The 210947-nt window shown below is 42.8% G+C and overlaps 9 protein-coding genes and 1 long non-coding RNA gene across 16 annotated transcripts; 5 read left to right on the forward strand and 5 right to left on the reverse strand.

Moving 5' to 3' along the window:
• The first annotated feature begins 10068 nt into the window (after positions 1-10068).
• LOC137840479 (uncharacterized) lies at positions 10069-22999 on the forward strand. 2 transcript variants are annotated; one of them, XR_011087156.1, is made up of 5 exons: positions 10069-10486; positions 19137-19263; positions 21199-21337; positions 21398-21473; positions 22795-22999. It is a non-coding gene; the product is annotated as an uncharacterized lncRNA (long non-coding RNA). The 2 variants fall into 2 exon arrangements; XR_011087157.1 differs by lacking the exon at positions 19137-19263.
• Positions 23000-58158: 35159 nt separating this feature from the next.
• On the reverse strand, positions 58159-64601 carry shox2 (shox homeobox 2). Of its 2 annotated transcripts, none has more exons than XM_049726105.1 (5): positions 63999-64601; positions 62804-63015; positions 60678-60735; positions 60146-60234; positions 58159-59420 (listed from the first exon to the last, which is right to left on the reverse strand). In XM_049726105.1, exons 1-5 carry the CDS (start codon positions 64258-64260, stop codon positions 59163-59165), a joined length of 879 nt encoding a protein of 292 aa, XP_049582062.1. In that variant the 5' UTR covers positions 64261-64601; the 3' UTR covers positions 58159-59162. The 2 variants fall into 2 exon arrangements, with proteins under 2 accessions (XP_049582062.1, XP_049582061.1); XM_049726104.2 differs by having other exon boundaries at positions 58159-59456; positions 63999-64600.
• A 2118-nt stretch (positions 64602-66719) lies between these two features.
• rsrc1 (arginine/serine-rich coiled-coil 1) lies at positions 66720-135219 on the forward strand. Its single transcript, XM_049726754.1, has 10 exons — positions 66720-66800; positions 67175-67360; positions 68510-68626; positions 81137-81307; positions 93785-93821; positions 101582-101633; positions 121970-122041; positions 132994-133100; positions 134109-134213; positions 134950-135219. The coding sequence occupies exons 2-10, from the start codon at positions 67185-67187 to the stop codon at positions 135040-135042; spliced, it is 930 nt and encodes a 309-aa protein (XP_049582711.1). The 5' UTR covers positions 66720-66800; positions 67175-67184; the 3' UTR covers positions 135043-135219.
• Positions 135220-135721: 502 nt separating this feature from the next.
• On the forward strand, positions 135722-140496 carry mlf1 (myeloid leukemia factor 1). Of its 2 annotated transcripts, XM_049726755.2 has the most exons (8): positions 135722-135905; positions 136387-136537; positions 137317-137403; positions 138173-138256; positions 138336-138464; positions 138548-138707; positions 138783-138921; positions 139301-140496. In XM_049726755.2, the coding sequence occupies exons 1-8, from the start codon at positions 135859-135861 to the stop codon at positions 139359-139361; spliced, it is 858 nt and encodes a 285-aa protein (XP_049582712.1). In that variant the 5' UTR covers positions 135722-135858; the 3' UTR covers positions 139362-140496. The 2 variants fall into 2 exon arrangements, with proteins under 2 accessions (XP_049582712.1, XP_049582713.1); XM_049726756.2 differs by lacking the exon at positions 137317-137403 and having other exon boundaries at positions 135723-135905.
• Positions 140290-141458, reverse strand: med29 (mediator complex subunit 29). Its single transcript, XM_049726757.1, has 4 exons — positions 141288-141458; positions 141144-141202; positions 140918-141002; positions 140290-140852 (listed from the first exon to the last, which is right to left on the reverse strand). The coding sequence occupies exons 1-4, from the start codon at positions 141414-141416 to the stop codon at positions 140625-140627; spliced, it is 501 nt and encodes a 166-aa protein (XP_049582714.1). The 5' UTR covers positions 141417-141458; the 3' UTR covers positions 140290-140624.
• Positions 141459-141763: 305 nt separating this feature from the next.
• Positions 141764-185859, forward strand: ppp2r1bb (protein phosphatase 2, regulatory subunit A, beta b). 2 transcript variants are annotated; one of them, XM_049726752.1, is made up of 15 exons: positions 141764-141924; positions 142748-142838; positions 142967-143067; positions 143151-143383; positions 143468-143615; positions 143767-143922; positions 144405-144519; positions 144604-144674; positions 145032-145166; positions 145717-145890; positions 145977-146037; positions 146837-146991; positions 147062-147204; positions 147277-147368; positions 147458-148246. In XM_049726752.1, the coding sequence occupies exons 1-15, from the start codon at positions 141847-141849 to the stop codon at positions 147475-147477; spliced, it is 1773 nt and encodes a 590-aa protein (XP_049582709.1). In that variant the 5' UTR covers positions 141764-141846; the 3' UTR covers positions 147478-148246. The 2 variants fall into 2 exon arrangements, with proteins under 2 accessions (XP_049582709.1, XP_068507569.1); XM_068651468.1 differs by lacking the exons at positions 146837-146991; positions 147062-147204; positions 147277-147368; positions 147458-148246 and adding an exon at positions 185771-185859.
• On the reverse strand, positions 160242-188940 carry sik2b (salt-inducible kinase 2b). Of its 3 annotated transcripts, none has more exons than XM_049726750.2 (15): positions 188380-188940; positions 184989-185105; positions 182370-182433; positions 176664-176825; positions 172394-172518; positions 172192-172315; positions 169550-169776; positions 168871-169023; positions 168416-168574; positions 167069-167300; positions 166696-166989; positions 165278-165435; positions 164504-164617; positions 164150-164238; positions 160242-163988 (listed from the first exon to the last, which is right to left on the reverse strand). In XM_049726750.2, the coding sequence occupies exons 1-15, from the start codon at positions 188515-188517 to the stop codon at positions 163331-163333; spliced, it is 2814 nt and encodes a 937-aa protein (XP_049582707.1). In that variant the 5' UTR covers positions 188518-188940; the 3' UTR covers positions 160242-163330. The 3 variants fall into 3 exon arrangements, with proteins under 3 accessions (XP_049582707.1, XP_049582706.1, XP_049582708.1); XM_049726749.2 differs by having other exon boundaries at positions 168868-169023; XM_049726751.2 differs by lacking the exon at positions 188380-188940 and adding an exon at positions 185196-185772 and having other exon boundaries at positions 168868-169023.
• A 1399-nt stretch (positions 188941-190339) lies between these two features.
• laynb (layilin b) lies at positions 190340-194431 on the reverse strand. Its single transcript, XM_049726753.2, has 7 exons — positions 194174-194431; positions 193001-193307; positions 192174-192331; positions 191936-191986; positions 191667-191744; positions 191467-191581; positions 190340-191201 (listed from the first exon to the last, which is right to left on the reverse strand). The coding sequence occupies exons 1-7, from the start codon at positions 194244-194246 to the stop codon at positions 190895-190897; spliced, it is 1089 nt and encodes a 362-aa protein (XP_049582710.1). The 5' UTR covers positions 194247-194431; the 3' UTR covers positions 190340-190894.
• A 2830-nt stretch (positions 194432-197261) lies between these two features.
• On the forward strand, positions 197262-199589 carry LOC125972910 (zona pellucida-like domain-containing protein 1). Its single transcript, XM_049726959.2, has 10 exons — positions 197262-197407; positions 197488-197714; positions 197885-198075; positions 198225-198297; positions 198383-198480; positions 198568-198651; positions 198873-199044; positions 199132-199231; positions 199328-199351; positions 199429-199589. The coding sequence occupies exons 1-10, from the start codon at positions 197293-197295 to the stop codon at positions 199587-199589; spliced, it is 1245 nt and encodes a 414-aa protein (XP_049582916.1). The 5' UTR covers positions 197262-197292.
• A 75-nt stretch (positions 199590-199664) lies between these two features.
• Positions 199665-204648, reverse strand: zgc:162608 (uncharacterized protein LOC100037332 homolog). The gene is made up of 5 exons (XM_068651245.1): positions 204502-204648; positions 202276-202350; positions 202105-202172; positions 201847-201937; positions 199665-201571 (listed from the first exon to the last, which is right to left on the reverse strand). Exons 3-5 carry the CDS (start codon positions 202160-202162, stop codon positions 200806-200808), a joined length of 915 nt encoding a protein of 304 aa, XP_068507346.1. The 5' UTR covers positions 202163-202172; positions 202276-202350; positions 204502-204648; the 3' UTR covers positions 199665-200805.
• Between the last annotated feature and the right edge of the window lie 6299 nt (positions 204649-210947).

Genomic DNA, 210947 nt, shown 5'->3' on the forward strand with positions numbered 1-210947 from the left:
TGGTCCGACTATTTATACAATATAGATACCCGTGTGCCGTTTTAATGGCTTCCAAAAATGAGAACCTACAGATGAAGGCCTGATAAAACTCCTGGAGGTTGCCTCGTAAGAAGTTAGCTAGGCTATACTCAGGTTCCCTGAAGAGTTGGCAGCGGACTAATGTGTTGTTTGATGTGGTGCAGAACCCTGATGAGTTTTGAGGGGGGAAAACATTCTCTGGTTTCCATGGCGACCGGTAGGCTGTCACTTAAGAAAGACCTTGTATTCCCTACACAAGCCTCTTAATGACCTTTTGGCTAGCAGTTAGCTAACTTGTTAACGTGTGGTGGGACCGCATCGTTATTCAGACTGCTAAGTACAAAATGGTTAAATTTGATTCTACATTTGATCAACTGAATTTCTCATAATGTATTTTCTCAGAGAGTGAACTCACAGAGAGCTGTTCTCAGAAAAAACCTCAGCGTCCACAAACAGGAAGCCGGTAAAAACGAGTGTTGTACTGAGCTACTTTCGAAATTAGTATTGATTCCAAACAATTTAAAAAAAAAAAAAAAAAATCCCATTATACTTCCAAATGACTGTTTACTTCTACTCTCAAGGAAACTTTGGCATTACCTGTCACGGCTGGATTATATATCCATCTGTGAATAGAATTATAATTCAAATCTCCCGGGGCTTGTTAAATCATGGGCCAATGGAGAATTCCTCACAATTTGGAGCAAATCCAAGGAACACACCATTTTTTTGACAACCCCCCCTCAGCACAGATGTGCACTCTACAAAACGGCCTTTTAGTTTCTCTCGCACACCGAAAAGACATCTTCCTCTATTTCCTGTTAATGATTACGTCTTGTGAAGTTGAAGAGGCGACGGGAAGATGTACGCTATCAATGCCATCTAGTGCTGAGAGCGAAACACAACAGGCTGAGCAAGCATCCTCAACTCTCGCCCATCTGCTGTTACTTTAAAACACAATCTACAGGAGGCGCTGAGAGCCAAAGATACAATCTGCTCGGTTGATTTAGAAAAGGAAGCTATTAAAATGTCTTTAACCGAGAAGTGAAATCCGGAGGCAGAATGGATGTTTTGGGAAGAAAGGAGATGGGGTGGAGATTTGTGAGGAGCAATTGCTGGGAAAGGGTGTGTGAAGAAGAAGGGGCTCAATTGTTGTTGTACTGTCAACTTCACAACGAGCCGCAACTTGTCAGATATTGTTTTTTAAAAAAAGTCTTCAGTTAAATTCCACGGATAGTTTTGACAAACAAAGAGAATTGCACGTTACACTTAGGAAAGACTGCTTAGCTTAATGCTAACATTAGCATAGGTGTCATGGCGTTAACACTATTTAAGCAATGGAAATTTGAATACAAACAGTGGAGCAACACATGTAGACAGTATTTATATTTAATTATAACTATATTTGAAAGTAGAAAATAAGTAGTAGTAAATAAAATAAGCTTGGATAAGATTCTAATGGTCTGAAAACTGTGGGCAAAAATAGTACAGTATTAAAATCACAGCTCTAAAATGACCTTTTTTGAAATAATAATAAACATAAATAAATAATAAAATTAAATATAAAAATATTGATATCAAATATAAATATTAAATAAAAACTGCGTATTTTTTAATTCAATCTATTTTATTTTTAACCAAATTTAAAAATAATTGCTACAGAAGCAATGTGAGCCATGTCAAGATGAAATAAATAAATTTTAACAAGGAAAGATTTTTGAGTTGTAGTTAAAGCGTCACTATAAACCACCGCTCCCATTCATCTAAAATCCTGTGTAAGCATTTTATGTAGAAAGTCATAAAACGAGTCACACAAGAGATTTTATTTAGCAAACATGGAGCAGCAGTAGCACCAGCGAGACACAGAACTAGTGTCGCATATTTGCAACCTCATTAATTCCCTCTCCCACATGGCATCCCTCCCTGCTGCTCAAGCCTGTCCCGGGCCTCAGCTGCATTGTTCAAACATCCGATAATATTTGCAATGATTCTACAACTAGATGAGGCAACAACGTTTTCATGGAGGGCTGTTTGGAGGTACAATGAAATTCAAAAAAAAAAAAAAAGGGTGTTTAAATGAGAAACAGGTTAATGCTTGTTCTCCAGGGGATTGTTCCTAACAGCAGCAGCAGGCAACAGAGCCGCTCTTTAACACGGACTTTCATGAGCCATTAATTAAAAGCAAGCAAGAGCAATGAAAGGTTCACTTCACCCTGCTGTGCTGATATTCATCTTCTCATCAAAGCCTAAGATTGCAATATAATAACACGAAAGCACCGCCGCCATCTGTCCGCTGCTTCTCTGCGATCCCACTTGAGCCAGTTACACGGCTCTTGTTTCCGGACTAGGTAAAAAAACAGGAGGGGGGTGAGCGTGCAACCACGATGAAACTTGACTGTATCGGAGCCAAGTCAAACTCGGAAAAAGCCGCCATCCCTCCTCCGTTTCCACCGCATGTCGAGGCTGCTGTCACTCGGAAATTATCCCCGATGATTGCTGCTTCCTGTAACTCTGTCAGCTTGAAAAGTCTGGCCTCACCCTGAACCTGCTCCATCCATCCTCAATCAAAACCGAGACATATTACACTGAGTCCTACACGAAACATTCACACCCACCTTATGGATTCAATGAATGTTCAAAAAAAAAAAAAAAGGTACAATATTACAAACTGCTAACGCTCAACCAAAGACTGAAGACTTTTCCGCCTGTGTTTTCATTCATCTAACCCTGCCCTTCCTCCTCGTTCATCTCCCAAATTTTCCTCCCCCATTTCCTTGATTTAGAGCTTCCCTCCCTCTGTTTGTTTCCGCTACAGGTCTACTTCCAGCTCACTTTTACAAAGCACGCTAAAAGTACATAAGATAAATCAGCATTGACGGACAAAGCTAAGGGTTAATCCCGTTTGTCTGAATTCAGCACGCATTTTACGACTTGCTGCGACTCAGCAATTTAGCCAGGTTGCCTTTAAAATGCAAGTCAGCGGACCTCTTTTAGTATCCGACTGAGGCAACAAGAACTAGAATAGAATCGCTTTGAACTTGAGCTTCAAGACAGAGCCGTCAGCATTCTTCGTGACCGCCGATATTCCAGAAAAATAGATACGAATGTACGAATGAATGTTTTTTTTCATTTTAAAGCAATACAAAGTCAAAAACAAGTATCTTGAAAAATATCTCATTAAAATCGAACGAGACTACCAAACAACCACACAAATAAGAATGACAACATTCGCGGGGACCTGATGTCATCCACAGCTCACACACAAATGCTCTCACAAAGATGTTTCAGCAGTTCCTGACATCACTCACTAGGCCACGCCCCTTAAAGGCACATAACACTTGCAGTATTAAAGTAAAAAAAAAAATTTGAAGTTACTCATTTGGTCATTAAACAAATTAAACTAGTAAGGCAAGGTACCACTGTACTGCAATTTCAAATAAAAATGCAATGAATTCAATAACCCTTGAGATTTCGGTAAATTAATAAAAGCTAGATGATTAATAACGGTACCTTCACCTTCATTTTCCTCAATAGCTCTATTACATTGGCAACAAGAGATTCAACCCTTCTTCTATCTGTTCTGTGCCAAAGACACAGACAAAATGCTTTTATCAGTGGAGCTCCACCCGGGCTTGGCGCTAGTGTCAAAAGATTAATAATGGCAGCTCATCTCAATCGCTCTTTTTTTTTTTATAGCTTCTGCTATCAGGTCAAAAGGGACAGGTCCGTCCGGACAGGATTATTGTTGAGCGAGTCAGGCTGATCAAAGTCTACATGGATCGGTCAGACAGGCGGCTCTTGGAGGGTGTAAAATGGATTAATGGTTCTGTTCTAACAGCTCCAGATTTTGGCTTGAGCTTGGAGAAGTTATTGCATCCCATGCTCGCTTTCTTGTCATTGATTTGAAGAAGCGGAAGAGGACTGGATAGTTCCCTTGAGGAGAAAATTGAGGGAGTCGACAAAAGACGGTGCCTTACTTCGGAGCAACTTGGCAGAAAAATTCAGCAACCAATCAATAGTCACACATTTTACAGTCTGTTGATAAGTCCTGGTCTAGTGGATATAAAAAGTCTACACACCCTTGTTCAAATTAAATTAATAAAGACTGAAAACAAAATCAATGGACTCTACAGCGGAAAAGCTTCGAAATTATTTATCCTAGTCAGTTCAAGTCGGCAGATAAAAAGCTTGTCAGTAAAGCAAGTTTGAATGGATGCTCAAGGGCGAGGGCACTGGGGCAAAAGAAGGCGCGGAGGGGGCAGACGGTAATGGCGGTGGCATATTCAGGCCTCCTACTCTGGAATGCAGAGTGAAGCAGAGACACAACACTTCAATTGACGCACAAGAGTCAGTGGACTATTCTTAGTACCTCCCCCCCTTATCCACCCCGAGGCCTATGAAGACGTTAGATAGCCAAGTGCACGGTGGCATCCTTGAAGGTTGAGGCTGGTCTGGGAGGCTTCAGATACGCTCAAAGTTCTGAACAGAGGAATTGCTGACACCGCCGTGACCTGATTTTCTTCTCTTAATCTGTCATCAGATGAAAATCCAGAAGGTTTAATATTTGTGATCACATTCAGCCATGTTATGCTTAGAGTCACTATGCAGCATCATTCCAAACAGTGGCCTGATTCATCTAGACACAGCACAGACTTTCTTTTTGTTTCCTCTAGCTCTTCTCTTTGCTTTTATTTCTCTGTCCTCTCTCTCTCTCTCTGAATGAGTCATTGAGAAGAAGATACACACCAAGTCCTGGCCGTGCACGGTCCCACTGTTATCAGTCTGCATTTTGAGTCATAACAAAGGGTCAAAGAAGTATTCATCTTGTTTAATCCCGTTTCCTTTCTAGCTTGTCTGCGAATGCGGGTGATGAAACAAGGCGTTAACATCTCATAAATAAAAAAAGTTGAGGATGAGGCTATCCAGACTTAACCAAAAATGTTTCGCAAAACTAAATAATGTGCGTTTGTCTCTTCGTCAACTGCGGCTTGCAGGTGTGACCGAGAACGCCGCCAATGCTAACTTACGTGTACCTAATGAAGTGTCCTTGTACATTTAGCTAATGGGGGCAATAGCAATGGCGCGTGTTCCCGAGAGACAATAAATCACATTGTTTGTGCCCGTACGAGTACGCACTTGAGCTTACAAAGAGGACGGCAGCTGCCAGGCGATGCTTCAATGTGACCCCCCTGTCGCGTTTACAACGTTGCGTCGATGTGGACGCGAGAGGCCGAGACTACTTTCGCAACAGAATTTCTTTCGAGCTACAGGTACAAATGAAATGACTAATATGAGCATTATTAAGGGAAAGTAGTCTAACGACCAATTTCACTCTGGGTTTCCATTTTTTATGGCCTTAATAACTGATCTGAGCTCGATCCTTGTCTCATTAAAGCAGCAACATAAATTACAAGACACAGTTTTACAAAACAGTAAGAAAATAAATCTAAAAAAAAATCTTGTGGGCCGGATAATGGAGACGAGATATACAAAGAGTGATGATAGCAGCGCTTCCTGTTAGAATTCCATCTTAATTGACCTTCCTCTGTTGCCGTGGTAACAGCGGCACGGCTAACGGGTAGCTTGGCTGCTAATATAAGCAGTTTCTCTTCTCAGGGGGCAATTGATTTTCAGCACAGTATTCAGTCTTATTTTGTTTTCTTTATTTTTTAGACACACCGCTATGTGTATAACTTGGCAGGCCACAAGTCAAGCACGATGCACCCCGGGCAAATCGACATGTCGTGAAAGAGAGAGCGCACTCAAGCTGACAGCAAAGACCCCGGACGAATATCTACCCATGATGCCCCCCCCCCATTGCTCAAACCCTGTCTGACACACATTATAGCTCCAGACAGAGACAGACATGCCCGGTAGAATTATTTCACTCCAAGAGCCGCCCGACGATTACAGGGAGAGGAAAAACACCCCAAGCTCAAGTAAAATAAATAAATAAATAAAACAGCATAAGGAATGCCAAAGAAGTCCATTTGGAGGATCAGAGAGCAGATGCTTGATAAATTGCACGTCTTTCTTTCTGGCAGCAAGTAAGACAACAGACTGGGCAAAGCTTGAGAAAGAGTCAGGGGGGAAAAAAAATAAACACACATGTTGGGCAGATGTGACCTTTCTCTTAGTCGGAGGCTTCAGGTTGTTGATAAAAATCTGAAAATATGGGAAAGAAAGGTTGCGTGATCTTTCAGGGTGATGTTCACCTTTTCACACAAATGGCTTTTCTACCTTCCAGGAAGACGACAACAGATTTATTGGGTTTATTATGATTGAAAAATGGAAATATTTGAAGTGGTCATCTTGATATGTGTGTTTGGGTGAAAAACCGCATAGTTGTTGCTTCATCATTTTGGCGACTGTGGCCAGAAAGCTACAACAATAAGTGATTATGTAATATTGTGGGAATGCTGAGAAAAAAATCCCAATGTTTTGGAGTGTTTAATAAAAAATGAAACTTGTTCCTCATGTTGTTTATATTCTTCCGTGTGCTGTTTTTGTGTTTATTTTTTTGGACTTAGAGAGTGAAACCTCAAATCCATTAGGGCTGTCTTTTTCCATCGATTAATCGAATCAAATATTATTTTGCATGCAAGTATTAAACAAAATAAATGTTCCACCATTTACTGTTTACTAACCAATTAGTATTGTTTAGTGTTTGAAACAAAACAAATAATGCCATGTAAGACAGATTCATGTACTCACCAACCGAAGTAAAAGCAGATGTTTGCAAATGTCGCAACACAGTGATAAGCAGTATATTTTCATGAAAGACTTCAAAAATGAACGAGAAGCCGACACGAGACGATTTAGCCAATTTGAAATTGAAAAATGTCTCCCAAAAAAAAATATATCACTCGGTTATCAAAACAGTACCTGTCGATTATTTAAATAATCGATTAATCGATTAATCTCAACAGCTCTAAGATTCAGCTCTTAGATTTTTTATTTTTTTCCCTCATGGAACAGATAGAATAGTACTTGCCTGCGAGATTGGTCTTTCCACATTACCATGGCAACTTTGCTACATCCATCCAACGACAAAGGCTCAATAATCGTAGCCGCCTAAAAGGATACGAGTTTATAGAACGAGGTGCAAGGGCATGTGTGTGGTTGTTGCTAGTTAGTGTGGCTGGCATACAACTACACAATATGTCATGTAGTCGCTCCCCAGTAGACCACACTGGCCACAAGGATGCCACGTGTAGATATTACCTGTTGAGAGCCGCACTAAAATGAGGCGGCAGAGGGTGACAAAAATTATTCTAATCCAGTTTATCAGCTCTCAAATGAGAAGCAGATTTCCATTTTAGCATTACAACAGTACAGAAAGCTCATAAAACGAGTGAATGAGCAGAAATGAAAGGGAAAGCGAGAGAAAGGTTGGTCAATGAGAGGCTCACGCTTCATTGAATGTTACGCCAAAGGGCCCGATTCTGCTGACCTGGTTTCTTTCACCAACAAAAAAAAAAAAGGGCCATGCATTAACGCACTGACAAAAACATCCATCCGCCCAAAACGCCGGTGGACATTTTACACGCCCGCTTAGCTTGCGCTGAGCGCTTGCGTCATACCAGCACATTTCGACACACGTTTAACCCGAAGTCCCCAAGCTACAGCTCGGAATCCGGGATGCCTTCAAGTTCCAGGATTTTGCATCCGCTGCACTGCTGCTTTTGTTTAATGGAAAAGCGAGAGACTGCCTACTTGCTTCTACATGCGAAAGCAGAACCCAGCGTTTGGTATAAACACATTTTGGGAATGTGACTTAACGCTATTCAACAAAACAATGCAGCTCTGCCTACCTTGCCCAAGTCACTCTTGCTAACAACTGGAACTGATTCTTTCGCTCTGGAACTTTGGCCAAGAGAATTGGTCAAGGGGGTGATGGTAATTATGCAAATTTTTCACGTTGTTACATAACAAGGGGAAGGGGGGTGTAAGTGCCAAACAGATTGTTCACATAAACACTGTCAGGAATAAGCAGATAAAACCATTTGTCTATTTGTTTAATTCCACACGTAATGGGTAAGCAGGCACTCTGGAGACCTAACAATTTGTATACAAATAATTAAAAGTCCATTTTACACAAATCCTTCGAGGAGCTGAGCTTGCTATTTGTATCGCATGTAAATCCTTATTATGTACATCCAATAAGCACAATTGAAAATTGCTTGATCGGCATTAAATTCAAATGAAATCCTAAATTGATATTATTTTTACAAAATTGATATTATTTTTACTATATTGAATTCACATTCAATTCATTGTCTACTGACAAAACTAAAAACATTCTGCAATTTCCACAATAAAATAAAAAAAATAAAAAAAATGGAACGTCCACTGCTCTTGTATTGCAATCAATTGTGCACTCCGCTGAGCTGTGTCCTACTGACACACTAACAGTACAGTGAGGAGAATGAAAAGCGGAGGAGAGTGAAGAGGTGTGACCTTTCTTTCTGCAAATCTCCAGCACAGATATACTCGTATCGAGAAGAAAAAAAAGCTCTCAAGATTTTGTCCTCCACTCAAATAAAAAACAAATTGCTTTGTATACTATATTGTTTGGCTGCCTTTTTTTTCTTCCTTCCATTCCCCTCACCCCTCCTCCCATTTATATGTCATGAGAGTCTCCTTTCTATGATGCGTGACACACCCACTGGCTCCTACCTTTCTCCTAATATAGTCACATAATAGGACAAAAATTGCTTGTAAATACAGTCCATTGGTTGCTCTCGTTTTCCCGCCCGACTCCCTTCCTCCATTTTCCAGATGCAGCCCACTAACCTAGAGCCAAGCCACTATTTATTTCATTCATCCAGAAGCATTGGAAACAAATTACATTTCAAGCCATTGTGCAGGTTTATGAGGAACTAAAAGAAAGCAAGTGAGACATATTAAGCGTTTAAAAACAGTGGATGCCACCACCCGCCCCCCCTGGGATCAATAAAAACGAAGCATTGCTGCACTGATGCCTGCACTGCATAGAAAGATGCAAGATGAATGTCAATGGCAGATCCTGCACAGCTGGAAGAGGGCAGCGGTCTGCAGAGGATGGGTACTCATGACGTCCCCTCTACTTAAGAGATTCGGCTAACGCAGTGGGCCCACAAGTGGTAATGCAATTTTAATTTTTTTTTTTTTTTTTTTAGTGACAATTCACATCGACTCGTTTTACTCACCGCCACTGCAGAGTGTCTGACAGCGTTGCAAGCTGTCTGGCGTATCTCCGCTGCGCTCCCGGGCTTCAGCAGGTTCTTGGTGAATCTCCGGGTCGATTCGGACGCCATGTCGTCATCCGAGCGGCCGCGGCGGTCCGTGCAGTCCGGTGTAACGTGCCGCAGTCCGACCTGCTCCTCTTCGCTGCCAACATGAGCAGACAGAGTCCTCTGTTTACGCACACACCGTAGTATACACGCTGGGAAGCCAGCTAGAAATCATCTAATTATAACTTCCTGTTTTTAGTTTCAAAATAAAAGACATCCCGACAGTGTCGTTGGAACATCCACGCCAGAAACTCTTACTTTGAAGGTCCTAAAGGATACCAACTTTATACTTATTTTGTAACTTACCGCAAAACGAATAGATAATTTTTACTATCGTTTTCTTGCAATTGAAGGGCATTTATATTCAAAATTCCCACCGGTGTATTGTTGAATCAGTATCAATGTTGACGCATTAAATGCTTAAAAGATAAAACGATATTTCATTTGAGTGCATTATGGAGTTCCTATTATCAAAAATGATACAAAACAGAAATGTCAATTAATCAGGAGTCCGGTCACGATCAAAAAGACAGCAATTAAACCACGAGTTCACAGCGACACTCAGTGGCAGCAAATGGTTAAATAATTTGCAACATCTTCTAAAAAAATAAAATAAAAAACATTAAAAAGACTGAAAAGCATGTAGAGTAGTATAAAGTGGCTTTACATTGGGAATTTTTTTAACATTCGCGTTTGTCGTTGCCTATGATATTCTGCAAAACAAGTGTTGTGCTGACCCCTGGTGTATAACAGCAGCATTGCATCACACCGACGTCACGTGATCGCCTCTTCAGTTAATTTACCACCTGTCGACATTTTATGAGCAAATGTAAATGTAATTTAACGTGGTAATTTATCACACTTTGCGTGTAATCCTGTTGAAAAACATTTTTTTGAACACTGTCGGCAAGTATTTTTTTTTTAATTCATCAATACCAGTTTGCCATAAAACAGTAGAAGAATGTAAGCAGCTTGGACGACTAATGCTAGTTTGAAACAAGAAAAATATATCGTAGATGGAGATGGCAGATTTGTATCAAACAAAACATTTCAAAAGCGAGGCAGTTGTATAAAAAAACATTTTAAAGTTAAAGTTGCTGACGCGAGCGTGGAAAACTTACCAACAAACGCTGCGACTTTGGATTCACATGAGGCTCAAGGGCTCGACGTGGAAAACAACAAAAACCATCAACAATGTAAGTCAAATTTTTGGTCTACCTTAGTTAAAAATGTTTATAATGCAACTTGCCATGATAATGGCTCAATTACATGGAATCCAAATTCTCTGCCCATTAAGTAAATTTCACGTTGGCCATTAAGGCCCCTCCTGTCAACTAGACTTCCGGTTCTGCTTTTATGTCTTTGTAATACCATATTTGATCTCTAGGTGGCAATATCACACCATGTAATGGTTGAAATGTTGGATTTAGTGCACAAATTATTCGGGGACCAATTTTAATAGAATTATCAACATGTTCATCTCAATAAAGTAGGAAATTCTGGTGGACTATATTTTCACTAGGTCAATTAAAAAACAAAGAGTTCCATTTCTTTGTTATACAGATTCACTACACATAGACTAAAATATTTAATAACTTTAAAATAGTTTCGACAATTGTATATTACAATAAATTTAGACATCTGTCACATCTGTCCTCTACTATTAAAAATGGCAAACGGAATTCAAATAGAATTTCTGTACATGCTGAATATTTTTCGGAAGACTTAAGAAGAATGTAAGAACAAGTGGTGGGAATACAAGTTTTTTTTCTGTCATGTTGGACAAAGACTCAAGATGAAGGGAGATATGCGCTCCTAGTATATAAAAAGTAGGCACTGATGAAATAAATCCATAAAACATATGGAGAGCAACAGCTTTGAACATATTTTGCCTCCAACTGTGGAGGACAAGTGAAAGTCGTGGGAAAAGTCCGGCCTTTGTTCCAAAGTGTCTTGTCAAGAAAGCTACATTTATTTTCATGCCGAAAGCAACTTGCAACAAAAAAAATCCTTAAGAAGCAGCCAAAGAGTCAACATGGACAGTAAATATGTCTTACATTTGAATTCAAGTTATTTATTATGTATATATAGGTAGAAAAACCTTTTGCAACTGTTTGCAACCTTTTAAGAACTCTGATGATATGCTAACTTTTGCTATATGTGCAAATGGCACAGTAAGACCACATAATGGCCCCAAAACGTAATAACAAACATTACCCATTTTTAATAGAATAGAATAGAATAGAATAGAATAGAATAGAATAGAATAGATCTTTATTGTTATTGTCACACATGTACAACTAATTTGATGACCTTACGTGAAGTCAGGCATGATGAGCTCCGACCTTTGTATGACTTTTGAGGCATATCCAGACAACTCCACTTTGGAGGTCTTCTTCATGGCCAATTCATGAATCCATTGCACTTGGTAAAATGCACATCTTCATATGCTTAGCTAACATTCCGATCTAGAACACAACCATTGTGTTGTCAAACAATCGCTTTTGAGTCTCTCGGTGTCATCTGCTTTACACGGGAGCTTTAACAAAGTCACTTTCAATCCCAGATACAAGAATCACTGTTTGTTCTCGACTTTTATTCGCAGCTCTCTTTTGTGTTTTTTAGCAAATGAATAGTTGTACATCCTCTCAACGCCCGTTTCTCATTTGTGCGGCGTGCGTGTGTGTATTGGAGACGAGTGTCTGGCGCCTGAGGTGAAATCAGTCAGATAAAAGGCGGCGATGAGGTGTGCATCGCCGCCATCCTGACAGCTGTAGATTAAATTAAAAAACTTCTGACAAATCAAACAGATTTCTCTCTGGTGCGTTCCCTCGGCCTCTCTTGGTCTCCATCTGTCTCTCGCTCTCTCTCTCCTCACCCCTTGAGCCCTCATCAGGCAAGGCGGGGTGCGCAACTTGAAACAAAATGGATTTCATCTTAAGTGCTCGGGCAGGCTTTGAAACCTTAACAGCTGCTAGGCCCGCGTGGCGCACGCTTTTGTTTTTTGGGTACGCCGCCGTGCCTTTATTTCACATACTTCAACAAACTTGAGCCATATTGTGAGGGATGAAGGTGGAACATCAGCGCTTCAAACGCTGACAGTAATTGAGAGATGAAACGGGCACATTTGCCAGGTTCTAAGAGGCCCGCGCCGATCACCAAACATCAAAACCCGACCCGTTCTGGGAATAGCGCCGAGTGGCACTCTGCATCCAGTTCAGTTAGCGCATTCTGATGCGTTTTTGGAAGTTGAACTCATTCCAAAAACGTCTCACGTAAAATTAGCCACTCAGAGTCACAGTTAAGAATACAACAAAATAATTATTTATCTGTCGTTACCAATAAACTCGGATACAAAGCATCAGCACTTATCTCAGTGAATTTTTTATTTTTTTTAATTACAAAGGGAAGAAATTAAAATGGACTTAAAGTGGGTCAATGTTTGAGCGCCCGGCCGGACCATACATTCTGAGAACCACCCAGCAAATCTCGGCCTTTTCTGACATCTGCTTTTTCTCATCCTTGCAAATGAGTACAAATCCAGAAAGATCTCCTCTTGAGTTTTAATAGGCATAATTACTAAATTTGCTTTTCTGGATAAAAATTCAAAAATAAAGACAAAAACTACCCAAAAGAATATCTTGAGAATTCCATCACTAGAGAGCAGTAGTGGGCAGCAGGTTGAAGGGAAGCTTTGGAAGCAGGGCGGCTTCAGCAGATGGTCAAACAGACTGAGCAGGGGCTTGGCTTCGTGTGTGAGTGTGTGTGTTTGTGTGTGTAAAAAGCGTGGGGCCTTCTCACCCGACTCCTCAAACCAAGCGAATTAATAGTCTCATTTGCCAAGGTAAACACTCTAATCAGTGAGTTTCCTCTCATTAAAAGTTAATTAGTTTGACATGAGTTTCCTGCCGAAGAAAGTGTCGGCCACTTCCAACTCATTAGAAGCAAAGCAAAATATCACATGAAGAAAAGCCGCCGCCGCCGCCGCCGCCGCTGCGTGCGACGAGACGAAAGCTCCGTTACGAAACGTGTTGTGTGTATTTGGAACAGGTGTTGTCATCCAAAAGTGCAGTTTGTGTATGTCACCACACGGAAAAAAAAAATACATTCCTCTTAATCTGCAAGTCATATATAAGAAAAAAAAAGTCTACACATCCATGTTTAAAAGCCAAATATTGCAAATCTAAAAAAAAAGAGATTTGATAAATAGATTTTCCGCAATTAACGGGAGTCATAACATGTAGAAACCTGCACAACTTTTCATCATCAGATCAGTTCTGGCGCCACACTTTTAACAATTGAAATTAGAAACACACACACTCGCCCTCTATTCCCACACACTTCTCCATTTCCTCTCAACTTCATCTCTCCGCGGCTTTCTAGCCTCTCGCTGATCTGTCTACTCACATTTCCTTTTCCTAATGAATCACCAAGTTTGACTTTTAGTCCTAATAAGCAACGCTAAGTGTCTGGAATGCGCTACGTTTGTTTTCCTATAATTAGCCCGACAGGTTCCCCGAGCTTGGGGCGAGATCTCCCGAGCATCAGATGAGGAAACTCCGCCAGTGCTTCCAGGTGGCGGTAAGACGAATGGAGCCGAGACGGGGCAGGAAACATAAATGCGTGAAGAACAATGATGGGAAACGTCCTGGAGAAAACACACAAACCAGTGCTGAGAGAAGGATGGAAAGAAGGGAAGACAAAAGATGTTAGAGAAGGAAAAAGAACAAACTAGAATCTAAATTCCTCTCAAGTGTTGCAATCAAGCCCACCGAATGCCATTTTGTGGACACTCCCACCAAGCTGCGACATCATCACAGGTGTCCAACTCCCATCAGTGTGAATCTCCGTAAAGTCAACAGCCGAGGCTTCACCTCAGAGCTTTGACCTTTTAAGCCTGTCCCCTCTGTAAAATGCCTCCACACGCCAGCCACCCCAGCCCCACCCCTCCCATCAATCTTGGCCAGGTCACCGAGACAGCAAAGCACAAAGCCAATCACATCAGCGCGGCCGCCGTGCCACGCTCGCCCACTGACAAAATGTCACCGGAGAAGGCCGCGCCAGGAGACCTCTGGCCTGCTAAACATCTGCTGACTGGGTGTGTTTGTGTGTGTGCGTGCGTGTGTGTGTGTTGGAGACCTTTTTCATTGGTGTTGTTTATGTTAACACGCCAAATTTGTTTGTTAAACCCTCATCCTGATCCTAATCAGCTGTTAAACACTCCCATTGTCCAAAGATGGCATTTGAGCAGTAGACACAATACAAATAGAAACGGATCAGATCTGTTGCTAACCAAAACAACAGCACCTAGTGTTTAAATGCTTTCCCAGCTGCACTAATAATAAATGGATTTTCCGCTATGTGGAGGCAGTATCCTCCAGTCCGATCGTTTTCGAAGTCTTTCTGCACTTTGGCGCGTGACCACGCACATTTTTAGTTCCGCCTATTCATCATCGTTTCTTGCCTTTTCGTTTTTCCATAGTAGCAGTGGCGGAGCTAGAGTAGGGGCCGCTGGGGCACTGCCCCCCCAAAATATGCTTAATAATTAACTACTACTAATAACAGTATTTTATTATTTTTCTGGGAGTTCCGAAGAGGACTCGGAATTAATCTTTAGCACCATTTTTTTAGGAATATTTTAGTTTTTTTTATTTATTTTTTTGCTGACCCCTTGAGATATTCTCGGTAAAATGATTTAATATTACTAGGAAAATATTGGCAGGAGTCCTATCCTTAATAGTTGTGTTGAAGGATGAGGCAGTTTTGTCGTTTGTTTAAAAAAAAAAAAAAACTGCACATGCATGATGGAGCTGGTCCAATTATCGCCTCACCTGATGCTACGCTATTTGCGTGTGAAGCGGCATGCCAAGACGAAGCTTCAGAGCCCATCTGAGCTTCGCACCCTGCAGCAGCAGTCTGCCTTCTCCTGCCAAACTCACCTGGACCGGCTCACCTGCGCTCGTGACCCAGTGGGTGCGCCGCAGCTCTGCGTGTGTAGAGCTGCTGCCCAAATCAAAGAAAAAAAACACCCGAGCACCCCGTTGTAAGGAAGGGGGTCGCGAGGTGCAGGACGTACGATACAATCACAGTATGGGAGGTACTCAAGCGTGCCAAAAGAGCTTTTGGTGCTTTTTTTTATTGACAGGCAGGCTAACATAACAGTAGCTGCAAATCGCTGTTATGAAATCCAACTGAGACTTTTCTGTTGGCATCTCAGTGACTTTAATTTAAAAAAACGTTCTATACCGAATAGCTCGTTAGCATCTTAAGTAAAAAAAACAAACCTGTATATGTTTGTATCGCAAAACAAAAGAACTCTCCACTATTGGTTGAGCTGAGCTTGCAAGGCTTAGCGATCAATTCTTGCCGGCAGCTTCTGTGTCATATTGACACCGAAAACATTTGCATTGTTTGATTGTCGGAAGTTCCGTCGTGAGAGGATTAGCCCCGAGGATTATCGCCTGCTTTGTTTGGAAGTCTTTTTTTCGGGTTTATATTTGGAGAAATCGATGCAGTCTTTTTAAAAGATTGAATTCTATTAACCAAAATGCAAGGTTATGGGCTTTGCCTGGCACGATGGGAGCTAAGGGATTGTCTGCAGTTGAACAATATCAGCATAACCTCTACTTTAACCTCGCATTTGAGCGCTATTGATTCATTCTCTTTGAAGAGGTCCTTGAAATTGCCGCAATGAGGAGCGATCTGTTGGGGCATCCGAGGCACCGGTCCAAATGAGAATGTCTCCGAGCTGAAGAGAGATAGACGGACCGAGTCTCAAAGACAGACACAGGCAAAAATAAAAAGTTAAAGAAGAGTAAGTATATGAAAAATAAAACAGAAACAATGACCCCCCCCGCCGATGGGAAGCGAAACCCGAGCTGTTGCAATAGCATGTCTCTGACAGAACTCAGGCCGGATCTGGCTTATTACATTACCGGCCCAAAAAAAAAAAAAAAAAAAAGGGGGGGTTAGGGTAGAAATAATCAAAAATGCATCTGAAATAATGCACTTTTCAGACTCTATCCATCATTGTTTCGGCACCCTCGATCCTTTACGAGAAGTGAGCGAGCGGCGGGGAGGAGGGCGAGACGCTCTCTCCCGCTCCCACATCCAGGGAGGAGAACGGGTAATTAAATTGTCCGGCGCTCCCTAAGAACTCAAATGAATGAAACAGATGAATGCTATTGCATTATGCCACAATCGTGACCCCCGCAGAAAACTAATGGCGGAATAATAGTTTGAGCTGGCGCTTGTATTTCCCTGATGCGGACGATCACTTGAGTGAATAATATGCAACTGCACTTGAAGTCAAACGCTTTTGTCCTCCACCTTGACTATGTAATGTCCCGTCTTTGTGTCTACAGTATGTTTTAATCTGTTGGCGTGCGGCCTTTCAAGCTAACGCTAGTCCAAAATGGCCGACTGTATCGGTGTACAGTAATGTTCTCTTTCTTAGCTATTTTCTGCGATTCTGCACAGCGCTGCCCAAAGACGTTTGGCTTTCCTTTGTAGTGTGTTGACTGCAAAGAGATAGAAAAATTGTCCTGAAAAACAGAGCAAAAAGAGCTGTAAATAAAAGATCAAACCGCAACTGTGAATAGAACCAACGGCCAGGTAGTCAGAGCAATAACTCACCGTGCTTCACCACTTGTTAGCTTGACGAGTGCGGCGGGGTTAGCGTAAGGTGAACCGGGAGATTTTTAGTTTGTGTCGTACCTGAGGAGAAAAGAAAACAACTTTACTGTAATTATGTGATCACGATATGCAACGTTTTATATTTTGTAACGATGCGCCGGTAGCTTGCCGATACTTTACGTCCATGGTTTGTACTTTCTTTGTAGCCAAAAAATGTAAATATTCAAAAAAATGAAACAGTTTGAAAAGTTTTAATTTAACTTGGTGGTGCCTTAGGGAAGATACACAACAATTGTGTATGTACTATATTAAAAAAAGCATGGTCAAGAAATGTACACACAACTACACAACTAGTGCTATTGTCCAAACTTTCCATTACCATTGATGAGAACTTTGGCACTGCCAATATGGCCGCCATTGTTTTCTTGTCATGACAATTTTATTTTAGCACTTAAATGCCCTTGTGTTACCGGCAGGTAAATATTTGGCAATATTGTCAGAAAACATCAATAATGACAAATAGTTGAAATTAAATTGAGTGAAACTCGTCATGGTCAAAAAATATTTGTGTTGGGCGTTTTTGAACAGCATTGTCGTCACAAAACAGCCGCATTATCAAATTTACTTGGAATAAGCGAGTACTCAAATTTAAATGTTTGCACTGATATTGTATTCTAGCTAATTCTAAGTCATTTTTATCTTTGCAGTTTTGTCAATATAATTGTTTGCCCTTTCCGCGTGGTTGCTAGCCAGTAGATGGCAGCACTCAGCTACGCATTGGCTTCCGCTCAATTTCTTCATTGATATGCTTGGTCCAACGGTGCATTGAGATGTTTAGTGGCTGATGTTACACAGTGTAGGTCACCAGGATGATCGGGGGCCAGGTTACCCACTGCTACTTGCAAAATTTATCCTCCACCAATTCGAATGCAACGAATCCACCCACAGCTGATCAACCAAATCACTTGTGACACATCCCTCGACCGTGATACTAAATATAACTAAACAAATAGCTGTCTGGGGAAATGAGCATTTCCGAAAACCTAAGCTGGGCCGATTCATAGTCTTGCCTTTTAGCACGACTAGTGCAACTTTGAAATAGCCTTGAAGTAAAAGTTGTTTTCCCCTATTATTAGACATAGACAGCGCTGGTTTATTTCTGTTTGTATATGCTGGAGGGGATGGTAGCGCTGCTCCTCTCGGCCCTGTTATTTGATTTCCTCTTTTACAAAGGCCACAGTCAGAGCTCATGTCAAAAGAATGCCTGCACTAACAAAACAAGCTTGACTGATAAATACCCAGTTTTCACTGTGCGTGCGTCTGTTTGTGTGTTTTCAACGTGTGTCGCTCGAGGGCGAGGCTGTGAGCGCGCTTCTGATCCAAACAGCCTTCCATGCAAAAGCCGAGTAGCTCGGAGACTCTATGCAACTTAATAACGATGTCTAATGATACCTATCAGTGATGGCATACACACTCGCACAGCGAGGCTCGAACACGCACACACTCCTTCAGACCCCTTTAGGCGTAACACCACCTTGCCGACTGTTGAATTACAGAGCAGCGATAATCAGGTCAGCCCGCAGGTCCTTCGGGATTGGAGGTGTTCATAAACATTCCTGCTGCTCTTTTGTGTTACTTCCTGCGGTAAAACGGCGAGGCGCTCCCGTCGAGCTGGTGCGTCGGCTCGCCCGTGGGTGCACCATCTTCATCATCATCATCAACATCATCATCATCGTCTCCGTGTGGAGAGCCTTCTCCGGGATATTAAAACACACTCAGGCTTCATGTAGACATATCATCAGAATATTAATCGTCGTATTAGCATAAAGAACCCTCCTAGTCATCTGCATCTGATTTGACATTTGGCATTGAAATCAGTACAGCGAGTTAAAATAATAATCTAGCGGCGTTATACATTGCTTTTAAAGACAGAACAAATGAGTGTGTGTGTTGTGTGTGTGTGTAGGCTACTTGAGGTTGTTGCACCGTGCCAACTACCTCCTCCTCCATCTATGAACCTTCTACAAACAAAGACCAAAAGAACACAAAGGCGTGGGTTCAGTGCATGTCTCCCCCCCCCCCCCCCCCCTCAAAGATGTCAGGCTCTGCTTTTCAAAGATTTGACTCTTGCTCAGCAGTCAAACAAAACAAAACCAAAAAAAAAAAAACTGAACCTTTTGGTAAATTGATTAGGCTCTCCAAACTTTTCAGGTTTTTGATGCAACTGGATGGGAAGAGTCGAACACTGAAGTTCAAAAAGCTGAAGACTCTTTGATTCCCGTTCAGTGACCCGCGGCCTTGTTGACGTATCCCGCTGAGGTTTCATCTGAATAAGAAGGTAGATACTTGCGTGACAGACAGGTCCATGTTCTTTATCAGGAATGTCATTTTTTTTTTTTTTAGGAGCATGTTGTTAAATGTAGCTCCAGTTTGTTATCTGCCAGGATACATATCCTCCAACTCTCACTCGGGTTTTATGTCACAACCATAAACTCGTCATAGTCGTTCTTGCTTGGGGTACCGCTAAGGGGCGAACGTTAAAGTTTTATTTGTTTTAAATATTGTTCTAAAGGAATTAACATTTTGAACTTTTTGATGCAACTCTTGATTAAAATACCAACAAAGCTCTCCCTACTTGCTCTCCTCTTTTGTTCCAGCTCAATCTAATTTCCTCTTTCTTTTATGCCCATCCTGTGACACCGACCCCCCCCCCCCCCCCCCCCCCTTTCCTTCATTTCATTCCCGGTGTTGACTTGTCATTCCCAACAACGGGCAATAAGATCTAAATACTGTCCAGACCTTGAAAGCGGCTCCGCCATTCATCTCAGCCCTCCTCAATGTCAACATGTCTCCAGCGGTGCAATGTAAACAGCTCAGCCGCAGCATAGCGAGCACAGAGTGCCTGATTGCCCCACAACAGTCCCCAATCAAATGGAAATATGAAATAAATCACAAGTGACTAGCGTAGCTTTGGGGGCTTTGCTGGTGTGGCTAAAAACCGAGGTTAAATGCATACAAATAAACAAACCACTGTAGCGTTGTCACGCAAGAGCCTTCAGCAATGATTTTCGACCAAAAGTGTCACGAGACATCGATTAATAATTTAAGATAACAACCAATCACTAGTTCACCTATTTTCTAAGTTTGTTCACATGCTGTTTGCAAGCTAAGCCCTTAGACACTATTAGCAAAAAAACATTTTTTATTTTGCACATTCTATATACTGTACGATAAATTAATCAAACGATTAATCGGTACTTCATCGATTATGGCTTGGACTTTAATGATGGCGACAGGTAAACGAATTCATTTCTACTTACATCATTTAAGAGCGACTGAAACTCAACCAGCATCAAGGAAAACATGTTCAATTGTAGAATTTCTACTGTAATCGTAAAATCGAACATTATTGGAAATGTAAAGTAAAATGTTTCACAAGAATATTTCAGGGATACGTCCTGCTGTGCGTGACATTATTACCATTCCAAGTTTCAATGTCAAATCAGCAGGACCAGGGCCTAAAGCTGGCCTGCGTGTGGTACTCGGGCAGCGGCTGCCGTGTGAACATGCCGCTTCAAGTGTGATGGCCGTCTAATAGCGTGTCATTAAACTGTTATGGTTACGCAGCTGAGCGGAGCAGAACCGAGGGTGCTTAACCTTGGACGAGGCGAAGCTCTCAAAGCAGCGCAAGTCCGTCTGTCTCATTACAACGCTCCGTCTGATTTGTGTATTCGACGTTACGGTTCAAATAAACACAGATTGCTTGTGACACTTTCCAAGTATTTGATCAAAATGAAATATGTGAAGGCTTGGTTGCTAGCTAGCTAGTTAGCTGGGTTGATAGTTCATGCAAAGTGGGGCTCTTGTCAGTCTGAATACTAACCGGCTCTCTGATCTCTGCTTTTCCCTGACTTGCTTTTCTCCACTAACAAGCCCTTTCATTTCCTGTTTGGGAAATCTGTTCTTTGTAACCACACACACACACATAATCGGAGTGGGAAAGTGGCCGAGGAAGTAAAATTGAGGAACGTTTCCAGGACTTGATTTGTGTTTTCATTCCGTTTAACTGTGTGTGGCTTTCAATGATGACTGCTCGCTGTGAGTTGTGAAGGAATTGAAGCTTGTGATTTAGTGACGCTCGACGATAGCAAGAGAGAAATGTCCAATATCGTTTGATGTGATAAAACCACTCAGATTCCTGTGTGTATAAATGTCTTGATTTGTTCTGATGCAATTAAATAATTAAGCTCCTTCTTGCTCTTCTTGTTTACAGTACGACGGTTGACAATCTTTAAACCGTGCGTTGGCTGGAGTGGAAGCCAAGAACACGCAGAAGAACATCTCAGTTTGGTCAAGAAGAGCAGATTAATGATAAAAATGAATGACGTGCCGGGCGATGGTAAGAGGCAGCGGTAAGTCAGCGCTGGAGAGCGCCATTCAGTTTGACCCTCACTGATCTCTGCTGTCTATAGCACTCAGAGCCCAAGAAAGCGGATTCGCTTTCAAAAAAAACGCATCACTTGTCAAAAGGAGCTGTCAAACGCTAAGGTAGGAAGGCACTTCAATTACCGCAAAGAATGTAAGCGCTTAGCCTGGATGTGACGTTTCTGTTGATCTGGCATTTTTACTCAGGAGAGACAAGAAAGAAAAAACAAGGAGACACAAAAAGCAAATTTTTTTTATGTCTTCCAATTAGAAAAAATAAAACACCAGGCAATGTATTAAATTTTTGCATGTTTCTTAAGATAACATAAAGCAATTCAATGTTAACGATAATTCTTTTTTACTTACAAATTCTGTGGAGCTCAGCATAAAACAAATATGCTAAATATATGCATGTTGATTTTTTTTTTTTTTTGGACTGCAGTCACAGTATTTTTTTTTGCTATGACTTGTATATAATTTAAAGAAGTCGCTTGAAAGAAAAACACTCTCCTGACGAATATTATAAAAAACGCACATCGCAAAATATTTCTTTTATTTTTATTTATTTGATGAACACGTGCTAAGCGATTATTCGTAGCCGTTCTAGTGTTGCCTTTTAATTCTCGTCGGGATAAACCTGCAAATGTAATCACTGTGTGTTGGATAGAAACAAATCATCGGGGGAGAAAAAAGATGGTCTGTTTTAGAAAATCAGTAAGGAATACGTGATTTGTAGCAATTTGCAAATCCGCTCCAATTCCCCCGCTGTTCATTAGTCAATTATGCGCAAGCATCATCCCAAAAGGCGAGCCGAGCCTCTTCATCTCAACCCTTCGTTTTTTTTTTTTACCTTCTTTCATCTTCCCGCCTTCCCGTCGTTCCCCATTTATATTTTCTTACTTCATCTGCACTTTTCTTTCTGCCTCTCCCCTCCCCTCCCCCCCTGTTCTCTCTCCCCTCCTCCCAGGAGTTCCCACGTTGAAAGCACGACAGCGGAATTTGTTTTGCCGCCTCTCATCCGATTAGTGTTGATTTTTCCTCTGCCAAGCTGTAGTTCGGTGGAGTGGATGAACTTCTCGAGCTGTTCATGCTCTCCTCGGTGGCCCGGCGGTTTGTTACCTGCCATTTACTATGAAATTAAAATCAATGGACGCTTAAATGCGATTACGGCTCGCCATCATTGAAAGGCGGATACGGAAGGTCAATCCCAGCGGTGCACTGTTTCAACAATACAAATGTTTTTTTTTTTAGTTGTCATGTTCTCACTTCCATTTTCCCAATCCTTTGAAACTACCAAAAATCACATCCAGTAATTTAGCGAGCTGCCACTCAATAAACGGCGCAAGTTAACCCGAAGCCTCGGCACTTAGCTTGAGTTGCGCGCCAACGATGACACACTGGCCTGTCTGAGCAGTAATGACTGTGATTTGTGCTCTATTATTAGAGCCGGGGGCCCCTGAGAGCTGCCCTCCGAGACCCCTCGTTCTCTCCTGCTGGTTCTGGATGAGGCTGCTAATGTAGTGAATCACCAGGCGCGGGATAACATGCTGATAAGCGGCAAAATGATTGTGCGTCTGTGTCTACGCGTGTGTGTGTGTGTGTGTTCATTCCCTCTGTACTTACAAAGTAAAACATCAGATTACAAGATAGCCATTTGAATCATTTCTGCAATTACAGCCTCTCATAAAACACCCTCTCGATGAAAATGGACAAATAGCGGCAGGCTAGGTCGCAAAATCTGTTGAGACAGAAATAATAACACACCTGAAAAGAGCACAGGAGAAGTTATGAGGTGCGCGAGGAGGGAAAAGTCTACGCTATCTCGCCAGGCGGGTTCAGAGCTGTCTGGCAATGTCACCGTGTCATCGCCATGGGAACACAGAGCCCGCAGACTCTTTTTGGACTAATAGGCAGTTGTCAAGGCAATGATAAGATAAATGCTGCGTTTGATGGAAACATCGAGCGATGGGTAGCGAGAAGCCTAAATAATCAGCGGAGAGCTCGGAGGGGAGAACAAGAGGTGTCGTGGGGGGGGAGTTGGGAGAAGCAACACAAGATGGTGCTCCCTGAGGGCGTCAAATCTTTCTCCTGCCTTCTCTTTGTCTTCGTGGGCCTTTTTCCTTCATTTCTTTCTGCTTTGTGACACTTGACTGTAGGAACACGAACATCGGCGTCCATGTTTGTGCTCCGAGTCACTTCCACACGTGTGTGTGTGGGGGGCTGTGTGCTTATCTAATGTCAAGGATTGAATTCAGTTAGCCCCAGTGGGATTGGGTTAGGGGATGTCAGAAAGATAGATGGGCATCATGCTGCGACACTACAGCACCCCTACACCGCTCCAATGGTTTGGCTCCAAGGCTAGCATAGTATATGCATGCGGCTAAAGTACAGAAATATTTAATTTGACGAAACTTTGTTTTACAAACGAAGGCTAAATTGTAGATGTATGCACAGGTAGGATTTTATAGTCTGCAAAACACTTTTATTTATTTTTTTTACAAACACCCAAAAATCCTCAGAAAACACTTTATATTCCCTTTTGGGGATGGTTGAAAATTCATAAAAATACCCAATAGTCTAACTGATCTGGAAATTGGGGGGTCCAAGCATATTTCGAGGGGGCCAGTGTCCCCGCAGCCCCCCCTCTAGCGCCGCCACTGTACGTATGTACAACAAAGTTACTGATGGCAAAAGAGCAATTCTAAATTTTGCCCCTTATCCACCATCTTCCGGTCTTTATTTTATTTTCAAATTATACAACAGATTTACATTTTCCACCATCCCTCCAAGGACATAACTTTTTTTCTTTTCCCATCTTCCAAGATTGATGCATCCTCGGACTCTCTTTTCTGTCGCTCCTCCCTCAGAGGTCCTGAAGGAAAGTGACCATGTCCCTCAAAGATATTCTCTCTTGATGAAAACATCCATCTGAAATCTAACATTTGATCAAATCGCAAAGAGATTAGCAAACAAAAAGAGATGGCAAAACCTAGCCATACCTCGTTGTGCCTTTGGCCTCTACTTGGACTTCCCTGCCAATCTTGCGGTCGTGTATTGATTCGTTGCCAGACGTATAACAAAACCGTTCCTTTCTTTTCCATCTTGTATTTCATCCACTATGTTTACATTTGAAACATACAGCGGGCGTCGACAAACCCACAAGCAGACGTCAGACACCCCTAAAATCTTGCATGATTTACTATATCGACATCCGCCGTGTTTTTTCTTTGTTGCAAACAGACACACACTACCTATATGGGTGTGTATGGCCCGTATGATCTTTCCTCAAGAGAGTCTGATAGACTCGGATGCCCCGCAGTAATGGCTAGCATACCTGGCCATCGCTGCCTTCTCGTGGCCTCAGGCAACTACTTAGCAATTCTGCTCTGAATACAATGGGCTACACACACATGTGCAGTAGTCCTCTTTCAAAGCAGTAATGAATTTTCAGACCTCGGAACAGCTCCTTGTGATACACTTCAAACAGCTACTAACTAAAGAAGGACTATTTTTTTCACCTTTTGTCTGCCACTGTCTGCTTGTCCATCGCCCCCCTCGAAAGCAAGACGGTTTTGTTTTATCTGACGCCAAGCAACGATTGAATTAAATGCCTTTGTAATTTCATTATCATAGCTTCTTTTGTAGGGCTCTAAAAACACATCAGGTCTTGTTAGTTGGAATCTGCTTCTTCATTTTCTTTTACATCTTCCTTTTGGATGCTCATATTTGTCGTTTGACATGAGAGAGGTTTCAGGAAGAACCGGGTGGCACATATGAAGATGTGCCAATCACGGAGACGAGAGAGGACAAGGGGTTTATACTACGGCGGCCAGCGTTTGAAAAGAGAATACATTTCTGTCACACTCACTTCCCGTCGGCAGCGGGTGTTTTTTTTTTTGGAGTCTAGCGCCGGAGACGCTCGGTCAGGCGCTCATGAGGCGTCTCGCGACGATGTCGGGGGTGGGGGGGGGCTCACCTGTCGGGGAAATGACAGAACATTACATTACCACGCGAGACACTTCAGTGGACACATATGCGGGGTCAGCTTTTGGTAACCAGGGCGGCCAGTTCATTGGATGGGAGGACAGGGTGATGTAGAGGCGTGTAAATATAAAACCCAGACTTCCTGCCGTCTCCTCCATTATGGCAGCTACGGAAACTTAATCTGTCTGAGCAGCGCAGCTCTCTGCCGGGCTGCCTCACCTAGGTCGCAATCTACTGCGGCCATCTCCATGCAGTTCCTTCTTTAAGGTGGAATTTGAATGCAATGAATTTTATCAGATCAGATTTTTTTTTTTTACAATATTTGTGATGAGCATCCTTATTTTTCATTTGATGGCAATTGATGATGACATCACAGCACATTCATGGGAGGGAGGAATTGTTTAAAATCATGTTTTATAAATAATAAAAAAAAATCTTTCATTTTATGGCTGCTGCAATTCAATTCAGGGGGGGCTGCAGAGCCCCTAAAAATGAGCTAGAACCGCCCATGCCTTGAGCACAACACTCCTTGTATGCTCTGTACTTAACCTTGTCATACATGAAATGACATTTACAAAATAGTTCAACATGTTACGACAGCAACGCAGTGGGTGGCAGCCATATTTATTTTCTGCTGCGGGTGTGTTGAACATCTACGCGATTATCCACCTTTTTTTTTTTCTCTCCCCCCTACCTTGACCTTGCTCACGGAGGGTATTTTCCAGTCAGCAGAACGCTTTATCTCTGAGAGCGACAATCAATAAGGATAATTAATGATGCCCGCCGCAATGATAGCCTCAGCAGTCATTACCAAGCATTAATCCGTGCAGTCAGAGGAGGGTCAAGGCCGGCCGCATTGCTCACCTAGAGGCGGGGCACAAATTAAAATAATCTACACGCTGCCTGCTCTGTCAGGCCTTTTCTGATGCATTCTCCTCCGTCGGGCCGTAATTAAAGATGGCCCATTGCTAGGTGGAGGGGCGCCCGGGTGACAATCCGTAGCGATGTCTCTTTAATATACAACACTTAGCCCGCAGGATGACACAAACGGCAATCTGCAAGAACTCATCTCACCTGCAAGCGTGGGAGGGTGGATGTTTCCTTTTTTTTTTTGGGGTGCGTCTAGATACGCCGGGACATAAATCAAACGCACAACATGCAATTTTCTAATAACGCGGCAGCGTGAGGAATGTGATTTAGCAGTAAATATAATTTGGTCTGGGTGGGAGACACATCAAGTGGATGTATTATCTTTGCCGTAATGCTCCGCTTAGAGAATGAAATATCACCCGTTTGAACAGGTGATCTTGGGATAACTCTGAACACTCTTCTAATGTCTTAATATAAGATTTAACATTAGATACCGTGATGAATGGGGCCCAACAGGGAAGAGATTCAACACTTTGGTGTGAAATTACAACGCGTCTTTGACAATAAGTTCAAGTGAAGCGGCAAGAAAAATATCAATTAGAAGAAGCAACGTTGCACATACCGGTTACTGCAGATGACCTGATGCCGAGAAGTGTCCAAATTTATCGATGAATCGATGATCAAACGAATCGCCTCAAACTGAATATTACCACATAAACACAAATAATTGGTTAAAAAATAGTAATCGTGGGGAAATAAAATACACTTTAAATACACTTTAATGCAAATAAAATTGTATCCCATTATTCGATTAATCGACAAAATTATCGTAAAACGACGCCTTGGACTAAATAATACTACATAAACACAAATAATTGGTTAATAGTAATCGTGGGGTTATAAAAATAAATACACTTTAATGCAAATAAAATTCCATCCGATTATTCGATTAATCGAGTCTAAAAATATTCGTTTGTGACAGCCTCCCAAGTGCCCCACCTTGTTGTCAAGGAAGTCTACAGTTGAAAGTTCGCAAGAGAAATCCAGCTTGATTCCATAATTCATCGGTGGCATTTTCATTGTGCCTAAACTTAAGGCTAAAAATTGGAAATGTGAGATTAAATTTCATGTAATGTTTAAATTACTTTTTTGTCTGGCCGGCATCCAAATGCGGGCCAGAGGGGAGATGTTTAAGCAGAGGTTGCGCTCTCTGCCAGTGTCGAAGTCTGGAGGATCTATAATAATGAAAAATGCATTTATCCCTCAGCTGCTGTTCCTTCTTTTTCCAAGCCCGCTTTAAAAAAAAAAAAAAAAAAAAACATGGCAGCGAAATGTGTAAGCGAGAACGGAATTAAGTGTATGTCACATTCAACAAGCACAAGTCAAGTGAAAAATAACTCCATCAACACGTCATAACCTCGAGTGTGTCAAGTTGGGCCGCTACTTCTCCTGAGTGATTAGGAAGAGTCAAGCCGCACGCCTCGACGAGGATGCTTGATGATGATGGACACGCGGCGGTTATGTCGGACTCCCACGCGCCATTACGCTGCGTTCAGCCGTCCTCCAGTAGCTCCTTCACCTTCAGTAAAGTGAGGAGGCGTGCGGGCACCATCCAAGACAGCTCTAATGATTTTGCATATTTCTTAGCAATTTGACTTCTGTTTATTTTTGCCTTTTGAAGACATCTCGTTAAATATTAGTGGTCGGGATATTAATGAGTTTGGACGGTGTAGTCTTAACAATGTTGCAAATAAGCAATTTGGTCTGCACGTGCTTTCCACCTGGGTGGTTTATTTTTTATTGCGGTTTGATTGGAGGTTAGCAGGATTACACGAAGATAATGACTTAATCAAATTGAATAAACCTTTGTGGAGGATTGGAGAAAATATTGGATGATGTCATACATATTAGTGCAGATTTGGCGAATTTTTTTTTTTTTTTTTTAAATCACAATAACAAGGAAACCAGAAATATATGTTTATGAGATCCAGTTTTGCAGATCACAAAACTTATTTAAAACTCACAAATAACATTGCAGTCAACTGAGGCCCTTTCCGATTGCGCAATCTAACACGATTCCGTACAAATCGGCGGTCAGAATGAATATTTACCAACGATCAGTTTTTCTTGTTCATCTGTTCGCGTCCGCATGACATTACCGATAATTCGTTCGCCGCAAATGAAACACAAATAACGTAAATCTGCCGCTTGCACGTTTCTATTTTGTCAACTCGATTTATTGGTATAATTTTCAACAACGCGCCCATGTCACAAATGAGCTGACCTGAGATGCTGCAGCCGATCACGAAACACAGTATACAGTTTTTTAATTTCTAATTGCTCGTTATTGAACTTCACATTGTGAAAAATGAGTCCCAGTTGATTGTTCGGCCAACAGCCATTTCCCTCCTCGCGTTTTCAGTCCAGGGAGGTAATGGAGAATTACAGAGATTAGTGGTATGCATATGAAGGACTGTCAATCATTTAAAATTAATTCTGTTACGCCTCTGATGACGTGATTGTTAGATTGCTGATCCTCAGACTATTAGCCGCCGTCAGACAACACAATTGTATTGAGAAAATTGCTTTCTCTGTTGGCTGAATGTCGGGAACACCATGCTCTCTGCATTGTGTTTAATTCCTAATCCATTTGCAGTCCAATTTGGAAATTGAGCAGCAATGAGGTACTGTTGGTACATAATATGTGAGCTGATCAACTCCACTGAGTTTTTTTTTTTTTTGCTAGCTTGTTTTTTTGGGGGGCTAACATACTGCTTTCAGTTTTATTATAAATCAACCTGCATTTTTTTCTTTTCATGATACGAAAAGTGGTTTGCCCAATCGATTTTGTGACAATCGGTATTTAAATATGATCTAATGTCCTTAGGCTACATTAATGGCAAAAGTTTAGCAAAACATGGTGTTTGGCTAAGGGTGTGTCGACTTTTGCATACTCCTTTTAGATTGTTTTTGGAAAATCGGTGGAAAATATTGAAGGAAGCTGATCATCTGTGTATCTAACATCTCACGTTGTCCTTTTACGTGTTTTCATGCGCAACCCAGGTTCTGTCATTAGCTTAGCCTTCAAGATTCCAAATCTGGTCGAAAGCGGCCAGCCGGTTAATGAGAGCTGGCATCCAGCCGCCCTGGCTTCATTTGACGATCAGCCACCGAGCCACTTACTCCGTAATTTCCTGCCTAAATTACGGGGGCTTTACTATCTCTCACCCAGGCAGAGTGGAAGTTTTTCTTTATCTCCTCCATGGCGCCCCCACCGCTCGCTGCACCCGCGCAGGGCGCTACATTATCATGATTATAAGCCGAGGCTGTAAAGTCGAAGCACAGATGAGCTTCAAACCAACCAGCTCAAACTTTTTCATTATGTTTTCCAGCCACGTTTATCTCACGACGTGCGTGTGTGTTGGGAGTGTTTCTATACACGCCGTTGTCCGCCGTGTCACGCGGCCTTTTTACTTTTATAGTTTTCCCTCCATTAATTGGAAACATGACGGGGTGCTCTCAGGGCCTGATGGATGGAGCGGGAGAATTGAGAAAGCCATTAGCGTGACTGGAATCACAGCCTGTCAGGCAGTCAATACACACACGGCGCTTTATGTGTCTGCTAGCAAAGATGGCACAATTATCCTTTTTATGAGGCTCGCATACACACTCTGCGCGTAATGGGCTGGATGGCAATCATCTAAAATCAGCCATTCATTACTGTCAAGTACACCTGATTCCGAGTTATTAAAAACAGACATAATAGGAAGATTGAAAAACGTAATTAGTAAACAATTAGATCAGTAATCTCTCTAATAGACATGGTCTGCCTTTGACTTTCTGCCCGCTCTTATATTAAATTGGACTCGAAGTTCTGTATAGGTTTTAGAGCTGTGTGTGTGTGTGTGTGTGTGTGTTGCATTACTACTCTCTTGGGTACTAAATGTTGATATTAAGGTCCATCCACATGAAAATGAGTTTGCCCATTTTAATGTTTCCGCCTCTATTAAAAAAAATAAATAAAGTGAAAACGTTTTACTACACGTTTTATTACTGCAGTTATATGTACTGCTGTACTTGGCTGATTTTACATAACAATAAAACAGAACATTTTATTTGTAGAACTGGTACTATGTCAAAATCTTGGTCGAGAACCTGTCTGGCTAAGAAGAAAAACAAAAAACATAAACCCAACTTAATAGTCTGTGTTGCAAGCAAAATTTGTCTTTGTCGCTAAATGATGGGAGCTAACATCTCAACAAGGAGCAGATATTGAACAATTCTTCAAAAAGAAGTCCGGCAGTTCCTCAAGTTGTTCATTGCCAATTGCCACTTCAACTTAAATCCCAAAACAAAGAGAATGACTGTACCGTTTCGTATTTAAACAAACCACATAGGTTAAACAAACCTGCTAGCTTAATGCTAACACACAATACAAAACACTACAGATGAGCTAACAAGCTAACAATTCTTTTGTTGCGATGTTGTAAGACAATATAAAAATGATTAATGGACTGTAACTACTGCTCACAAAGTCTTTTTGTGAAGCTGTTCTTGTAAGTATGGAGTATGAAATTATGATTCACAAACTGACTAATTATTTACATTTAATATTATTGTATGTTTGTTTGAGTATCAAGCACACCACTGTGGAGAGTAAATTTGATCCCCCGGCCTCCGAGCCTCATGTAGGGGTCATACCCAGCGGTGCTGTGTAGCCAGAGGTCAAAGGTTCACAACACCGGGGGTGACTTTAGTAATAGCGGGCTGTTCTTTGAAAAGATGGAGAAGGGGCTGCGATCAATACAACAGGTACAGAGGCCACAGTGTAACAAGAAAAGCTGAACGTAGAAAATACGCAGTCACTTAAAAATAAAATAAAATCAAGTGAAATCCTGTTATATACATAATTTGGACTTTTTTGTTTAAAACAACCCACACTCTTGCATATGTGCAGGAAAGACATTGAGGGTGGGATAAACAGAAAATACGAAGTGTCCCCGTCCCCCTTTCCTCTCCGCCAGAGCTACTGTATATAAGCACTTTACATAAGATTTATTACATCCAAGCAGAAATATTATCTTCTGTCTGTGCCATTCATCATCCGGGCTGTGAGACGCTGTGAATGATACCAACAAATTATGTAGATCAGCCATGTCTGAGGGGACGATTCAATTTGGTAACCTTGGTAACCCCCAGGTGCTCTAAACGTTTCAGCTTCCCAATTCGCCGCATCTCGGTGAGCTTGGAAAACAAAAAAGTGTTACGAGCGGGTTGTTTTTTTATACTCAATGAACAAAATGGATGCAAAAAAAATTCCCCAAAAAAAAACAATATAATTTGCATTTTACCTATGGTCCTTTTTCTGATGACAAGCGACCCACTTAAAAAAAAAACCAATGGCGAGCTCTGCATACCAAATCATTTTGTTGTCATATTGTATTGGGTGTGGTTCAAAGCGCCTATCTTTGTTTTGTTTTGTCGGAGAAAAAAAAACCAACAAAGTATTTCAGAGCTCGGCTAGGTGCAATTACCGATCGTCTTTGAGCGTGTTCAGAAATACACATCGCCGCCACTTATCCTGGCGCTCAGCTTACTCAATTATGATGCAAAAGGATGTTTTTTTTGTTTTTTTTTTGTGTAAAGCCTGGCTCATTTCTAATTAAGCCCCACACTCATACCTATTTGTAGCTCATGTCCTGACATCATGCAAATTCTATGGAAATGAAGCGACTGATGTGCCTGCCGCTAGCCGTGCGCTCTCAGCTCCTTGGTGGCTATCGTATTTTGTACTAGTTTTACTTCTCGTTGGCTGAATGACAGAAACGTGGCTTTATATCTCGGGTGTTCGTTCTTGAGATGCCTTAAGAGGCTGCCCTCCATTATTCTCCATGTCGGCCAACCCCCAGTTGGTCGTCCGGCCCCATTAATGTGCTCGGTCTGCCGTCACTAAACGGCCATACAAAGGCTGGTTAGGTAACCGACTGACCGTGTCTGAGTGTTATGGAGATGTTAGGGACTCGAATACGTTGTGAACTTAAGGCATGCGTGAGCAACCACCATTTTGTATTTTAAGGCCAAAGATAGAAGGAAACAAAAAAAAACAAGATTAAGATGAAAGTAAGAATTCAACCTAAGAATTAAAAAAAAAAAATAGACTCAGTTTAAAAAAAATGGAATCCAGGTTCTTATTGAAAAGGGAAATACCAAAGTAATATTGGATTCATATAGAGGTGCCACAATTAATGGATATGTATTTGATGTATTTATTATTTTACTTTATCAGACATTGGCAAATATCTGCTTGTATTGCGGAAAACAATTCTCAATATTTTTATTGAAACGATAACATTTTACAGACCAAAACTAGGAACTAAATTACTTGTTTGTGCATTTTCTGAACTGTCAAATTGACATAATATCCTGATTGTCAATCAAGAGATGGAAATAAAACAAGTTTTTCATCATTAATTATTGGGTATATTATAGATCTATCAATGTTAATATGAAGATATTAAAACAAACTAAATGAACCAGATTCAAGTGATGCTTGTGTTCCAGCTTTGGGGTTTTTTTGACTGCTGTCTGCCACCATTCATTTTATTGTACCTTTGTCTGCCGACCTTTTTTTTGTTTTCATGGCCCGCATCCCCGTGTCAGCGCGGAGGCCATTAATTGTGCCCGAACAGTGCCACATGCCTCAATGAAAATAAATTGCTTTTAATTTGGGTTTCCCCCCCCCCACATCCCTTAATTTCATTAGCTGTGAACCTGTGGAGCGCTTTTTCAAAAGGCGTCATTTCATGGACGCACTTGAAAATGAAACTGAGCCCTTCTTCTTCTCTCTCTCTCTCTCTCTCTCTCTCTCTCTCTCTCTCTCTCTCTCTCTCTCTGCTCGCCACGCTCCTCAATTAACAGAATCGTTTCCTTTCAACTAAAATGAATGTTATTGAAACCAATTAGCATGGACTGGAAAATCTCTCGTTAATGAGGGGAGTGTGGGTGAGTAAACAGGAATGAAAAGATAGAATTAGAGAAGAGGCTCTTCTTGTTGGCCCGGAATAATGACATGCTTAGTCGCCTAATTGTGTGGTGAAAGGCGCGGCTGCGATAGTAACAGATTGCCGTGTTCATTAGGCAGCAATGGGCCACCTGCTGCTGGGGCGGCGAGCCCGCGCTCCCCCGTACACGTGTTTATCCCAGGGGGCACTTTTTTTCTGAAGGGGAGGGGGGGGGCAAATGAGCTCGCCAATATGCTGCAATGCCCGTGTCCTTATTGCCAAGCCACACAAGCATGTCAAATCAAATGAATGAAACCTTTTTTTTTATTCCCCCCCCCCCAAAAAAAAAAAGTTTATCTAACAAATGACCCAAACAATAACAAAGGTTAGCTTAGCGATGTCATTTCATTATAAATCCTAAAAGATAAGTATGCTATTCATCATCTGTGTTATCATTGCTCATCACAGGGCTCTTTATTGCTGCTTTGGAGGCCCCGTTTGTAAGGAGCACAAGGCCCGAGAAGGATAATGGGCCTCTAATTGCGCCGTGGCTCATGTTCGTGTGCGAAGCATGAAATATTTAAAAGGCTCGCCGGGAGAAACAAACCCTCCGCACATTCTCCGATTCATAACCCGGAGACAATCGTATACATAAGGACGTCTTTGTCTCCCTCACAACCCCCCCCCCCCCCCCCTCCCCTCCTGTTTAAAAGTAGCAGCTCCTTAGTGTCATGTTAATTAATTCATAATTAATTCCCACATTAGCACTAAGACGCCGAGCGCATATTCTTAAACTCAGTGGGTTTCCCCGACGTGGCTTTGAGGCAGAGCGAGCGGCGAGTGTGGATTTTTAAAGCCACGCCAGCCCGCCGTGCTACAAAATCACTCGAGCCTCTCTTGTGGCTCGGCGCTTTTTGTGTACAAGTGATTCCAGCGCGTATTGATTGTGTACATATTTATGCGCATGCCGCACTTGCAGCAGAATGCTAATAAGTCCCATTGTTGCGTGTACAGCTGTTGGCCATAATTATCTGGCGGATAACTTAAAGGATGTCAATTAAAATGCTGCTTATTTTATTTTTTTTTTGTTTCCACTGTTCTCATCTCTCGCTTGTGCCCCCATCACACCAGGAGTTAAGGTCAAAGGTCAGATTGTTTCTCTAAAGCAGCGTTGTGAGTAATTTGTGTTGGAAAAATATGCTAAGTTTCAATTCTAGCTTCAGTTGAGGCTAAGCGTACCCTTGACGCGTTTACACTCTTAAAATCGTCTTTTTTTTTTTTTTTTTATTAACTACGATCTCTACTAACATCCCATGATTAAACCCGACTATGCTCCGCTTATCTTTAGCAGCATCATCTTCAAAAGTATAAATCTGAGATATTTACGTGCCGCCGCCATGACAGCCAGACTCGCTTGGGCTTTGTAATGGAAACACAGATTACATTTTGAGTTATATTGCGGATTTTAAAGGTCCGTTGGGATTCGCGGGTCGGAAACGACAACCCCCCCCCCCCCCCCCTCCCCTCCTCCGCCCATTCCTCCCTTGAGATATTCCCCTACGTTTAATTGATTTACTTTGTGCGCAGTGACGCGCCCATTCACACGTGAATCCGATGGCGTCGGCGACACGTGCTGGGCTTGCGTCCTCTAAACAGATGGTCATCATCTGGGACATGACAGCGTCAGGATGGCGGATTCACAAAACGCTAAGAGAGCAGACACACACGTTCAAAAAAATTGAATGTATTGACGAATGAATGAATAAGCCACTATTGAGGAGGACATTGATTGTGAGGATTAATGGATGCCAATAGGTTGTCTCTGTTCATGAATAGTGGATTAGGCTCAATTAAAATGGCCGACAAGAGCCGCTACAACAACCATCTGACCATTGTAGCTAGCTCGCTTGTTTTTGATTGTTTGACAGACAACCGATATTTTCGACTATATCATAATGTTGAAACTTTCTCTTCCTCTTCGGTCTGATAGTCGTCCGCTTGCTTCCAGGTTTTATCATCGAACATTTCCTGTTTGGTTGTGTATTTCCTGCTACTCAAGCACGCAGAGGAAATAGTGGACTGTTTTACTGGATTTGATTAGAAGGAAGTGTGTCTTTTATACACTCTCTGTTTGACCTCGGGGAGACATTTATTGTTTCACTCTCGCTGCTCTTCTTGTTAAATGTACTGTGTGCTGTTGCGTGGTTGTTTTTACTGATCCGGTGTTCAATGTCCAGTGCCAATAATCTTGCTGACCGCTGAGTCAAAATGAAGCCTCTTGTAAAATCGCACATTTATCTGACTTTCTCACAGAACTCAGTGGTAGTGCCTTATTTAGAGGTTAGCTGTAATTTCCTGAGAATAACACACACCCCATTAATTAATAATTTATCTGTTTTTTGGGGATTTTTTTTTGTTCATCCATCTACTACAGCCATATTGATAACAAACAGAGTTTACACTAACATGTTGTGTGATTTCTGTTTAAATATTAGTTTAGAATGTGAGTACTTTTTTTTAACAACTCCAACGTACCCGTAAATCGTTTTTTGGGTCAGATTTTATCTCACGAAATAATTCATGCTACGCCTGCCGCCTGAAGGAATTGTATCTTAAATCGTCTTTCCCCATTGAAATGAATGGAAATGTAATTAATACGTTTCAACACTCTAAAAAGCACCCACAAAACATTACATACACACATTTATTTTAATGAAAAAAAAATATATAAAAAAATAGATCTAAAGTAAAACAGTTCAGGATAATTTAATGGCCATTTGGTCATTTGGTGCGGTTTATTTGTGTTAGCTTTTTGGTTGTATTTATAACTAACCTAAAGAAAATATTGCTTTTTTTTTCAAATTTAGACACCATCAATGGTTGTCTGAATACATATTCCATTGTTGACTGTGTTTGCAGGCATAACAAGTCATTGATGTTTATCTGAGAACATTCAACCGCCTCACCATTTTCCTCTCTGCGTTCTAAGCACAAAACGGATGTAAGAAAAAAAACAACATTGTGATTAATGCATTCAAACTACATAATTGAACTTGTAATTAACAGGAACTTCCCGCACCTAATTTGCTCGAGCGCCGGCGCTCATTAAAGCCCACTAAAAGACAAAATATGTGATATAAGGCGAGCATTAGCAAGCATTACTTTTTCATGTTAGAAATACAGCTTAAAGAGAAAAATATATTATTTATCGTCTCTTGCTTTCACGAGGGAGTGATTCAGTGAACACAGCGGTAATTGTTAAATATATCTCTGAACGAAAAATTTCACTGACTCATGCGGAGGTATACAATTTATCGGACACAGAAAGATGGGATCTTTCAAGGGAAGCTTCAGGGAGGATGACTTTGATACTGCACATTTACTGAAAACGTGGAATTTGGTTTCAGGTTGGTTATAAAATATTTCATCTAAAGCTACACAAAATCTTTGTTTTGACTTCAGCAAATAATTTTGGTTCAGCGAACAGCAAAAAATGAATTGAATTTGTTTTCTGTGGGTCATTCCATAAAAAGGCGGAGCTTAAACATGAAGTGTTAAGAATAGAAGGAAAATTAAAATGGGTGTAGACATTTATTTTTAAATACATGAAGAGGACCTTCAAAAAATAATTGCATATATAATCGGAAAAAAAAACAATTTGATTATTTTTCAATTTCATTTTTTACAATTTTATGCATGATGTACATTGATTTTTAAATATGAGCTCTGACTTGCTAAAGTCCCCCTGCAGTCTTTTTTGCATTGTTTTAGTTAGGCTAAACTTTGCTCGTATTGAACACAGGAGGCGGCCATATTGTCTCGCAAGCAGGTGTGTGTAGGATCGTGGCAGCAGATTGACCGCACGCAAACACACCAACTGGCCAAACAAGATAAAAAAACAAAACACCTCAACATTTGGGAGAGAAGGACAATAACATTCCAATTGGCAACGAACACCCACCAATACTGAAAGTCACAATCCTGCACACTTTTCTTGGACTTATGTCTCGTATTTATTATTATTTTTTTAATGATGCAGGCTGCATCCCGAGCGGCACAAGCTCATAACACAGAAGCCGTCTCACTTCCTGCACTCTTTTGTCACCTACTGGGGCAACGCTAAAAAGGACGGTGACTTGATGGCGAAAATGGGAAACGGGTTATCGCCAGACTAACGGTGGCACCGCGGTCCGCTAATCAGTAAAGGAAACTGTGTGTGCATGTGCTGAGTGAAAACGAGTGTGTGTGTGCGCGTGTTTGCCCACGACAGATTGGGGGCTAAGGGCCCTTCCGTGCGTGCCGTCGTCCTCGAGCGTGAGTCAGCTGTCCGTCGGAGGAGGGTAAATATTTAGGTCTTGTCAAGGAAACAAGTATTTCCCCTCCCTCGCTGCAGAACAATAATTGCCTCCTTCTCGTGCTCTCTGGGTCTGCTTCTCAGAATAGCAATAATTATCACACTTCCCTGCATTCATTCCAGGGCCTCATTGTCCCGAGCAGTATGCGTGCCGGCCAACGACGAGGACGGACCATAAATGGTGTTAAGAGGGTCTTGGATAAAGATCATCGAATGTAATCTTTCACAGGTAACACTTTTAGGTTTCTGAAATAAGAATGAGGGGTGTGTTAATACTCAATATTCAAATTTCCACTATAGAGGATGATCACTTAATGTTTTTTTTTTTTTACATTGAAATAGCAGAAATGCAATAGGCGCTTGTGATGAATACCAAAATCGATATCAGCGCCATCAAAGGAGCTCGCGAAGACAGAGAAAGTGTTCCGCTTTGAATAAATTGCCCTCCATTTCGTAACAATCAGCACATTGATTGGAAAGCCAATACCGTTCAGCCGGCAGACTAACTGGAAAAAAATGCCCAACGATAAACGAGGAGAATTATGAGCGCTTTGACGGTGCCGGACGGGGCGTGAGACGCTGACAGGGTCAGATCAAGTGCGTGTGTGTGTGTGTGTGTGAGCGGAGGGGGGGGGCTGTCACTCAAAGCCACACACACAATTATGAGTGTCTCAAAGATGCCTGATTCTGACAAGCTGATGAATCACCATTTGAAAGCCATTCTGTCGCCTTGCGCAAACACACACACACACTCTCACGCACACTCGCCAGGAAAATCTCATCTTATTTACAATAACCTGACTCTTCACGGCGGGCGAGAAGGCTATGAGATTCTTGATGACAAATAAAGTGAGTGAGGACGAGAGGCAGAGCGTGACGGCAATGTCGGGAGGCGGCTTTATTCGGGGAGCTTCATTCCTAAGTATGCATGTTGATCCTGTTTGGCTGAAATGCAATAACGGGCGAGCAGGTTCGCCGCGCAAGGAGCAAAGACCCTCCCAAGTCTCTCCGACTAGCATCTATTTATCATCCGCGCATGGACTGTCGCTGGAAAGGAGATATTGCTTTAAAAAGTCGCCGCCGTAATAGCATTGATCCAATTTCCATACATTTTCATGGTAAATTTGATATTTTCTTCATCGGCGTACAACATAAACTATTTAAAGGAGATGGCCAACTTTTCCTCCCATCCCTAAATTTGCTTTTGGATATTCCGTCTTGATGGATACTGTGGAAATAAAGCAGAAGAGAGATTCACATATTGGGCAGGTTAAGCAGGATAAGCTCGGGCATGCACACACACACACACACACTCACACACACTTATATTTTGTGCGCATATTAGTGGTGGAGGAGGAGATGTCCACGACCTGAGCTGGTCCATTCATAAATCTTGTGTATTCACTGCCAGATCCAACTCTTCTCCGCAATGTGTACAGATGGTGCCAATAAATGTCCAGTTGGTGAGCTCATGTCGTCCATTTGACACACTTTGCCTTCTATTGTAAAATCAATTTCTGATTGATTGATTGATTATGCGTATATCTCTGATTTCATGAGTTAGGATCAAGGCAAAAACGTTAAGTGGCTTCAGCTTTTGTGTTGTGTTTGGCCTAAATGGCGTTTAACTGGTGCGGCCTATTTTGTTTTAGGTGGAAAGTATAAAGCTTTGGTTTTTTTAGCTTAGTTTTTAGGTTAGTTTTAGTATTACATTTAGTTTTTTATATACTGTTTTAGTAGTGTGAATTTGTAAGTAATGTAAACTATATATGCAAATTAATGACCGTTTGAAATTGTTTCTTCTTTACCACCAAAATAATGAGCACATTTAAAATAAATCGCAAAAGCTCATGTGCAAAAATTCATTAAAAAAAACTAAAATGGAAGACACTTTTGCTATTTTTATGATTTTTAGCTAAAGTTATAAAAGTAAAATGTCATTTCAATTAGTTTTCCTTTTTTTAAGCACTTATTTTATTTCATTTAGGAAAATATTTTTTAACTTTTAAATTGAATCTTTAGTTTTTGTTAACTATAATGACCTTGGTTTCAGACCAGCCATGCAAAACCAGCCTTTTAATTTTAAACGTCATCACATATCGAAGCAAATGAGATTTTCCCTCAATGGAATGACTTTCACCTGGCTTTTGCACCCAGCTTGAATTGTGAGAGATTTCCAGTTAACAGTCCAAGAAAAGTCACAAGTTAGGCCTTGGGAGGTCACATGACTGACAGGTCGCTGTGTGATGCGGGGGACACACTTTGCGACCCAGTCGAGGGTCCTGTGGGGCGATGTGAAGGAAGGACATTGGGATGGGGAAGAAAGGTGAGCCTGGTCTGGGTGGGAGGGGTAGAACCCGGCCCCAGGTAAGCGAGCAGCGCCAGTGGGTAGGGGCGATTCATCTGTCCTGGGTTCAGACAGGGCCTCATTAGTGAGCAGTGAATTACACTCCAGACACGTCTTTATGTAGACTAATCATATTACAGCTAGCGTGCTCAGCTTCACCCTCGGGGGAGACAGTGAGAAGCCAGGAAGGGGAGGGGGGGGAGGAGGAGGAGGTTGCAGAACTTTACAATCTGATTTGTTGGGGGCCAACTCAATGTAATCTAGCACCTCTGACTGACAGCGTTTTATCTATCTGTCCATCTAGCTGGCGGTGTGCGTCACGTGACTCCTCCCCCATCCCCCCCCCCCCCCCCCCCCCCACGCCTCGTACGCTGTCACTTCTGACAAGCCGCTTTAATGGGCGCTGCGGCGCGTGCCTCTGACCACTGAGCACAGTCATTAACCTTCACTGGCATAATTGAATTCAAGGTTGATTGCTCGTGACCCCCCCTCCCTCTGAGCATCCCCCCCTTCCCCACACCGAGGTCTCTCTCAATGTACATATTCATTACAGGACCCCGGCTCTAAATGGATTGCACAGGGAAAGCTGTAGCAATCATCCAGGCCGCTCGGCGGGGGCAGCGGAACGCCGCTCTGGGGCCCGCGAGGGGGAGCGGCGACGGCGCTCGGCGTGGAGGTTGGATAAAAAAGAAGGAGGGGCACTAATTGCATGCTAGAGGAAGAGGATCAGATTATGAAAAGAGTGAGAGAATGAAGATGGATCTCGGTGACACTGTCAAATTAAGGGCACGGCTTGTAACGTGGCGAGACACCCAAATGTACAGTGGAAGCGGGGGAAGACGGAGGGCAGGAAGAAAGGCAGGGAGAAATGAGTGATGGGGAGGGGGGAGTGAGATGTGGGGAGGGGGTGAGGCTAAGAGAGAATTGAATGTAGAAGAATGAAGTCACAGACACACACACACACACAGGCTGGTTTCAGTGTGAGGGGACACGTATATCATACCGCCCCCCCTTCCCACACCCACCACCCCAAGCCAGCAGGTCCCTAACCCTACGCCCTCTAATAGCTGTCAGATTACTATCAGCCAAACAAGACATCCAGCCTCGGCCCCCCGACCCCCTCCTCTCGCTCGCTCCCACCACGGCGTCACCTTCCACATGTCTCCCAGTCCCTCGCCGAGCATCCCTCTCGTCCGCTCTGCTCGGTGAAGACGTTCCTCCAAATGTGTGCAGCGAGGATATAAATAGATAAACACATCGATCCCGTTCAACTAATTTCCATCGGCCGGGCCCGCGTCGGCTCGTTGTGAAATGAGATGGGATGTTGTTTGATCCTCTTATTTGCGCCTCCTCGTAAATTAGCTATGTCATGGCTCCATCTTCATGCTCGGCTCGCAGTGAGTGATATTGATCTCATCTGAAGGCATTTTCAAATCTTCACTTTGACTTCACCGACAATGCATCATGAAAATTTGTATGACCTATGCCAGTTCCGATATTTACCAGAACAGAATTCATAATACCCATAGACAAAACATAGCTAATGTCATTCCGCTAGTTCCCTCATGTTGACGATTTAAATGGTCTCTTATTCATTTCATGATCCACAAAGCCATTAGATGTAACTAAACCTCGCAAAAGGATGCATTGCTGAACCGCCATCTCGTTTTTTCCGCCATCACCAACTTCCTCATTTGTCCTTTGTGTTGGCCACATGTTCCGCTACTGTCGTCTGGCCGGAAATCCCACCCGCCCTTCCACATCAGCCACCGGCCCTCAGAGACTCATCCGACAGTCAGTGCTTCCATACTGTTCCCCCACTTGTGTATTTTTGTGTGTGTGTCTCTGTGGGTAGGTGCGATCGTCTTTTATTTCCCCTCATCATCACTAACAGGGTTTCCCAGGCTCCGACCAGCAGAGAGCGGGTCACAGGGCAGGAATCAAACAGCAGAACAATGGAGAGGTTCCTCGACTTAACCTCCTAATGGGCTCTCAATGGCTCCCCTGGCTCCCTGAAAACTACCAGTCACTGGATTCACTTACCACACAAGCTGAGGAGTGTGTGTGTGGATGAATGAGCGAGTGGAGGCATAAGTCTGAAAGCCAGACCACAGACTGAGAGACGGGATCATCAACTGTTTTTGATGACTGTGTTTTTTAGTGGGATGGCATGCGGGCGACTGAGCCATGTGACCCCAGTTCGCCGAGCGAATTGTATGTTTTCAGGTGTCTGTTTGCTGACCTATATAGCGTGGCACCTCAAAGTTCGACTATAATTCATAACGTTGATTGACAACTGATTTTGGAATGATGTGTTCCACCGAACAAACTTGCCAAATTAAGAATTGTTTCTCAACCGTAAAGATAGTTTTTCAAAATAATATATCACTGGAACACAAGTTTAATTGCAAGCTAACTATTTTGTATGTGTGTGGCACTCTGGTTTTGATCAGTTAGCTAGTGCTAAAAGCTAATGTAGCCGTTTACTCAGTGCTGCATCTTGTCAAATTCAACAAATTGACTAAAATGTAAAACACCCAAATCAATGGCTGAGAATCCTAATGGGAATGGGAATCAATTATCAAGCTATCATCAGTAAACTATCAACATTAACAGCGCTAACCATTCTGTAAGCTAGCTAGCTAACTGTGTAACTTTACCCAATAAAAAAATATAGTAATGACATAGTTAAATAAAATGTTAAGTTTTTAATAAATTGTCCATTATGAGTAATTCATTGCATCTCCTTCTGGTGTGTGTATTTCGGCCACCAGGGGCAGTATAATGTGATTCTACATAGACAAATGAAGAAGAATTTCACAACTTGGTGACTTAGTATGCTGTTCGTCGAAGAACATGCCTTTAAGTCTTGTTGTAATCAAATATTTTGGGATCATAGGATATATTTACGATTTAAACCGCGCTCTCCAACCCTCGCGAATAGTGACCGCAGTTGTCAAAATATGTTAAGAGCATATGACTCGGTGTGGCGGCACTTGACTCTCCAAGTTGCACTTTAACAATAATTACTTGCAGCGCGTTGGCTGTCCCCCGAGCACCTTGCGGCCCTCAAACCCGCACAGACAAGTGGCCTCATTTATTTCCACGGAGGGAAATAATTTAGCAGTGTCAGCCGCTAACGAGCTCCAGCGCGGGGATTCCTAATTAGATTCACTTTGTTTGTGTCATTTTAATTACGTTGCGCTTTTCCCAACAGTCTCGCCGCCGAGTGATCCACGAGGCTCTCAGCACTGCTGCCATGCGCGGGTCCCAGCAGGGCCCCACAAAATCCGGTGAGTTGAACCCTCCTAACTGCGGACCAAAGCTGCGACAGGCCTGGTTTTATGTAAATTTGTTGATGCTGAATATGTTTGGATGACGCGGCGCTTTAATCTGCGCAAAAGCGCCATAAAGGTCACCATCTTCTGATGCAAACAAATACACCCTCTAAACTTTTTTGGTGATGAATCATTATTTTTTTTGTCGTAAATGAAAGGCACGAGGGACAGCTTTGTGCTGCCTGTGTAGTCCTAAGCGGCGTGTTTATGTTCGCCTTTTTAAAAGAAGCGAACCACTTTGAGGTTCTTTTTGAAGTTCTCCCCCGAGACGCAGTTTGCTAATTATTTGCTGTTTCATGATGAATTCAGCTACACTTCATTAGATGCTTTTAACTGATGTTGCTGTCTTAGATCTTGTTTCCTCAATGCGCTCCGCGTACCATTTAGGTAATTGAGTGATTAATTGATGGCTAATGATCAACGCAGACCTTATGTTCCACTTTCATTTACAACTCCACTATCCTTTTATTGAGCGGTTTGCAAGTGTGGAAAGTTTGCGAATGGATGAGAGTCGTTTTAGCTCCACAAAGACCACAAAGAGGATTGTTACCTTTTAGGAAAGTGGATTTAAAAAAAAAAAAACCTTGAGGTGTTCCATCACTGGTGTTGTTAGTGAGAGTTCCATCATGATCAGTCTTCAGGGACCCACCGCCACTGATGAGGTCAACCTCAGCTGTCAATCACACTGCTGTGGACCAAGGCCCCGTGTGCGAGGGTCACCTCAAACAAAGGATGCCAAACCCCTTGACTTCTTAATCACTTCAACTTTTCGAGACGATGATTTTTGTGATAATATCAATCATCGCAAAACGCAAGCAGCGCGGGACGTTTTTTGTACGATTTTTTTTGTACGTTTTGGGGAAATTTCAAACCATTACAACTTTAAACTTTTCAGCTTATGCCTATTGATTCGAATAATTCGCCCATACCAAAAATTCTACACTACAAGACCCACAAATATTTTGACTCTGATCTTCCATAACATTCCACAAGTTTTAATTCAGCCTGTTAGCCTTCACAATTTCTCCAGAAATTGCATTCTCTAGTTTCATTTAAAACTTCAATCCCAAGCCACCACTGTGCCATGTAAGCTACAGTCACAATAAACTGCTGTTGGCCTCTGCTCACGCCCAACCACTCACACATCGCTAACATCACATGCTAACATCACTCTGCTTCGTAAAGCCTCATAAATTATGTGTGGGATGTGAACGCTGTGCAAAACTAACAGAGATGATGAGCTGTCTAAATATCAGTGCTGATCCCAGATATCCTTTTTGTCGTGGAAAAATATTTGAGACTTCGGGACATTGTCTGTGCAGCTGTGTGTATGTACACTGTCGCCTCTGGGTCATCATCGCGTACAGCTTACAGTAGCTTCCAAATTCTCTATAACAGGAAATGTGAAATTTCACAGGAAATGTTAACATTCCTACTGTTTTTTTTTTTTTTTTTGATTGACATCATTTGGGCACACTTTCAGTTTTCTGTGCAAATAATTTACTTGCATGATCCATATAAATTTCAGTTAAACTGACATGGCCCCAAGTTTGAGGACACCCCTGATGATTTATAAAAGCATGTGAGGGACAACTTGAAGGTTTAATGTTCCTTTTAAATACAATCCATCAATTTGAAAAAAAAAATGTTGAGTTAAATGTTTTATTTCTCTCAGCGGGGTAATGGTATAAATCAGTTACACTTGAGAATAAAACAAAGCTTTCAAAATGATTTTTTTATAGACAAGCGTCAGCGGCTCACTTTTAATCAAAGCTTCACTAGCAGTGGAAGAAAATCAGAAAAATCTGTCAGTGTTCTGACAACTGTGATATTTGTATAATTAAAAAGGAGAGGGCATCGTCTGCCGCGTATACGATATCAATCCTGCATTGATGAAATTATCTATCTTGAAATAAATTAATATGTTTATCAGGTACGGGGGGACAATTTAATAACTCAGCTGTCAAAAGGAGCTGATTATGTCGGCGGGAAAGTGGCAGCTTATAATTACCCGCAATGCACAGCGCACCTTTGAATCTTTACAAAGACACAATTGATGAAACACAATCTAAATTAGGTACAGTAATCCGTTCCCGTGTTATGATGGAAAACAAAATGGCGGCTAAATGAAGATTCTTTGGTTAGATCTATAAGAGCTCTTCCATTTATTTAGTTACAGTTAGGGTTTCAAACGAACCGGGATGAAGATGAGGATGAGGATGAACGGGCCACATGCTAAGTGCAGTCTCATCGTCCGCCTCGCTATCAGTTTCACGCTGCTAGAGCTCACTTAATGTGTTCTGTGGTCCTTTAGAAAGAAATTAATAGCAGCCAGGCCACACTCCAACTGGCTCATATTTTCAAGCATGTGTGTGCCAGCCATGTCGTGATTAATGTGCTATGAAAAGTTAGCCACTGCGGATTTATTGTATGTACAAAAGTCTTAGACACACCTCTTAATTGATTAATACGTAGTTGCTCGGGGGTTGGGCGAGACCCCATAATCCAGTCATTCATTCTTTCGAGACATTTTGTACAAGTTCATTTTTGGCATGACAAGGGAGATCCATAATTTTGGTTTTAGATGTATTAGTAATGCATTGATTAAACTGGAAAACAATTTGTTGAGTTTTTATGCTGATTAAAATTGCATTTTTTTTTCTAGCATGTCAATTTTTTTTGCTTCATAGCTTACTACTAGATAAGAAAAAGTAAAACTGAATTGTGATCAGATGATTATGATCGGACTCATCAAAGCTTGTAACTCGACATGACAGATTAGTTTTGAATTCTGCAGACAGAATTAGTTAAAAAAAAATATGTCAGACTGAATTCATCAATAATTGTGCTCTCCAGTGTTATTATTCTTGCATGGCCAATTCAGTAACCAATTTTTTTTTTAATATTAACATATTCCAACACTTGACAAAAATAATAGCAAATCAAACATTCCGATATAGTCCAGCATAGAGGTCATAACTGCTAACGCTTTGTATGGAGAACGGCGGGATGACTTTTCCGGACTTTCCAATGCGTCTATCTGCGTCTCCTCTCTGTCATTAACCTCGCGCCCTGACAGCCTGCTCCCCACGACTCTGACCCGCTTCACCTAATAAGCGAGCAATTATGACAAATTAGGCAAGAGAGGCGGCGAGGTCGCCGCTATCATCCGCTCCGATCCGGATGTAAACCCGATGCTCAGGTAGAATAAATAATGCGTTCTCTTTTGGACTTGTGTGGATGCTGCGCCTCAGTGCTTAGCCTGGCACCTCTTGTGAGTTTCAAAGATCATTTGTATTAGCACCTGCTCCCGCTGTGTGTGCACACAAGTGTGTGTGTATGTGTGTGTGCGCGCGCCTACATAGTTGGTCTTTAACCCTGCCCACCTGGCAACTCTGTGAGACCAGCTTCTCTCTGGCCCGTCTCGATGTTTATTCATTTATTTATGGCAAGCCTGGAAATCATCGCCCTCGTCTCGGGTCTCTCGTGGCTCGGAGAGGGAAGGCAGCCCAAATTTATGCATGGCAGCAGAAAGTAATTAGGCATCAATTAACTCATGCTAATGTGTACGCATCAGATTTTTTTTTTTTTTTTTTTTTAATAAGAGCCCGCCTGTTCGTTAATTTGTAAAAAGTGTTTCACGCAAACGTCAGCGGTCGGGAACAGACAGCGACTTGTCGGCTGGAAGAATTAAAAATCAGAGTAGAATTGAGGAATGCCTTGAGATGGTAATAAACAAAGCTGGATGGAGGAAGAGAGGAAATATGGCCTCTCTAAAATGATCCCTATTTTTACACACAATGGTATCTTCCCATTTGTGACTCCTCAGACTGATTTCAACTTGTAAGTGTGTAAAGGTTGCTAAAGTTCGAACGCTCAGGTGTGTTTTTGTGCCCACTCCTTGGCATTGCCTCTTTGGACCAAGCAGCTGGTATGCAATGCTAACAAAGAAAGCTCCGGAAATCTGTTCTGAAATGTTCTGAATTTTGTTTTCCAGCCATATTTTGGTTGTTTTTTAACTGCTTTAGTGGACACACGAAATATTACAATCTGTCCTCAGAATGATACAGTGCAGATCTACGCTAGTAATATAATAAACATTGTCGAATGAATTTTTCTGCTGCTAGCTTGTATCATATTAGAATGTGCAGTTGTGAGTAAAAATGTTTTGCGTTTATAGCCTACACTAAGCGTGAATGGAGAGGAAATGCAAATCCATCCAAATCATTCTCACTAGACTATTTTTGATCAACATTATCCATCTTGGCCTCATCTCACCTCTAAATGTTACACGAAATCAAATCCAGCATGGCGTTAGGAACATGCCCCCCTCGTGTCATGTGACCACTACGTGCGATGGTTATCTTGCTGCCTGGCTGTCTTCTGTTAACCTTCTCGGCCCGTTCTCATTGAAGACTGCTTAGCGGCCAGCGGGCGGTTTGATCAATAATAGGTCAACACGCTGACAGCGGTCCGCGGGGTGCCGACGGAAAGTGCTGGGGTCGAACAATATGGCGGTTAGGGATGATTGTGTATCCGGCACACGTCGTAACCACACTTTTTTTTTCGTAACAACTCCATTTATATTACAATTGCGTTTTTTTTCCTCTAAATCTAAGCCTTTGCGATTTGAAATGTATTACGCCGTTTTAAATTCGAGTAATTGTTTTCCTGTCAAATAGAAGATGCCAGAAAGGATAAACCCATTTCCGTTTATATGGCTCAGTCTTAGCAGCGGGCCGGCTACGCGACCCCGGCCTGTCTTCTCCTCTCCTCTCCTTACAACCGTGATCTTGAGAAGGAGCTTTAAATTGGAAATTATTACACATTAAATCCTCTGCGCGCAAGCCTCAATCGAACTGGATCAATAACTTGCCCGGCACAATAAATCAGTCGCTCTCTCCTCGTCTCGTCTCCCCCCCCTTGCCTTGTATCTTCTTTCTCCGGTGGCCATAGGCCACTGTTGAACTGGAAGATATTTAAATTTTCTTGTAACAAATTAATTCCAACATTTTCTCTTGATTGAATTAGGGCAAAGCGCCGGTGCTGTCACAAGTGTTTGGGCCGCTCCCGGGGAGAGACAAATTGCCAGGCCTGGACACGGGTAACAAGCGGCGGTGTTGAGTCGCTGATAATCTCCCCACTAATTCTCCATTACAGCAAAATGAGGCCATAAATCTTCCTGACAGCTGATCGATGTAAACATTGTTTCCCCCATGATTGCCAGCTCTCCCAGCGGAGCTACTGTCCGCTCACAATCCGCTGAAATTACTCCCGAGCCAGCCGCCCCTCCCTTCCTACCCTCCCTGGAACGTGAGTGTGAGTGTGTGTGTGTGTGTGTGTGTGTGTGTGTGTGTGTGTTCCACTGGCCTGGCTGAGAAACCAAAGTCACTGCTGTCCTGCCGAGGGAAGAGGTGGCCGTCTAATTTTAGCTCAAAGCGTGGTAAATAAATGGAAAATATTAATCAAAATGTCCCCGGCTTTCACCACTGGCGCAAACGTTTTCCACCAGCATGTGATCGCGCATTGCATGCATTATTAAATCAACAGAAGCAAAAAGAAAGAAAGGAGGGGAAAGAAAAAAAAAGTATGAAAAAAAAGAAGCAGATTTATTTCTAAATCTAGCTGTCGCCTCTTGTCTTTCCCCGTGCGTGTTTGTGTAATAGCATTAGCGGCAATGAAAGATTGACTTGTCAAACAGTGGAAGCGGCCTGGTGATCAGCGTGTTTGCCGCGTGATGATATTCGACACTTTTATTAAAACCCAATATGCACGCAATTACACCGACAGAGATGCGGTTAAAACTTGACGCCGGGCTGTAATCACAAATGGTGCTGAGAGACAACAACAAAAAAATCCACCATTTATGTGACCTACTATTTTCGAGAAGGGACGTAGAAATAAACTACGAGGATGTAGTTGCATAAGTGTGCACACCCTTATGTAACTGGGGGTGTGGCTGTGTTCATAATTAATCACATTCAAACTCATGGTTATCGTGAATGTGTGCCAGATAATGAGGGTGTTTACACTTTTGCAAACTCATTCTGAGTTTACTTTTATTTCAATTTTCAAGTTTTTTTTGCAGCTGAGGTCACATTCATGAAAAACTTTTAAAATGATTTCTCTTGTTTTTTTTTTTTTTCACCTGGAATTTGAACAGGGGTGTGTAAACTTTTTATAACTACTACCCTCATGTGATCGCAGATGACTCTAGAGGCATGTCATGGAACATACCGTCTGACGCCTACTCCTCGACAATGTTCTCTCTAAAGGTTAGTCTCGACAGCACTCTATTGCATTGTGGTCCCTGTCTGACCGTGTCACTCGCATTATGACTTCATCATCAGCACCACCCCCCCCTCTCTCGCCCCCAAGCCAAAGAAAAACAGTTTGCACTCATCCGTCAATGTCCGTCTCAAATTACGCCTCAACCAATCACCCACCGCCAGGGATCAATAGTGGAACGGCTGTACTGGTGGTGGAGAAGAACGGAGGTTGTGAAGATTTCAGACTTCAGAAAAACTGATCAATATGCACGCCGGGATAGTTATTTAAAAAGGCCAACGTCAAGCCAGCCGGCTCGTCTCAGAACTTTTGGAGCTAATGACGCTCGCGGCGCGCTGATTTATATTTTCACTGGCCATCAATTTGCATAGCTGCAAAGGGCATCCTCAAACGATAATCCGTCCGCGCCTGCTTTTAATTGCCAAGCCACTTTGGACGTTAGCGCCAATACGAGTGCTGAGCTCTCGCCAGTGATTACCTCAATAAGGAAATCTCCTTTATCGGAATGCTGTTCGCTCTTAATGGTTGTTTGATTGCGAGCCGACGCTAGTATTGACAAGTGAGAGAGCGCTGATGAATGAGCGCTTAAGCTAGTGGCGTTAGCAGTCTTTAACGCCGCTTATTTAACGCTAAAATAGTGAGTAATGTTCCGCCGTGGCTGTGGCCTCTCAATCACGGCCCTGTTCAAAGAGCCGTTTACGCCGGAGCCTTTCGATTCATTTTAATAGAAACGCTGAAATGCACTCCTCACACTTGAAGCTAATTATGAGCATATAATGAGATCCATGAAAATGTTGGATATTCAATCTTAAGGTCAGAGCGGTGCTTAATTCAAATAGCTTACATAATAAGGGGGATTTTTTTTTTTTTTTTTTTGCTTCCCCCTCGAAGGCAACTGTGAGATTCCGCAAACGGAATGCTCTTTGAACGGGAAGTAATTACTTTCTTGCTGGTAATTAATAACCTTTATGCTAACCCTGGGTCAAACATGTTTTTAATTTTATAAATTAGATTTAAAACGTGGCAAGTAGCACAAATGCTACGGCTGCTGCATGACTTATGCTAATGCTATGACCTTAGCTGCAGAGTTGTCAAGTCAGGCCTGAGCGGTGGTTTTAGTCCAAATAAAGTGCGCATGAATACGAAGTAGCTGTATTGTGTCTGTCATCAGGGTCAAAGGTGACTTGTTTGGGGCTGGGATGAGGCTCTGGTTTCAGCGGAGTGGATCAGAATAGCATAAATTGACACCGGGACCCATCTGCCCACTGAATTAATCCTCCACTGTCTTCCATTTGGATGTTTTTGTCTTTCTTTATCAGGCCCATCCAACTTCTTTATTCATTCACTTGACTTTTGAAAGGGGAGAGGTGACATGCCCTGGGGCATGTGTGTGCGTGTGTGTGTTTTATATATAAATATTGTATGTTTGTGATTTCAAGTAAAAGACGCTCAGACTGAGAGGTCACCGGCATTTGTGGTTTTTTTTTCTCCTCACTCGCTTCCCAGTGAAATCAAACTATCGATTTTGTTGGTAAGGAGCTCAAAATAGTTCAGTAGAGCAAGATTCTGGCGAAACGCGGAGAGACGCTCCCGAAAGTGACGATCAAGCCTAAATTCAGAAATAGAAATTTACCTGACTTAAGATGTGTATTCAAGCAAACTTTCTTACAAAAGTCTGTTAGCTCAATGCTAACCCACAATGCAAAATGCCATAGACATGCTAACAAAACTAGCAAACCTATGAGCCAAGGATATTTTACCACAACCGTTGCAGCAACAAGATCCACATATTTGTTTTGGTGAGAGCGGCGCGAGCCTCTGGCGTCGTGGAACGCGCTGCAGAGCGGCGAACCGGCCCCACGGGGGGTCAACCGTCTAAGGAACATAAAAGGCCAATTTAATTTAGCGCGTCCAGCGCTCCAAAGTATTTTAATTCCGACAGCTGTGACTGAGGAGTTAATATTTGACTTGTCAGAAGTGGGGCCGGGGCCAGTGAATCATTGTAATTCTCATTAAGAGGCTCTCCCCCAGCAGCCACCTAATGCAGAATAATGAAAGTCAAGATGGAGTGAGCGTCTAATGCCGGTGGAGGCCTATCTTTTAATATTCCCCTCTTGATGGATTAGGGAAGCCAGAAATTCATCTTGGATCATAGGGCCTAATTTAATAAAGGATCATTCCAGGAGTATTGCATTTTATAATAATGTCATTTAAAGTGTCGTCTTCCATTTTTGCCATCCCGCATGTATGCTTATATAATAGTGCCACGGGGATGTGTTTTTACACCGCTCCCGTCTCCTCTACGTGTCCACCCGACACCCCGAACCGCAACACGCGGCCCCTCTGCGGCCCGCAAGCCGGCTTCATTTTTCCGTCCTGGAGCCCAATCGAATGAGCTGTTATGAGAAGTTCTGGTTCTCCAGCATGTTGCTGTTATCCCGCTCTCCACACACAATTATTTCCAATTGTAGTGAGTGAAAATCACTGTGGATGTGAGTGTCGGGATTGTAAATATCACCCAAAGGAAATCTTATAAAGATATATTACATTTGCATCGCCGCTTTCGTAGCACTCGGAGAGCAAGGGCGCGCAGTATTTATCCAGCCCACTCGAGAAAGAGAGATGGCTTTTGGGCAATAAAGTAAACAAACGTGATTAATATGAAAAAGTGTTGACGCGAGCAGCGGCGCGCGGCGTACAATTACACCTCGTAAAGTCTCATTTGAGTGCTAAAGGAGCTGTGAATGGAGTCGCGTTCTAATGTTCTCGCAACGCTCCAGAGCAGGGGGTGGGGAGAAAAAAAATTACAACATGGTTGGTTTCTGTCAGTTCACATCTTTGTGTATATTTTCATTTGGGGACTAAATGGGAATAAATCATTTGAGGATGATTTTTCCAACAGTTTTGTAATGAAATGGAACCTTGTTTGAATGGGCTAATTGGGGGAAGGACTTGGCTGTTTCAGATTTTTTTGTACTGTAAAAATGCCCCGTAAAGCAGAAATTGAAAAAAAAAAGAAAAAAAGGTATAAAGTTTTCTATATATATATATATATATATATATTTTTTTTTTTTATTATTATTATTAAATAGAGGTTCCACATTGTATCAATTATTGGATTATTTACAATGTGCAATTATTTTAGTTCCATATTAGATTGGTTTACTCGGAAAGTAAGCATGTCAATATTTTTTACTCTTTTATAATTTACATTTTACAATTTACATTTACAATTTACAACCACGATATTCTTACAATAAACACCAATTTTCCTGAATATTTTTTTCTCACTTTCCTATTCAGGTGCACTTCAGAAGAACGAAGAGACTTGGTAAGTTTTTAGCAAGAGGACTGATGACCTTGACCTGCAGGTAAATATCACATCCTCTCATCTTTCACCTGAACATGTTAGGGGTCCCGCATTGTGCCATTAAACTTCAACTAGCCATTTATTTACAGCATCTTATCCCATATTTAGATGTTCCGTACACTGCCCCCCTCTTTGTGACCCTTTTAAAGGGTATATCTGTCATCGTTAAGATAAGAGTCTCTCTCTTAAACGTTCTTTAGCGTAACAAAGTGCCGGCTCTTTGACACACTCATCTTTGACAACTTGTCCGGCATAGCACACCTTCTTAGCTCCACTTTGCTATCGGCTTCCCAGGCTTGATCTCGATAGTTGTGATTAGTTTGTTTCCACACGAATTACCTCGGTGACTCAAACATGCACACCTGGGTGACATACCAAGTCGCTGGAAAACAACATTTTCAGGCGCCACATCTTTTGTCCCGGGGTATTTCCAGGCCGGCTAGGATATTACTTCCCATTTTACAATGAGATAATGTCCTTCACACACACACACCCCTCCCTCGCCGGGCCTATTTAATTAGACGTCGGCAAATAGTTGAGCCAACAGTGTAATCCAATAGAAAGTGGCACCACTAAAGGGGGTCCTGCCTCCTCCGATGCCTCCTTGGCCCTGTAAAGCAGCCCAGTCAGCTCTTCGCAAATTTCCCTGCCCTTCTCTCAGCTCGTGACATCAATTTGCATCAGCCTTCCCCGTCAGCGACTCGCCCGCAAGCACGCGAGCTTCCTCCGGGTTCCCGCCCGTCCCTCCCCGACATCTTACATTACGTCTCGACGGTTGGTCTTTATTAGCGTGGGCATGCCCGTGTGGTCGTACCGGTCGTGTTTCCTGCCTGGGGGACAGCGCCGGGCCGAGGAATGAATTAGCGCAACAACACCGCTGTCAATAGCGGCTGTATCAGCGAGGGGACACCAGTGGCAGGATCAATGAAATCCAAATTAGACACTTGGAAAAACATGAGCACTTTCCTGCTTTAAAATTCTATTACATGGAAAGCTATTGAACTCTTAGCGTATATTCCACTATAGCTCACACAACTATTGATATGCACTAGGAAAACTTCTTAGATTATTTATTAGACACCGCATCCATCTGTTGATGGTGTTTGTAGAAGACGATAATGACTACTAACATTTTTTCATAAAGCCATGCTCATGTGGAAAGAATATTAGGAGCAATTAGAATTAAGATAGCTGTTCACTTTATCGGGAAGGGCTTGGCTTCCGGCGCCAGGTTCGAATGTAGCTTAAAAAATAAGTTAGCGTAGGACCTAGCATGTAAACTGGATGTTCAATCTTTGGAATACACGCACAGAAAAAATAATTCTTCTGTCTATTCTTGTTGAGGAGCAGATTGGACAGACAGACTGTGGCAGCTCGGAAATGAGAGGGGAAAAAAAAATAATCAATAACAGATTCCAGCCGTCTGATCTACATGTAACTGGACGCCGTATAAAGTCAAGTGAACACCGCAGAGCAGTTCACATGAAATGTGCCCACATATTTAGCTCAGCCCTTGAGGTTTGCTGGCATAAATTCCTTTTACTTCATCATCATAATAAACTGTTGACACATGCCAATAGTTGTGGCTGCTTTCATTACTAAGTACAGCTAATGTTTGGTCAATGCGTGTATTTAAGTCTCATAAAATCCTGGCACTCATCTGCAGTTCGAGCGCAAACGACAGGAAAAAGTCAATTGCAAGCGTATATCAAGCGCAGTTATATATTTTCAAAGCGAAATAAGATGTATTGATTTTTTCCATGGCACAAACGTAGATTTACAGCAATGGGAAGACAAGCGGCGTTAGAGAATAACATTCATAGTTCACAGGTGATTGATGCGTTTAGTGAAAACCAAGGCTTGATTTTATTTTATTTTTTTTTCCATTACGACAAAACCTCAGCGGTGTTCATGCGGTGAAAACAATCTCAAATTAGTTTTCGCCCATTGAAATGAATTGAAATGCCATTCATCCATTTTAGCGTCACTTAAAAAACACCGTAAGAGTCACGCTGAACCGATTTTTACCAGCTTATGGGCCAAATGTTTCCTCCATGGCTTTCTTTATCTCAATTAATAACAACAAAATCATGGCCGGTAAATATAAAATCCTATAGATTGCCCTTCAGGCACCTTAAACAAGAAACAGTCCAACAATCGGATTTGCGATTGAGTTCTGACCTCGGTTTTATGCTAGTTAAGCAGGGAGCTGTAGAATCGATGCAGTTGTTGTGGTTTTTTTTTTTTGGTGTAATCACCGCTGGAAAGCTTCTCGAGACACAGTTGGGGTCAAAACTGCACAAACACCCACTTTTCATCCTACGGTGAAATCAAATACGGCGTGGAACCGGCATGCCGACTCCAACCCACAAGGAGTGCTGCGGTCAGCCACCCGGGCCCGCTCGCATGTGATAACAGGCGCAGATACGGCGTCCTAATTGCTCGCCTGAGTGCTACGGGAGCGAGTTTCAGCACTTTGGATTCTTTTGATGCCTTTGAAGTCGGGTTTTTATCTGTTGGCTGTCGTCTTCGGTGCAGTGTTAGACGTGCACTCGCTGGACCTTTTTCGGTACATCTGCTTGGGCTAATGAGCTATATTGCGTTAGCTAGCAAAAACTACAGAGTGAAAACATATTACAGTTTTAGAAAGAGATTAGTGACTGAGTCAGTCTTCTATCATCCTGCGTTTTACGCCTACTTAAAGTTCATTTTTATCGTGTATGTCTTTAGGCAAGATATTGTGGGATGCTAAGTTTGTCAGTTTGGAAAAATCTGGTTTTGTTTCCGCTCAGTTTGTAAAGTATTTTTTTCAAATCCGTGAGTCTGAATGTATTTGTGTCATTTTAAAATGTGTTTAAAAATATTTTTAAAAAACTAGAATAAAATAGGGATGTTCGATACCACTTTTTTTAGACCGATACCAGTACGAGTACTCAACTTTTGAGTAGCCGCCGATACCGATACCAAGCATCGATACCAGTAGTTGCTTTGGTGCAGACTTTCCCCTAAAATTAATGACAAATAATTTTTGAAAATACCTTGATTAAAGCACTTTTAACTTTCTTAAAATGGGCTGAAATGATAGTTTCTGATCCTAAAACATACACAATAGGGAGGCCATTAAATTCCCAACTTAGCTTCATTTCTTTGTACAATTTGTCGTACGGCGCCAGTGTTATCGAATGAAGTGGCCGTTGAGTGTACATCACCCTCGCAAATTCATGCGACGCAGATGAAGGCAGTATTTACAATCTGCTCGGCTGTCAGTGCGAGCGGCTGCCTGAGAGTGTTTAACATGCTCTAATTTGATAAAAAGGGCCCAGCGCGGGGAAACGAGAGCACATTGCGCATTTGTCTCAGGGGCCGCGCTGAGGTAAATATAGCAACAAGACGGCACCAGTTGATATGAAGGATTCCGTGGTGTGGAGTGCTGTTTGTGACTCACTATTGATGTGTGTGTAGGTGTGTAGTATGTGTGCAATTTACAATGCGGGATTTGATTCAGTTTAAGAAGCAATGATTACAGCAGTTGACAACTCGTGTCCCCTCGGCGCATAACGATGAAGCATGTATGAAGAGGAATGAAGGCCAAGGTGATGATGTGGGGTGGTAGTAAAGACAACGAGAAGCCCGTGAGAGCCTGCCTGGCTCCCGTCTGACTGGGGGGGGGGTAGTGTTTGTGTGTGTCTTAAGAGTGTGTTGAGAGGAGAGTGGGGTCGTCTGTGTGTCTAATCAGCAGGGCACTTGTGTGTCCCCGTCTCATTGTCTCCAGGGCCCTCCACTCCCGGACCACATCTTTGAAAGGCCTGATAGCGTCCAAGCCTTCACACGGCTCCAGGGAGGTAAAGTAGAAAAGATGTTGAAAAAAATCATTTTTAAATGATCTTTTCTCATTGAAGTGAATGGAAATGTCTGTTCCCCCACCAAACAAGAAAAATTGATGTAATTTATATTTTATTGAGAAATAGCAGATCCATAATACGAACGAATGCTAATGCTTGATGCTTAATTAGCTTAATGCTAATTTGTTTTAACATTATGTGGTTGTTTTGAATTCACAAATTGCAATTCTGTTTGATGTTTAGCTTAATTGTAAACGTACTAATTAAATTAAAATTAAATTGGTAAATTGGTGTAACATCCTGTCAAAAGTCACACCTTCAAAATAAAATATTTCAGTTTAATAAAGACATTTTTACGACAATTTCTTTGGTGTAATTGTAGCGTTTTTACAAATCATTATTAACAAAACAACATTTTTTAATGTGTACCAAGGTAAGTGTGATGAATCTAATATTTACTATACTGTGGTTCTTTTATTTTGAAGTCCTGACTTTTGACAGGCTTTGTATCTGCCAATGTTGCCCCAACTTGCAAGCTTTTCAAAGCTGATACTTTGTAAAGATTGACACTGTATTGTACTACACAACTCCAAATAACAACCAAAACACGAATACAACCCCCGTTTTGGATCTCTTGATCCAGCGAATGGGCAGATGTGCCTAAAGCTAGCTGTGGACTGTGAGTACATCTTCCCAAGATGGGACAGTGCACTCTCCCACGATCAGTTCACTTTCCCAGTTCCGTCTCCTCCATTACTGGCCAGGCCGGCGATCAATAATTCAATAGATTTGGCGTCTGGATCCTGCCCCGGAATGCCAAGGCACACAAACACACACACACACACACATACATGGATCCAGTGCTATTAATTAATAGCTCGGGACACTGTTGTTGTGTGCAGAAAATTGGGTCTTGTAAAGCGATCTGCCTGCGCATGATCATGTCACATGTTTGTTCAATAAGATACGATTAAGATGTCAGGAAATGAATTTGTGAGGCGCAGGCGTTAATGATGCTTTCACACAAAGGCCCCCTCCATTTTGATTTGCAGCCATTAGAACAAAAAATGGCCGACAGACCCTTTTGACCGGCGCTGTTTCAACTATCGCCAACGTCAATTAACTATTGTTACATGTGTTTGGCTGCATAGATGAATTCATTAATTTTTGTAAAATAAAGAAAAAAAGAGAATAAACAAAGAATTTCGAAAAAGGGATGCCAAACTTGACTCCTCTTTATCTGTTATCTCCCCGTTGTGTTCTCTTGTAGAGTGAAAATGATCAGTCCGCCTCTCCAAATGTCCCACAACCAAAAAGCATGCATAATGCATGAATTTGGCAGGAGAACAAGCAATGTTCCTCACTAAACGGACCTGTCACTCGTGACGTTATCAAAAGATTCCCGCCACAGTCATGCATGATTCAAAAACAATTCTTTACTAATAAATAAATTCAAAACAAAGAGCCCTATTGCTCCAACAAAGCATCAACTCATTAAAGAACCTTTTGTTAATTTATTTTGATTAGGTGGATTCACGTTTCACATGAGATGGAAAAGGTATTGTCATGAGTATTATTTTTTCTTTCTTTTTTTTTTTAAGAAACCCGTGCCTCAGGTGAGTTCACTTTCACTGTCATATATATATTTTAAAAAAAGTACATACAGGAAGCACATAGCTTGCACGCAAATGGAAGTCAAACACCCCCAGAAAATGAATCCAAAAAGATGTTTCTTGTGTATAAACATATTTTACATGTGCCCGTACCTTTTTACAGTTCTTTTTTGTTATATACTGTCATATATATAACGTAAAAAAAAAAAAAAAAAACCTTTAAAAGTAGATGAAACACCACTTAGCATAAAGAAAAAAAAAACATATATTATGATCTCACATTTGTGGTGTTTGGCGTCATTTTTACCAAAAGAAAGAAAGAAAGGAAGAAGGAAAGAAAGAAAAAAGGTCATAAAGGTCAGCGTGTTGACTCATGCAAACATTTTGGAATTCCCTCGCTTCATTTCTTGGCGTGGAAGTGTTGAACTACAACGAGGCCAGCCTCAGTAAGTAATAATAATAATATTAATAATAATAATAAGATGTTAGAACAGACTGCAGAATGGTTCGCCTTGTTTGACAAAGTATCAACCACCAGCTGCATCCTCCTCTTCTTCTTCTTCTTTCCGCCACAAGGGCCGTCCATGTTTGTTTTTGTTTTTTTTGGCGTAGAAAAATTACTTCCCATAGGCTATTAAGCAGTCATTTTTCATAATCTCATAAATAGCCTTTATTTTTATAGTTGTCCTGCATCGGAGGAAAAAAAAAAAAAAAAAAACATAAATAGCGTCCTCGCTTGGCCTTTGGCGTTGGCGTCCCCGTGCGTGCGCGTTCCCGAGCGACGTCATCGTCGTCGTGGTGGACGTCACAGGCCCAACGCGGCCGCGTGTTTCTTGGCCTTGAGTCTCAGATCGGCGATGCTTGAGTTCTTGCTGGTGTTCTTGGCGGCAGCAGCGGCGGCCACGACGGACGCTGCCGACGCCGACTCGGCGGCGAGCGTGGCCAGCGGCAGGCCGAAGGGCGGCGCCGGGAACATCATGTAGGGCGCGTGTGCGGCTAGGTGAGAGTGGAGATGGTGTTGCGCATGCGCCACGGCGCTGTCCAGCTGCAGTTGCGCCTGAACCTGAAAGGAGAAGGGCGGCACGTTGCAATGACTATCCTACGGGACGCACGCAGGAAGGGGGGAGAAAAGGGGGAAGGGGAGGGGGGAGAACATGCGTTAAGTTCGCAGTGGCTCATGGGACATTCACTTGTCATTTTTTTCCCTGCTTTTTAGACTTGATTGGGGAGCGTCTCAAATTCATGGCATGGTCAACTGCGCCATTGACAGCATTGGATCAATTTCTAGTGAATTGATAAAACCTCGGGGAACCACCATTAAGAAAATAAAATTAAACATTCAACCCACCAATGCTTTATGTCCGTTTTAAAAATCGAGACGGAGGTTTTTTTCCTATTACTGTAAGCCACTGTAACAGGTTGAACATTAATATTGTGCTAAATAGGGGGCAAAAAATGATGATTCATTTAAAAAGTATTACACGAATATTACAAACAAAATGCATCGAAATGAAAGTTTAAAACCAGCTTTTAAAGGCTGCATGAAAATGCACTTTAAAGTTAAATACAACTGAACAATACTTAAGCTGTGATTCTTTTGGGTACCACTAGAGGGAGCCCATTAGTGGTCATCTTACCACATTTTGAGAATCACTGCTAAATCATGGTTTCTTAAATTTTACTGACCCACTACTTTAAAAACTCAAGATCTCGAATGTACAAATTTTACCATGCTATGCCCTTAACACACTGTTCATAATTTCAGGATCCCTTTAAAGAGACACTTGCCTGTTGAAATGGCATCCGCAAGGCCCCCACGTTGACATATGGCGCCACGCGACAAGCTTCAAACTGATTTGCTGCTCCTATCAGAACTCCTAGAAGAAAAGAATGCGGAGATGAGCACCTCATAACAAGCAAAATGCACAATACAAAATAAGCACTTGAATACAATACTAGGAAAATGCTCACCACCTAACAAAAAAATGTGTTATCACTTTGTTGTGGTAGAAAGCAAGATGTGTGCGGTTGTGGGTGCCACTTGCATAAGGCAGATGAAAACTGCTGGTTTGTGTGTCTACTGTAAACAGCCGGGGTCACCAACGTGCTATTTCAGAAGTGTGCATCAAACTGCTAGGCCTTCACAAGTAGGTCCAAAATTTAGCCCCCAAAATGAGCCACAGTTGTAAGCGATTCCCTTGCTCAACAAACCTGCTTAGATTAATTTTTGTGTGTAATAAGTGTGTGTTTTGTTGTTTATCATTAGTGAAAGCGACATCATCAATCATAGCATTAATCTTCAGTGTATACATGTACGTACCTTTATGTAACTGGTTCTCCTGCTTTCTGCATTTGGCTCTTCTGTTCTGGAACCAAACCTGCAGCAACACACATGAATATATATTAATTGTGTAAGTAACAATAACCACTTTTTTTTTTAATCTTCAAAGGGGTGAAATACCCAAATGCATTTAAAACATTAGCAAGGAGACATTGCAGCCAAATGTGGGAATATGCAATGAATAAATAAATAAATAAATAACGACTCTTTTATCGGGGCAAATTGTGGAGATGTTGCAGGGCGATCGGGTTGTAATAAATAACCTTGTCAGCCCCAGTGTCATCTTTCTGCACATGCTCGAGTGTCCCAGCAGACTTTGAATGGACTCTGCGCTATCGAGTAGCAGCCATGATGAGGATGATGATGATGATGGTTGATGATGCTTTGCCCTCCTCTCATTGCACCGTTTTCCTCTCATTATACGACCGCTCCCGTTAATTACGTCTTTATAACGCTTTGGGGGGGGGGGGGGGGGGGAGGAACACTTAAACACAAACTACACGGCGGAGTAGCACATTTAGTTAAATTAGCACAAATGTTTCGTGGCGCGTTGTTGTGATAGAAAATATTATCGATTTGGCTGTCGGCGGATTTCATTTATTGAGCATTTTGCGCGCGCTCCACTTGGAATTTATAGTGGTGATAACAGCAAAGCTATCGATTGAGGCGGGAAGAAATAGAAAATAAACCTTTGGTAGTGCTCATATGTTTCATCTATTTATTATATTGTGTCGGCTTCTGTATCAAAAGAGTTTGCCTCGATAATAAACGCATTTAATTCATGCAAATCCCTCAGCACAATTGCGGGAAAAATCATATAGAAAAACTTTTTCTGATGAGCCCTTTTATTATTCCCGTTCATTTTTCGGATTAAGTCGTATGTTAATTCGGTTCATGCTTAAAGACCCCCCCACACCCCCCCACTTTCCTTGGAAGGCATACTGGGTTTCTGTCCAGATGGTCTTTTTGCTCGTGGGCCCTCGCGAACAACAACACGTTACACGAACGCACACACATACACACAGACACACACGCTGCAATCCTGCTGCACAGTGAGGATGAAAAGCATGCACGTGCACTCTCGTGACGTCAACACACACACAGCCCCCAAGTGAGATCGTTAACGCAATAATTGAATAAGCATTGCTGCTTGGAGAAGAATACATCAAACTGTGGGAAGATATCAATACATTTCTATTCGAATGGGAAAATATGGCTTTACTCGGCAATATGTTTGGAATGGATTTATAAGCCACGTTTGCACGTATTTTTGTTGATTTAAGAACGTGCTAAATCACATGTATGAATTACTGATGCGTTAAACGAAAGCCCCTACAGTAAAGAAATATTTTATTTCCATCATTTCATTTTCAACATGATTTTTTTTTACCTGCAGAAAACAAACGTTGATTTTTAAAGCTAAGCCAATTGCCATACGTTTTTAAAACTATCAGTGTATTTGAATGCATCTTATGATTTGTCATATATAAAAAAGTATATATATATATATATATATATATATATATATATATATATATATATATATATATATATATATATATATATATATATAATTGCAATATTAATCGAGTCATTCGAATGGCTTACCCACAAAACGGAATAAATTATTGTTTAATTAAATATTTAACTGATGAGTGACGCTATTAACAAAACGTATGTATCTTGTATTATTTTTTAACCATTAGATTCCAATCATGTGTTTAACATGTAACAAAAATAATATTTTACAGGTAAATTTTATGAAATTACATGAAGCTTTATTATTATTCCATTCATTTCCCAAACCGTTTCTGTTTCCTCATTGCTAATTATTTTATCATTGTTTTTATCGCTATATTCCAAAGAGCCTACAAAGAAATAAAACGACTTGTATGGAATATTTGTTATTTAGAATTTAATTTTGCATGTTAATGATTGTTAGACACTGTTGAATATTTAAATGTTTTCATATCTTTATTAGTAATCCTTCATGCTTGCTTTGTCTTATGTTGTTGTCTACTATTTATCCATGCATTCTTTCAACGCTTTCCTGCATTCTTTTTTATTCCCATGCATGCGTGTGAGAAAAGCAGGTGGTTCCTGACCTGCACTCGGGCTTCGGACAGCCCCAGCCTCTGGCTCAACTCCTCCCGCATGAAGGCGTCCGGGTAGTGCGTCTCGTCGAAGAGCCTCTCCAGCTCGTTGAGCTGCTCCAGCGTGAAGTTAGTCCGACTTCTCCTTTGCTTGATTTTGGTTTGCGCTTCGTCCTCCATGGGCTTTGTGGACTCCTCTTTCCTCTCCTTCACATCCGTGGTGCCTTTAAAAAAAGAGACAGGGAGTGGAGCCACATGACTTCTTTTTTTTCACACATTATTTGACGTACGGTGCACCGATGGGCTCAATGGGCATTGGGAAAAAAAAAATGAAAGCAATGGAAAGTGAAGGAGAGACCTGCCCTCCCCAAACCTCAAAAACGGATCACAGCTCAGATGTTTTGTCGAGCTACATAAAGCTCTTTAATTATTAAGTGCTTATAAATATGCAAGGCCATCATGTGTGTATGTGTGCTCCTCTACTGATGCTTGTGTGTGTGATCCACGCGGGAAACAAGCAGCCTGTCACGGCCACGTTTAACAAGGCACTCCGCTTTTAAATAGCATGTGTTGAAACATTTTGATCTGTTTTTAAAAAGAAATCGCCACCAGTAAATTAGGAAGGTTTTTTAACATAATCCAGAAATATATTTGGGCTATGATAAAGGTAAATAAATTGAAATAAAGAACCAAGTATTTTATTAATTGTATAGAGAATTTGTGGACACCTAGTTTGATCAAATGTATTGTTTCTATTTTACTCCGTTTATTAAAATCATGTTACCATGCATTTAACAAAAAACCTGCATTGGACGTGTAAAACGAAAAACACTAGGCCAGCTTCAAGCTCATCATCCACCTGCGCTTGTGCACTTATATGCATACATGCATGCTGCAAAACCTGCATATCACATTTAACGACAAGCACTTTAAATATAAAAATGAGTTAAAACCTTTTTTAATGCACTATTGAAATTTAGCTGCATTAACACACATTGATTCAAATCATAATTTCCACCTTATACGCGTAATCATGGATGATTAACTTTAAAAGTGTTTAACGATCGCTGCAGGAACATTCCAAGGGATTTTCTCTCGTAAAATGTGAGAACCAGCCAAATAAAATAGTTTGCAACACCATTAAGCACGTTTATATAGCCTTTATAGACTTTTCCTCCAAGCGGGTCTATATCCTATCGACTCTTACCGTCAATGAGTTTGGGACTGCCGGCGTCTCTGGTCCTCTCCGGCCCGAGGATGTCCGTCTCTCTCCCCGGCGAGAGCGCCACGTTCCGGACTACGACCGCCGCTTCCTCCCGGCTCCCGGGCTCCGGGGCTAAGGGCTCCCCGCCGCGGCCGGCCGCCCTCGCCGCACCGGTCTCCAGCACCTCCCGGTAGGTGATCACCTCCTTCTTCTCCTTGACTTTGTGATCGAAAGACTTCGACACGAACGCGGTAAGCTCTTCCATCACACACTCTCGTTATTTTTTTTTTCCTTTCAAAGAAGGAAAAAATCAGTCAGGCAGACTCGCCGTCGTAGCCCCTCTCTCCCTTTGCTCCACGGCAGCTTAAGACATCAATGGTGCGGCCCCTTGAAAACGAGACGAGGTGATGCTGCCAACTCTCTGGGAAGGCGCCCGAAAAAAATGGGACATAAAGACGCGTCTTCCTCGGCCAATTTCTCCCTCCTTTGGTATCGCGGAGTTGGGGAACCTGCTGGTGATCCTCGATTGAAGTCACACTATTTATACTTTGCGGCGCCTTGCCCCCTTGATCCGTGCAAATTACCTCCCCTCAGGATGCCGAGATGAGCCCCCCTCCCTCCCTTCCCTCCTTCCCTCCCTCTCTTCTTTTACTCCCTTCATCCACCCACACTAGTACAAAAAAAAGAAAAAAAAAACATTAAGCTGCACCGCCGCAGCAGCTATTGGCCATTAATCCAAGATTGACAAGAAGGACTAATTAATTTAATTAAGCGCTCATTCGCTGCCATTGTCCTGGGTTACTTTTTAAACACCCGAGAGAGTGCAATGAATCTCTCTCTCTCTCTCTCCGCTCTCTATCGCTCGCTCTCAAGCTCTCTCTCTCTCTCTCTGCAGGGGAGTGGCTGAGAAAATGACGAGAGAGAAAGAGAGAGACAGAGAGACAGAGTGAGACGTCTCATCTCTGATCAATGCAAATAAAAATAAGACGGATTCACTAAATATATATAGTTTTATATTTTTTGAAGTTATCATTAGCGCGAACCGTAGATTGCCGTTTATTGCACTACATCAGTAAAATATATATAAATGATCAAATTATTTAATTTATCAGCAAAAGTTATATTATAGTGTTTGTTATCATAAATTTATGTCATTAGTTTAAGTACAGCATGTGTGTGCGTGCATATATGTTGGATTTGTTATATTTATAAAGCCTATATGAAATTAGATTTCTGCAAACTGAACGTTTATGGTGATGTAATGTTCAAATTAAGTGCTGCGTCGAAAATGATATTGCTATATATGGCTTCTAATCCTCAACGGGCCTTTTAAAGGCATGCTTCTGGTGTTAAATAACAGCTAAACGTTCAATTAACGCGCCTCTCTCTCTGCTAATATATGTTGCCAATGGGCTCGCTAATTACCGCTTATTATGGCCCATATTTGTAAATAAACAATGAGAGCAATTAAGAGAAAAGAGCAGGGATTTTTTTTCCTAAATCGTGATGCTAAATGAGGCGTGTTTATTGATAATCTATAAGCATCTCAATTTCCACGCCGTGGTGATAATAATTCCCCCAGATTAAATATTAACGACGTTTCAGTGTAAACCTTTAGGCATTAATACTGTTATTCCTGCCCAAAGCGGCGTTGCATGCCTAATGAGGTGATGCGCATCCTGTTTACCCCCCCAACACCCCCGCCTATTCCCCCCTTCTCCACCAGTCTTCGAATTAATTTATTGTACAGGCAAATCGTGGTTTGGATTCAAATGCACTTTGAAGGGAAAACACTCTCACCCAATGTGTTTATTTATTGTTGCATGACGATTATGACCTCATGCACATGAGCTCAAGGCTGCAAACGTGCAGGTGGCAGTGAAATTTCAGCACACTTGTAGCTATTGAAACTCGTGAATAAAATAAATGTACACACACCCTGTATGTGTGTTGTAAAGTGCAGTGATCCTCAAAGTGTGATTCCTTCCAGCAGTACTCAAAAGAAACAGTGTTTTTTTTAAATAAACTTTTATTTAGGATTTTTTTTAAATTTAGCTTTAATTTTCAATACATTTAAATCTAATAATTATTTTGTTTCTTTACCAAAGAGTTTTTTAGGGTTGATGAAGAGATAAATCGTAAATTTCCTCTTTGAATATTCAGTTAATATACATTTATTAAGGAAAAGTATAAATGAATATAAGAATACAACATCCATGTGAAAATAGCAGGAAAATTACTGGTAACAAAATGTTCCGACAAATAAGGTGGCCATTGGGGTGTCCCACCACTGTTTACTACATTTGCATTTAATTTTCAATAAATGTGGTTTTTGAACATTTCTATTTTTACTATATTTAAGCACCGTGTTGTTTAAACTGTGCATAATATCTTGCAATAATGCTTGATATACATTTCAGGGATCAAACCTGATATTTTAATTGTAATTTATTTAGAAAATACACTATTTCCATGGTACTTGAAGATTGATAGCGGTTTTAATGTATTCGATTACTGACAAACTTACATTGCTACATAGAACATCTTTAGTGTTTTATTATTATGCCACTCTTGAAAAAAAATCTAAACATTCAAAATACTATATTAATGTATATACGGAGGAATTAATGGCGAATCAGCGACTCAGAAATAAAAAAAAATGCACCTATACATTATTAGACCAAAGCAATCATCGATCGATGTTTCCCATGCCTTTTTATACCAGCATGGGCTCGATCGATTCGCTCTACTTCGACTATTGTAGTCTAACGCTGCCTCGCATGTTTGTTGTGGAGCTCGGCAACGGTGAGAAGCGGGATGTACAACAAAGATTCTGTCAATTCGACTTCACTCCACTCGAATTTAGCCTTTGCGTAACTTATATGTCACCCAAGACATTTACACAAACATTCCGGTATCAGTCGAGTAAAAAATTTGAACGTAGCGTTGTAGAGTTAGCTCGGTTAGCTAGCTAGCTAGTCAAAACAGGCACTCTACCGACCATTAGCTTGATATAACAACACGCTAAAGCCCCGTTTTAATGCATTTACTGTGTACGCAGTGTGTGAATTGGTGTTAAACATGACTTGTTGACAAAAGTGGTCCCGGTTCGTTTATAATATGTAAACATTAGCCTCTGAGCAACCTTGTGTGTTTTTGCTGTATGACAGTGACAACAGTGAGACAGTTATGGGTCGACGCTCATCAAGCAGTGAGGGCGAAACCCGAAGCAAGAAGAAAAAGAAACAGCGTCGCCGCTCGTCTTCATTTTCATCTTCTTCGTCCTCATCTTCTGGTAGCAGGGTGACAAGCAGCAGGAGTCACCGGTCCAGCCGCCGGAGCCGCTCACGATCCAGAGACAGGAGGTGAGACAGCAAAGAGTAATACCTCGGTTCCCCCTTTTAACAAAGCTCATAATTGCTTATATTAGCAGTTTACCACAAACTGATCTCAAAACATTTTGAAGACTCCTTAGAACTTTACCAATTCATTAAAAAAAAAAGATTTGATTTTGATCAAATAAACCAAAGCACAGTCATGCAAATGTTCTCCTTTCTCCTAATAATTAAATTTCAGCCCACTTGGATACCATTAAGAATTGTAACTATTCCATGCAAACTCTCATACCTCGTTTAACCAACTGTTGAGTAGATGGAAGAAGGTTTTTCCCGCAATCACATATCCTTACAAGAGCCTAGCGGCCGGGAGCCGAGTTCCTCCGTCAAGCCTCCATCCATCCACAACTGCCACTGGTTATGCGGGGCTGCTCAGACAAGGCCGCTTGATGGTAATTATTTATGAGGCCCGGTCAAGGTCCATTACTGCTGATGGGAAGTCGTTGCCTGTCTGCGCAAGGCGGGGCGGTAAAACCCCGGCAGCCCTCATCTGCTCGCCAATACATTTGATCAATTAACATGCACATACGCACGTACCGGAATCCCGCCAAAGTAAAACAAGCCTTTGGCCCGTGAAGGGCTGATTACTTAATTAAACTAAACAGTGGAGTGATAGATGATATGAAATGATCGAGCTTGGTCTCATTTTTAAATCACAAAAAACTCATTTTTAAACAGCGTAATACAAATGTTCAACTCCTTAATGAGGTAAAAAGTAAAACAGTAGATAGCAACAACAAAAATAAAGCACAGTTTGAAAATACTTCTACTTTTGTTATTTCCCCTTGAGTTGAAACGGAGGCGGAGAGCAGAACTAAAACCTCGGAGTGAACAAGAAAAAGTTGCGTTTGTGTGAAAGGTGTATCAGCACATCTGCTTGTTTCATTTTTGGATGAACTGACTTATCACCTCCCGGAAAAATGTTGCGTCTTGGCTCGTGAGGTAGTTCACAAGTTCTCACTCACGGGATCCAACCTGTTGGAATACTAAATCATCCTTCCAGCAACGCTACTACCGCTTCTTGCTAGTTGTACTGAATTCTCTTTTACTTGCCTCTCATCCGTCTTGGAAAAACTCTCGTAACGACCGAGTGAGATCGTGTTCGTACGTTTGTTTCAGACGAAAGAAACGTTCAAGCAGCAGCTCATCCCGAGGTTCATCTCATAAAAGGAGAAGTCGGAGCGGTGACAGGGGAAGGAGCCACCGCTCGCACAGGTCACGCAGCCGGGACCGAAGGTAAAAACAATTACTGGAGAGGTCATGTCGTTTGTGGGTCAGTAAAAAAAAAAAAAAAAATACACTGAGTATGTTTCCTCAAAACTTGACTGAGATTGAGTAATAGGCTCATTTTTTACTCGTTTGTGATTTGTTTTTATTTTTAACTTCATCTAACATCATCCATACATTGATTTGCTAAATTATGATTATTACCCTGCTGTCCAATGGCGCTTATGTGCCATTGTGTTTCAAGGGACTCGCTTATTCATGTGAGCCTCGTGTGTACGTACTTGCACCACACACACACACACACTTGCGTATGCTTGCGTATTCTTTTCAGCGACATAAAGGCAAAGTCGCCGTGTGTGGTGCTCCATGTCATTAGCATAGCTAATCTGCTGCTAATGAACCAGTAAACAGTTTTTTTTTCTTCTTGTTTAAATCCCTCGCACAGACATGCGTGGATGCACCCGCGAGAAAAAGGTTGTCGTAATGTATGCGGCCACTGGCGACTGGGGTCTTTTGTTTATTTGCGGAGATGTCGCCATGCTGGATGAGGCTGTGCCGTTTGCAACTTTTTTTTGTTCTTGGGGGCGGGGCTTGGACCTGAGTAGATATTTGCGTTGGCAATGAGAACATCTGTCTGAAAACGGATTCGTCGGAGTGGCGTGAGATGAAAGGTGCAGGGGGATTTGGGAGATTTAGAACTACAGCCGATGACATCGGCGCATGCAAACGCGGCGGGCGCTCTGATTAGCAGAGTTGTGTAATCTGCTTAGCAAGGAGCAGGTGCGATGGGTCGCCGGAGGGATTCGGCGCCATGGCAATTTTGTCAGAAATGCACACTGGCATTTTCATATGACAAACATCGAAACGAGTACTCCCTGAATAAAATAAAACAGAATGAGCGGATTTTGCTAGCACCTGAAAATCAAGCATGTAAACTTCCCGGAACTCTTTCTACGTTTGCCGCCTCAGACATAACAGAATGAGTGCTGTGGTAGAATGGGATTTTTTTTTTTTTTTTAATCCGCGATACACGGTATATGAAACGTTGTGTCGTCACAGTGGACTGACAGCAAGGCTGACTCGGACTGTACAGGTGCTTCCAGTACCATTAGTCAGTCGTATGGCGTGTGTACCTGAGGATGCTGGCTGATGGATCAGTGCAGGATTGAGTGGACAGGACCTCATGATGGATACGTACGTAGGATATAAGGTGCCGCCCTCCCCCCCCCTGACCCTCCCCGCCACCCCCAGCGGAATATGAACGAAGGGTGGGCGTGCGGCGACCCTAGAGAGGCGGGAGACGGAGAGGACGGCAAGTTTGGAGGGAGTGGGAAAAGTTGAGGACTTGAGTTGAATGCAGGAGAGTGGGCGGCAAATGAAGAGCAAAGACAAAATAGAGCAAAGATAGAGCGGCGGAATGGGAATAACAATGTGCGCATCCCAAGGCCAGATTAGGACGATATTGAGCCGCTTTCAAGTGGAGAACACGATTACCTTCTTTCCAATGCCTCCTTTATGAATACGAATAAAAAAATACATGCAATAAGAATAATAGTCTTATCATGTGGTTACCATCAATCGTGGCTCCCTCCCTCTGGCCCCTCCCTCCTCCGTGCCCTCAATCAGGAGGGCCCGGTCCCCTAGAGGCAGTCAATCTTGCCCTGAAATGTAAAACAGACAAGAGGAGCAGATTACCTATTTGCCATTAATGTTTATTCTCTTTGATCTGAACAGGCATACCGGGGCCGCTCTCTGCTTCTGTGTGTGTGTGTGTGTGTACGAGGCCTGCCAGCAAACGCATTAGCAGCCCACAGAGCACAGATATGCACACCGCACAACGTTGCGATGTGTGTGCAATGACGGCGACGCAGCCTCTCATCACAGCCGGATCACAGGCCCGACTTTGCCCCGCCACACACGCCACCACGGTTAAACGTGTGTGGCTCAGTCACTCATTCAGTCATGTCGCCATTAGAAGCGCTGGTGTTCAAAGTGAGCGATTAGTTGGCGAGCGGGAGAAAGGGATGCCCCGAGAAAATGTTCTTATCCTTTTTCAACTTAATCCTAATCCATCATCACGAACAAGCGGAGAAGAGCTCGTTCATGGTTTGACAATCAGCCTTGGTTAGACCTATAACATGACCACTATTTTCTACTGGCCAAAATTCTATACACTGTATGTGTGTGTGTGCCCGTGTGTGTGTGTGTGTGTGTGAGAAATGACCTGGTATGTATTTCACTCAGCAATTTCCCTCCCCTGAATGAGATGAGGTGTTGTACATCTGCTAGATAGCTTTTCCCCCGTCTCGCTCCGACACAGAGTGTGCAAGGTCACACCGAGGGAGGGATGAAGACAAGAGGTGGGCCGGGCAAAATCTAGAACCGGACCACCTGGATCGGTAATTCCCCAAGTGTCGTATATTAATGTACACTGTAGTGTGTGTGTGTGTGTGTGATGTAGCAGGTGGTTGTGGGTGTCACTTCCTTATTTTAAAGGAAAAACTGGGGATTTTTTTTTAAGGGGTGTCTCCCTTAGTAAAAATCTGGCAAAAAGATACAAAAAGTTAATCTTATAATAAATATAATAACAGTATTACTGTTTTTATGGCTTGGCTCCACAAACATGGCCGCTAAACTGTGTGATTTAATAGCATATTTCAAATTTGCCGTCGCGAGTCAAAGCAAATAATCGCCCAACCAACGTCTCGTAACTTAAGATGCGTTGCACGCATTAGCGCACCGCTGGATTTGTATTGTCATTACTACAGTTGAAGAATTTAGACAAATAATATTAAAATCATATTTAATCATATTTCAATTTAAAATCATATTTTTTTCCCTCTCAATATTATTTACAAGTTTAATTTTTCATGTATTTTTTATTACCAAACAAACAATCTGTATGACAAAAAACTACTCATAAATGTTTTGCCCTTATTCTAAGATAAAGCTACTTATAGGTTTGAAGTTAAATTAACTTACTAAGCACTTACTTGTTAAGCACTGAACTTAGCTCATTGGTATATAAACCAAAAAACAAAATGAAGAAAAAAAAAATCATTCTACTGTATTGCAATTTAATTCAATTAATTGTTCAGCCCAAGGTGTTGACTTAAGCTGCTCTGCTTTGCTCTCAATACGCTCCCCATCATAAGATCCGACCACCATTTTTTTGATACGCCGCTGCTCCCTTCTCCTTTTTCCTTCTTCACTCTTTTCTCTGTATTGTCTCTTTTATTTATCCACCGTAAAGGCCAGTCAAGCGCCGCTCGCCTTTGTTGCCAGAAACCTTTATTTACCAATGGGAGGAATAAGTGACTGACACATACAGCCGCTTTCATCCTCGCCTTGCCGCGAGCGCTCACGCCCCCCCCTCCCCACCTTTGCCATCTTCCAATACCTGACTCCACCACTTCAACACACTTCTCCATCCTACTGTATCAAAAACACACCATTTTACTCCCCGGAGCTGCAGCCTAGTCTGCACTGTGTAACACGAACATCGAAAATAACAAAATGATATAGGCGATCTGAAGTCAGTGTGGCTATTAAATAAGTATTTTTTTAAGATATTTTTTAAGCTTCAAGAATAATGATTGGCAAATTGTCTTGTGCCTAAGGAATGTCTTTTTTCCCCCCCATCAAACCTTAAAATAACATATTTTCAGTTATCGTTTGCTATTTCAACATTTTTTTGTTTTGTTTCCAATGCTATCGTAGCTATCGGGACATGTTGTTTTCATCGCATCAAAGTTGATTAGTTGATCATGTGTTGATCATTGTTTTCCAAAGAAGTCAAACCAGATGTTTGCCCATCAGTCTGCTTTCATGAAGCACTACAGAATTCAGAGCATAATAGTTGCTGAAGCTGAAACCAGACAATTTGCTCATTTTAATTTTATTTATGGCTCTGAACAATTAAAGACTTCTCAAAATAGTTTGATTAATTTGATGATGTTTGAGATTTGTTTTAGTCTGTACTTTTTTTTTTTACTTACCACCAGTTTGTACAAGAGTTGACTCATGACAAAAAAACATTTTCCCCCACTTATACTTTAGCACAAACTTTTGCCAAGTCTGCTTTTTAGAAGCAAGGTGACCTGACGAATTAATAATTATCCGTAAACTCAATAAGATGTGTGCAATGTCAAATAAATTGTTGGTCCTCATTGTGTGGACTTGATGACAATAAAATGACTCGTCCTTCTGGCCACAGCGACAGACAGAAAGAAAGAGTCAGACGTGCTTTTAGCTCTGGCGTTCAAAAAAAAAAAAACTATCTCTATCTCTCTCACTCTCCCTTGCTCCTTCTCTCAGCCTCATTCTCTCTCCCTCATTTAAGCTTCTTGAAGTTCTTCCAAATTGGGTTTTAAATGCCAATTAGGAGGTTGAATGTAGTAAAATAAAAGCAAATGCAGGCAGGATGGCCTCACCTTCTGGCTGCTTAGGCTTCAGAGAGAGCCAAGCCGGACCTTTGGCTCCCAGCGAGGCTTTGAGAGAAATATCCTGCCTAATGAACACATTAATTAGAACCATAACTATTTATAAGATGATAATTAGAAACGAAGGGAGGTAAACTGGGCTTTTCCTGCAATTATTGGAGGATTAATTACGGGAGCTAATGAAGTGGATTTTTGAAACGCGTGGAGGTGAAGTACAGAGATGTGCAGCTCGCTTTGTGATCACTGGCATAATTATTTTCTGCGGCACCAAAGCGTTTGAGGCCGCGCTCCTCGCTGGCTCGGGCCGCCTAATAAGCATCATTGCATCGTTATATATGCACTTAAAAAGACTTGCCACTGAAATGGCTGTCTAATTATTTCTAATTGGCAGGACCCGTGTGTTGTCATTGAGCCGTTTGGAGCTGTGAGGCGGCCTGCCTTTCTAATAACACCCTGGGCCGCCAGGCAAAGAGCCAGAGAGCATGACGGAGAGATAGAGAGATAGAGAGAGAGAGCAAAGGAGCCTCTACCAGTTGCTCACAACCGGATCTGCGTTCAGCGAATCTCAGTTTGTAGGGCAGTGAATGGCGGCTGGGTGCGTGATGGTCAGGTCAGCTTTCAAAAGAGGCCTGTTAGTAAAGTTTGACGATGACCGTCTGCTCCAAACTCATTCGATAGCAAATGTGCCATCTGTCCCGTTTTGACTTTTATTGGAAGAGGTAGTCGCCGAATTGGCTAAGCTAAAACGGCCTGCGACTTCACTCTGTGAAGTTTGATTCCCCCTCAAGTCACCCATGTCATTTATTTCACTAATTAGATTATGCACTCTTTCAAAAAAAATTCACTGTCTAGCTAAATAAGGTAACATCATGTAAACTGTTTGACTAAAACAGAATTGTTCGGAAACCGACGCAATGTTTCCCATAGGAAATAATGCGAGTACAATTAATCTGTTCCAGACACCCCAAATATGACCAAAAATGTAATCTACAGAGAAGAACTATCGTTTTACATACCAAGTCATTTAAATACCATAACACATGTCAGATGTGTGCTGACTCTCATTCTACACGAGTTTGAATGTAACTGGATGATTCAGAAAACAGCCACATCCTTTTTATAAGAGGGTGTGCACACTTGTGCAACAACATTATTTGTTTTTACCTCCCACATTACTTATGTACAATTTCTAGGTCGTGTTAAAGGTGGAAAAGAATTGATTCATCTTATTTTATTAGTTTGAACAGGGGGTGTGTAGACTTTTTCTATGCACTGTATGTGGCACCTGTAATTAGACACTTAATAATCTCCTAGCCATGCCACACACACAAAGGGAAAGGTGCGTGTGTGCGATGGCCAGGTTTTGAGCGGGGCCCTTGGAGACCTGAGCTAGGAGAGCACGCATGGACAAACCTCAGTCAGCCGTGTTTACCTTGAACTCCGGTTATGATCCCGCTTAAACCATATGGACATTTTTTTCCGCAAGCGTGTCTTTGTAATGCGCTGGCACACTCCGAGTTACAACGCGGACTTTTTAGCTCACGTTCATCAACACAGCCTGAAAGTAAGTGTGAGCACATTTACTATGTAAAAATATTTGGATGTGTTGTCTTTTGATCTCTTGATTTGCCTGTGTGCAATAATTATTCATAAAGAGAGCGTGTGAATGATAGCCCGGGATTATTGATGTGTATTTATGCGTGTTAACTCATCATGAAGCGGAGCCACGTGCGTTGTCTTGCCAAAAAAAAAAAAAAAAAAAAAATCCTTCTCCATCATCGCTCAACTTCTCCCCAAGTGGACAACTTGAGAGCAAATTAGAGCTAACTTGTCAGTGGAAGAACACACGTGGTTTCACTCACACATTTAGTTGTGGTATAAAAATGAAACAAAGATCACGTGCAGCCCGACTACAACCTTGACAGTCTTTTTGAACGTAATGAAACACTTTCTCAATGTTTTCTACTAGCCGTCCCCGACGTCGGTTTTGGGCCAAGGAAGTGGAAATAAACGGGTTGGCCAAAGGATACGCTGTTAAGTGTTGTGCGATTGAGCGCAACCGAGGGCAGGCGGATCGCTTGGGCCACTCTTGATGTTGGGTTTAAATCAAAATCGTTCAATTACTTTAAATGCAGTCAAACAATTGCAGCTGACGTATGCCAGATACCTCCTTAAAGTCATAGTACGGGATGTTAAAATAACAGTGAATGTAATTTGCGGCATCATTTCAATCTGGGCTTTGACATGCTAATAAAAAATACGATGGAATATTACAGGGGTGGGCTGAAAAGGAATAAAAAGATGCCTTTACGGAAGGAAAAAAATCTTAATATTTTGAGAATAAAGTATTTGATAAGAAATGGGCTGTAATTGTAAATATAAAGTTATGAGAAAGTAGGTATGAAAATAAAATATTAATAGGCGATTTAATGCAATGCTAAATGCTAAAGCTAAATGTGGCAATGTGAGGTCTCCTTCAATATTTTAAAATTAGTTTCTGTAACACAATATTAATACAATAGGATCTTTCTTTTTTTGAGTGTCTTCCACTAAGGAATAATTGTTGAAATAAAAGTAGTTTTGGCGAGAATTGCGGTCACAATTTAATATTTTCTTTTCACTTTCTATTAATTTCCTGATGGGCTGTTTGCCGCTGGCTCTTGTTCATGAGCTTATGGGGAAAAAAAATAAAATCAAGACAAGCCTGACGAGCCCAAGTTGTGTCAAAAGAGAACTTTATGTTGGAAACCGATAGCGCTGCTTCTTTTATTCGAAACAAACTCCTTCCCCAAGTTGTTTCTTGGGTGTTTAATTAAGTGTAGTTTCCTTTTAGTAGTGGAATGCACGTCTGCTTTTTGTCGGCCCCTTCCTTGGTGCCTGTTACAGTCTACTCGCATGGTTTGTCTCAGCGTTTATGATTTCTTTTTTTATTATATACCGCACTTGTGAGCGTGTTCCTAAATCACTTAAGCACAGTCCACGTTTAAACAATAAAAGGTTGTTTTGCTATGGGCCCTCAGATCTCGCGCCACTTCATAAATACGCAACGTGTACAAGAGGCAGTAAAATACATCGCCGAGTGGAGAAGGTGCACACTGGCTGATTGGAACCAGCTTTCTCTATATATCCCAATATTTATTATTTTTATTTTATTATTTTATTTTTTTTCATTATTATTTGATATATATATATATATATTTTTTTTTTTAATTTATTCATTTATTTTGTGTTTCTTTATGTATTTATTTATTTACTCAATTAATTTATTTATGCATTTATTAATTTAATTAATTAATTTATGATTGCAAACAGATGATAATAACGGATATCAGCAAATCGGGGTGCTTTTAAGATGAAGGTCTAGGAACGTTGGGCAAAAAAAAAAAGAAAGACTTGCTTCTTGTCCCAACCTCACTTTTCCAGCCGCCATCTTGTCCAGTGTATTCTCGACGGACATCTTGGCAACCAATAACATCTCTCTCCTAACCGGCCATAACTAATCGTGTCAGGGCTGTGACGGATGGCGGCAGCAAGTTGGGAAAGGCGAGTTTGGAAAAAGTCGTCCCTGAGTGACTGTGAGCGAGTTGGCAAGTTAGCACCTAGTCGAAGCGTGACCTTCACTTGACCTCACGGCCCACGCCTCCACATCTCCAGCTGCTAATGGGTGTCACGTCAAGTTTTGGCTGCGCGCGGGTCAAAGGTGATGGGCGCCCACCAGACGGCCAAGTTTAGGATTGCGACGGAGCGGCTGAGTGACGCTCGGCATATGCGCCGATGAAGACGTCGGCTAATCAGCACGCACACACTAAAAGCGTCTTTCGGCACAAATTCGTCTTTTACCCTCGTCGTTAACTGCCCGGCGTAGGTTCCTATAGATCTAAAGGCTTTTTGAACTCTGCTAAATGACTTGACCTTGTGTCTGTAACTGTGTGTGTGCGTGTGTGTGTGTGCATTTGGGTGGGTGGTCCGCCCGCCGTCTCATTTCTGCTTCACAGCCCAGCCAAGCCTTGCACTGCAGACGTTTGTGTTGACGCTTGCTTAAATTGAAAGCAAACAGCCGATTATGACAAATCTAAACATTGCTTTTATGACGCCGAGGGAGGACCGAGGGGAGGGTTAGGGAAAAAAAAAAAAAACATCTCTGTGGATCTTTTCATGCTCTGCCTTTGCTGTCTTAATTGTCTTCACAATCACCTACTTTGCAGCCAGCGATTCCTTGTGCGTTTCGGGCGCGTGTGCGTGCGCCGTGAACCGAGGGAACGGATAATGTGACTGCTTGGAAGGAGGAAGCAGCTTGGGAAATGATTTCAACAGCTCTCATAATTAGAGGAATATCATAAATTAAACTTGTGTCTGCTGTGGCTTTTGAAGAGCACTCAAAAGTAATAAATTCTGGATGGTTAACATATTTGCATTCCGTTCAGCTGGCAGCGTCAGGCGGGAACAGCTGTTTTCCGCGTCTTTTGGCAGCAGCGAATACGCATTGCTCACTCAAGGTGCTTTTTAGACACATTGAAATGCCAGGGATGAAAAAAAAAAAGTGACTTTTAAGTCGGAATACTAAACTGCTGCTGTGTGCCGTCAGTGGAAATAACTCGACGTTAATGAAGTTCTTCAAATGTGGCCCGTTTCTTTTTTTCAGTTTGTCTCCTGTTTGCTATCGTTGATGCCAAGCAAGCATTTTTTTGTTTTTTTATGGTGTGAGCTATAGTTTGTGTTTTGTTTACTCAGATGATTGTGCTTGATCAGGGTGCATTGGTTAAGGACGTATAGAAAACAAGCAGTCCAAACACATCGGATCGCCAGCTGTCCAATCAAAAGTTCCGAATGTGCTTGTAAAGTAGAAAATAAATGTCACGTTCGCAATCCTGCCTATGTTGAATCATTTTAATTGAAAACTATTGTGAGCTCATTTAAAGCATCTCTCAAATTCTTCAAACGCTTCCTGGTCACATTCGGGTCACTGAAATATTCCGTCAGAGCGGCCTAATGGACAGGGATTTATTTTTGCAAGGCGGCTGTAAGAACTTGACTGGATTTGTTGTTCTTCTAATTATGTCAGCATATCTGGACAAACAGTGCTGGACTTTGCTGCTTCGAGCTTTTGATTGGAGATGGAGAAAAGTGGAAACAATATGAATTCTGCAGAAATTGGTTGAAGATAAGAAATTGCTGCACGCCTATGTCCACGCTCGGCACCCTACACGGTATCAATAATGACTCGGCCGGGGGGTCAGATGCCAGCGGAGGCGTTCACCTGTATCTGACACGCGTCATATCGCGTCCCTGCCATTAATGTCCAATTTTCAATAAAATACAGAAATAGAATGCTGACTGATAAGGGTAACACACCATCCAGCTTCACGTAATTACCCCAATGGGCTCCGGTGAAGGGATCATATCCCGGCGCCCACCAGGGGGAGGGGGGGTCAGCGGTGATAAGCGTTAGCCCGGCTCCCAACATGCCGCATAATTATTCGATTGATAATTCACCGGGAAAAACGGCGCCGGCCAATTGCAGCGTGGGGATTTAATGGAGATGGCGAAACGAGGCGGGGAATAGTGAAACAAGCCAGTGATGGGGGATCGGGGGGGCTCATATGTGGGAGCAAACAGCAAGGGCCTTTTATTAGATATGAAAATATGTTTAGGCCACAGGGACACCTATTTTCCCCGGAGATAATAAGGCCAATGAAATGTAAAGCGGAGGAAAGACTTGGCATGAGGTCCGGCCGCAAACGTTTATCTGTGCTCGCCTTGCATTAGCCCGTTTATCCCTAGCTTTAAATTAGCTAATCATTCTCCAAGGGGAAGGACTTGGTCAGGAAATTGACATTTAGCAGCACAGGCTCACTCTATTAACTACAGTCAATTTAATTTGCCGCACACCCCAGAAGTGGGGCTTTTTCTTCACAGGGAAGAAAAAAAGAGAGGGAGGGGGAGAGAGACACAGAGACGGAGATTGTGTTGAACGCATCTGCGGCTTCTGGCCGCAGTTTGCTTGGCGCTCAATGCAAGACGAAAGCTTGGAACGCTGCGATTCTGTCCTATTTTTTCCCCCTCATGTACTGTTGATTACAAACATGCGCAGGCATTGTCAACACACAGAGTCACTCATTCCAAAGTCTGTTTGTGCCATTGATGAATTATCTCGCCTGGAGACTCCGATCCGACCCCCCCTTCCCCCCTCCCTCCCTCACCCCCAAATGCCAATGTTTTTCTTTTCCCTTTTCCCATTAGCTGTGATTCTCTGTGAATCTTAACGGCCGCTTTGGTGCACACTGATAAACACACTCAATCAAAATTTGATCAGATGTTTGATTAAAATGGGTGCTCACGCTTGCGGTTTTGCTCCGCTGCGTCTCGACAAAAGGTGCGAGGAAAGTAATTGCACGCAAAGTAGGATTCATCAAATGAGAGGAGTATTAAGTGAAGTGTTTCAAAGTTTAAGAAATCAATTAGTCCAGGAAAAGCTCGTCTTAATCACCAGTTTGTGGTTTGTTGTTTGGAGTTGCCTCCAAGCATTCCAGTTGATTTCAATTCACAAGTCATTGGTAACTTACAGTGGATGTAAAAGTCTACACACCCCTGTTTAAATGCCAGAATTTTGTGATTGTGAATTTGTATTTTTTTAAATTTTTTTTTAATTTAATTTGTTTTTTGAAATTGAAATGCTTCTTTATTTTTTTAAATAATGCCAAGGGTTTTTCTCTTTATTATTTTGACCTCCAACCTGTCAATAACCCAAATAGGGAAAAAAAATGTCCATTGACTAGAAAAGCCTACTAGAACATCCGAACTTTCTTTAACTTTAATCAGAGCACTTTAAACGACTCTCTTCCCAAAGTAGATGCGTCCAAAATCGTGTTTTTCACCGTAGACTTAAGCTTCGGTTCAGTCTTGTTGCCTGTACCAAAACTCCGACTGCCTTCCCCACCCGAATCGCCTCAAAATAGCGCAGCCCGTCCCCACGGCGACGGCGACGCTCTCCTCGTCTCCTAATTGATTGCAACAGTTGTCAGACTGTTGTCTGTTTGTACGGTGACAGGCGTCTGAAGAAAATGATTAGTTTTCTGTCGGCAGAAAGACAGCTGTGGATGTCCCAAACTGCAAACTAATAAAGGAGGGGGGAAAGCAATAAAGCTTGTGGACAGCAGGTTTGACTGTTTTTATAGACAAATCAATAAAATGATAGATGATGGAAAATAACGATAGCAGCTGATTTCTACTGGGGTTTCCAATCACGATGGCCCGCAAACGCCACACTGATAAAATTGTTCGCTTAAATTCAAGCAAGTATTAATATTATTATTAATAAATGTTTCTGTCTGGCTTCATGTTCGCTTTTTATGTCTGTTGACGTGTGTGGGTACAACTATGCAGAGAGTAAATCTCCAACTGTAAATCTTTTGGAGACCAGGGGGGTCAGCAACGGGATCAATACCGACGACCGGTCCTCCTCTGAGCCTAGCTCTAATTGGCTATATCCCCGCAGCGTGTGTATGTGTGTGTTTGATTTTATGTAACCGTGACATTATGCCCACACAGTGAAAAATGAACGCCGAGCGCTTAAAGGAAGCCTTTTGGTGACAGTCACAAGAATTACATTGCCTCCATCTCCTCTAACGACTCCGCAAAGACAGCCGGGCTGTCGATTTAATCTACTTTTCCAGCGGTTTGGGGGGTCATGTTATCAATTCTTTTATTATATCGTCTATATGTTATTGTCAAAAGTATTGACGGAGAACCACAGAGAGCGTGGAAGAGAACTAAAAGTATGAGTGATGCCCGATTGAAAATCGGAAACGTCTCGAGCTCACTTTAAAAGTTGGACGGCAGTCTATTCGCTGGCTATTTTGATCTGGTTGTTTCCTAAAATATGTATATATATATATATATAAAAAATAAAAATATATAAATATGGAAATAAAAGAAAAAAATATATATATTTTAATTTATTTTTTCTAAAAAAATAGATCAAATATATGTATACATAATATGGAGCTCTCACATCTTAACACTATCATTTCTAGCTTTCATGATTCTGAAACTTTTTTTTTAAACGTCTGTCTTCTAGGTCTCATTCCCGCCACCGGCGCTCTCGCAGCAGGAGCCGAGGAAGCCACGGCCGCCGAAGAAGCCGCAGCAGAGAGCGAACCCGGAGCCGACATAAGGGCCGCGATAAAGACAAGGGACGGGATCGGGAAAGGGACCGAGAGAAGAACAAGGACAAGGCGGAGAAAAAGACGTAAGTGATGAATAACCCCCGACACGCAAACGTACACGCGCCAGTCGACTCACCGCTCCCGTGTTCGTCCTAATGTCCACTCCATAGAGAACACGCAGAATATAACCGAGGGCAAATATGAAGCTTAGCCTTGGTGGTCCTTCCATCCATCCATCCGTCACTCAATCCTTTTACCCATTGCTGCTTTCTCCTTCAATTTCCTTCTGCAATCAAGCATGGGCTCGCACCCTTCAGCTAATCTGATCCAATTCCCCCTTGTAAGAAAAGATGACACGGTGATAGAGGAGTCGAAGGTTATTCCATTTTTAGCGACTTTGTTCAAGTTTGCAACTTTTGCCGCTCGTGGTCTGCCCGCAATAAGTCTTGTTGCATAATAAGATTTTCCGGATCTTTGGTGCCTTTAGTGCGTCTGTCTTGGGACAAAAAAATGGGAGATTGCAACCTTTCATTGAAGTCTGCAAGCGTACAGGTTGTTTTGCTTCAGGGGAAACTACCAGAATAGCATCCTTAATTCTTATTGCATGCTTATATATATATTTTTTTTTGCTCAACTGCAGTTGTTTATTAAATATTTTTTTTACAATATATTTGGAGTTGTTTTGAGGCGATTGATGTTTTTCTATTCGGGTTACTCATAGCTGAACAATAGCCTTGTTTGAAAATAATACACTGCCTGTTTTTTTTTTTTTTTCAATGTGTGTGTCCACACACAGAATGAGTTTCGCCATTTTTAAAACGTCAGATTGAATGTTGATTGATGTATGTGTATGCTTAAGTGATGCACACCATCTGCTCAGCCTCACATCAGTGTGGGAGGACTGAACTCACAAGTTAAAATCAATCCGAAGTGGGTGCTTTATGGAAATTTTCACCGTCTAGCCAATCTCAATTTATTAGCAAACCTCAATAAATTTCAATCTCGTAGGAATACAATAACAGATGCAACTGAGCCCTTCCAACCATTGTACCTACATCCAGCATTTAATATGCCAGTTCCAAAAATAGTAATCCCCCCCCCCCCCAAAAAAAAATTGTGCGTAACTTAAATTGTCCGTAAACAACCACATTTATAACATGAGGTTCAACTCTGCGGGAAAAATGTCTACGCGTCCTGTTAAAGTCGCATTCCGCATGTCTAGTGAAATAATTAATATCGAATGTTAACGCTGACCAGCTCAGTCTGAGCTACCGTTTGACATCGAAGAAATCCCACAGTCGTTCAAATATGCAACACGGTGCCAACTCCGTGTGCGGCGGCGTGTTTAATGAGCACCGCCAGAGCTCAGCTAGTCACCACTTTTTTCTTTAAACAGAGTCAATTAGACTAAATTATATATATGAACAGCCACAGATTTTTTTCTTGTGTTGTTAATTTTGTATTTTTGCATTTTGCATCATTAATTTGAGTTTACATCCGGCGTGTCATGAAAAAAATCCCCCTGTGGACCGAGTCAGCCAATCAGAGCGTCTCGCCGCATCACCGCTCGTGTCGTCCTCCTTTTGAATTAGGAAGCAAATAAAGCCAAAGAAAAATCTTTAATCTCCCCAGAACAGAGGTCTTAAAGCGTTTTTCGATATTCCCAAATTCATTTTCAGAACGCATGCAGTTTCTTTTAAAGAAATCGCGCTTCTATATATGCTGTCATTATATATTGCTTTTCTTAGATGACTATCAGGAAAACAAATAAAGCTATCAAAGAAAATGTTAAGCTAGGCGACTATATCTATTTTCTTATTAAGGCTTCAATATCCTTCAGCGCCGATAGGAATCTCCTTCTTTATCGCTGACCCCGCTTGAGCCTGTCTTCATTTGAGCGCACATATGAACTTCCGAGGTTTGTGTGTGTGTGTGTGTGTGTGTGTGTGTGTGTGTGTGTGTGTGTGTGTGTGTGTGTGTGTGTGTGTGTGTGTGTGTGTCTCGCATGCAACCACCTGTAGCAAGATTAGATGCGGTTCAAGCTGCCTATCATTGAAAAAAAAATTAAATAATATTAAATAATAATATAATAATATTATATATTAATAATAAAAATAATGTAATAATAAAATAATATAATAATATTATAATATAAAAATATATATATATAAAAAACTTGAATTAGATTCATCAAAATCGTTCAGCCCTCTAACAGTTTTGAAGCTGCAAACTCCCCCTTTTAAAAACTCAATGGCAAACTTTTTCGACTCGCCGGTGTGTCTGTGGGCCTCGTCACGTCGTTATCGGCAGCCTAAACCGGGACGACGTGGATGCTCCTCGCACGCTTCCACGGGAGATGAGCACGATGACAATTGCTCCTTTCGCCCAAGAAAGACAGCTGACAGATGTGAAATGTTTGAGGAATATTTTCAACTCAAGGATTGCAGATGTGCATCCTGTCTGCGCCCGCCACCTTGTCTTCTCCCTCATTTCCTCTCGTCTTCGTCTAATGGTGATGTCGGGGACGGGGGGGTGGGGTCTTATTTTAAACCCCCGTGATCTGTATCACTTGGCTCGCAAACAGCGCTCACACTGTAGTACTCCAAGCTCATTTCCATCCAGGTTTCCTTGCTGGGTGGGAGGGGAGGTGCGAGGGATCAGGAGCTTTTTTGGAGAGTCTGTCAGGATGAAAGCGGGACGGGTGGGGGGTTCAGAGCGGCACCCTGACAACCCACACTGTTGTGCACGCGCTGTTGTCGTCATTAAACATTTAGCGCTCCTCTAGTATGACAGCAGGCAACTTGGTGCTCCGCCGGCGTGTTTTCATGCAAAATTCATTGGAAACGACGAGCTCTTGTTAAGAGATCTTGTTGCTTTTCAACAGTGGCGAAGGGTTAAGTGGGTGATTGGAGGTGCGCCGGTGCGCGCCAGCGAGGCCGGACGTCTTTTGTTTTCCCCTGGCTCTGTATTTGTGCGTCAGTGGTGGATTTCCTTTAAGTCACATCCCAATTTTTTTATTAATGGCCATATTAATCACCACATTGGTGGCATATATTTAATGACGTGCTAAAATACACGCATGCCACTGTGCGTTCATCCTCTTTAATTTTCCAACTTGTGCGAACAAGTGTGCGCTTGCACCAAAGCACATATTATGAACCCAAGTGGGAGACTCAAATTGACAGATGGGCTGTTTGTCAACACAAAAGGCTGCAAACTTTCAAAGGGGCCCGTGTCAATAAATGGCATCGCCGATATGCTAGAATACGATATAATTATAACATTTCCATCAAATGGCTGTCTTCAAGCCGCATCCGCTATGGGATGCGAGGACGGGGAGGCGACGGCGACAACATTGATGACATCACGCCACGGGAGTAGGAAACCCAAAACAAAACATTTTGCTATTTATCGCATCTAAAAAGGCAAGCGGATAACAGAGCGTCACACTGAGGAATGCGACTCGCCGCACCCTTTTGCTACGCCGCCACCGCTGATCATTTCCAATAATTGGCACGATGGGACTATTAGTTGTTGATACAGCTGTTGTCGTGCCCATTCTACCCGCCGTTCCTCTATTCTGCCCCCCCTGCATCTCAAAGCAACCAGCCAAGCCAGACAGTTGCCCCACCGAGTCTGGGTTCTATTCGAGATTTTTCTTTAGAGAGAGAATTTTTTTTCCCCCTTGCCTCCAATGCCTTGTGCTTTCTGATGGTTTTCTTATATATAATATATATTATATACGAGTTGCGTGGTACATGACCCGCTCAACGTGCTAAAGTGCCTTAAGACGTTGGGAATGGACGCTATAGAAATAAAGTTGACTTGACGTGCACGTAATGGTGAGCTGAATCTTGCAGACAGGTTAAGTGTAAAAGAAAACACGCTGTACTCGCGGCGTTTTTAGACGAGACAGGGAGCCGGGGCAAAAAACAAAAAAACAGTAGCAGGGTAGTCGAGATCACGCTGTCATTGTGGAATTAGTTCTTGACAAATTGGCGAGTCTGTACAACCTCGAGTTTAGATTTTTTTCTCCTCCATCACATTTCTCAACCTGAAGTCCATTTTTTTCCAAAACTTATGCTAACCGTCATTGCGTCATATCCTCAATCACGAGGTCTTCCCAATTAAGCTGAACTTTTATTCTGTGCCGGGTCCACCTGACCCGGTCTCGTCCGAGTGGTTCGGAAATCTCCCCCCCCCCTGTAATGAGCTTTAGGTTAAAGATACCAACCGAGAGTCTCCATTTCATGAAAGCGTCTTCTGATGTCTGTGAAAGCGTCTCGGTGTTTACCGTTTTTCACATTCCAAAGCTTTGGGGCCGAACATGATTTCTCATTCATTCCCGTTTGATCCCATTCAGTGATTGCTCTCATTATTTCCTTTCCCCTCTCTTCGATAAAACTGAACAGTACCCAGCTTCGCCAATGGGGGTCTCAGCGGGAGCCTCGGGCCTCCGCTTGGCTAGCGCTGCTCCGTCTTCTCAGCCTTAACCTCTGGAAGACGCGTTGCTGTGAGGCACAGAGAAAACAAAATAACACCCACAAACACACACAGACACACACACACACACACACAGTTTGTGTTGGTTTTTACTCCCTCCTCGCTTCACACCGAGGAAAAAATTGCCTGCTTCTTTGCCGCTGTTCAACATCTATCAGCTCATTAGTGTCGGTAATACACAGTAAGTGTACAAAGTGTGTTTTTTTTTCTTTTTTTTTTGTGTATAAGTAGGTAGCCAAAGCCTGCGGCATCCTCTCCCATGTGCATGGGTGGTATGGATGTGACCGCTGTTTTTTTGTGTGTTTGTGTGTTGTGTGTGTTGTGTAAAGGACTCGAGGCTGTGTCTGTAGAAGTGTTGCTTTGGGGAGGTAAATGAAACTACAAACGGCGTCTTCAGAACCTTTGGATAATCTCACAGTGTATCAAATCAATGAGTTGTTTTATTTGTTTATTAAAAGCGGTTGAGTTGTGCGCTTGACTTAGACCATGACTATTATTAGATACTCTTTTGCCGTGAAGATAATAATGAGCAAAAGTTGCTTTTGATTTTCTCTCGTGCACGACGAGCAGCTTCGGATTCAACCTCTGCTGCCTTAGAAAATAATTTTAAGAACGTCATCCCGCAAATGGCCTCAATTGTGCACTGCCGCTGTAAAACCAAATATTTGATCTGGAAAACATCTTACCGGAAATATATTTGTCTTAATAGTCTTTGCGGTGACTTTGTAACACAAAGTGCCATGAATGACCCGTCCAAATGTGCCTGTGTGTGAGCAAAGTGTGTGTGTGTGTGTGGGGGGGGGGATCTGGCCACTTTTAATCACAGGAGAGACACCCCCAGTGAGCGATAGCGAGCTGTGACAATCCACTTAGTGCGCTCTGTAATCTGCTTAACCATTTAGTGAGTTGTTAAAGGAGTATGCAAATAGTTGCATGGGGAGAAAAAAAAAAAACAACTGACACACACACGCACGCTGGCGATTTGTAGCGCTAACACATTTAGCGTTGCGAGTGTGTGTCCGAGTGTGTTGATGTGTTGGAGACCTGCTGCAGGCACGAAGAGAAGCCAGGCCTGGAGCGTGATGACAGAGACCAGATCCGGCCAAATAGAAGTCCAGCCCCACCCCCCTCCTCCTCTGCCCCCCCCAAAACGTGCACACACACACATGCATGAAAAACACAACCGCACAGCCCTCCCCAATCCAATTACCCTGTTCCCCTCTTTTATTCTCTCCTGTCGTCTCTTTGCATCCGTGTATACCTTAGTCGCCTCTTCTTTAAACTTTGTTTTATGCAATTTGACTTTCATAGAGCGGTTTGCGAAAGATCTCGCCTCGCCTCACCGCCGCCGTTGTTTACGGCTCCGAAGTCAGGATCGTACGCGGCCGGGTTATGAGCACGAAACACGACAGGCCGCCTCTGATTTAGAGCATTATGTAAATGCACTTGTCGGCGAAAATATGTTTTTCTCTCGCAAGAAAAAAGGGTTGTGGATTTGTTTGGTCCGGCTTTAAAAAGATGATTGTTGTGGCACACTGTTAATGTTTCATTTTCTCGCCACTTCAGGGGTTTATTCATCTGCACTTCACTCAAGTCTTTATAGCAAAAGACTAGTTTCCTCCAGAAAAACAAATTACAAGGGTGAGTTTGCTATTGATAAAATATTCCTTTTTTTTTTTTTTTTTAAAGGGAGTTGACGTCAGAATGTCTCAGCAGAATTCCGGATTAATATTTGGATACCGTGCTCGAATCCAAACGTGTATCTTTGTCTTGGTGACATGTTTCCAGTTGACTTTATTATTGCTGAAAAAAAAAAAAAATCTAGATTAATTTCAGTTGACGCTTGTGTTTTGAGGCCAAACCGTTTTAGCAACTTGACCAGCACTGAAACAGCCGCCGCGTCTTAACCCCGTCTTTGTGCCGCGCCTTCCTTCAAGTCCGGGAGACGCACGAGCGTACACGCCGGCGCTCACCCCGCAGGCCGCCGAGCGCTCGGGGCCACGTTGCTTTGTATTCTGACGGACAGGCAGGCAGAAAGAAAGACTCACCCCGGGCTAGCGATTACGTGACACGGCAGGAGTAGCAACGGCGCTAAGAAAAGTGCAAAAGGCACGGCTTGCAGATGAAATGAATAACAATGTACGCGACGTGTCTCGCCAGACCTTCGATAACCTGCACGCCGGAGCCGAGTCGCTGTGACAGCCCGGTCTTTGTGGACACTTTATCCTGCCTGTACACTTGTAAGGTAGAGCTGGGATAATCGCACCTAATCTAATTAGGACTAAAGAGGGCCATGACTGAGGCTGGCCAGAGGCTAGCGACACACACACACACACACACACACACAGCTCAGCAACAAAATCCTGTTTGCATTCGAAAAAATAAGGTTGTCATATTGATTATGCAAATCAGGCGCTAACCGCGGCTAACTGCCTCTCGGGCCAGCCGGTTACAGCTGACACAAGCCAAAGAGAGGAGGAAAGGATTAGGACAGGTTTAGCTTTATGCCACCATTTTGCATGTACTGCTTTTTTTCCCCCCCCTCATTCTCGGTAGGCTGATCCTAGCTGCCGCTTTGCCATTTTTTGTCATGCAGAGTGACTAGATCACCTGTAACAGTCTTTTTGGATTTCAAATGGAAATATGGTGAAATTGGAAGGGGCGGAGAAATGAGAGGAAAATGTCACGGACTCGCAAATGTCAGAGTAGCTGTTGCTTCCATATCAATTTGGTTCGTATTGATGAGAGTTAATCAGCCTGATTTTTGTTTATTTTTGGGGATTTTTTTTTAACACGTTACAATATAAGACAACTGCTCCATCAAAAAAAAAATCTGCAAAATATTGCCATTAATCATTACTTTATTGTTGTAAGTGTAAAGGAACAAAAAATATTATTTTATTTGTTATATATATTTTGTAATGACTTAGTTGTCAGAATTCTGACAAATATCGTATAAATAAACCAAAATATGAATCAATTTCAATTGGGAATATTCTTTAGATGTGATTAATTTGAGTCACAAGCTTGATCATGGAATAAATTCAAACTCTAAAAGTCTGCCATCATATATTTAAAGGAAGTTGCTGAAAAACTTCTCCAATAGTTTGTCGTCCGATTGTATTTATTGACCATATAAATGTGTGGCAATACAGAATGTGTATTGCGTCTGCGCACACGCCTAGACGTCTAGAGTTGTGCAGCCATATTGCTCTCCCCTCCTTCAGCTCTTCTCGGGCTGAGGGTACAATGTCCAATTGAAGGGCAGGATTGAAAGTGATTACCTTGTTAACTCCTGGCACCCGCTGCTAGCTTGAAATGGAGCTGAGCGCCAGGGCCTGATTTGCAAATGAATAACCTTCTCGCCCCCCCCTCTCTCTCGTCTTCCTCCCCCTCCTATTTTTTTTTTTTTGTCCATTTGATGCCAAGATCATCTTTTTTATATTGTGCCATGACAGATGCTGCGCAAAGCCACCATTGTTCCCCATCAGTCTTCTGGCGAGCCAAAAGATTTCCACATGTGATTTTAACAGTGACAAAAATCCCACCCCTCCATAGCGGCGCTTTGCTCTTTGTGTATGAGTGCAGCAATCTCCAGACTTTGCGAGCAGAATGTTGGGTGGTGTCATTGTCTGCTTCTCAATAATGGAGAGGTAGCGCTCTGATTAGGGAAGCCTCTAATTGGGCGATATGAAAGCCTGCTATTGAAGAAACCACCGGGAAATGGATTGCTCTCCGACGTTTCCCCCTTTTGCCTTTTCTTTTGTGCGCTACTGCTTTCACTCTATGAAGCTGAAAAAAAAAACATTTCTTTGCCTTTGCATTGATTTGCTCCAAATATGCAAGTTGTTGCGATGGTCAAGTCTTAATTACAGGAAATATTTTTCTTGGACAACGAGCGTTCTCTTGTGTTCCGCGTGACAACCTAATCTAATGCCACTGCAAGTTAATCGATTAAAACCGATTAAAAATATATAATCGGCGAAATTTAGACCATTTTTGACAACTTGTCTCTCCATTGTGAAGTTAAATAATGAACAAACAGTCCAATATTTAGCCTGTAATTTATACATATAATGTATGTCTTAAGGGACCAAAAAATAAAATCGTATTCATCATATCGTCACTGCCCAAACTAGGGCCTGATCGATTAATCGGCCTGTCAATTTGATTGACTGATTTTCGTCGACCTTCAAACAATGTTGTATGTATTAAAGGACCAAAAAATAAAATCTTATTCATCATATCGTCACTGCCCATACTAGGGCCTGCCCGATTAATCGGCATTGTCAATTTGATTGACCGATTTTCGTCGACCTTCAAACATTGTCTGGATTATAGGGTGGGGGAATTAAGAATTTAGAGTGCTTCAGTGATAAATCTCAATCATGCTCTTACCGACAATACCATCGGGTCCAAAAACCAAACAGTCCATATTCCTCTCAGGTCTTGCACGGAGAATTGACAGCCCCCCCCCCTCCCTCCCCTTGCTGACATTTGCCCATCTTGTTTGTGTGTTTGTGTGTACCATCCTTTCTATTTGCGACATAAACCCCGAGAGCTTGCTACGATAGCGCCCACACAAGAATGCCATTTCAATTTCAAATGACAGCCACGTTTAAAAGGAACTGCGGCGATAGCAATCAAGCCTGAGGGGCACACCGGGCTTTTTGTATCACGTCCCTCGACTACTTCATATCAAGCGTTCGCCTTGTGCTGCTAAAAGGCACATGTCACTGATGGGGGGGGGGGGGGGGGGGATGTTTATTACACCGTGCTTTCTTTTATTCAAATGTGCACGCGTGTGTGTGCGCGTCTGCGTGTGTGTCCATCGACTTTCCAATAAATTCGCCTGTCGTTATATCAGCAGTCAAACGACATATGAATTCTCAATGACACGCTTGACAAGTCGCCTGATTGTGGCAAATGGGGTGGCTGACACACAAACACACACACACACACACACACACACACGCGAATGATGTCTCCTTATAACGTCCTCAGTTATTTCGTTATAACTTAATTTCTTGACTCGCCACCTCTTCATTGAAAGTGCCCCCCTCCGCCCCTCCCATTTGGAATTCCAGACCACTTCCACATGGCAGTGACAGTGACACTGATATCCATGACATCATTTGGGAAAGATGCCGGCTCCCCCGCGCTCTCAAAAGACGCTTTACAACCTCAAAATCAAAAGATTAGAGTGTTCTGTGTTTTAGACCACATGTTTTTTTAAAAGAACAAAGAGATGGCGATAACTCAACCGATTCATGAATTGTTGCTTGTCAGCACCAATCGACTCTCTCTCACAGGCAGTATTTCTTTGCAAGGAAAAAAAAATCAAGTTTAGGACTTTTAAGTTTAGTGTGAATCAAGGCTAAAAAAAAAAAATCTATGAATGGGCTAGCGAGGAAAACCGAAGGCAGTAGCAGGAAAGTACCGACAGTGTGATGGATGGAAGGCGCCGTGTTAAATTGGTCAATATTGACCTTGACATTGCTTAGTTTGACCAACTTCACTTAATTAACCACAGTAATTAACATCAGCACTCTTAGTTGGTCACTTCCTGTTTGTTAAAAAAAACTGCTTTGCTTTAATTTTTTTAATCTTAGCATTACGTGTGCCCCTGATGTTCAGCTTTGTTTGTGATTACATCATAAGAGTCAGGATCCGTTTTGAGTGAATCGGCTCATTGGAGTCATTTTGTCTTAATTTCTTTCAGACATGGGGAGTCAAATTATTGAGAGAAATGACACAATTATTATTATTTTTTATTTTTTTTTACCATAAGTAGACATGACTTTATCCCATTTGCAGTTGCGTTTGTTTTGCTAGTGAGACATTAATTGTTGACAAATAAAATAAAAAAAGATTCAATTATTTTATTTAAAATTATAAATAGTTCAAACTAATGTCATTAAATGGCACACGTTACTAATGAAGTTTCCAAAATGGATTCCAAATGTACATATAGCTACTTCTTGAATGTTTCAAGGTTCGTGATGTAACATCTTCTTATCGCCATTTAGCCCATAGCACCCCTCCGCCCGCCTAATTCCCATCATGTATTCTCTTCTATTTCTGCTCCGATGGCGAGTCCCGCCGCGTAATGGTTATAAGCGAGCGAGGCCGCCACGTCTCCCAAGGCCTTGTGCTACACCGACCATTACGATCTGGCCTGCCTCCGCTACAAATTGGATGAACAGCCACTGACACATTTTCAATATTATTACATTAAACCAAGTGGATTTTGATTGATAACCTAATATGGGCCTAATGCAAAACATCAATCACGGCAAGTATATTAATTATTTAATATTGTGGCCTAATTCAGAAATCAATGCCGCCGCTGCGTGGAAAGCACCAAGGAGGAAAGGGAGGGGTGAGGACAGCGAGAGGATGAGGAGAAACAGAGTTTGCTCCCTCAAGACTTCATCAGATGATGTTTTGAACACGGGAGAAGCGTGTTGACTGCCTAGCTGGCCCCCACCGTGAAGTTTAAAAAGAAAGCCTGATTAAATGCCATGATGTTTTTAATCGTGAAACGATATGTTGCAAAAAAAAGGAGAAGAAAGTGGAAAGGATGCAGGAGGAGGAGGAGAAGGAGGAGGGATTGGAGCGTGTCCGTGTCTCTCCCCTGTGTTCGATTGTTTCCCCGCTAATTGCGCTTCATTAGCGGATTACACACACTGTCACCACGGTAACAAATGTCTCGCTGTCTGCCCGCCGCGCGCCCCGCCATGTATAATAAATGTGGCGGGGTGTTTGTCACAATGTAATGTAATTACAGCCCCCGATGAAGTTGGCCTTAAGTGCTCGACTTTGTGCTGCCGAGACGACGGAATAAGCAACAAACGGCTTTTTTCGCGCTTACCTTTTGACCCTTCGCTTTCATTGCTGCTTTAGATTTTCTTCATTTCCCTTAAGGGAAGTTATCTATCCATCGATCTGTCTATCTTGAACAAATAAACACATAGTCGTCCCTCGGGGGGAGATATAATTGCAATTACCGCTCACACTCTTGATCTCTTTTGAACAATGTTGCTAATCAAAACAGCAGCACCTACTGTGTTGAAGTTGATCTTGTGGTTCGTGAAGCAATTTCTCATCTTGCGTCCCACTTGTTTGTATTGTAGTTGCAATGACGTCACTTTGTGAGCCCTTTTGAAGTCTGTTGCTCACCAAAACAGCAGCACCTAGGGATGTAAATACTCTTAGATGAAATCAAATGACCTGCAGCATGTTGTGAACTACTTTTCCGAGTATTATTGAAGATTTTATGTTATACGAGACTTTTTTTGGGGTTAATGAACATCGCAGTGCGCAAGCTAGTTCTCTCCATTTCTTCCCCATCGTCCTTTTTTTTTTTTTAATCAATCTTGCTATCATCGTATTCTTCCATCAGACCTTATTTGAAATTAATGATGCGGGAATGACCTCGTTTATGGAGTCCGGTGTGATGGATGGATAGATGGATGGATTTTGGGGAGGGAAAGGGAAGTGGGGGGGTGTATCAGACAGCGTGTAATTTTAGAGATGGTATAGATTTACACTGTGATGCTGCCGGCTGCATTAGCAACTGAAGCCTGTCGATAAGCCTTCCTCTCTCTTCGTGCGCGTGCACACACACACAAACATACACACACAGTTGTCAGTAATGGGGACCAGAGTTGGTCGGGGGTGCTGGGATCGGAGGCTGTTTGTATTCTCTTGATCTTTTGATTTCCACTGCTGCAAATTTGAAATATGCCAAAATTGCATCTATTATTTACTGCCAATTTGCCTTTCCCTTCCCCAACCTCCCACACGCACACATTTCTCAACTTGCCATTCCACGGCATACACTGTTTATCAGACATACTTTTTAATGTAATTAATAATTACTCAAAAACTAATACTGATATGACAATAGAGTGCAGTACCTGCCTGCATCCAGCAGAGGCGCTGTTCATTGCATTTGAATCATCGAAAGCAGAGCGGCATGTTTGATGAAAAATTTCATCATTTTATGCGAGTGAACTTTACTTACAGTTTGTCAATGTACTTTTGTCTTGCAGGGATACCGTGAGCATGAAACTTGGATTGGAACATCTGGTAAGTTCTATTTGATAACACACACATTGCAATGCCTTCTTGAAGTGCCTTCATGAGCACACACTCGGGCTTCACACAGCAATAAACGCGAGAGCCCGCTCAAAACGATCTCACGGGACAAAACCTTAAAATTTAATGTCCATTTCTTGGCTTTCTTTCTACCTCGCTTTAATACGAGGTCACGGTGCCATGCAACAAAGCGAAAAGGTTCCCGCTCCTCTTTTTGGGTGGCTTTCCTTTTGGCCCCTTATTCCACAGGATGAATTATAGACGGGGGTCAGCGAGGGTCCTGGTTCTCGGCGGATGTCGCACGCCCCGGCCCCCTGCATACTAAACCCACACTACGCAAATGACCCTGAAATTGCGACAATGATATTCGAGCTTAGCAGTTTTCGAGCGAGCGGCTTTTATTAACTGCAATGCAATGCGGCTAATGATGAACAATCGTTGACATATCTGTTTTTAAAACCCAAACAATGCATGTTGAGGTCAATATGCATCTTCCGACTTCCACTCTGAGCGGACGTAAGTGTATCGCATTAAGCTTAGCCCTGAATGCATAAAGTTTCAAATTCCTTAATAAATCTCAACCTATAAGCAAGATACAGAGAGCAGATCTAAACAAGTGGATGGGAATGTACGTTAGGTATCCAATAATGCAGTACTCCATAAAAAGGTAATGTGAATAATTCAAGAGAAAAGGGTCACATGCATTAACATTATTAATCACTTTGTATATAGCAATAGGAAGTGAGCCTTCAATGCACAAGATGCACTCAAGACTAAATGAGTATAGTATCTTGAAGCTACTTAAAAAAAAAAAAAAACTTAATATGGAGTTACTGAGGAGTAGTTTAAAGTATTACGAAGACCATTATTGTTGTAATTTGTTTTGATTCGCATGATGAGGACAATAAAAACAAAAAAAAACTTCCAAAATACAAATTTAACCAAAACCATCAAGTAAAAAAACAATCTTACAAATCTGTTGTGCGGTTCTTATACCACACAGTTCAAAACAAATGAGACAATTACAATGGATTACAGTCAATGGAGGAAATATGGCAGTTAATCGTGTCCATGATTCAAATTTTCTTTTTAAAGGTAGCGATCTTAACTTTCGAGTCTGTCTAATCTGATAAGAAAGATAACATGCAACAGAATCAGCAGCAGCGGCATCATTGCTTCCTCGCAGGCGTTGGCTTTTATACACCCGGATATATTTTTAACATTACATTGCATTTTAACTTTACACACACTGTGATGAAAGCACACATCCGTTTCTTTATCGCCGTATATTTCAGTGCAAAAAAACGTCTCGAGGAATTCAACCCCCGCGACCGCGGCGGGCACGTTTGAATTTATGGGTGTGTTTATGCTTATAGGGAGATTGCACCCCGGCGTTCGGTCGCCCGGGGAGCTCGACGCTCTTGATTACGATTCGGGGGCCGGGAACAGTAAATAACGGAGTATGTTCCCCCCCCCTGAGGAAGACTTGTAGAAGTGTTCAAAATGTTGTTCCCCCTCAGCCGCTCGCATAAACATCCCAGCAGATTTCCAAACAGGCATTTATGGCTCTCTGCTGATGTACTGCTCTCCAGATGAGCGCGTCAACTCAACTAAGGCTGAGACATATTATTCTTTTAGATGCCTGTCTTGAAACTGTTGGAATAAAACCATCACTCTCTTTTATTTATCAATCTGTATTGTTTGAGCTTTCTTCTTAATAGCAGCCTTTTTTTTTTTTTTTTTTTTTTTAGGACGGCTTTCTAAAATGTTCGGGGATTTGAACGCCATCCAAAATGTTTAAATAGTTCAGCATGTCTTGGTTTTGATCATATTCTCTTCCTCTTTAATTCTTCAGATAGAAGTTTTCTTAATGATTGTGAGTGAGTTGTTGAAGCCAAGGTTTTATTAATATTTCAGAATTCCCGCCACAGAAGCTTAAAGAGAAGTCAATTATACCGTGTAATAAAACAAATGACACTTAATGGAGAGTAAAGACCCGTGTTGGCAAGTTTATCTAGTTCATCATTTTAGTCAAATTCAATTTTAGCATTGATTTTGCCCAAATTAATTTGTGTGTGCAGAATATTATTTGATTGATTGCACTTTTTAAGCCATTTTGGGGAAATGCTTGGATTTTCCCGAAAGGCCGATGTCATTCCGGACACCGCCCCTGACAATGAAATGAATTCCGTATTATTTATATTCCGTATTTGCTGTGCATTGGCACTCTATGAATACAATTTTATTCCTGAGAAAATAGTCGCCGCCGTTAGGTAATTTGCATGTGAAGACATTTGTTGTTGTCGTGCGTTTTGTTTGTCGTATCTCGGCAGACGGCGCGAACGTGAGAGAACAAAGAGTAAAACGAATGAAAATAATTGCTCCCAGTGCATCGCGTTTAGCTACGCCGCTTTTGTACACAAGCGGCGAGGCAAGAGAACTCGAGTATGACTCCCAATGATGCTTTGCTCTGCTCAGAAGAAGAAGAAACGTCGTCGCTAAAGAGGCAGCCCCGAAGCCGCTAATCAGTCCGTGCCGTTTAGGGAACGAAACGGAAGAAAAAGCGGCTTTATCGATAACGTTACGACTCGGCCTTCGCAGATTTGCTTCTGCGAAGGCTTTCCGCCGGGCACGCTGCCAGCGGACGCATGCATGAGGAAATGGACGAGTTGTTGGTAGGAAGAAAGTATTCTGAGACAAGAGCACAAACCGCCTCCAAGGTTAAAAACATTTTACACCTACAAAAGAAATGCTTTCAAAAAAACTCCAACAGGCGAGCTGAAAGGGGAACGAAATGCGATACAATCTTTTGCAAGGAAAACAAATTAAACCTGACACATTCCCTTTTTTTTTATCAAGTCATGCAACTATTACAAAGTCGTTTTCAATTTACAGAATTACTGTTTCCCAAGAGGTTCCGCCGTATCGTAATAACATCGGTCAACAAATCGTAACTTCATTTCTCGCACCCGGTTGACTTGAGCCGTGCTCGACGGCGCCCCTCAGTGAGTTGAAGAGTTTAGTGAGACTGGTAACCCGGTTGTCCTGATGACGGACAGCGATGGGCAGCTGGAGGAGGCGCCGACCCCTTGAGGGATTCCAACCTGGCTACGCACTTAGTGTGACCCCTCGTTCAAAAAGTTTGGGAGAATCCAAATTTTTTTTGGGGTTGGTTTCCTTCCCTGCGAATGTCTTCCCAGAGGAAAAGGCGGTTCTAGAGGGATAACAGAGACGAGAAAGGGACTGGCTGTTGCTAATCAGTAAACAGATTTCCATGTTTATTACGCTAATGATTTCATGATATTTGATGTGGCATTGGGGGGGGCGAGCATGAGGTGGTGGCTGGGTTTTCTCATCCGTACACTGCGACTAAATGGAGTAATTTGAGTGACCCCCCTACTCCCCCCCGCCAGACCCGCATGTAATTGCATGTCATTCTGGCACACAAGCGGGGAGGCGTCACAGTATGACACACAAACAGGACTCGCTTCTCCTTTGCATGATCCGCCTTCATCATCGTTAGTCTCCCCCCTCCCAACAGAAAAAAAAACCCTCCCTAAACAAAAGAACGATTGCATTAATTTCCAAATGATGACATTACATTAGACGCGGCGGTGTCATATATCAAAAAGTGTTGCGAACTACTCCCTTTACTGTATGTGCTTCATCTTAATGCTATCGCTGGATGTCAAGGGCATGGAGGAAATTAAATCGGAAAGTGCAGATAGACCAAAGAAGATATTATCTCTGGATGATTGCAGTTTTGATAGGTATTCCCGTGAATTTCATTTTCTCCGGATGGAGAGGAGATGAGTTAGCCCGCAGATTTGCTCATTTTTCTTCTACATGATTTATGTGAGTTGAGTGTAACGCCCCCCCCCCCGAACCCCCACCGGCCCCTTCCCGCCTTTGTCAAGAGCATCTACATGCATGTGCACACACTCCTTTGAGTTGCATCTTGTTTGTAGCGCTTTACAAGCGCATATATTCGTACTCGTCGTGTAGCGGTGGGTTCGTAAACCGCAATTTGTTGCCGTTGTGTGTCAACATGTGTGTTGGTGTGTGTGCGGCAGAGCGATCAGAGGATGGAACTATTCGGGGGGGGGGGGGGGGTCACGGGCGGGAGAGCGTCATTACTCAGACTTGTTTACATTCTAAATACGTAATGAAATCTTGTTGGTAATAATGACGGGAATAAAAGTTTGGGAAATTGTAAAAGTGGTGAAGTTTGAGAAATGAGGCCCGGCCCGTGAAATAGCATTTGGTGGCGGGAAACGACATTATTATGCACCGCTCCTGCCTGCCTGAGACATGAAGATGAACTGCCGGCGGGCCATAAAATGCTGTTAGCCCAGACCTGAAGTATGGCACATTGTAAAAGAGCCCCGATGCCATATTGACAATATATATAAAAGTATAGCCATACACAACATTATTTTTCATATACGATGAAACCCCCCCCCCCCTCACCTCCAACACTGATAGGCCGACCCCCCCCCCTCCTCCTATAAAATATCTAAATAAGCATATTGCCATGGAACCCATATCTGCCCTGATCTTATAGACCTTGATATTAAAAACGGAAATATTACATTTTCTTGGAGCTCTGTTTTCTGCTGTCCTCTTTTGGCTACGGCGTATATCCGTTTGTCGGGGACGAGGCGGAGGAAGACTGTGCTATATAATGAGATGACTATTGAGTAGCAACTCCACTATAAAGACATATAGTATACGGGGCGTGCGGACCATTATTTTCTGTCAATAAGTGGTCGCAATATAGAAGTAATGGTAACGACAGCGGACCTTTAAGATTGATGTCACATATTTACACAATGAGCATATCGTCATACCAACGCAATCTGTCCAACTTGACTTTCAAAACAGAATTCCCCATAATTGGAAAATGGACTACTATTGGTTTAACTAGTCTCTATTGTATTTTAGTAATCAACTCAGCAGATAAGGAACACCCAATAAAAATTGTAAGGAAGCCTCCATGTTCTTCTCCAAGAAGATGCCGCGCCAGTCCCGTTAATACCAGCATTACCACTCAGGCTCCATTTCAATTATTCATGTATGACTCAGGGTCCGAGCTCTCGCCCCGGCACGAGGGAGGAGGAAGTCCGGCCGACTCGCGCCGGCCGACCTTACCGCAGTGTTGACGGACTTACTTTGTTGAGCCTAAGTGCCCCGCGTCTGTCCCATTAGTCGAAAATAAACACGAGCCATTAGCCAAATAAATAAGCCTCGCTCGGCCGGGTAAAAACAATGCTACGCCGTGCATAACGAAACGTCATCTATTTATAATGGAGAGCTGCTCCGAGAGCCTATTATTGTTATTATTAGGCCCGAGGCTGACCAGACAAAGCAAGGCATGCCGGGTCGGCAGATGGACAAAAGCGCCAAAGAGCGGAGAAGCAGAAATGGATTCAGTAAGCTTTCTTCCAAAAGCATTTGTGAGGACCTCTGCCAAGGCCAATCATCGCCTTTTTCTTTTTTTTTTTTATTGACTTGCTCTTATCCATCACATTTGCACATGTCAATTTACACACAGTTAGGAAATCCCCGATGAGCTAATGAAAAATTGTCAGGAGCCAAAACAATACAATACACCAGAATTTAATTAGAGAGATGTGCGAGGTACATCTGAAAGTTTTTTTATTTTATGGTCAAAGTTAGGACCTAGAATGGGTGAATACCGATACCAGCCTTATTACAATGTATCGGTACTCGCGACGACGGCCGATACCAATATTGACTGCCCTCTTGTGGTCATTTTACAATCAGGAACGAGAATCAAGAATACAAAATTGACATTAATTTCATGTATTTTAAGGGATCGTATGGTCTTGAATATATATTTAAAATTACCTGTCTTTTTTTTTCCGTATTGTACATTCAGTACAATTCCCAATTGTTGCCCAACTCATAGTCCGCACTTCAACAATATTTATTTCTCAGCTTCTGTGTGTGTTTTACTTCTCACATGTGCTCTATTCCAACCTCCACACAACACTTCTCGTGTTTGTTTTCTAATTGAGGAGCCCGCCACTTTAGCTGCCTCTCTTTCTCTCTCGCTCAGACATCTGCCTCTGGGGAGCACAATTAACGCCTCTTTATTGTTTACTAATGAATTACGCACAGAGGAGGAGGGCACGCACACGTGAATTACAGAGAAACAATGTGTCAGAGTGCAACATGCTAATACCACGTGTATCTTGGCGTCATTTTGTTCTCTGAGTTATTGGACATCTGAGTACCTTTTACTGTTATGGTAATTTGATCGTAATCTGCCTTGCTAAGTGTTATTTTTGCTTCTTGAGGCAAAAAAAAAAAAGTCAAGGGGAATTGATAGATTGAACTGGGCCATCGTGTGTGTTTGTGTGTGTGTGTGTTTGAAGAATTCAATCCTTCCTTTTCCCAGGCATAATAGCAATTGGTAATTTCAGCTGTCGAGCAGCGCCCGTCAACGCCGAGTGTGATGCGCAATGTCACCTGCTACAGGGGACACACACACACACACACACCGCATTAAGTGTGCCTTAATGTGCGCTGCGTGTCGGATCCTGCAGCCTGACATGGCTGCATTAAAGCGGGTCATTATATTTCCCCGCCGCCGGAAAGTGACGTTTTTACAAAGTGACAAGTTTACAGTTTGATAAATCTGATTTTTTTTTTTTCTCCCTGTGGCTGAGCAGGAGGTGGGGTGCCGGGAGGGGAAGTAGTGGGAAGAAGAGCTTGGTTGTCTATGTAGGAGGAGAAGGTGGGAGGAAGAGAGCAGAGGGGGGAGGGGGGGGGGCCTGTCAGCAACACCCCGGCCCCGCCGTCTAAATGATGCTCCCAGGCAGCGGTTTCAGATCCCATCCCCATTAGCATTTAATTTCTCTCTAATCCTACACACAGTTTCCGCCGCCGCTTAGTAACAAGGGCCGCTGTGCCATCGCACCAAAAAAGAGCAATCCTCCGCCTTTTTTTTTTTTTTTTTTTTTTAATGGCTCCACTCACAATCCTTCCCATCATTCTTCCTTGACAATTAAGATCCTCAAATCTAATAGCGGCGATATTGGTATTACGGCGAGGTTGAAGGCAGGGCGGCGGGGACTGCGTCTCCCAACACGACTGTCAAAGCACAAACGCCTCCCCCTCCCCTCCCCTCGCTCACTCGAACCCGCTAACATACGGGGGAGCCAATAGGAAGTACGCAGCGGCTGTGATCTTTTTTCAAATGTGCTCTGTGCCCTCTCATCCCACTCTCCCAAGACTTGTTAAAATACCTTTTTGTTTTCTCTCTCGAAATTTCTCTTCATCTCCTCCTTATTGATCCTCCCTTGTGTGTCCAGGATGCGCCTGTATTTTTTTTCCTTTCCACAAGTATGATTTTTATTTTCTCCACTCTAACAGGCGCCACTGGCAACAGGGCAGAAGTTGTCCCCTGGTACTCGGCGAGGACAGTTTAAGGAAGCGTTGGCGCTAATGGTCGTGGTTAAAGACGGTCTTGGGTAAAATCTAGCGGCGCCAAGGGGGAGCCAGCAGCTTTCCAAGTAGATTACATAGATAAAAGTTGTGTGGGCTCGGGGCTTGTCTGGGCTGTCATGAACGGGCCTTTGTGACACGTCTCTGTGCTCTCGCTGGATTATTGGTACGGATAGTGATGTGCAGAGCAGGGGTTGGACAATTTTTTTTTTTTTTTTTGCACTCCACTATAAGTGTAAGATTTTTGAATCACTCATGTTTTTTTTTCTCCCCTACAGACGCCAGCAGAACAGGCTAAGGTTCGAATGCAGATGGTCCTCCAGGCGGCAGGTAAGAAATATGATTGTTGATAGTTTCGAGCGTTCCCGGGCCGATATTTACAGCGGTTTGATTTCAAACACACCTCACAGAAAATAATTCACTCATATATTCCGACTCCAATTTGCGAGCCACGTGCGACAGGCAGAGATCGACTGGAAAGATGTCTTCTTGTTTACGGTCATGTACCCACACACCAGGCGTAGCACTGCTTTAATTTCACGACGGGAAATATATGAAAGACGTAGGCACATCATGTACCGTACGAATCAAATGTAGTTTTGTACGCACAAAGCGAACACGCAAACTTAAGGCTAACTGGAGGTTGCTGAGCAACAGCTGTCTTTGTCCGGCAACTTTTTGGGGAGCTTTTGACCATCTGACAAATACAGCATATATATTTTTTTATTTGACGCTATACAATTGTGGAACGTTGTGGTGCGGTTGGAAATCCCAAGTCTAAGGCCTTTCTTTTCAAGCTAGCTTCCTTTTAATCAAGCTAGCTTTTGTGCTACTGATGATCCCATTGATTAATCGAGTAATTGGATAAAAAAAAAAATTGGATTCTTACATTAAAAGTGAATGTGAGGTGCAAGTTCTGTGACATGTCAGTCAACAATCGATAAAGTGGAGGTTCATCGATTAATCGACAACTCATCGACTATCACATTTTGTGATCATTATTTCGATAATTCAATAATGTTCTTCATATGGATCCATCGGACCATCCGTAAAAATCCAACTGGTCAATTAAAGCTTGTTCGATAACTTTATTCTTACCTCCCTCTTTGTTCCGGTCTCGGGCAGACATGGAAACGGGGAGGGATGGAGGGCGAGCAGGAGGCAGCAGATGTTGGGAGGTTGTGTGAATGTTAATGTCCTGACGTAGCCGTGGAGCTTAAGCCGCCTCCTCCTTCCCCTCCATTCCTCTGTGAGCGCCCGCCAGGCTTTCTCTCCCGGGGTCTCCTGACATCCTTGAAGCCCGCGGCTCTCCTCTTCCCTCCTCCCGTCCCCCGCCCGCCTTTTGTCCGTCTATGGACTCTCTCTAGTCAGTAGAGAGCAGATCATCCCGTGGCTAAAGCGGATAAGGCCTTTGTGTCGGGGGGCTCTGCGGCCCTGTAATGAGCCCCCTCGGCTGGCCCGCTGGCCTGCTTAGCGCCCACTGGGGGCTTTAAGTGTGTGTGAGTGTGGGTCCATGTGTGTTACGAGAGTGACAGTCTATGTGGATTATGAGGAGGAGGGCATCACTGGCTCCCAATGAAAGAGCTGGATGGATATGTTTATGGGTCACTTCCTCCTTGGCCTACATATCAAATACACGTATGTGCATAGAAACTAATACCCACGTGTGTCTAGCTATCCATCTATCAATCCACGTATCTAGCTATTTAGCTCTCTAGCTATCTAGCTATGTCTAACTCTATGTCTAGCTCCATCCATCCTTGCATCTCCATCCATCCATCCGTCCGTCCGTCCGTCCGTCCGTCCGTCTGTCCGTCCGTCCGTCCGTCCGTCCGTCCATCCATCCATCCATCCATCCGCCCATCCATCCGCCCATCCATCCCTCATTATTTTTGCTTATTATTAACCTCGCCGTTTGCTCTGAATAACTTCATTTGTTCTGAACACCATCAACAAAGCCAAGTTTCGTATCGAATGCTAATGTGCTCGCCCTGCAAAGTGCACCGATACACACTTGGCAAATGCACACGGCAGCCCCGCACACGTTATTGTACCGTTTTCTTTTCAGCCTCTCGCTCAGTTCTCGCCTCTTTTGAGAGCGCTGTCCGTTTCCACTCAAATGAGCGCGAGCGCTGTACGAGGGAGGCCGCGGCAGAGGGCCTCTCCTTATCCGTCCGTCAATAGGAGAGTGTTTGCAGAACACCCACCGCGGGCCCCGGAGGCCAAGGGGTCATCAAAACCTGCGTCCTCTCCCCATTTGAACCTTTGACAGCAGCAAAAACAAACAGTCCTTAAGCTCTCATCAGAGGCTTGAACTTGGCAGGGGCTCAGTGGTCTGAATTAACTTCCACGCTGGTTTGTCTACTCTTGACACCTGTCTGAAGTCGTTAAGGAGCGAGTGCAATTTGGACCACTTGTTTTTATGGGCCTTTAATAACACTAAGAACTTCTTTTGACTTGAAACGACTTCATGTCTCTGAATCGGCTGCCAAATGTAATTACGCTGTGCTCAAGTGGAATGTTGGCATCGAGTGCTTTCCCATAACGTCATGACTGAAACATAGCGGTCATACGTTTACAAGGCACTTCAAGTAGCTGTAGCGTGAGTGTTAGCATTAAGCTAGTCCACTTTTGTCTTTTTGTTATAATTCTCGTCATTTTATGTTTGAACTTTTACTACACAGATGAATCTAATTCATTAATTTTGATTTATTTATATTTGTTAGCATTTTATCGGTGGAGAATAACAATTGAGTGACAGCCATATAGATGCAAAGGCGGATCAGCAGCCAAGCGTTTTAGCATCTTCGTGCAATAGGACTAATTCATTCACAGCAAATAGCGCTCAGTCCCAGCAGGGGTTCCTGAGCTCTACACTTGTGTGCTTTACTCTACGGTCAGCGCAGTCCCTCCCTCGCTCGCTCGCTCGCAGCTCAGCCCACCCCCTTAGGCCCTGACAGATGTATGGTGAACAGACCACATACATGGAGGGGTGTCACCTTACCCCCTCTGGAACTCAAGGGCTAATGCGCCACATTTAGGAGGCTGCCGTTCTTTGTTCTGCCAGAGTAAGACCTAATAAGGATGCTGAGAGCACCTTTTTTTTTTTCAATTTTATTTCTCAAGCCTCTTTGCACACTCTTGTTGTACCTTCTCTCTTTCTTCCCAGCGTAATTATCACCTGGCTCTTATACTCGATCATCTCCGGAATGCTGCCGAGTATTTGTTTGGATAATAACAGTCATCAGACATTTTGCGCTTCTTAATTCGTCTGGTCCCAGCACCACTTGCTCGTGTCACTCATGACTAATTGAACCACTAGCCGATGTTGACCTTCATCCCCCCCCCCAACACAGTCACACAATTATAGCACAATACATCTGGATGACCTCTTGTACTTTATGTAACTGCACATTGATTGCTAGTTTGCACCAACACCTTTTGTTGGAAAATTGTCTTTATTTATTACAGTTCTGGCCAATTTTGTCTTGTCAGCTGAATTCTTTGGAATTCAGACAACAGAAATCCCCTGGATGCTATTAGTGCGTGTATCCGTGTCCTCTTGTCCTTTGAGAGGATAATAGCACAGGAGGGTGTCCTGTAATTTAGACTCTGTAACCATTGATCAGATGGATTTATGTGCCATTACCTCATTGTTCCAGTCAACAGTCTTAATTATGGCTCACACAGAGATAGAGAGAGGCCTCCAGTTTCATAAGCCCTCAAATACCTGAATAAGCTTTTACCAGTTGACTCTGGTGGAAGAGGTGTCTGACCTGGAGGTGAGAAGGCTGGAGAACAATTGAGTCTTCACTCCAATAAGGAATATGCCTTCCAGTCTAAAAGCGAGACTATTAATGACAGGGTGGACTGGCCTGGCTGGATCAAAGGTTTACGTCCAATTGATTTTTTTGGGGCTTTGTTTTATGGCCATAATAAAGCAACATCCTTTTGCAACAGGGTGATGACACCCTGCACCTTTCTGTGCTTTCGCCTCAGGCCGGAGCATGTATTCATGGCGGATCTGGAGCAATAAGCAGTTAAATGTCGGAAGAAAAAAATCTTATGCAAGAAGGCCTTCAAAAATGCTGACTTTATAAAAATAAAAAATAAAACATGCTGAGCTTTGGATGGATTAAAATATTTTTTGTTGAAATTAAATATTGTATCTAAAATAGTTAGTAGTAGTATCTAGTATGCAAACTTTTTAAACTTTAAACATCGCGATGCAAAATATCAATTACATGTCTCACTTTTAAAAACACTTTAAAAAAAATTAGCTTATAAGTTTGGTGCACCACAGAAAATTGTTTTTAACAACCCTACCAAATTGGAATGATTGGAAAAAAAAACCCCACAAGTACTGTATATAAAAGGAAGCTTAAAAATAATCAAGCTGTTCTCTCTGCTCTCAAATGATATGTGTATATCTGCTGAATGCACATCTTTTTCATGCCTACACATAACCACATGTTTGAGCTGCAAATATATATTCACAGTGGCCGAAATATATATCCCACTGGGTTGTTGCGGGGCATTTCTGCGTCGAAACAATGAGGCGCTCTAAAACCGTAACGCCCTGTCCACGTGCCGACTACATCGCAAGTCTATCGAGCAAGTATGTTTTCCTCATAGGGTAATCCGTGTATCACAAACTCGGCAAATTTGTATCCGAGTCTCCTTGGCTAGTGCCGTAGACACGCCGTACTAGAGGGAGCATGTCAGCCATTGAGTGTCGGCCGCTGCGCTGTGAAGCGCGTCTTTGTTTTTCTTATGTGGGCAGATTTCAAACAGCATCTGGCGAGCTCTTAAAACGCATCACTCCGAGCGAGTTCCAATGCAAACTGAGTTATTTCAGCCCCCCCTCCCCATCCTTGTCAGTGTTTAGAGACACATGGTGGCATCTCTTCCTCCTCCTCCTTCTCCCCCCCCCCGCCTGTCTCTCAACATGTAGACATTTCCATAACAGAAAAAAAAAAGGATTTATTTATTTATTTTAATTTACGGCTTTCCATAATTTTGCAACATATGGTATAAACGATTTTGATGCAAATGCGCACGCTAATTATTTGCAGACGAGCCTAAAAACGAGCGTCGGCACTGAAGTGGAATGAAAGCAAATTTGCAACCGCCTTAAATTTTGCTAAGCGTTTATTTACTGTTAAGTAAACTTTGCTAAGTAATTTAATTAGCATGGATTGCTGGCGGGCGCTCAGCTGCACACTGCGAGAGATGAGAAGGGACGGAGTTTATCATGTTAACAACATATGGCAAGGCAAATTTATTTATTCAGCATTATATCGTGGGCGGGGCTAGCCGGAGTGATGTGCTGCGAATGAAAGATCACCACGTTAAAAACTACCGATACATCTTGACAAGAACTCGTACATATGTACATCTTTCCACCAGCTGTCTTTTTACATTGGCGCATCTGTCCATTATGTGCGAGTTGGTTCTAACCACATAAGGACGTTTGGACCCCCAATGCCATAGTGCAGCGATTATCAAAGAATTACTGCCTGAGTCAAGTTCAGTTGTGTTTAACTTTTTAATGCAGTACAGAACGGGTTGTTATTAAGTTTTTTTTAGGTGTAGTTATTATAATAATTGCACAAGTTGGTCGCGGGGAAGAGGGGCCCAACCGGCAAATAGCGAATATCTTTTATTATATATTTTATATATTTATATATTTAACTGACGTCCATTGAAATGACTTGTGTAATTTTTTCAAATAATGCTGATTAACATGCAATATGTGATTTCCACAAATAACAAGGAGGGAAAAAAAAACTCAACAAAGATTTTTGAATAATGTATAGATTCTTTTAATCTACGACTATGTAAAACTGAGGGTACATGAGGGTCGATTTAAATTAAATAAATAAATAATTTTTAAAAGAAATATTTACAGTGTAAGTTGATTAGTTGTAATTACTGTTCATCATGACTATTTTGTCACATGTTGCTCTGTATAATTTTGTGTTGTAGTTTAACCCGATATGTTTATTATGTTGCCGTAACTCCTTAGCGGTTTTCCACAAATATCACAAACCGCATCCGAATCGAGTACTAGTCAACGTAATAGATTTGAGTTTTTAATCTCATTTGTGTTTCCCTCACACGGTTAGTCCGTTTTTGTTTACAGCGAGCGACGCGGCCAAACAGGAAGACGAAGGCTCACATGCAATTGAAGTAATAAAACCGCCTTTGTTTTAGTTTGTATTGGCCCATTCATCATCACTTTATTTAATGGCTGGGCTGTAATTGTGCCATCCCCGACCACGGCTAATGGCTACGTTCGCCCGTGTTTGCTTTGTTGATGGAAATGAATGGAATTAGGATAAACAACCGCAGAGTCGCGCGTAATCAAGCTCTGATTAATGCGCCGGCCATTTCAGCGCCGTCGCTCATTCCACAACACCTGATATCTCTCTCATAAACAAATTGTGTTTGTCCAAATGGAGAAATTAAATGACGCATTTGATGAGTTTATGATTGACCCGCACCGTTTTTGCGGCTCATTACCGCGTGTCTGTCAGGGCCGAGAGGTTTGTGACTAATGCGCCGTCACTTCCCGTGTGAGGATTTATCGCCGCCGCTGATTAATGGCAGCCAAACAGCATTTTAATAATTTTATGATTGTGGCTTCTGGCAGCCACGGAGCGAGATCAAGGGAGGAAGATGGAGAAATTGGGGGGGGGGTAGAGGGTCCAACGACAGAAAGAGTTCCTCCCAGATGAAATGTTTTATGCCGCAGCGAGATGAGCAGACGGAGGCATGATTACGCACCACGTGAAGATCCCCATGAATCTTGAGAAGTGTTTTATTTACACACGCTTAATGAATTTGCCCCCTCGTTATTTCATTGACTTTCTACGCCGCGATGCATCAAATTGGCAACAAATCCGCGTGAAACGTCACACCTTCCGCGGCGGGGGGGGGCCGAGGGGGCGGGGCTATGTACGGGTCGAGGTAAAGCTGACGTTAAACAAAATGCGGGTCATTAGTTATTGACTTGAAGGAAAGATCTCCGTTCGTTTTCATGCACTGATTAAAACTACAGTTGGACTCAAATTTCTCCAGCATAAAACTTTGATCGACAGTATTTGCAAAGGCTCCAAACTTTTTAATTGAGCTCTAAGATTGCGCTGGTGTACCTAATGAACTGTCCCCGAAATGTAGCTAGCAATTGAGACAAATTTGTCATTTCAAAGATACTTGTCGTGGTGTCAGAAATTTTTAGAACATTTCCCATGAAGCCCATAACGGACGAATGAAGTAATACGTTAAATAATACGCCGTTGCGTTTGTTCTCACGAGTCAGAAACGTTTGAAATGTTACCGCCAAGCCGCGCACTGTGTTCATGCCGCCTCCTGAAGTGAAGGTTTGTTTAAATTCAATTAGTGCGGGTCAAAACTCAAAGACACAGACGCGCTTAATAAACATTTAGACACCTGTCGTCTCCAATATCATGTTCCAGGACTTTGGAACAGATGGAGGTGAATTGTTTCACTCTTCCAGCACGAGGCTTAATTTCTCACAGATTGCACTTTTACACCTCCTGATCCGATTCACACACTGGGCACACTGTTCTTTTCTTCTACCCCTTGTTCATGTTCTTGTGCTTTCCATCTTGTTCTTCCTTGAGGCAGCTGGTAAAAAGTGAAGCCTCATCTTACACAAGTACACCAATCTTTGATTTTGGAGTCAGCCAGTTGTCACTTAAATGTCCCCAGTTAGCTCAAATTGCTGATTCGGCTTTATTAATGAAGCAAGCGTTTGGCCTCTAACTCCATCCGCAAACTTTCTTCCAGGAGGTACGTATAAATAGGAGAAAGTGCACGGCCGCTCTTTCATCTCGTTGTGTGCCGAGACAGCAGAATTAATGTTCATTTAATTTCCCCCTTCTTTCTCCTGCTCATATATTTGCATTCTTCAGGTACTCTTTCTCGCTCTTATATACACACACACACACACACACACACGCTATGATTTTTCAGAGCTACTACATCTGTAGCACACATGTTTCCAGACTCGCTTACAAGAAGCCATTTTTCTTCAATCTGGACACTTGCATCAAAGGCAATTACAATTACACTTTGAGTACATATTAAAATGGCGGTTGGATGAAAAAAAAATAACCACAATGTCCCCCTACTTCTTGAAGTAATATATATTTTCAATAGACTCACTGGACACTTGATTAGGTACACCCGCACAACCTCACTAGAGCCAATATGAGATCCGCAGATGTAATCTGACAAACCTTCCAATCCCCAATATGTGCTAAAACTGGGTCCCCCCCCCCCCCCCCCCCCCCCCCCGGACATCTCGCCAGGTATGACCTCTGACCTCTCCATAATAGAGTGTCACTGTGACCAACCGGAAGGACGCTAGCTGTCGGAGTTTGTCTCCGCATCAGGACTTGATCTCGAAGATCAGCTGCAGCGAATAGACCGTTGTCATTATTTTCAATTGTGCGGTTGTGTGATAGCGAACGGCAGTTTAAATCCCTCAACTAGCATTGTCGGGGCTCCTACACACACACACACACACACAAACACACGCAGAACCGGAATGAGCATTGATGATAAATGTGTAATCCCCACACACACACATACACACAGACCATTAAAGCCAGTGGATTACAGTTTGGGGAATTACAGCAGGGATTTCTCTTGTCTTCCTGTTTTTCCTTCCTCTCTCTGCTCTTCTCTTCTTTCACCAGCTTGGTTGTTGTCAACAGCCACACTTGGCTGCCAATCCCGAGCTTTGATGAGGCGGTGTCAGCTATTTGTTTGGCCCGCAACAAACAACGTCCGTCTCCCCGTAGAAACAATGTACGTGACGGAGAAAAGCCGTACAAGCTCGTCCCGGCGTGTGATAATCTGCCACCTTCCTCCCGTTGTCTCTCTCAGGTCTCATTCTCTTGGTTCTCAACTCTTGTCGCTCGCCCTTTATCTCCCCGAGGCAGACTGTGCCAGCGTCGGCTTGCGGACGATTACCGGTGTAATCGCTCACATTTTAGATGATCCGATAGGAGAAAGGGCCCACAAATCATCTTAACACCCCCTCCAATCCTGGCCAAGTCCTCCTCGAGATGGAGGCCAACAACTACTTTTTTTGTTGTCTTTTTTGAAACAATCCGAGGCCGGAAAATTCCCTCAGAAAAGCCCAGTTAGAACAATGCCGGGGTAAACCCATTCTGCCAATATCCGCCGCTTATTTCAGTGTAATGTAAGCTTTGGATTTGCTTGTGTAAGTAGATTGGGCCACAATGTGGAGTTGATGTCGCTAACTTTGTTTTAAGTGGATATAAGCGGGTGTTTGTGGCTATCGCGCTTCCTCCGACAACTCGCTTCGTTGAAGTTCACAGGAGTGCAACAGTTGCATTTTTCCAGAATGGAGTGTTTTCAGCATATTAAACCATATTTGGTTTGAAGACAATTTTATTTCTTTGCGTTTCTACTCTTTAAATATTGTTTGTGTGTTAACTAAATTTGATTAATTATATATAAATTTTAAATAAATAAATAAAATAAATTGTAAATGATTTTTATTCAATAATTTTATTATTTTTTATTTTTGTATAAATGTCAACATTAAATCATAAAATTAAAGACCAAGGGAGACTTTTTTATTTCCATGAATTGTTTTAAATTACTAACTATAAATTAGTTGTGATTTTTAGAAAAAGCACTTGATTTATGTGTTTTATGCCCTATTGTATGTTTTGTATCATTTCGGAGGCTGGTAATTAGACACAAAGAAGCCCCCCCAGCAGAAGGCAGGGAGCCTTGAGGGCCCACCGGTGAGGCCGGTGGGATGGAACGGGGCGGGAAGGGGGCAAGGGACCAGATTATCATGGTCTCACGGCACCAATAGATGAACCAGACAGGGCCCCATTGCTTTATTCATTCCCCCAGTGGGTCTCATCCACAGGTCCTCAGCAAGATGATACTTTTTGTATTTTTTTTTTTTTTTTATCTTTATCAATATATCTATTTTTTTAGTAAGCAAGTTTCTACAAGTTAAACTTACACTGTGTGTGTCAAGGGGTGCGTATCTGTTTCCTCCGCATTGGGCCTTGATTGACTTTGATCCACTTTTGGCGGTGCTGTTTAATTTCCCCATAATGCTCCTGATCAATGGCTTCCTTTCAGCACAGACTCAATTAGCGGGTCTAAGCCTCTTTTTGGTTGAGGCCCCAGTTTTATTATTGGAGGGCTTTAAATCGAGATCAATACAGACAATATGTTGTTTCATTGGGTGGGGGAGGTTAGAATGGACATTATCAGATGAGGAGGATACTTTGCTTTTCCATCCACCTTTATGATTTAGTCGAGTGACATTAGCTACTTTATATGGACTGTGTTCATTTTCAGGCACGCGAGCGCACTTTGAAGCCATTGTGTCTCCTAAACGTCTTGACCGGAGTGAATTATAGAGCTGTCCAGAGCCTCCTCCTTCGAGCACCTGTCATTTGATGGCTGAGTCCGCCTCAACCTCCTCTTCAATTTGCGACACGGGCGACTAGCTCACCTGTCGGTGCATGTTTAGTGAATAAGTGCATATGGCGGCTAAATATTTGAAGTTGTGGTCTTAATTGGGGATGGAACTGTTCTAGGTATTGAGTTAGCCTCAACTATTTTTGCTGTCTGCAGAATAAGAAGTCTTTTTTAGTTATTCAAATTTGGTTGACATTTTTTTCAGTGGTATGTCATTTATTTAGTTATTTATTTGATTATTATTGTCATTTTACATAGACTTTGGAGCAATAGAATATTCAAGATATGCTAGCAGCATAGCTTTTGGGGTGAAGATTGGTGGGTTGATTGGTTTGTTGATTAGTTTTAGTTTGTTTGGTGTTCAGTAGTTTGTGAGTTGGTTAGTTTTTTTGTTTTTTAGTGCAGGTTTTTTTTTTTCTTCCCCCACTTGGTCTTACACTCAAATTGTAGTAGCCTGAACCTTTTGAACAATGTTGATGCGTCATTACTCAACTCGGGAAAAGAACACCTCAACCATTAGTGACCTTGTGGTCACCACTAGCCGTTGTCTCTCATTTATTTGCTCTCCTTTGAAATGAGACCCTTCCTGTATGGCCCTGGCCGTGCACCCTTGCCCAGAAGTCCAGAGTCTGAAATTACCACCTGACACTCTTTGAGAGCCCCCCCCCCCCTTAAAAAAGTCTCGTTCCAAGTTTTTAACCCTCTTAAAGTGTGTCAGTACTTTGTGAGGTAATATCGTAAGCGCTCTTTCACACTAGCTTCAAATATCTTTATTTCAATTTGGCTGAAGTTACTCGCCGGCATTATCTCGGCTTAAAGATGAAGCATGGCACTGAGCCCTTTCAAATGGGACCAGTCTAAGCCTATATGTAAACAAAACCTGAAGAATTAGGCGGAGCCGAGCCGGCCAGCTCACAGTAACTCCTCGGAACCACAGAAGCGTTCTGATGAAAAGGCCCGTATTTTTTTTTTTTTTTTTTTTTTTTAATTGCGCAGAACAAAACAACAGGGACTCGGTAATGGGGTTTTAAATGGAAGCGCATTTTGGCTAGATTGTTTCACGCCCTGTGTGGGTGTGAGCACGGAAGAGAAGGGAGCGAGGGAGAACGACACCGCGGGCGAGTGGGCGGCATTGTGTGGCAAGAACAAAAGGCGAAAGTTGGCAAATGGGGGCACTCGGCGAAAAAGCTTGGAACCAAACCGGCCGACTAATTACCGCCGCGCATTGTCAAGGAGGAGCAAACGCAACAAAACCGGGATAAAGATGAATTTTATACCTCATCCTCCTCGCTGTCGCACACACACAAACAAATCCTGTAAATTGAAAAAAAGAAAATACGACGACGCGAGCGGAACGAGGTAGAAGGGATCAAGGGGATTCAACCGTGATATTATACCACTAAGGCTTCTTTTATTCTTACAATCCCTCCGCACAACACGTTGCAATCTCCGTTTCCCCTTTTTTGTGCTCGATGGAGGAAAAGTTTGGGATGCATTTATAGCTCAGTTGCGACGGGGAAAAACAAAAGTTGCTGAAATGGACGGAATGTTATTTTCATTGCTTTTATGCTCGTGAAGAAAATCTATCAGGCTAAGTTGATGCTAACAGGGTTTCTTTTTTGACGCTTACTTATAGTTGACGGTTAAGAAATGTTTTGTTTAAAAAACAAAAAATCTTGGAGAAACTTCCAAAGCAGCTCTACTTTATTGCACGGACTGAATGTCGGGGTGCAGAGGCCTAACATCTTCTGGCATATTCCTTCTGCGTCCATCTCCCCTTCCCTCCACTTTTGACCTTTTTTTTTTGTGTGTATCGCTTTGTTCTATTTTGACAAGTCTTTCTGCAACCACGCTCCCCTTTTTTCCTTAACTGCGGAGCATTCACGGGAGCTCGCCTTTCGATTTAGAGATAAAAGCGAGGCCGTCGACGTCGTTCCCGCCCCGCCGCTGAGCTCCTCAAACTCGCTGACAAAGCTGCCAGATCTCATTTGGGATCCCGTAGCCGGTGTAAACTTGCTCCGCCCGTTTACAGTCAGTGAGGGGCAACGCAAAGTCCTGCTCCAGCCTTGTCAGAACAGAAGCCTCCAAGTGTTCCTTCTTCTTAGAGGCAATGAAAGCTGATTTCTTTTGTCTTTCGGATCCACTTATATTTCTTGCGTTCCTTTCATCGCTTCTCTTTAGCTGAGCGTCAAGCTTTAACTACTATGTGGCACCAAGTTTTTATTTATTTATTTATTCATTTATTTACATTGATGGCCGCCTGAATTCACATGACTACAATAGTTTTATTTATGCATTCATTTATTTATTTATTTTACATTAATGGCCACCTGGATTCTTATGCCCCCCCCAAAAAAATTTTTATTTTATTTATTTTACATTGGTGGATCTTGGCACGCAATGAATCTACAGTGCATGGAAATTCTTTTGTCAGTACAAACTTTGCTTTTGGCTCAAATACTAGGCCAAAGGATGTGGAGCAAACACCTTTTACCTTCTAGAGGTAAAAAGGCTGCCCTGTTGTGTTTCAACCAATTTCTCTCCGAGGCTTGGCACGGTTACAGAAGCACCACTGGGTGAGAGCACATCTCGTCGACGAACGAATGGGAGGGAGAGGGACAGGACGCTTGGCTGGACTCCAGTTGAGCTCCTCGCCGTGCGAGAGAGGAATAGCCTCCATTATCTGCCGGCATTTTCATGTGGAGAGACAAGCAGGAGAAAATCAAAGACGCAGGTGAAGGGGGTGGAATGAGACATTTTTGGCTCTCGCCACAGGTTGGGCATCCATCTTTGAGGAATGATTTTCGCAGTTGACTTTTTTTTTCCCCCCTGCCTCTAATTGATGACACACCCAAAATGTTCTCGCATGCTATTTCAATGAGAGCGTTCTCGGACCCAGTCCGAGCCATCAGTGGTCGGTCTCGGTGTGTCAAAGCCGGGGCTTGAAATGAAACGTCCATAATCGCCACGCCGGCATGTTAATTTTCGAGTCTAAAGGGGGGCAGCTCCCTTTTCATCAGGGCGAAAGCTGCCGAATATTCAGCGCGCTGCAGATGTTCATGAATAATGTCTGTGGCCAAACCCCTGGCTGAGAGAGGGGGAGGAGGGGGGGGGGTGCTGGCTGAGCGAGGCCAGATGAATTACACGTAGGGGGGATCTGACAGGCGGCGTGGAGCTTTGTGATCATTCCAAAGTTCTAATAATCTCTCTCACCTTCTCCATCTCGCCGGTAATGAAAGAGAATAGGTGATTGCACCTCAGGCTATGTTCGACACGTAATGACTCCTCCAAAGGCGCAGAGCCGCCGAGGAAAAAGATGAACTTTGAATAAGCGGCCAATTGGCCCTGACAGAGTGATAGAGCGCAACAGCCATTCTTGTAGCAAAACAGACGTGGTGCTAATTGATTATCAATATTTTAAGCAAAGCCATGAAAATAAGAATTAAGGGACAAGAAGGGGAGGGGGCGAGGGGGGGGCGATGTTAGGGTCGTCTTCTCACGAGCTCGGGAGGGGGCCTGTCATTTCTCTCTCTCTCTCTCTCGCTCTCTCTCGCTCTCTCGCTCTCAATGCATTGCTATTATATTAAGATTTTACTCTGACAATTAAAAATTGACCCCAGAGACTCAATCCCAACTTCACTTTGAATTTCCAAGCCTTGGTGGAGATCTAAATTTTTATTTATTTTTTTTCAATCTTTTAATAGCGTTTTCAAGTCCCGCCCCCCCAAAAAAAGACTACAATGCATGCACACTGAGCCTTCCACATAAAAAAAAAAAAAAAAGAGCAGTCAGACCACCAAGCCTGTGGCTCTGCTGTGGCACTGCGTGTTTGTTCCTGTAATGTGGTCAGTTGAGCCGAGCCCCATTGACACAGCCAGAACCTCTCCTCGCTTTTCTCTTCTTCTAAGTGGCCGACCCTTTCGTAGTCTCCTTGTGTCATTATGGCGATTAGCCGCTCCGGTCTACCTTTCATGTGCGGCGGGGGTTTTGATGGTCTTAGCTACCCCCCCCAACACTCGCAGTGCCGCCCGCACACACAAGACACATACTCAGCGCTGCGCCGTCACAATGGAATCCAACAGGCTTTCGGCCGGGGTGGGAGGGGGTGAGTTTTATTCTCCACCATTCAACAGCGTAATCAAGTGCGCTCACCCTAAAATAAGTGGACACACACACGGGCTCACACACATGCACCAAAATTGCTGTGAATACCTTTTTTATATTACTGAGTTACAGAAATATAAATCTATTATTGATGATTTGGGGGAAGCCTGCATAAAAGTTGTTTAATTTGAATTTACTCAAGTATTTGGCAATTGGATGTAGATGTTTGTGTCTTTCTTCAAACAGGTAGCGTGATTAGCCAAATATTTTCCGTGTACCTTTTAATATCGTCCCACAGTCCAAAGGGTGGTAGGGAAAAACAAAAAGCCAAGTCCACCAGATGCCAAGAATGAAAAGCAAAGATTTGAAGGACGTGAATGAGATGAGAAGGAAGGGGGAAAAAAATCGGAGGCATAACAAAGAGGAAAGTAGCGTGCGGAAACATGACGGGGTTGAAGGCGAGGGTGAGATGTCATTGGCAGGCCGCGGGATGCTTTAATATTTCACAGAGTGATCCCTGCATTATGGATTTGCTCTGATTGCCCTCTCAAGACCTGCGATGTGCACTTAGCCACTCATCTCTGACAAAGTTCTCCTCGCAGAACTTCAGCCCGCCATGTCTGAAAGGCGTACACAAGCCAATTAGAAGACGTACAATGTAATGTAATGTTTTAATATCCGTGCAGAGGCTATTGAAATTTACTTGAACTTTGACCTGGCGGCTATATCGTAGATGCTTTGTTGTGGGTTTTACATTCCCCTTAGGCAGCTTCGTGTTCTGTTGCACACGCAGATGGACGGACCTCTTGTTAGTGGACACGCAGCCCGTGGCGCGACGCAGTCCTCCCGAGTAAGATCCCTTTCTGATCTCGCTCTGACCGCCGGAGGCCTCTGAAACTCCCTCCCCATTTTCATTTTCCCCTCCGTTGTGTCCTCACCGGCCCCGGCTGAGCGAGTTACGGGCCACTGCTCCGGTCCAAAGGTCAGGTGCAAGTCCCGGACCTGAAACACCCACCCACGAAGTGCCCCGTTACAAAATTTATTGATCTCATGATACCTGCTCACAACCTCACACCTCCTAAAGGTCAAGGTTGCACCTGAAGGGAGGAAATGGCCTTGACATAAGTGTTGTGTTCTTCTTAGAAGAACATAGGAGCAAATCACCCTCAAAGTTATTCATGATGGGGTGAGAAAAAATGACGTACTGTACCTGCACTTTGGTGGAGATCCTCTAAGGATGTCAAAACAAGAGTTTAGTAGCAAACCATGCAAAATATTCAGCTTTTGTTTTCGTATTTTTTGTAGGACTGAAATGCTTCGTAGAATAACTCAAAAATTCAAAATGTCAAACCAAAATCCTTAAAAAAAAACACATTATTTGACAGAGTTAAAAATGATTTAGTAGATTATGCCATCAAATTAATGACAAGCAAAAATAATTTATATTAATGAAATAATATATAATATATTAATAATTTATTAATATTTGGTACACACACTTTTAAATCCTGATACCTACTTTTCCGAAACATATTAGGTAAGCGGACCATCAGTTAATCGTAAATACATTGGCTACATGCTAATTATGCTAGTGACTTCCTTTCTGGTTTAATTTGTATGGCCCTGTTTGTTCTATTTCAATTAGTTTGACGGATACAAATGGAAACGTTCAAAATGTTCTTTTAAAATGTTACTCCAAAGCTCTTCTGGCTGTCAGATGTTGGCAAGTTCATTGCGGAGGTCAGCGTGTCAGCCCGGTTTTCCGCCTTTGCTTCATTCCTCCACGAAAACATCCAGCAGCAGCTCTAATTGATCTCTTTATAGTGTGAGGCGTTCAATCCGGACTCATGTGTGACATCTCCTGTGGACTATTGTCTTTTTACAGCCACGTGATGAACACATGCAAACACACATTTGAAAAGGAAAGGCCTCCCACTCATGTTGCCTGCGCGCTGCGCCACCTAGTGGCTGAATTGGGTCGTGCTTCTCCCTGAGGTCAAATGCAGCTGCTGTGGCCCTGCTGCATAGATGCTTAAAAACATTGTGAGCATCTGTAAATGATCAGCATGGGGCCAGATGAGTGGACAGAAAATATATTTAACTATAATAAAAAGAAAAATAGGCATTTTTCAAAAGGTGGGTATTTGTTTTCCTCCTGTCGTGTGCAATTGAATATTATGTTGCCACCTTAGGATCTGAAACTCTTTTACAAACCGATTAGCAACATAGTCTTTGAAATTATGAACAACTAGTCTCTGCTGTTTTTGTTGTGTGTCTGCCGGTTATGAATCAATTAATTCATCACCTCCTCTTTCCCGCCATTCCGTTTTCTAGTCTTCAGCTCGCGTGCCGATCCCGCTTGATTGGAAGGGACATTTTCCCGATGGCGGCGCACGGTCTCTAATATTCTATTTGTCGTTGGACGTGAGGCTGTTTTATCTCCTCCTCGTTTTGATTGGCGGCGGCGGCCATCGACGCCCACCGCCCGACCGACCGCACGCCCGCAGTCAAACGGGATATGTTGTCCGCCAACACGTGCCCTCTCGCATTTACACGCATACGAGCTAAGTGAATAACAGTTGCGCTGACCTCAGCCGGCTGCTTTTTTTTTTCTCCACGTGGTATCAACTCGCTACAAAACGTGGGCTGGATGCTGCTCTTTCAAACTCTATAATGTAATATCTATTCTCACTTGTAATCCGGGCGCTACGTATGTAGAGCACCTCGCCTAAGGCCCAAGCAACAAGCACACTCGTCTTCCCTTATCCGCCCTTAATAACTCCATAACTCACCTCGGCTTTAGATTTAATTGTTTATCCGCGCATAAACGCATTAACCCTCTGCTGTGTCTGTTTTGCCGTGGTCCCCCGACAAGCCCTTGCGACCGCCGCTCCACACGTCCAATGAATAGTCCTTCACCGTTCCGTAATAGGGAATCAGCGTCGGAGCAAGCGAACATTGGCAGCGTATAAAGAGATAAATCAGATTGCGGCTCTTGCTTTGCCAGTTTATTGAATCGAAATTGTGAGCGGGCCGCGTGGCCCCCGCCGGCCTTACACGGCCCATCCATCTCCCGGCTCATAATGGCCCCGTTCCACCTGGTGGGAGCGTTATTACATTTCCCCCTCTAACGAGACCCCGCTAATCCTGCCAAGAGGAAAAAGAAGCGATGGAGGAAGTGAAAAGAAATACATGGCAACCTGCCTCACTTTCTTCCTCCCCTTTCACGTGAAACATCTTCTGGCAGCCATTGCGGGGGGATTCCCCCGAGCTGCAATTACACTCATAATCGGGACGCGCTCCGCCCCTTTCACACGGCCAAGATGGAACGCAGGCTAAATGAAGTGAAAGAGCCTTTATTACCCGCTTTAATAAAAGTCCATCGTGCTGTTACTCAATATTGGACTGGAGCCACGAAAGCGGATACGAAAGATATTTTTATGGAATTAACATTCGTGTCTTTTACAACCGTACAAATTGGATTTGCGTGCATTTTGCTGTCATGTTGGTGAGCCATGATTGGTCGTCTCTCTTTTTTTTTTTTTTTTTTACTTGGCTTCCTCTATGAGAGGTCTAGCCCAACCCCAAGTTAATCAAATCCGAGGTGTCCCAATACTTTTGCCCCTGTACGTTTTGCAGCTCATCATTTCAAGAAGCGCCCATGTTGATGTCATTAAACGACATCCCTGGCTCTGCGCTCGGCCCTCGCTTCCATTGTTTTGAGGGGGCCGGGGGGCCCCGCGAGGCGTTTTGCGCTGATGAGAGATGGATAAACAGTTTGATTTGCTGCTATCGCCCCAAGGCTCGGTGTACTGGAGAGACGAGCAAGAAACGCCGCGAACGCGGGGAGGGCTTGGTAGAGGGCAAAAAACAGAAGGAGGAGAGGATAAGAGACGCTTTTGGCAAAGGGATGAAGGGATGGAGGTGGAGGATAAACAACGCTAAAGAGGCGTCAAATCAACCCTCCCCCCCCCTCCCCCCCCGTGATGTTGTTCACGAGCCTTTTCACGCTCGCTTGTTTAGTTGTCACCCCCCTCAAGCTGTCAGTATTTCCTTTCTCCTACACGGCTGCCATCTATCCGCTTGTGTCTCCGGACCCTTTTCCCCACATCCCTTTTTCTCCCACATCACACCTCTAATACCGCACTGTCTCTTTCCTGCCTTCCCTGTAGCCCCGAGCAAAGCAACGCACGCACACACCTACACAGGTGTCCTCGCACAAACACACAACTGTGCATGCTAAATAAATTCTTGGCTGCAATGCAGAGCATGCACAGGGTTGAGCAAAAATGCCAAATAGTGCTACATCACTCCCCCCTTGCTAAGCTGCTAGTTAGTTTAAAGCCGTTTGTTAAAGCAGGGATTCTCTAACTTTTTACACTAAGTATGATTATTATGACAAATAGTCAGCAACAAGTTCGATTTTAAAAGCTAAAGTTCGTTAAAAGGTCAGGCTCCAAATTATTTGACTGTTACGACTGACTAAATCAGTCTCAGTAGTTGTGAAACTCTTCATTCAATTTGAATGTAAGTATTATACTGCCTCCTGGTGGCCAAAATGCACACACCAGAAGTAGCACAATAGCATCAAAGTATGACGTCATGATGCACAAACTTTAATTCTCCACATTTTGTTTTTATAAAGAGTGTGAAAAAAAGTTAAAGAAATTTGGAGCTGGAATGGATTATTAACATTTTCATTCATTTTAATGAGGTATGAAAAAGTAATTAAAATTAAAATTATATTTTTTATAAAAATAATTTCCCTACCAAATTGTACAAAATGATGTATTGGATCACGTTTGACCATCGCGCTTCCACTGTAATTATAAACTCACAAAATACAGAATTTCCCGGTTTGCTTTTTGACCCGAACCTTCGGCTTTTTAAATTGGAACTTTTAGCGTGGAGTTAAACAGATCCAATAACACGCGCGCAATGTTACACACACACACACACACACACACACACACACACACACACGCAGAGGGAGGTAGACGAGGGTTCACTCATCCATGTCGAGTCATTGTTAGTAAAGATGCGTAACCTCCAGACTTAACCAGCCGTAACAGCCGTGTGACGGCTTCTTTGTCTACGCCAATTAGCGAACAAAACCGGCGGCGCAGTCGAGCTCACCCTGTGGCCTCACACACACGCGCGCAGACACACACAATATATACACTGTTTATGTATTTTATGTAACATGTTTGCTTGGCAGCTCCGAGCCAGTCACTTCCAATGAGGCATTTCAAACGGAGCACACTCCCTGCAACAATCTGCCGTCAGACTCCCACAGTTGTGCCCTCCTATAGCGCACACACTTTTCCTGCGCTCTCCTCCCACTCTCATATTGCGTTCACCTCAGCTAAAAAAAAAAAACAACAACACTGCAGCCTACTTTTTTTCCCTTGCTGAAAGTTTAAACTCATTAAGTGTAATGATATTGGAGACTCAATTTTACATAACTCACTCATCAAGCGGCGAAATCGCAATAAAGGCGAATGGCTCCATCGAGGCCTCGCCGCCCGCAAAATAAATGATGTAGTGCGCCACGGAAATGTAATTAATTCACAGGCCGTATTGATAGTCCTGCCACGCGGCACATTGTGGGGTTTTTTTTGTTTTTTTTTTTAACGTTGCTTAACATTTTGATTATTTTTTATTTAGGCAGAGGTATGAAAAGAGATGCTTGACGAGTGTTTACTCCCGCCCGGCCGCCCGGCTTGCTTTTAAGCATTTCATTATGCCAACGAGATAAAGAGCTGAGAGAGAGAGAGAGAGAGAGAGAGAGAGAGAGAGAGAGAGAGAGAGAGAGAGAGAGAGAGAGAGAGAGGCAGGGTGGCTATCTTTGACTTTTTGCAGGGGAAACTACTTCCTGCCTGCAAGAAGATTCGTTTTGTATCGTGTTTTCATTTACTGCTTTGTGATTCCTGCATACTGTTTTCAGCACATCATGTTCAACTTTAGACTAAACTTTGTTTCTGCATTACAATTTATATCATTATATTTATTAACCATGTCTTTTCCTCTTTTTTTTTTCTTCTTTTTTTTAGCCAAAACAGATGAAGTTCTTAAGGCCAAAATAGCCAGGCAAGAGCAGGAGATCCGAAAAAAGCTGGATATAGGTGAGTGTTGTGTGAGCATGTTCAGCATACATTTATAAAAAAAAAAACATATAGATTTAAGTTTGATTGATTTGAAACATCAATGACCCAAATCCTACAAAAAATATGTTAATTGAACTCAAGCAAAAATGTCAAATGGTTCAATTCGTTACATTGTATTTTTTTATAAATAATGATGATGAAGATATATATATATATATTTCATACTAATTCATTTCATTATTAAGATTATTGTTGACATTTTCTTTTACTGCTCATAACTTCAATGAGTGTTAAAGTTTCTTATCAATTGCTCTTGTCTGTTTACTTTTTACACACCATCGACCATAATGAACGTACATATGTCTGTTTATTTTTGGACTTACTTCATTTGCATTAAATGCAAAGGAAATATACATACTTTACACTACAGCCAGATTTTGCTGCCGGCATGAAGCTCCCCAATGGCCGGAGATATCGTATATACACACACAGGCGTGCGCTGACTCACACACACACACACGTCCCGATAGACATTCAAATAAAGCCAAGAGTCATTTCCACTGGATATGCTGGTGATAATAAAAGTCCTGCGATAGAATAATGAGGCTGGTCCTTGTTCTGACCAGGGCACCATATAAATGAGAATGTGTCTGTCTGTGTGTGTGTTTAGCAGCAGAATAATTTGTTCTAGTGTGGGTGTTCTTTTATTTTCTTTTTTTTTTTTTTCTATCCCTGGACTCACTCTTGTAGCTTTGTGTATTTTGTGTGTGCTTCCATGGAGGAGGAATGGCAATGTGACCTTTAAAGTTAGCTGGCCTTTTTGGCTGAATGAAAGTGCAGCCATCAGAAAGTAATTAGCCTTGCACTCTTGCTTTGGTCCCCAGCTCTGGTTACTATGTATTCTTCTCTCCTCGTCCTCCTATTCTTTTACACCCTGTTGTTGTTTGTCTCCTTTTCTCTATCCCACCCTTACGATAACATTAGCTGAGTGTCATCAACATCGAAAACTTTTTGTCTCGCCTTCTCTCTGCTGCCTCGTTTGGCTCCTGCCGGTAATGACAGCCGAGGGACAGAACAGCTAAAAATTAAATCGGGCCTCCTTTTCTTTTTTTTTTTTAGATACACCATTTGTAACAAGCATGTTGCTATATTTTATATAATGATGTGTTAGTTATGCTATCAGATTAATGATATTACAAATTAAGACTTTGTGCAAAAAAAAAATACCCCATGTTCTATAATCATACAACTAATATAGTCTAATGGTGAGTTGCATTTTTATAATTTTTTTTTGTTTTCATATTTATTTCTATGCTGGTACATTGAGATACGTGGAACTAGCAACTATCGCTCATCATTATCACTGTGGTCGGCGATCAATCGACTTTGACTCGACTTTCATCAAACTACAAAACATAGTTTGTCCTTTAACCCGTGCTGCCTAATATTTCTCGGATGTACCAAGAAGGCCGTGTGATAAGGGCTAACTTCCTTCCGGAGATGTGAACTTTCCCTGTGGCCTTCTCACTCACTGCTAGACACAAACCCAAGTAGCGATCAGCCAACCGTATCCTCCGCTGCCCTTCCTCCCAGCACCAGCGAGATGGAAGAGGTGGGCCACTCTTGCAGTTTAGCAACAGATCACCAGGGGTCTCCGCATTCCCCGCAGGGTCTCTCCGAGGTCAACTCGGCGAGAAAAGTTTACACTTGAACCGCCGCTAAAGTCGAGCGAAACGAGGGAACCTTTTAAGAGTGGAAGGGGAAGAGCTTGGAACGCTACCTCCTACACGCCTCGTTTCATAAATAGATTCGAGACTGGCAGCGGGTCCGCGTTAGCGTAGCGCTAATCGAAACCACCCGGATCTGATTCATGTCAGCGCTGTGATGTGCGTGCTATCATTGCTGCGAGGAGATGATGGGAGGGAGGGGGGGGGTTATCATCAGGGCTTTTGTGAGAGAAAGAAAAGGGATCAATAAATGGCCCCGTGGCCATCAGTTAACAAAGTAGTCTCCACTTAAAAGAAATGTTTGCCTCGCTGGTTAAGGGCAGCCAGATGATGCTAGCGCTTGAAAAAGGAAACGTGCGAAATGAAAGGCGCTGAGAATGAGAAGGGGAGGATGGTTGCCTTTGTTAGCCGCATGCCTTCAAGTCAAGAGATTGCACTTGGCGTGCCCACAAGGCGCACTTGACATCAGCGCGGCGCAATCGCGGTGCGCTTTTTGTTGTTGTGCAAACTGTTTTAACGACGAGCAGTTATGAAGGTAGCCAAGCTTTCGGGGGCAATCGACGGGCCACATCATTAGGTACGCCCGCACAATCTACAAAGTTCTCATCTAAGTTGCAGCTGTGCAGGAGGTATTTTGTTTTGAGCCACAAAATAAAAAATAAATGAAAATATATATATGATTAATAAATCTATACAAGTATAAAATACAAATAAAAAAATAAAAGTATTTAGTATTTTTGTTGGATTTTTTTTATTCATTTTTTTAATTACTAAGCGTGTTTTATTTGTGCAGTCGAATAGTGGATCTCTGTCGATATGTTATGTGACACCGGGCCTAACAAGGATGATGTTTTAGCCCCCCGCGTGCCGCTCTCTGCCCGTTACCTCAAACTAGCAGCAGATTGGGAGATCATATATTTTAATGAGACGTATAATAGCTCTTTAACCCACATCATTAGGGGAATCTATACCTACCGTTTGCTCTTTGGGCAGCTAAACGAAAGGACTGTTTCCCTAATTACTTTGTGTGTAGGACAGGTCACGGGGTGGGTGTGTCCTTGTCTGCGTATGCGTGTGTGTTGAGGAATTATATGGCCATTAAATATTCAGCTGTAGCCACTCGCTCGACCCAGCAACCATTAAGGCCTCGTCGCTGTCTAACTAGCTCTGTTGTCAATCACTTCTCACTCTTTTGGGTCGCCATTTGTCCAATTTGGAAGAACTAGACTCAAAGCGTACATGTGGTCGGCAACTATGGCGTGAAAATCGTCGTGAATCGGGTGATGTCTTATTTGGTGAGCATATTAACTGTCTCAAAGTATTCATTTGATCACTTTTTATATATAAATAACCATCCATTTGTTTTCTATTGAGTGTTCCTGTTCCTGCTGACTGGTCGCCAGCCAATCACAGGCTTAATGCGTTTCGGTTTGACACAACTGAAAACTCGCCTGACCCAATTTTCTCATCTAACGTTTTTGAGTCCAGCAAGAGAAAATGTCTCAAACTAGGTTTTTTTTTTTTCTCCTTCCTAATACACAACACCAAATATTATGTTGGCAAGCTCTTTCAAAAATGGTCGGCTGGATAAATCGTTTCCTCAAGCGGACAAACACGAATCAATTTGTCACTCTAAAATTTCCGTTCGCATCCAGCTCCGGCCGGTTTGCGTGTTTTATAATAAACGACGCGATGCCTTTTCTAATTGAAAGTAATAAGTAATCCCTTGGATAAGATGCTGTTGTGTGATCCAAAGCCTTCGTTTTGAGCCGCAATAAAAGACAGGAAATGAGAGGCAAGTGAGAGTGCCCGCTTGGACATTGATGCTTAATGTAATCTGCCTTGAAATCAAATTATTTGACCCCGCAAAGCCGAACAATACAAACTCCTGCCGGGCTGCTGTTAAATATTTAGCACGTGCCTGTCATGAATACAAATGGGGCGCAAATTAGAATCTACAGGCGCGTGACCCCCATATCACACCCGGTGAGCGAGGGGGTGGGCGGGGCGGAGGGGGGGAGCTGGCTGCGCTTTAAATGTTTTAATTACCGAGGCCAGCGCGTGGCACGCCGAAGGACAAGTGACCAAATTCAACCGCTAGTAAACACGTTTTTTTTTTCTCAACTGTCCACCATCTCATCACATTAACAATAACATACGGCACTGAAAGATGTCATTGTGGTAATATGTGATCCGCACATGAATTATGACTGCACAGATCCCCCCTCAGTGATTTTGCTGTAAGAAAATCCCGTTTGTATTGATTTGCTAACGATCGGCGACGTGAGCCCCGTCTCCCGTCCTTACTTGTGATGAATGGCCTTATTTGTTGTGTTATTGTGTTCAACACAATCATGCCAGCAACAGTCAGACCAACATTGAGCCCACACTTCACCACCTCTATTTGTTCCAGGAATTAAAGCTCGCTTTTTTTTTTTTTTTTGGGCCCACAATGCACTGCAGGAGCCATTTAAAAAAAAAAAAAAAAAAAAAAGAGGAGAGCAGACCGGCAATTAATTACACTTTTGCTTCAAAGAACCATTTTAAAACAGTCCGCTCGCAACGTGCATAAAACCATCCTTTCGATTTGTGCCTTGCCGGGATAATGATTGATTGGAGATGAAAAGTGCCACAGGCTGCCTTTATTTGCTCCTCTCTCCTCCCTATTCATTCAGGTGTGCACCCCCCTCGTCCCCCCCCACCCCCCCCACCCCACACCGAGACCATTAGTTATGCAAGGCTGCTAAGCATTGAATCACAGTTATGCTCCCCGGGGAAATAAATTTGGCAGAAAATCAGTGTGAGAAGATTTAATTATCACGAGAAGACCTTTTCCCCCCTTCTCCCCTCCCCAACTCAAGCCCAAAGTCAGCCCCCCCCCAAAAAAATACAAAAACTAAATACAAAATAATACCATTGGGGTGCCAGCTTTCTCTTTACCTTCCGTCTCCTCTCAATTTGTTTCATTACAAGGGGATAAACCAAGCAATTACGCCTTTATTGATCCCCCCCGACCCCCACCCCTTCCTTTTCATTAATGCAAGTTTCTTTCTAACCCCTCCCATCCCATCTCATTATATTCCCTCATAGATGTCGACGGTGTATATGAGCCAGTGACTGCTAGCCATGTGAGCGAGAACCCAATCCCAGCCACTCACCCCATGTGACCTTGTGTACCTATGTGCGACTCAGACACACACATACACAACAGCGCTCGAACAAACGAGTCGGTGTGTCAACTTCAGCTTTGCGCAATGATAACTAAAGCTTGAAGTTGATTGATTGCCGATCACGCGGTTTTGTGTGAACGACACAGGGGGGCCTCAAGTGTGTGGAAATATTTTAAAATGAGACCAGCATCATGGTCACGCGGGGGATATTTAAGTCTATCCTCCAAAAATGTTTATTTTTTGTATTTAGGGATGACTTTAAGTGTGACTACACACACACACACACACACACACACACACTGAAGTTATTTGTAATTGATTTCCTCAAGTCCTTGTCCCGCGCTTATTCAGGTTTGGCGTGATTGACAGCCCTCTTTTAACCTTCTGTGATTGGTAATCGTTTCCCAGGTCACCCTTATCAATTAACCCGTTACCAGTAGCACAATGTATATTCAGCAAACTTTTGATGACTGACAAGCACTGATAATTGTTGAATTAATCAGGCTGACGATTCGACCGTGAATCTTAATTTTTTTTTAGCCAAGACATTTTGGACAGTTGTGTATTTCCTACACATACTAATAATTGGGCCAAATCATTCCTCTCTTCGGGATCAACAAAAGTAAGATTATCCGGTGCGATTATCCCTCGATACTACGACACCGATACCACTTGATCAGCCCGACTTTTTTTTGGGCTACGAGCAACGTTAGCATTCTATTTAAAAGCTTTAGCCAACTTCAAATTATTTGTCGAGTGGACCTTCTGAAGAAGGATCTGACTTCTCTACAAGTGGAAAACTCCCTTCCCCCTCCCTTGTGTGTCAAAGCGGAACAAGCGTACGTCTGGACATGATCTCACACACGCGCACGGCAGCGGCGCTCGGTGCGGTCTAAGCGGGTGGCCAGACTGCAGCAGTTAGACACACCCGCAGAGCGTTGCAGGTCAAAATGGCGTCATCCTCCTGGGTGGCGCTGACCCAGCCTAGCCCTTCCAACTCCCTGCAGGGTACACATCAGCCGTCACATAGAAGTGATTGTGCATTTCTCGGCGACAGTGCCCATGACCAGCGGAAAACATTTAATTATATATTTTTTATAATTAGTAGTGTCTCATTATCGTTTAAAATATTAATATTTTATTTATATGCAAACGATTTACAAAAAAAGGACAAATATAACAGTAAGAAGGTTATTAGTCTACAAAGGAGGTCAAAAGAGGAGGGCTGGGGGCATTTTCCTAATTAATTGTTACTGAGAAACACACGTACTCGGCCGTGACCTTTCCTCATATATTTTGTAGCAGACCACACACACACACACACACACACACACCCTGTCAAGCAGTCCAATGAAAGAGAGAATCAATTAGACCGTGAGCGAGTTGCTCGATGGCTACATGTCAAGAAGACTGTCACGTACGCATGTTTGCTAGTAAACTGAGCTCGTTTCCTGGATTCGGATTACATCATTTTCATTTTGAAGAGCTTTCCGCAATTAAGTAATTAGCTGCTTGGTGTTTCTTGGCTGATACACTTGTTCATAAAAAAAAAAAAAAAGATGCTGACCAGGGATCAAAATACCGGCGACCTCTGCACTTCTTGCATGTACACACACACATAGGACGACAGCCGAGTTAATTGTCAGGCTCATCCCTTCAACTGCTTGTTATTTCTGCTAAAGGGCAAGACTTGATATTCTCATTGCCCTAAAATGACACTGTGCCGAATAAAGGAGCTGCGCCGTCACCCTAAGTGTTATAATCCGCCTCACGTTGACAAACTGTATTCTAATGCAAAAGGTAAAATAGAAATGTAATCACGGATTTTCTGCTGATAGAAAAAGTGAGCTTTAAGATCTCACCACCGGGGTCTGTGAAAGCATCAACAATTAATGTGAGTCGTTGATGCTGGCCAGGCGCTGGAAATCGTCTCTGGCACTCAAGCGCACCTGGTTTCTGTTATCCATCCCACGCTGCCACTTAGCACAATAAGTCCGACGGGAAGAAATTGCCGATTATATTGTATGTGTGCCCTCTCACCTCTGTGACTGTAATGTAGTCAAAAAAGACAGAAGCGGCGACTTGACAGCGAGTGACGGAAGCGGCGAGTCGAGCACGATGTGGAAGGAGATAGCGTAAGCACGGCCGCGCGTGATTGCCGTGTCATCCTGTCATTAGAAGCTTGTTTGCCTCTTTAATTCATCATTCCGTCTTTTTTATTGACTGGAGAGTGGGAGATCACTATCACAAGGGTGTGTGTGTGTGTTTGTGTGTGTGACATCCAGTGATCAGCTACATTTCATTTCCTGATGCCAAATAGATAGCATGTAAAATATTGCATCAATATATCGCATAAGCTTCTCAAGGTCAAATAATGCTTACGGCCACTGGGTAGCGCTAATCCAAAATTTTGAGGCACCAGCTAAATTTCGAGGAAGACCATCCAGGATTTTGTGTGACACTTTTTGACCATTTGTGCATTGTCATCAACAATTGGGCTCAAGCGTAGAGCAGATGTTTACTAGCAAAAATATTTAATTGTAATTTTTTCTTGTTCCATGCCAAATTAGAGGATTTTGATTTTAAAGAAACTTGATAGTGACAGTGAATTTTGACTTATTCATTCAGTAGAGCGTTCTTGATAATCTCCACCCTCCTTCTTTCCCATTTCTAACTTCTCTCTCTGACGTTGTTTCTGTTCCCGTCAATGCCTGAAGCTGCTGCTATCAGCTACGCAAATATCGACATGCAGCTTTGGCCCGCCGGCTATCAATTGAAATCAGCAAATCGATGGCCCTAATAGCTGCTCATTAGCCACTTGATGCATTTGCAGGGGCTTGAACATCAGGAGCTGTCAGCTTCTCCGTAATCAATACACTCTAAAAGTATTAGCCTAGCAAGGCCCGCACCGGACACCTTTTTAATGAATCAACTTGGGTCTGTGCGCTTCCGACTCGATGCTTCTTGAAGTTCTGAACAGACGGTTTGGTTTCTTTTTGGCAGCGAATAATTGGAGGAAGCTTTCGAGATACGGAATTGTTATGCTTCTTAAATGTGTTATTTTGTATAGACAGGATGTGATACGGTTAGCATTGTTGTTTCTAGTCATGTATTAAAATGTGAATTGGAGCAGCCTGTTGTTTAGGAGTTCAGAATGAGCCTGCAGACATTATTGCCACGTCCAAGGCGCTCCTCATGGAGTAAAGCACCTCTATTCCGCCTCCCGGCAAATCACCGCGCTAAGCTTAACCCACAAACAGCAGCCCGCTCGCCTACAGGTAAAACCCACGGGAGACCGGTTGAGAGAGCAAGAACGGCGGGCTCTTAAGCAAAATTGCCCAGGCGTCATATTTGCTAATGTAACGCGAGCTAGAAAACAACTAAAGGAAATAGTAAACAATTAGTCGTCACGTATCGGTGCCTCGTGAATGTGGACTCCGAGATGGGGAGCATGTGGGCGTATGGGGGGGGGTCTTGGAGGTGGCAGCGGGGCAGTTGGCCGCTGGTGTAGCAAGAGAGAGAGAACGAGAAAAAAAGGAGAAGGAGGGGGAACGGCAGAGATAAATCATTAGAGAGCAGGTTATTGGAAATGCAGAGAGATAAAAGAGTAAAGAAGGCAGTAATTGCCTTAAAGATCAAGACTACAAAGCATTACTTTGGATTTTACAAGGCCAGCCAGCAACAAAAGAGCTGTAATTTATGAGCTCACTGTAAAAGAATAGCATAATTACATTAAAAATTAATGCTAATGAGGGCTAAAATGAGGAAGGTGCTTATTATGAAAGTTTGTATTCATCTTCCCTGGGCTGAGTGATGGCTAGTGGCTTGATTAATGGCTTAATTTCTATCAATTAGCACCGAAAAAAAAATCTCCACTGAGAGGCTTCTAAATCGAGCGGTGAATTACATCTTTACAGCTGCACAGGGAGACACTTAATTGAAACCTGGGATTTTGCTGCGTGAGCATGTGTTTCTATGCACGCGTGCGGGTTAGCGACTCGTAAAAATAGACATTTATGTTCCGAAATTTTCATCTCTGCCAAACGACCGGCAGTCATCAAATTAAAATATACAATCTAATGAGAGCCCATGCAACATTCCTGCATATTAAAAAGAAACGAATGCGCAAATGTCAACTATTCATTTCACAATATATTCAAACGTTGTTGAACAGTACACAGTTAGCTTGCTAGCTGAATCGTGTTGCTAATTGCTCATTAAAAAAAAAACAAAACAAAAAAACACGTTAACTAAAAATGTCCACCCTGTCAGACACCGGGCTGCAAAGTCAAGCGATGAGCGTCTGTCGTGTGCTGTTGAACAGCTCCCTCTTGTGGCGACACACTGCCATTTTTAATTCCAGGCTTTGAATGTGACAGCTTCTGGATCAAGCTGCCATTGGCTTGTTTGATTTTCTCTGCTGCTCTTGTGCTCTTAATCAATGAGGTGGACAAACAGCTATTTAGAACGAACAATAGCGTATTGATCCCCACGTCAACGTGGTTGTCTGTCCGACTAATCTCACTAATGACTCCCGCTTTTACTTGTCGACTCACGGCCGAGCGTCTTCTCGCACTCGTTCACTTTTACTACCACTGGTTGAACTTTAAATCAATTACATTTGGAATGATTTGTTCCCGTCGTTTCATGCACCGGATCCCTTTGTAATGTCTTTTAAACAATCCGACACACAAGATCTCGCTCCTTCTCAATTTCCTCTCATCGCTGTCACACACAAAGCAGCCCTAATGCGCTGACAGTTAAATTCATTTGTCAGATAACGTGTCAATATTAAATATCAAGTTTGACCTCGCCGGGCTGCCAAGTGCGCTCACCCCCGGCCGGCTCCACTATTGATTTTTCCGGTCCGCCTTCAAGCTCGCCGGACCGCGCTCTCAAGTCCATTATGTGTGATTTTCCTCGTGAAATTCATATCTTGGTTGCTGACATCTGTCAAACAGCATGTGAGAGTCATTTTATCCACCCATAATGTGTTAGGCAAAAATAAAATTTGAGGTCTAATTCAGGGGCGTCGAACTCGTTTTTGTCGCGGGCCAAATCGACTAGTTCTGAAATCAGAGACTAATAAAAACTTCAAATATTTTTAAAAAAATGAATGGTAACAAAAAAAATTGCAATTTGTACAACAAAGTCGATGCACAATTTTTCTTTGCGGGCCACATAAAATGATGTGGCGGGCCGTATCTGGCCCCCGGGCCTTGAGCTTGACACCAATGTCCAAATGGATAAAATTTCCACGTTAATGGAAAGGTTGTCAAAAATCTTGTGTGTTTTTTGTGACAAACTTCATAATTTTTTCCCCCTACACACAGTTAAAGTTTTCCAGCGTGTTTTGTAGTTATCAAAACGACCCCCCTCTTTGTGCTTGTGTGGGCGTACTTGATTTAACTAACAAGTGCTTATTTTGACGACACCACCCAAATAGTAACACGCGTGAAAGATTGACAGATGGGGAAATGGGCGAGTACAGCGGAGGATGGATAGACGCGGGAGCGAGGGATGAATATTGACCGATCAGTTTCAAGATTGACAGCCGCACAATAGCGCCAGTGTTCATAGTCGAAAATGGCAAACTTTCCTTTTTGGTAATTCCTCCTACGCTTGCAAAAGCTGCACTTGTGTGATTATGCGCAGTCCTGACGTGTTTATATGCAGCCGTCATTTACTGGAAGCCCTTTCCTGTCCCTGCGCGTGATTGGACAAACGGCATCAGCAATAGTCTGTGATCCACCAAAACGCTCTGAAATCTAATCCCATTTTGTCTCCCTAATGAAATTCCATCGCAGCAGTTTGTGTTCATATTTGTGATTATTTTACAATGCATTATTCCCAGTGTAATTTACTCTCATCTTGTTAGCATTTATTTGCCTTCTTACAAGGGGGGGCCGCTACGTGCCCTTGGTGGGGCGCCCCCTTAAAGATTGAAATAACATCCCATACGTCACATTACGCGTCAGGGAGCATTTTGCAGACAGATCACATGCAATCAGGTGGAATCATCCAACGTTGCCGTTTGGCCTTTTTCTTCACGCACCTCCTCTTTTTTTTCCAGAGGGAGCTTCTCTGGAGGAGCAAGTGCGAAGGATAAAGGACATCGAGGCCATCGAGGACGACTCTTTTGTTCCGCAGGCTTTCAAATCATCCCGGGACGACGTCAAGGTGCAGTGCGGCGCTTTTTTTTTTTTTTTTTTTGCTCCCTCATTCAATTCCCTTGCAACAAATCAAACGTCCCCATTCAGACAAACTGGTGCGTCCTGCATCTGTCACCCAAAACACATAAGTCATTATTGAAATGTTCCAAAGATTTGATTTGTCTGAGCTCTTTTGAGAAGACAAGCAGGAACATGTGACAGTGACCTCGTGTCTGCTCAGAGGACGCCGGCCAAGGTCGAGACCCACAATAACGTTGACCTCCACCAGGGAGCTTGATGTCGCTGTCCAATGACAACCGAGTATAGATCACTTAAATTGGAAGTATACTTTAAATTGCCATCATGTACTGTTTTGCACCTACATTAATATAATTTCTCAAAGTCATGTTTAATGGATAGTTTTCATCTGCTAAAAACGATCATATGTGGGCAAAGTCTGTTTTCATAAAATTACAGATCAACTGACCTCTAGTATTAATCAGCGAGTAGCCACCAGTTTAAAAGCTACGGTCAATGAAAAAAAATGACATCAAAACAAACATTTAAAAAAGAATAATGCTCAGTCAAAAGTCAGTATTGTCTTTGCTTTTTTGATTAAGCTTCCGTTTGGGCGATCTTGTCGCCTTTTGTATTGTCATTAATCTTGGAGCTTCATGCATGCTACAGACTTGCACTGCCATCTAGTGGACAAATGTAGGCCTCATTCAATGACGCCTTCCAGGTGTCCTGTACATTATACTACTACACGCAGTCTGCTGATAAAAAAAAGTTCCTCTATGAAGTCGCTGCATAACAACAGGCAGTTTTTACTTATTGGAATTAGTCCAAGCTGTTTATTTATTAGTCATATCAGTGGAACTTTTATTCATTACATCTTAAGTTTGGGCACCTTTTGTCACCATGTAAAGCAATTTTCTGAACCATATCATAATTTAATTGAATCTGAATGCATATTTGTGTACTTTTGCGAAGTGGGTTTGATTTACTTGTTCCCTCACCCATTTTTTCTTGTCAGACTGAGCCCGTGGTGAAGCAGGAGTCGGACAAGACAGACTACGTGGACCTCAGTTTCCCCCTGTCCATCGTCTATAACGACACCGACACTTTGGCCCATCCCGCTGTAAGTGGTCGCCGTGACAACCCCTCACAACACACTCCTTAGCATGCATGTGTGTGTGTGCGTGTGAGCTGCATATCCTCCTTCCATCACCTCCTCCTCTGCAAGGCAATGATGACAAACGAGAAGGAAAACTTTCAACTGCACTAATGCTCCCCAGGGCTTCCCACTCATCTATCTCCAGCAGGCAAACGAAGTTATGACCTGACATATGCAGATAACCCCCATACGCACACGCACATTATATGCACACACACACATACAAGACCCGGCGACAGGCTGATGTATGGTATCAATATGCCCCAGGCGGGCCCCGGCCTCAGCTCCGATCCCAATTAGAACAGATGAGTCATTAGACCAGTCCGCATCGTGTCATCACAGACACACACACATTAGCCCTACGACACTAGCGCGGGGCCGACAGACAAGATCTCACCAGTGTCGAACGAAATAACAATCTAGGAAAGCAGTGTCAGATTCAAAGTGAAGGATTGTTCTCCAATCTGTATGACACACACACACACAACACACAAATCCTTGTTTCATGGTGATACTTCTTAATGGAGACTGAAGACTCAATATGGGGCAGCCATCGGACTGGTTGGGTTGAGGAATAAAAATGATAGTGTCCTTCATTCCGAAGACTGAAATAATAATTGAAAACAAGAAAATTATACTGTCATCATCAGTGCATGAGGAACATTTTAAATGAGCTCTTTGTGAAATCTGTTTCACACAGTTGTTCATGGACAAGGAGAAGGCTGAGGAGTTGTGGCTCAACAGGCTTATTTCACTTCGCCAGGAGAGGCTCATGGGAAGTCCCGTATCCTAACCTGAGAACGCCAGGAGAGCCGTCCCAAAAATTTATATTGTTGTGGCAGAGTTGTACAGTTTGTAGGTCACATTTAATGGTAGCAAAACAATTTATCTTCTTGGTTTTCATTGTAGAATATGCTGCGTGTATTCTCCTTTGTAAACAACTTCAATAAAAAGTACTGATTGAAAGCTATATATTGTTTTCTTATTTAATGTGTGACCTCGGTTGACTCTACTCGATGCTGTTGACTAACTTTTACTGCTGAATTTTAATTATGAGTAACAATTTAAGACTGTGTAGAGAATAAGAGCCAGGCCTATTTATGGAGCGCTCCAGATGGTAAGTCTATACCCAGCGTGGGACACTGTCACCCCGCCATCGCCTCCAAATAGCCAGTGTGGTAATGAAGTCCTAAATACAAATACAAAGTTATTTGATCCTCACACGCTGCTGTGAATGGTCAATGTCTTTTTGTAAGAAAGTGTAAGTTACTGTGTCATAGTTACTACACGTTGACGTGCATGAAAGAGCGTGAGTTTTAGGACTTTTAATCAGAAGCTTCGAGAGCGCCATCGTCATGGCAACCCTCAAAGACAACAAACCTCGTGGAGCGAAGTCGCGTTGATCAGCCAATCGGAGGACGGGAACGCGTCACGTGGTAAGATGCCCTCGATCCTAAATCACCTGACTCCTCCCCCGTGGGGGACATTACTATACTTATTGTCGAGCACTTCTCTCCACCTGTGACGCGCAGAAGGACATTTATGTTTCTTTAAGCATTTTATTGTATTATTTCTCAGTTTTCCTTTAGTTTACACATTTTTCATCGAGATGTTCAGAAGCAGGTTCGGGGACTTTAACGATGACCCCTTCTTCTCGTAAGTATTTTGGCCTCAAATTTTAGCTCGCTTTTTTTTTTTTTAATAGTGTCAAAAGGGGCTAAAGAAAGGCTTTCATTTATTGTCAGGCTATTATAAATATAAAATTGCATTTCTTTTTTAAATGTAAAAATTGTGGATTACAATGCACGAAAAAGTTCCTACAACGAATTCGTGCGTGTGTGTGACGCGCAGAAGTTTAGAGCTTTCAGTTCGGAGTGTTGGTGGGGGTACCCTCTTCTTTATTTCAAGGTCAAATTTATGACGTTTTTTATTCTAAAATACTGCTTTGAAGATTGCCAGCCTAAAACAAACACTCTTATTTCTCCAAAGTGTTACACTATCACAGTTTAGACGTTGGAAATTTCAATCTCCAAGCTTCCACAGGACCTAATGGAAATGGAATCGAAGACTCCAGAATCAACACTTTTGAAATTGGAAATGTTTTAAGCAACATTCTTAATCGACATCTCCTTTGCAGAGACCCATTCCGAGCACACCAGGAAAATGCACGCCAGATAATGCGAAGTTTCTCTGAGCCATTTGGCGGACACTGCATGCAGAGCATCATGGATGGCAGAACCGGCAGCCATGAAGCGGAGGAGACCCCGGCACTAAGAGGCGAACATAGGGTGAGAAAATGACTGTGTCATATACCAACAGTTCAACTAACTAATCCACGCCTGCTTGCCTCATTAGTTGAGTTTCTTGAGCAAGCAAACTATAGAGGATTAAGTGGAGCAACACTCGCACACGGCGGGCATGAGGCCATGTTGGTGTCTGGTTTCAAAGAAGGTCAACACCCTTGACCTCTCCAACCGTTATATCTGTCACCCATAGCAGCACTATTAATAGGCCATTGTTTTACTGGCAAGTACAGTGGGACCTCTCAAAAGTGGCCGGCGAATGAAGACCAACCACCTTTACATTTTCAATTGGTGATTATTTACCGATTAACTGATTGCAGTCTTGTACCATCATTTAATTTCTAATAATTGCTTTACTGTGACAAACTAAATTGAACAACGCCACTCAGTAAAAAACATACCCGTTAACCTTTCCTCGAATCAGGCCAAGCATGCGAAACCGGTTTAATCCTTCCATGTCATTGAGGTCTGTATATTTATCCTTGATAATGACTTTCATCACAAGCTTGGCCTCAATAGGCAGCAACTTGATGCCTCTCAATTACTGCAGCTTGCTGCTATTAAGTCGAGCTAGCGTCCTGCACTAATGACCTCCGTGACTAAGTAGCAGTTCACCAAACACTTGATTTGATCCTTTTTGGGGTGCATGTGTGGCAACTTGGCAAAATTTGTTAAATGTCAGTAGTGATAGTGGACTGACATCTGTTTACACCTAAGAGCAATATAAAGTCTTCAATAACATGCATGTTTTTAAATATTGCCAGAGTACCCGGAGAAAAGCCAGAGGAGAAAATTCAAACTCCCCACAGGAAGGAGGAAGCCAATTGAGTCGAACTCCCAACTTCAGAAATGTAAGGCAGACAAAGTGCCACCTCAATACAATAAAACTTAAAAATTTAAAATCGCTGAAAATGTACAATTGGCAATTCAGTAAGAGGAAATTGAGGATAGTCACATCAAAATATGAAATTCTGCTGGTTTGACAAACAACCAAACTTTTTTTTTCTATAATCAAGAATTCAACACATTAGCTTCCCAGCGGGAAAACAAGTTCTGTCCGTTTACCTTTCATGGAGCTAACGTAGCGAAGCATTGGCCCTCTTAACAACAGGTTCTTATCTCGCTTCTACTCAAAGGCAAGTCAGATCTAAATATAATCAGGTCCCAAATGGAAGTGGCATTTATTTGTCCATAGAGGCCAACGTCGAATAAAATTGGCCAGCCCCGACAGTGACCAGGAGTGTTTTATTTACATCAGCTTGACCTTTTGGGAAAGAGCTGAGCGAGCGGAGCAGCCTTGGACTCAGCCACCCCTGCGTAGCTTTCCCAGAATGAATCTCAGTTTCAGTGTCAAAGCCCGCGCTAATCTCTGTCAATGCGACCCAATTACACATGGAACACAAGTCATTCAACACCCCCTGATGCCGATTGTAGCCCCTCCGTGCATACCGATAGAGGCCGAGATGCTAACACGGGCAGTTTTTGTTCTTGAGAAAGATATCCTCGCCACTCAAGGCTTCATAATTTGATATATTTATACGTATAGCGCACTGAGAGGAGGTGGCGTCCGAGCATAAGCGTCCAGCCGCTGTGACTATTCTATCTTGTGTGTTGGAGCAGGACATGGCCGCAAACCCTTTCAACATGTTCGACAGCATGATGACCAACGTGAGGAGCAGCATGGATGGGATGTTTAGAAACTTTGTGAGTTAAACACCAAGAACTGTTTTCTCTTTGCACATTTGCAAGCCAATTTTTTTTTTTTTTTTTGCTTGCGTGTCAGGAGAACATGTCCATAGACCCCAATGCTCACTTGTTCAGCTCCTCGTCAGTCATGACGTATTCCAAGGTTGGAAACGAACCCCCAAAGGTCTTCCAGGCTTCGTCGTCGACACGCCAGGCCCCGGGAGGTGTAAGTGGATCTACTGAGGGATCTCATGGAGGATGGGGAAACCCAACTGTTTTCAGTTTCTCATTTTTAATATGCTTGTGCAGGTGAAGGAGACTGTGAAAGCCGTGAGAGACTCTGAAAGCGGCCTGGAGAAGATGGCCATTGGACACCATATAAAAGACAGAGGGCACGTCGTTGAGAAGAAAAGGAACAAGAAAACAGGAGATAAGGAGTTCCTACAGGACTTCCAGAATTTAGATGAATGTGGGTTGATGACTTTTATCACATTCCATTCATTTGCTTTGTCCTGACCTTCTTGTCCTGACTCTTCTCTCTTAGCTGAAGCGCAGTCCTTTGACGAGGAGTGGCAGAAGGAGTTTTCTAAGTTCAGGCCGTCTGGCTCCATGGCTCAGCTTGAGCCGTCCCGACATCGCAGAGGTCAGCAGGCAAGTCTAGCTGGTCCCGAGCCAAGCCGCAGGTTAGTAATGACTAGCACGCGTTAGCAGTAATGCAATGATTAGTAAGACCAAATATGTTTTTTTTTTTTTTTTTCAAGAGTCGTTCAAACAAAAAGTTTTACCTACCATTGTTAAATTGTTGCAGTACTAGTACTTAAAACATAAAAGTTTTAGTAAAAAGTATTTTTTTTAAAAAGAAAGAAAAGGACAAAACCAAACACCATTTTGTTCTCTTTTCTGCAAATCTGCTAGCTTAATGCTAGCACTCAGTGCAAAACTCTATAGACAGGCATCCAAAACTAGCATTAACGTAATTTAAACCTTCAAACTACTTACTCGCAGGCATATATTAAATTTCCTTGGCAAAAAATAACTTATATGCTTTGTTGTCTTCCCCAGTGAACAACCCAAGGCCAAAAGTAAAAGCATCCTGAAAGCTTCCAACTCGCCAAAGCAGTAAAATCATCAACAGCTCCGCAAGCGCTCTCACGATACACTCACACATACACGAATGATGGCATTATCCTCGTGACTTCATTGGATAGAGCCGACCCATAAATTGAAACATTTTGATATGCTTGGCAACGTGAACGTTAAGCTGCTGCTTCTGCTCCCATCTCCTTATTTTCAATTGTCACATTTCCAGCTTTGGTCGCAGTGGCACAAAGGTTGAGGAAGTCAGGAAATGACGCGTTGCCGTTGACAGAATAACGGTGAATTTAGTGAGCTGGATTCTGAACGAGTGGACCAATCGGTGGTCTCCAAAGTGATAGGTGAGAGATGTACAGTAAGTGGCAGCTCTGCGACACCTGAACTTATAATAGGGGCAGTTTTATCAGACAAGACAGTGTTTTTGTTTTTAAGAAGAGCAAAGAATAATTTGTGTTTTTTTAGCAAATGTTTTTCACTCTTAGCTCACGAGACATTAGCTGTTGACTGATTAGTTGATGGGATGAATGCGAAAGGCCGTAAAAACTTGAGTTGACTGACTTAGGAGCCACAAATGCACTTAAAATAGCTTGAACGTATCTTGTCGAGTAGCTGAAATGTTTTGTGTCCACTTTGTACAAAGAGTAATTTCTTTCCCTTTTTTGTACTGTTTCATTTTTCATCTGAGCTCTGTAATGCCATTTGCAACTCTTGTATATTTTAAATATACAATTAGTGTCAAAAAATAAAAATGTCTATATCATAATGTGTCTACAGCTATTTTGGACTTCCAAGCATTTGATTCGAAACATTACAATGCTTATTGAAGCCCCACAAGCAAAACGACTGCTACTATTTAGATGCCTTTTGAAATGCAGTTTAATATTTAAAATGAGACCAGGCATTTGTCAAAATCATAAAAACGACACAATTTCATCAAACTACACTGATCCCAAAACCTGATAAATGTGTAGGTTTATTGATCACTGCAGATTTACATCATGATTTCAACACACTCGTCCAAATGTTTTAGTAGTCAAATACTGTACAACGGTAGATAAGTGCACATCTGGCACCCCCTGCTGGCCATAATGGAACACAACGTCAGAATACTTGTTTGATAAAGTGTAATTGCCATCAGCTTGAAATTAAATTTCAGGATGTGAGGTTTTGTTTACAATCTTGTAGAACCACGTTTGACCCAAAGCATCACTCCTCTGTCGGAGGTGGTACAAAAAAAACAGCAAGAAATCCAAAAATAAATGACATTTGAGAAAAGAAGTCCAAGCCAGATCTACATAATTCCTGGAGGCTGACCCATTCCTGCGATCTTTTTGGAACACTCCAGCAGAGCGTTATGGATGTCCTTGGCACACGAGATCTGGGACTTGATCATGCCAAGGTACTGGGCGTAGGACATGGACTCCGTCTGCACCGTGTCAGGTTTGGTGGCGGTGGGAACCAAGTTGGGAGAATGTTTGGCGCTGTCGATGCTCTGCGAGAGGCATTCGTACGCCAGCCTCTGCGGAGGGCAAGATACAGCTTAGAAGATGGTGGCACATCTATGTGAAAGTCTTGAAGTCTCACCAAACACAGCTCCAGCTGATCACAAAGCGCGTAGAACTCCTCCAAGCTTTTGTCAAAGCGCTGAACAGCAGTGTCGTTGCTTGTACTAAAGCACAAGAAACAACATTATGGGAAGAATTTAATAGCATCTGATTATGCCATCATCCTAAATGTACTTTATCTTTGAATGTATAATTATGTATGATTTTATAAACTAAAATAAAAAGTGGTGGGCGGGGGTTCGTACACTCCGTTATCGATGATTGTGTTGTGGGTCAAGTTGAGCGACGCGATCTTCATTAGGTTCTGTGAGATCAACACAAAGCATCACTCAACTTCATGACGCGCCGCTTGAGGGGGCATCCTACAATAAGCTTCTCGATTTTATTACCTGAAGACTTTCTTTCAACTGCGGGATGAGCATTTTAAATCGATGCACCGGGTCGACGTCTTGTTGTTGACTCAACTGCTGTTGCTGCTGTTGCTGCTGGAGAGAAGCTGCTTGTTGTTGAGACGCCATCTTGACATGGCTCGCCACACTGACACCGGAAACACAATAAACATTTCCGGTTGACCCAGATATATATTGTTTCTATTTATAATTGTAACATTTTTAATGAGAGCAGCCAAAACAAAAAAGATTTATAAACATATATGAATAAATCCAGACCAGTTAAAAATAACCTGGTGTATGGATCCTCTCAATTATCTAGTTTGACACAGTTGGAATTTTTATAATGACGTGATTATATTTACTCAGAGACAGCTTTATTTGCGTTCTAAACACAGTGTGCCCGTTGCTTATTTGTCAACGTGCTTTAGAACGTCATCGATTTGAATTTATAACAACAATCGTCCGTGGAGGCGAATCGACTCCCTTTTATAAGTGGGCCGGAAACCCCGTAGTCGGCCACAGCAGCGCCATTCGTTTTGTCGCCGTACAATCCAAAATGGCAGGAGCCGATGGAGACGATTCTCTCTACCCTATCGCCGTTCTTATTGATGAACTGCGGAATGAAGATGTTCAGGTGGGTAACAAAAGCTTCTTTTTACCTTGAAGTTAATAATCCCCTGGAACCTTGAGTCTGCTTGTGTGACATTTTCATCGCCGGTTGCTATCTGGCTAGCATTGCTAACTAGCGTAGATAGTTAGCGGGGCCTATTCGGCTTTGTCAAAAGGGGCGCACCCTTGACTAGTTTAGCGCTCTTTTGTCATAGTAAGTGTGGTTAATGCTGACAGTATGCGCCAATAATATGTGTACTATTCACTACTGGTTGTTCTTCGGCTGTTACTTGATGGAACCGGAGGCCTTAGCCTCTAGTCATCGGGCTAGTCGCTGACGTCTTGCCGTATCGATGGTTTTGACAGGAGCCTTTCGTTTTCAGCGCGATCCTCTTGTTTTTCTATCATATTCTAAACTCGTACACTTTAAGTTGAATTGTTTTGGTTTTCATCTCTGCTTGGTGTTAGTCAGCGCCAGCGGGTTTATAACACGATAGCAACAGGACTGATAGATTTTTTAAATCCAGTCAGTCAACCCACGATATGCGAGGAATTTTTTAGATCAGACCTGCCGCGAAGCGTAAACACCCCATTTAAAATGTCCTTTACTGTTTTTACTAAATGTTATACACAATATTGTCTTTGGTATGCTTTTTGAAAAAAAAAATCACAAACTCTATTTTGAAGAGTATATGTTCTGAGTTTACAATGATATTGGCCCACATATGGGTCCTGCCCTTTTCAGGTAATAGTTCTCGTAAAAAAATTCCTGTTGGTGTCGGCTGACAAACGCGAATCTGGCATCAACATACTTCCCTGTCACTAATTATTTTTCCATTACTCAACAGTTGCGACTGAACAGCATCAAGAAGCTGTCCACTATTGCACTGGCTCTCGGTGTGGAGCGGACTCGTACTGAACTGCTTCCTTTCCTCACAGGTAAGCAATTTAACTCAATGGTGCCAATTAAAGCACATTATGACTTAATGGTAATGTTTTAACAATGGTGTCACACGCTGTCAAGAATATTTACCTTTGGTTGAACCGCTGACTTCTTTCTGTGGCAGACACCATCTACGATGAAGATGAGGTGCTTTTGGCTCTGGCTGAGCAGCTTGGTAATTTTACCATGTTGGTGGGAGGCCCCGAATACGTCCACTGTCTCCTGGTACGTCTCATGCCTTTTATATAATCTATCAATTTCTGCCAATATGTGGTTTACCACTAACCTTCTTTCCCCCGGACTGGCAGCCTCCTCTGGAAAGCCTAGCCACAGTGGAGGAGACTGTGGTGCGTGACAAAGCAGTAGAGTCCCTGCGCAAGATCTCCCAGGAGCATTCTCCGGTAGACCTGGAGGTCCATTTTGAGCCCTTGGTCAAACGTCTGTCTTGCGGTGACTGGTTCACCTCTCGTACCTCAGCCTGCGGGCTCTTCAGTGTCTGTTATCCGCGCGTCTCCAGCACGGTCAAGGCAGAGATTCGCCAGTAAGTTGAGAAGTTCTTCCACAAGCTGCTAATATTTATATTCCAAGGTGATGCATAAGAAAATTTGTGTGCGGTTACTTTTAGGCATTTCCGCACCTTGTGTTCGGATGACACTCCCATGGTCCGTCGCGCCGCTGCTTCAAAATTGGGCGAGTTTGCCCGAGTGTTAGAGTTGGATTATGTTCGAAGCGACATCATCTCCCTCTTCACGGCTCTGGCCTCCGACGAGCAGGTTGGTTACAAAACAAAACAATAGATGAAGAGGAATTACAAACTTCACATTGCTGATGCATCTCACTCAATGTTTAGCTTTTAAAAGTGTTGCCAAGTAATCACTTGATGCTTGCGGCGGCCAAACTCGTGGCTTCACTTTGCTCCCTCAGGACTCTGTGCGGCTTCTGGCGGTGGAGGCTTGCGTCAGCATTGCCACGTTGCTGCCTCAGGAGGACCTGGAGACCCTGGTGATGCCCACCCTGCGACAGGCCGCCGAGGACAAGTCCTGGAGGGTCCGCTACATGGTGGCTGACAAGTTCTCCGAGGTGAGCTTGACACGGGATTGCACATCAACAGAATCATTATCTGCAAAGCTGCAGGGGAGATGGATGTGCTCCATTGTCAAATTCAGCTGTGCTGTTAAGAACTCCTCTTGCTGTGAATTTAAATGAGGCAGACCTTGTTGAATTGCAGAATAAGCCCTTTTTTTCCTGCTGACATTGATTGCCACTGTGCCTAAGTGCCTGTTACGAGATTACGCTTCGTCGATGCCGTTATGATGGATGCTGAGCAGGATCTCCAATCGTTTAAGAAAAAGTATCGTAATAATAAAATAAAAGTAATCAAATTTTTTTGGGTCAGAATCGGCAGTCGCCCCAAAAATCCATATTGCTCGGGTCTGAGTAGTCGAAACTTGAAAAGTAACATTTTGAGGTCATTGTGATATTTGAGATTTATACATCAAGGCTAAACAGTTATTTTGATAGTGAAAAAAAGTTTGACAGTTTTGTTTTTAATTTTTTTTTAGCTTCAAAAAGCAGTGGGTCCCGAAATCACAAAGAATGACCTGGTCCCAGCGTTCCAGAACCTTCTCAAGGACTGCGAAGCTGAGGTCCGTGCCGCGGCTGCTAACAAAGTCAAAGGTCAGTCCATGAATGTGCGCTATGTCTAAAATAACAAGGCTTATTTAACGTCAACAATTTGCTAAGTGTTCTTCCTCTGCTTAGAATTCTGTGAGAACCTCCCAGAGGATAATCGTGAGCAGATCATCATGACTCACATCCTGCCCTGCGTCAAGGTATATAAATAAAAAAAGGGAAAAAAAGTCATTTCCAGGTGAACTTCAGACCCCGTTGATAGCGAGTGCAAAAAGCTCTTTTTACAGCCCACCTCTTAACTTTTTATGAGCACTTGCTGACACTTTGAGAGGGAACAACGCTGGTGCTGGATGGGCCATCTTTTTGCACCGCTTTCAAACAGCAGGGGGCACTATTTACCACATGAAAGCTTAAATTTGTGTGTGAAAGCAATATTCATCTCGTTCCCATTTTGCATAATTAAAAATTAAATACTGATGTGATTTTTTTTTTTTTGGGGTAGGACTGTGTCACCTTCTACCAACTAATGTTGCAACTGTTTTGTGGCGTGTGCGCAGGAGCTGGTTTCAGACACCAACCAACATGTCAAGTCAGCACTGGCCTTGGTCATTATGGGCCTTTCTGCCATCCTGGGCAAGGATAACACAATAGAGCATTTACTGCCTCTCTTCCTGGCTCAGCTCAAGGATGAGGTAAAGGAAATGCACTTTTCTTTCTTTTTCTACTTCTCACGCAGCCTGCAGCCACTTTGTGACCATCACATGATTTTTACACGGGTAACTTGGCCTTGATGCTTTTTAAAAAAAAAAAAAAAAAAAAAAAGTGGAATCTATATAGGACTGTTGTGTAGCTTTGTCCTGATATTTTCGACTGGTTATCCTACAAAATGTTTTGGAAGATTTGAAACTGTCATCTGTGCCTCTGCGTTCCTCAGTCCTATTTAAAGTTGGCCCATTTTCTTGTCGCTGCCAAAAAAGACCACGACTGTCTAATTAGATTACTGTCCAAACATCGACAGCTTTGGCATGCAGAACTTCAATATTTGAAGGTGATGCTCACTACCCCCCCTTTTTTGGGGGAAGGGGAGATGCTGATAACATTGCCTCCAAGGTTGTGTTGTGTCACAGGAACAGAATTCCTAATTTCCCCCAAAAAACCTGTGCATGGCTCATGAAATTTTATTTGAGTAGAAACCCCATTTGTTTACAAGAAAATAATCATTTTTGCCGTTTGTGTTCACAGTGCCCCGAGGTGCGTCTCAACATAATCTCCAACCTGGACTGTGTCAACGAGGTCATCGGCATCCGTCAGCTGTCCCAGTCGCTCCTGCCGGCCATTGTGGAGCTGGCCGAGGACGCCAAGTGGAGGGTCCGCCTGGCCATCATTGAGTACATGCCCCTGTTGGCCGGTCAGCTGGTGAGTCATCAAATCGCCATCAAAATATTCTGCTGTTGACTTTGATTTTTATCCGCGTTGGATTTGAATGGCGTCTGTCTGCTTAGGGTGTGGAGTTCTTTGACGAGAAGCTCAACACTCTTTGTATGGCCTGGCTCATTGACCACGGTAAGATGCTTGCTGCTCTTCTTGCTATGTTGCGTGGATCATACATGAACCATACGTTGTCCATCGACGCGTTGCATTTGCCACTCCAGTGAAGTTTATCTAAACGCACAGTCACCGGAAAGGCTGTACATGTCCTACACATGAGGACATTGTCTTTTGTGTTGAGGGCTTTCTTTCTCTCCACTTTCCCCCAATTAGAGATGTGTGATTGAGGACAAAGGGCCAGCTGCATTACATCATTGGAATGTTGTGTGTGTGTCTGGGGGGTTAGGGTAAGGGTCAGGCTACCGTTACATAAGAAAGGACGTGCTCTCTCCAGAATGCTTTCCTCGCTGACTTCATGTGATCATTTTAGCACCTTTGCCATTTGGGATGCAGGTTTGACAAGTTTAATAACACTGCTTTCAATTCGGGCACCACTACTGCAATGCTGTCGGAAGAGTGAATTGGAAAAAAAAATGACAATAGTGCACCCTGGTCTTCACGTTAGCGCACCCTGGTCTTCACGTTTTGCTTTCTTTTGCTTGACTCTTGGCTCTGCCCTTGTTTTGTTTTCATTCGCAACAGGCGGCCATTTATAGTGCAAAGCATGCGGTTAGCGAGGTGCTAAGTTTTGAGCAGCCAGTGTCGCCGATTCACTGACTATCAGTGTGAGAATAAAAGGAGCATTTAGAGTTGGAGCACCGCACATTTAGTCAAAAAGTAGCTCAGATAACCCCGAGATAGACTTCTATGAACATGCGTCACTGCTTATTGATCGAGGTGAGGGTGACATCCATTTGCTGTTGTGGCCATGCAGTGTATGCCATCCGCGAGGCCGCCACCTGTAATCTGATGAAGCTGGTGGAGAGGTTCGGAGCCGAGTGGGCGCAGAACACCATCGTGCCAAAGGTTCTGGGCATGGCCAACGACCCCAATTACCTCCACAGGATGACGACCCTCTTCTGCATCAACGTGGGTCTCGCGCCGGCGCGCCCTCAGCAGTCTCAGAGTTGCACCGTGACATTTTCTGTATTGCTCTCAGGCTTTGTCGGAGGCGTGCGGTCAGGAGATCACCACCAAGCAGATGCTGCCCGTGGTGCTCAAGATGTCCAACGACCAGGTGGCCAACGTGCGCTTCAACGTCGCCAAATCCCTGCAGAAGATCGGACCCATCCTGGACGGCAGGTAAATTGCGCTCGCCGTCGCAGAAATGTCCGTGGGCATCGCTCCCTTGACCGGCCGCCATTTTGTCATCAGCACACTGCGGGATGAAGTCAAGCCGGTGCTGGAGAAGCTGGCCTCTGATACAGACATGGATGTCAAGTACTTTGCCCAGGAGGCCATCAGTGGTGAGCCTACAGAACATCCATTGTCAATTTGATTCCTGATGACGATGATAAGCAAACTAATAGTTGTATTATTTCCTCTCTCCCTCCAGTCTTGCCCTGGCATAAGTGAAGCGGCGCATCTCAACGCAACCCTTTTACAAGATATTTATTGATGTTCAAGATCAATGGCTAACTGTATAGACCAATCCGATAATTTTGATTTTCCTCCTTGGGCCCCCACATCGCCTACCCCAACTTCCCTCGCTGTAAACAGACGCTTCACCGTCAAGTGTCAATCAAGTGGTGCATGCTGACTAATAGTGTTACTTGCTAGTTAGGCGTCTCAGAGCCCCAGCGACCCCTCTCACATTCCTCCTTTTTACATTTTTTTTTTTTTTTTTTACTTCCCATTGTTTTAACAACATCAAAATGTGATATTCGACGACAAATGGTTCATGTTCTTACCTTAAAACGCTAAGTTGCCTCACTTCTTGCTCCCCAAATCCTTGTGCAAGAATGGCAAAAGTTGACAAAATCCAAAAGCTTTTTGCCAAAAAAGATAGCATGCAATGTTTTATCCTACTAATTCGCGACCCATTATAAAAGACTCCCAAGTTGTCAGTGGTCATTCTACACAAAACCATGTTCCGAAATGGAAACTCACTCCAAGGCTTAATATGTTCATGAAAGGGGAGCATGATGGGCTTCAAGGAATATTCTGGACTTAAAATGCCTCTTTAACGTTTTCAAGTGAGGCTTTTTTTTTTTATTTTGAGGGGGGTGTCAGGACCTTTTTGTGCACCATTTGATGACCATTGTGCTTTTATTGTTCTTTTCAGTGCTTCACACACTTGATGCTGTTCTACTGTACCTTCATCTGAATAAAGTAACAAAGAACACTGGTGTGTCACACCTGTTTTGACTAATGCAAACTCACGTGTCCAACCTGGCACAGCTCACTCTTGAAAATCAATGTGGCCCTTGAGCCCAAACATTTGCCCACCTCTGCATTACCAGACAGACAATCTAATTTCACATTCTACCCGCTCTAACCTCAAGTGTGGAGATGAAAGCTTTGAAACAAAACAGCCAGTACACCTGACACCTGCTTTCAGTTTGTTTGGCCTCTTAGCTTCACTTCTGTGTCTCAGGTTTGTGTGCTGACTTCTGCTTGTCTTCTATATGTCGAGTTCCTCTCTACTTCTGCAGCTAGCTTCCTTCCTCTTTTGCTGCTGCATTGTGATGCACTTGTCTGGTGCGCATCAGCATATTCTGCCAGTGTGAGAGCACCTTGGGGAGAGGCCCGGAGGCACGAGGATGTACTTCTGAAGACGGGAGGAGGTGTGAATGTGGATGGCACCTCCGAGACTTGATCGTCTTTCCTCTTCGCATGTGAAAGCTTTTTCTGAAATCGGAGCCCTAATGTTCATTAAAAGGAGATTACGTGGAAAGGAAACAGTGAATCCACTCGAGGCCGCCCGTCCGCTTGCTTTCATTGGGATGCTGTTATTTTCAGCAGGCGAGGCAGCAGACAGCCGTGAGAGGTCCTGACGTCAATGAAGCTGCCTCCCAGGACTGTGACTCTTCTTTCCAGTGGAAGTAGTTGAGCAAAACCCACGCACACACAAGTACACACAAGCTAAACACAAAGACAGTTGCGCTCTAGTCTACAGGCAAATAACCATCAGTCAAAATGATGACTCACATTTTGCTTTCAGTGTAATCAAATAGACTGTATAGTACTAAGTTGAATTTGTAACTTAAAACACCTCTCAAATTGCCTTTCTCCAATGAAATAAATGGCAATGTTATTAATCTGTTAATTGGTTGATTATTATTTTTTACCATTCATTACATTTTTTTTTTCCTCTAATCCTGGCACTGGAATGGTGTCGAGTGACTTGTGACTGTATCCATCTGCTGGTCAGTAGTGTTGTCTCGTGAGTGAACGATTCGTTCAAAGGAACAAATATTTTTAGTGAACGAAGTGATTCTTTTTTCCAGTTCATATGACTTCAACCAGTAGGTGTCGGTAATGCCCATTGAAGCTGGTGCCACCTCGCCGTAAAACAAAACGAAGAAGAAAATGACGTAACTTCCCGTTCACGAACGAGTCGTGAATTGCATTTCCAATTCACCAACTGAACGGCTTTGTGAGTGAACGAGTCAGTGAGTGATTTTCATTTCCAGTTCATCGCGAAAACGGAGCAGTGAGACTTTCACGTTCGTGGACGAGTCCACGAGTGAACTGCCTTCCCCTGCATCAACGGATCAGTACTGTAATGCACATCACTACTGGTCAGTATGTGTTTGCTTGCGCTTGAGGCGTGCGCGTGCGCGTGTGTGTCTGCGCGCATTCCTGCATGCAACGTGAAGATTTCATGCAAGCTCTCAACAGCGAGGCCTGTCTTTGTTCCATTGATAATCCTCATGATTCATGTTATTTACGTCACATCCAGTAAAAGTGCACTGAGTCATTTCAACATGCACGTTAATCTTGAGACGGTAGAACCTTATTAATGTTTTCTTTTTTAATGAACTGCTCAGCTCTAATCCGGATTCCTTTTTTTTTTCTTCACTCATCTTGCTGGCAAAGACGCAGTTGGATGTTGTCATGCCCCCTCCCCTGTTGTCGTGGCAACGGATGATGTCATCACACCGTACTTTGACCTGATGTGTGTGTGTGCGTTTTTTACTGAGGGGGGAAAATATACATGCTGTTGAGTTGTGCCTTTTCTTCTTATTGGCTTTGCACTGCAAGCAAGACTTAAGATGGAAATATCTACATAACATTCCTTATTATGCATAAAAGAAGACACATTTGATCCTTACCATAATCCAGGCAGGCACACAGACTGCATACAAGTCCAGGGGTGTCCAAGTCCAGTCCTCGAGGGCCATATTCCTCCATGTTTTCCAAGTTTCCCTCGTTAAACACACCTAATTCGATGATCAGGCTCCTGCAGAACGTGAGGATGAACTGATCATTTGAATCAGGTGTGTTTAACGAGGGAAACTTGGAAAACATGGAGGAATGCGGCCCTCGAGGACTGGACTTGGACACCACTGCCTTACACCGAGTGCCAAAAGCCCCAATGATCGTGAGCAGCAGGGGGGGGCCCCATTTCAACCCCTTACACTGAGTGCCAAGCAGGGAAGAAATGGGTACCATTGTTATAGTCACCGGTATGACTCGGCAGGGGTTTGAACCCACAACCTCCCAAACTCAGGGCGGACACTCTCCTCTCAGGCCACTGAGCTGGTAAACATTTGTATCGTAGTATAATACTTATATTCATTTTTAAATAACGTGTATACCTATATACGCCTAAATATTGTTATCCTATACATCTACTGCAATTTCTCATTAGATAGCTGGTTTGAAATTTGCTTTTAATATTATTATTTTTAATAAACATTTATGTTAAAACTTGTCTGGCGTCTTATTCCTTGTTTTTATATTCGCCAATTAAAACATAGAAATCAGACATTTGGTTAACTGCTTTATATGACAATATGTGTAGGTACACTACACGAGGTTAAAAAAAAAGAGAATAAATAAATAAAGGGTTAATTGTACAACAAAAGCATTCCCTCGCACCTGGGATCGAACCAAGATCTTACCGTGCAAGCGCTCGAGTCACTAACCAGTCGGCTATTTCGACCGGCAGTCTACAATAGCTTGCACTGTACGTTCCATGTGTATTCCAGCTTTTTAAGTGAACTGAATCTTTAGAATCGGTTCACTCAAAATGTTTGTTCAAAAGAATCGTTCACCAAATCGTTCGCTACACTTTCTTATTTATTTATTTTATTATTATTTTTAACTCGTGTAGTGTACCAAAATATCCCATAATTATATGCCTAAATAATTGTGCTAATTTAAAACTATTCTACTTGTTAATACCTACAAAATAACATATTCTAACCGGAGATTGCGTTGACCTAATTTTCACATGGTCCTTGTTTACATTTTGCATTTGACACTGACAGCTGTCAAGTGCCACGTTAGGGCTCTTCTTGTGTAAGTTTTATTTGTTATGGGTTTTCTTTTGTAAGTTTAACTTTGGGTACTTCGAAAGTGTCATTTTAAATTGTACTTTGCTAGGTGTTCGTGTACACAACGTGTTGTGATGACATCTGCTGCGGAGTCTTCACAGCTAGTCGCTTGTGAGTTGCTCCATAAAACCATACATGTTCCATGCACTGAGAGCAAGGCTTCCATAGGGTAGTGGTTAGTGCTCTGGGCTTTCACCCCAGCAACCCAGGTTCGAATCTCGGTGGAACCCAAAACATTTTATCATAGAAAATTTGCAACACAGTTGCTCGTGTAACCATACCTTTAGGTTTAAAGTTAGGGTTAGAGCTAGAATTAGGTTTAGAGCTAGGGCTAGGCTTAGAGCTAAGGTTAGGGTTAGTGCGAGTGTTACGGTTAGAGCTAGTGTTAGGGTTAGAGCTAGGGTTAGATCTAGGGTTGGGGTAAGAGCTAGGGTTAGGGTTTGAGCTAGGGTTAGGGTTAGAGCTCGGGTTAGGGTTAGAGCTCGGGTTAGGGTTAGAGCTAGGGTTAGGGCTAGGGTTAGAGCTAGGGTTAGGGTTAGAGCTAGGGTTAGGGTTAGAGCTAGGCTTAGGGTTAGGGTTAGAGTTAGAGCGAGGGTTAGGGTTAGAGCTAGGGTCAGGGTGAGAGCTAGGGTTAGTGCGAGTGTTACGGTTAGAGCTAGTGTTAGGGTTAGAGCTAGGGTTGGAGCTAGGCTTAGGGTTAGAGTTAGAGCTAGGGTTAGGGTTAGAGCTAGGGTTAGAGTTTGTGCGAGGGTTAGGGTTAGAGCTAGGGTTCGGGTTAGGGTTAGAGCTAGGGTTAGAGCTAGGCTTAGGGTTAGCGTTAGAGTTAGAGCTAGGGTTAGGGTTAGAGCTAGGGTTCGGGTTAGGGTTAGGGTTAGGGTTAGTCCGAGTGTTAGGGTTAGAGCTCGGGTTAGGGTTAGAGTTAGGGTTTGGGTTAGGGCTAGGGTTAGAGCTAGGTTAGAGCTAGGCTTAGGGTTAGGGTTAAAGTTAGAGCGAGGGTTAGGGTTAGAGCTAGGGTCAGGGTTAGAGCTAGGGTTAGGGTTAGAATTAGAGTGAGGGTTAGGGTTAGAGCTAGGGTTAGAGCTAGGCTTAGGGTTAGGGTTAGAGTTAGAGCTAGGGTTAGGGTTAGGGTTAGAGCTAGGGTTAGAGTTTGTGCGAGGGTTAGGGTTAGAGCTAGGGTTAGCGTTAGAGCTAGGGTTAGAGCTAGGCTTAGGGTTAGCGTTAGAGTTAGAGCTAGGGTTCGGGTTAGAGCTAGGGTTCGGGTTAGGGTTAGGGTTAGTCCGAGTGTTACGGTTAGAGCTAGTGGTAGGGTTAGAGCTAGGGTTGGGGTAAGAGCTAGGGTTAGGGTTAGAGCTAGGGTTAGGGTTAGAACTAGGCTTAGGGTTAGGGTTAGAGTTAGAGCGAGGGTTAGGGTTAGAGCTAGGGTCAGGGTTAGAGCTAGGGTTAGGGTTAGAATTAGAGCGAGGGTTAGGGTTAGAGCTAGGGTCAGGGTTAGAGCTAGGCTTAGGGTTAGGGTTAGAGTTAGAGCGAGGGTTAGGGTTAGAGCTAGGGTCAGGGTTAGAGCTAGGGTTAGGGTTAGAATTAGAGTGAGGGTTAGAGCTAGGGTTAGGGTTAGAGCTAGGCTTAGGGTTAGAGTTAGAGCTAGGGTTAGAGTTTGTGCGAGGGTTAGGGTTAGAGCTAGGGTTAGGGTTAGAGCTAGGGTTAGGGTTAGAGCTAGGGTTAGGGTTAGAGTTAGAGCTACGGTTAGGGTTAGAGGGTTAGGGTTAGGGTTAGAGCTAGGGTTAGGGTTAGGGTTAGAGTTAGAGCGAGGGTTAGGGTTAGAGCTAGTGTTTAGGGTTAGAGCTAGGGTTAGGGTTAGAGTTAGTGCGAGGGTTAGGGTTAGAGCTAGGCTAAGGGTTAGGGTTAGAGTTAGAGCGAGGGTTAGGGTTAGAGCTAGGGTTAGGGTTAGAGTTAGAGCGAGGGTTAGGGTTAGAGCTAGGGTCAGGGTTAGAGCTAGGGTTAGGGTTAGAATTAGAGTGAGGGTTAGAGCTAGGGTTAGGGTTAGAGCTAGGCTTAGGGTTAGGGTTAGAGTTAGAGCTAGGGTTAGAGATTGTGCGAGGGTTAGGGTTAGAGCTAGGGTTAGGGTTAGAGCTAGGGTTAGGGTTAGAGCTAGGGTTAGGGTTAGAGTTAGAGCTACGGTTAGGGTTAGAGGGTTAGGGTTAGGGTTAGAGCTAGGGTTAGGGTTAGGGTTAGAGTTAGAGCGAGGGTTAGGGTTAGAGCTAGTGTTTAGGGTTAGAGCTAGGCTTAGGGTTAGGGTTAGAGTTAGAGCTAGGGTTAGGGTTAGAGCTAGGGTTAGGGTTAGAGTTAGTGCGAAGGTTAGGGTTAGAGCTAGGCTTAGGGTTAGGGTTAGAGTTAGAGCGAGGGTTAGGGTTAGAGCTAGGGTTAGGGTTAGAATTAGAGTGAGGGTTAGAGCTAGGGTTAGAGCTTGGGTTAGAGCTAGGCTTAGGGTTAGAGTTAGAGCTAGGGTTAGGGTTAGGGTTAGAGTTAGAGCAAGGGTTAGGGTTAGAGCTAGGGTTAGGGTTAGAATTAGAGTGACGGGTTAGGGTTAGAGCTAGGGTTAGGGTTAGAGCTAGGCTTAGGGTTAGGGTTAGAGTTAGAGCTAGGGTTAGGGTTAGAGCTAGGGTTAGGGTTAGAGTTAGAGTTAGTGCGAAGGTTAGGGTTAGAGCTAGGCTTAGGGTTAGGGTTAGGGTTAGGGTTAGAGCGAGGGTTAGGGTTAGAGCTAGGCTTAGGGTTAGAGTTAGAGCGAGGGTTAGGGTTAGAGCTAGGGTTAGGGTTAGAATTAGAGGGTTAGAGCTAGGGTTAGAGCTTGGGTTAGAGCTAGGCTTAGGGTTAGGGTTAGAGTTAGAGTTAGTGCGAGGGTTAGGGTTAGAGCTAGGCTTAGGGTTAGGGTTAGAGTTAGAGCGAGGGTTAGGGTTAGAGCTAGGGTTAGGGTTAGATTTAGAGTGAGGGTTAGGGTTAGAGCTAGGGTATTTATTTTTATTTTTTTTCTTCTCCAAAAAAACTACCGTGTATGGTAGTTTTTTTTTAAACTACCGTGTATGGTAGTTTCTTTTTTTTTTTTTTTTTTTTTTTTCTTCCCAAAAAAAAAAAAAACTACCATACACGGTAGTTTAAAAAAAACTACCATACACAGTAGTGTAAAAAAAACTACCATACACAGTAGTTTTTTTTAAACTACCGTGTATGGTAGTTTTTTTTTTTTTTTTTTTTTTTTTTTTGGGAAGAAAAAAAAAAAAAAAAAAAAAAAGAAACTACCATATAAATATATAAAAAAATAAATACCCTAGCTCTAACCCTAACCCTCACTCTAAATCTAACCCTAGCTCTAACCCTAACCCTCGCTCTAACTCTAACCCTAACCCTAAGCCTAGCTCTAACCCTAACCCTCGCACTAACTCTAACCCTAACCCTAGCTCTAACCCTAGCTCTAACTCTAACCCTAACCCTAAGCCTAGCTCTAACCCTAACCCTAGCTCTAACCCTAACCCGTCACTCTAATTCTAACCCTAACCCTAGCTCTAACCCTAACCCTAACCCTAACCCTAACACTAACCCTAACCCTAACTCTAACCCTAACCCTAAGCCTAGCTCTAACCCTAACCCTAGCTCTAACCCTAACCCGTCACTCTAATTCTAACCCTAACCCTAGCTCTAACCCTAACCCTCGCTCCAACTCTAACCCTAACCCTAACCCTAGCTCTAACTCTAACCCTAAGCCTAGCTCTAACCCTAGCTCTAACCCTAGCTCTAACCCTAACCCTCACTCTAATTCTAACCCTAACCCTAGCTCCAACCCTAACCCTCGCTCTAACTCTAACCCTAACCCTAAGCCTAGCTCTAACCCTAACCCTCGCACTAATTCTAACCCTAGCTCTAACCCTAACCCTAACCCTAGCTCTAACTCTAACCCTAACCCTAAGCCTAGCTCTAACCCTAAACACTAGCTCTAACCCTAACCCTGGCTCTAACTCTAACCCTAACCCTAACCCTAGCTCTAACCCTAACCCTAACCCTCTAACCCTAACCCTAGCTCTAACTCTAACTCTAACCCTAACCCTAGCTCTAACCCTAACCCTTGCTCTAACCCTAACCCTAGCTCTAACCCCCGCACAAACTCTAACCCTAGCTCTAACCCTAACCCTAAGCCTAGCTCTAACCCTAGCTCTAACCCTCACTCTAATTCTAACCCTAACCCTAGCTCTAACCCTGACCGTAGCTCTAACCTTAACCCTCGCTCTAACTCTAACCCTAACCCTAAGCCTAGCTCTAGCCCTAGCTCTAACCCTAACCCTACCTCTAACCCTACCTCTAACCCTAGCCCTAACCCAAACCCTAACTCTAACCCTAACCCGAGCTCTAACCCTAACCCTAACCCTAACCCTAGCTCTTACCCCAACTCTAGCTCTAACCCTAACACTAGCTCTAACCGTAACACTCGCACTAACCCTAGCTCTAACCCTGACCCTAGCTCTAACCCTAACCCTCGCTCTAACTCTAACCCTAACCCTAAGCCTAGCTCTAACCCTAACCCTAGCTCTAACCCTAACCCTAGCTCTTACCCCAACCCTAGCTCTAACCCTAACACTAGCTCTAACCGTAACACTCGGACTAACCCTAACCCTAACCCTAACCCGAACCCTAGCTCTAACCCTAACCCTAGCTCTAACTCTAACGCTAACCCTAAGCCTAGCTCTAACCCTAGCTCTAACCCTAAGCCTAGCTCTAACCCTAACCCTCGCACAAACTCTAACCCTAGCTCTAACCCTAACCCTAGCTCTAACTCTAACCCTAAGCCTAGCTCTAACCCTAGCTCTAACCCTAACCCTCACTCTAATTCTAACCCTAACCCTAGCTCTAACCCTGACCCTAGCTCTAACCCTAACCCTCGCTCTAACTCTAACCCTAACCCTAAGCCTAGCTCTAACCCTAGCTCTAACCCTATCTCTAACCCTAACCCTACCTCTAACCCTACCTCTAACCCTAGCCCTAACCCAAACCCTAACTCTAACCCTAACCCGAGCTCTAACCCTAACCCTAACCCTAACCCTAGCTCTTACCCCAACCCTAGCTCTAACACTAGCTCTAACCGTAACACTCGCACTAACCCTAGCTCTAACCCTGACCCTAGCTCTAACCCTAACCCTCGCTCTAACTCTAACCCTAACCCTAAGCCTAGTTCTAACCCTAACCCTAGCTCTAACCCTAACCCTAGCTCTTACCCCAACCCTAGCTCTAACCCTACCACTAGCTCTAACCGTAACACTCGGACTAACCCTAACCCTAACCCGAACCCTAGCTCTAACCCGAACCCTACGCTAACCCTAAGCCTAGCTCTAACCCTAGCTCTAACCCTAACCCTAGCTCTAACCCTAACCCTCGCACAAACTCTAACCCTAGCTCTAACCCTAACCCTAGCTCTAACTCTAACCCTAACCCTAAGCCTAGCTCTAACCCTAGCTCTAACCCTAACCCTCACTCTAATTCTAACCCTAACCCTAGCTCTAACCCTGACCCTAGCTCTAACCCTAACCCTCGCTCTAACTCTAACCCTAACCCTAAGCCTAGCTCTAACCTAGCTCTAACCCTAGCCCTAACCCAAACCCTAACTCTAACCCTAACCCGAGCTCTAACCGTAACACTCGGACTAACCCTAACCCTAACCCGAACCCTAGCTCTAACCCTAACCCTAGCTCTAACTCTAACGCTAACCCTAAGCCTAGCTCTAACCCTAGCTCTAACCCTAACCCGAACCCTAGCTCTAACCCTAACCCTCGCACAAACTCTAACCCTAGCTCTAACCCTAACCCTAGCTCTAACTCTAACCCTAACCCTAAGCCTAGCTCCAACCCTAGCTCTAACCCTAACACTAGCTCTAACCGTAACACTCGCACTAACCCTAGCTCTAACCCTAACCCTAACCCTCGCTCTAACTCTAACCCTAACCCTAAGCCTAGCTCTAACCCTAACCCTAGCTCTAACCCTAACCCTAGCTCTAACCCTAGCCCTAACCCTAGCTCTAACCCTAACCCGAGCTCTAACCCTAACCCTAGCTCTAACCCTAACCCGAGCTCTAACCCTAGCTCAAACCCTAACCCTAGCTCTTACCCCAACCCTAGATCTAACCCTAGCTCTAATCCTAACACTAGCTCTAACCGTAACACTCGCACTAACCCTAACCTTAGCGCTAAGCCTAGCCCTAGCTCTAAGCCTAACCCTAGCCCTAGCTCTAAACCTAATTCTAGCTCTAACCCTAACTTTAAACCTAAAGGTATGGTTACACGAGCAACTGTGTTGCAAATTTTCTATGATAAAATGTTTTGGGTTCCACCGAGATTCGAACCTGGGTTGCTGGGGTGAAAGCCCAGAGCACTAACCACTACCCTATGGAAGCCTTGCTCTCAGTGCATGGAACATGTATGGTTTTATGGAGCAACTCACAAGCGACTAGCTGTGAAGACTCCGCAGCAGATGTCATCACAACACGTTGTGTACACGAACACCTAGCAAAGTACAATTTAAAATGACACTTTCGAAGTACCCAAAGTTAAACTTACAAAAGAAAACCCATAACAAATAAAACTTACACAAGAAGAGCCCTAACGTGGCACTTGACAGCTGTCAGTGTCAAATGCAAAATGTAAACAAGGACCATGTGAAAATTAGGTCAACGCAATCTCCGGTTAGAATATGTTATTTTGTAGGTATTAACAAGTAGAATAGTTTTAAATTAGCACAATTATTTAGGCATATAATTATGGGATATTTTGGTACACTACACGAGTTAAAAATAATAATAAAATAAATAAATAAGAAAGTGTAGCGAACGATTTGGTGAACGATTCTTTTGAACAAACATTTTGAGTGAACCGATTCTAAAGATTCAGTTCTTAAAAAGCTGGAATACACATGGAACGTACAGTGCAAGCTATTGTAGACTGCCGGTCGAAATAGCCGACTGGTTAGTGACTCGAGCGCTTGCACGGTAAGATCTTGGTTCGATCCCAGGTGCGAGGGAATGCTTTTGTTGTACAATTAACCCTTTATTTATTTATTCTCTTTTTTTTTAACCTCGTGTAGTGTATCTACACATATTGTCATATAAAGCAGTTAACCAAATGTCTGATTTCTATGTTTTAATTGGCGAATATAAAAACAAGGAATAAGACGCCAGACAAGTTTTAACATAAATGTTTATTAAAAATAATAATATTAAAAGCAAATTTCAAACCAGCTATCTAATGAGAAATTGCAGTAGATGTATAGGATAACAATATTTAGGCGTATATAGGTATACACGTTATTTAAAAATGACTATAAGTATTATACTACGATACAAATGTTTACCAGCTCAGTGGCCTGAGAGGAGAGTGTCCGCCCTGAGTTTGGGAGGTTGTGGGTTCAAACCCCTGCCGAGTCATACCGGTGACTATAACAATGGTACCCATTTCTTCCCTGCTTGGCACTCAGTGTAAGGGGTTGAAATGGGGCCCCCCCCTGCTGCTCACGATCATTGGGGCTTTTGGCACTCGGTGTAAGGCAGTGGTGTCCAAGTCCAGTCCTCGAGGGCCGCATTCCTCCATGTTTTCCAAGTTTCCCTCGTTAAACACACCTGATTCAAATGATCAGTTCATCCTCACGTTCTGCAGGAGCCTGATCATCGAATTAGGTGTGTTTAACGAGGGAAACTTGGAAAACATGGAGGAATATGGCCCTCGAGGACTGGACTTGGACACCCCTGCCCTAGACTCTATGCATACACATGCCCTTTAAAAAGCCTTTTACTATACATTGCAATTTTTTTCCCTAAAAACCAGTCTTTTTGTTTTTTAAACAAACAAAAAAAAAACGACTTACTATACATGGTCTTTTTTTTTTTAATTTGAAAGTATGGCAGTAAAAAGCATCACAAATCCCTGCATTATTATTGGATTTACTGTCATGTCCACTGAGGTCATGCATGTATCCTTCACACTTGACGTGATCATATTCCCTGGAAAGCCATAACGCCTTGCTTTTCCATGAAGAGGTCAGATCAGTCCCCCATCTCATCTGCGTCTAGTCTCAGGGATTAGGTGTTCCCTACCACATGAGTTCTCTGGTACATTGTCACCTTCCCTGCACATTGGGTAGGGAAACACCTATGTTCATATCATACATTGCTCAAGAAATCCTTTATAACAGAATAAAGTTCAAGTCCATTTGAAAACAAATTTGAGCATTCTTCTAATTACAATAACAGGGTTGCAAAACAATGCTTAAATTCTTGCTAGCCGACAGTCAGTGTCAGCACACGATCACGAGATTCCTACGGTAACATCTGAACTTTATTTTGGGTTTAAATACGATTGGTTAATTCTGGACACAAGTTTCATCCCAATTACAAGGGTGTGCACACTTTTGCAACACAATCCCAGATTTTTTGGGGGGATGTTTTAACAGTAACATATCTTGTGGATAATATTTTTGAAATGATCAATCTTGCATTTGCACAGGGGTGTGTATACTTTTAAATCCACAGTACATACTAAAAGAGAAAACCAATAACTGATATGAGTAATGGGATTGTGTTGGGTTGAGTGGTTCACTCTGTCATTGCTGAAAACATTGAACAAATATGAAAAATCTGTACTGATGGTCAGAGTCATTAGGGTGAGGTCGTTTCTGCTGAGTCATGCAGCTCTCCTTTGTCTCGCTTCCTAGAGTTTTTGGTAAAAAGTTGCATGCATGTTAAGACAGCTTCAGAGCACAACTGTATTCTTTTTATGAGTGGAATTGTAGACAAAAGAAGACCAGAAAGCATTTAGCTGTTCAATAACCCTTTTTTAATCTCAACAGCAAGTTAGCTTATGTGTGGTCGACAACAATGAGGGGAAATATAGAAAAGTCTATTTCATGTTGTTGTGTTCCATCCGCAGGGAGTCGAGTGGGCGGGGGGGCGGGGCATGTGTGTGTGTGTGCGTGTGAAATGAATGTATTGTATCCGATACTACTCTCCCGATTATTTCAGTCTTCACCTACACACAATATATTGCTAGAATACTTTTGACACGTGCGGCCACTGAGCCAACATTTTTTTTTTTTTTTTTTAAAAAAAACCCAACAACATTGTTTAAAGTCACAAAGATGGCGGCTCATACTGGCAAAATCTTTGAGGGACTTTGGTTTTTGTACCTTTGTAAAAACGGGATTGTACTCATTTGAGTGGGAGGGGGGGCATGACAAAAAACAAAAGCTAATCATGAATAAATCGATAAATTGAAATGTGGAAAGTAAAAGGCACACAGAATACAAACACTACTAGCTCGCTGTATTTAACGCTAATTTGTACACTTTTTCAGACAAATATGAGTTGATGTCCTACAGCGGTAGTAATACATTTCTGTCCAGTAAACCTGAGCTACCTGAAAATATGGATACAATATATGAGTTCTTTGCACACTTTTTTCTGTCACTTATGGCTGCAATGCATTGTGGGTTATTATTGCTGCCGTTACAAATTTTTACTGTCACGATGGTGAGGTGACAATATGGAACTGTAAATCGATATAAACTCACGTTAAGGTGTCAAGCAATTTATGGTACGTGAAAAGAAAAAATATACAGGGCCTCATTGCTGTAAGTACCAATGAATATTAGGGCCAATCTAAAAATGTAATTTCATAACAATAACGTGAAAATTTGAGGAAAAAGTCATTGCAATGAAAAGTCGGAATGTGATGACAAGAGTTCAACTTGTAATGCTTGAATGAAAAAAAAAGTAACATTCTAACAGTAGTCACCATTTTCAGAGGAAAAAAGTCCTCGTTTTACGAGAATAGTTGTAATAAGATGAAGTTGTGACCTTTAGAAGCGAATGTTTAAAATGTAATCTTACGGGGACAATCATTTTGAGAGAATGTGACCAAGTTGAAACTGTAACAAAATTGTAGCATTACAATTGTCGTAAATTGATCAGATAGTCATCAATGTTGTCATTTTAATGGGTGCATGTGCAAATTGTAACATTACAAGAAACGTCGCAATTTTCAGGGAAAACGTCATTTGGTGAGAGAAGTCCTCATATGATCATTTGACTTGTGTATTCAATTAATTTTTTATTTTTTTACTTTTTAGCTTGGCTCCAATAGTCCTTGGTGAATAAGTGATGTCTATTGCTATTGATAAGAAAAGTACGTGAAAGGTCTGAATGGTGGATTTGACCTCCAAGTCTGCCATTGTTGCTACGGTCGGTGTACTTTATTAGACACCTCACTTCGCCAAAGAATTAATTTTCAATTTGATTTGACCACACACACTCACACACACACACAAAATGTCACTTGTTGGAAAGATACTTCAACTGTATTCATCACAGTCTGAGTGCTGCTAAAACTAAAGAATAAAATAATGCAAAAAAAAAAAAAAAAAGTCTCTCATCTCGACGCCATTTTTGCCGTTCACCCCAGAAGTGGTCACGCGTGGCGTCATCCATTACATTCGTTCACGAAAACTCTCGTCCTTTTCAGTCACGTGACATTCTCGCCGACTTGTGCAAAACAAAACAAAAAAACACTCCTGCTGATGTCAACAGTTCCGCGTGACGAATCAGATCAGAGTGAGCCGCGCAGCTTAGGCGCATCATCATCATCATCACAGAAGATTAATATTGCTTCAGTATTGCCACAAAAAGGTAGAATAATAAGTTGTTGTCACCAAACATTCAACTACGGGAGCCCTCGTTTACCACCAGCCACAAATCAAGCGCTCCTCAGGATAGAAGGTGGAGAAGCCTTTCAGTAGTGTTAGTTCAGTAGTTGCCCAAAAAAAAAAAAAAAAAAAAAAAAAAACACTGGAGAGTGAGGAAATGTGTTGTTGTGTTGTGTAGTCATCCACTTGGTGAGTGCTCCTGTCAAAATACTGCATGCCGCTATTGTTAGTGTTGCGAGTGGTCAATACGACCGTTGTGCCCGCCCACCCGCTACCGTACAACCCACCAGAGTGCAAAGTGACACCTGAATTTGTGCTTTGTGATAAACGAGGGCCGTTGTCTCTTCTCTCCGCTAAAACGACGACTTGCGGTTCTTGTCAAGGTGTCTTATTTTAGCAGAAAAACAACGCTGCCTATGGCGAGCCTTTTGAGCGCTTCCTGCAAGTCCAGTTTAAGGTCCATGTGCTCTTTCGTACGCTCTTTGTTTTCACTTGTCGGCTTGACTTGTTTATTTATCCAACTAGTGATGAATCTACAGCACTGCAAATAAATTCTCTAGCAGCTTTATGGCAATTGCTACAATTTCAACTTTTAGCCACGCCCCCACCAAAATATCAGGCAAATTTTCAATGGTGCAAAGTTGCATGTTTTCAGCAATTATCTTCAAACTGAACTTGCATTACCGGTTCTTTATCTCTCGAATAACTGATAAATGCTCACGCAGCTTGAGAATTGTCATACCGGTGAGCACAATGAGCGTCGAAGCACGTGGACCTTAAGCTAGGTATCAAACTAGTGCTCAAACAACCTGGCAGTCATTTTGTGCTTTTGCTTGCCACCCAGTCCAAAAAGCGCTCACTTCCAAGCCATTTCTGTGTGAAACGCTGCACGTGATCATCGTCGTCTCACGAGGGCTGCCGCTGGAGCAGCCTCGCCACAGCGACGCGACATCAACACGAGTTCCCGCCGCACTGTCCTGCTTGACACGTGGGGAGGAGAGGGAGGGAAAGGAGGTCAGCTAAGGGAGGGATTTTGGTACGAAAGGTTCTCCGAGGTTCATCCCAAGTAAGAAATTCAGTTTTTGTTGGTTGTACGAAAATCTGCACTTTCCCTGCTGCTACGCCTGTGTCTCCAAATCTCTCTGCTCTTCGGGATCTCTGTGCTTAATACTGCTTCAAACCGGCCCATTGCACCCGAGTCTTCAGTTGACCAGCACAAAGCCGTGCTGGGAGTCCACCGTCTCCATCATCTCACTGTCCAGGAGCGGGCTCTGCAGCTCGGCCAGAACCAGACCCTCGCGCTGGCCCGGCTCACATGAGGCCTCCGCACCGGGCCCCTCCACCTCTCCTATGACGGGAGGGGGGAGTAGCCCTAGGTCTAGTGGGAACTCATACTGGCCTGGGGGCGGGGCTTCAGCCGAGGGGCAGCAGGCCTGCTGCTCTACAGGGTAGCAGAAACCGAGGCTGCTGGCTGAGGTTTCATGAGGCGATTGGTGGTGGTGGGGGAAGTGCTGATGGTGGAGAGGTTGCAAGGGGTGGTGCTGAAGGTGGGGGACAGGGAGCATGTGCTGGGCGTAGTGGTGGTGGCTCATGTAGGGGTCATAAAGAGGGCCCTCCCCCGGTTCCAGAAGGGGGCTCAGGCTGTGGGGGTGGCTGTAAGGCGGCGAGGCTTGCGGCTGCGATTGAGGCTGGGGGCCGCCGGCCGACATCGGGGACACCTGGGAGGAGTTCTGGGAGGCTGTCGGGTCCAGAGGGGCACCAGCCGCTGGATAGGAGCCTTCAGCGATCTGCATCTGATTGAAGTAGACAGGCAGGCCTATACCCTGCGACTGCTGAAGGTACATCCGCTTCTGGTTCAGTCTGTGAGGACGACACGGCCAAGTTAGACGCTAAGTACTGCTTGTGTGTTGGTTGTCAAAATCGGAACTTGATCAAACAACGGGTGTAACTAAAAATGTCTATTATGTCAATAAGTGCAGCTGTTTTGGTTAGCAATGAGACAATTTGGAGGAATGACTTACCGGTGTTCTTGTAGCTGTTGTTCTAAACTTCGGGGGGACTCCTTACAGTACATCTGACAGCTTGCAGGACTGTTTGCCAAAACGCCCGTCTAATGGACACAAGAAACACAAGACGGCTTTCAGCTCGATGAACGTCAGGTGTTGGATGAGCTACAAACAATTCAAACCCCATTATGGGGCCATCTGACCACGACTGAGTTTTGTAATATGAGCCAATTTCTGTCTCGAGTTGCAAACAAAATGTGCTAGCCAAGCTTAAGATCCTCCAAAATGTCAACACTGAAGAAATGAGTTCAACTAGTTCAGCCTGATTGACTATGTAACGGAGGTGTGCTGTGTCCCGTCGGAGCGTACCTGCAGACGATGGGTGAGGTACTGCGTCTCCAAACTCTGCCTGCGGGACAGGAGCGGTGGCTGCGGCCCACCTTGGTACAAAGTCGGGCCTTCCTGTTGCTTGGTTGCCTCGGTCTTCCAACACAAACATTGACAAGTCACAAACAGGATGTCCACGACTACACGCAATGCCGTGAAGTCAAGGACACACTTAACACTGCCGCCGTGTGCTCCTGGGTGCTTCGTGGCTCGGTCTAAGTGGCTTATCCGTACAGTGTGGCTGCCAAAATGCCTTTGTGTTGACTGATCAGCCAGATGCCTTTTTACTAAATGCCATGTTCCATGGGGATTACATACTAGCGGCATATTAAAAGGATGATGGGGCGCCGTGTTATTGCATTATGAACGAACGGGAACAAACAGATCTTGTCACTTTTGCCTATTAATTGTGTTTATGTTTAGACTTACTGGAAAACTCCTGTTCCCGTACAGTGTGTCTCATTCAGCGGGCTTGTGATTTGGGCTTATTGAACGGCCAGTCTCTGCTATGGCTAAGTCTGACAGCCTTTGACAATGGCGGCATTCACTTTGGCCCAGGCTGCGGGCCCCAAGGGGACGAGACACGGTAAACAAGCCTCGGTTGGCCAACTCTCTCGGGGTTACACAACAACCCCAGTGACTGTCTTTTTTTTTTCCCTCCCCTGCCCAAAATGGGGTGAGGATAGTGGATGAACTGCCAAGCAATGAGTCTGCCATGCGTGTGTGTTTATGTCCGGATTCTCGAGTGCGACTGACCTCCAGGAGGTTGTGCAAGTGGTACTGGGCTGCCGGGGGTGCCATGGCTGTCATTTCACCTGAGCCCATCTGCTCCACCAGCATCTGGACTTTGTTCAGCTCCAAGATTCCTTTGGTCCTCGCCAGGTTCTGGAGATGCTGTCGAAAGGCAACCAGACCTGTGCGAATATTGAGAATGTTGAACGTCAGATTTTATAATGCCAGCCCCCCCCCCCCCCCTTTTTTCTGACACATCTCCTTCCACACGCGTCACTGAATCGTAGTGGGTGTGTTGGTGTGTGTGCGCACATGACACTGCGTGAGCCTGATAAGAGCCATCCAGTGGTGACGAGCAACGGCCGTGTACGATATGTCCTGACTCACTGTGCTGGTGGGAGTTATTTCTAACCCGAGTCAGCAGTCTGACGCAAAAGAATCCGCCGCATCGACTCTCTCTCCCCAAAGAGGATTTAAAATGAAAACGAGCAAGCGGGCGAGTGAGCGAGCAAGCGAGCGAGCGAGAGAAACAAGTCACACAAACAGCAAACGGGAGCGCACACATTGCAGGCTGTCAATGAGGAGCTGGAGAAACAAATGTTTTCAAGCTGTAATTATCCTTTCGGCTCGGCAGAAGCGCATGCGAGTTTTATAACGTGTGGGCCAAGATCAGGGAGGCAGTATATGGAATGGCAGAGAGAATGTTCAGAAATCCCTTCTTGATTACCCCCCATCAAGATTTTCATTGCTGTTTTTATGGCAGGATCGGGCATGGGGTGATGTAATTAAACATTGATACCGATCTAGACAGGGCAAGTGCAGTAGCTGAATATCTCTCAAGCTGTATGATTTTTGTGCCGATCCATATTTGGTCTTGAAAGGCCTGCCCCTCGACCGAATGCCATCACAATCTGGTAACAAGCCGTCTACAGTGATTTCTAAAGGGAAAAAGCAAGACAAGCGGGGCGAAAGGGGTGGCGGGAGAAATGGTAAGATGGCGACATGTGTGGGCTGAAACTTTCTAAAATCAGTCGGTGATTCATGAATCTGAGTCATCGAAGGGCCCGAGTAGATGAGGTGATAAGGAGGGAGGGCAAGAAAGAGGGCGTGAACGACAGTGTGAAAATGAGGGACTTTGTAATCTGGAATCTATATGCACATGAGTGTATGTGCAGGTAAGGGTGTGAAAGAGCAGCTGCAGCCGGCGTGTTATGATTGTGTGCTCTGTTGCATGTCAAACCCCCCCCCAGCGCGGCACCTCATGACAGCATCCAAAGAGACATGATCTGACACTTATTCATTCTCGCAGTCACGCTCGTCTCCTTCCGCGCCGGTGACTTTGCCGGTCATACAGGATCTGTCAGTGTGAGCTGGCTTAATCTATCTGAACTTGAATTGCACGCATGTTGAATCGCACTGATAAGCGTGAGTGGGCTCCTGACCTTGTGTGAGTGACGTGTCAGAGGCGCGCCGTCCTTCTCTGAAGCTGATGGGCGAACGGTTGTGGGTGTCCCTGTGCTGCGAGGTCAAGGCAGCCATCGCCGGGTTGGCCGGCCGAGTGCTCAGGAAGGACGCGGGGGGCACGCGGGGAGCCGTGCTGTTGGCCAGCACCACTTCGTTGAGCGACGGGGGGTCCTCGAGCAGGCTGAGGTCGCTGTGCATGGAGCCCATGTCGTAGCCCATGTCAGAGTCCATGCTACCCGTGGAGGGGTTGTGGCCCAGGGTGAACAGTTTACCTGGTGGAAAAGGCTTTTAAGTGGAAGACTCGGGGAGAAAAAAAAACAACAACGCACATAAGACCTGAAGGCATCATACCCTGGTTTGACGTTCCCGGCTGGTTGGTGACCTCAGAGAGGGTGTGTCGCCTCTGGCCGAAACGAGCGGCCAGGTAGGCCAAAGACATGTGGGGCGGGTCCTCCTCCGCGTCGGGCTCTTCGGTCTCGATGCCCTCATCAATCGACATCTCCATCATGTTGCTAGGAGACGAGGTGGAGGACTTGCGGAGTACAGTGATGGGAGGCAGGGGGTCCAGCATGCAGCCGTTTACCTTTAAAGAGATGCAGACGATACATTTATTTGCATCTTCATTGCCCACTTTGGGGCAGCAACTGTATTTTCACTGCCACAGCCTGCAAATGACTTGTTGCAATAACAGCCTGCTGTCGGTATGGAGACAGCAACTTTGCCCAAGTTCTCCATCTGCTTTCACTAGTGCACTGGATCGGAATGCAGTTACTCAACAGCCACACGCACGCGCGCGCACACACAAAAACACAACGAGAAACCGTCACTGAGACACACACGACGAGGAAAAAGTAGAGTAACAATTAAAAGTAAAGGAAATAAAAAAAACGCATTTGAGTTAATGGCTTGGAAAAACTTAAGTATTCACTTTGGTGGTTGAGCGCTGCGGCTTCCCGTCCATGCGTGTTCGCTCGGCAACACATTTAGTCAGTCACATCATCGCAGGACTGCTTACATAACCGAGCTCCATTCATGCAGACACACGCACGCACGCACGCCTGTTTCCCTGCACTGCTCTGCTTAGCACACACACACACACACACATCACATTTGGTTGGAGCCACTGGTTGAGGGGGTTCTGCAAAGTACATTTTGGGGACTGCTAAATGAAAACTACATGTGTGTGCGGCGGTGGGACTCTAATAACCTGCCAAGTTGCGTCAGGCCAGCAGGAAGAAGGTCGCTAGTTGGCACAGATAAACAGGAAAAAAAATAAATAAAGTGTGTTTTGAGTGTGTGTGAGTCTTAGGCATATGGAAGACAGGTCGCTGTCCTGTCTGATGCGCACACTAGCTTGGAGCTTACATAAGACGAGTCATCTGAACTCTGGCAGGTTGACGAAGCAAGCAAATGCTGGAGCCCTCAAAGGAGCATGACGTGCACGCACGCACACACACACACACACACACTTGTGACTCACAACGAGTGAGCTTATCAAAACCAATCACTGTCAGAGCGCATCAGGATAATGTTTCTGGACATTCTTTGGCAGCACGATAATGACTGTAATAACAGCATTTTCCAGAACCAAAGCCAATCGGCCGTCATATGAGGTTAGAGAACATGCACGCAAACATGGGACTTCCAAAGACACGTGTGTCTCAGCCAACTGAGTTTGCTGCTGCTCACTGAACCTACTTTGGGCGTGTTGACATCCTCAGCCATGAAGTTCTGCTCCAGGGCGCACGTGGGCTGGGTGAAGGTAAACGCGTCGGAGGCGGCTTGGGAAACGGCAGGAGATCGCAGCAGACGGACCCCCTGCGGGAGCAAGCCCACCTGGGCTGAACCGCTCGTCGACTGCGGAGAGAAGAGCAAGACTGAGTCTTTCTCCAAATCGCAGCTGTTGACTCTCCGAGCAGGGCCATGCGACAAACGGGGATGCTGCCGTTTTCGAACGGTACGAGCAATTAAACAGGGGTTGTGAGAGGAAGGAGACGAGAAAAGAATGCGTAAGCGAGCGATAAAGATCAAGGCTGAGAGGAAGAACAGTTGGAGAAAAGAAATGATTGTGGTCAGTGGATGCAGGTGTGAATAAGAGCACTTTGATCATGGCGGCGAGCGAGGACGTGGGCTATGGATTATTCACGAGCTACCTTGGCGACCGTCTGCTCGGCGATGGTGCTGGGCCGCCGCTGACGTGCATCCAGCCTCTGCTCCACGGGGAAGCTGCAGCGGTGGGCCTTGAGCCGCTCTACCAGCAGGTAGTAGATGGCAGCAAAGTGGTTGTAGCTTTTGTTCTGCAGAGACTGGAGCACAGACAGCACATGTTCGATGACATCACTTGATCAAGATTATTATTATTATTTTTTTTACAAATGGTCAGGTTCATCCTGAAATGTCACCTGACATTGAATATGCCGTATTATTGGATTGACTTCACCTGCATTTAATGTTGTGATTTGCTAATAAAAAAAAAAAACCCACAGAGAACCTAGTTTGGTATAAGAAGCGACCAAAACTTATTAGTGTCTGCTCCTCTAGCAACATTTCAGTTAACCCTCATGTTGGGCCAGTAATAACCTCCGTTATGCCTTTTTTTGCCCAGTTGCACACAAGCCAGAAGCAAAATTCCTTCATTACCGAAATCCGAGTCCTATTTTGCAATGCCGTGTGGTGTGTACTCTGATTATGTGGTTTTCGGATATCAAAGACCTCTCATGCGTTTCTATCTTGTGACAGAGCTACTCAAAGATATTACGTAATTTCTATTTACTTGTGCACGCTAAACGATTGGCGATAAAAAATGTCCAACGTTGTAATCTGCCTCATTACCTCGACAGTCTTGTGCTGGTCGATGCCAAGGCTGTGCATCAAACGCACAACCTGCTCGCTGTACTCGCCCACGCCCGTCTGGCCCTCGGCGGAGACGGTCTGCTGGTACAGAACGGGCCGCTGCACCGGAACATCCAGCGCCATCCACTTGTGCTCTTTGATCTGCGCTACGGACAGACGCTTTGACGGATCCAGGACTAACATCCTGCGGATCAGATGCTCGCAGTCTGAGGGAGGGGAATAGAAAAGGAAAAAAAAAAAAAAAACAGCAATGAACAAATTAGCGATGATTCTCGTTAAAATGTCATTTTCTTCCTCTGTGAGACCGCAGTGTCTACAGTCCTTTCAAGTTCTTTCCCGCCCAAATAAAATCTCCTGACCTCTCGTTAATGGCTGGATGAGATTGACGTCAGACACAGCTGGGTTCTTAACAGGATTAAGGTCTCCTGCCTGCTCCCGCAACGCCTGAACTGCATTCCGAGCCGCCGCACGGCACTCTGAGCCATTCGCACCGACTGCTGCGAGGCTCTTGAAATATGCTTTGGCAGGGTTTAATACACCTGGGGTCGTTCGCCAGCCAATCAATTGGAGTCGATTTTCCCTTTCCGACAATCATCAGGACGCTGCGATTGCCGTAAAAAGATAATCTTTTCGTTTGAAGAATCCTTCCAAGGCGTGGCGGAGAAGGTTGACAAAGTGTGTTTGACTCCAATGGGATTGCTTCAAAGTGGAAAAAGTTTGGAGTTCTTTTAAGGCACTAATCCTGGAACTTGTCTGACGCACCTCGTAAGATGCACAATCCATATTTTCAACCTTCTAGACACTTGAATAAAATGTTCACCCCGTTACGTGCAGATCCAGGAAGAAGTTCATCTCAACACATTCTTAGCAGCAATCGTCGTCGGATTTTCGGCAAGTTAAAGGAGGTTTGTCCTCGTTGCCACAGCTGTGTTTATAGCAACACCCGAAGACGAATATGTTCGCTCAAAGGTCTAACTTGCCCTGAGAAGATTGTGGACTATGTCAGGGGCGACACGGATGGAAGCTGGCTGCTGACTGACTGACTGATTGACACACCGTTCCTGGCCAGGACATTACACCACCATGACTCAAGCACAGAAGCATCCCAGTTAACACTCACAGCCTCCGAGTGGTGTAGAATTGCATGAAGCCAAGGGGAACGGCACTCCACTCCGATCAAGAAGCGAGTACTTCATTAGCGACGCTTTATTAGAGGCCATTAGGCATGTGGAGAGGGACTTATACGCAGCGATACATTGTCATAATTGTTGTTGTCAACAACCCTGCCGAAATTAAATGATGAAGTGAGTTGAGTAAGTGAGTACATTTAGATTTTGATTTCGCTAATTGTCAACTACGGGCTTGTGACTCTTGTCATTAAGAGCAACACCAATAAACTTGACTTGATGCAAATATAATTCAAAATGTCATTGAATAAAGTGTTTTAACTGCAAATCTTTGGATTTATGGCTAATAAGTAAAACAACAATGTTAATCTATTAGCCACTGAATTAAGGGCAATAAAGAATAACGACTATCTCGTGAATATTCACCCACCGGCAATTATACTTGGGTTTCCTTTATTCAAAGAATATTGTATAAGATCGGTTAGGGTTTAAGAAGTTACCCTTGTTAAGCCGTTATGAACCAGAAAATGTGATTTGAATCGTAGGATTGTGAAGCTTTTAGCTCAAAGGGTATAAAAAAAATACATGACCTTTTCATTAGAAGTGAACAGATTAATTGTTCCTTTAAAATTGATTTCTTAGGGCAAAGCTATAAATTACTCCTCATAAGCCCCTGCAGAATGGCTTCAAATATGGACATAACATACTCATGAAGAAAAAATGATTTGCTAATTATTTGTATTATTACGACCAATGACTTAAGTTTTAATGATACTCTGCTTTGCCGTTTCTGATGCATTTCAGCCACAACTGTCTGACATGCACAAATAGAAACGCGGTGTTGGGTTGACGGTTTCCCTGGATAACATGACTCACGCGTCCTCTGCGGTGTGCCAACATCCAGCTGTGGAATAGCGAGAATGGTGGCAGACCATGTTTGCAGCGGGCCAAAATCTCTCCACCGAGATGTGAAACACTCATTGCCAGTTACAATATTGCAAACGCTTGATTTCGCTTGTTGCTGCTTTGGGTGGGCCACGGAGTTCTTAGTTTTAAGGGACAAACGCTTTGTCACTCCACTGTATTTACTGCCTGGTGAGATGAGCAACACAACAGAGCAGGCAAGTGGTTTATGGACGGAGCAGAGGAACATTCTGTTCTTATTTCTCATGAACAGCCAGTTTCTCTGTCACTCTCTAAACATCACCAGCCCTTTTGCATGTTGTTTCAAAGTCTAATCACAAACATAAAAAAAAATGGCACAGTTGCTTATCAACTGCTTAATCTCTTGCTAACTAGCTAGCATGGCTAATGACAGCACGGCTGCCTTGACATAAAAAGTACGCTGATGGAAATGCTTACTATCATTCTTTGCCCTTGACCTAAATGATCCATTTCATTAACACATGGTGCAGCGTGTGGTAATCCAATCAGAAGGTGTGATGCTGTCACATGGGGAATAAATCGTTTTGCCTGCATCGAGGGGTTTCCTACCTTCAGTCATGAAGTAGGGGATGCGGAACCTCCCTTCCAGGACTCGCTGTCGGAGCACAGGTAAAGTGGGTCCGTCGAAGGGCAGGGCGCCACAGACTAACACGTATAGAACCACACCCATACTCTGGGACAATCCAAAGAAAAAAAAATTGAAATAAAAAATCAGATGGGACAGCACCAGTGAATATTGTCAACAACTTACCCAGATGTCCAGTTGGGGACCCTCGTACTGTTGGCCCTCGAAGATCTCAGGGGCCGCGTAGGGGGGGCTGCCACACCACGTGGCTAAAGGCTCGCCAGGCTCAAAGAAGTTCCCAAATCCAAAGTCTGCCAAAGACACAAAAGTGGGATCATTTTCAAAGTGTTGCCAGAAGATAAAAATCCTGACTTTGATACATTTACAAAGCAGTCAACTCATGGATGGCAAAACATGGACTTGGATTATAATAGTTCACAATAATATTGTGCAGTTGAGAATGATTATATGAAATGATCATTTATTATTTCAATTCTATTATCCAGTGGTATAATCTATATGAGTAGAATTGACAATAAATGAGCATCTTCAAACTGTCAGTTGATGTCACAAGGCTTTATTAGTTATGACATCTCAGATAAAAGTGGATCCAAGTTGGAAAATCTAAGTCCTAACAAAATTGGAAGAGCTTTCATGAAGAAGCCCAGAGACGCCACAGGTATGTAAAAACTATTTCTTGTATATCTTTGTTTTGTGGATTGAAACTGTGCTTGCTTGATGGAAATACAAATTGTTTTATGCTGGCCAATTAGCAGTTTAGTCTAATTAATGCCATAGAACATTTGTGTCTTTGATGAGAGGTGGTCAACCAAACCGAAACCGCCCGTTAATCGTCAAAGTCTGGTGGCGTTTTCATCTCAAAACCAAGTTCTTGAGTTGTTTTTCTAGATAGGTGCAACTTAATAAATTAGCATATAATGGAAAATGTCAAAATATATGTCTTTGGTTAAATTAAAAAAAGGGAATCTCATATTGACAACCAAAGGCAATGAACATTTCATTATTTTATTTTTACGTTTTTTTTAATGACTGCATAGAGAAAACACCAAATTGGGGATAATCTTACAAAAAAAAAAAAACAATGTAAGAATAGTCCATCTGAAAATGACCTCCCTATGTATTCAATGAATACGTTTCCATTTTTCTTGACTTTTCTAGGAAATCCTAATTGAATCGAGTAAGGCGTGTAACATCTTTCTAGTATCAGTGCGCTTTACAAGCCAAATATTTTGTATCCTGACGAAAGGGGCCCCCCGAATGTTCAAATCACATGAGCTCATCAAAGGCTTTGCTCCGACTGGTTGTCTGGAGAGAAAACGAGTTTGATTTTATCTACCGAAAAGCATGACACGGGAAGTGTCTACACGTACACACACTAAATACACACACTTTGAGGCAACGTCTTAAAATCAAAGTTCAAGCTGTAGTAGCTGTAAAAACACAGAGGCATCTTAAATGCAAAATGATTTAAAAAAAATACCTTGTCTATTAATATAGAATATCTATGTGGTGTTTATCCACAAAGGACATTTTTATCTTGATGTTATGAGTAGTGTTTTAGATTTCCAGTGGCCAAAGTGGATTTAAAAAAAAAAGTTGGTTGTGTATGGAAAGTTACAGGTCAGGATAATAAACTAGTATTGTTTACTTTTTTACCAATGTGATCCATGATTCCTATGGCAGCCACTGATAACAAGCACAGACAATGGTGCTCACTTAAACCTTTGTCCCCATGCTTTTTTCGCCCCATCATTTGACACAGTTATATAAACAGGAAAGGGGAAAAAAAGCACAACGAATAAATAACGGTGATTAGGCCGGGAGGTGATGTCCACGAGTGTAGACTCACATGGACACACATGTTGTGCAGCGTGAGGCAAAATGAGTTCTACAATTCTGTTCCGCACCAAGAACCTTTTGTAATTATTGGGGTGACAAATGTTCTCACATCTAGAACTCCATAAGAAGTGCCACTAATACTACAAAATGGTGTTCCACAGCAATGGTGCTTGCTGTGTGATGCTGCTGTGATATGACACAGGTAAGAGTTTTTTTTGTGCGTTATTGCCAGTGCAGATTTAGCTTCACAAGCTGTGACCCACTTCGTGGAGCGGAATACTGAGCAGCCCGTTTGACGTCAAAACGCTGCCGCACGCTGTGGGCAAGTTGCGCTTGTGTGTGTATGACACACACAAGGACATTAGCATAATATTAGTTTTAACGATGGCGCACTAAAAATGTATACAGCTAAAGGCTCATCAAAGTTTGTGCTGCCAGGCGATTAAGTGGTGCCGTCACGCAATGCCAAGACATCTGAGCTCAAGAAATATGTTTACAGTTTATTTAACCCTAATTATATCGTGGTGAAATGAACTAAATTGTAGTGCTTGCTCAAAAGGAGGCTTTAAAAAAATACTCTATTAGTAGCTAGCTGTTGGTGGCTAAAGCTAACTAGTGCCTGCAGATATCTCCATGTGCCAAAGGCAGATAGATGACTGAGTCATCTCTTTGCCCCGATGGCTCAACTCGAGCTTCCGTTGCACAAACATGTCATATGTCACCATGGTGGTGTTGTGCTTGAGGCTGAACAACAACAGTGTCTTATTTACCTTTGTCAAGAAGGCTATCTTTTCATAGGTGCCCATTAGCAATGTTAGGATGAATACACAACAACCCAGTCAATACAATTCAGTATCATTTTGTTGAGCGATGGATGGGCAAGAACCCATTCAAGATGGTGAAGATCCAAATAAAATGCGGTATTTGTTTTGTATTCCACTTCATGTTTCAGTCAAGCACTTAGCCGTGCAAGACGGCAGCTATCTTAAAAGATTCACAATTTAGTGCTGCTCCAGGAAACTGGAGATCTGAGTGTCATTTTAGTTTTGCAAATGATATTCAACCACCTCTCTACCCAGCTTCAAACAGCCCACCTTGCATGTAAAAAGGCTTTTTGAGGTGGAAACATGAAGGGCACCCCCCTGCTGCCTGTGATGCCCCCTCCACTCGGCAGTCTACTTGAGCCTGACCTTTTTTCACTGACCGCTACCTGGATGAGCTTCAAATAGCTAACCCGGAGAGAAGAGACATCAGTGAAAATTCAATTGGCTCCAATGTTAGGAATGTGTGGAATAGGAAGTATAAGAAATATTGACAACATGTTTATTGATGACATGTCAGGGGGGGATGAAAAAGGAAATGTAAAATTTCTTTCTAGCTTCAGCGGTTTGAGTCGCGTAGGCGTTATTGATTCAATCCCAATTAGTTTGAAAAGATTTCCCCCCCCACCCGTAATATTGATGATTCATAGTATTTCGTAATTTGCTGTCATTTTCATAAGCCATTTTTGTAGCGCTGCCAATTTTGCATTCATGTCAATTAAAACAAAGAAGTCCACATTTACACTCAGTTGATCATATCCCTCCATTTGTCAGAGTGCATTCTGGGTAAAAAGCAGACGGCGTACAATGCTGCTCATCTCCCGAGAGGTTTTTTTTTCTTCCTTCCGCCTAATCACTGGCCAAGTAATGTTCTGTTCATTGTTTTTCAAAGCTCATCTGTGTCGTGAACAATTGGCTGCGAGTCAAAAGTGTCTCTTTAAATTGAGGTAATAACATCTCCACGCAAAGGACCAATGTGCCAGTAAAATGACAGTAATACGCTTCTGTCAAAATTGACCTTTTCGGCTTGGAACATTGCGGATAAACAAACAGCTGCTGTAATTTGATGTTCTTGGACAAATTTGCTCCTTATGTGTTGTTGAAACAATAGTAAAACACGGCACAGTTCAGTGGCATTACAAGCTACTGAGCATAAACAGAATTAACAAAGTTATTGTCTCAGCCATCACTATTCTCTTCACTGTTCCACGCAGTGACATCCTGACTACCTTTAAACACAGTAACTCTAAATTAGCATAAATACTACTAAAACTGTCCACGTTGATTTCGTTATGCCTACATCTGGTATTGTTTCTCTTCTTTGTCCTTCATCTTTAACGTTTCAAATATGAAGCTGTGTGTCCCTGGGGAGGCATTTCACACTCTTTCCACAACGGTTTTGAAAGGAAAGCCTTTTCCAGAATTTGCTCCGGCAAACAGTCATCTCGCACGCAACCCCCAACCACTTCCCGACACAAAAGTGCGAATGGCCAGAGCAGGTAGTTAAGACATTTCTAAAGTGCGTCAGTCCTGACGCCATTGCGCGGCTATGGATCAAAACCTTTTAGATTTCACACCAACAGGGGAATACAGATGTTGACAAAATTGTTGCCCCATGCCCCCTCCCCACCACTTAATGAAAGGAAAAAAGTATACACAATAAAAATATTTATAATAAAAATGTAATGAACTTTAACCAAAGAAAATAAGACATTGCTTTTGACTTGTCGTAATTTATTGCGTCAAATTTTTTGTCTGTGTGTGCATAGTCATACCTGCAATTTTAATATTCATGTGGCCATCCAGCAGCAGATTTTCTGCCTTCAAATCCCGGTGGACAATTTTGCGGTTGTGACAGTATTCCACCGCAGACAAGATCTGCCAGAACTTCCTCCTGGCCTCTATCTCACTTAGTCGGCCGTGCTTAGCCAGATAGTCTGCAACAAAAGTAGAGAGGAAAATGATTAAAATGATAAATGAAATCCAGTGATACAAAATCACATGGTAATTTGTTCACAGTTGACAATCTCAAACCAATTTGACACCTTCGGGAAATTTTGAAGAGGTCTGTTGGTGTGATCTTAAAACAAAATTCTTGGTCACCTGATAAAATGAAGTTTTAAAATCAGAGACTAGTAAAAACTGTTCAAATTTTAAAAAAAAATGAATGGTAATAAATGCTAGTAATTTATCTATTTTTCTAAAAGTGAAGACAATTTGTAATTTTACTATTGACACATGAAGTCGATGCATGATTTGTCTTCACGGGCCACATAAAATGATGTGGTGGGCCGTATCTGGACCCGGCGCCTTGAGTTTGACACCTATGTCTTGGATGAAAATGCACATCAAATATTTTAAGTAGAGCAAAATATTTCCCACGAGCCAGCAACGGACATCAAGTGGCAAATTATTCAAGGCCTCAAAGTCTTGTGGAATAAAAGCATCTCGAGGACGTTAAGACTCGTTTTTCTCTTGCTCCGAGGGAATGTTAAATCACCCACAGCACAGGAGACGAATTGCTAACATCAGAAAAAAAGCTACTGATTAGATAGTAGCTGGTACATTCCAAACGGGATGCCAGTCGGTGACCAGGGCCGCGCTTAATATTTTCATGTAAAGTTGCTAATCAAAAGAAACACCGCAGAGGGGAATGTGTCGAGGAGGTCCAAGAGAGCAGATCGCTAAAGGGACGTCATCCCTCCACGGTCTTTTGAGGCTGCAAGGAAACAAAATTGCCTGACGTGCCCTGGAGAATTTTAGGCAATGGGAGGAGAACCCCTGAGGACACAGATTCAATTTGAGGTTTACTGCTTGACTTTGATATTTGCAAATCATTATCACTATGTGTTGGATTAAGGAAAGACTATAATATAGTTAGGTTGTTTACAAGTCAAGTCAAGTCAAGTCAAAGACTATATTTAATAAAGTTAGGTTGTTTACAACACTTGAAATATTTCAAGTGAATAGCATAAATAAAGTTTTCTCAGCCGGTTCCCTTGACAGGAAAATATAAATCAGTGTTTTGGACAAAAGCACACTACGTGTCCAACGTCAGGTTTAAGCACTGACCCATGTAAAGCTTTTGTTTCCAAAAGAGCGCACATACTTTGAACTCCAGTTGAACAAGCCATCTTTAATTACCGGGCCGTTAAGTAGGAAATGAGTACCCAAAGCGAGTCAAAGTCAAGCAGGATGAATAATCCCCAGATCCAATGTTGGCCAGGCCAAAGAACTCAACAGAACAAGGGTGACTCATAGCTGTATTAGGGAACAGATCACCAGTCACTGAGCTATGCCAGAGAGCCGGCGGAGGAATTGAGAGAGTTTCGTAACAGCTGCTCAGGTTTAGACGGGACAAACAGTGTGTCTACAGGGAAGATTGCTGGATCGATCCTTGGCCTAGCTTCAGATCACGCCGCGGTTGGAAAGAGGAGAGAGTCTGCGGGTGTGAAGTACAAGGGGCAAAAAAAAAAAAAACACTCGGTCTTTTTCCACATCAGTAACCGATAGCCGAGCCAACCGACCACATTCGAGTCACATCTATGCCGCGTGTCGAGAGACGGCGGTGCTTATTTCCTTCTGGAGCGATTCAAATGGCTCGGAGCCAGCTGGAGCTCAGCTCGGTTTTAATATACTACAACTATGATTTGATTTTTGTTTGGTTGAGACCTGTATATTTCAATAGTTTTGAAAATAAATGGATTGAGACGACATATGATCCAAAAAGTACATTTTCATCAATCCAGGTGGCGCTGTTCTCTTAAACTATAATGTTACAATTGAAGCATCATCAACTTTAAAAGACATTAATGATATGTCGGTAGATATAATTTTATAGTATCTGAATCCTATTCTAGCCTGGTGATTAAATTTCATTACTGTATATTTAGAGCTCTATTAATCTATAAATTTAGGTTCGTAGGCGTAACATTGAAGCATGATGTTATTCCATGTAATGTTAGTTTTATATTACAGCTAATCTTTGAAAGACTTAATTAAAGCCGAGACCCATCGAGAATTTTAAAATCGTTCAGGTATTGTTTTATGTCAACAATACTATTTATTTTAAAGGTCAGTTCACTCCGAGGGCTCTACTGGGTGTAAATTTCAAACGATGATAGTCAAACTATTTCTTTTCTGACAGAGCAAGATCCCCGAGTGATGATAACCGATACGAGATACTTGAAGTAGCTGGGGTCCAACAATTGTTTGTCTTTCAGCTTTTGACTGGTTTGAAATCTAATCTGTGATCACTTGACAGAAGCGGCACGAAGCTGGCAGACAATTTTCTACATCACTCCCACCATGCAAGCACTGGTACTGGTAGTTATTTTTTCCCCCCAGCAAGAAGATTATTAACTTATTAACTACTCGCAATACTGTCTCGATTTCAAATAAATGACATATGCGTGCCGTGTACACGTAGTTTGCTTATGCAACAGCACATGACATTCCACAGACAGGACGGGATGTATCGGTGTGGTTCCTTATTTATAAAAGCTTTCGTCCTTGAAATCAAATTAGTCAAGTGTGCAAGTGAGTTTCACCGATGATGTAACAATCACTCGTGTCCATGAGAAAACAGCTGCTGGTGGGATTACTTTACTCATGACTCCTTTGCGGTAGGTAGGTCAAAACATTTTCAAAGGTTCTTTCCTAGCTAACTATTATTCTTAAAATCCACAATGGTTTTGTAAATTTTCTCGAGTACAGTAACATAAAATATATGATTGAGACAAATGGGCTGATTGTTTTGCTGAAATATCAAAAGAGATGCAGATTGACTAGAAACACATTTTACGCAGTCATTTTTTTTTTTTTTTTTTACGAGTGACCCCATGATATGCCAGAGGGCTCATGAGCAAACGCAAATTGACAGCTTATGCAAATAGGGCGGTGTATCAGAAATAGGAATTCTTTGAAGGCAACAATGGTTCCTTCCTTTCCCATCAGGCAGACTGAGATCTGTGTGAGTGAGCGAGCGAGCTGCCAGCTTCGACGCTCCCCTCATCACACCAGTAGTGCTTTCTTAAATATGCATGCCCTACATTTCCCCACCACCTTCCAAATTCAAATGGATGTCGCCACACGCTTCTCCATTCTATTCTTCTTCCTATTCTATTGAGCCTCCACTCACTGGACTGCTGCTGTATTTGCATTTGACCCAATTTCCAAGTTTGATCCGTTTTGAAATCTCTTGAAGCGCGGCATAAGCAGCTCAATTCAAAATTGCCTTATTGTGGGGGGGAATGTTTTGAAATACAAACAACTAGTTGGACCTTTAAGGTCCCACCGCTGGCGATTGTACAAATCAATGTAATAAAACACTTTCGATATCTGGCTGTCTGAGTCAAAGTGCCGCTGCTGCAACTGATGACGCCATATACGCTGGCTCTTGCGTAACAATATTCCATTGTGCAATCAGGGCAAGGGGGTCAGAGGAATCGGGACACAATGGTTTTCTAAATCCCGGCGATGATCCGAGAGGAAATATACAGACTGTGCAATGTGAAATATCCATCCGTCATTGGTTATCTAAGAGAGACACGGGCAAACGAGGTGAGAATGAGACGCGGCGGCAGCTGTACATGCCATCCCTTCTCTTTTGGCAAAAGCAGCAGTGAAGCCGTCTATTTTTGATTTTTTTTTTTTCCTTTTCAGTTTTTCGTTCTGTCTGCTTCCTAGCGCGCTGTGGGTCACATGAGCCGGACTGGCAGTTGCTGAGTCAACATCACAAGTGGAACACTGGCCTCAAAGACACGCAAAGACTGTTTGTTACGTAGACTGTTGAGTAATGCTCTCCAATCAACTGTGTCTGGAATTAGGCTTTATACATTCTCAGACAGTCTCATAGGTCAGGTTGATAAGCGGATCGTGATCTGCTTGCATATCGTTCATATCAGATCAATCTTTCTGTGCCACACGTCACAAGAGTTGTTCATATTACAACTGAGCCGATGAATTAAATGTATGGGTTCTCCATTACTGTCATAATTTCATGTGACAATCGCTGTACGAACAAAAAATAATAGTTGCAAATTTGCGGGTCTCAGTAAATAGGTTTTTCACAAATTGTGATCCTAAGTAATCACATTTAGAAAACAGCTCTTCAAATATTTGATTGACTAGCCTGAGGTGTCATTAGACAATTGAAATGATTCCAGAAATATTTGTCTTTCAAAGAACTCACTGCTGCAGTTGATGCAATCCTTGCAACAAAAAAAAAAAAAAAAAACCCTACTTGATTTCTGGTCCCCAAGTATGTCCCGTTGGCTGGGTTTAGAGATATCACATGGCACACACTTGTCTGGTCTCAACAGACAAAGATTAAGATCTGGTTATGTTCCTTCTGAGTGGCTTTATTTGTGCTAGGCATTGGCATAAACACGGTGCATCGTCCAAGACTATATGTACGAAAATGCTTACGCGACGACTTCCGCGACGTGATAGCACTTAAGCGGAAAAAAGTAACTCTGTTCCTCAACAATCAGACGTGTGCCTTCGATGCGACCTTCTGCTGTTACATAATGCAAAGGGCTATATATATATAACATCGAACCATTCAGACTTGATTCAGAAAAAATGACTAAATGCGTGGGTGTGTTTCGTTCAGTCGTCTCGACCGACAATCATTCATGGAGTCTACTTCACACTTGTCGGTTGTATTGTTGCCTGTGGGTGTTGAGTTTGAAAAGGGTATTTTTTGCGTGTGTAAGGGTCAAGGGGGTGCCAGATATTTCTATTCCTGGTACCTTTATAGGCCACATCATCTATGCGCGTGTGAAGAGTCCATTGTTAGTCGTCAGGGGGCGAGTAGCTACAAATGGTGATTAAGCTTTTCCACATGCTAATTTGCTACTGATGTGTTTTCAAAATTGTGCTTTTGAGAGATTTGGTCAAAACAATGACAACATTTGTGAGGTTTTCAGAAAAGTTCCGAGAATTATGTCCATGTGTGTATATCAGTTTATATATAGATGTTTGCCTATCCTGTCTCTCATACGTCAATTTTAATATTACTTGTGTAGTGCAAATAGAGCTAATGGCTCAGCGGGTAAATAGTGTGTTTTTATGCTGCTACAGTCTGCAGATGCAAAACAACGATAACTTTAGCACTCATCGTGTAATCGACTGCTGTGAAACCTTTTATTTAATCAGCTTTAATGACATGCAGAAGTATGCAGAAACTAAATCAACATCAGTTGATTCTACCGTCGAGCAATGAATCCAACGTTTCTCCTTTTAAAGTCATGTTCACTCACATGTGCAGCATGTGACATACACTTGATCAGGACATTGATCTCAGATTTCTATCACAGGATGACTGCCACTGAGGTCCGTAAACCACGTGACGGTTGCAACCAATCTCAAACTTGTTTGTTTAAAGCGACGCATCGGGGAAGGTATGTGGTGAAACAGAGTTGGGAGGGACACAAAAGGTTGTGCGTGCTGACAATGCATTTGAAAAGATCACTCACCGAAGATCTCCCCATTCTTGGCATACTCCGTGACCAGGTAGAGCATGTTCTTTGTCTCCATCACCTAAGGAGGGCAGAGGGCAGTATTGAATAGAAATACACACAAAGACATCACACCTACATTTTTTTTTTTTTTTGACCGCTGAAATAACCCAATCAACACTTTCACAAGGATCGAGGGGAAACAATGAATGTGTGGATACGACAATAGTGCACACAGAGAGTGGAGGTGGACGGGTAGATATCTGAATGGGACTCGAAAAACCATGGCTGTGCTTGCTCAATGCGGCGGTGTGTGGGAGGCGGAGACCCAATTTAGAAGCAGAAACATTCAGGAGATCAAACAGAATTAAATGTGGAGAGCGGAGGGTGAATCAGACACACCGAGCCAGACGTTCACACTCGGGATCCCACTCTTTTTGTTGATGATCAATTTTCCATCTGCTCCACTGACAAAAATCATTGAGTGAAGAAATGTTTTCTTGGAAAAGGTGCAGCATTGTTTCATAACACATTTGGGCTCTGCTCCGGTGATAAGGAAGCTGGAGTTATGCATCAAGCAAATGAACAAAAAAAAAGAAAAGATTTTTGGCCCTCATTCTGGAATTTAATGTCTTCTTGTATCAGAGACTAATATTTAACTTTTTATTTAATTCAATGACATGTCATTGTGATTGATTTAGTTGATAATGGAGGTACTATTTATTTATTTATTTATTTATTTATTTATTTATTTATTTATTTATTTATTTATATCAAGCAGCTCACTGCAGTATGCAAACCGCACCTGCATAGCATTAAAAAAAACAGTAATCCTAAAAGTGGTGACAGTGAGCCTCCCTAACACGCCATTGCGGTAGCTTTCGGTTATTAGCTGTCCCTGCCGTAAACAGACTCCTTGTTGTGACGACATGCTATGCAGGGAAATGACTCTCGCCCATTATGTGTCATGTCATAACATAAGATGCGGTACAAGCGGAAGGTTCATACTTGAAATTCCAGACAGGGCAAAGCGATGCGCCGTCGCTTTGTGACAAGCATGCAACCAGGCCCTTCTCCAATTATGATCTATGAACCAAGCCTTATGGTTGGCATGCTGAGCACACGTACAAACGATCATGATTTGCGATCGCTCTTGTTCAGTGCTAAGTCAAGATAATGGTGAGGCATGTTAGCCATCTAAAGAACCCATCTTTAGTCCAGTGGTGCATACTGGGGAAAAAAAAAACATATACACCGCAATGTTGACTGCAACTATTTTTAAAGCATTCTAATGTGGTTATGTTTATTTAATTTTCAGGCTGATGCCTTGTACAGACAGACAACACAAGCGCTCACCTCCATATTTATTCCCATTTTCACTAATGGATGATGGACTGGACGGTTGTCACAATCCTATTTTCCATTAAAGTGTATAGCAAACACCAAAACAATTGAATTGTCCCCAATGACACAATGTCACAAATGACAAACGAGAGTAGGGACCATTGTGCCTGTGCCTGCGTGCTTCCCTTTACTGGCTCGGGCGTCCCACTGGGCCACAAGGCCAACGCCGGTTTGAGACGGGAGAAGAAATCACTAATTGACCCGAACTGATTGGTTGGCTATGCCTTTGGAAAGAATGACACCCACCAAAATAACATGGCAGAGTACTGGAACATGGCCACGTGGTTGTTGTGTAAGGATAATGAACATTTGTCCACTTTGTCCAACAACAAGCTTATGTAATTTCACAGATATTGCTAGCGTGTTGATGTTATTGTGTCAGATTTTTGAAGTTTCTTTCCAAGGTACTTAGTTAACCAAATTCAACAGTTATGCATGTTCAATTTGGGATTTTGGTTCCAAGCTGCTGCCTTTTTTTTAACACCACCATCAAATTTGTCATTAGCCTAAAAGTATTTGGATAATCTGTGACTAATCTTTGTGTATTACCCTTATTGACAACTCCTGGAGACTTATCAGAAAACTGATTGTGCCGTATGTAGTCTGCTTTGCATTGTAGCGCTCTGGAATTCCTGGCTCATACCCCTAACAAACATTACAAAATGCGCCAAACAAAAAATTTCCAAACAGATGCAGATCATTATAGCAAAGGGGGTGGGGGAGGTGCCTTCAGCAAAGCCAAATGAAGGATAAAGACGGATGCTGCAATGATCAGAAAGCGCTGACATGACGACTGCAGTTAAAGACCGCAATGTACTTCTTATGAGATATTTTACTCTTTCGTGGCGTGAACGAATAATTCTTTTCAAAACTCATCCAGACACATTTCAGGTCTGGTCAGTTGTCATGCAAAGTGCACGTGACAAGGTGCAGAACACACAGACACATCCTGGTGTCAGGATCGTCAAGACAACTGTTTGTTTGCGGAGCATTAGGATGTTGTCTTGGACCGATCCAATTCCCTAAGGACAACAGGAAAGGTGTCTAACTAGGAAAAAGCTGCTCGACAGTTTTTAGGAGCAACATTTGTTATTTAATTAATTATACAAATTAATATAATTATATTCATCAATATAATGATATATATTTATAATTATATATACATTTTAATATTTTTAACAAAAATACTGACAAATTTTAAATATCCCAAAAAAGGGCCGAGTTGACCTTTACCTGATAGAGCTTGATGATATGCGGATGATCCAGCATTTTCATGATCTGCACTTCTCTGTAGATCTTCTCAAGATTGACTGCATCCAACTGGGTCTTGTCAATGATTTTAATGGCCACCTGCAAAGAAATGCCGCAAAATTTACATTTTTAATTGCACAACTGATTAGTACTGACAAGTTTCTGAACCTTCAACTTTTTTTTTTTTACCTACTGTTCACTTTGTCACGCTTGTGATGGCTTTGTAAACATTGTTCGACTTCTTTGGGGGAAAAAAAAAAAAATCTTCTTTCAACTTTATGGCTCTCATTAAGACTATTTTGGGCCGGGTCAAATAATTATTACTCGACGGACCTCGGAGAAATCTCTATTGGTCTGCAGTGTTCTCTCAAGCTGCAAGAGCAAACAAGAGGACAGCCCAGTTCCCCCCTCACAGCTGTGATTCCTCACGTACAAAGTGGAAAGAAACGCCACTGTGTTTTGAGAAAACACACACGGCATTGTGCTACTGTCCACATGCCCGGACCACAGCACAAACAGTACGTTGCTCAAAAGAAAATGATCGCACTGATAACTATGTCATCCTAAATCAGTCAGGGTCAACCGTTAAAAACATCATTGAGTGCTTTAGGATTATTAATAGTTGAAATCCACCGTATGTGTCATTTTTACAAAGAAACGGCTGAGTGTGTCATGAAGCCATCTTATTCCTGAACTGGCTTGATAAATTTCAACTGAAGCGTGATTTTCACAATCATGATCTCGCAATCAACAACACGTTTTACTGTACGCCATTTTAGTGACTCATAAAAAAACAAATGAATTACAACAGTTGTTCTCGTATAAAAGTCTTGCGTGATTTGCAGGGTACATCCGGAAAGTTCAACTTCTATTAATTTGAGTAGTTACAGATTTCCAAACATTTTTTCACTCCAGGAAACAATCCCAATTATCCATTACAAAACAGTACAATTTGACAGATTTGGAACTTGCTTTAGTTTAGGGCTCAAAGACGACTTTGACATGGCCTTGAAGGAATCAAATCAAAGAACCTTGTGCATGTTCATTTGAGGAAAAGGCCTTCAACTCACACTGAAAGTTACGTACAGAGGATAAGAGCTTCGGAAGATGAATGAAAAAAAAAAAACATGGAACAATGCAAAGGTCAAAATGGCGTAAAATGACTTCCTGCTGAGGTGGACCGACTGGAGGACCAAAGCCAGCAAATTTATCGCATTAAAGTTGGAAAAAAATAGGTTATATACACACACCAGGCTAACCTTTCCTCATTGACCCCGCCAAAACACTCAATTGCGTCATACAAAGTGGACCCACATAAGAACGTTTAATTTTACAATCTCCAGGTTGGACCAGGTCAGCTGCCGGCCAGTCTCATGTGAGCTGTTAACACATGAGGGAAACTATGGAATTGGCAGGTGTCTCATTTGTTTGACATGCATTTGCATTGGGATTAGCGCTCCATGGCTACAAATGACTCCGGCTAGACTATCGCTGTATTACTTCACTTTACTAACCGGATTAACGATAAGAGCCTTACGATGTGCTGGCCAACAATGACAGTCTTTAAGGCACCGCTAGCTTCGTCTTGGCAATGGTGCTTTTGTTGTACGTTATCACTGCTGACGTTACGCCACAAACAGTTGAAAGGCCCAAGTGATCAAAGGTCCTTTTCGCAAGTCTCGTGGCCTATTTTGTCTTCGGCTCTGTGTGGTACCAAGCACGCAAGGCCCCCTTTGCAAGATGACGTCAAGAATTCGGATCTCTGTCCCCCCCTCCTTGTGGCGCTTGGCCTGAGAGTGTTTCGAATGTCAAATCTAGCAATGTCAGTGGACTGCGTGCGTGCAGCTGAACACATCCCAAACACAGATCTCTCCAGTGTATCCTACTCTTCAGAACCAGAGGCACAAGAAACCCACTAAATCACGTCATTATTTGGCTTACGTAACCAGACCGCCGACCCGTGAAGCTCGCCCCAGATACGGAACGGCTGTGTTTACACCCAGACAGGATCTTTGCTTGGTCGCTGGTTGGGATGGCTGTGTGGGTCATAAGCACAAAAGGTACAGGTGCATGGTACATGGTGACACTTTGTGGGTCAGCTACAGGCCACATGGTGGCACAAAGACAGAGAAACTACCTTGGTCGCCACTCCTGTAAAAGCACAAGAATAAAATAGAGCTGCCCAACATGAACTGAGGTGAAATAATATATGGTACTGTGTGTGTTTTCAAAACAAAAAAAATTGGTGGGATAAAATTGCTTAGTAATTAGCACATAAAGTATAAATGCAGGTGGCAGTGTCGGGAACAGAAAATACAGGTTCTGTACTTGCAAAATATTCCGTGTTCATGGGTTTTGTCACAGCTTTTGCCGAGGCAGTATGACACCTGTGTTTGAGAAAAAACAATTCTGTCACGAGCGTGTTCAGAAAATGACTGCTCTCAAAAATGTAATTTACATGTTAGGCCGCTACTGACGTCATCGCACATCTAAGCGCTGCAAGAGCACACAGTTGTGACAATTTATCCTGTTTTGCTGGGTTAGGCATAAAATGCAGGTAAGAAAGACGTGGACATTTTGCACGGTTTTGCAGCAAAACAGGATTAAAAACTAAAATGATGAAAACTAAGTTGCTGCATATGATTTGGTTTTTTTTGCAGGCCACATAAAAGAAGAAGGCAGGTCGAATCTGGTACAGTACAGTACAGTTTTAGTCACAGGCCATTCCATTGTAACAATGGAGAAAGATATTTACAGTTTTGACAGGCTTTTGAATCCTTTAAATGTCATAACATCCCCAATTCTTACCATATTGACAAGATTAGAATACCGTTTCTTAATCCCAGCTCTTTACAGTGACGTTCGTCTTGCTAGGAATCAAAAATAATAATTTTGTTGTAACGTATCACCCTATTGTGTCTTATTTCATGTCGCCAAGGTTGACATGTCTATTCTGTCGTAGTGATATGTCATTGGGTTTAAAAAAAAATAAGATTACATAAATGTCCCATTTATTAGCTAAACGGTACCCAGACATCTTTCTAAGTGAATCATGATGCCAAATGAACGTCCACCATGGAGCCATGCATGTTTACAATTTGTGTTTCCCAGCAGCGCTCACGCTCATTGCTCTTACCGGCAGTGGAGCGTGCCAAGCAGGGTTAAACGTGCATGCTGTCAGCCTTCCGCCAACCTGGGGGCTAACAAGACACACTTCACCGAACCAACTTTGTTTTGCTTCCACAATATCGTCCCCAAATGCACAGGGTGTCAGTGGCTAAAAAGTTATGTAACTCGAATCGAACTCCACAGTAGCCTAAGTTAGCTTCCAAGCTAACCACTTCGCAAGACTTTTCTTTTTTTTTAAACTCACCTCCGTCTTGGCTATACGATGTCGGGCCAGTTTGACAACGGCAAAGTTGCCCTTTCCTAAAGTGCGCTCGATGTCGTAGAAGCCCACACGAACCGGACCCCGGAGCAGCGGTTTCTGGACGCTGTCAGCCATGACCATGCTGTTCTCGACGACGGGACTGTCTCGGCGGCGGAGGACGAGCTGGGGGGTGCTGATGGTAGCGTGGGGTGGTCTCACGGGTTTCTTTCAGTTTTGCACACCAAAAAGCCTAAACTAACCACCGGCTTCTGCCTCCACCTCCGCCGCCATTCGAAGCGTGTCCATTAAAAAAAAATACTTTAGTTATTTGTCGGCGTATTCTTTCAAAACGGCAGCGACACGAGGAGGTCCATTTTCGTTTCTCTCTCTCTTTTTTGGGGGGGCGTGGGGGCAAACCTTGTATGTCACCTTCCTGCAGCCACAATGGTGCTCTACTGTTTCCGAATCAGCTCGCGGTCCTCTCTCTCAGCCAGCCAGCCAGCACACACGAGTTGCCTCGCAAAGAGGCATCATGTTCTCCGCCTGACGTGCATTGACGTCAAAGCCATGGGGGTATTTGTACAGGGGGCGGGGCCACGGCACCGCTCCACACTTCGGTGCCAATCGGTTGCCACGACAACCAGACCCACCTCTTACGTCAACCGGTAAAATTGCTCTTCCGAAATGCATGTTTGCTCTACTGCCTTGCCTGCCCATCCATCCCCCCTTGCTTGCATGCATAAGGTAACTTTCTTTTGTGCAGCTCATGCAGGTGCTTCATAAATTTTTTACGAGGTACAAAAGGGTTAATGTTCATGTTCAGCTAGACCTTCATTTGCCTTTTTTGTCACGTGGGTAAAAAAAAAGTGCCGTGCAGCATGTGTGGACATTCTGTACATTGTACATGCTTTGAAATTTGAACTTCTGATGACGTATAGTTGTAATGCATTCCAGATCCTTATGATGCGTACTAAACAATTATAGAGAATTCTAATTAAAACTTTATAGCATTGACACAAGTCCTCGTGATATACAGTACAAAACATTTCATCAGCCCCAAGCGTCCTGATCAGCTACGTTATAGCACCACTTGCAGGCCAAACAAGGCAATTGCAACAACCTTACGTACAGTAATCAATCCACCCATTTTCTAAACGGCTTATCCTTATTTATTAAACCTTTATTGAATGGTGGATCGATACATCCAAATCTTTCACGGGGGCTGCTGGTGAACCCATCTAAGTGTCAGCACGCTCCATGAACTGGACTTCTGTCAATCAAAGAGCACACGTTTGTCAAACAACCATTCACATTCACAACAATGGACAATTTCGTCTTTAGTTACATGACTGAACTAAAAATATCTATGCAGCTACATCTATTTAAATATATACATGCAATATTATTTACATACAAGGTATGTTGCATCTATACAATAAACAATATAAATAGTATACCGTATGTACTGTGTATTAATACAGTACAACGTGACCAAGCAAGTGTCACGTTTTGATGTACAGCCCACAGGCAACTGTCTCCCACTGAGCGGTGGACTGTAGACAGGCAGAGCTGTGCTCTGAAGGCCCCTGCTGTCACGCACTAGACTTCCTGAATGTAAGAGTTCCAGATGTGCTTTTGGCATTTCCTGTCGAGCGTTCTCCAAGAACATACTCAGCCTCTTCTTGACTGGGTTGGCTGCAGCTTTCCATGACACACGTAGACCCGAACGGTACTTGTTCAGTCAGAGATCATTTACGCTGGTGAGTGAATCCATGACATGTCTAAAACTTCCTACAAATCTGTTCATTGTCACGGAAGTTTATCGAACAGTCAAGTAGGCTCACAGCTTTGCAGGGGTCACGAAACGTTCTGTCATCTGTGGTTCGACATGTACGGTCCTGTTCCTTTACATCAAGAATGAAATGACGTCGCTCTTCAAGTTCAGAGGAAAAGGCCAGAATGATCCTGCTGAATCATTTTATTAAATGAATACAACCTTGCATGAAAACATGCTGAACCAAATATAGAAAGCGGTGCATTTGCGGGCAAACTGACAAAGCGGAATATTTGGGTTAATCACTGGCTCTTTGAAATGAAAACTGCTGTTACATAACTCGACAGAAATGATGGATAAAAGGGGACAATGTAAACCACAAGAAGCAAAATGGATACAATCAAAACATCTGTGATTGCATAACCCGCCTCACTCATTCCAGACATTAAGCATGCGGGACTGTGTTGAAGGGATTCTTTTATATGCAGCGGTATTTGAGTTTTTAGCCATTGATCAATTTTGTTTTTGGTACATTGACAATATGCATGCCATTAATAGTCTCAAGTCCTACAAGTTCCACTGTAGAACCAGAACAACGTGGATATAGTTTCCAGTCACAGGCACATGTTCAGGTATCCTGCACCGGGCATGTGGTAGAGAAGGAGGATAAAGAATACGTCCTTTAGTCTGACAGGGTAAGATTCCTTAGCTCGCACCTGGCAGGCCGCGGAAGAGTGTATCATCCTACCCATAGATCTCATTTTCAACCCAACCAGGCTGAGGGCGACAGTGAGCTCCAGTGGTCTCGTAGATGTCATTTGTCACGAAGCCGCTCTCCCTGTCCGCTAAATATACATTCTCGTACTCATTCCACTGGGGTTCCTTTGTAGCAGCATATGGGTACTTAGTTTTGAAGTCAGCTGGTAGGGTGCTGTCCGGAGAAAGGTGAGAAAGTCTGGTGATGTCACTGAAGGCATAGGGTCCTTGAATAGGGCAAGTTGATGCTTCGGTGGGCAGCCATGGTTTTGGTTGGCCGGTTTTGGACTTTCTCCTGAAAGCAGAAAAAAAAGATCAATAAAAGCCTTTGATTCAATAGGTCTATAGACTGCTCGCCCCATGGCCCCCCCAAAGAAAAAGAAAATCCTAGATCCGCCCATGCATAGAAGTTCCAGCTCCAGTCATAGTTGTAAAATTTGAACAGTGCTAGCTCTAATTTTGACTCCTCAAAAGTGAATATTGCCATGTTTGTACTGTATCATGGAAAAGAGGCAATGTTTTTGGAGATGTTAGATAAATATTTGTGTTTTGGTTCGTACCGCTTAGCTTGTTTGTAGCAGAAGAAGCCCGAAACCGCAAGCAATAGCAGCAGTAGTGCAGGAATGGTTGCGTACAAGATGTAGGGAACATACAAGGAGTTGTCGGAGAAAGATACTGAAAGGGAGAACAAAAAACAGCTTTCAAAATATTATTCCAAAATATACTTGGCTGTGTGTAAAACAGTCAGTTTTCTTCCAACCTGATGACTCAGGCATTCCTACTTTAATCGTCTCGCCACTTGATGTTGTGAAGAATATATTTGGCATCACAGTAGGAACTGTGGGGAACAAAAGAAATGACTCCATGTTTATGGAAAAATAATTCAAAATGTCTTATTAATGATCCATCCAGTTAGAAAGAGGAATCATAAGTTCTAAACTGAGCAAGGACAAACTGTATGTTTGTCTGAATGCATTTTCAAGCCTTGAGGCATCGGACATTTGAGACTTCATACGGTACATGTTGTACCTGCATGTGCTGCGTTCCCTCGCCCTGCCTCTGTAAATACGGTCGTCTTCTCTGAAAATATAAAGAGATTGGGTTTCCTCAGTTGCACAACATATAGTTATGTAATCAACAGGTACAGCACAAAAAAACAAAACAAAAAACACTAACATACTATGAGTTGGAAATACTGATTTAATTCCAATAATAATGTCAGAAAATTGTATATATATATATATGTATTAGTGTTCCTCTGGCTCACCTTTTGGATATTTGCAAACGTAGTTGTTCTTGGCATTGCAGTTGTCGTCATTCCACTGAAAGAGGAAATGGCCTTCCTCATCAGGTGGTGCAGACGGTTGGTAGTAAAGAACCACACACATTTCTCCGCCGCAGGAAGGCTCGTCCCAGTGCCAGTTCCTGAAAGGCACAAATGCTCAAATTAATCTGAATCAGAATATCTTCAATCACTCCATTCACTGTATTCTATAGCATTGATTATTTTCAGGGGTGTCCATGGCCACACCTGGCCACCCCGTAGCAGCTCCCCTGCAAAAACATATGGGTCTTGAATATAAACTGCAAAACAGAAAAAGTGCTGTCTATAATGGTGAATTGTCCCACGCAGAGCATTTGAACGAGACTCAATTTTTTAGACTACGGTCCAATCCCTAATAACTACCATGTGGCCTGAGACAAAAAATGAGTTTGACACCGCTAATTTTAAAAATATGGTGAACCTCACATGCATGTTTTGGCATGCGGCTGAGTACCCGGAGACAACTCAGGCAAGCCCAGGAAGAAATTTGAACCCATGACCTCTTGACTGTGAAGCAGTACACCCTCTGCTTCCTATATTGATTTCACAATATTTCGTTTTGCAATGTAAAACTGCTAGAGCTAACTGGATATACTCCCAACAATGACTCATTTAAACCAATAGTGATTAAATTTTTTATGACACCGGCTATTTTCCAATTTTTTCCCAAAATAATGTCTGTGGTTATCAGTCTTGAAGCAGCAGTGGAAACACCAACATAGCACACGCAAGGACAATTTCTGAGTTGCATCTGTGAAAAGAAAAACAACCTGAACTTGGCTTTGCTCCCGTCCAGCCAAAAGTATTGGGACGGGCATCCCGGGTTGACGCTGCCAGTCCTGAAACGCTGCGGGCTGCGGCGAAGGCCAATCCAGAAATCTCCATCGGCGGCGTGGAGCTGCTGTATGAATCTTTCGATCAGTCGCTGCTCGCTTTCTGTTTCGATGCTGAGCAGATCTCCTCCGTCCGATCTGCAAGCCTGCCTGGCGTCTTGGAACGTCAGCCTTCGCCTGCTGTCCTGGATGTAGGACACTTTATAGCATGGACGCTCCGTCCCTCGCCGGCAGATTCTTTGGCCTGGACAGAAACATCAGCCATGAGAGAGAGAACAAGAGGCTGACTGTTGTCTTGAGACTTTCTGTGGTTCTCACGTGGTTGCAAAATTAGAAAGCAAATGGGGCTGTATTGCACTAGGAATGCCTACACAGCAGAGGTCATCAATGATATTTGTCAGAGGACCAGAAAACAGAAAAAAACTGGGAAGCACTGGCCTCAATCAGATGTCACTTTCCAAATATTGAATACTTGATTGCTTTTCAACATTTTATGAAATATATATATTCAGTAATGGACCGAGAGAAATACAGCCAAATGTATCCTAGCTTATCTTCCTTTATAAAATCTAAAATATCATTTGGACTTGATTACCAATTTGTCAGCACTGACACAATAGTTTTTTTCACCCAACAATCACAACATTAAAGTGAAGGATAGACTGCTGTCTGTAACTTTTGTATTGATTTTGGCGGAACAATTCATGCCTGTGCAACTTTCTGATCGTTTGCATCTGACAGCTTTGGCCCAAATATTTGAATTATATGAAAAACTTGTATAAAAGCAACTCCGAGAATGATTTGTGGTTGTATTTCCTGCTACTGGCGTCAGGATTGAAGCTGTTTAGTCGAACTCAAGATGGGACCTCCTGACTGAGCAGCTGAGACGAAAACAACATGTGGCTGTTGATATTTTCCACATCACGCCGCCTGTTAATAATTACAATGCCAACACGCTTTTCCCCTTCTCAGTCCCTCTCACAATATTTAAAATCTCAGCAGACTGTGCAAAAACGAGCAATTGTTGCCGATTATTATTAAATGCGCAAAGACGCATGCAAGTTTTAAAATAAGCTAGAAACTCCGAGTCAACAAGTGTTGGCGTCTTACCATTGATTTTAGAAGCGCACCCATTGTGGAAGAGGAAGGCGATCAGGGCGCCGAACAGTCTCATAAAATCCATCTCGACATGTTCACGTCGGTGTGCTGCTGCGCTGTTATAGCGAAAACAAAACGAAAACGTTGAATCACGCCGTTTTCGCGACAGAAAAACTCGTGACGAACGCGCACTAGGGCCAACCAAGACTCGCGATGAAATGGGATGTGGATGGAAAAGTGGGTCGTGCGCTCGGCGTCTGACAGAAGGGGGGGATGAGACCACCAGGGTCCCCCCTCCTCAGTTAAAAAGACAAAGCACAAAAAAGTAATGTCACTTAATAAATTTAAGTAATGTGATCAGCACAAGAGGCATCGCTGTTTTTGTCTTACATTGTTGAACATTTCACAATAAAGTAAAATAAAGTGATGTACTTAATTCAAAATTGTCGTTTACAACATTAATGTGATTTACAGCATTTAGAAACAAATGAAAAGTGAAATATTTTTTGAGATAGGAGATAAACAACTGAAACAATCGGATTGCATAAATGTGCACACCCCCTTGTAGTTTGGGACGTGGCCGTGTCACGAGCTTGATGCAGTTAGTTTCTGGGTGTATGGACAACTGACCCCCCCCCCCCCCCCCCCCCCACACACACACACACACAGAACAAAAAGAATGAATGCCGTCTGGGGAGAAATAACACATAAAGAGAGCACAGAGTCAATCTTAACTTGAAAAGCAGCAATGAAGTGTGCTAAGAGTGCGAGCGGATCTGCTGTCAAACGCATTATTCACTTCACGTCTGGCGAACTCTTGGCACAACAGCATGCTGCAAAAAAATAAAAAACAGACATTGTGATGAGAGAATTGGTGGAGAAGTGTGCTGCATATATTGACCATTGGACAGGAAGCAGTCCAGAGGAAAGAGAGGAAATCATTTTTTTTAACTCCATACTTCCTGTTCCTTGCTTTTCTTTCGTCTCTAGGCAATGTGACTTAATTTCCAGAATTTCCAGATAGTGCTAGTGAGCATTGAGTTGAGCATTATGAAACAGAGATTTAAATTAGACTCCTCCAAATAAATCAGACTTGATCACAGTTATGCAAATAAACTGGTTTTATCCTACATGGTTTATTTTTTCAGTCCTTTTTTTGTTGTGCTCTGGGCATGATTTGATTAGGATGCAAGCACATGATTTTTTGTCATGTGATGAAGACTCGGGTTTGCGTGTTTCTAGTTTCCACTGAAACTCACTGGTGGCAGACACACAAGTGATTGTTGACTCTTTGCAGGAATGTATCTTTAATTTCACAGAAGGCCGCCAAAGTTGAAAAGTGAAGAGCAGCGCTTCTCTTTCAATGCAAGATTTACTAAATAATTTAAATACTTGTCCTGAGATCCTCAATTGACTCCTTTCTACTATTCCATTATTTTGTTAACACCATCTGGCCTAGAAGTATGAGAAAGAAGGTGACTGCTACAACATATTTAAAACGAATGGCTTGAGACTCCAGTCCTGGGACTTTTCTGACACATTTCGTTCGTCTTTCAATAAGTTCTATTTTTGGGCCACTAGACGGCAGCAGAGATACGCACTTAAGGCCAACGTGCTTGTTGTTGAGTATAAATAAATCTTCACAGTCATTTTATTTTTGTTTTTCCTGTAATACTTTTTTAATTGCAAAATTATACATTCGATGACGTGGGTGCACATGTGTGCAATTCCCAGTGTATCTTTTCCCACCCAAATCAACTCAACATCCTTCCTTCAGCCTGGAGGAATCAAACCATCTAATCCGTAAAATAATACCAATATTGTCCATTTCCATTTTGGCTTTGTCATTCATTGCTATTTGTTCCTCTCTGGATAATAATGCAATTTTGGGACATTTTGTTCCAGCACATTCACTACCTTTAAATAACCCATTCACCCAAATGGATTATCAGGAGGAAGAATAGTGTGATTAGCTTGGAGAGATATGATATTTTCCAGGGTTTTGTGTCGATGAGTCTTAGGACGTAAGTCATGAGTGATGGAGATAGTATGGAGTGACGTGATTTGTGGATAGTATAACAAATGTCCCGTCTCATCATGGGGCAGATTAATGCTTCTTTTCTTGTCTCCTCTTGTGAACAATGACACTCTCTCACTTGAGCAGTTGATGTTGCCTGTAGCTATGTGAACTATATCATACAGCATACAAATGAGACAAAAGTCAGCTTTGACATGCAAGGGAAATCACAAAAAGTTTAGTCCTGTTTGCTTGGACACTTTATAGCTTTTGGCAAATGTGATCGGTTTACAGCTTTGCACGGTATTTCTCATCAAACTGTCATTCATGCCTGTTAATCTCCAAAAATGATATTTTAGCTATGGATGTGATGTTTACCCCCAAGCAGTGAATTGTTCTTTTTTGCATAACTAAAAATAAACTTGACAAAATCTGACTCCGCTGTGTAAATTGCATTCTTTTTCAAATGTAATATTCTGCCAGTGTTACAAAACTGCAGTAAAAGTGAGCTTGAGGTGTTTGCTAGGAAGTTCTCATTTGTTTTTGTGTGTAAGGATCTAAAATTAGCTGAGTAAGACGGCTTGTGAGACACACCTTGGAGGTTTTAGGTGTCTCAAGGAGGTCTCATCCTATAAAAGTAACCTTGGATGACAGGCTCAGACAAACACCTGCTCAGGTACCAGACAGGTAAGGCTATCTATTTTTATTTATTTGATTTAAACACATTATTATTTGGATTTTTCAAAATATTAATAATTAATGAATATCATTCTTTTTAATCTTTTTTCTCCATGTATTTACTGTTGAACTTTTTTCATTTCATGAACTGTCTGCAATGACAATTTTATTAAATAATTATTATTTATATATCAATAAACAAGATGAATATATATAATAAATATTTAGCAATACATATTAGACATATTATTTTAGCTTTTAAAAGATTATAATATGAATACATGCATTACACTTCATTTGATTATATTGCATATCTGTGACTGGTTTTCCAAATAATATTTGTATACATTTCCTGAAATAGACTATGCGTAAATCAATAACATTACTTTGGGCTGTTGCAATGTTGCTCCCTCTTAGTGCACACAACTGACGTGACATGCCGCATTCCAACAAGATGACTCTCATCCCCCTTTGTCTTCCTCTGCTGGCCATACTGCTGCATCCCACCCTCTGCCTCTACAACTGCTCCTCTGAGTATGACAGGCTCCCAGGTAGCTATTCCCCAAAACAACTATTTATTATTAATTTTTGGAGTTTGGGTTTTGGAGTTTGTTCTGTCATGTTTTTGAAGATAGCTCAGACCTGACAGTCGACTGCGGCATCACCACGATCACGCTGGAGCTCAACCTGTGCACGGCCCAGTGGGCGGGATTCAATTCGTCTAGCATGGCGCTAAACGGGGAGCACAACGTGACAGAGTGCCAGGGTTCCATTGACTCCAGTGTGGACCCCCCCATCATTCGTTACCTGCTTCCAGTCAACCACAGCGACCAAAACCCCTGCCGACAATCCCTGCAGGTCAGAACCATGTCTGGTGGAAGATGATTGGATTGGTGCGGTAGTCACAAAAAATATTTCCTGGATGTGAGGGCAGAAAAAAAGTTCAATATTCACATCAACAATATATGACAAATGACTTTTCAAATTCACTTACATGATGATTTTGCTTTGGGTCTGTTCTGGTTAAGATTGTGGATGAGACTCCGGACCCCACGGGACCCTTCAGCAACTTCCTCAGCATCCAGTCGGTCATCATCACAGGCTTCGTCGACACCCCCAGAACTGAGCAGGGCGTGATCAGTTACAACACGGACCTCTACTATCACTTCTCCTGCCGCTATCCCTTAGAGTACCTTGTCAACAACACACAGATAGTGGCGTGAGTAACCATGGCAACTACTGGCTAGTTGAGATTTATTTATTTATTTATTTATTTATTTATTTATTTATTTTTTCATTCTGAACAGATTTTGGTTCTTTTGTTTCTTGATTGATTTCTTTTTTTTTTCCCCTGGCGTGTATTTTTAGGTCTTCGGTTTCAGTGGCAACGAGTGAAAACAATGGAAGCTTCGTTGACACGCTAAAAATGAACGTCTATAATGTAAGTAAGCTTGGACGTGTTCAGACGTGTAAATGCAAAATGAATCTATTCAGCTTCTTCCTGTTTTTTTTCCATACATCTGTAGGACTCCAACTATGGCTACCCATTAATCGTCCCCTCGTCAGGACTACAGCTACGAACGAGGATCTACGTGGAAGTAAAGGCTGTGAACCTGACTGGAAAGTAGGTCATAAAACTCTTAGGATAAACTTTAGCCAAACATGCTGTGTTCTTTGGCAAAACACTAACTGGTTGGCCTGTTTGCTCCAGCTTCCACGTGCTGTTGGATCACTGCTTCGGAACTCCCAGTGCTTATAATGTGTCACAAACCGAGCAACACAACTTCTTTACCGGGTAGGATTGCAAAAAACACACTTCTTGGATGGAAGACAGATATTGACCACCACATGTAATCGAAAACAGATGTCATGTTTGGACAACACTGTCCAATGTTACAACATTTGTGTTTGTTTACGATTAAAACTCGATTTCAGCGTAACAGCAATGTTAGTCAGAAGACCTTTTACACTGCAATTTGTCGTTTGATAGAAATGTCAATATTTACTCCCCATCAGGTGTTCAGTGGACACAATGGCAACAATAAATACCAACGGGAACTCGAATTTTGCCCGCTTTGATTTTGAGGCCTTCCGTTTTGTTCAACACCGTGATCAGACCAAGTCTAGCATCTACCTACATTGCATTGTCAGACTCTGTGAGCCCACTAAATGTGAAGAACTCTTGAACGTGAGTAAAAACAAATAGTCCATTTTTTAAAAATATCCCTTGCTTAAAGACATTCCTTAAATTTAACACCTTTTGGTTATTCCTCAGGCTTGTAACAAGAGAAAAAAAAGGTCCTTGACTCCTTTCGGACAGGAGGGAAGAGACTCAGCCACTCTTTCCGTTGGACCACTTTACACCTCCGGAGAAGGTAGGAGGATCCACTGGTCCCCACTATTGACTTGTTTATGTAGTTTGACAAATGTTTGACTTTTCCCCCACTTCTTTTTTTCTTTGCAACCCACAGACAGGCCTTCTGCAGAAACCTACAGTGAGTATATGTTGCTCACATGCATAGCTTCAGCTAGGAAGCATTCAAACTTTATTGATCTTCTGTTATACCATCAGGTGACAATAATTTGGAATCTCGGAATAATGACCTGGATGTGACGGGTCTGGTTGTTGGGGTGGTGTTTGGATCGGCCGCCTGCGCTCTGTTGGTTCTTGGCGGCTGGTTTGTACTCAAGAGGTTTTGGAGGACACGCCATTTACCTCATGACTTCAACTGATCCCAATATTATGTTTACAACCCACGATGTACACCATTTATTAAAAAAAAAAAACATCTCATTAAATATCAGAAGTCAAAGGAGCAAATATTTGCATTTATATTATATTTTCAGCCATCTTCCAGTAGAAAATTGTTGAATGGATGAAAGGCAGTTCAAATTTGTTTTGTTAAAGCAAATGCCTTTATCTACTTCCTGTCATTCATTTGCACTGTAATGTTTCCTTTCTTGTGAGATTAAAAAAAAAAACAGAATCATTTACAGTTACATTTCCCATGAGTTTGTTTACAGCAATATAGAAAATATTTACATAACAATTATTGACAAAAAAGTTTCTATATATACACATCACGTAGTGCCCTAACGTTCACATACTACAAAATATCTTTTTTTAACAGTTTTTTTTTTTGTATATACAAAAAATACTACTAAATTTCTGTTAACACACAAAAATAAAAACATTTGACAAGCAACTACTAACTAAAAGTTTCAGGATTGTTGTCACAACAAGATTTCCCTTCAAATGTTCATTAGAGGAAGCCATTTTGAAAATAAGGACGGATCCTGCAAAAATCCTTCCTGGAGTGCATGTGATGGTTTTCGTTACATTGAAGAGAAAAACTTAATTTGCATTTGAAGTACATCCATTAGAATTGCAGGACTGGTAACATTATTAGAAACTGTTAATGGTAATACTGCTGACTTTAAACACAAGAATTTTCAATCGCAGCTATATTGATATTCTAGAAACTTGTTTCTTGTTATCGTTTCTACCTATTGATGGAACAAAATCTTGACCGGTTCAAATCCTCACCCCAATTCGCTGGGTTGACATGTCATACACTATCGGCTCCGCAACAAACCGATGAATAACTCGTTTTGGAATCAAATATTTTAAAAAGACGAATTGTAATAAAATTGCGAGCAACGTCCCTATTTGTTCTAAAAGTGAAGACAATTTGTAATTTTAGTAATGACACAAATTTGATGCAAACTTTGTGTTAGCGGGCCACATAAAATGATGTGGTGGGCCGTATCTGGCCCCCGGGCCTTGGGTTTGACACCTATGCAGTCGTGGATGAGCGATTTCACCCAATTTCGGTTACCTTTCACCCAGTAGGTTATGTAAAGGCTGGTCACTACTTTGTAAGCCAACAATGTGCTAAGCAAACAAGCGGGTGAGGGTGTCTCAGTTTATCGTCTCTGTATTGACATGTCACTGCACTGAATGCAAAATGTCCTGGATGAGAGCGGACAGTTTGACAGAGAAGTCTTCCTGCAATAAGCCACCAGAATATACAGGGTGAGAAGAACTCAACTGGGCTTCCAGCTCCTCCTCCATTGACGTGAGCAATCTCTCAATCCTGGCTTGAGAAGTTTGGAGTTGGCAGAAGCATTCCACCGCGGCCTTGAAGGGCCGCACGCTTTCAGACTGATCGGCGAGTTCTGCTTTGAGAGTCTCCAAACTATTCTGTACCTCTGCCTTGAGTGATTTCACTTCTGATTCTAGCCTAGAACTAAATCCCCGCCAGAAATCCTCATGAGCCACCTCCACCTCACTCATCTCTCTCAGGCGTTCCGTCACCTCTCTGGTTTGAGACATAAATTCAGCTAGGATGTCAGCCATCTTGGAGGCACTCTGCTCCAGCTCTTGCGTCATCCAGCCGTGGACCTCCGGATACGGGTTGACCTCCGGACTGACGTACATCTTGAGCTGGTTGCACAGGCCGTGTGTGTTGTTGTCGAGTTGCTGGGCAAGCGGGGCCAAGCGTTCCCTCACGCTGGCCAGCATGGAGGCAAGGTGGGCCGGGGACGGAGCCAGCCTCTCCCTCAGCTGTGCCAGTTCCTGATGCAAACGGGCTCGAAGGCGGTCTGACTCCCCGATGATCTTACGCTGCATCTCATCCGTAACCGGGTTTTTGTTGTACTCGTTCTCGTTGCGGTAGAGGCTGCTGTCGTCAATTTGGCTCTTGTAGATTTTACTATGGGACATAACCACTCGGTTTGAATATTTTGGGTATTAATTAGTTGCGGCTCCCAAGTCAAGTCAAGTCAAGTCAAGTCAAGTTTATTTGTATAGCCCTAAATCACAAACAGTCTCAAAGGGCTTCACATAGCCAAAATTGACAATTATTCTCAAAGCATTCCCTGATCTTAAGCTTCCAAAAGGGCAAGGAAAAACTCCCAATTACAAATAAATAAAGCTTCAAAACATACTAATAAATACACAGTATGATGTCCTAAAATATCAACTTACTCTGCTTCTTTTGTGATTTCTGATTTGGGTTGAGCCTGATTGGCCTTGGAATCAGTCCAGGTCACTTCCCTGGTGCCACGATGTGGGTAAGCTGCAAGAAAAAAAAAAAAAAAGATAAAAATAAAATAAATCAATATATAAACTATATAAAAATAAATAATAATAACATAAAAATGTTTTTGTAAATGTGTGGTAAAAATAGTGAAATTCATACAAGAATACAGTGATACTATATTGACAATAATGAAAATAAAGTACCTGAAGTTGCCAAGATGGCAAAGGTGCAAATGATGACCATCACTTTTTCTGAATGCATATTTTCTTTTCTGTGGAGGATAGAATACATTAATTCTTGACTCTGCCATGAAAATTGTATTATCTTCACACATTCAGTATTTTTAGTCAAGGAAAGACATTGTTGGCCCTTACCTGAGCTTCAAGGTGTCTATAGAGCAACCTCTCGGCACTGTCGGCCTTATAAAGCGCCTTGTTATCAGATCTTGCCTGTGTCAATAGTCAACACGTGGAGGGTCACACGGGTGACGGAACACAACATACACACACTTGCACTCACAAACACACTACACACACAGATGAACTGCTATAAAACTATCATTTTATGGACATAGCATGATTAGAGATAATGATGTCAAACCACTTTCAGATAATATCCTCAAATATCACCATGAAGATAAGCAAGCAATCTTCAATTATGATAATGGGGAAAGTGTATGAGCTATTATAAATGTCACGATGTACAAATGAGGCGGATCGGTGCAGCGTCTGCAATGGTACTTTTATTTATTTTTGTCCAAATCATTTTTGTTAACGCAACACAGACCCAAAAATAAGTCAATCACCAATGCTGATGATGTAAAAAGGACTTTAGCACTTTTGCACAAATGCAATGCCATTGCTGCATGTTCTGCTGCTTAAAGTGGGTCTTAGGTAAGCCACGACTCGTCACCCCAAGGTCATAGTCCACGGTTGCCATGATGAGCTAACTAGGTTATAGCTGGCGTCCAAAGTCTGGTCAACACAATAATAAGAAATCTGTGCATTCCTGTCCAGGAACACATCACCTTACTGCATGTCGAATGTACACAACACATACTGAGATATCTGGAAAAAAAATGATCCTTTTATACTATAAATTTCTGCAATGTAGAACCAAGAAAATGGAGCAAAGGTTAACAACCTGATTTGTATTTATTTCACTCATGCATGCACCCACAGATTGCAACTGTTTGCAGGTTAAACTTTTCTGTGAAAAAGTTCTCAGGGAAAAAGACAACAATTTAAATAAAACAACAACTGAAAGCATGGAGCAGTTTCTTCGAATCTACACTTGCTTCCCAGATACGAACGCCCGATGACGCATGGAACAGTGACTAAATGTGAATAACACCGATGTCACCTGTAGTGAGTAAACACAGCTCAAGAATGAATGTGCTATTCGTATAATGGTAGGTCATAATGGAGTTTTTGAAAACACCGGGGGAGCTAGGATTTTTTTCCCCCTTGGGTCCACAAAACAAAACTTTTTTTTTTTTTATAAACCCCAAAAATTCAGTAAAAAATACTGTGATCCACTTGTACACGAGGGGGGCAGTGCCTCTGCAGCCCCCCCTCTAGCTCCGCCAGTATTAGCGAGTTGTCTTTGAGGTACAGAATATTAGAAAGCGCTCAAGCAAAGCCACAGGCCAGATCATGAATCACTTTCATGCTCATTCTTGAACCAAGAAGAACAAATAGAGCAATGTGATACTTTCTACTCTCCCTCTGCCGCTCTATAAATCATTCAGCATGCTAATGAAAGTCATGGAGCCCAAGCACGAGCTCGCGTGTTCCCTTTGCGTCTTATTAACAGTCAAATAAATGTGGAGAGCTCCATCTAATAGAGAATCGCGTTATTTTTGGGTCGTCGCCATGCCAGAAGGATGCTGTAATGATCTAATGAGGTGTCTTTGTTTTTTGTTGCTTTCCTGTGGTCTGCATTTTGTTTATGGAGATAATATCAGCCAATATGTCCAAGAAAGACCATTCTGTCAACCTGGTATGTACAAATGTGTTTTAAATTGTGCTAGTCTACACACATTAGCAAGACTCCAGTAATTTAATTTAATGTAATGTAAAATAATGCAACCTAAAGTAACTTAAATGTCACTAAAGAATTGCTCAATCAATTTATTACCGTATTTTCCGGACTATAAGGCGCACCTAAAAACCTAAAATTTTCTCAAAAGCCTTATAGTCCGGTGCGCCTTATGTATGGACCAAATTCCTAAATTTAAAATGGCCTGAAGCATTGTGTCATGAAATCAATCATAAGTGGCCCACTGAAGACTATGGATCATGAATCAAAAAGACTATGGATCATTATTTTGTGATTATAAAGTAATTTGTTGCGTCTGAAGTTGAAATCAAAAAGATAAAATGGAGAATGATTTGATTTGGATTAAAAATCTGACATGATGCATTAATGGTGCACCTTATAGTACGGTGTGCCTTATATAAGGACAACATTTTAAAATGGGCCATTCATTGAAGGTGCGCCTTATAGTCCAGTGTGCCTTATAGTCCGGAAAATACGGTAATTAATTTTGCTCATTCATCAATTAATATGTGTTAGTAAAATACAAATCTGCTTGATACCTGAAACTCAACTTCCTTTTGTGATGGTCTTGCTTTTGTCAGGTTTTTACTGCCTACCGGATAGCATGACTCCAATTCCTTGCCCAAGGGGAACGTATGGGCCTGTTGCAAATAGCATAGCAATGGAAAATTGTCTCGAGTGTCCTCCTCAACATTATTGTCCCAGACCGGGTCTGTCTGCATCCCTCCCGTGTGGATCGGTGGCTCAGCAGCCTCACTCTGGCCAGGACACCTGCATCTGCCCGGGAGAAGGACAGAATTTTCAGGTGAGATGCTCCTCTACCCAATTAACTCTCATCATTCAGCACTAAGCTAAGAAACCTGAACAATCTGTTGCATCAAGCTGAAAGATGAGCAGATCAGGTTCCCACGTGCACAGCGGGGTCTAGTTTCTGTCATGGAGAATAGATTTGATTCTATTTCCCACCTCATTTATCTCATTGAATTGAATAAATTAACAGTGGTACAATGTTGCATAATCTTTTAGAATTGTATTTGTAGTTATATAACAGAACCTTATTGACCTTTCCACAGAGGAGTGACGGGCAGTGCCAATGTACCCTCAATTATCAACCCATCGACGGTGAAGATGTGTGTGTGCACAAAGTGTACAGCATCTGCAGGGATGGAAAAACACGGACTCAGCATGGAGAGTGTTTGGACCGACATGAGTGGTCAAGTCACTGCAAGACGCAGGTCATGTGATCGCACACATGGATGCAAAAACTGAAAGTAGCCCAAAGAGCCAAATGTGGAATGTCTTTTGACATAACAGTGTAAATAACCTTTCACCCAAACTGAGAGTGAAGCAAAGGACCAAAGGGCCAAATGTGAAACGCAAACACTATCCGGATATGTTGTATGTCTTTTGACATGACCTTTCACCCACTCAGCTGACAGCACCCAATGATCCTTTATGAATGTGAGCGGAGCGATAATCTAAATGACTTCCTATCTTTTCTGCAGGTGTGTCCATCTGCAGAAGACTATGAGGGTTATGACGGAGAACTCGGTCTGTGTGTGTGCGTAGAGCCTCCTGGGAGAGCTGCGTGTGGAGGCCTATGTAGGAGAAGGCCTGAAAGTGAACTGAGACTACAGTGCAAGTCTAGTGGAGAACTGGAGCTGGTTTTAGGTTCTGATAGTCGGGTGAGCAAAAGACATCTATCATTTAAGACAGTGGGGGGATAGACTCTTATCCTTGAGGGAGCGCTGGATGTCAGAAAATTAGGTGGTCTGTAAATATATGTATATATTTTTTACAAATTCCAAAAATTTTCTGAAAAAATGGTAAATATTCATTCTGAAATCTCAAAAATATAACAGGGTGAAATAAGGTGGAAATAATTCTGTAAAAAAAAAAAAAATATCTGGCCTGGGACCTGGGTGTCAGGGGGAACAATGCCCCCAGGGTTCCCCCTCTAGCTCCGCCAGTGATTGCTCATTACCCTTGAAAGTTAGCATGAATCATATCTGCCTTGTGATTGGCTGCCGACCAATCCAGTGTGTAACCGCATTTCTAATCAAAACTCAGCAGCAATGGAAAAGTTCTTGCTGGACATTTTTTTCCTTTTCCACCAACTGCAGTTTTCCATTAGACAATACGAAACACAATAAATAGTTTGAGGTAGGCAGACAATGTACACAAAGCCCCACAACCGTTTTATTTTTCCTGCGAAAGGTTCAGACAAGCTTCTTCAGTGTCTTGTTGACCTACTTTGATAACCGATATTGTTTGTATGCAGGTGTCGGGCTTCTCCGGCACCATGCTGGAGACTCTCTTTAAAGTTTGGGACACCCAGGGGAGCTTGCAATGCGGCAGCCATCTCACCCCTCCACGCCCGGTCTACATTGTTCAGACAAGCGGTTGGGCTCACACGTAAACACCTTTTCTCATTGTTGTTCCTCTCTGTACATGTCTCTCAAGTTTTCCTTTGTCTTCATGTGCCGTGCGAATACAGAAGCGGGATTTATCGGCCTCTTTAGCGACGGCATCGAACTTCAACAACTGTTTTTGTCACTCGCAGAGCTGCGGGAAACTCCGAGGCCTCATGGTTTGAAAATAATATCGATTCCTAATTCCACCAGTCAAATGCAGGGCGGTAAATATTTTTTATTTTATATTCTTTTTAGATGAGTCTGTCCTTCCATGGGATATGGGCAAAATGGAAAATATGAGCGGGAGCATGGATAATAGTAATAAGGGAGAATCGAGGGAAAGTCTCAGTGGAATTCTCAACCCCACAACATGTCTCCACTTGGGCGATGTTCTATTGTTCACCGTCACCCCTCGTGATTATCCTCAGTACGATGTGTAAGTGGCCAGTTAAAGTTTCCCTTTGTTAAGGCAATCATAAATGATTCTTCATCTTTTTGTCAGTGACAACTTATATAACACAAACAGTGATTTTGACTGGGGGTCATTAAGGAAACTGAAAGAGGAGCTGACTCTCTCCTGGACACCTCCCAGCTTTTTTTCAATTGTCTTCAACCAAGCCGGAGTTTATGTTTTTAGGCTTAGCAGCCATCATCACAAACATATGGTAAGATTATATAATCTTAAAGAGGCAGTTATGAGGTTTGGTCTTCAAATCTCACGTTCTAAGATTCCATGTTCTGCTTGCTGTGTTTATTTGACCTCCACCTTTGTCCCTCACCAGTACGTGCGGGTAATGGCTGCAGGAGGCCAATGTTACGAGCCGGGGCCTTTCTTTGCAACTATTCCACGTCACGTCACAAGAGTGGGCATCAGGAAGAGAAGAAACCTTTTACTGCGTCCTGACTGGCTGGTGACGGGAGGTCTTTTATTTGGAGCCGCCCTCATCTTGTGTTTATGTGTCATTGTCTTGGTTGGTACACCACCCACAAAAATATTTGCCAATGAGAATCAAAAGAACATCCCTCACTTTTTTTTATGTGTACCACACAACCATAATCCAACTCACGTTTCCAGATCCTTTTCCACGAGTATGGTTGGCCTGAGAAGAAGCCAATCACGGCGCGGTATCACACACGGCAGATGACCTATCACATGGAAGACTACGCATCAAAAGGTTCAAGGGTGATGTCACAAATGAAAATACACAGAAAACAACAAGCTGTCATCAGGTTGACTTCCATTCAACCAGGTACACGTCACACATGTTACGCAACCTCTCCTCCACGTGCACCTGCAATACACAAAATGTTCATGTATGAACATAATACACACATGTACTGAGAGTTGATTGCCCAGCTCTCGAGATAGAAGCATTAATTGCAACATGATGTCAAAATATGTCATTTTTCCTACAACTACTGAGTTGGCTTGTTTCTACATGCAGGTCAGACAATGATCAGAAATACATTCTATTTTAAAACTACATTGAAAATGCTATATTACATTTAAATTTCCATTTTTACACATTCCCACTACAACTGTGGGTTTCCTAGAGCGGTATATTATATTTTAAGTCAAATAAATTAATCTGCAAAAATGTAAAAACAATGTCTGTTTGTAAAAGAAATTATTTTTCAAAGATACTGAAATAATTTTTTGGGGCAACAATTTAAAACTCATGAGATTGTTTTTAAATTATTGCTTTCTGCATTGCCTGTTTTTATGTTTGGGAAACATTTCAGGTCTGAACGTTGAACTCCCAAATTGCAGGTTTGAGTTTAGACTTTGCTGAAACTGACCACTTTATGATCGTCTCGGTACAGAACCTTCAGAGGAATTCTGGGATTACGAACACCAGGTGGATCTGGAGGCCTTCAGCAGCAACACTTTCTACAACCTGCTTCTCAAACACAGCGTGTCAGTCACTTCACGGCTCGGACAGCTCACCACCGAGGTGCGCATGACAACCTTCAGATCTATCTATGTGGGATCCTGCTATGAGGCCAAGTATGGGTTTTGTAAATGTAGGTCAAGGAGCTTTATCAGGGTGTCCTTGAGAAACTCCGGATGCTCCACCCTCGCTTGGTGGATGAGGAGAGCACGGACGACGATTACGAGAAGACCAGAAGAGAGGTGGAGAAAGAGGTGGTCCGTAGGAGGTCTTTGGCTTCACACCTGAAGATGCTGCTCAACAGTCAGCTTCAGGTTTAATTGACATAATTCTTAATTCACACCAACTTAATATTAAAAAGATCTCAAAGTGGAAGCGTCACATGGAAAAAGTATTTCTTTTCCACTTGGCATCCTCCAGGTTTTGAGGCGAGAGCAGCAGGCACAGCAGAAGGTCCACAGTGTGTTCACGGCTCAAGTGCGAGAATGTAGCAGAATACTGGGCAAGATCCACCAGACAGCTTTTGGACAGCGCCAACAAAAGTATTGCCATTTTTTACAGTTTGCACTGAGGTCTTCTCCTGAACTCTCACTGCTCGTCTGTTCTTAGTTTGAATCAGCGGTTAAGGTCGCTCGTGGGAGAGATGGGAGGGTTGGTATCAGCAGAATGTCGGCGCCAGGGCTCTTGGGGGCTCTTGGGTGAAGGCACGGGGGCCAAGCTGCTCTGTCCTGACACAGGCACTGTGCTAAGCAAAGACGGCATCTTTGGTAAATGCTCACTTGACTCACACTGCCATCTGTTGGTCAATGTATGTACTGCAATAACAAAAGTCTTTCCAGGTTCTGATGGATCTCTGCGAGAATGTTGCCCTGCTCATTACGACACAGTCACAGGCCTTGTTAGACCAAACGCTCACAGCCACATGTTGCTGTGCAACGGTCACACTATGGCGGTTCCTCCAGATTTCTTCGTACATCCACAAACCTGTCATGTTCTACCCATTGTTGGGAACGTCGCCTATGACCCCGAAAGTGCCACTTTGGTCATCACGACTGATTTGTGTGCAGGTATTGAACACTGAACTGGAGTAATGGTCTAAAGTTGATAATTATTGGGATAATAATTATAATTAGAATAATTGCTTAATTTACCGTATTTTCCGCACTATAAGGCGCACCGGATTATGAAGCGCACCTTCAATGAATGGCCTATTTTAAAACTTTGTCCATATATAAGATATATACATTTGGCCCACGGGCCGGACTTTGGAGTATTGGTCCATATATAAGGCGCACCGGATTATAAGGCGCACTGTCGGCTTCTGAGAAAATTAGAGGTTTTTAGGTGCGCCTTATAGTGTGGAAAATACGGTACATTATATAAAAAATATTAGAAGTTATAGCTAGATTAAGCAGTGACATTGTACAAATAACACACATTGTAAATACCAATCACTAACTCTCGTCTCACCTTTTATCCTTACAAGGAGACAACAAGAAATGGGAAAGTCCTCCTATACCTTTCATTCCATACCCGACCTCCTGCCACTCAAACCAACCTCTGCCCAACATCTGTCTCAGAGGCCTTCGACCAGGTCAAAAACTACAGCTGGGTGCCCCCATGGCAGACGCAGACACGGGAGTCCCAGTACCTATTCTAGCCGTTACCATCCAGCCACAGACTGGTCTGGTCTACCCACTGGGAAAGACACATATATGCCCCATCACACGTTTGCCGCAACCTGTCCAGATTGGTTATCCAATGATGGATCCTCGGACAGGAAACGTTGTGTTGACTGTCGGCATCAGTCTCGATCCGGTGACGGGTATTGTCTTTTATTATGTGTTTACACAGTGCTATTCATTAATTTAATTAATTTAATTGATGTAATTTATTTTGTATTTAACTTTATTTATTTTGATTAGTTTTTAGATTTAAGTTAATTTTAATGGGGAAAGCCGTGAAACAAATAAATCGCCGATGTCAAAGTACCACATAAGTTCATTAACACTTTGTGTACTTGTAAGGTGTTGTGCTGCCAGTAGGTGGAGTCCTGCTGGGTGAACCCTTTATGGAACCTCTGAGTGGGAGAATGACACGAGTGGGAGGTGCAAGCATCCGAGCCGGGCAGCTGGTTCCTCATGCAGGAGGATACCAGACTCTTTTAGACAGCAAGGTGTTTTTCATTAGCAAACATGACTAATGAAATAAAAAAAAAAACATATGTAAAGCAAAATCTTTGATTATAGGTTCTGGCGGTTATGTTCAAAACAGTAGAGCTCCTGAGGCTTCTGAGTGAAGAGTGGGAGTCAGAACCGCCTTTGCAGCTTCATCATGGAGCTGAGCGAGGGTGTCACTGGCAAGATCGTATTGCTGCAATGGCAGAGGAGCTCCATCTGAACTGGAGGAGGAGTCAGCATTGTCAGCTGCAGCTTCAGACCAGGTTGGAGATCCTACTGGACACTACTGAGGGCCTGCAGCAGGATGGAGGCGCTCTGGGTGAGAACGTGACTAGACATGATAGTCACTGGTGCAAGTCTTACACAACATTTATCCCCTTCAGGAGACATGACTCTGCCAGGTTCAAACACATCAGTCCCTGCCTTGCTGGGTATGGACTACCCTGATCCAATGGGAACAGGTCTCAGCGTACCCGTGTTGGGGTGCCAGTCCGATCTC

This window comes from Syngnathus scovelli, chromosome 7 (assembly GCF_024217435.2).
Source record: "Syngnathus scovelli strain Florida chromosome 7, RoL_Ssco_1.2, whole genome shotgun sequence".
NCBI lineage: Eukaryota > Metazoa > Chordata > Actinopteri > Syngnathiformes > Syngnathidae > Syngnathus > Syngnathus scovelli.

Excerpts from the sequence above, each read along its gene's own strand:
- shox2 (XM_049726104.2), bottom strand. The coding sequence starts at position 64,260 with ATGGAAGAGCTTACCGCGTTCGTGTCGAAGTCTTTCGATCACAAAGTC. Across the intron at positions 60,235-60,677 it reads GGAGAACCAGTTACATAAAG|GAGTTCTGATAGGAGCAGCA; the intron begins GTACGTACATGT and ends CTTTTCTTCTAG. Across the intron at positions 59,457-60,145 it reads TGCGGATGCCATTTCAACAG|GATAGTCATTGCAACGTGCC; the intron begins GCAAGTGTCTCT and ends TGCGTCCCGTAG.
- rsrc1 (XM_049726754.1), top strand. The coding sequence starts at position 67,185 with ATGGGTCGACGCTCATCAAGCAGTGAGGGCGAAACCCGAAGCAAGAAG. Across the intron at positions 67,361-68,509 it reads TCACGATCCAGAGACAGGAG|ACGAAAGAAACGTTCAAGCA; the intron begins GTGAGACAGCAA and ends CGTTTGTTTCAG. Across the intron at positions 68,627-81,136 it reads TCACGCAGCCGGGACCGAAG|GTCTCATTCCCGCCACCGGC; the intron begins GTAAAAACAATT and ends TCTGTCTTCTAG.
- mlf1 (XM_049726755.2), top strand. The coding sequence starts at position 135,859 with ATGTTCAGAAGCAGGTTCGGGGACTTTAACGATGACCCCTTCTTCTC. Across the intron at positions 137,404-138,172 it reads GAACTCCCAACTTCAGAAAT|GACATGGCCGCAAACCCTTT; the intron begins GTAAGGCAGACA and ends GTGTTGGAGCAG. Across the intron at positions 138,922-139,300 it reads GGTCCCGAGCCAAGCCGCAG|TGAACAACCCAAGGCCAAAA; the intron begins GTTAGTAATGAC and ends TGTCTTCCCCAG.
- med29 (XM_049726757.1), bottom strand. The coding sequence starts at position 141,416 with ATGGCGTCTCAACAACAAGCAGCTTCTCTCCAGCAGCAACAGCAGCAA. Across the intron at positions 141,003-141,143 it reads ACAATCATCGATAACGGAGT|TACAAGCAACGACACTGCTG; the intron begins GTACGAACCCCC and ends CTTGTGCTTTAG. Across the intron at positions 140,853-140,917 it reads ATCAGCTGGAGCTGTGTTTG|AGGCTGGCGTACGAATGCCT; the intron begins GTGAGACTTCAA and ends TGCCCTCCGCAG.
- ppp2r1bb (XM_049726752.1), top strand. The coding sequence starts at position 141,847 with ATGGCAGGAGCCGATGGAGACGATTCTCTCTACCCTATCGCCGTTCTT. Across the intron at positions 144,675-145,031 it reads ACATCCTGCCCTGCGTCAAG|GAGCTGGTTTCAGACACCAA; the intron begins GTATATAAATAA and ends GCGTGTGCGCAG. Across the intron at positions 147,369-147,457 it reads TGCCCAGGAGGCCATCAGTG|TCTTGCCCTGGCATAAGTGA; the intron begins GTGAGCCTACAG and ends CTCTCCCTCCAG.
- sik2b (XM_049726749.2), bottom strand. The coding sequence starts at position 188,517 with ATGGTCATGGCTGACAGCGTCCAGAAACCGCTGCTCCGGGGTCCGGTT. Across the intron at positions 182,434-184,988 it reads ATATCATCAAGCTCTATCAG|GTGATGGAGACAAAGAACAT; the intron begins GTAAAGGTCAAC and ends TGCCCTCCTTAG. Across the intron at positions 165,436-166,695 it reads TGACACGTCACTCACACAAG|GTCTGGTTGCCTTTCGACAG; the intron begins GTCAGGAGCCCA and ends ATATTCGCACAG.
- laynb (XM_049726753.2), bottom strand. The coding sequence starts at position 194,246 with ATGGATTTTATGAGACTGTTCGGCGCCCTGATCGCCTTCCTCTTCCAC. Across the intron at positions 192,332-193,000 it reads GGGAGCAAAGCCAAGTTCAG|GAACTGGCACTGGGACGAGC; the intron begins GTTGTTTTTCTT and ends TGTGCCTTTCAG. Across the intron at positions 191,582-191,666 it reads AGGAATGCCTGAGTCATCAG|TATCTTTCTCCGACAACTCC; the intron begins GTTGGAAGAAAA and ends TCTCCCTTTCAG.
- LOC125972910 (XM_049726959.2), top strand. The coding sequence starts at position 197,293 with ATGCCGCATTCCAACAAGATGACTCTCATCCCCCTTTGTCTTCCTCTG. Across the intron at positions 197,715-197,884 it reads CCTGCCGACAATCCCTGCAG|ATTGTGGATGAGACTCCGGA; the intron begins GTCAGAACCATG and ends GTTCTGGTTAAG. Across the intron at positions 199,045-199,131 it reads AATGTGAAGAACTCTTGAAC|GCTTGTAACAAGAGAAAAAA; the intron begins GTGAGTAAAAAC and ends GTTATTCCTCAG.
- zgc:162608 (XM_068651245.1), bottom strand. The coding sequence starts at position 202,162 with ATGCATTCAGAAAAAGTGATGGTCATCATTTGCACCTTTGCCATCTTG. Across the intron at positions 201,938-202,104 it reads TGCCATCTTGGCAACTTCAG|CTTACCCACATCGTGGCACC; the intron begins GTACTTTATTTT and ends TTTTTCTTGCAG. Across the intron at positions 201,572-201,846 it reads GAAATCACAAAAGAAGCAGA|TAAAATCTACAAGAGCCAAA; the intron begins GTAAGTTGATAT and ends TATGTCCCATAG.